The sequence below is a fragment of the Gymnoscopelus microlampas genome (genome assembly GCF_963454915.1).
Source record: "Gymnoscopelus microlampas genome assembly, chromosome: 10".
NCBI lineage: Eukaryota > Metazoa > Chordata > Actinopteri > Myctophiformes > Myctophidae > Gymnoscopelus > Gymnoscopelus microlampas.
The window spans coordinates 29,665,446-29,953,803 of NC_139947.1; the positions used below are offsets into that span (position 1 = coordinate 29,665,446).

Here is a 288,358-nt window from a genome sequence, read left to right on the forward strand (position 1 = left end):
TGTAACGTTTTTACAGCTGTAAAACTCCTTTGAGAACCATGGCCCTGTACATGAAAGCTGCTGACATTCTGGAGAAAGTGGAGGGGAAACGGGGCGCGGTGAAAACCTTAGTTTACGAAAGCAAGTTTCAGAACGTCAAGCAGCTCTTCGCCTTGGTAAACGAGACTCAAAAATATGCATCCGTTCTGGAGGAGATCATCGAGTCCAGCAAGCTGCTAAAACAAACTAAACTCAGAATGCATGTGGCCAAGGTGCTGGTGCACGACCTGCTGATCGGCAAGGGGCTGAAGTGTGGCGGATCCTGGAAAGTGGTGATGATGAAGCATCGTTGCCGACTCGAGGCAGAACTGGCCCGCATGAAGATAAAACATAAGGTCAGCAGGAACCAAGACCTGCTCCCCGCCGGTGTCCAGCAGTCTCCAGGTGACCAGCTGCCGAGGTACGTACGTGTGAACACCCTGAAGACCACGGTAGATGATGCCATTGACTACCTGAAGAGGGAAGGTTTTAACTACTTGGGACAGGCCAACAGGATGGTTGATTTGATACTCAAAGATAAACATTTTGTGAAGGATATGCACCTCTCGGATGTGCTGGTCTTCTCACCCAAGACGCACTTCCACGACCACTTCCTGTACACGGCTGGTCACTTTATCCTACAAGACAAAGCCAGCTGCCTCCCTGCCTTTCTGCTCAACCCTCGACCAGGTTGCCATGTTATCGATGCGTGTGCTGCTCCTGGCAACAAAACCAGCCACATGGCGGCCATCATGCATAACAAGGGGAAGCTGTTTGCCTTTGACTTGGACGCCAAGCGTATGTCGACCATGTCCACTCTCCTGCTACGTGCTGGGGTCACATGTCAACAACTGGCCCATCAAGACTTCTTGAAGGTAGACCCTGATAGCCCTCTGTATAAAGATGTGGAGTATATTCTACTGGACCCCTCCTGCAGTGGATCAGGTAACCGTTTTTCTCAACTCATCTCTCCCATAGATCTCTCCTACCTATTATTCTCTCTCTCTCTCTCTCTCGTGTTCATGTTGTGCACAAACATGAATGCTTATATTTACCCATGTTTTCCCATTATTTGCAGACAAAGCATCTAGGAACACAACATGTGAATACATGTTTTTTTTTTTTCCAGGCATGGTGTGTCTATCAGGTGATAACTCCTCTGACCAGAAGAAGGAACAGAAACGTCTGGCTTCTCTGGCATCCTTTCAGAAGCACTGTCTCAATCACGCCATGAGATTTCCCAGTGTGCAGCGCCTAGTCTATTCCACCTGCTCCATCCACACCCAGGAGAATGAGGAGGTTGTTGCTGAATGTCTGCAAAAGAATCCAGGCTTCAGGTAGAAGACAGACACACACATTAACATTGACACAACATACCATGACAGACACTTTCTCAAGAGGCAGTGATCTGCTTAGACTGTATTTTCTTATTTTTCTATCTTGCAAGATATCATATACTAGGTAATTACTGGAGATCATATTTGTAGATCATATTTAATTTCTGTGTGTCTATACCTCTTGTTTTCAAGCCTACTTCTGTACCCTCTATGCTATTACCTATAACAATGACAGCAACAGCTTAGCTTTTCCAGGACCTGAATGTGTCCATTGTGTTTCTGCAGGTTGGTTCCTGTGCTGCCACAGTGGCCAGAGCGTGGCCTGGAGCCTCTCAAACAGTGTCTGCGTGCCTCTACCTCCAAGACCCGCACCCATGGTTTCTTTGTTGCTCTGTTTGCAAGGCGCAGCAAAGAAGAGATTCAAAATCAGGAGCAACTCATTGAAATAATGTAAGTATAAGAACATTCCTCTTATTATATCCTCTGCTCTGTGTACGTGCTAAAAGCCTTAAGTGTGATAAAAATATATATTAGGAAAAGTTTCTTTATAAAGCAGAAAATTACTCTGATAAATTAAACATAATTACATCACTGTTGACAAAGAAATTTGCCAAACATTCAATGATTTTTTAATTGGTTTCATGAATATGATGTTTGTGACTCTTACCCAGTAAGAGTCACAGACAATTTAAGTCACATCCAAATAAGTGAATAACACTTAAACTGATATTGTGAAGTGATTTTTACACATATTGATATGACTGATATATCCTTTCTTGGCAGAAACCCCAGCCCAGAGCTTACAGTTGATATTACATCTGACATTGAGGAGAAGACCGTGACAGCAGCCACAGAGGAGCCCAGCATTAGTGATGAGGAAATGGAGGGGACAGAGGACCAGTCTGCATCTGTAGAAGGACACACTGACACCATGGTAACCAAGAAGAAGAAGAGGAAAAGGAAGAAGAAGAAGAAAACGTCCATAGTGGAGTGAAAGGGATGTTTTTCAAATGGCGACTGTCTTGATGTCTGGTCTGAAAGGGAGTATTGCTTGCAGGAGTTTGTGTATTTTCATAGTATTTTCTCTGTAACATCATTGCTCAGCCTAAGATACAATCTAAATGTGTTATATACGGTATATGAGTGATAAAGTACGCAACAATACTAAAGAGGTGTAATCCATATCTTTTGAAATGCACTATACAGTAGTGGTGCCTTTCCCACCCTCACCACAGTCTCGTCCACCACAACCACAAGCACAAACATCTCCCAAGCTCCTTCATAAATGTGGTATATCCCTGGGAGCTTAGATTGCGGTCACACGTGTGTGCATGTGTCACAGCGAAATAGAATGCATGCCATGTATGCAAGTATTTGTGAGAGAGAAAGACAGAGTAGTTATGTGTAGCATTTGGCTATACTGGACAATGGGGAAAATTGCATAATCCAACAAATTAACTATTGACTGTTTAGATTAAATAGGTCTGTCTGTTTAGAAAGCAGAGCTTCAATTACAGCTTGCTGTAGATTGTGGACATTAGCTCCCTCTAGTGGTTGAAAGTAGATAGGATTGAGCTGTTTTAACACATGTGTTTAAAAGTACACTATCACATGTGTTTAAAAATACTATATTAACAAATGTCAGTGAACACCCTTTCTACTGTAGGCCTGAGACGGGGCCAGGCTTCATCGCCCAACATTAAGTGTCTGACTTCACTAATGCTCTTGTGGCTAAATGGAAGCAAGCAAAGTTCCATGTTACTGCTGAAAAGCCATCCCAGAATAAAGGAGAATGTTTGCAAAGGTGGGATCAACTCCATATCAATTTCTATTATTTGTTCCTATTTAGCCATAAGACCATTGATGAGGTCAGACACTGATGGTGTGCAATTAGGCCTGGTTTGCATTTGGCTTGATTCATTCCAAAGGTTTTTTTGATATGGTTAAGTCGGGCTCTGTGCAGACCAGTCAAGTTCTTCTTCACTCATTTCAACAAACCAAAGCATGTATTCTGGAACAGGAAACGAGCAGCCTTCCTCAAACTGTTGCCACAAAATTGGCTGCGTGCAATTGTCTAGACTGTCATTGTAGCTGTAGCATTAACCACACGAACCCTACCGTCCCTATTCTGGGCTCAGCGTGTCGCATTGTGACCTTAGATCGGCTATTTTAAATGAAGAGATTTGGTGTAGAGGGGAAAAAAGGAGGGAACCAAGGATTATAGACTCCTGTGAGAACCCAGGCATCAACGTATATAGGGTTTAGATGGTTAATATCCAGTAGGGCTTTAATTAATAGAAACGCTAGAAAGGCACAGTCTGTTCACTGACTTTGGTCATAGTGTATTTCTGTTACAAAACATCTGCCCTCATTTATGGTCGGAATGTTAAACTCGGATGGACTGTTGCTTGTTCATCTGTTTAGGAGTAGAACATTTTGCTTCAGAAATATCTGAATACTGTGTGTAATCTGTGATTTCCACAACTGAACTCTATTTAGCTGCAGCCAATGCACACCGTTACCATAGCCTCTTAACTGAAAACAGGAGATGTTTTTAAACTGTGCAATTAAAAAGGAACTTTGCCAAAAAAAAAGTACAACTTCAAAGATGTGCAATGGGAAATAGTCTGTGGATTATGGGAAATTAGAGGTCCGGTGAAGAAGATGAGTCAGAGTCAACACTGCCATTTTCCTGTACGCATGAACACACCTGTTATTTGAAAACCAAAACCATCATATGAAGTGACGCAATGGAAGGCTGGAAATAAGCCACCATTTGACTTAAAAGCGTCTGTGTAATTTTCCCACCTTGCTGTGATTTAATGTGCAGAGTATAGCCTATAAATGTTGATAACACAATATCACCATTGTTCCTGTGTTGTGGTGTTTGGAACAACTGTCCCCCCCAAATCCTAGTTACACCTAGGCAGGTTTAACCACTTATATACTTTGTTGTATGACAAATAGCAAAAATAGCCCATATACCTGTTACATCACGCATTGTGTACTTGTAGGCCTAGATCTGCTTTTCTCTATTTTTGAATATATATTTTTTTTATTTGCTTTGAACACTTTAATTGTTTTTATTTTATTTTATTTTATACACAATAGGGATGCCAGGGTTGATGTGAAGAAGGTGACAGAAAGAGAGACAAATATTATGGAGATATCACAGCTATGTACCCCTACTGTCAAAAAAGCCCAAATGCATGGCACATTTGAAGCCAAGATGACGTCCTAAAATCAAATTTCCCTACAAACGTGAAGCCCAATCATTGTCACACTGTAATAAAGGCAGAGTATACTTACCACTTTACACTTCATGGCCACCAATGTTAATTTTTGAATAATGTGACAGGAAATAAAAAGTTAATTTGAAAGGGTTAACAAATCATTAATAGCACTAAAGGAAATGCCTTTGCTGGTCTCATGCAAAACAAAAAGCCCTTTTGTATTATAATGCAGAGTTTTTTTTTATTCTGTTCCCATGAGAAGGGATGATCCCTTGTAAACACCAGAGGAATGTGATGTATCATGATACTATATTGGGGAAACTAACTGGCTGATGATGCAGGTCCTTACAATAACACATTAGAAAAAACAATCAGATTTGTTTCAAGCCTAGCAAAAATGATTAGGACAGAAAAATAAGTTTGGATTTTATCAAATGGGCAAAAACGAGAGACTGAGAATGGGCAAAAATAGTATTAGTTGGAGAAAGACCATGTTCATTCAGTATCAAGACTGGGTTATTTTTTGTTTCTGGGGATGGGGGAACTAATTTGAGATGCACACCATTTTATTTATTCAGGGGACTATTGTGGGTGTATAGTGACCATAGACAAATCATTAAAATAATAATATTGCATAAGGGATTGAGCTGTGCCAAATATTCCCACACTCATATCATATCCGGTATCATACAGTAGCGTAGCCTATGTCCTTCTAATCTTAACCATATTTAGGCAGGGTTTTTTTCTGTCCGGAAGTAGTAGTCTGGCTCTGCAATACACTTTAACGAACCCTCTCTGGCATGATGCTTTAATTGAGTGATGATTGCACTGATTGAATTGGCACTGGCAGGCACCACTTTTTCTGTTGCTCTTGTGCACCTGTATTTTGATGAGTTGCTATGTCGTGGCATGGAAATAGGGAACAATACAACAGTAGCCAACAGAGTAAACAAAGTAATTCGAGCTCAGTGTTTAATTGCCGGCTACAGACAGGGGCTCCCCGTAGAGTAGGCTACGGTACGTAGCTCCGCTGTGTGGCCACGCTGCCTATTAGAGACCAGACCAGACACGAGACACTATGGCACCATGAGGGCGACACAGTAGGTGACCCCCGTCCCCAACAACAGGAGGACCTGTCATTCGGCCGTGACTGGAGAGTCGTGAAGACCTCTCTCAGTCTCACACCCTGGCAATCCCGCCGAGGAGAAACAGCTGATGAAAAAGACACTGACTTTCAAAGTCTAGGCTACCTGTCGACGCAGCATTATATATATATCCCAGAAACTACAGCAGACGAATTCTGGTGTTTGTTGCTCACAACCTCTACGACCTATTAGCTATTTCGACTTGAGCGAAGCACTAAAGGTAAGCGCTCGTTAATTTCGTATTGAGGTTTTTGAGTAATATAAAGTTATAGTCCAGGGGTCTTCAACGTTTTTAAGGCCAAGGACTCCTCAGCTGAGAGAGAGAAGCAGAATAATCCGTGTATGTTGCGTTCAGTTGATATCCGTTCTAAAGTCCCAAAAGACCCCCACTACGTTATATTGTATAAAATTGTGTTGACAGCATTGTAATTCGTGTTGTGTAAATCAATGTTTTTTTTTATTAGATTGTTAATTATATTTTCAGACATGTAATCACTTAAACCTTCAATACTTAATTAACTTGGCCTTTCACTCTATGCTTGGTCTGCTCTCTACACCAAACCCAAAATAGAAGATCTACAAGCTCTGCAAGGCGTTGTGTGCTTGTAGATCTGCTATGTTTGGCTAAAATTCTTCTCAGAATAGGGATGTTAGGTTTCAAGTAGTTAGTGTAAAAAAAAGAAGTTCCTATCACACAAAGATTTGGTGGATCCCCTGTTGAAGACCCCTGTTCTAGTCTATAAATGTGATACTCGAGCCTATGGTAAAATGTTTGCTGTTTGAGGTTTGCATCATGTTTGCACAGCCCTGAGTTGTAGACTTGTCTCATGGTGATGTAAGCTTCAACCCTAAATATTGCCTCTAGTAGCCTATAGTCATAATAAAGATGAACAATTCGTAGAACTATACCCTACTCATACTTTATAATGTGATGGATGTCACGTCCCATCATTAGGAATAAATGCTTTTGCAGTTTACAGCCTACTGTATTTTGCATTATAAAACAAAAATGTTGAGGCCTGTAGTATTTGTTTTAACACAGTGTTGTTGGTATACCTACCCCCAAACTAGGAACATAGTCAGAAGCTCAGTCACCCATTGTCTCTGAATCCATATGTCAGCCTTATTTTCAAACTAGACGCGTCGCAATTCCGGGGAAATTGCAGAGTGTGGTTGCGCCGACGCCGGTCGCGGGTCGCGGCCGCCGGGACTCGAGGAATAGGCCGGGAGGAATAACGTCGGAGGCTGCGCCAATTACATTGTCACGTCTCTCATGAGATCGCTTGCGTTTCATTTTGAAAGGATCGATCCACCCCGAAATAATGTTTTTGCATCGAACGGTTACATTTTGCGCATTTGTGGCGCCCCCTATGGGTCAAAGTGGAAATGTTTTTGGGGATTTGTTGAGTAAACCACCCTCGACATGTGATTTGAATTTGGGATTGACCGGACGTTTTGTTCGTGATTTCTGGCATTTTTGGTAAAACGGGCCCCTCCCGCTAACTTTGGAAGCCATTTACGGACGAACGGTAAGGTCTATGAAAATGCCGTTTGGATATGTTTACCGCATGGGCTCAGAGATCATGTGTACCGATTTGTGTGAGATTTGGAAAAACATTGTAGGAAAAGGAGCAAAAAGTGTGTTTTGAAGAAAATTCAAAATGGCGGAAAATCTATCCTGACGCAAATGGGCGTGGCCTATATGGGGAGATGCGTAATGACCCAAGGAATCCAGGGAAAAAGAAATTTTGATTTTACGACCTACGGTTCAAGAGTTATAGGCCAAAAGGTAAAGTGGGCTGTTATAGCGCCACCATGTGGCCGACTGGTGTGATTATTTTCATAATAATTTCGCAAAAAACTATTAACCTCCCCTCCAAATCTTGTAACTGTAGCCCTTACGGTTTCCGAGAAAAAAATACTTGAATGGGAGTTTTTGCAATTCCCATTAAAGTGGATGGGGAAATTTAATGCAGAAATAAATCAATATCAAAAAATCTATCCTGACGCAAATGGGCGTGGCCTATATGGGGAGATGCGTAGTGACCCAAGGAATCCAGGTGAAAAGAAATTTTGATTTTAGGACCTACGGTTCAAGAGTTACGAGCCAAAACGTAAAGGGGGCTGTTATAGCGCCACCATGAGGCCGAATGGTGTGATATTTTGTTAAATAATTTGGGACTTAATTATAAATTATCCCTCCAAATCTGATAACTGTAGCTGTTAAGGTTTCTGAGAAAAAAATACTTGAATTTGAGTTTTTTGACTTTTACATTAAAGTGGATGGGGAAATTTAATGCACTAATAAATTAATATCAATTAAACTATTCAACCAATCTCTTAGCCCTATACACGCGCACGATTCCCGTTCAAGACGGTCATTTTGATATATGGCACGACATTGGGGAATAAAAACTGTGGGAGGAGATGCGCTCTAAAGTATTGTTTATCTATAAATAAAGAAATAAAGTGTGTAGAGTACTATAGTCTGGTTGCCCTGTTGGGCAACCACACTAATTAAGCATCTCACTGATATTCATTACAATAATGTCATTGGAATATGACAGACCTATATTATCTTTAGAAGAGTAGAATAGAACAGTCTCATTGGTCACACTTGAAAATGGCCTTTGCCTCTATGGTACAATTTAAGCGCAACAATACAACCATCTTCAAACACTGGACAATATAATAATAATAATAATAATAATAATAATATATACATTTATTAATGTGTCCTCTTTAGTTGTTGGGGTATTTGCTACAGTATTTATTTGCAAATAGGCCTACGTAGAATTTGTCCTCTTCAATAATATAGCCGAGCTTCCAGCACTTGATTATATTCATGATTGCAAAGTAGAATATATTTACCTTCATGTGTGAACCCATCTGAAACGGACATTCTCCTGTTGCATGCTACATGTGTGAAAGGACAACACGAACAACGAACAGTGTCCCGACCTGATTTCCCGGACATTTTCCAGTGTTCAAATGAGAAAGCAGATCTCACTGAACTCCAAACAGCTGGACAGTTGTTCTGTGGCCTGCTAAAACTGTCTAGTAACAGAAAGGTCACAGGTTTGGTCCCTATTACAGCTGGCGTTTCCATCAAGTGCCACGTCACATGACCTATCAGAATGTCATTGAGTAATACACAGCACCTCTGTCTGCACCTTCACTGTATGTCCCTCAGAGGAAGAGTATCACATACATGCCTGACATGTATCCAGCATGACAGACCTATATTATCTCTGTTTATAGAAGAGTAACAGATATATGCCTGACATGTATCCAATACGACAGACCTAGTATATTATCTCTGTTTATGGAAGAGTAACAGATACATGCCTGACGTGTGCAGTATGACAGACCTATGTATGTATTATCTCTGTTTAGAGAAGAGTATCAGGTGGGATGGGGGATGGCTGATTTAAGCAGTCATATCTGGCCTGGGTCCAAGTAATTGGACTCAGAGCGAGGTGTAACTGAACACCTGTTGCATCAGGTTAATTGATGTACACAGGATAAATCAGTCATCCCCACAAATATTCAAGGAGCTCAGGCGATATTTTTATTGACAAATTAAAAAAACATCAATGTGGGTAAAAACGCAAAAAAAGCTAAAGGATTGTTTGCGTTGTGGTCCATTAAAACACCCAACATTCTATCACTAGACAAACAAATCACTGTCGGCTACAGACAGGGCACATGCAGCCATTCCCCATCCCACAATCATGCCTGACATGTACAATATGACAGACATACGTATTATCTTTGTTTAGAGTAGAGTATCAGATACATGTATAACATGTATTTCAGATCATATCTGTGAAGGCATTGTTAGACTTCACACAAATTGCATAGCTCAAGTTCAACCTCATGAAGAATTTGCAAGATATGTTGTTATACATAGTCAAAGGCCAAATATATATATACGCACGCGCGCGCGCACACACACACACACACACACACACACACACACACACACACACACACACACACACACACACACACACACACACACACACACACACACACACACACACACACACACACACACACACAAACACTATTGGTAAAAGTCGCAACATGATGGATTTAGTTACATTTGCAATGTAACTAATGCATAATCATTTATTAGAAGCACTGATTTATAGCAGTTGATTTATTAAAAATTGTCAAGCACTTGTCAACACACAGGGATTGAGTGTCTCAAGTGAAGCTACTTAAGTAAGGATCTATTAATCAGCAGATATTCATTTAATCTGAGGCCAAGGACAAGGTGATAATGTTAACATATTTACTATGCAAGGGGGTCAGTTACATAAACCTATGACAGATGATGTGATGACATAGATATATAAAGGGATGTGTACAGTAAAATCCAATTTTAATATAACTCGAGAGTCGTCTCAGAGTTAAATTAACACTGGATGTTTTGTGTATAAACACACTAAGAACATGCACATAAACAACCATATATAGACTAATGAATGCACATGAACACAAACAAGATGCACATTCACACACACACACACACACACACACACACACACACACACACACACACACACACACACACACACACACACACACACACACACACACACACACACACGCAATGTAAACTTTAAACAAAGTGAAACCTATGTAGAAATATAGTTTAGATGTTTAATTGTGAAGTTATATTCCCGATAGAAGGGTATAGAAGTACCCATACTGTTACCCAGAGTTATAGAAAATAATGATAGCCATATCACAACTTTTCACATACACACAATGCAATGTACAAAAGGTAACAACTACCCTCAGTCATTCTCACTATGTGAGCCCTCCACACAGTAGCACTGTTCTAAGGACAGCTGCTACTGTCCATCTCCAGGGGATCTTCACTAATGTGTTGGCCAGGTTATAAATAAGAGACTAAAAGGTTTTAGTGCTTGTGTGTGTGTGTGTGTGTGTGTGTGTGTGTGTGTGTGGGGGGGGGGGGTATGGGTGTGTGTTAGTGAGAGCGCCCGTGCATACACATGCGTGTAATGTTTGAGTGTGTGTGTTGTTTAGCCAGCTGCTGAGTATGTGTCTGTGTGTGTTCTTGGAGTGCAGGTGTAGTTGCTGGTTTCTACATGCTGATCTCAGACTTGCTTTAATGGTTTGGTGGTCTTTGAAAGGTAGCGTGGTTTGGTTTGTTTGTTTTCGCATGGCCCTCACCTGTCAAGAGTACTAGCATGTGTAAAAGAGGAATTCTTTTGAACTTTGATTTTATTACTAATCAACGTTCAGAAGAATTCTGTCTCTTAAATGTATGTATATCCATATCTGTGTTTGAGAGTGTGCTTGCGCATCTGTCTGCATAATTATGTATGTGTAATATATATATATATATATATATATATATATATATATATATATATATATATATATATATATATATATATATATATATATATATTTATTTCCCCCCCTCTTTGTCCCCCTCTATCTCTGCTACTACTATGGCACAATAGATAGTTACATCATATCCTGTTTACTGGTAAATAGAGCAATGAGAAAATAAATGTTTATTATTTTAGGTAAACGGACGTGTGTGTGTGTGTGTGTGTGTGTGTGTGTGTGTGTGTGTGTGTGTGTGTGTGTGTGTGTGTGTGTGTGTGTGTGTGTGTGTGTGTGTGTGTGTGTGTGTGTGTGTGTGTGTGTGTGTGTGTGTGTGTGTGTGTGCGTGTGAGTGAGACAGTTCTGAGATTGTTCTGCGTGCGTGTGTATCCTGTCCTCCAACCAGACTGATTGGAGCATGGGAAAGCTGGTCAGACATTGTAGGGCAGACCACCAGCAGTGATAGTCACATACACAAATCTATATTTGAGGACTTCACATCCGCATTACTAGGGAGGATTCACTTTGTGGCTTATAAGATTTTACATTTATTTCAAAATGGCTTCCATTAAAAACAAAAATCCACAATTATAGATAAAATGTTATGGTTATTGATTGATGTGATATAATTTTGTCAACATTTGCCTTCAATGAATAAGGTCTACTCTTGTTTTCCGTCCGACTTGTGTCTTCTCATGAATGTCGACATGTTCTAATGTCAACAAGACAAATCCCTGTATATTTACTGTACTTAAGAGAGGAAGTGACTCTCATTTTAGCCTTTAGGCAGTGATGCCCGGAAGTGTAACACATCATTCAGGAGCAAAGCAGACCACCAAGCAGCAACTGTCCACGGAGGACTGCAGTAAAACAACCCAAAACAAAGTAGGGTGTGTTGTTTGATTGATAAGAATAATTCAAAACATTGAAATCAATGGGGGACATACACACTAGCATCTCCACTTCAATTTGTCGGTGTCATGGTCATGTTGCTCCACAGGCCTACTTGACATTCAAGTCCGGGGCTGGTATTTGAATCACGCAGGAGTCACAGCATTAAAACCCTCTCTGACAGGAACCTGTACTGTATGAGTCAACTGTAGCTCAATGTGATGTATTGTGGTCAGCCAGACAGTGCTGGGGTCAATGTTAAGGTCTGGCACTGGGAATTATGCTAAAGCGAGCGGAGCCAGAGTTGGTCAGTTGTAGTAATGCTGTATGCTGTGGTAAGAATAACATGAGGTTGTTAGCCACCAATAGAGGGGTTTTGGAAGAACTTTGTTTGATGCTGTGGTTCTTATTTTTTTCTTTTTCTAAAAACATTTTCCTCTCTCTCTCTCTCTCTCTCTCTCTCTCTCTCTCTCTCTCTCTCTCTCTCTCTCTCTCTCTCTCTCAGTAAATCTCTCCATTTCAGGAGAGTGTCAGTTATTATCACTTGCTATCTGTTAGTTACTGTAGGCTTCTCTCACACATGCATGTGTGTTGACACACACACACACACACACACACACACACACACACACACACACACACACACACACACACACACACACACACACACACACACACACACACACACACACACACACACACACACACACACACACACACACACACACACACACACAGTGGTCTTACTATACTTGTGAGGATATCACATTTCTTACCTCTTTTAACCCTAACCCTAAAGGTTGAATTATACTGTGTGCCGATGTTGTGCACAGAAAATCTACAAGTTCACAACGCAATGTGTTGTGACTGTGAGCTTGTAGATCAGCTATTTTCGGGTAGCAAGCAACCCTAATCCCTAAAACTAACTTTAAATGCCTAACTAAACCTGACCCCTACATACTCATTTATAAAAAGAACCATTTCTCTTCTGAGGACCCTCACAAGTACAGTATAGTAACAAGTACACCCCCCCCCCCCCCCCCCACACACACACACACACACACACACACACACACACACACACACACACACACACACACACACACACACACACATACACCCACACCCACACACATGCACTCTGTCTTTTTCACACACCACAAACATGTCTATTGACCCACACCTATGTGACACTGTTTTCTACAAGCGATCGTCTCATCGGCAGCTGTGTCTCAGTGAGTCTCGACCCACTAACTCAGTGATTTACGATAGCTTGGGTCAGCTTTAGGAGGGGGTCAACCAGTCAGTCAGATGGCCAAAATAGACCCCTGCTCCCGTGCATCCATGCTGGGTCGATTTGTCTCCATCAACCCAGACCTGTCGTTTGAAAGCAAATATGAGAGCACAGAGACGGGGCCCCATGGTCACTCCATCAGAGGCCCTTATTATTAGAGTTTTTCCATCATACATTAACCGCCTTGTGCCTATACTGGGCCTACTTCAAGTGGGGTACAGTATCAGTGACCTTTTGATTTTCCTCTGGAATGAAGCCATGTACAGTACACAACATGTACACATGTTGTGTACATGGCTTGCATATCACTAACATAATGAGGACATCAATGCCGGGCTGACAGCTCTCTTTGAAAGTGGGTCAGTATCATGTATGTTTGCATGCATTACAAGCATATTCCTTATTGTGCTGTATCAAACCGAATTTCAACCCAAACCTTAATGGTAAAACTTACCGTGATATGGCTGGTATGAGTGTGTAAAACAAAAATCTTGGGGAATTTGAATTCAGAATTTCAGATATTGTATGACCAATACAAAAATGTCCTTACTTTGCACTCCAGTATTTGTGTAGATGCTAATATGACATACAGGTAGAGTAGACAATAATATGATATATGACTCAGTGAGGCGGGTCCCCCAATCCTTCCTTCTTTGGCCAGAATATACCAAATATTTTCATACTGTAGAAACTGTGTTTGTGAAATTGTAAAGCTGTATGTCAGTATGTCATAACAAGCTGCAAGCTTGTCTGGTGGCAGGAAATCAATAGATTCCTGAAAGGTTTAAAGTTAAACCCTCAACCAAATCAGTGACCTGCTTGCTATACACTTGTCATGTAGGAGCCCCGTGTCGGTGTACCCGGTATAGGAAGTGTTTCATTTCCCCAACCAACCAGAGTGCAGTGGGCGTCGCTTGTAATGTTGTGTTGACGGGGCGGGGGCTGACGGACAGATCGGTGAACCAATGGGATCAGGCACATTCTCTCTGCGCTGATTTTAAACCAGCCCCTCTATACACGAAAGCAGGAAGGCTAGTGCAGCCTAATTATTACGTAATCACCTGACTGTAATTATTTGACCTAATCGCTATTATTGTGCAGAATCGTTAAAATCGTTTCCTTTTTTTTATGTTTAAAAACGTCCATGAATTGTTCTGTTTTTTTAAATAACAAAAATAGCAAAAAATATCAGCTTCTGTTTTTTTAAATAACAAAAATAGCAGCTCTACAAGCTCACAACACATCGTTGAGTGGCTGGCTATTTCGGCAATGTTTTTATTTATTTTTGAAAGTATTAAATTAATACTTTATTAATACTACTGTATGGCCTGTGCAATTTTTGTTAAAAGCCTAAAAGTCAAATAGAATTGCGTTTTTTACGTTTTTATGTTCCAATGTTCAATGTCAAAAGTTTAAATCTCATACAAATAATCGCAATTATCTGTATTATTACCCTCAGCCCTAACTAGTTTAACTGATTTCTCATTTCACTCTGTCAGTGATGTGCACTTCTAGTCGAGTAGAGCACGGTCCAATACTGACCCCTGATTGCGTTCTGAGGGAAATGCATCCATGCAGTAATGTTAACTGCTTTGCAGCATGGTAATGAGGTGCTAGCTGCCTAAGCCCAGAGCTTGGCAGCGTACATACCAAACGTTCTGAGGATGCTGAAGGCAGAAATAGAAGCCCAGAGCCTTGAGGTGTGTTTTGTTTCCATCGCCTGTTGGGATTAACAGCTTCTAAACAGTCCTCTTCCATTAAGGGCATTGTATCAACTCAAGGCACACTCTTCTCTCTCTCTCTCTCTCTCTCTCTCTCTCTCTCTCTCTCTCTCTCGCTCTCTCTCTCTCTCTCTCTCTCTCTCTCTCTCTCTCTCTCTCTCTGTTCAAATATTGTCAATTGTCAAAAATTACAAACTCAAGATGCTTTGCTTCACGTGTTGTGAGGCACACTTATTGGTGCTTACATCTGGTGCCTACACGCTTACACGTTTCGGCTTTTGTTTATTGGTGTGTGCCAACAAAAAGTGGAATTTGGGATGTGCTACCTTTTTGGGATCTTTTCGATTCCTATTTTTGATATGTATACTGGATTTTGGGTCTAGCACTCCACTGAAAAAAATCATTGTTGATGCGCAACCTCTTTTTGTTATTTATCGATATTGAGGTATTTGGTCAGTTTTTTTTGTGATATTTCATTTTGAAATATGGATATAAACAAACATCAGCATTTATATACTGAACAGATCTTGGGACATAGCTGTAGAAAAAACAGCAATTGACTAATCAATAAACAAAATATCGGTCAACTAACACCAGGCCAACCAATTAAGTCCTTGTATCGCTGCTATTATTCCACATATCAACAACTATCCATTACTGCTGTATAGTGCTTTCCACTGCTTGCATAACGGATCAGTGGTTAAGATGCATAAATGTAGAGGATTAATTCCAACATTTTGTCAGGGATCCTCTACTGAATCTTGTATATCCCTTGTCCACTCTTATACTAATTTGTCATAGTGCAGCATTTTTCATCCTCCTTTAGGGTGGTTGTTAAAAGAACACACACACGCACATATGCACAGAGGGAATATGTATTTGTATTTCATCTTTATTCAACCAGTTTGGTTCTGTAATTCTAATTTACAATGACACTCCGCCAAGAGGCAAAACATGTCTTAAGCAGCAGAAAGCAGGGATTTAAATACAATATACTATTTATAATACAGAGTGTACAAATGGAACCAGATGGACCGTAAGTATGTATGTATAAGAGAGAAAGACGCACTGTCAGAGAGAGACAGAGAGAGGAGAGGACAAGGGCAACCATGCTTTGACTACACCAGTTGAAATAACAGCTTCTCTCCTCAGGCGAGGACATTGTGGCTCCGCTAAGACCTAATGACACACACGCACACACACACACACACACACACACACACACACACACACACACACACACACACACACACACACACACACACACACACACACACACACACACACACACACACACACACACACACACACACACACACACACACACACACACAAACAATTGCACAAACAATTGCACAAACTTACACACAAGTGTAGTTTTAATGTGTGCGCACACACATACGCACACGTGCACACACACAAGCCTTCTCTCCCTCCCTTTCTCTCCGTGACATTTGCACAATTTGCTTGGTCACCCAGTAGAGTTGGTGCTTCCAATAAGCCTGGAGGAGCCCCAGAGAGAGGGAGAGAGAGAGAGAGAGAATTCTCCAACACAACTACATTGATGCATGTTTGTCCCAGGTCTGTTCTCAGCTGATCAGCACAGAGGGCACTTTGCTCTTAAATCAATTATGAGCAGTAACTTTGGCTTTGTGATGGGTATTACTGTAAAAGTTTGTACTGCCCTGTTATGTACGTATACTGTTGTGTTCTGTTGATATGTTGTATTGTTTTTCACGTGTTGTGGCATATGTATAGTGTTTTTGGGTTGCATTGCAATTCTCATATCCATCATATTAGTCTATTCATGTATTGTGGAACAAAGGATTAACTGAAAGGGGTTACTAAACATTTGGAGGAATGTGGTGCATGAGTTCTGTCTCCCGTAGTCTGGGTCTGTCTGTCTGTCTGTCTGTCTGTGTGTGTGTGTGTGTGTGTGTGTGTGTGTGTGTCTCTCTCTCTCTCTCTCTCTCTCTCTCTCTCTCTCTCTCTCTCTCTCTCTCTCTCTCTCTTCTCTCTCTCTCTCTCTCTCTCTCTCTCTCTCTCTCTCTCTCTCTCTCTCTCTCTCTCTCTCTCTCTCTCTCTCTCTCTCTCTCTCTCTCTCTCTCTCTCTCTCTCTCTGACATGACCAGGTCAAACATGACCAGGTCAAACATTCTAGGAGATATTCTTGCCACTGCTTCACAACAGCTGCTGTCAGTGAGGTATTTCATCACTGTCTTCCTTCTGTTCTCCTCTCATCATCATCATGTTCATGTTCTTCTCCACTCCTCTCTTCTCTTCAACTTCAACATTATTGTCACATCACAAAGTTTACCAGGTGGGGTCGGCAACAGGCGGCCCACGGGCCGAAATTGGCCCCCAGAAATAATATCTGGCCCGTGAGATAATTTTGAGAATTTTTTTTTTTTTAGAAAAATATTTTTTGATTTTTTTTTGGGGGGAGGGATTTTATTTTTATACAGTATCAGACCGATAGTCTCACATATAGGCCGCTATTATATCTATTATATCCAAATACAGAAAGATACAGTATGAATGATTTACTGAAAAGTGTTATAAAAAAAGTATTAAAAATTAATGTTAAAATAATTATAAATACTTATTTCATAGAACCTGAACCCACTTTTGAAATCATGCACTCATAAACACGATGCATTTTAAAGGATTTATAACATTTTATAGCTAGATTAGAGGAAAATGGAGAAGAAAAAAAAAATCACCAGAAAAATCGCCTGTGCTGATATTTAAACCGGAAAAAATGTTGATTTATATTGGTCAAACAGAACCGAATTAGACCCAAATTAGACCCGAATTAGACCGAGTTAGACCCGAATTAGACCCGAAAAATGTTGCGCCTGCGCGCTTCGCGCGCGGGCGCGTGTTGTGCACGCACATGCACGCGCGCGATGTTCGCGGGGAGGCCCGGCCCGCGATGGAATGTCTGGGAGTGATATTGGCCCTAGGCTTATCTCAGTTGCCTACCCCTGTAACAAGCTCCCAACATTTTGCAGTTTCAAGAAAATAGTTATACGGGCTAGGGATGGGTCAGAATAATCGATTACTCGAATAATCCGTTTTGAGGATAAAACCGATTATTAAAATGAAAAAATCTCTCTTTTTTTTGCCTTTCTTTTTTGCAAAGACTATACGGTCATCCAAAGCCGGCCCATAGTAACTACGTTTTAGAGTATGCCTAGTATGGGTGTAATCATTTTTCTGTTCTGCATTACCATTGTCATGTTAGCCTAATGCACAAGGCTAGAACAAACTCATGAGGATACAAGAATAAATCAATCATTGAAGCTTTTGTTTTCTTAATGGTTTAGTTACAATAATTTAATAGATGCACATACTAATATCTTTTTTTATACTTTTGTCATTTAATGAAAAAAATAATCCCAAAACAATTTTCCCCAAATAATCAAATAATTTAATATTCTTTATCAATAGCAGTAGAATAATCGTCTTTGATTTTGGTTATTATCTAATCCAGTGGTTGGCTAATGCAGGCAAATGTTCATGTAATGGTGACCTGTCAAATAACTCTCTGTTTTACATTATTATTCAAGGATATGCCATATTTAACAACAAAAAATATTATGTATTACGAATCTTTATACATAAAGACACCTTATAACTGACTAAGTATGGTAGTTATAATGTGCTGTTCCCTGAGCTTATAATGCATTATAAGCAGCTCTTATAATCCTTGTTATAAATTGTCATGCATAATTATAAACATTTATAACGAGTGTTTACATGGTGCATTATAATGTATTATAAATGTGATTATAATGCATTATAGATCCGACCTTTAAGTAATGTGTTACCGTTAATACTAAGTAATATTTTACTGTAACAACAACCATCATAAGGGACTACAATTGCCAAAACACAAAACAGCAGTAATTATATTACAGTTACTAATCCAAGTAATAAGTCTACATTAAAGCTTTCCTCCAATTAGGTAAATCATTGTTCCAATAAAGTGGATTCAGATTTAAAAGGAGCTGGCTAAAATAGTAATATTACGAGTAATATAACTACCGTACTCACTTTCGATACCAAGTAATAAGCAAAGAGTAAAGTATTACACTTCCTGATTAACTTGCCTTACACTGACGGTCAATATCTGATTCCTGAAATGGCATGCAGACCCTGGACAATTGTATGCAGATCTCCCTGTTAACATTGCAGTAAATCACTCACATTTATACTGGAGAATCATTATGTTGTCCTTGTATTGTACCACATTTTTCATGTATCTTGTATATTATTTAAAGCTACAAGTGAAATTTCCTTGCATGAGGACCAAACGTTCTGTAATTTACTTTCTATTCTATTCAATGTGGTCCTGTGTGCTAATACAATTGTCCAATTAGTTCTAGTTGTGCTACTGTAGAGTGTTTGAAAACAGACCTGGATGTGGGCACTTCTCTTCAATAAGCAGGTCTTAGTTGGGGCTTCTGGAGCTCACACTCAGACAGTCACTGCAGTGACTGTCTGAATAGTTGTTGTGAATGTGATTATTTAGTTTTGGTTGGCAGAGCATGCTGGATCATGTTCCACATTGGCATAGGGTTAATTATGGTCGCGTGTGTGTGTGTGTGTGTGTGTGTGTGTGTGTGTGTGTGTGTGTGTGTGTGTGTGTGTCTGTGTGTGTGTGTGTGTGTGTGTGTGTGTGTGTGTGTGTGTGTGTGTGTGTGTGTGTGTGTGTGTGTGTGTGTGTGTGTGTGTGTGTGTGTGTGTGTGTGAGAGAGGGGTGAGAGAGAAAGGGGCAGAGAGAGAGAGTGTGCATGATGTGTGTCTATATTCTTGCATGTCGGGTGTGAGAGAAACAAGAAAGTTAAGATGGAATTTCCTCTTGGCTGCAAGGCGTTGTGACTCTGTCCCTTTCATCCTTCTTCTGCCTCTTCTCCTCTATCTCTCCCTTCCTTTCTCTCTCTCTCTTCTGTCTCTATCTTCCTGCACTGTCCCTCTCCCTCTGTCTTCTCTCATTTTCGTCCCCTCCCTCGCTCTCTCACCTCCCCTCATGTTGGGTCATACTGTCCCCCTCAGACAGACATAGCGGCAGGCACTCGACGTGCTGCGAGAGAGTGAGAGCAGACCAGAGAGACAGACAGACAGGAGAGAGGTGAAGGAAACACACACAGAGAGAGAGAGAGAGAGAGAGAGGGGGAGAGAGAGAGAGAGAGAGAGAGAGAGAAAGAAAGAGAGAGAGTGACAGAAACAGAGAGTACGGTTACAGAAAAGTGGGGAACAAGAAAGAGATTTGAAGAACGTAGAGTGTGAGACAGTTAGACAGAGCAGAGCAGAGACCTCTCTTATGAACAGTCACCCAGCAAGCTCAGGGTTTTCCTCACTCACTCAGCCATGAAATACTTTAAGGACAGAAGGCATGTCACTGAGGACCACCAGCCTCTTTGTATCAGCGGCCAATCTGTAGATTATTAATCTTGGATTATTTCACAAATCACCACTGTTGCAATGAATGGGGACTGCAACACACAGAAAGGAAGATGGTAATATGCTTTGTTTTAATCTATTCACTTTTCAATGTACTAAAATATCTTTCATAATGTAACATTTCTGAAATACTTTTTTGACAAGATTTGGATATTTTCTCTGTATAATATTTGAACCATGATGCTGTCCTATTTGAGAGTGTATGTTGAAGGACTGAATACATGATGGTTTAATAAATAAATACCAACTCCATAACCTCTGCTCTACTATGATACATTTAGTAAAATGAGATAACTGATTACTAACCCGTGTTACAGCAGGTTTAACTCTCAGAATTAGGTTGGGTTCATGTTTTATTTTACAGTTTAAGTAATCCTTGCCTGTGGAACATGAATTAATATAAGCTAATATAATTAATATATAAGCTACTATTACACCGTCATTTTTCATCTACTGTTACATGGTTCTCTAGGTGTGTTGTTGAGTGTCACTTAGGTTTTCATATCTGTGGCATCAAGTTCATGATATCCACCCATGTTTTAAGTGGGGTCCTTGTTTAATTCCAAATTTCTAGATCTATTGACAAATGAGTTATCATATTGTGTGACTTAAAATATGTCAGATACCTTCTAATGTTATTACAGGTGCAAATTCAAGATATGATACCATATGATATCATGCAATGTATTAGTTCACTTCATGCAAGGCCATGTTAGTGTGCTATGCCTTAGTTAAATTTACATAATAATGTACTTTCATTTTATTCCTTTTATAAAGTGTCCAAAATCATACTGTATTTTGGGATACTACAAACACAGTATAATATAACAATATAACATCCAAAGACCATGTTATTTAATATAACATAAAACAATACGATGGGATGATGTGTCCCTTTTGTAGACAGTCCTATAGTGACCATCCTTGTAGAAATAGTGCTGCAGACTCCATTATTTATTTATATTTACGTTATATTTATGAAACGAGAGAGTTTCATGTTGGAACAAACATTCTAGCATAGCTTCCATAGCAGCCTGCACCCCACAGGACCTGTTGTGACTTAAGGTGAGGCCCGGGTTTCAAGTTATTGGGTATTCTGACCCATTTCACAGTCACTGTATGATATCTCCCTACTGTGTCCCCACACACTAACACACTACTGCTTTAGCGTTAGAATTAGGGCCAAACCATATATCAGTCAAGCCGATATATTGGCCATTATTTCACTTTGTTTTATTTGATTTTCGTATCGGCAATTATGCAGCCGATGTGTCCTGATTATACCGTCCCTAATTTGGGCATGTCATTATAGGAAAATATTTTGAAAGGTTTAAAAGAAAAATAGCAGATCTACAAGCTTGCATTGTTAGGGCTTAGGTGGTTTAATAAAATAAAGTTCAGTTTTTTTGTTCAAGTTAAACGTTCTCAAATAGAAACTTTAATTCAATCTAATCTTTTCAAATTGATTAGGATTTGTAGCAGTTTTTGGTCAAATTATTGGTCAAAATATCTGTAATCCGTGGTCTAGGTCTCTCCGAGATGGGGATCAGCATTGTACCAAACATCTGCCACCAGTCTGGCTCTAGCGAGGACTGTATGATGTCTCCCTACTGTATCCCAACACGCTGGCATGATAGTCATTTAGAGTTAGAATGCATGTTACATGGAGGAAACTGTCTAAAATGTAAGTGTAATTTTCTGTGATACACCCAGTGAAGGCGAGGAATGGAATGGAATTTTGACCACATCGTCATGAAAATGCTCTCAAGTGTTGACAGTTGCATGGGATCGGAAATGGAATGTTGAGCACAACATTTTGTAACCCCTTATTCTGAGAATGTGTTGGCCATTGATAAAGCCAGACTGGAATTTCTCATGAGAAAACATCTGAATGAATCTATGTTCCCTGTGTTTTAACAGCTACTCAGTCCTAGCATGGGTGTGCCTTGTGGATAATATTGATTTTGTTGGGCTGCTGACTAAGGGGACATTATGTAAAGTTTTCAGAGTGCAACTGAATTTTAAAAAAGCCCGCCTAGCACACTTGTACATTTGATTTGGCAAGTACGGCTATATGTACTCTGCAGTGATTTTCCCGCCCGGCTTCCTGCATATTTGCCATGTCGTTGAAGCCAGAATCCATTAACCTTTACACCTGGTCTATTCCTGTTTTGAGTGTGACCTCAATGTTTGGGAGTTAGCTCCTGTGTTGACCAGGTTAAACAGAGGCTCTCTTCTCTTGCTGCAGAAAAGGCCGACTTGTACTCCTTTGGTGATTCAATGGAAATACACAACAGTCAGCTCAACAGCTCTGTTTACTAAACTACAAATCACCACTTGGCCTTTACCTAAGGAAGGACTGTTCCTGTACATTACGTGAGCTTGGATTTACCATGTTTCTTTTGCCTCCCTAAAGACAGGTTTTCAAATATTTAGTGCTGACTGAGTTTTTATTTTACAAACTATAATTTAGTTTAAAGCATAAATCATTAAATTGAGGTTTAGATGTTAAAATATGTGATTATTTAGGCTTACTAAAATAAGCTCCATCATGCTCAACCATATGCAACAACCTGTTTGCAGAACTATGTACGATCTATATATGGGCATGTTATGTTTGTGACACCCACCCATTGTCCACCGTCCGACCACCCACAAGGCAATTTTAAAATAAGATAAATAGAAATAAGTCATTTTGAACTAAAATGCCATGGTCAAGAGTAGTGTAATAATATAGTGGAAATACTAATGTGTGTTTGCCAGTGTATCTCAAAGGCTTGAGCTATAATAGTTGCAGCATATTTATTGTAATTTCTGAAATTTTACTTCATATATGACTTCAAGTGGTGTAACCTATGACATCAACTTGAATCAGTGGGCGACAGCATAGCTCAGTCTAGATGTCTGGAAGCTTAAAGTGTTTTCACCTGTTATTACTGTAGCTAAGTGATAATTTCTGGTTGTTTGTTATGAAATCTCCTGGTGTGAGTTACATTAAGCACAGCTGTGGGCTAATTACAGATGGGATGAGTAAGCTAGTGAAAGCTAATCCACACTTTGATATAATAACACTCCTCACCCAGTTGGTGCACACACACACACACGCACATTCATACATGCACAAATAAATCCACAGATACACAGTTACGACATGCGGTAACACATTCACACGTGCGCACACACACACGTCTGATTTATGCTCCATCAATGCTCGTTCCAAAACATTGCGGCTATTTTCAGTGCACAACACTGGTACGACGACATATAAATCAGGCTTTAACTTTCTCCCATAGTAGCGTGCTCATACACATGTTTAAACGCAGGGCTCCCTACGCAACTCCCCTGACGTGTTTTTAATGACATAAACACAGGCCCAGTGACTGCCTGATGACTACTTTGAAGCCACCTTCAAAACCTTCTGCTGATCAAGGCTATCATGATTAGAGTTTGCTTGCCACAAGGGCTGTTTCTCTGATCCCTGTGAAGCTACTAAATATACCGTTTGGCTGCCTCAGTGCCTGAGCGGTCATGTACAGTAGGCCTACTGAGCCTTGTGTTTATATCCGGCCCCAAGTGCAATTTGGCACAGGTCCATGGCGACCCAGGCGTCAACACGTGTGCACTGTGGTAGAGAAACGATTACCCTCAGTTAAACTAAGTGTTGTGTCTGTCACGTTGTGACTTTTGTCTATTGAACACTTTGATACTAGTTTAAAAGGAAGCAAAAATGTGAAATGTGAATGTTCAATTTTGCTGTATTATGGTCTGAAACATACAGGTTTCAAAGCAACCAATGCATTTTGTCTCAGGGGAATTGTGTTTCCCACTGAGCTGTTGTATAAGACTCTAACAATCCGTTTTATCTGTCAGGACAAAACATCCCCGGGGACTGATTCCAAAATGATTATTTTCCAGTTGAATTCTTTTCCTGTTTGACTCAAAGGGAAATTTCTGGCAAATGTTTCCTGGACTAGCAGCCCTGATTTCCTTTGACACCTCCTACAGTACAATTGTGATTATCTACTGTATACCAGTCCAATTAAATCACTCTTGGTTATTCTGACCAACTGTAGACTATAGTGGTTGTATCTATCGTATAATTCACTGAACATATTATGTACCTTAAACTTGAGAATGAATATTCAACACAAGATTACTTTTTCTTACCATGAAGGAATCTCACATGTTTTATCAGCATCTGAACATTTGTCACCAGGATTCTCCCTGAATGCAACAATGCAGGGTGTGTGCCATTCCAATACCTTATTGATTGTTCACTGAATGGTCACAGTGCTGTCTGCGTCAATAATCTACTTACTATACAATTAAATTATCCCTCAGATGACCAAATAACTGAGCTAACTTTGTCCTGCTCTCAGTATACCCTGGGTAGGCCTTGTGGTATGGGAACTACAGATTTAAATATGGGGTTGTTTTTGTGTTTTATTGAATGTATGTAGTGGTTATGACACGAACCCACGCCGCATCACCCCCACTGCTGACCTACGGTATGGGAACAAATCCCTGCTGTGCTGACCTATGCGAACAAATCCTTTTCTCCTTTGTGCCATATGCTCGCTCCTTAGCTGTCCTACTTTTTGTCCGAGTAAAGAAAATACAAAAAATCCTTTTCAACACACCATTACCAGAGTGACTGATTACACTTTTACAGTCAGTTTAACAAAATATTTACATTATCCCTCAATTTAATCAAACTGCTATTTTCTGTAGACGTCAAGGCATCATATGACATGACATAATATTATATTTTCTTTACTTAGCACCTTGTAAATAATGTATTTGTCTGTGATGTTCCAATATTTTATTATTTTTGTCTGCTGATGTGTCCCGCTCCTGTGATGCACCGGACCTGCCTGTTAACAGTTTGTAGCACGGTGCTACTCCCTTCCTTATCTTTTTTTGGGGAAATGTGAAATGTAGTTTATATTCCCGTTTGCGTTTAGAAAAGAGATAGTCTATACAGTGCCTATAAAATAGGCAGTGGTTCTCTACTGGCTGGTCTGAACCCAAAAGTGGGTTGAAAGATGTTGTGGTAAGGTCTCTAACAAAGACCTCTAATCTGGAATACTGTATTATTTAACATATTGGGTTCTATCTTTATATTTGATACTTAAAGGGTAAGACCACTTTGGTAGAGGTTTGGGTTGTGTAGTTTCCTTGCCATGATGTAACTCCAAAGGTGGACAAGAAATGAAAAATAATTGTTCCATTAATTAGAAATGTATAATTCAAAATATGCTCCTCATTGACTTACATTGTACACTGAAACAGCTCTCAAAGTCACTCTTTTAGCCCGTAAAACACAAACTAAGCGGATTCACACAATATAGAACATCACCAAACCCAGTACTGTTTATTTTTTTAATAAAAATGTCAACTTCCTGCTTATTTTACTATTTGAAGATCCGGATCCGGATCCGCCAATCCAGTCCGGGTTTTCTTTCTAATAAAAATAGCAAAATCAACAGGAAGTTAACATTTTTTTCAAAAAAAACAACAGTACTGGGTTTGATGATGTTCTATATTGTCTGAATCAACTTTGTTTACGTTCTTTTACATGCTAAAAGAGCGACTTTGAGAGCTGTTTTACTGTACAATGTAAGTCAATGAGGAGCATATTTTGAATGATCAATTTCTAATCAATGGAGCAATTTTTTTTAATTTCTTGTCCACCTTTGGAGTTACTTCATGGCGAGGTAACTACACAACCCAAACCTCTACCAAAGTGGTCTTGCCCTTTAACATAAAATGTTTTTCAGTACAACTTACTTAGCCTCTATCTGAACGTCACAGAAGTTCTACTAGTGTGAGATAAGAGAAAAATGGCCACTGTGTGAATGTGGCAAATTGGTCCTATGTTTGGGAACCACAACAGTCTGTGCATCAATACTGAAGATCACCATCATCAGGTCTGGCGTTGTTATGGTGATATTATATTTTGGTTTGCGTTTCCTCAGGACTGGTGGGCGATCTGAGCGATCTTTTTCAGCATCTCCTCTGACTGGAGCTGCTCTAGAGTCAGCAGAGACAGACCCAGCTGGTCCTCCTGTTTGAAAGGCTGAGCCATCTCTCGTAGGAAGTGTTTGGAGAGCTGGACAGTCTCGTCCACAGTGAGGTTCAGACTGCCATCACTGATGTGCTCCTGGATCCACCTGGGAAGTTTTCCCAGGAGTGTGTTGATAAGCATTCAACTTGGAGAGTAAATGTGCAGTTTCTGTAGCTGCAGATTGTATTATATTATTTATTATTTCCAGTTATTCCCAGTGTTTGAGCCTGATTCCAGGAATGGGCGATGCCTAGCCTATTTCTGTCTTCTAATGATATTAGACAGACAGAGACATTTAAACTGTCCTCGACTACCGCTGTGGGACATCCTATCTAGTAATGTGAGCATAGCCATTTATTTCAGTGGCTGAGTGAGAGAGATCCGTGTTTATGTAGAGCAGTGTGAATCCACAGCAACTGGATGCCAGCCTGGTTATTCCGGGTGCTAGGGAGATCTGCTTGTACAAGATACACATGCACTGAATACTATTAGGTGCTAGGGGGTTGCACAACTTCTGGTTTTCAGCCAATAGATCATTCCAAATACTCAGTACACGATGTGTGATGTACCTGTATGATGTACTAATTTTTAGCACAGAGATACATTAGAAATGAATTCCCTTGCCAGAGGGTCAATAGTTGAGTGACTGAGTCTATATTAGAAATGGGTCTTCTACTGTACTGTACATAGTACATACAGTACCATATCTTATGCAGCTGTTCCTAATGCAAGCTCTGCATGTTGCAGCGTGTGTGTGAGTGAGTGCATCTCATCAGATGCATGTGTGATGATTGTGCACGTTACGTAGTTGCCTTTTGCATGTGCGAATGAGTGCTGCAGATTATTGTAATTCACTCCAGGCTGTATTGAGTATTGCATTGTTTTATTGATGTGCCCTGCTGTTACTGTACTTGACCAACACAACTTCCCTCTGGGAAAATGAAGTCATCCTTTAACCTTTGGACCACTAAGCATTTGCGCCCTGCCAGTCAGCTTATTCAGTATTCAGAGCAGCCTGGGAGGTGTGCACGTGCAAGTGTGAGTGTGTGCGCACGTGCAAGTGTGAGTCTGTGGCTGTAGTGTACACACACACACACACACACACACACACACACACACACACACACACACACACCGTGCATTATGCTTATATTAATTAATGCAAGAAGGAAACATGCTAGCCAACCAGCAAATAAAGACACTTGTACATTTGATTTGGCAAGTACGGCTATATGTACTCTGCAGTGATTTTCCCGCCCGGCTTCCTGCATATTTGCCATGTCGTTGAAGCCAGAATCCATTAACCTTTACACCTGGTCTATTCCTGTTTTGAGTGTGACCTCAATGTTTGGGAGTTAGCTCCTGTGTTGACCAGGTTAAACAGAGGCTCTCTTCTCTTGCTGCAGAAAAGGCCGACTTGTACTCCTTTGGTGATTCAATGGAAATACACAACAGTCAGCTCAACAGCTCTGTTTACTAAACTACAAATCACCACTTGGCCTTTACCTAAGGAAGGACTGTTCCTGTACATTACGTGAGCTTGGATTTACCATGTTTCTTTTGCCTCCCTAAAGACAGGTTTTCAAATATTTAGTGCTGACTGAGTTTTTATTTTACAAACTATAATTTAGTTTAAAGCATAAATCATTAAATTGAGGTTTAGATGTTAAAATATGTGATTATTTAGGCTTACTAAAATAAGCTCCATCATGCTCAACCATATGCAACAACCTGTTTGCAGAACTATGTACGATCTATATATGGGCATGTTATGTTTGTGACACCCACCCATTGTCCACCGTCCGACCACCCACAAGGCAATTTTAAAATAAGATAAATAGAAATAAGTCATTTTGAACTAAAATGCCATGGTCAAGAGTAGTGTAATAATATAGTGGAAATACTAATGTGTGTTTGCCAGTGTATCTCAAAGGCTTGAGCTATAATAGTTGCAGCATATTTATTGTAATTTCTGAAATTTTACTTCATATATGACTTCAAGTGGTGTAACCTATGACATCAACTTGAATCAGTGGGCGACAGCATAGCTCAGTCTAGATGTCTGGAAGCTTAAAGTGTTTTCACCTGTTATTACTGTAGCTAAGTGATAATTTCTGGTTGTTTGTTATGAAATCTCCTGGTGTGAGTTACATTAAGCACAGCTGTGGGCTAATTACAGATGGGATGAGTAAGCTAGTGAAAGCTAATCCACACTTTGATATAATAACACTCCTCACCCAGTTGGTGCACACACACACACACGCACATTCATACATGCACAAATAAATCCACAGATACACAGTTACGACATGCGGTAACACATTCACACGTGCGCACACACACACGTCTGATTTATGCTCCATCAATGCTCGTTCCAAAACATTGCGGCTATTTTCAGTGCACAACACTGGTACGACGACATATAAATCAGGCTTTAACTTTCTCCCATAGTAGCGTGCTCATACACATGTTTAAACGCAGGGCTCCCTACGCAACTCCCCTGACGTGTTTTTAATGACATAAACACAGGCCCAGTGACTGCCTGATGACTACTTTGAAGCCACCTTCAAAACCTTCTGCTGATCAAGGCTATCATGATTAGAGTTTGCTTGCCACAAGGGCTGTTTCTCTGATCCCTGTGAAGCTACTAAATATACCGTTTGGCTGCCTCAGTGCCTGAGCGGTCATGTACAGTAGGCCTACTGAGCCTTGTGTTTATATCCGGCCCCAAGTGCAATTTGGCACAGGTCCATGGCGACCCAGGCGTCAACACGTGTGCACTGTGGTAGAGAAACGATTACCCTCAGTTAAACTAAGTGTTGTGTCTGTCACGTTGTGACTTTTGTCTATTGAACACTTTGATACTAGTTTAAAAGGAAGCAAAAATGTGAAATGTGAATGTTCAATTTTGCTGTATTATGGTCTGAAACATACAGGTTTCAAAGCAACCAATGCATTTTGTCTCAGGGGAATTGTGTTTCCCACTGAGCTGTTGTATAAGACTCTAACAATCCGTTTTATCTGTCAGGACAAAACATCCCCGGGGACTGATTCCAAAATGATTATTTTCCAGTTGAATTCTTTTCCTGTTTGACTCAAAGGGAAATTTCTGGCAAATGTTTCCTGGACTAGCAGCCCTGATTTCCTTTGACACCTCCTACAGTACAATTGTGATTATCTACTGTATACCAGTCCAATTAAATCACTCTTGGTTATTCTGACCAACTGTAGACTATAGTGGTTGTATCTATCGTATAATTCACTGAACATATTATGTACCTTAAACTTGAGAATGAATATTCAACACAAGATTACTTTTTCTTACCATGAAGGAATCTCACATGTTTTATCAGCATCTGAACATTTGTCACCAGGATTCTCCCTGAATGCAACAATGCAGGGTGTGTGCCATTCCAATACCTTATTGATTGTTCACTGAATGGTCACAGTGCTGTCTGCGTCAATAATCTACTTACTATACAATTAAATTATCCCTCAGATGACCAAATAACTGAGCTAACTTTGTCCTGCTCTCAGTATACCCTGGGTAGGCCTTGTGGTATGGGAACTACAGATTTAAATATGGGGTTGTTTTTGTGTTTTATTGAATGTATGTAGTGGTTATGACACGAACCCACGCCGCATCACCCCCACTGCTGACCTACGGTATGGGAACAAATCCCTGCTGTGCTGACCTATGCGAACAAATCCTTTTCTCCTTTGTGCCATATGCTCGCTCCTTAGCTGTCCTACTTTTTGTCCGAGTAAAGAAAATACAAAAAATCCTTTTCAACACACCATTACCAGAGTGACTGATTACACTTTTACAGTCAGTTTAACAAAATATTTACATTATCCCTCAATTTAATCAAACTGCTATTTTCTGTAGACGTCAAGGCATCATATGACATGACATAATATTATATTTTCTTTACTTAGCACCTTGTAAATAATGTATTTGTCTGTGATGTTCCAATATTTTATTATTTTTGTCTGCTGATGTGTCCCGCTCCTGTGATGCACCGGACCTGCCTGTTAACAGTTTGTAGCACGGTGCTACTCCCTTCCTTATCTTTTTTTGGGGAAATGTGAAATGTAGTTTATATTCCCGTTTGCGTTTAGAAAAGAGATAGTCTATACAGTGCCTATAAAATAGGCAGTGGTTCTCTACTGGCTGGTCTGAACCCAAAAGTGGGTTGAAAGATGTTGTGGTAAGGTCTCTAACAAAGACCTCTAATCTGGAATACTGTATTATTTAACATATTGGGTTCTATCTTTATATTTGATACTTAAAGGGTAAGACCACTTTGGTAGAGGTTTGGGTTGTGTAGTTTCCTTGCCATGATGTAACTCCAAAGGTGGACAAGAAATGAAAAATAATTGTTCCATTAATTAGAAATGTATAATTCAAAATATGCTCCTCATTGACTTACATTGTACACTGAAACAGCTCTCAAAGTCACTCTTTTAGCCCGTAAAACACAAACTAAGCGGATTCACACAATATAGAACATCACCAAACCCAGTACTGTTTATTTTTTTAATAAAAATGTCAACTTCCTGCTTATTTTACTATTTGAAGATCCGGATCCGGATCCGCCAATCCAGTCCGGGTTTTCTTTCTAATAAAAATAGCAAAATCAACAGGAAGTTAACATTTTTTTCAAAAAAAACAACAGTACTGGGTTTGATGATGTTCTATATTGTCTGAATCAACTTTGTTTACGTTCTTTTACATGCTAAAAGAGCGACTTTGAGAGCTGTTTTACTGTACAATGTAAGTCAATGAGGAGCATATTTTGAATGATCAATTTCTAATCAATGGAGCAATTTTTTTTAATTTCTTGTCCACCTTTGGAGTTACTTCATGGCGAGGTAACTACACAACCCAAACCTCTACCAAAGTGGTCTTGCCCTTTAACATAAAATGTTTTTCAGTACAACTTACTTAGCCTCTATCTGAACGTCACAGAAGTTCTACTAGTGTGAGATAAGAGAAAAATGGCCACTGTGTGAATGTGGCAAATTGGTCCTATGTTTGGGAACCACAACAGTCTGTGCATCAATACTGAAGATCACCATCATCAGGTCTGGCGTTGTTATGGTGATATTATATTTTGGTTTGCGTTTCCTCAGGACTGGTGGGCGATCTGAGCGATCTTTTTCAGCATCTCCTCTGACTGGAGCTGCTCTAGAGTCAGCAGAGACAGACCCAGCTGGTCCTCCTGTTTGAAAGGCTGAGCCATCTCTCGTAGGAAGTGTTTGGAGAGCTGGACAGTCTCGTCCACAGTGAGGTTCAGACTGCCATCACTGATGTGCTCCTGGATCCACCTGGGAAGTTTTCCGCGCTTGTCAGCCCTGGCGTAGCGCTTGTCAGCAAAGATCATGAGTCCGTAATCAGTCTTTCCCCTAATAACTCGGCCCACACACTGAGCGGCGTGGCGCATGGCGTCAAAGGTCAGGAAGTCATTCTCTCTGATCTGGAACTGGTCCCTGAGGTACTCCAGACGAGCCTTGAGAATACGGCTCTGTGTGTAAACGTACGGCACTCCAAACATGATCACAGCTCGACCAAAGTGATGCACAAAGTCTATTCCTTCAGACACTTTCCCTCGGGCCACAGACAAAAGGATGGCTCCTCTACCATTCTGACATGCCTCCTGGTATAACTCCAGGGCCATGCTAGTTTCTGCAGCATCTGGAGTCTCAATGAAGATCAGCTTGTTCCTCTGGACATTCTCCAGGATACCCTGTTCATACCAGGATGCCACAATATTCTCCATGTAAACATAGCTAGTGAAAAATGCCACAATGCCATCAGGAACGACGGCCGACATCTCCAGGAGCAGGTTACCATAGTTGCGGATCACCGCAAAGTCTTCCCTGGTCTCAAACTTAGAGCTCAAGGCCACTTGGTCATTTCCCCTGCCCACAATCAGAGGACAGAGACATGTCCGTGCTAGGGTCATGGTGAAAGACGCAATGGTGACAGGTCGGAAGTCAAGTATTTTGGGATAAATGTCCAGAGGAGAGAGAGTTCCAGAAGTGATGACAACAGACTGGAATCGTTCAAAGACAGGCTTGATGGCGATGGAGGGGTCCATACAGCTGAAGTGCAGTACAGGGTTAGCAATGGTAGGAGTTCTGTCCTCAGAGGGCTCAATGATAATGGTGAAACCTTTGCTGTAGGTGCTGACCAGGGTAGCAAAGTTAGAGATGAGAGTAATAGGAGAGAAATCCGCAATATCAGCAATCTCCAGGGTCCGCAGTAAAGACCGCAACCTCTCTGCACAGAACCTGAGAGGTTTGCGGTCGATGCAGACCTTTTCAAAGATGTCTTTGAGGAACTGGGGGGTGCTCTCTTGGACCACATGGTGGACCCTCAGACGGGATTTCAGGTACTCCAGAAACCGCTTCAGGAAACCTACGAAGTGCTCCGCTGTACGGATACTGCCAGGAATCGCCTCTTGGAGGATTTCATTTGGCAGCACTGGGTTTGACATGTAGATGTCTGTTTCCCTGGCAATGTTGGCTTCCTTCAGGCCCTCCACCATCCGCCTATACTCCTCCTTCAGTTTGGCTGAATCCGTCTCTTTTATCTTGTGTATGGTATTCTGGAGTGTCTCCACATTGGTCTGACAGCGGTCCAGTGTTCGTCTTGTGATGTTCACACTCATGGAGTCAATACACACATTGTCTATGTTGTGAGCCTCATCAAACACCACTACTGATTTCTTGGCCAGCTCTTTGGACACCAGGTCTGCAATTTTTGGGTCCAGGAGGTAGTGGTAGCTGTATACTACAATGTTGGCATGCAGAAGCGCATGGCGTGCCATGAAGTAAGGACACCAGCCTTTCTTCCTGCCATAGTCCTTCAGATCATCAAGGTTATAGATGCCAGCAGGGAGGGGCACCTGTCGTCCGACTGCTTCAAAAGACTCATAGAACTGGCATACAGGCTTGCTGGGGTCGCTGTGGTGTTGTGCACGAATGTATGATGCTGTCAGACTGTGGCACTTCCCATCTACCTCCTTCCCATAGCGCAGAGAACACACCTCAGGGTGAATACAGAGGTTCTTCCTAGAGGAGAGAGCTAGTGCCAGAAAGTTGACCTGTCCAGCCGCTTTAGAATAATACTCCATCAGCTTCCTCAGCTCCTCCACTACTTTCTCAATCTCAGGAACTGTTCTTGAACAGTAGATGAGCTTTGTCACCTCCAGAGGATAGGCCTTCTGGTAAGCAACAATCAGAGACAACAGAGATATCGTCTTTCCTGTTCCTGAAGGCATCTCCAGAACCCCATGTCCCTTAGCATCCAGTGTCCTCTTCAGCTCCAGCATGTAGGAATATTGCTCTGGATAGATGTAGTCATATGGAAAATACACCAGGAGGCCCTCGATGTTCAGCTTCATCTTGAATTACACTACTCGCTTGAAGACGTCTGCGTCTCTACTCCCTTCCTTATCATCATTCTGACATCATAGACTGGCCTGGACTCCATATTTGGGCATGCGTCACACTGAACTCCATATATGGGCATGAAGGGATACAGGCAGACAGATACAGAAATCTCCAAACATGGGCATAAAAGGGACACAGACAGACGGGTACAGACCTGTGCCAGGCTTAGGCTGATTCTACAATGCCTTCTAAAGCGGTAGTTCTCACACTTTCTGATTTGTCTGAGTATCGCCGATGGATCTGATCTAACCCGGAGATTCCTTTGCCTTTTATGTCGTTGGCTACGGTGCTGGTGTCATCACGGTGATGTCGCTGTGAGTCAGTCATATCCATATATGGGGATGTCGGGATGGAATAAGTCAGTTATCTCCATATACTGTATGGGTTTCCAGGCATCCTGAACATGGTCTAACTCGCGGTGGTATCCATTTATGACTAATGCTAGTATGCTCTGAAACATTCTTTACATCTGCTATTTCTGAATAGCCAACACTTTCTTTTATTCTTTTCTTTTATTATTTCCAACACTAAAATCTAAAATGGATGCTGTCCCGGTTTTAATGGGTTTTTAAGGGAGGCCGGCCGGCATGACGTCACGCTCATGTCACCATGACTCAGCCATAACCATATAAGGAATTTCCAATGCAGCTACACATTTGGAGTGTGTTGATAAGCATTCAACTTGGAGAGTAAATGTGCAGTTTCTGTAGCTGCAGATTGTATTATATTATTTATTATTTCCAGTTATTCCCAGTGTTTGAGCCTGATTCCAGGAATGGGCGATGCCTAGCCTATTTCTGTCTTCTAATGATATTAGACAGACAGAGACATTTAAACTGTCCTCGACTACCGCTGTGGGACATCCTATCTAGTAATGTGAGCATAGCCATTTATTTCAGTGGCTGAGTGAGAGAGATCCGTGTTTATGTAGAGCAGTGTGAATCCACAGCAACTGGATGCCAGCCTGGTTATTCCGGGTGCTAGGGAGATCTGCTTGTACAAGATACACATGCACTGAATACTATTAGGTGCTAGGGGGTTGCACAACTTCTGGTTTTCAGCCAATAGATCATTCCAAATACTCAGTACACGATGTGTGATGTACCTGTATGATGTACTAATTTTTAGCACAGAGATACATTAGAAATGAATTCCCTTGCCAGAGGGTCAATAGTTGAGTGACTGAGTCTATATTAGAAATGGGTCTTCTACTGTACTGTACATAGTACATACAGTACCATATCTTATGCAGCTGTTCCTAATGCAAGCTCTGCATGTTGCAGCGTGTGTGTGAGTGAGTGCATCTCATCAGATGCATGTGTGATGATTGTGCACGTTACGTAGTTGCCTTTTGCATGTGCGAATGAGTGCTGCAGATTATTGTAATTCACTCCAGGCTGTATTGAGTATTGCATTGTTTTATTGATGTGCCCTGCTGTTACTGTACTTGACCAACACAACTTCCCTCTGGGAAAATGAAGTCATCCTTTAACCTTTGGACCACTAAGCATTTGCGCCCTGCCAGTCAGCTTATTCAGTATTCAGAGCAGCCTGGGAGGTGTGCACGTGCAAGTGTGAGTGTGTGCGCACGTGCAAGTGTGAGTCTGTGGCTGTAGTGTACACACACACACACACACACACACACACACACACACACACACACACACACACCGTGCATTATGCTTATATTAATTAATGCAAGAAGGAAACATGCTAGCCAACCAGCAAATAAAGACACAGGCTAATACTAATTTGCGTATGCTCACATAAACACGGATGAGCAATTGCTCATAACCTTGCATAGTCATACTGACTCATGCGGCTCACCATGTCAGTGCCCTTTCTGTTTCTGCTTTGAATCTCACTGTCATTATGCGAGCATTATAAGGCCTCAGCTAGCTTTGCCTTCCAGCCCTTGTGTGTTTGTTCGTTTAGAAATGTATCAGTACTGCCAGGACACCCATCTTAAGGAGACTTTTCAGTGTGTTCAGGTCACAGGCCATTAAAATTCTTGGGATTTCCGAGGTTCTATTGCCCCTCCAACACACACACACACACACACACACACACACACACACACACACACACACACACACACACACACACACACACACACACACACACACACACACACACACACACACACACACACACACACACACACACACACACACAGCCAGCCTTTTACTGACACTATTTTTGTCTTGATGTAACAAGTGTTAGGTGTTTTACAGTCATCATCTTCATCCATATTGTCCTCTGTGTCCTCCTCTCCCTACTAGTCATCCCATTGCAATGTTTCAGTGAGGTGTGGACTGGAAAACTGTTTGGAAAATGATGTAATGTGGGATTTGACCTGACTGGAGAGTCTAATGTTTCAAGGGTTGGTCATAAGGCTGAACAATGGAACATCCCAAATTAACAGAAATACTGTTTTGTTTTGTTTTGTTTACATTCAAAATCTTACTCACTTACTCTCTCTAACTTATTCGTTGTAGTAAAAATCATAAATCTAATAAATGTCAATATTTTTACGCATGGCATGCCTTATACACACTTTGATTGACAGGTTACAGGTAAACTACCCGTTTCCAAATTGTCTTGTCTACTGTCATACCTGAACCTCATGCTTAATGGTAATTTAGGTGGACCCAGTTTGCTCAGTATAGTGCCACATTGGCCAAAAGATCCATTGTTCACCTTTATAGGGTGACAATTTCGATCTGAGATGTAGCTTGAGAGTAAAAGAAAGAATACAGAGACAGACAGATGAATGTGACACAGAAAGACAGATAAAGTAAGAAGTCCACTTTTATGTAAAATAATCTGAAATATAGTTTGAGAGAGAGAAATTAGAATATAAAGACATACACAGAGATACGATACAGGAACAGTATACAACGGTAAAGATAATTCAGAGCCCACTTTTTATGAAGACAGATCCGGATCTTGTGAATTAAGCAAAAATAACATTCAGTATATATTAGCTTGAGAGAAAATGAGAATTCAGTCAGACAAAGATGGACATCCAGAGTTTGCGCAAGAATAGTAAACTTTTTTTTATGCAGAATAAACCTTGACATCGTTCCAAAGACTAAGAGGACTGCATTCCTCCCCCTGACAGGTGCAGAACAAACAGATGAAAAACAGACAGCAGTGTTTGAGCCAAAGGTAGTCTGAAGGGACCAAATTGATCACACCCAGATACACCCTTCTATTTTCTTATTCCCTTATATTCCTACACCGCTATCTAATGTACCTCCATCTGTATAGCTGTGACTAATTCAATTTCTCCATCTGGGTCATTAATTTTTGTGGGGGGAAACATCTAAGTTAACTCCTTAGAGTGTTGTGCCGTAAATTGATATGCAGCCATTATTTTCAGTGTTTTTCATTTGTCTAGATGCATCTAAAATATATTAGCATTAATCCTATCCAGGATTAAAGCTTTTACTTAACCCATTAATACCGGGAAAGCATCTGTCACTTTAAATTTAACCACTTTAACCATTATCTTCTACTTTGGCTCTTCAAAAATAGCAGATCTACAAGCTCATAGCTTGTAGGTCTGCTATTTTTGGTGGGAAATCATGAAAATGTGTGCAAATCTTTGAATATATTGTTTTTTCAAGCGAACATTTGTAACTCAAATCTTTGCTTCTGGGGATTCTACAAATGTCTTCTAAATGCTAAGAGTTTTTTTTTTAAACGTATGTGGCTATAATGGCTCTCAAACTTTTTCATGTCAAGGACCCCCAAAATGATATGTATTTGGTCGCAGACCCCCATCTAAAAGATATTTTGTTCCAGGGACCAGAAAAGATTTGAGTTAAAAATGTACATATCATTTATATTCAAAGATTTGCACACATGTTCAAGATTTTTCAAAGATGAGCTTGTATATCTGCTATTTTTGAATAGTCAAAGAAATCTAAAATGACACAGATGCGTTCCCGGATTGAATGAGTTAAGAAACATTTTTGTTTAGTCCTGTTATTTGTAACCGGTGCACTGACATCAATCCTTCTCATGAGTCATAACTCATAACACATAGCTGAGATGTAGCTGCCACATTCATACTATGACCCTGCATTCACTCTTCTTCTCCCATCCCACTGCCACAAATCTCCCCACGGTGCCTCAAACATGCAAGTACATATACGTTAACCCCTGGGTCTGCCAGCGTGGCCTTCGTTGGTCTAAATAAAGCAGGGCCTAAAAGTGGGTGGTGGGCCACGGGTTCGGGTCAAAGAGAATGTGAAACCATAAACCCTGATGAGGCCTAGGAGCTAGCCTTGAGACCAGACCAGGCACCACACCAAACTCTGTTTACTGGCGTGTCTTGCCGTCAGACTGACTGAACGTATGTTTAAAGAGGGAGATCAGAGTGTTAGTGTTTGGGTTTGTTTTGCTAATGTTCAGCTGGTGATGGGGTGGAGGAAGAGGGTTGTGTGCTGTGAGAGAGGGGTGGGGCTGAAGGGTTTTGATGTCAAGTCTCCAGTGTGTGCCACCAGGGTTTAAATAAACATAAAGACCAAAAAAGATTCACCCGACACGGCATCGACCACCTTTCACCTGTTGTTCCTAAACCACTCACTCTTCCTCCCTTGTTTCTCCAGAACCCAGATTCCGTGGAGGGATTGATCCAGAACATTCTGTCGGCCCTCTATCCGCCCTTTGAGGCCACCGCCCCTATAGTCCTCGGCCAACTTTTTCAGGTCATCGAGGGTCGTTACCAAGGTGACGCCCTCCGGTGCTTGTTGGACTTCCTGGTCCCAGCCAAGCACATTTTGGAGAGTGTGCAGCAAGCCGCATGTGTGAGTGGGGCGTCTTTGGGTTGTTGTGGACAAACACACATGCACAGATTTATATACATAGTGTACACACACACACACACACACACACACACACACACACACACACACACACACACACACACACACACACACACACACACACACACACACACACACCCTTAGATACATAGAATCTAAATGCTAAAGCATTTGCTGATTTATGTGAGTGATTCACAAGACAAGATCCAAATAAGCATGTACAGTAATTACAAATATTTCTTATTAAATCATATCCTCTTTACCACATTTCAGGCACAGTTCTCTGATGTGGTCTTCCTCTGTGAAGGCTGGCCACTGTGTCTGCGAGACCAAATTGTCATCCACCTTGCTCCAATCAACTCCCTCCTGCTGCGCCCTGGTGACTTCTTCCTCCAGGTGGTGCCGTTCTGCAGTCAATCAACTCGTATCGTGGTCTGCAGCCTGCTAGAAGAGGAGGGGCTTAGGGTGAAAGTGGTTGAGGAAACCCCCATTGCAGAGACTTGCTATCCTTGCATATTCACTTCTGATTGGTTGGAGGAGATCAATCGGGGCCGCCATGGAACTCCTCTCAGCCAGTGCCTGCTCGCCACAGAGCAGGGTGTGATAAGGTTACCATGGGAATGGGTGGCTGTTCCTGAGTTTGTGGAGGTGCCGCAGCGTGCCGAGACTATTATGGCCTCGGCCCGTCCTTCATCTCCACCTCGACCTCTTCCTCTGTCTCGTCCTTCTTTCTCTCCTGTGGCGGCTGCTGCTCAGGATTCTCCGACAAATCCTTCAATTCATCTTTCATTTGCAAAGGAATCCCCATCTAATCGTCCTCCTACAACCATCCTGTGTTCTCTGCCAACAGCCAAGCGGGAGTCAGCAACAGAGCGTAGTCCGCATCCCTGTGCATTCTCAGTGGAGACCAGGATATGTCCAGCAAAGCATGGCATCGCTGTGTCACTCTGCCTAGTGGAAAATAGCACTGCTGCTTCATCTAGACTGGTTAAAGTGAATGACACTGAGTCAAAACCGATTGGCTGGGTGTCTCCTAATACCTGGGACAGTCGCTGCCCTGGAACAGGTACAGCCAAAGGTAGCCAAAGTGTAGATTCAACTATAAGTATTAGGGAAAATACAAATAGATCTGCAGGCACAGATAAAAGCGAAAGTACACTTGGAAGTGTAGATTCAAAGCAAGACACAAACTTACTCGGTTCAAATACAAATCATTCAACAGACAAGATTTGCAAAATAAACATTGAAGAAGGGGAGTACATTGATATACTACAGGCAGCTATGCTTTTTGGTGGAGCTCGTGCACTGGCGCAACAAGCGCAACAGCAACAAAACCAAGCACCAATGTACCCACAGGCACCAACCCAAACACGAATACATCCACATGCACAAATGCAGTCACAAACGGTGACATGCACACAAGCACGGCCGCACTTGCTACAGCAAACTCCAACATATTCACAAACACAAATGCAGCCACCTACTAAAACACACACCCTCCCCCAATCAGGTCCCGCTATGTTATTTAAACATAATTTGCAAAGTGAAGCTGGACCCCGACCGGCCCTCGACCATTCCTATCAACAGGATCCCCACCATCACCTGCATTCCCACTCTCCTGCCAGCCACAGAGAATGTGTCCGCACCGTACAGTTCTCAGAGGCACCTTGTACCCCATGTATGACAAGGAGACAGGCCGGGAAGGTCTCCCGAGCTCAGGAGCTTAGGTGCAGATACAGAGAGTCCTATCAGGCTGCCATACAAAACCCTGTGGCCATAGAGAGGGAGAAAGAGTGGGGGAATACACTCTCCGTTTTGGACGAGGACGGGTATGATTTTAACTCATCGGGGGATGGGAGGCAGGTGCCACCAGAGATTGAGAGGAGAGGGTATCCATGGTATAATGCCCAGGGTGGGTGCTGCGATCCTGGGATTCAGAACCAGACAACTCCCCCTGCCTGTGATGTTGTCTGTAATGAGTCAGGGGAGAGGAACTCTGTACCATGTTGGACACCTGGATGTGAAAATCTTGCTGTTTGTATGGACTCAAATACATTGAGATGTGATGGAAAAACTGGCCTGACAGTTGAACCTCATCCCTGGCGTTTGGGTGAAAGGAAAACAGCACCATGCTGGGAATCCAGGGATGCTCACTCCTATAACAAACCTCCTGGTGTTGTGCATTATCAGGAAGTTGAGACAAAACATGAGACAAACGTAGGTTTTGGAGGAAATATTGACGCCACAACATCCCAAAGAGTTTTGTTAAGCTCAAATGCTCCCAAACGGATAGACATGAACTCTTTTAAGCCTTGTGTATTACCACCGAGTGCAAGCAGCCTTTCAGGGACAAATGCAAACATTGTTAAGCCTCATACAATATTGCCAAACAGATTGAATCCTACAGGGATGAATTCAAGCATTTGTAAAGTATTGGAAAATAACAGTGATTCTGCAGAAGTTCATGTCAACATTGCTAGGCCTCGTGTGGTGTTACAGAACAGACATGAAGCCACAGAAGTGGACAGAAGATGTTCATCTCTGTCCACCACAGTTGTGGACACCTCAGAGAAGTGTGAGGTGGTCGTGGTACGAGGTCAAAGTGTTCGAAAGATAGACAACACTGTCTCTAGTACAGAGGAGGTGCCCAGGCTACATGTGGTCAAATGTAAAAACACCACTGCCTTTGGGCTGGTGTCACCCAAGATCAACAGAAGGAAGATATTCAATAAAGGTATGGTTTTATGGAAGTTGTCGGTTTGTTGTATTGATTTTATTTATTTATTTGTATTATTTCATTGTAGCCATTGTGCACCTTTTTTCTCAGTTTATCCTCCTATTCAATACTCTGGCTGAGGCCATATGCTATTGGATTCTGTTGGGTTCTATTCTAGTCTGCTCTGCTCTGCTCTGCTCTGTTCATCTTTGTGTTGCTCCTTCAGTTTGTCTACCTCAAAGAAGTCAGCATTAATGGATCTTATCAATTGTGCCATTACATCCTACACTATATCCTGTTTCTCATGAAGGCAACCAGCCAGTAAAAGCTGTCAGTGGAAATGTACAACAGACAGAGAACCGGGAACAAACCCATCCACCTCCAACAACAGAGAACCAGACAACACCCCAACCTGAACCAATTCTACCCAGACCAGACTACCTGCCACTGGGATGCCAAGATATCGGAACCCACCCCCTCTACCTGGGAATAGCATGTCTCACAGGTTGGCAAATTTGGTTTGTTTAATAAGAAAACGTACCGATAAAGTTGACATGTATTAACAATAATCAAAACAGCAAAAAAAGGATGTCTGCACATATTTTATATTTTAACCGTGACCAAGCAGCTAATATAAGCGACACTATCAGTAGTAACAACTTATAAGGTGGTTGTGATAAGCATTAATAATCAGTTAATAAGTCCCTTATAAGTCCTTATAAAAATGCTTGTGTGTTAATAAGACTATATAAGTGTTAATAATAGCATTGTAAACATGTATTGTTAGATTCTAAGACAAATTTTATTGAGCGTTTATAAGAAACGTATAACTTGCAAAAAGAGTTAATAGACTGCTTAAGAACATTAATAAAATACTTATTTCTTAAAGTTTCTTAAAGTTGTTAAGAATAGCATTACAAATACATGTATTCAGTCTCACTAACTTACCTAGTATTGTAGCTGAGAAATGCATAGCTAACTGTTCATTTGTGCATAATGATGGTTTTATTAACCTTAAAATGGCTTGTTCCCACTTTAGACCAGCTAGATGCAAAGGGCATAGTTACCGTAACTGTTAATAAGTACCTAATAAAGGATGCTATTATAAACAACTTTAAGAAACTCATAAGGCTTTTGTTAATGTTCTTAAGTACATTATAGTCTTATTAACACAGTAATGATTTTATAAGGACTTATAAGGGCCTTATTAACTGTCAATTAATGTTTATTGCAAGCACCTTATTATAAGTTGTTACCACTAAATTGACAAAACGTCCTACGTGGCAGTTATTACCTCAAGAGAAAGGAACAATGTGACATTTCCCCCTCTCTCCCTCCATCCCTTGGTGGTACAGTTGGTCAAAGAGGAATGCGGATGATGTCTATGGAGGACTCCAAATACAATCTAGATATTCTCTTGAGATTTTTCTCATGTAATCTAACTTTTTCTCCCCCTCTCCATCACCTTTAGGAGGCAGAGACAGAACAGGAAGGGCAGTAGTTGAGGCCTATGGAGACCACCTGGGATGGAGGTCATTTGTAACTAACCAGGAACTCAGCCAAACACTGCTGTACTTCCACTCTATCATTAGGTAAGTAGAAACATATTTTGGATGTTTTTAGTCTTGCTCTGCCTTTTAACTTAACTTGCTTCATGGCTTTTAATCATTTATGCATTCAATTAATCAATGAATCACAGCAAAGTGCTTAGTCATTTAGTAATGTGAAACAAGCATGTGTTTGTGTCCGGGTAGCTAAGTTGGTAGAGCACTCATTTTTGGACTACAAGGTTCTGGGTTTGATGCCTGGCCCGCCAAATCAGCATATGAGTAGCATGGCTTGGGTAACTAAGTTGTGTGGTAAGTACTGGGAGCTGATGGTAGGTGTTGCACCACACCTCAGCTTTCCATCTCCTAGGGGTCTAGCACATGAAAAAGGGGATAGACACCTTTGTTCTCGGCCAATACCGACAATAAGCCACTCGTACCTACTTACTTATGGGAAAAAGCAAGCAATTGTTTTCCTTTACAATATGATTGTAGTTGTCTACTGTATGGATACAAATGTATTGTGAATTGTTGTATTGTGTGTACAGGTGTGTATTATTTTATTTACTGTATCTGTATATGTAGGAGAGAGACCAGAGAGCTTGGAATGACAGTTGTAGTTGATGCAAGGAAGAGCCCACCTCCACCATACTTCTTCAAAGCCTTGACGATGCTGCAGGTACCAAGGACACAAACCTCCTTATATCAGCACTATTGCTGCAGTCCAGAGAGGAATTGTATTGTTGATTGATTGTTTATGCCTGGCTGACTTACCTGTTAAGTTGAAGTTCAAAGCTATGTTGTATTGTCTTCATCAAGTGACTAAAACCTGTATAAAGGTCACATAAATTTGTTTCTCTATTGTATCATTGATGGTATGAGCTCCATTTACTTAATGCATTTCATCAGTGAATTATCAGGCTGTGTCTTTGTCCCAGGAGCAGACTCCGCAAGTGGTACACCATATGGTGGTGTTGGGAGAGAAGGACATCAGCCATCGACCGGACAGATGTCCGGGAATACAGGTCAGACTTGTGCTGTAGTTGCCATTTGTAAAAAGGACAGTGGGTTACCCACTCTGAAAGTGTAAAACGTGACTGTTTCTGGTTAATATTTTTGTATTGGCTGTGTAGAGGGCACTACAATTCTGTATACCACTTTATATTATTGTGCATTGTGTTACATTTTGCAATTATAGTTGAGTAATTAAGGCCACAATGTATGACCATTTTACATGTCAGCACAGATGTGCTATTCCAGCATTTAGTCACAGCTGTAATTACCTGAATAATGGCAGTATAATTACTCTGAAGTTCAAACATATTGTGTAAAGGTTGTGTAAAGTTGCTGATGTTACTCTGTCATGTGTTGTGAAACAGACTGAAATAGTGACTTCAGTGAAGGCCTTGCACAAGATGGTGGAAGCAAACCAGCTGACTTCGTGTTTGGATGGAACACTGTCCTACAGCCACCATGATTGGCTGGACCTGCACCAGGTGGGTTCCTCATTAACTGTGTAAAGTTTATTTTATTTTATTAAGGCTCCACAGATTTCTCCACAGTCCTCCAGCTTGGCTGAGCGCTCAAACAAACGTAATTGGCAGTGTTTTTAAGTGGTAAGCCGGCAGGGGAGGGCGATCTCTGTCTCTGCACTAGAGACTCTTACAGGCTGGTCGGGACACCTGCTCAGCAGGGAGCAGAACAGGAAGGAATAGCGTGTTCCTCTGCACACGTCAAAATCCTTCTTGTGAAACTTCTCACTCTCATGTGAAAAGTAGTGTCTGGTGACTTCATGTGTATTGAATGAGACCATGGTTGTCTACACCCTCCCCAAGACCAACAAGTAGGGGTTGTCACTGTGACACGGACTAAACACATAGTGGGGGATTGGCAATGACTACATTGGGGAGAAAATGGAGAAAACAACAACAACAGTTTATGAATAAAACAATAATAATTATTATACATTTTTATGTAAATTTTCTTTGATTAATCCCTGCTTTAGAAGGTGAATTTGTCTGTGCATACCTATATTTAACGTGTGTAACTATTCTTTTCTTTAGAAGCTTCATCCCTTTGTGTCTGACCTGCATGAGGCAGCTGCCCTGCTACAGAAAGCCATCAGGAAGTTGGAGGAGACCCAGAAGATTGACACTGTACCGGTACCAGTCTTTATAAATACATTTAAGCATTTTAAGCATTTTACACTGTGCAATATACTGTATGTACAATTTTGCAAATACCTTTGCATATCCAATACATATATGTTTCCTTGATAATAGATTCTGTACTGTAGTTGTTGGTGAGTGAAAACTTGAATACAAACTTTTGCTAGTGCTCAATGTTATGTTTACAATGTTTCTGTCTTTACCTTTGATAGAATGTACAGCAGTGCATAGTGGATCAGAGAACTCTGATGAGGGATGTTCTGCAGGACAGCCGATTGGTTGGCTTGCAAAGAGAAGGCGGGGCCAATCTGGCCAGGCTGAGGAGGGAGAGTGACATGAAATACCCCCACTGTGAGGACTTCAGGTAAACATTCCCACTGTGCAGCACCCATTGCCAAGTATGGTGCTCACACAAGGAATTAATCTCCGTACACAGTAAAATCCTCAGTTTAACTCCATCTGAGAGTGTACAAATGTAACCAAATGGACCCGTAAAGGTCCATTTCGTTACATTATTGTACACTCTCAGTACACTTACAAACGGATACATTAACACTGATGATGTTACTGTGTATTGTTGCTGTATTTAGAACTTAATCTCAACTGGACAGTGTACATGAACAAATATGATTGAAATAGTGCAATATAGCATTGGTTCCCAAACTTTATTCCTTGGAGCCCCCCCCCCCTAGAATAAACTGAGACCCCCCCCATAAGGCATGCACACAGACACACACATTTGTGTTTTTCAAAGCCCTATATCTCTGCTGTCCGGCAGAAACCAGCTAACTCCAAAATGTTCATTTTTCAGGAAATGAAAGAGTTTTAGGAGAGAGTTAGGAGGTTTTGGAACAGCTGAATGGACCTCCAAGCTCACAATGAGGTTGGAGATCAAAAGGGAGTGGAGCCTGGAGTCAGCAAAACCAGCTAACTCTGGTGGAGTTAGCTGGTTTAGCAGAAAGTTTATGGATCTAATGGAGTTAGCTGGTTTTGTCAGAAGCGCTTTTTAATGCTTTCCATTGGTTACATTTTGTTTTACCAACACACAGACGTAAAGGGTGTTCAATGGCCCTGAGTTATGGAAAGAAATGCAAAAGCGTCAAAATGGAGTTAGCTGGTTTCTGCCGGACAGCAACTTCTCGTACCACGACAGCACAAAAAGTCGCATTGGGACGCATTGTGAGCTTGTAGATTGGCTATTTTCACTATCTTTGAAACCTTTTGAAAGAAATGTAAAAGAATAAATCTATTTCAATGCAGTTCAATTCAGCTTTATTGGCATGAGAAAACATACGTTTACATTGCCAAAGCAAGCGTCAAGCAATGACACTGTCTGTATGACAAGTTGGACTGATATCAGTCCAACTTGAGAGTGTATTCTCAAGTTGGACTCCACTGTCTACATAGAAGATACATGTAGACAGTGGATGAAAGCAAGTCATGATTTTGTGCAACATGTTTAAAATTTTAGACTACCCCCAAGGGGGAACCGAACATCAGGTTGGGAAACACTTCAGTATACCATTGAATACAGTACCGTGCATTGTGATGATTGAATGATTCTCACTCACACTGAGAACAAACGGCTGAATATTGAATTTGAATCCAACCAAACTCATGGATTATTGAAAATGCTTTATCTCCTTACCTTGCAGCGATGCAGTGGACTCGGTGACCAGTCTGTACAATCATGTAGAGGAGCAGGCTCACTTCCTGGTGCAGAGGTCCAACGTGTTACAGGAACACCTGGAGTACCTGCTCCGCTTGAGAGAGATGGAGGGACACTTCACACAGGTACTGAAGGTTTTTACACAGTTGTCAAACAACATTAACACAATTAGCAAAAAGCTTTTACCTGAGCACTTTGTAATAAAATACCTAAATAAGACCAATGGAGCACTCATAAAAGTGCTCCATTGTCTTATCTGTGTAGTCTATTTGATGTGCTTATGTCAAAAACGTGTTGCTTATACTGGAAAAAATAAAAACATTGCAATTATTAAGGTTTTATTATCTAGTTCCGAAATCCCAAAAAGTGTGCAGTTAATAAAATTGCAATTCGGAAAAAATCTAGTGAAGTGTAAATAAAGCATATCTTCCATCTGATTGCTGCAAGATCAAGGAGTGGTTTGATGCAGAGGGACAGCGTCACATGCTGGAGGCTGCGGAAGTCGAGGACTCCAAATACAGAGTGGAACAGACACTGAACAGCTTCACTGCCTTCCTCATTGAGGCCAATGTGAGTCTCCTTTGTGTTACATTGTAGCTGTATATGAATCTTTGTCCCTGTACTGTATGTCTGTTTCCCTGTTTAAGTCTGCAATCCGTAGGATTCATGTCCTACACTGGATACAAACCCGGATCTCTTGTTCGGGCACCAAAAAGTCTGCGAGAGAGCTTGTTTGAGAATGCGAGATATTTCCTTTTTGAGCTTCATGCAGTACCTCTTGTCAACCAGTAGTGGTCCTACCTGACCACAGAAGAAAAGGGAGACCATGTCCAACCAATGCAGTTGTTTTAGTTGTATTGTGTTAATATACTTTACCATACAGATTGGTTAAAATGAAAGTTATGGATTGTAGCTTTAAGAAAGATGGAAAGAGAAGTATAGTGTGAAAGAAGGGCTTCCCGCTCAGCTCATGTAACCATACTTAACCCATATTTATAGTAGTCTAACTCAGTAGCCTCAACCAATCACTGAAAAAACATAGGTCTAACTCACAATATAACTGAACTAACATGCTAATCTCTCTCTTTCTCTCTGTCTCTGTCTCTGTCTATGTCTCTCACTCTCTCACTCACTCTCTTTCATACACATTCTCTTCCTTCAGGACCGTAACCACCATGCCATGGCTTTAGTGTCAGAGGCAGAGAGGCTTCAGGCAGATGGATTGTCCTACCCAGAGACCGAGGTCTTCAGGACCTTGGTCCGCACTTTCAAGTCGGACCTGGGGAACTTCCTGTCTAGGGCGGAAGCCTGCTGCCGGGAGCTGCAGATTATGGTCAACGTGTGTGACTTCTGTGAGCAGGTTGGTGGGAGTCCTTGCCAGGGAGATCTCAAAAGTTTTTCAGACTTTAATCCAAAATGTAGTCTTTCACTGGAAACCAGTGTACATAACACATGTACGGGTACGGTTCTAACCTATTAGATTTGTTACCATTTTGAGTGCCAACGTTCCACGCGGCACTTGCTTTATTTCATTGCTTGTTTTATTGTTCATGTTTTTTGTTACTCTTTCATAACATTTTTAGTCAAAGTAACTGAGATATTTCAGTAAGTAAGGTGACAAAAAAGACAAAAAACATATTGCGCTGCTCAATGTTGCTGCTGTAATCTCTACCTCTGTATTTCCTATTAGGCTACAGCACTGGCTATGGAATGCAAAGAGTACCTGGACCAGAATCAACCCAACACCCATCCACTACAACAAGATCCTAACACCACCACACACCCTCCTCATACCCACTTCACACAAGACCAACACCATGAGCATGACCATAATCCCACACCAACCCCACACCATCAATTTAACACTCAACCGTTGCAGTACCAGCAGCACGACCATGATCTTAATACCATCCCAGTACCAGAGGTGGGACCTACCACTCCTGACATCCCACTGACGGGTCATGACCCCACCCTGCTCCAGGCTTACGAACTCCGGTTCCTACATTTCAGCCCCGAGCAATTTCAGGAGGTCAAGGCCCAAGCTTGCTCCCTTCGGGGCTCCAGGGGGATGCGGGTCTGGAATGTTGCCTGGCTGAAGTGCCAGGAGGCCAGGCAGCAGCTTCAGGAGAGGATGCAGGATGTGAATGAGGCCTATCATCAACAGCACCAGACTGCCTGGTGTGATCACCACAGTGCTGAGGGAGACCTTGATGGTCAGACTGTGTCACCTAGTGGCCAGATAATGGCACTGCAGTCCACCCCTGGGCCAGGACACCCTCAGTGGGAGGGAATCATCACAGGGACAGTGGAAATGAGGAAGAGAAGGCCAATCCTGGGGAACAGTAATACAAACTCCATAAGTGAAGCCTTCTGTGATGCTGCCAAACCTGAGAATATGCTACCTAGCTATGATGCTAGAACCAACGAGGGGTCTAGGGTCAGTCCAGACTCTCCCCACAGGTAAAATTATTATTATATAATAATAATCAATACTATGATTCACAGAATCTCTGTGTGTGCGTCTGTCTGTGTGTCACACAATCACAAACTTGGCGTTTGTGTCTCATATAACCCCAAGGTGTGCAAAGCCGAATGGCTTCGGATGGACAAACGGTTTCCGAGAACCGAAACATCACGAATATGTGTATCTGTCGGCCCGTGGGTCTGAGAAAGAGGAAGAAATTCTCAGTGGGTTTGGGAGATTGTATGAATTAGAGAGAAGTAATGATAATAATAATGGTATATAACAATACAATTCTATTCATATACCATGTATCCATAAAAGGTTCCAATAGCATTTTAATAAAGAAAATATAATAAAAACATAAAAAAGGCCTTTGATACAAGTACGTTTTTAAAAGTGTTTTAAAATAAGACACAGGTCTAGAAATCCTGAAGTAGTCAATCATTATAATGGTTAGTGGTTCAAATAACAGCTTATAAATGCCATAAGTAATGCTGTTTATTATGTGCCAATTTCAGTCTAGCAGCCAGAAGATAACGTTATATAACGTTTCAGGAAAATATTTTTTTGGTGGCATATCGTGCCACATTGGCTTTTAAAGCTGCTTGTTTACCATCTCTTCACAGGTCGCCCAGGAGAACAGAGAGAGAGAACAAGAAGAGGGAGGTTAACAACCGAGCGAGGCGTGAGAGAGATGCCGCTGCTCTCTCTCAGTCGCACACCGTCGGCTGCCAGTGGTTCCCATGGGGACGAGGTTTGGGCACTCGGTCGGTGAGCGAGGCCTCGTGTTCCACTGTCGTAGCGTCACCGACTGCCGGGTCTGGGTCAGCACCCACTCTGCCAGAGCCTCTGGCTCAAACGTCATCGCCCTGCTCCCATCGCGGTCAGCCGTCTTGTCGGATCCTCCAGGAGGCACAGAGGTTCCAGATCTCCCGCCATGGGAGCTTCTGCTCGGAGGAGTCCTTTGTGGGAGCACTGGAAGCTGCGGGAGGTAACGGTACTTCCTGCGGTAAAACCTCCAGCCTGCCCGTCGGCTCAGAGGAGAGTACCAGCAATGCCCTGTAAGTTTATGATAAATGGGTGACGTTTTGTGTGTGTGTGTGTGTGTGTGTGTGTGTGTGTGTGTGTGTGTGTGTGTGTGTGTGTGTGTGTGTGTGTGTGTGTGTGTGTGTGTGTGTGTGTGTGTGTGTGTGTGTGTGTGTGTGTGTCTAACCTACTTCATTGATTGAAACCCTACTTTACATCTTTACCCATGTGAGACGGTGACATTTTATGCATTCTTTTTCTTTATCTGCCTCTAAGCTTACATTGAAGTAACACAGGTACAGTCTTGCCAACAACAACCTGAACTGATATGGAATTATTCTATTCTATTCTATTCTATTCTATTCTATTTCTGTTATATATCTGCTGAGATTATGAGAGAAGCTCAGTATCTCTGTGTCGTGGCTGTATTTTTTAAATAAAATGTGTGTGTGTGTGTGTGTGTGTGTGTGTGTGTGTGTGTGTGTGTGTGTGTGTGTGTGTGTGTGTGTGTGTGTGTGTGTGTGTGTGTGTGTGTGTGTGTGTGTGTGTGTGTGTGTGCGTGCGTGCGTGCGTGCGTGCGTGCGTGCGTGCGTGCGTGCGTGCGTGCGTGCGCGTGTGTGTTGTTGTTTTTTTGTTTTTTTTATTCCTATATCCCAAAATCATCTTATCACTGCATGCCAGAAAAGCAGCAAATGTATAAGTCAAGTGTTTCTCTTGCCTTAACAAACAGCGTTTCTGTCTGTGTTTTGTTCTCATGAAATGGTTCTGTACATACTTACAGGAGGCTACAGCGCGTGTTGGAGGAGTTGGTGTTCACAGAGAGGGAGTATGTCCGCTCCCTGGGCTACATTCTGACCCACTACCACCCCCTGCTTGACAGGCCAGACATTCCCCAGGACCTGAGGGGGAAGAGGGGTGTTATCTTTGGTAACCTGGAGAAGCTTTATGACTTCCACAGTCACTACTTCCTCCCAGAGCTGGAGGCCTGCCAGCGGGAGCCTGCTCTAGTTGCACGCTGCTTTCTCAGACATGTGAGTATAGAGGGATAGCGTTTAAAGGACCATACTGGTGTCCATTTACATTGGCCACATATTGTACATAATTACCATTTCCCCTTAATTGCTTTCTTCATATGTTTACATTTTGCTTCTTAAGTGGACACATACACTGCGATATATTGTACATACACACAGGCATATAAATAGAAAGCCTTGTTGCAATAGTTTTGCGCTTATGCTTCGTATGGCTCAACTGTGATATGTGAGAGTTGACAGTAGCCACATTGTCTGAATCCTTCTTTGAACTGGATTCTTTCTGCAGAGCGAAAGTTTTGGCCTGTATGCTCATTACAGTAAAAACAAGCCCCAATCAGATGCCCTGATCCTCCACCGACGGCACGACATCTTCAAGGTCAGCCTCTCCATTTGTCCCCTTTTCCTACTGTATGCGTTTCGTTTTCAACAAATGCCATGTGGTGAATGCATATGTATTACAATTCTAAACAGAATTGCTAAGTTCATGCAATATCCATATACTGTACTCTATATACTACTTCACATAACTACACAGATCCAAGGCACTAATTTTGACAGACCACATTGTTTTCTCTCCTAGAGAAAACAACAGGAGTTAGGAGATATGATGGACTTGTCATCCTACCTGTTGAGACCCATACAGAGGATCAGCAAGTACAGCCTGCTGCTCTTGGACATGTTAGCCCTGACCAGCTCACACAAGACACATGATATGGTCCACGATGGTACATGTGGCCCAAGTGTATGTGATGCAAGTGTGTGTGATTCTGAAATGATGAACCATGAGAGGGAGAAGGCTGAGATCCAGGCTGCTGCAGACCTGGTTCGGTTTCAGATGCGCCATGGCAACGATCTCCTCACCATGGACGCCATCCGGGACTGTGATGTAAGCCTTCAAAGAGTAGACAGAATAGAGAATTTAAATTCAAGAGATGAGTAAATTAATCAAGTTCTCTTCTCTTCTCTTCTCTTCTCTTCTCTTCTCTTCTCTTCTCTTCTCTTCTCTTCTCTTCTCTTCTCTTCTCTTCTCTTCTCCTCCAGGTGAATTTGAAGGAACAGGGACAACTCATTCGCCAGGATGAGTTCACTGTATTTTTCAGGAAGAAGAAATGTGTCCGCCGCATCTTTCTCTTTGAACACCTCATTCTCTTCAGCAAAACTAAGAGAACTGATGTTGGCAACGATGTTTACGTCTACAAACAGTCTTTCAAGGTTTGTGCACAGTGTAAAAAATAGCTTTGTGTTCGATGTGAACACACCTTAAAGAGTCAGCTGGAACCATTGGTTCACCTTTTTGTTCACCACTCTCTCATTTCTGCAGACATGTGACATTGGGATGACACACAATGCTGGGGTCACCGGTCTGAGTTTTGAGATATGGTTCCGCAGGAGGAAGAGTGAGGACACTTACACTCTGAGAGCATTCAGCATGGAGGTAAAGAAAGCCTGGACCACAGATGTGGAGAGGATCCTATGGGAACAGGCTGCCCACAGTCGAGGTAATCATACAACTGTATGTGTATCTGTGGGCATACAATACAATCAATCAATCAATCAAAAACAACTATAACTGCAATTGTATAGTTAAATGAAATGAAAATAAAAATGAGGCTTTACAAAAATGATTAACTGAAACTGTATTATGTGCTTACAAAACTAACTAAACTAACTAAATTCAAAAGGCAATGTCCGTAGATCTACGTAGTCTTTGTCAATTTATTCCATACATAAGCCTAGTATTTTGGTTGTATATGATTCTTATATGTGCCAGTTTTAACTGTGAATACCATATGTTTTAATACATATACTTGTTCTTACCTTTTTGAATCTCACTCCTGACAAATACTTCATATTATGATAAAAACGAAAGCTAACACTAAAACTGCATATTTTCACCAAATAAAACTACATTTCCAAACCTACTTTAAGAAAGGAAATAAAACTAAATGGAATTGATAAAATCTAAACAAAATTAATTAAAAACTAATGACAAAACTATAATAACCTTGTTGCCAATCAACTCATTGAATTATTTCCAGAGCTGCGCATGCAGGAGAGAGTTTTTATGGGAATGGGCAAGAAACCATTCATGGACATCCAACCCAGTGAAGCTGCCATTTGTGACCGTGCCGTCAACTATGTTGTGCCTGGGAGAAGTAAGTAGTTCTACAAATGACACTTAGCAGCAATAGACCAAAGAAAGTTCTATTGACATTGACAATATTCACATGATGGTCCTTTTGCTCATACGTGAATATGGTCAGTTGGAGATACAAATCTCCCGATAGCACTTGATGCTTCCTAAATCTCTAATTTACTAAACTAAACTAACTATATTTTACTTACAGCAACTAAAAGTATTGTGCTATTTTGCTTATTCACCTGCCATATTAATATCTCATGGATGACATCTATTGTTTATGTTTTTTTAGTCCCTGTGGCGTGTTGTTCACACAGGGGTTTAGAATACCCACGGCCTCACTCCATTGGCTCAGGCAGCACGGCTTCCACCACCCTTAGCCAATCATCCTCGTCATCGGGTCGAGGCTCGTTACCCCCTATTGGAAACCAATCGCAAGGAGTGGAAACCAATCACATTGGCTGTTCCTCCCCTGAGGCAGTGACTGAAAATGAAATCAACAACCATCATCTTTATCACCATCATCTTCATCATAACTGTGAACAGCAGAAACCAAACGGCTATCTTCTAAGTGAGTTTATTCCCCTTTGTCTCTGGCATCCTTTGCCAGCCCTAGCCTCGTGGAGTCCTGGGAAAATATTTCGCTACCCTATCATTATCGATTCAGACCTACAGTATATAGCACTTTTTATCAATAGGCATTTTCTACTGTACAATCACAAATAGTCATTATCCATCTGCAATGCTCTTTAGCAGCCTGTGACAGAATTGTACATTTTGTTTCTTCTGTTGTTGCTATTGCAATCATGAACCATATGAAATCTTGAAATTGTATCATACTAATTGTCTCCGCCAGGCCGAAGGCATGGCCGAGACTATGTTTTGCACCCTGTCCGTCCGTCCGTCCGTCCGTCCGTCCATCCGTCCGTCCGTTCGTCCGTCCGTGTGGCCGTGTGTCCGTCGGTCTGTGTACAGCTAATCTCCGGCACCGTTGGCCCTATCGACGTGAAACTGTGCACACACACTCCCTGGATGCCAGAGCAAAATCTCTGCCCCAAATGTTTCACATGGGCCTGTTGTAGCGCCACCAGGAGGCCGATTTTTGCTAAACACATTTTTTTACATTACTCCCACAGATTTTGCCAAATCATCACGCAAATCGGTATGCATTATCTCTATAGTCATGTGATCAACACGGATCTGTTCAATTTCTCATAATCCATCCTGAATGGCTAAGATTGGCTTTTAAAGTTTGCAGGAGTGGCTTGTTTTGGAAAAAAAATCTCAAATCATAAATGCAGCGTCCGATTGCCGTGAAACTTTGCACGCACATTCCCACTAGGCCGAGGAAGACATGCCACCCTTTTCATATTGTCCTGTAATAGTGCCACCAGTCATGTGATCAAGACAGATCTGTCCGATTTTTCATATTCCATCCTGATTGGGGAATTTTTAACATTGCTGCCCCACAATAACCTACCTGACCTGGCGAAGACCTGTGCTCCGAGGAGCACTTTTTCTAGTTCCTTGTTGTGTTTATTCAGTATGTATATTTGCATCTAAACTTAAAATAATCTCATTGTTTTCTATAATAAAAAGGGTTTATGTCTTATGCATTTTGTGTTTTTCTAACCTAGTGGACAATACAGAATCTTCAGGAGACCATGTCAGCGTCTTTGGCAACTCAGAACACAGTTGCCTCTCTCCAATTGGTGGAGATGTAATTGACTCCTCCTCATTTTCGTCCCATACTTCCAAGCCTCACCCATCACTCAGTAGAACACCTAGCCTGAGGACGAATGAGTCACCAATGGTAAACAGGAAAAAAAGAACTGCACCCAAGCCACCGGTCCTGACTACTTCTCAGGTACAAACTAAAGAATTATAATGTGATCATCCATCAGTAAATACTACTTTCTTAAAATATGGATACAGACCAAAAATCTTTTGGGAGCTTGTTTCTGGATTCTCACATTACAAATGCTCTATGTATTTTAATAAGCCTCGGTCCCATGAAACGTCTGTACAGAATGTCTGTACGAATTGAATACAGGAAGATCTATATATTATATTGTAAGTTGAAGCTGAACTTGGAGCTTTGACACAGATTTTCCCAGATCATAATTGCCATCAAGTATTTAAAACAGTCTATCATCATTTTTATATATATATTTTTTATAATCATGTATCTAATGTGTGATATATTTCTTGTAACAGGACAATGACATTGTCATTGGAAAATCAACTGAGGTTTAAAGTGTGAATATTCTACTATTGGTAAGAAAAGGCATAATATACATTTTACAATGTCATCACTTTATGATACAGTATGTGGATCTGATGTTCTTGATGTTGTATAATGTATGTCCTTTCAGATCAGTGTCCATTGAGCATATTGAGGTCTGCTGGTCACCCTACATTTCCTGGAGGATGGAGGGATGGATTAACTTCGTCCAAACCAGATTAACTTCATCCAAACCAGACTGTTACATTCAATTATAACAGGCTAGATTTTTGGAATCTATTTCATTGCAGCTGCTAGCTTTGACTCGGAGGAGAAAGAACACATGTTCACCACCTGACACAGACACACCTGTGGTCATTTCAACTGCCACTGTTTGAATTCAAATTGCTCTCCAGCCACTCAGTGAAATATGAATATATGAGGTCTGGTTCCGTAACAAGAGAAGAGATGGGACTGCTGGATGAGTGATTACCTACTGTAAGTGGAGGGATGCATCCGCTCTCATTTGAGCAGACTGATTTTATTCAGCAAGGAGGCAGACAAGAAGTGTGAAATGTGGAAAGAAATGTTACTTACAGGAAATGTGAAATCGGCAAGCTAGATTCAAACCCACAACATCCTGAAAACAAAAAGCTTTGTCTCCGAGACCTTTGAGGCTTTAGGCATACGCAACATTAATCTCTTTGCATGTGACTCTGTCAGCTGCTGCACTGAGCCTGCAACCATTCTCAAGAAATGTTCGCAGTACAAAGAAAATAAAAGGTATGTTTGATATACCAGACAGCACAAAATGAAAATGAGCGTATATAACTGCAGAAACATTTGGTAAGAACCACTTAATCAGTTGTCTATTTTGAACATTTTAAAAGTGTAAATGTAAAATGGGTCTCTTGCTAAAATATTGATACATTTGGTGGATACTGTATGAAACTCATAACTGTGTTGCATTCTCACTCCCATTTGTTTGTTAAAGAGATTTATGCATGTCTCATTACCGGTAGTTAACAATTTTCTTTTACTGTCAGATCCACTGTACTGTACCTCCTGTACAATTATTTTAAGCAGGGATCAAATAAGATTTTCTATTTGCTCTGATGTATTTTTGATTTAATTTCTTTGAAGCTTTTTATACTGCTGCTGTTCTTTTGGCAAGTTTTCTTTTTGTTCAAATTGCTTTATTTGTTCTGAGATTACTACGGTAGTCCTTTCTTTGAATTACTCATGGAGATAAGGAGAGACCACTAGTCACCCAAAGGGCCTTTGTGGTAGTGGGATGAGATTAAGGTGTGTGTGCACACCTGCCAAAAAATCGGAATAATAAGCTGCCCTGGTGATTTAGCACGGGTAGCTTTGAGGAGACTTGGATGAAAGGTGAAGCCAAGGCATATCACAGACCCGGAATAGGATTATTATGACCTGAAATGGATCGGACACTATTATCCAGCCTGCTTTTATTTGTGGTTTAGTATATTTTGTTATGATAAGCAAGCATGCCTGTGGGATGTACAACTGCAGCATCCATGTTTATTGGGGGGGGCTTTATTGATAGTATATAGTGGAGAAGGACAGGAAACGGGGGGAGAGACACAGGGAGTGACACGCAGGAAAGGTCGACAGCACGTCGAACACGCGACGTGCTGTCAGGCAGCAGTAGAGCCTATATGTGGTATACGCCTGGACCGCTAGGCCAGCGGGCACCCCACAGCTACTTTATTTGGAGATGGATGACGTTGGGCCTTGATTGTATTTTCCACAGGCATGTTCACGAGGCCCCCACCAGAACTTCTATATATTTGCACTCCAGCCACCTGTTTGTCCTTCTGAGATCAGAGCATTTTACTGTGTACACCATGACCCAGGATAATCAAACTTGGAATAATTATGGTTACATCTAGGGTAGGAGGTGTGTGATGATTGTCATAAATTAATGTTCTCAAACATGGAAAGGAATGGGTTAATTGTATCCTTTTCAGAACTCTGTACAGGTTTCTCCCTCTGTATCAAGCCAACACAGATCTGCATGGCTGCCCTAAACGTTTTCATTTCATGGACCCCCAAATTGAGTTTGAGGCCTTGGACCCCCAGTTCAAATCATGTCCTAGGCATCCTGATATGAAAAGATGTTTAAGGTCAAATTCTAATTTAATCATCTAAATGTCATTATTACTACATGAGAAATAGATTTCATTGTAGTGATGTTGAAACATAGAATAGCCACTTGCACTGCCGTACATCTTTTGACTATAAAACGTTTGATTCTGTGAAGATTTTTTTTTTTTAAACAGCAAAACAAAGGGTATTTATTAAATATAGTATATCATATAATTAAATATAAAATAAAATAAATCACAGAATCAAACGTTTTATGGTCATTATTCACCAGGATCCTGGATGGCTTGATTCTAGGCTTAAATTAATTGATATAAATATTTTTGGAAAAGTCAATGGGAAAAATGCATTGAGTATTTTGCAGTGGAACCCGGAAGTGGCCGCAACTGCGATGCCCTATAGGGCTTATGTGGTTAAAGCACAAGCAGACAGAGTCTAGTGATATTTCAATCAGAATTTTGTGTTCAGGAAATTGGGTCTATTATGCAAAAGTCAAGTTAAAGGGAGGCTCACAACTACTGTTCAGAGATGGGGCACAGACCACTTAATACTATTTGGGGTCCATCTTTGGTTCCAAATGCATCAATTTACCAGCTTTGGCATCATGAAGAATGACCATTAGAAATTAGAAAACCTATTGTATATTTATAATTGTTATGAAATACGTGCTCTTTGTAAGATCATTCATGTTTCTTTTTTATGTTGTAATTTTGTTTTTAATTATTTGGCCATGGTGCTGTGTTTTCTTCCTCAGAACCACTGTAACAGTATATGGCAGGCCACCTACAAATGTAAAAAAAATATATTAGCTTTATTTCTTGCTTTCTCTCTTTCACACATCTTGTCACTCATTCTCAACTTGTACTTTTTTTTTAAAAACTTTTCTTCCTTTCAGCTCACTGTGAACTATCATTAACTTGGAGATGTGATACTAGGATGACTCAAATTTGCCTGATAATGATACTTCCCTATTCCAAAGAGAGTACCGTTGGAACTTAGACATGACTACAAGACTCACAGACTGAGACTCTGTCATGCATTGCGGGTTGAGTTTAGTGTCTTAAACAGTACGTCTCGTTACTTATATTCTATGTTTTAATCTAGCCCACTCTTTGAGCGCAGGTGCTCATTGAAAACCAACAGACTCTGAAAAGGTAATGACCAACAAGCTAAAGTGTTAGGGTTACTTACTGTATATAGGGATAGTGTCTTCAGCTATATCATATCAGAGTGAGGATTCTTTAAGATAGTTAGCATAGCATAGATTGCAGGACTAGTAATAATCAGTGGCAAGACCACTGATTATAGGCTAAGTGTAATTTAATGTAAAGTGGAAGTTGTGTGTGTTCAGCATGACCACTGTGTCGTCTAATTGCACAAGTGGTTTTAATGATTATAAACTATGTTGTGATTTATGATTCCAGCTTTGTTTAACTTAAAGTATTGTTTAGCTCATCAGTTTGCTAAATAAGAAAGATTGGACACGTGATTTTAGTTTTTAGAGTGACAGTAATATACTTGTAAGGTGGGAACAACACCCAAATCAAAGTGAAAGTGAAAACTGATAAACTGAAAACTCCAAAGTCCACCCAGCAGTCAAAATGCTGACCTGATTAAGTTTGTAAAAAGAAATATGTTTGCATTGTAAAGAAAATTCCTGAATTATGTCAGTGGAATCTTCTGAAAAGATACATTGTGAAATGTAATTTATTAATCTTTTAAAATGTTTTGATTTCTTTATTATTACTTTTGACTTTGTAAAATCTCATTAATATATGTTGTAACAACAACAAAAATACTATAAATTATTTATGGTGAAAAATGGACTGTAATATTGCATGGTTTTCTATTCAATCTGTTCTGTGTTATTTGTGGCAGGTGTGTGGTTTGTTTGCAATTTATTTTAAACTAATTCAGAATCCGTTACGGAGGAATAAGCAGCAAGCTGAAGGTTATAATATAGTTCACCAACATTACAACTAACCATTTACTTATAATACGGTTAACTCTGCTTATACCTGGATTTACACTTACGTCACTTATATTCATATATTTACTTTAATATTTACACGTATATCAACATTTGTATATCTTACTCTTATGTTTTTGCCCTATATTCGTTTCTACTCATTCCAAAAATCTTCACAATCTTGGTAATTCCTTCTCATCAGGCTCTGAGGTCCATTGTGTAGTAATCTGTGATTTTTGAGGCGTGATGGTTTATGGAGACCCTTTCCAGCTTTGGATAAATGGAGTGGATTGTTCAGCCATTATGTAACTGGGACAGCCCTCACATCAGCATCCTACCGACCTGGGCAACACAAAAATTAGCTACAGCTGCATTGTGCAATACCTAAAACTGTACCCCTGCCAGCTGTCCATGGTCTATGTTTATTGAACAAGGATGTCTGTCTCAACTAAGGCAAGTTTATTTGTATAGCACATTATAACAACCAGGCAATTAAAGTGCTTTACACAACATTAAGATGGTGCAAAAGAAACACATTTTAAAAAGGACATTTGAATACAATTATATATTAAATAGTTATTAAAACATTACAAGAATAGAAACGAAGAATAAATTAAAACAAAACAAAAATAAGAGAATACAATTACAGTGCTGTGTGCAGCAAAAAGTCCTGTAAAATATGAAAGACTGGGATTTCAGGCCCATTAAAGTCAAATCATAAAACATTAATTAATTAATTAATTATTATTAATTGAAACTTATATGGTAAAGTAGGCTATCCCAAATTCATATATACTATAATCACAAGTTGTGGTCTGCAGAATGTCACAAAAGTCAAATTCCTTCCATTGAAACATACTTAATGGCAAATAAAACAGGTTCTGATTCAGCTAAATAAATAATAGTAAAGTGAGCCACAGTGTTCAGATAAGAGATCTAATAAATATGCAGTACTTTAGGGAAGTAATGAATAAATAAGGTTCAAGAGAAATGAGGGTATAGGATACACTTTGTTTAAACAAAACAAAAAAAAGAACAATAGTTTTCTAATTAGGCCACATTCCAATAAAAAAATGTTTCCCACCATTCAGCAGTTGAATGGGCTCCGGTCCAACAGCAGGATAAAGAGAACGGGGGTTGTTGAACTAGCTCTGGTCCAGAAGGAGGAGAAATCCTTCTAACGGCAGTGGTGGAAAAAGTACTCAAATGTTTTACTTAAGTAAAAGTATCAATACTGCATTGTAGAAATACTCTGTTACAAGTAAAAGTCCGGAATATTGGTATTTAAATGTACTTAAAGTACCAATTGAAAGCAGCCTACTCATTTTGCAGAATATTCTGCATAATTTTCTGCATCATATTCTGCATCAAACTTGTGAAATGGGACATATGTCCCATTTCACAAGTTTTCAAATGTATAAAAATCTTTTGAAAATAGCAGATCTACAAGCTCACAATGCTCACATGGTGATGCATTGTGAGCTTGTAGATTAGCTATTTTCAAATGGCCGAAATGTATATAGGGTTGAAGTGCTTAATGTGTGCTTTGTAACAATAATAAAAATCATAAAAAGTAAGCAACTAAAAATAAATTTAAAATAATTGTGGTGGACACAATATTTAGCCTACTTAAAATTGGAAATAGGCCTACTCCAGTAAAGTAAAAACAATCCTGAAAAGTGTACTTAAGTACAATACTTGAGTAAATGTACTTCGTTACTTTCCACCACTGTCTACCGCAATGGACCAGAGCTAGGGTAAAAACAGCGTCACAGAGGGGATGGACAGAGTACAGGGGGACCTTACTACTCAGATTTCACATGCTACAAATATCCTCACTGGCTGTTACTCCGTAGGGGCCACGATTAACTAATAAGTTCTGTTTGCAGTTGAAGAACTCTCAAACCACTTACAGAAGCCACTCTACAAGAACGTAACTGCAGGCATGACTCAAGGTAAAACAAGAGCTGTCTTTCAGCATTTATATTTATGAATTGATATTGTATAGTTATTGATATGGTTGTTGTAACTTTTTGCGTGTGTGTTGCTCTGTGAACTGAAAACAGAACTCAGCAGAGAGAGCCGTTGGGTGTCAGGTTTATAAGTTGTGAGAAATGTGGTCGGCAGGAATGTTAGGGTGACATTAGATAACACTAGCTCTGGTCCATAGCATTTTAGAAGGAGTTCTGGCGCAAGATAACACTCACATGTTGCACTAATGACACTCAGTTCATGAACTAAGTACAGAGTGGATCAAATTAGCTTTGAGAATGATTTACAAATTATGAACTTTTGATTATTTTTTAAAATAAGCCTACATGTTTAAAGCAACCAAAAATATCAGTGGATTAAATAACTTAAAATCTATTCACATGCACACGTGAGGACCCCAACTGAAACAAGCCAGTAGGCTTTTTGGGGCTTTTCAATCCTATTTAGTTGACCTTGTATTTTGAACTGTAGGCCTACTTCCATGTGCTTTTTTCTTTGCAAACTTCTAAATAAAGTATTCAATCAATCAATCAATCAATCAATCAATCAATCAATCAATCAATCAATCAATCAATCAATCAATACTTTTAACTAAAGTATAATTTATACATGCCAAGTTAACCACTGTAGGCTATTACTAAATTGTACTGTAGGGCCTACTTGATTAAAGTTCTCTATTCTCTTAGTTTCTCCAGCTTTTCAAATGAAGTTCATGTGAATGGCTGCTAGTTTAGCTAATTCCCCCCCTGCTGGCTGCAGAAGCAATAACTCTCTATTCAAGCCAATGGGTTTTTGGCTGGACTTTACACTTGATTTTATTACCCTAATAAACATAAACAAAACATGCTAGTACAATACTAGCATGATATTCGTTTAGTAAATTATGGTCCCATTTTATTTTATTAATGATAAAGTAGGGTATGTTTCTAGGGCTTCTACTGGTTCTACCGAGTGAAGACCCGCCCTTGCTGCAGTTGCAGCCAATAGCACTTTGTTTTGTCTCTTTTATGCCTATATGGAGATCCCTGATGTCACCAGTATATGCCCATATTTGGGCATGCCCCCTTTTGTGCGCATATATGGAGCTGACTGATTTGTTTGCGCCTGATGCCACGATGACATATTGAGGTTAGACAACACACTCCATATTTGGGCGTAGTTGCATTGGAAACTCCTTATATGGTTATGGCTGAGTCATGGTGACGTCATGAGCGTGACAATGTGGTCTGTCTGCCCGCCCGCCCGTCCTCACTTAAGCCAATTTCAATTTAGGATTATTTCTTCTATCCTGGAATTTGATTATTTTATGAATCTCTGTTTAATTGAACTTAATCTTGTTTTTAAATGTCCTTTTATAATATGATCCTTTTGTGTCTTTATGCTCTGTGTCTTAATGTCTTCTTATTTTGTGTAAAGTACGTTGAATTGTCTTGTTGTTAAACTCTGGTTTTCAAATAAACTTGCCTTGTTCTTTGTTCTGTGAAACAAGCAGCTATGGACATCGAGCGCTGGGATTTGGAGATTAAAGCCAACAACAACAGCCACCATACGGAGCTGAATGGAGATGAGCGTTTGATCGTCCGAAGGGGACAACCCTTTATTGTCAACTTATATCTGAAGCCTGGCGGGCAGAAGTTCACCCCTGGCAAAACAAGCTTCACCCTCATAGTGGAGACAGGTACTAACTACTAGCCTTGTGGCTCACACAGAACATGCTACACTGTATGTCCAATAGAGAGAGAGAGGGAGAGAGCAGCAATGACTACATTTTTATATTGATGTGTGTGATGTCTGTTTAGTCTCTTAGTGATAGGTTGCTGGATCATGTCGCAGAGAATACTTTGTCCTTAAATGTCCACAAACCTTGTTGAAGCTCCTAAAATATGTGCATCCTGTGGAATGTGTTTTGAAAAACTGTTGTTGGATTAAATAGTTAGAATTAAAAGTGTGTGTGTGTGTGTGTGTGTGTGTGTGTGTGTGTGTGTGTGTGTGTGTGTGTGTGTGTGTGTGTGTGTGTGTGTGTGTGTGTGTGTGTGTGTACACACGTACACGTGCATGTATGAATATGAATTATTATCCCTACTGTACATGTGTCCATACACTTAGTGTTCATCTCACTGCCTCACTCCTCAGGTCCGTTACCCAGGAAAGAGTCTGACACAAAAGTTTGCTTTGGTCTGAGAGACTACACAGTCGACACAGAATGGAGTGCGTCCGTCAGTAATGGTCCCACAGAGAACGCAGTGTCTGTGTCCATCAGTTCCTCCCCCAATGCCCCCATAGGACTCTATTCTCTAACCCTGGACCAGGATGGAACGAAAACCAGACTTGGGGAGTTCGTCTTGCTCTTTAATGCTTGGTGTCCCAGTAAGTACTAAATATATATATTCCCTTGTGACTGATACTACTTCTTGTACACACTTTTCTTTGACCATTATGTGTCTAGGGATGGCTTCCTATGTCTAGGCACACTTCCTTTATTTTAGTAACACCCCTTTTCACATTCACACAGCTAACACATAATCACACCCCAGAAATACCCAATACAGAACAGCTTGCGTCAGTTAATTATAATGAGAAGAGGACTCATTCATCTGCTCTATTGAGATTATTCAGCTGATATTGCAATATCAGAAAGGGGATTCTTAGCTTTCTAATGATTTGCGCTCAATGCTGTTTTGCTTGTACTTGTTCATAGGAGATGCAGTTTACATGAGGAACGAGGAAAAGAGGCAGGAGTATGTTTTAACTCAACATGGATTTGTCTATAAAGGCACACCCAAACGAATCAAGGGGACAGAGTGGAACTTTGGGCAGGTATAACAAACAAACTCACTCACTCATCTAGATTATCATCATTTATCTTATTTTATTTCATTTTAGGAATAGCAAAAATAGTTTTGTACTTTCATATTAAAACATTTAACAACTCATAAAATGTAGGAATCACGGGTGCATTTCTCCTTTCCGACATGTCGCCTTTCCGACGTTGACGAACCCTATACCTAACCCTAACCCTAACCCTAACCGCACGCGGAAGCCACTAGTCGGAGTGGCGAGATGTCGGAATGGAAGGAGAACCCCAGGAATCACACACCTTTTAATCCTTAAATGTGATTTAACATCCAGCTTATCAACTGATCAAAGTGTCACAGAACAAGTCTTATGTGACTCAAGCTATTAAAGAGTTTTTGTTTACTTTGTTTCTTTGCAGTTTGAGCCCGGTATTCTGGATGTGTGTCTCAAGATCCTGGATGAAAATCCTAAATTTGTGGATGATGCTGATCAGGACACTTCTGCCAGGAGAAACTCGGTCTATGTGACCAGGGTGCTTAGTGCCATGGTGGGTCTGTGTCTGGTCTGTGAAGGGTGTATGGATCAGTCATTGAATGGATTCATTGATTGATTAATGGATGCAAAGATAGGCAGATAGAAGGCAAGGCAAGGCAAGGCAAGGCAAGGCAAGGCAAGGCAAGGCAAGGCAAGGCAAGGCAAGGCAAGGCAAGTTTATTTGCATAGCACATTTCAACATTTCAACATTTCAAGCCAATTCCAAAGTGATTTACACTAAATATTAAGAGCGTTATGAAAGACATTATAAAAGGACACTTTTATACACTTAAAAAGTTCAAAGAATAGAAAAGTTTAATACATTCAAATAAAACACATGAGGAGAGTAAAATTACAGTGCAGCACAAGAATCAAAATCCTCATCAAAGTTGCAGGAGGTAGTTTGGATTATCTGGAATCAAATGTGAATTTGAATGTGCACCATTTTACTAGTCTGAATAGTAATTCTTTACAAAAAACGTTGCCAGCATACCCCATAAAATGCTGTTACTTACTATGTGACCAGAGTACTGAGTATCACTGGAGGTCTGTTTAAACTGGATGCATGGATGGATAAGTGAATGGCAGGGTGGATGGATAGATGGATACGTGAATGGCAGGAGAGAGGAATGAAGGAGTTAGTGGCTAGACCAGTGCACTGGAACCATCCTGCACTTAGTGAACCCCATGTAACCAGGCTGTGAATAGCCCTTTGAGATGTTCCAAAAGACGTTACCTTGGTACCACAGCAAGCACTCAGTGTCTGCCCTTTCAAATTTTTTTAATGTATTCTTTACAACTTCTCTCTACACCCTGTTGAAGTTGAAGAAAATACTTTAGATTTCTGGATGTTCCAGGGGGTCCCCACTGCAAAATGAGGAACAGTTTAACCATTTAAGGCCTATTTTATACTGCATCAAGAATGCGTTGTGAGCTTGTAAATCCGGTATTTTTGCCATTTTTGAACATTTAGGAAGATATTTGCCTATTATGACATGTCCAAAATAAGGACGCCATAATGAAAGCAGTTAATTATAGTCATTATTTCACTGGCTAGAAGTTAGTCCAATGTGAGAATGTATAAGAATGATCATAGGTTTCACTCTGTACAACAAACATCTTGTTTTTGGGGGTGCATGGCACAAAATCGTTTCAAATGGGGGTCCACGGGCCACTACGTATCCATTTGGGGGTCCTTGACATGAACATGTTTGAGAGCTACTTCCTTAAAGGAAGACCTCAGTGTCATAAAACTGAATCATGATAGCCACACAGCTTTACGATGAATCTGAATTCCAGGGCTATTTCAGGCCAGCTTTGACAGCCATGGTGGTAATATGCTCTATACTTAGACTGTTAGACTGAAATATGTATACTTCAAAAACAAATAGATGTATCCATGTATGAGAATATGATGAAGTTTGCTTATGACATATGGCCTGCCTACCAACATAATTATGGTCTATGATTTTACCTTTTTTTTCATCTTTCCCTCTCTAACTCACCTTTCAATCTGTCTCTGTCTCTGTCTCTGTCTGCCCTCAGATCAACAGCTGTGACGATAGGGGTGTGTTAGTGGGGAACTGGAGTGGTGACTATGAGGATGGAGAACATCCAGGCCACTGGATAGGCAGTGGAGACATCCTGCGAAAGTGGGCCGAGAGTGGCTCTGTCAGCTATGGCCAGTGCTGGGTCTTTGCTGCCGTTGCATGCACAGGTTGGTGTGTGTGTGTGTGTGTGTGTGTGTGTGTGTGTGTGTGTGTGTGTGTGTGTGTGTGTGTGTGTGTGTGTGTGTGTGTGTGTGTGTGTGTGTGTGTGTGTGTGTGTGTGTGTGTGTGTGTGTGTGTGTGTGTGTGTGTGTGTGTGTGTGTGTGTGTGTGTGTGTGTGCGGGTGTGTGTGTTGGGCAGGGGGGGTTGGGGTGGCGGTTGATGAGATGTAATGATTTTATCCAGGTACACTGTGCAATTCAGTCCTTAGCTTAGTCGTTTGTTTGTCCATTCATTCATTCATTCCAATCCAATTGTCATTAATAAATCAGCTTACCACTTTGCACTAACCACTTGCCTCTCCTCCACACTTTTCAAATCTGACTCCCATCATGTTTCACATTTTCCCTGTCCCTGCTCTCAGTTTCATGTCTCTCTACACTCTCCTATCTAAATAAAGAAAAAAAACCTGCATGTTTCTTATCTTTGTTGCCTCATGAAATTGCCCTTTATCTTGACCCTAAAATAGTATCTTAATATGCCATTGGGCCTATCTGCTTCCTGTCTGTCACTTTATTTGATGTCTGTATTGCTTAACCTCCACAAGACAAGCTATCTCAAGTATCTTTTTCGATACCTCCTTTTGTTGACGTGTGACTTTCCCTTCTCTCCTCAAGTGTCCAGGGCACTTGGTATCCCCTGTCGAGTGGTTACTAATTTTGGATCAGCACACGATACGAACGCCAACCTGTTAATAGAGAAATTATACGATGAGGACGGGAAAAGAATGGAGGATGATGATTCTATATGGTATGTGTTTAGTTGCTGTATATTATTAAGGCAATATATACTTTGTTGAACGGCCGTTTTAGTCTATTATTTTAGCCAAGTAACACAATCGTATGACAAAGTATACATTTAGTTACTTCTCAATCTCTCTCCATCTGTCTCCCACAAACACAACAGCTCTCTTTCAATCTCATTACAAACATTTTTTTAGCAGTTGAAGATCTGTGCAATTTTCAGGATATTTCAAATTAAATAATCTATTAATCCATTATTATGTACCTTCTATCTAAAAACATGAACAGGAACTTTCATGTGTGGGTGGATAGTTGGATGAGTCGACCTGATCTGGGTGAAGGGTTTGATGGATGGCAAGCCAGTGACCCCACCCCACAGGAGAAGAGCGAAGGTGAAAAACAAAACAACATTTTGAAATTCTCTCATAGATTTTAAGTTGACGATCTTTTGACTTTTGTTGGTAGTCCGTAATGTAATTGATAAAGAAAAATAATGATCTGTCCCCCAGTATGTCTGTGAGAATTACATTAGAATAAAACAGAATAGAGAGTTGCATTCTATGTTTGAAGTCTGTCTTTGGTTTCTGTGTGTCTGTCAGGTGTGTATTGTTGTGGGCCTGTTCCTCTCACAGCCATCAAAGAAGGTGAGATGACCAAGAAGTATGATGCCCCCTTTGTTTTCGCTGAGGTGAGTTTGTTCTACAGATTCTTGTTACATTTGAAGGAAAACACCATAAATGGGTATATTTAAACAATCCTGCATATTTTCGTTACGATGGATATTATAACCTGAAATGCACAGTAAAAACATTTTCACAAACAAATATCCCATTTTATGATATAGGTTTGATAATAGATTTCAAGTAAAGTCTGTGGAGACTGGATGTTGGTAACATTTCATTTCAAAACAAACAGTCATCAGAAATAAGTAACTGACATAGCTGGAAAACATTTAACCACCTAAACCATATACTTTGTTGTACGTCAAATAGTGAAAATAGCAGATCTGTAAGCTCACAAGGCGCCACCTTGCGACATGTTGTGAGCTTGTGATCTGCTAGTTTTGCCAAATGTTTGCCTATTATGACATGCCCAGAATAAGGAAGCTAGGGTTTATGTGGTTAAGAACAAAGGGCAGTATACTGTGTACTGTCCTATCACATGTTAGACGTCATTACACCAGCATACCAATGTTATGTAGGATTTCAATTGTTCTATTCATAAGATTGATATACTATATAAGTATAACAATGTCGTACACCGAATTCTGTAGATTCCCATAGGCCGCCATGACATCAGTATGACACTGTATGTTTTTTTTTAAGATGATCAAATCAAGTGAAATGTATTTTTCTTTTCACACAATTTATATGAATATCTGTGGCAAGGTCAAACAATGACATTATGACATTGTCATAGTTTTACATGATCATATCAGTAATATCACTTACTTTGGTTCTTAGGGTATTAAAAATCCTGGATATTAGTCAGTGTATTCAGTGCATGTCAATGTAACTGTTTTGTGTGTGTGTGTGTGTGTGTGTGTGTGTGTGTGTGTGTGTGTGTGTGTGTGTGTGTGTGTGTGTGTGTGTGTGTGTGTGTGTGTGTGTGTGTGTGTGTGTGTGCTAGGTCTTGTAAATTCTACATAGCATTGTTAGGCATTTGTGTATCACTATGGTATTCATACGTTATGAATAATGGAATCTACTGTACACACACATTCAGTGCCAGACTTCGCCCCCCCCCCCCCCCCCCCGATACACACACACACACACACACACACACACACACACACACACACACACACACACACCCCACAACCAACATTCACAGAGCCATCTAATAAATAACACAACAGAAGGCGTAGCTATCTCATATTTAATATCTCATATATCATTCATCATTCAAAAACCATATGGCTTGAAAATAAATATTGGGTAGTCTCATTCTTCTTTATCATGATGAATAGTTAAGAAGTTATGTAAACATTTTGTTAATAAATTATTTATGTTTAACTTGACCACTGACCACCAAATTGCACCATATGTCAGATATTGAAGTTTCATGACCTTGTGGTGAGATTAGATGATGATATAGTGTGTTGAGTCATTGCAGACAGTGTGACAAACGGCATACACACAGTACTTTAAACACAGACAGCCTCTTAAGAATAGTTGTGTAAACTTAACTAATAATAAAATGTGGACTATTATGCTGCTCTTTTGGAATGAATATACAGTCTGTAAACACACATATCCCCAACCTGGTGACTTCCCTCTGATATTAGCCTTTCAGCACCATGGACAGCATACGGTCAGAGACCTTGTGAACAGAATCGAGAGAAATAGGGCAGATATGCTCTTCACTACATAAGAATACAATATACTGTATGTTATTATACGTTTTCAATGTATTATTGAAAACATATACACATCTACAGTATACTGTAAATGTTTATGTATGTTTTCAATTTATTATTGAAGTGATGCCACGCTCAACTGAAACTGGTAAAAGATGGCAACGGCTGCATTGTCATACGTTTCATTCCATATCAGTCTATCAATGTAAATCACTACTTGGTCTTGAAATTATTACAATCATTCTACAAATATAAATTTGTCATGACATCCAAAGTCAGACGATTCAGTGTGTGACACAGCTACATTATATAGTTGTGTCATGCTGTTGTAATAACAGTAAATACTGCTCGTAGTTCTTAAATCTGTTATTACTGTACATAGGTTGGTCAGCTGTCACATCATTTAAATTGCTGTCATTTTTAACATAATGTCACATGGCGCAACAATGCCACCAGGTGGAACAAAATGTATGAGCGGTTATTTATGTTTATGTCAATAGCTTTGTAATTCTCACGTAGGAATCATGTATGCCTTGACATGATACACATTGACTTTCATGATGATGAAATAAATGAATAAATAATAAGTTAGACAATTATGTCCGAATGTTAAGGGATCACACAGTGATAGAAGTGTTTTTTCCACCAGCTTATACATGTATCTGCCAATAACCTTTATTGTACTGGGTAAGGGTACACTATTCAAAAAATACATTATATATACAGTAGTCTACAACATATACATTACCTATATTTAGATATCCCTAATGCAAAGGGTGATGCTCCATTTTGTATCCTGAGTAATCATTTAGGAAGCACTGGCTAGAAAGTATGTTTATTTCTTTATTTTAGTTTTAAAATGTGATGACTGATGATTTCATCACTATCAAGATGTCATCTTCATGATTGTATTTGTATTGTATTTTGAAATCAGGTTAACGCTGATGTTGTGGAGCTGGTGCAGCTCGCAAGTGGAGAGCTTTATGAGTTCAGTACATCAACAAAATCTGTTGGTCAGTGCATCAGCACCAAGGCTGTGGGCAGCGATACAAGACAGGACATCACACACCAATACAAGTATCCTGAAGGTAGAGCCTACAATACAACACACACACACACACACACACACACACACACACACACACACACACACACACACACACACACACACACACACACACACACACACACACACACACACACACACACACACACACACACACACACACACACACACACACACACACACACACACACACACACACACACACACACACACACACACACACACACACACACACACACACACACACACACACACACACACACACACACACACACACAGCTTAGGGGGCGGCAGTGGCTCAGGGGTAGAGTGGCCGGGTAGAGTGAACTGGTAAACCGCAAGGTTCCCAGTTTGATCCCGGGCTGGGGCGCTCCCCTAGAGTTAGTGTCGAAGTGTCCTTGAGCAAGACGCTGAACCCCTAATTGCTCCCGATGAGCAGGTTGGTGCCTTGCATGGTTTCCTCCGCCATCGGTGTATGAATGTGTGTGTGAATGGGTTAATGGCACAATCAATGTAAAGCACTTCGGATAGAAGCGCTATATAAATGCACCATTTACCATTTACACACACACACACACACACACACACACACACACACACCAATACGAGAGTCTTTCCTGACAGCGTTGCCTCCAAGAAGTGCCTTCTAGCAGCGTGTGCTATATTCTACATGTCTTTAGTGTTGTATTGAGCTGGTCCTTGTACCTTTGAGCTGGCATTCGGATTCTCTCCTCTTAGCATCCTGGTGTTATGGCCAACCCATGATAACCGATGGGGAAGAAATGTTGCCTCCATACTTTATTGTTAGTTCTTACCAGTATTTCCGTACGTACAGTAGCATATGGTAACACCAGGTTAATCCAAGGAAAGGTTCTCCAGCTGCTGGATATGGCGACAGTACAGGTTCCAGGCTTCAGCCGTAGAGTACTGTGGAGACTGGAGAGACAGATGGCCTGATAGACTGTTGTCTTGGTGTGTATGTTGAGGTTTTTATATAGAAACACTGTCCTACGGTGCCTGCCAAAGGAGGCTGAGCCATGTGTTAACCGGTTTTGAATATCACTGTCTGTGTTGAAATCTTCGGACAGGATGCTTCCAAGATATTTGAAAGCTGGCGCTACTGCTAAGGGTTGCTGTCAATGTTGAAAGACGGTGATGATGTTAGCAGGACAGATGTCTGCTGGCATAATTAATACCTCTGTCTTGCCAGTATTCACAGTGATACCCAACCTGCTAAAGGCCTTCACAGCCACTGTTAAAGTTGCCTGAGGAGCCGCTGGTGTACAGTATGTGCCACAAAGGCACAGTCATCTGCCTATACTGCAACTCAAGGATGTGTGCAGATTTTACCTGGAGCCTCCTGACATTAAATACATGTAGATTCCCATCCACAGTCCTAAGTCCACAATCACATGCATGTACACACACACACACACACACACACACACACACACACACACACACACACACACACACACACACACACACACACACACACACACACACACACACACACACACACACACACACACACACACACACACACACACACACACACACACACACACACACACACACACACTCGCATTATGTGCATTGCATCGCACATGTTTATACTAGTGTAATATTGCATTTAATTCACATTTAAATAATTCCAACTTTGATGGGGATATATAGATATTTTTATCCTAGTGTCTGTGTGGCCCTGTTTGGGAGGCTGGGAGTCTTGTTATACATATCACATATTGTATCTTATTATTTCAGCTTCAGCTAGTTTACCCAAACAAGTGACTTATTTTCTATCAATTACACACCCCATGAAGCCTTGAATTTGTGGAGATTTTTTAGTTTTTGTCGCATTCCTAAGCCAATAATTGGATGACCGGTGGAGACTTAAAGAGTGTCCATTGAGTCTCCTACTGGAGACTCCGCCGGTCGGAATGCGACAAAAACAAAACAATCTCCATGAATTCAAGGCTTCATGTGGTGTGTAATTGATAGAAAATAAGACATTTTTGGGGTGAACCACTTTAAATGTTTGGCTGTCAAAATTATCCATTTCATAATGTTTTTTCAGGGTCAAAGGAGGAGAGGAAGGTCTTTGAGAAGGCTCGGCACACCAACAAGCTTCAGCAGCGTGGAGAGGAACCAGGCATCCAAGTCAAGGTTTTCTATCATATAGTAGATACAGTAGATAGACAGACAGACAGACAGACATACAGGCAGGCAGGCAGACAGACAGAAAGACAGACAGACAGACAGACAGACAGACAGACAGACAGACAGACAGACAGACAGACAGACAGGCAGGCAGGCAGGCAGGCAGGCAGGCAGGCAGGCAGGCAGGCAGGCAGACAGACAGACAGACAGACAGACAGACAGACAGACAGACAGGCAGGCAGGCAGGCAGGCAGGCAGGCAGGCAGGCAGGCAGGCAGGCAGGCAGGCAGGCAGGCAGACAGACAGACAGACAGACAGACAGACAGACAGACAGACAGACAGACAGACAGACAGACAGACAGACAGACAGACAGACGATTTAATTCATATATAGTAGAGATGAATGAACACTCAGGCATTTTGCTGTGCATACATTTGTATTAATTCTTCAAGGGAACTGACTATGTAAGCACATCAACAGCTATGAAAATGATATTTGTTCCATTCTACCTTTAAGATCAAGCTGGCTGATAACATGACCTTGGGCTCAGACTTTGAAGTGCATGCTCGCATCACCAACAACACCATGGAGGCTAAGGTCTGCAGCTTCATGCTATTTGCCTTCACCGTCAGCTATGATGGTAAACGAGGAGAACCCTGTGGATTCGCCTCAGAAAAAGTGAAGTTGCCAATTGGGGAAGGTAAGTTAACCACGTTAACCCGATATACTGGACCGGGATCCCCCACGGGGGTACTTTCTCACCTCCTTTCTTCTTCTTGACCAAATCTTTGACCAAATCTTGCCGAAAATAGGCGATCCCCTATTTTCGGCAGAGAGATTTGGTCCCTGAGCTGGATCACTGAATGGGCGGATCAGGCCCAGGCCCAGACCAAGGGGCCCAAACTTCAGGGGGCCCTCTAGAAAATTGGGCCCACTGTTCCAGAGTCTGACTCTCTTTTCAGAAGCTGAACTAAAAATACCCCACATGCAGAGGTACATTTTATGAACGGGCAAAGTAAGCAATAAGAGACTATGAGGGCTCATTCACGATGGTCAAAAGGGCCCCATGGGATTTTTCTCACGAAAGGCACGAAAATACAGTATTTAGTTTTGCTGTCCTTTCTGGTTGCCCAGGGCCCCTGGTCCTTCTGTATTCTGTAGAACAAATTGGATGTTGATGGCACATGTCCAACACATTCTCACATTCTTTGCGTCAAATGCATGACGAGTTGGACAGATTTGACCATGCGGCACCCGTTTAACATGCCTATCGCATTGCATGTTGACAAGGACATGATGATTTACTGCTTATCGGCAGAAGTGGACTTTGCACCTCGGGGTGCCTTATGGGGCTCCAGTCCGTCGTGTTTTAAATGTTTTTATCGGAGGTAACCTATGGGAGTGAGTTCGGCACTTCTGCATTCCGGTGAGAGTGGGACTACCGGGAGCGTTGAAAAATCACGCAGGTGACACATGGTCAGATGTTGCACGAACACTATACACTACCTTCACTATAGTACAACTTGAGACTGAGAATATATGTTGTGGATCGCAGGTCACTACAGTAAGGCCTGATTTACGTATGTCTCAGGCTAGCTTGTGTCATTATCTGCTGTTATAGAGGTCCTACTGTATACTGCCTGGTGGTTGAAGACACCCTGTCCCTTTTGCACTGTACAAGGTGAGAAGGTCAGTGTGTGGGTTCTGTGTGAAGCTTGTTATTGATTTATAGAGAAGGTGTGGGAGTAAATAAGTTGTATTTCTTCTCAATCCTTTTCGAATATGCATTTTGAGTTTATCTTTTATACTTTAGTAAGTAATTAAAGTCTATGTATGACACAACTTCATCATCATGGGTGCATCATGAGAGAAGTGGAAGTGTGTGTTTGTTTGTGAAATTGACTATGTTTCTGGCTTATTTGATATCTAAAGAGGTTATATTGAAATATCAAACTTTGAGGAACTGTGGCAATATTGATTTCACATCGCTTGTGTAAATAAGCAGACACCATCGTCAGTGCTTCCTGCAGCCTTTCCTTGTAGAACATAATGAGGTTCCTCTTTGCTTAGCCACTGGTGATGAGCACAGAGCATTTAGTGGTCAGTCTTAACTGGTACAGTTGGATTGTTGAATTGTTTTATTCTTGTGACAGCTAGTGTCCGTATATGAGGGGGTCTCTGTGTAGAGAGCTCCATATATTTCATTTCATGTTGGCAGCAGAAACAAACAAACTAGTTCCCTTGCCAGGTTCCATTGGAAATCTTCATCAGGAACCCATGGAGTAACTCAACTTCCAGGATGAAACTTAAACACCATAAATTACAATAAACAGATGTGTAATGTTATCAGTATCATAACTTTTCAAGATGCAGATGTTGGTGGTACTAGATACAACCTCTGACACACGACATGCCTTCTTACTTCCCCTCTAATATTCTTCTCTCTCTCTCTCTCTCTCTCTCTCTCTCTCTCTCTCTCTCTCTCTCTCTCTCTCTCTCTCTCTCTCTCTCTCTCTCTCTCTCTCTCTCTCTCTCCACTGTTTAACTCTAGTAAACATGAAAGATTATACAACCATTTCTATACTGATGAATATTTTTCTGTGTTTCCTCAGAGAAGCACATCCCCCTCAAAGTGGAATACACCCAGTATGGTTCATCACTCACCCCTGATAGGCTGATCCAGCTGTCAGCCTTTGCCATAGACAAGGAGACCAGGCAGTACCACAAGGCTGACAAGACCATTGTTCTGGATGAACCAGATCTAGAGATTAAGGTATGGAAGGATTGATGACAGTTATTGAACAGTAATTAAGTAACCTAAACCTATACATGATATACAAATGGGTTGATTCTATTTATTTATTCATTTTTACGCCGTGGCTCTGAAAGAGGCTAGGCCATCTAAATGTGTATTTGTCTGTCTGTGTGTCTATCTGTCTATATAGTCTACTCTAGACCCTAGGGTCTAGGGCCTAGACCCTAGGGCAGGGGTCTGCAACCTGCGGCTCTGGAGCCACATGTTGCAGCCTAGACTAGTAGGCCCTGTCACATAAGGCCCCTTTCACAGCACTGTGTGACAGGGATGTCGGGGCACAGTCACAGGGCCTGAAAGCCCGCCCTTCGACAGGGCCTGACATCCCTGTGACAGGACTGGTAACATGTTACCATGGTAACATGGTACCATGGTAACATGACAGGGCCATGACAGCCCTGCCATTCAATGCTGTGAGAGGGACCTGATGTGACAGGGCCTGACATCCATGTACAATTCTACAATCGTAACAGGCTTTTTCCCCCTCTCCCTGGTAAGTAGGCTAATACTTACATAATAACCACAAACAGTCCAGGTTAATGTAGAATCTGATCTTACTACATTATATATAAGCAAAGTAATACACAATAAAAACAAAACTTACATTTTAATTGGGTGGTGGTGGGGGGGTGGGGGCGTAAGGGACCTGGATATTGGATATTGGGCACTGGCCCAAAAAAGATTGAGAAAACTTTGTCTAGAGCTAATATTGCAAACTTCTTGTGCACACTGTCACTAACTAGGCTAATATAGAATCCAACAAACTTTTAAATATTTGAAACTTTAACTTTGTTTATTGTTTTTTAAGTCAGTGGGGCTTGGATGTCCCTATTTTGGGCACAGATTATGTCATTGGCTAGAGTCTTTCAGAGCCAAGCCGTCTATGAATGGTGGTTGAATTGGCTGAAACCTTGGCCAAATATGGACTCTAATATCATAGATCATAGACAATTGTGGTCTCAGACTGGCCAGATGAAGTCCGAGTACCACATTAAGAAGCCACACCATTACTGGACCAGCGTATTATAAATAATGAATAGTATTAAAATAGTAATTAGTCCTGAGTTGTAATATCCTTATTTTATCATTAAATCCTGCAGCTCCTGGGCGAAGCCACATTGAACGAATCTACAACAGCAGAGCTGTCCATGATGAACCCTCTACCAGAGCCCCTCAAGGACTGCTGCTTTAATGTTGAGGGAGTGGGCCTCACACAGGGCAAGATGCTCACATTGAAGTATGTGTGCTCAGTCCAGAGTTACTCAAAAGCATTGAAAGTCAATCCGTTCGACTGAGTGTGTGTGTGTGTGTGTGTGTGTGTGTGTGTGTGTGTGTGTGTGTGTGTGTGTGTGTGTGTGTGTGTGTGTGTGTGTGTGTGTGTGTGTGTGTGTGTGTGTGTGTGTGTGTGTGTGTGTGTGTGTGTGTGTGTGTGTGTGTGTGTGTGTGTGTCGCGTGCACGCGCGTGTGGATATATATGTAAATGCAGAATGTGGTTCTGTTACAGTAACATGATGCACTGCACTGATTCACTGATCTTTCTCTTTTTCCTACACACTTAAAACTCTTGGTTTATCTTTCCATTTCAAATATTGATTGATATACTGTACTTTAATAATGTATTTTCTCTTCTCTTCTCTTCTCTTCTCTTCTCTTCTCTTCTCTTCTCTTCTCTTCTCTTCTCTTCTCTTCTCTTCTCTTCTCTTCTCTTCTCTTCTCTTCTCTTCTCTTCTCTTCTCTTCTCTTCTCTCCACATTCTATGTTTATCTTCCTCCAGGGTTGGAGCTGTGGGTGCCAAACAGGAGGCCAGGGCCAAAGTTGAGTTCACTCCAAGCAGTGCGGGACCCACTGTGCTTCTCGTGAACTTTGACAGTGACAAATTGAAGAACATCCAGAGCTCTATCAAAGTTGTGGTCCATGACACAGAGTGATGCAAATGATCTCAGGGAGAGGGACTGAATATGAGACATAATTACATTGACCCCAGACTAACACAGAATAGACAATTTAACAAATTATTAAAAGTTAAATAGTTTCTCAGCTTCAGAGCCATAAATGCAAATGCTTTCTTTTTGATCTGATCTTAGTCAGAGGGACAGATAAAAGCCCTTGTCTGGTGGCAGAACTAGCTGTATTTTATTTAAAGATGACCAAATCACACAAGTAAAATGACCATTACAATAATCAAAATGGGAAGTGACAAAAGCATAATATAACTTTTTTGCAGGCAAATTGCAGGCAAAACTTTGCAATATGCTGACTAAAATGCAGTTACCATGTTATTTTTCAACTTCGATTTTTTGACAATTAAATGGCAATATAATAGCCTATAGATTGTTGTACTGCTTGTACAATGGAGTCAGGACCAATTACTACAATTTCTGTCTGATCAGGATTTAACCAGAGGAAGTTATGGGCCATCCACCCTTTGATGTCAGAGAGGCACATGTGTAAGATAGCCTGCCTACTGTAAATGCATTAAGGTTAAAAGAAAAATGAAATTATGTAATATCAGAATACAATGTGTGATTTAAGGTAGCAGTGAAAACAAAATAAGCCCAAGAATGGAACTTTGAGGCACCCCACATGAAATTGAATATTCAGATGATAGAAAATTACCAATGGACAATGAAAACATCCTATTTAAAAGATATGATGAGAACTAGTTAAGAGCTGAGCCAGAGATGCCAACGCCCACTGTTTCAATCTATTGATTAAGATGTCTTGATAGATAGTATAAAAAGTGTCACTTGTGTACAACAATACTAATACAGAACGGCATCCATCACAATGTCATTTCTGACAGGGATTAGGCAGTCTCAGTGATGTGGTGCTGACGAGAACCTGAGTGAAATTTTATTTTCCCCCTACAATTTCTATCAGCTGCTTTAAGACCACTTTTTTTTAATAAGATTTGGAAATTGTTTTGTAGTATTACCCTTTCTAAATAGTGAAAGAAGTAATGTGTGGGATGTTGACCGAATGAATACAAATATTATGACAGAGAAGATGTCTAGAGTGTGCTTTTGTACCAGTCTCTACTCTTTTAAAATGTGTATGAATTGCAATCTACTGTGGTCTATTGTGTCTTCTGCAAAACTAGTATCTTGAAACATTATATTGTTTACTGTAACATTGTACCAAAGACAGGGGGCCTATTTCACAAAAGCAGAATTAGGGGTTAAGCCTGGATTTATCACCTATCCTGGCTTAATTTAGCCAGGATTAGCGATTAATCGGTTTCATGAAAGCTGAATTATCTTGCCAGATTAGTTTAGCCAGAGCACCCTGGATAAATGTATCCACCACAGGGACCTCCGTTACCGCCACCGGGACCCCCGTGGGTCTGCTCAGATATATAAATAGATGGATTCATGTAATCTCTACATTGCATGCATACCTGCCAACCTCAGACCGTCCGATAACAGGAGATCTTTTCCCAGGGGGGGGGGGGGCTCTTGACCACGCCCAGAATTTTTTTAACAGAGTAGATGTAATTTACAGTATTCTGGTGGATTTTGGGAGTTGCGTGACACTTTTATCAGGCTTTACTTACATAGGATCCATTAAAAAGTTAAAAGTAGCAGTAAAAGAGCCATATTTAATAATAACATTTTGCTGGGGACCCCCTGGAACCCCCCCAAGGGCCCCTGGGGGCCCCAATTTGAGAACCAATGCTTAAAGGGTGGTGCCATAGTTTTGCACTTTTTCTGTTTTTCATGTGTCTATGAGGTTGATAGAACTTCATTAAGCCCCCTGGTGGTGTTTTTTATGGTGTTTTATGTCTTCTCTGACTATTTTGAGTTTCTACCTGGAGGCTGAAACCTTGAGGGTCAAACGTGCCAATAGAAAAACAGCGCTTTAGTGACATAGTAAAAACATACCCTCCCCCTCACTATCATAACACAACAGGTGTGGGCATGAGGAGGAGGAGGGACTAGGACAGGGGTCCCTCAAGGACCCCTGGGGGTCCCCGGACCCCACTTTGAGAACCAATGATATAGAGGAGAGAAGAGGAGAGGAGAGTCATGTCATGTGGTCTACCTGCACAGTAATTTTTTTTCCGTTTCGGTAGTGACACTACCGAAACGAAAAAAAAAATGTTCCCCCAAAAACCTGTTAGGAGTACGTTTCAGGCAATTTAAAGTTGATTGGTAGTGACTTTTTTTTTGGTCCCTAACATTCATCGAGCTCTGGACTTAGTACGTTTTTTTCCGTTTCGGTAGTGACACAATGGTGTCACTACCGAAACGAAAAAAAAATTGTTCCCCCAAAAACCTGTTAGGAGTACGTTTCAGGCAATTTAAAGTTGATTGGTAGTGACTTTTTTTTTGGTCCCTAACATTCATCGAGCTCTGGACTTGGTAATTTTTTTTCCGTTTCGGTAGTGACACAATGGTGTCTGAAAGCAGGAGGTTTAGAGTTCAAAGCTCCTGAAGAACATTTTCACTGTGCATCTAACATCTAAAAGGTGGGTTAAGAATCACTACCAATCAGCTTTAAATTGCCTGAAACGTGCTCCTAACAGGTTTTTGGGGGAACATTTTTTTTTCTGTTTTCGTCACTCGTCACTTTTCGTCACTACCGAAACAGAAAAAAAAAAATCACTACCAATCAGCTTTAAATTGCCTGAAACGTGCTCCTAACAGGTTTTTGGGGGAACAATTTTTTTTCTGTTTTCGTCACTCGTCACTAGTCGTCACTACCGAAACGGAAAAAAAAAATCACAAAAAAATCACTACCAATCAGCTTTAAATTGCCTGAAACGTGCTCCTAACAGGTTTTTGGGGGAACAATTTTGTTTCTGTTTTCGTCACTCGTCACTTTTCGTCACTACCGAAACGGAAAAAAAAAATCACAAAAAAATCACTACCAATCAGCTTTAAATTGCCTGAAACGTGCTCCTAACAGGTTTTTGGGGGAACATTTTTTTTTCTGTTTTCGTCACTCGTCACTTTTCGTAACTACCGAAACGGGGAAAAAAAATCACAAAAAAATCACTACCAATCAGCTTTAAATTGCCTGAAACGTGCTCCTAACAGGTTTTTGGGGGAACAATTTTTTTTCTGTTTTCGTCACTCGTCACTCGTCACTAGTCGTCACTACCGAAACGAAAAAAAAAAATCACAAAAAAATCATTACCAATCAGCTTTAAATTGCCTGAAACGTGCTCCTAACAGGTTTTTGGGGGAACATTTTTTTTTCTGTTTTCGTCACTCGTCACTTTTCGTCAGTACCGAAACGAAAAAAAAAAATCACAAAAAAATCACTACCAATCAGCTTTAAATTGCCTTAAACGTGCTCCTAACAGGTTTTTGGGGGAACAATTTTTTTTCTGTTTTCGTCACTCGTCACTTTTCGTCACTACCGAAACGGAAAAAAAAAATCACAAAAAAATCACTACCAATCAGCTTTAAATTGCCTGAAACGTGCTCCTAACAGGTTTTTGGGGGAACAATTTTTTTTTCTGTTTTCGTCACTCGTCACTTTTCGTCACTACCGAAACGGAAAAAAAAATTCACAAAAAAATCACTACCAATAAGTATTTCCTTCCCATCTGAATGTTTCATGTCTCTGTGGCTCAAGAGATGTGTCACTGTTTATGAACCAAAGACTTTAAGGTTCAAAGCTCCTAAAGAACATTTTAGCTGTCCATCCAAATTCTAAAAGGTGGGTTAAGTATTACGTCCTCCAATGCATTTTCCATGCCAGCGTAGCTCAAGAGATTATTCCAGAGTTTTTAAACGTAAGATTTAGGATTCAAAGCTCCCACAGAACATCTTCCTTGTACGTCTAAATCCTGAAAAGGTGGGCTAAGTATTACCTTCGCAGTTGCATCTTTCATGCCACCATGGCTTAAGAGAAAGCTCTGGGGTTTGTAAACCGAAGGTCTGGAGTTCGAAACTCCTGGAGCACATTTTCACTGTCCATCTAAATTATAAGAGGTGGTTTAAGTATTACGTTCTCATTTGGATTGTCCACACCTGTGTGGCTCAATAGATAAGTACAGGGTCTGAAAGCAGGAGGTTTAGAGTTCAAAGCTCCTGAAGAACATTTTCACTGTGCATCTAACATCTAAAAGGTGGGTTAAGTATCACGTTCCCAATTGTAACTTGTATGCCAGCGTGGCTTAAAAGATAAATACGTGGTTCATAAACCCAGGGTTCCTGGTTCAAAGCTCACTCAAAACAACTCAAACAACAACTAAACAAAACCTGAAAGGGTAAAACAACTAAAATGAAACCGTGGTCAATACAAACTGGTGATGAAAAAAAAAACAATAAAAAAACACTATACAATAAAAAAAAAAACATCAATACAATTAATGTGAAAAAACGACTCATAAAATCGTAAGACAATAAAAAAAAAAAAACTTTGCATAATATGTACATTTCTTAAGCTCCTCCCCCTGGAGGTGGGCTCCCTCCATGCTCCTCCCTCTCCCTCTCCTCTCTTAAAAAGACCAAGAATTGAGATCTTCCCTGACCAAGATTCAAACCCACAACCATCCGCTTGTGAAGCCTATGCTTTTCTCTTGCACCACCAGGCCTTTCACATTAAGTTGGATTTTGAAGTTATATTTAAAGTTAAAGCAAGAGGTGACAGGTCAAAAGACGAAAATCCTCAGCAAACACCTTTACCCCTGACAGAATGACTGAATCTACTAGATACACCCTCTGATGATCAGGGAAAGGGTTCATTATGACACAACTCAGATTTAGGTTGTAGCCAGAGGTGGGGACTTGGACTCGAGACTCGACTTGACTTGAAGTCCCGATTTTGATGACTTTAGACTTGCTTGACCAAATCAAAAATAGACTTGGACTTGCTTGGGACTTGAATGCCAAAGACTTGAGACTCGACTTGACTTGAACGCTAAAGACTTGAGACTTGACTTGACTTGAACGCTAAAGACTTGAGACTTGACTTGAGCCCTCTTGACTTGAAAATTCAGGTCTTTTGAAGTCACTTTCAAGTCACTTAAGCAAGCCAAAAATGTTTAAAAAGTGTGCATCAACTATAATGTTGTTAGTCAGAAATCCCGGCCATCATTGACACCTAGTGTAGTGTTGCCAAAGCTGCTTATTTAGCCTAACTAGTGGAAGACAAGACGAGAAAAGCAGTATGCAAGGCAAGACCTATACTTCACATTAACATTACTGCATGCTAAGTGCAAACTATAACCAGTGGTGGAAAGTAACTAAGTACATTTATTCAAGTACTTTACTTAAGTATTTGCAATTTTCAGTACTTTTACTTCTGCATTACAGTCATTTAGCAGACGCTTTTATCCAAAGCGACTTAGAGTAAGTGCATTCAACATAGGTAGGGAACTAAACTACTAATCACCAGAAGTCTTAAGTGCATTTTCTGCAAAAACAAGCAACCAAGAGTATACCTAGCGCTAAGGTAAAAGTGCAATATATCAGCTACCTACTTCTACTCAACATATGAGAGGCAGATATTAGCCTACAGTACTTTTACTCCACTACAATTAGGTACCAATTACTTTGTAGATTTTGGTTATTAATACAAAACATACATTGACCACTTCAGCGCTATATACATTTCCTCTTCTACCCTTTAGGATTCAAAGCTCCCACAGAACATCTTCCTTGTACGTCTAAATCCTGAAAAGGTGGGCTAAGTATTACGTTCTCAGGTGCATCTTTCATGCCACCATGGCTGAAGAGAAAGCTCTGGGGTTTGTAAACCGAAGGTCTGGAGTTTGAAACTCCTGGAGCACATTTTCACTGTCCATCTAAATTATAAGAGGTGGTTTAAGTATTACGTTCTCATTTGGATTGTCCACACCTGTGTGGCTCAATAGATAAGTACAGGGTCTGAAAGCAGGAGGTTTAGAGTTCAAAGCTCCTGAAGAACATTTTCACTGGCCATCTAACATCTAAAAGGTGGGTTAAGTATGACGTTCCCAATTGTAACTTGTATGCCAGCGTGGCTTAAAAGATAAATACGTGGTTCATAAACCCAGGGTTCCTGGTTCAAAGCTCACTCAAAACAACTCAAACAACAACTAAACAAAACCTGAAAGGATAAAACAACTAAAATGAAACCGTGGTCAACACAAACTGGTGATGAAAAAAAAAACAATAAAAAAACACTGTACAATAAAAAAAAAACATCAATCAAATTAATGTTAAAAAACGGCTCATAAAATCGTAAAACAATAAAAAAAAAAAAACTTTGCATAATATGTACATTTCTTAAGCTCCTCCCCCTGGAGGTGGGCTCCCTCCATGCTCCTCCCTCTCCTACCGGAGCTAAAAGAGGGCGTGAGGAGGGAGGCAGGCTTCATCCATGCTTCTCGCCTTAAAAAGACAGAGAATTGAGATCTACCCTGACCAAGATTCAAACCCACAACCATCCACTTGTGAAGCCTATGCTTTTCTCTTGCACCACCAGGCCTTTCACATTAATTAGGATTTCGAGGTTATATTTAAAGTTAAAGCAAGAGGTGACAGGTCAAAAGACGAAAATCCTCAGCAAACACCTCTACCCCTGACAGAATGACTGAATCTACTAGATACACCCTCTGATGATCAGGGAAAGGGTTCATTATGACACAACTGAGATTTAGGTTGTAGTAGCTAACCATCTGTTAGAAAACGTTTACTCTGACTGAGTCTGAACCCAGATTTACACCTTCATTGAAAGCAAACAGAGAGATGTTTCGTAATGTCATAAAAATTCATACCCTTTTTGTCATTTATAAATTCCTTAGTTTCAGATGATCAAAACTATAGCAGTGTTGGTGTTAAATCAAGTAGGCCACATTGTTCTCACTTTGGACTGGACATTAGAAAATATGTCTGTAAAGTGTTCAACTATATTTCCTCAAACAGAGCTGTATTATGACCACAGATCCTCTTTGATTAGCTGAATTAAGTTTGAGAAAATACCACTTTGCACTCATGGCATGCTGCATATCAATCAAATCAATGATCAATTATAGGCCGAGCTCCATACTTCGTTTTTAGGTATATTCTAGTGACTCAGGGATAACAAATTACGTAAATTGAATCCAACCACTTAAATGTAATGTATTTATTGCAACAACCAACCAAACGGCTGAGTTTGTAACAAAATGAGGAAACAAAGAAGGTTTATGATTTTATTAAAACTAACTTAACCCCATATGGGTAACCGATGTCCCTCAGGGCTCAATACTAGTGTATTTTCTGTTTTGTGTTATTGTGGGGAAAGCTTTGGCTGAAAATAGCCGATCGACAAGCTCACAACGTGTCGTAGTGAGCTTGTCAATCGGCTATTTTCTGCTACAGCTATCCCCACAATACGGATACTGGGGTGGTTAACAGTGCTTAAAGGGCAAGACCACTTTGGTAGACGTTTGGGTTGTGTAGTTACCTTTCCAAAGGTGGGCAAGAAATCTAAAATAATTGCTCCATTGATAATTCAAAATATGCTCATTGAATTACATTGTATGCTGAAACAGCTCTCAAAGTCACTCTTTTAGCACAAACGAACACAAATAAAGTTGATTCAGACAATATAAAACATCACCAAACCCAGTACCGTTTGTTTTTGAAATAAGGCTAACGTCCTGTTGATTTTGCCATTTTCATTAAAAAGAAAACCCGGACTGGATCCGCAGACCAGGATTCAGATCTTCAAACAGTAAAATCAGCAGGAAGTTGACATTTCTATTTTTTTTTAAAAGGAAAGAAAACAGTACTGGGTTTGGTGATGTTCTATATTGACTGAATCGCTTTGTTTGTGTTCGTTTATGTGCTAAAAGCGTGACTTTGAGAGGCGTTTTAACGTACAATGTAGGCATATTTTGAATGATCAATTTCTATTCAATGGAGCAATTATTTTAGATTTCTTGTTCACCTTTGGAGTTACGTCATGTCAAGGTAACTACACAACCCAAACCTCTACCAAAGTGGTCTTGTCCTTTAACAACCAAAATCCAAAAGGCTCACTGGGAGTGCTCCCAGTGAGCTTCATAGTGAGAGAGAGGACAAGAGTGAAGTCCAGCCACCTCTTTTATAGAGGACAATCCAGGTGGGCCAGATCTCCACTGATGACACACTCCGCCCTCCAATCATTCTGAAACACAGACGCCAGGTTAGTAACCATGACAACCACACCAGTTAGACCCAAAAGAGTCTTGAGTCGAACCAATTACTCCCGCGGAGGCATCAAATTTCTCTTTTGGGCCTTAAGTTCCAAGACTCAAGGCCCAAAAGATAAATTTGATGTCTCCGCGGGAGTAATTGGTTCGACTCAAGACCGAAAAGAGAAATTTGATGTCTCCCCGGAATCATACGAGGAAGTAAAATGTATAATAAGCAAGAAAGGAAACATGGCCGCAATAAATGGATCCAGGGAGAAAGCGTGGCAAAGTATTGCCGACAATTTAAATGCACAAGTCGTCCAAAAATATATACAATTTATATGCAAGTTCATAAATATATAATTCAGTTAGGCTTAAACATGAGGAATGTATAGTGAATATTGGAATTATCGCATACTAATCTACAATGCGATAGCCTATTATATGCGGCATACATCCAACCAATATGTCTGAGTCTGTGCTCAGGAATGTGTCAAAAACAAAAGAATCGCTAGTAGTAGCAATGTTAACTAACTTAGCTGTGGTAAATGGTTTAGCTGGTACCCCAGCTAAACCATTGTATTAAGTGGAATTCATAATTCATAATTGTCAATTATTGTTTCCCCCTTCCTATAAATGTAAGGCAAGTTTTAGATTCATCAAGCACAAACCTTACATTTCCCCACTTACATAGAAAGAATGCTATCAGTAATTATCTACATAATGTATATACACAATAAATTATGTTGTCAGTGCCGTAAAGCCCTGAATTGACTTTTTTTCAGCCAGCAGGTGTCGCAGCAACAACATGAGACCAAAATACTTGATAGTGACTCTGGACCACGCTGGGGGGGGGGCCCAGGACTGTTGCTGGGTTGCTGGACAATATATAGAGGATGAAATGCATAATTTATTAAATAATATAAAGGTAATATCAAATACATTGTAAAAAATGTAAAAAACGCTTTATCAGCAAGACAGTGTTTTATTATATTATTCTTCATTTTGCTGGTTTCCCCTGAAACCCCCTTTACTGTTACAGAGTAGAAGTGCCTTGAGCAGGGGTCTTCAACGTTTTCAGGCCAGGGACCCCCTAGCTGAGAGAGAGATGAAGCAGGGACCCCCTCTATATTGTATACAATTGTGTTTCAGATAAAAACATTTCTTTTTACTTAGTCTGCTCTTTTTTCCCTCTACACCTAGCCTCTTTGCCAAAAAATAGCCGATCTACAAGCTCTCAACGCCTCGCAGTGCGAGGTAGATCTGCTATTTTCGGCTAATGTTCCCCTCAGAAAAGGAATAGGGTTCAAGTGGTTAATGTAAAAAAACGAAATCCTATCACGGACCCCCTGTTGAAGACCCCTGTTCTAGACTAAGCTGGTTCACAATTCAGAACAGCTATCCAGCTATAACGTTTAATACAAGTAAAAGCAGTTAATGAATAAGTGGAGTAGCTACAATAAACAAAGATATTATTAGCATCTTTTAAACCAGAGGTTCCCAAACCTTTTAGCTCGGGACCCAAAACATAAATTTGATGTCTCGCCGGGACCCAAAGCAGTGAACGTAGCAGATCTACAAGCTCACAATGCGTCACATCGTAAGCTTGTAGATCTGCTATTTTCACTACCGGGTGGTAAACGGAACGCTCGTCCCAAAAACACACTGCCCGATTTTTTTCGCGCTCCGAGGCCGCTGGTTTAGACCCGGGGCAGGGTGTTTTAGGACGACGGCTAGCAATTCAGGGGTGGAGCCAGGCTAACGCACCGGAACACACTCAAAAAACAGCAGATTCAGCTAAAAAAAAAACAAGAAATGACTAAAGTCATAATTTAGCCGCGAGCGGCAGGCTTTTTTTGCCCCAATCTGCCGTTGAGAAATTGAAATTTAAAAAAAAAATGAAAAAAAAAAACTTTTTGAAAAAACATAAAAAAAAAAAAAAACTTAAAAAAATATATATATGTCCTTTTGAATATGATTTGACATTCATATTATTAGCAGCTGTATTGTGTGTGTGTGTCCCCCCAACTACTCAAGTTAAAGTATCAATACTGCAATGTAGAAGAACTCTGCCAAAAAATGGCATACCTCAATATGTACATTTTCAAAATATACATTTTGCGGCTATATTATGACTTTGTCATGTCTTGTTTTTGTATAGTGCTGTAACATGTTATGGCCTAATCACTGTCATTCAAGCATAAATGTCTTAACATTAAAATAAAAATAAGTAACCGGTATAGGACTAGGCTACCTATTGTGGTACAAAACAAGTCCTTCTGCAGTGAATTACAACATTAGGATTGTGCAGAATTCAAGAAGCTTTATTTGTTACTGACTCATAAAGATACAAGCAGCGAAATGTTGTTGGAACTTGTACCACAGATGGTTCTACATATAATTGATATAATGAAGAAAAGAAAATATTAAGCAAGAAAATAAAATGGACAATAATAACTAAATAAAAATAGCCTACAGATATATACAGTTTTAGGAATACTCTGGGACTTGTCTTAGACAGGCATGTCATCAGTGGTGTAAAGTAACTACATGTACTCAAGTACTGTATTTAAGTACAATTTTGAGGTATTTTTCACTTTACTGTGGTATTTCCAGTTTTCAGTACTTGTACTTCTACTCCACTACATCTCAGAGGCAAATATTGTACTTTTGCTCCACTACAATTATTTGAAAACTTGAGTTACTAGTTACTTTGCAGATATAAATTATTACATTATAAAACATACATTAACCACTTTAGCCCTATTTTATACCAAGGCTATTTGAAAATAGCTGATCTACAAGCTCACAAAGTGTCGCATCGCGACACGTTGTGAGCTTGTAGATCTGCTATTTTCAAACATTTGTGTACTTTTACTTTTGGTACTTTAAATACATTTGGATACCAACACTTTTGTACTTTTACTCATGTAAATTTTGAATTGCGGACTTTTACTTGTAACAGAGTACTTCTACATTGCAGTATTAATACTTTTACACAAGTAAAACATTTGAGTACTTCCACTGCTCCTCAGAGTTAAATCAACACTGAAGCCCTGCGGCTGTTGTAAGTCACAGATGATTAGAAGATTCTCCGCTGGCCGACTTTTTATGACTTAATGACTTTATGACTCTCAGCCTCTCACTCTGTCCTCTCACTATTACGGTTAGCATAGCATGTTGCTAACACATCAACAAAGCAACCACAAACTTTTCGCTGGAGCTGGTGTGTGTGTGTGAGAGAGAGAGAGAGAGAGAGAGAGAAAGAGAGCGTGCGCGCGCGCGTGTGTGTGTGTGTGTGTGTGTGTGTGTGTGTGTGTGAGAGAGAGAGAGAGAGAGAGGGACTTGGGAGAGGGACAGATGGAGACGGAGGGGGGGGGGGGGTGCTGCGAGGGGAGGCGGGTGCTGTGAATGACGGCCGTCCATTGGCCGTCCATGGGCCGTCCATGGGCTTTAAAGTAGTGTCTCCCCATTGGCTGTAAAGTAGTGAAGGACAGCCAGGACAGCCAATAGACAAATAGGTGTCCCGAAAACATGTCGAAAACATGTCGTGTCGCGAGTGACGATGTCTGAGGCTGTCTGTAGAGCCGCAGCGCTTTCAGCTCGCGGCTAAAAAAGACTCTCCCCACCTAAAATGGCAAGACACACCATCTCACCCCAACACCCCAACTTGCTTCCGGTCTCCTAAAAAGGCGCCCGCCCACTTCACGCAGAAAGCTACACGAGACTATGCAGATACGGGAACTAAACGTGAGATGGTGTGTCTCCCCAGTACAACACCTGTATTCACCTGGCATAAAAGGGGCTCTGAGAGCAGCTTGAGCCATTCATTACTAAACTACAACATGAAGAGACCACCGCTGAAGAATTGATTGATTGATTATACTTGCATATTGTTTTTATTAACGTTTTTCAGTTTTGTAGCCAGTGTAATTGCGACCGTAGGTCGCACTTACTACAGAAAGCTGCTCCAGGTGTCCGTCCGTCACTCCGTCACTCCGTCACACACGTCACACTTTTGCCCTGCTCATATCTCCGCACCCATTGCCCCGATCCATGCCACATTTTGCACACACACTCCTTACCTGCCAAACTACACCCTCCAAGGACCCCCGGAGCTCCAGGGACCCCCAGCTGCCTCGGGGACCCCCAAGTGTAAAAAATGAGCACATGTGGACAAATTACCAAATGACCACCCCAACGGGGCTGCTCACGGGGCATTCCCGGGGACCACCCACTCCTGGTGCTCCAGAACGGATGCAAAAGTGGTGGCGCCCCCAGTGGAGGACCCCCTGCCACTGCAGCTCACATAAAATGCCGTAACTCGGGGGCTTGCCCCCCACAAACAATCCCTCCTTTCCCCTATAAACACACTCTCTCTCCCACACCACACACACACACACCAACAGCTCTTGCCTGCACACCTTTGCTTTTGGTCTGCCATACGACTGCTGAAACCTTCCCATAAACGCCACCATGTCACAGCTAACCCCACATTTAGACCACCAAACTAAACTATCCATTGCCCACACAACTAGGAACCAATCGCCGTTACAGCCCTCTTCTGTATACATGTGACCTACGGTCGCTTATCTCCCGATTAGGGAGTCTTACTGGTGTTGTTAACTTCCATGAGCTGCTGCAGTGCTGCTGTTCGGCCACAGAGAAGAACACCGCTCTGGTTTTGGGCTCCATGATTGGTCAAGTTCAAGGATTCTGCTATCGACTTTCATGGTCTTTTATAGGAATACATGAAGCCTGGCTTTACCATCCTGGCTCGACACAGCCTGGCTTAACAAGGTCTAGCTCGACAAAGTCGCTCCTTTTCAGCCTGGCTTGGCGTTCATGGAACGGAATAAACCAGGCTGTAGCCTACGGACCAGACTTTGTCAAACCTGGATTTGACTTAAATCCAGGCTTATTTAATTGGGAAAATGAACTGGAACAGGAAATAGGTTTGCCACCTAATGAAAACTGGAACAAGAGTTATGCACAGAGCCGATTGATTAAACAGATATTCAAATTGCAGTTTATAGTTTGGCTTAATTAAAGATACAAAGGTTTGTTCAAATGGTTACGTTTTATTGGTATCCATTGAATCACTTTCATTACAGAAAATAATCCGTAATCACTAGTTATGCCTGATTCTGTCGTATGACCATGTCACGTGCCAAACATTGCCGATCTACAAGCTTACGTGTCTTGGATGCTACGCAAGTACGCATTGTGAGCTTGTAGATCTGCTATTTTTTATGTCATATGACAGAGCATACATCTGGCATTACAATCTTGGAAGTTGGTAGCACAGTATGATTCTGCAGAGGAACACACACCACACAGTGAGTAGGTAGGAAAAGACCTTGCATCTACAGTAAAGCACATTGGGGTCAAAACAGGACCTTCTTAAAATCTTTTGTAATGTCAGTGCATGAGATTCACCAATGCCTGCCTCTAGTGAAAGGTGGAGGTGGACAGCTGGTCATCCCAATTGTCTGATTTCATGGTTGTGGATGATTTTCCACATCCATTTTAGTCAGATTCAGATCTTTGAAAGTTATAGAACTGCATTTGAGAGTTGGCTGCAAATACATTTTAAAAGGTGGATAACCTTTAACTCTGGGTCAAACTTCAATCTCATAACCCAAAATGTGCTCATTTAGCTTTCCTACTCATGCAAACTGATTTTGCCATAAGAAAAGGACATTTGCAGCAGCCATAATTCTTACATTTTAAACAATTTAGCAACTTTTAGGTTTCAATCTAATCAATCACAGAAAACTACTTGAAGGGAAAAGCTGGAGTCCTGCCATTGCCTTGAAGTCATTTTCTTACAGAGAATAGTGATCTTAGGGAGAACCGTGATTCAGATTTTAGCAGGAGTCATGCAGCCCTAAGGAGGACTATATTTATTTTAACCAAGTGGACAGTATGGAGGTCTCTAGCAGATGGAATTTGACAACTCATACCTGCTGTGCCACATTGGCAACCACTTTTCTCTCCAGTCAACGGATCTATGATAGGTTCTCCAAGGCTTTCACACCTTGAGTAATTCTTACTACATAGCTCTCGATTTTTTTATAAAGTTCCCAATCAGTCAATTCTTAAAAATGTCTATACACATAGAAAACTGAAAATCCAATTAGTTTCCAAACTATATTCTCCTGTTGTCTTGACAGAAAGCTCAGAAGAAAAGCTGGATTTCAAACTACAAAAATACTACTAAACTGAAAAGATCATTATCATGGATTGTCAACCGTTATAAAAAACTATGATATCTATCCAATGGACACCTGAGAAAAGGGCAGAACTGTGAAGGCTATTTGTTAGTAATGCAGTTCACACACCGGTTGCATACAAAGCCAGAATGTCAAAGATTTGAACTATTTCAAAATTCTACTCTTAGAAGAGCAGTGAGGAGTGAAGCTGAACATACAAAGCCCAATTTTTAAACATTGAACAAGGGACGTTCAGGCCGGGTTTTGAAAAGCAACAATCTGTTTAATTTTGACAGTCTTTCATGATTTGTGCCTTCACGGCAACCCAACTCTACTACTGAGCAAATACACACAGTTGCCCAGTGAGTATAGACTTAATCTTCAAGCCCAAATGAGAGCATGAAACACTATTTAAATTATATGAATTACTTTGATTCATGACTTTTTGTGCTAGTTAATTGCTTAAACCAAATGCTTAAAAGGAAGGACAGAGTAAAATGGCTACATAAGGTTACTGTCATATTAAAAAGAGGGGATAAAAAAAAAAGATTAACCACTTAAGATCCAGGCCTTCTAGTCACTGTACTTGAATTGCACTCAGGCTTGTAATACAGAACAAGTTCAATGGTGAGTATTGAATGTATGTTAAAATAAAGCAAATGAGGACTTATTGACAAATTGTCAATAACCCATTTACACAAATAATTGACCAACTGTTTTGTTGTGGGAGGGATAGTAACAAATCTCTCAGACTAATGGCTAAAGTTGCTGTTGTATTGAGTGTGTGTAACAGCTACTGACTGAACATTCATAACAAAAAAAATCTCTCTACAAACACACAACCTAACCACCCAGTGAGCTGTGTCAATTAAAAGCGACCAACTTAAAGCCAACAGAACAAACATAATGCATGATACATTATCATCTCAGTGGATTCTCATCAGCCAATACAGTGACAGCAAATGGCCCAGAGGACTTTGTCCACACTTGAATAGGCCATGAAGAAAATGACACATAATGACAACCAATAACAATAATAATAATTCTTTTAGCTTAGGTTATTTGCCTTCCCCTCTTCCCAAACACATAATTGGATGGCTGACATTCTCATAATAAAAAAAGAAAGAATAAAACCTAGACAAAACAGTAAGCATTCATGATCCAGGCTGGTGATGTAGCATCTTTGACATATCGAACGAGAGAGGCAAACTCCTCCGAATCTCCCCCCACATGTGTGTGTTCTGTGTTGTCACCAAATGTTCACTGTCCTTCATTCCCTTCCTTCCTCCCTCTCTCCCCCATGTAGAGTTAATAGAGGTGGTGGTGGGTGGGCTTTTAGGGGGGAAGAAGAGTTTCAACAGTGTGTTTTCCTGGTTGGGGGATACAGTAGGGGCTTGGAGAAAATCTCATCAATCTGTTGAGAAGAGATCGCCAGCCGAAGGGAGGGGGGCCAGACCCCCTGTTACGTTGGGGAGAAGAGAGAGGTCTGGGAGACTCTGGATATGAGACTTGAGCTCTTTCCTTACTTGAGTCACCCTTGCTAGCTTCTGTTTGTACTCCTGTTGAGGGTAATAAGGAGGACAAGTCATTATTATATGCCAGTAATTCCTATTAAAGTAAGTCAGCTATTAAATCACCAATATAATTAAAGTTTACTTTGCTTTTTTACTATCCACAGACTTCTCTGTGTATGGCAGGAGCCATTTATTGTCTTAATACCGTAATTATGTATTTTAGTTGATATTAAGCTAAAGCAGTTGTTTTCCTAGAATTTCACTGCGTTTGGTGAGTTTTGGGTTACTAGATCAAAAGTACAGCGAGATCCTTATACTAGCTTGAGCTACATTTTGAGGCCAACATTGAACTACACTTAAGTGTTGAAGAAAGTGGATGTGGCATTTTCAGTTCTTTTGTGGAAAGTCACTTGCCTCTAGTTTCTTCTCCCTCTCGCCGAGCGCCTCCTTCTGACTGCTGATATAATCTGTAAGCATGCGGGCCAGCTGTCTCCTGTCCTCCAGTTCGGCTGCCAGACGACCATTGTACTCCGCCAACAAGAGACAGGCCTCGTCCACTGTCTTGGACAGTCTGTCTGCCGCCTCCTTGTCTGGACAGACAGAAGGAACTTTAGGTCATCACACACACAAATGGCTATTTTCATTTCACAATTATGTGCCTCCTCCTCTTGTCCCTCTTCCGTCATCCTGCCTGTGACCCGGAAATCGATCTCAGTGCGCCATCATGAAGTATTCCTAAAATGCATTTTGAGGAAATGTACGATATACAATAGGAAATGCACCCAGAAATGTACAAACCATGGTGGGAGCAGGATTCTAAGTGTTTGTTATGTATTCTTAGTTTGTTTTTTTAAGATGATCAAATCTGATCATCTCAACTTTAAAGTGTCAAAGTTGAGAAAAGATCAACTTTGACGTTTTAAGATAGAACAGCAAGCCAATCAGAAGAGCTCCAAAGTAGGCGTGGAGTAAGCATACATAGTGTATGGAAGTAGCGAATATTGATAACAAAGTTTTAAACTAGCAGTTGTAGATGTGAAATTAATCAAGACTGAGCAACTACATGGCCTATTTCTTACCTAAAATGTATAAATCCTTTACAAACAAGCTGCCAGAGACAAGGATCAAGTGTGTGCACTTCTTTATGCCTGTGAGCTCGGCTGCAGGCACAGCTGCTCGCTTTGATCTGCTTGGAGCAACAGAGGTCTCACTGGACTACAAGTCACCTATTTATGATCGTGTCATTCATAACCTCGGACAACCCCAATTTATTTCAAATGTCCATACTACAAACATTCACTCACAGCTGCTGGTGTGAAGTCAGCGTAAAACGTGAGGAAGGGAATTGTGGATGTACAAACTGAGAATATGCGGATACTGTACGCATGAAGACTGCAGACAGATACCCACACTAGTGCTGGGATAATAACCGCTCTATTGCAGTTATGTGACGTATACCATAGGGTTGAGCTCATTACCCAATGTTTACAAATTATGTTTAGTAATCATTTTTTTAGCTGGTGAAAGTTACAAGATTGCATGGTGTGTGATATGAAATGTAAGCTTACGATGATAAACACAATAATAGCTATTCATTTTTCAATTTGGATGATCAAATATTACCGGCTGTCACAATTATGGAATTTTACTTTTAACGATTTAATTATGTTTTTGGGATTGAACATTGGAACATATGAATTACATTTCCGTTTGCCTTTTAGGCTTTGTAAACACAAATTATGAAAAATAACTTACTAATAAGTTAATATATAAAGAAATGACTGACAATAATTGTATTACCCACCCAGCACCCATCCCACGGGTATGGGTACATGTGCGTGTCGGGCTGGGCAGTATAACAGACAGACATAATTATGTTAATCTGAGGTATCCATTATAACATTCCATCTTGTGATGCAATGCACATGGAGTTCCAGGCTTCCAGCTAACGTTGTCTTCCTTGGAAGCTAGTTTCAACACAGTCATCTAACATTTGTAGACATAACCCCTTTATTATGTTCAAATAGCAAAAGACATTTTGTGCGGGGGAGAATAAGAGAGATTGTTGAGAGGTTTAACAGATGATTACAAAAAGCATTCTGCTCCAAGTCAAGGCTTTGGTCTTACCAGTGATCTTCTCCAGCAGGGAGACATCCTGGACCTCTTGGGGGAGGGAAGCGATCTTCTGACGGACGGCTGCATCCCCCGAAGCAGCATTCTCCAGGTCCTGTAGAGCCTTCACCAACTCCTCTGTCTGTAAGCGCACGCACACATGTGAACAGATGGAAAACGAGGTTGAAGAGAAGAGGAAAGAGTTGGAAAAACAGGGACAGGCATGAGAAGCAATGCTTTAACATTGAAGACTGAACTGTCATGATTAAGCTGAACGACTGACTCCTACCAGCTGCGATGCCGCGTGATCTGTGTTGCGAGGGGATGTTTGGCTTCTGTAGTCATCATCCTCATCCTCTTCCTCCTCCTGAACCTTCTGGTAGCTTCGTTTCACCGCCTTCTTCTCTTCTAGGAAAGCAATTCACAACACTAGAGAAATCACAGTGTTGTTTTGGCAGCACAACCAGTACATGAGTCATAATATACACCTAACTAAAGATTATTTTCATAGTCGATTCATCTGTCAATTATCTTTTTCAATTATTTATTTAATCTGTGCAATACATTTTTACCATAAAATGATCGTTCATCATAAATTGTCTGAACCTAAACAGACATCATGAAGTAGATAATAGATAACAAATTGTATGACAAGGAGCAAGACAACAAAAGCATTCACATTATGATGGAGTTGTAAATACCAGTAGGTATTGATTATTCAATTTAAATTAAAAAAATCTGTCGACTGATTAATGGACAGTCACCACAAGTTGAAAAATGTAGAGGATATGACTAAGATAAGCCACCAACCGTCACCAGTATTATTCCCAGTACAACATTTGGCATCGAGGCGACACTAATATTTATCAACGACTAAAATCGCTATTAAAGATTACTGTATTATTCTACTGTGTGATTTGTCTCAGAAATACTTTTGCATTTTATGTGACATACTGTATATCCAGAGCAACTTAGGACTTCAACAATACAATTAGCATAGAACATTGGATAAGCAACATCACAGGCAGTGAGATTATAGTGCAAGCATCAAAGCCACCATCTCCATTCAGATTAATATAAGAATTACAACTAGGGGTGCAACAGTTAATCAAACCAATTAGTTTAATCGATTATTTTAAAAATATATATATATTTTGAGAAAAACACTTTCGTTCTTCTTTTTTGTGAGTCTGTATAGGCGGAAAACGTAGCCAACCCACAAGCTCACAACACCTTGTGTTGAAACACGCTGTGAACTTGAGATCGGCTATATTTTCAGTATTTTGTGCAACACTGTTACACAAAATAGTATGTTACAAGTATTAAATGCTTAACTAGTTCAATCAGACTAATCGATTTAGTCAATTGTAAAAAAAGAATCAATGAAATTTGTTTGGTGTCGATATGTGATTAATAAAAAAAGAAAACTGTAAAAAGTAATCAATGGAATAATCACTCAGAAAATAATAGATAGTGTCAACCCAATTACAACAGTGAACAGTCAGTGAATAGTTAGTAGCCTTTGTCAGGTGTGGTGAGAAACAGGTGACTCGTAGAACAATGAAAACTCACCGCTGTCTTTGGTGATGACGGCTACAGCCGGATCTAACACACAGTCAAAGGCATGTGTCACTTAAAAACACACACCAATCAAAAGCTTCACATACCTGGGTCTTAATATATTTCACCAATGCCATGGAATGTTTTGAACAATGAATGGAACAACATGTTCAACTTGGCTCAACTGAACCTGAGCCATCTTGGTTTAACGTAAGAAACACCATGCTTTTTATTTACTACTATATTGTTCAAAGAAAGAAAGAAAGAAAGAAAACAGACAGACAGACAGACGGATGAGCAGACTCAATGAATGAATGGATTTGCACTGTAGTATGTTGATTAATGTCTAACAAACAGCATGCCTTTAAAGCCAGTAGACCTACCTGCTGGTCTGGGACTGTTGGAGTCTTCTATCGCCAACTTGAGCTGCTGGATGAAGTCACCTCTGTAGAGACTTCTCTCCTTCCAGATGTTTAGCAGCCTCTCCATGTGTTTCTTAGAGTTCTCATCTGATTCACTAGTGAGGCAGGGAACCGTTGAGTCAAGTGGACATAAAGAAGTACAGAGCAAGGCAGGAGAATACAGTACATAGGTTGTTTACAACGGTCAACAAAGCATTGAATTCAGCGTTTAGTTGTATAAGCAGGCTTCTATTACACAGTGCATTTAGATAATGAATAGAGAATAGTGTGTAACAAGTCTCCTGTTACACACATATCCCTCTAATTTCTCACAGTCCTTCAGTGAAGGTGGCAATGGCATTTTCCAGCACCCCATATGACCCAAAATACTTCAGCTTAATGCCTCCCCAGCTCACTACACCTACAAACATTGCCCATAATTGTTCAACTATCTGAAGCCATGCAAAGGCTGCAAGCATTACAAGTGGCTCACCTACCGGGCAACATGAGAGCAAGCATCAACGAGGACAGTCTCAAAGTCTTTGGCAAACTCTGGTCCTTTCTTTTTACTGTTTTGGATGACATCATTGGCCAGATAGAGGAATGTCAGCTTCCTGCTGCGTTTGGCTGAAAAAGACATCAAGAATAAGACTTAAACCTGTTTGTATTCATTTTCATGATCCTAAACATGTCACCCTTCAGCACATTTTGCAGAAGCATGAGCATCACAGACATTTTCCACCATATCTTCAACGTTACGATCCATCAATTTAGTTTGAATCACACAATCGCATTAGGCTCTTTGCTCTGTTCTAGGGAGCTATCATGGCTCCAGAGTGCACCCATTTTGGGTACACGCATACACCCATCCAAAAAACTGGCCAGCGCAACAACAAAAAAATGTCATTGCTCGCACCAGTGCACCTTAAATTTAAAAGGCGTGTGTGTGTGTGTGTGGGTGCACCTGCCACCTAAATTATACGCAACAGTGCAACCTACTAAAATGTTACTCTGGAGCCCTGGCTATGAGCCATGGCTTAGCTCACAGAATCAATGGTTCTCAAAGTGGGGTTCCCCCAGGTAAATTATCTATAGTTAGGATTTAGGAACCAAACCAAATGGACCTTACAGGTCTATAAATAACTCTGAGAGTGCACAAATGGAACTGTTGCCACCACTCTCAGTGGTATAGGGGTCCGTGGCCTAATGCATACAAAAGTGTGGGGGTCCTTGAAATAAATAAATAAAACAACTTTGAGAAACACTGCATAAATGGTTTTAGATCTATAAGTTGCACAATCACACATATCACAATGTAACAGTCACAAACACACATCAAAAAACATCATCAAAAGCTCTCACCTTTTTTCAGCTCTCTGTGCCAAACTTTGACAATGAGACCCGCGTGTTTGCGGTGGTGGATGATCCACAAGGACAGAGTCTGTACGCTCTGCTGTGAGTTACTGAGCTCAGAGAGCTTCTTCTCCAGAGCAGACTCAGAGAAGGACGACATCCTCCTCCCTCACTTCAACCTGCTGAGAACGCACAGACCTGCAGGGCTAGCTGGGAGGATCTAGCACGGTCATCAAAAATAAAAGTTGTGACGCCAGCTAGCCTTGTTGGGCATGCAGCGTGCTGTCTTCAATGTCTCAAATCCACCCTATTCCTCAACGGTTTAAATGAACGTTAGCAGGCAGATATTTTCCCCTCAAGGAACCACGTTTACTTTTCACACTGTTTACACAACAACAACAGCACACACTATCAACTATGTTTGTTTACAGCCAGAGATAGCTATAGCTAAGCTAAGCAGAAGCCAAACCAACCAGCTCTGAGCTAGCTAGTTAGCACAACACAAGGCAAACAACTCGGTGCTAAATAACATAAGAGGACCGATATCTCGAGTTATTCGATAGTTTAAGGTCAAACGAATACGCTCAAAAGTTATGTTGAGATACAAAACGTTCCGTTGCTACTCTAACTAATCAGGACAATCTCTTCGAAGATGGCCACTTGCCCTTTCACCTCAAACATGTGCGTCGCACAATCATTACGTCACGACTCATCAGAGCGACGCCACCAGGGCTGCTGTGGTTGTGATGTGTATTACCCATAGAGTTAAAAGGTATTACCTTAACTCTATGGTATTACCCATGTTATTAAAAAAAAAAAAGTGGTGGAAAAAGTAAAAAAATTTTTTTGTAAAGGTATCAATACCGCAATGTAGAAATACTCTGTTACAAAACAGAACATTGGAAATACTACACACACACACACACACACACAGACACACACACACACACACACACACACACACACACACACACACACACACACACACACACACACACACACACACACACACACACACACACACACACACACTTACATACATATAATTCATACATATTTCATTTTTGTCATTGAAATGTAGCTTTTGCTCGATATTTTCATATATTTTACATGATCAAATAATAAAATAATCAGTCATTTAGTGATATTCTTTTATTGGTTTCTATATGGGCTATGCAGAGTTTCAACGTGTTTTTGTATTTACTGTGTAATTACCTGTTATGTGTGTAAATATGAAGAAAAGGTTTAATTTATCACTATGCTTTGGCTTTATGTATTATATTGCAATATTATATTTGACCAATCTGTCTTAAATGACCATACCAGTGGACTGGTTAGGAAGACATCGGATTCAGTTAATTTCAGCATAGTAAGTACTGAAAGTAAAACAATATTTTACAGAAACATGAAACTTGCTTGAGATAGTTACTCCAACACGCTAAATATACATTTATACCAGGACCTTAATGGAAACGGGTTATCCTTTTAGCATTCATTTGTATAAATCTGTGCCGCCGTGCCTTTTTTTGCAAACTGTTAATAAAGTATTCAATCAATCAATCAAACAAACAAACATCAACAAAAAAAGATTATTAGATCTTATACATAAAGATTTAACATGCAATGTCCAAATAGGTTGTCATACACTGCACAGATCATGATTGGTTTAGTTAAGTTTAATTTAATTTAATTTATTATAGAACTATCATATAACTTGTATTTCATGTAATTATGTTTGTCAAACATATACATATGTTGAAGTATTCAGTACACAGGGGCTTTAGCCCAGTGGTTCAGAGAGACACAGAGCAATGCAAATACTTTTTCACTGAAATCTTCATGTTTTTACAAACATGGAAATGCTACACCAGGCATGCAACTCTTTACCTGGTAATTTGACTCCATAATACTGTGGTTGATAAAATGCACAATATTGCTGTCAAAACAATGGTCTGAGTGGTCTAGTCTCAGACACAGGTAAGGCAAATAGTTTGTCAGCAGAGCAGGTGTGTTTACACATTTGGCAACAAATATCACCCAGAACGCAAATTTAGCCACACACAGTGGGTAGGAAATGCTTGATTTCACAACCACATCCTCTGTTTAAAGCATCTGGACAGAGGATCTATTATTTGATTACTTTTATTTTATGTTTTATTGTAGATAGGGGCAGGTACTGCATAATAAGATTGATCTTCTGCCTGCTCCTTTTCATTTGTGGAATAAATAAAAAAAGGGGGGGGGAGTAAATTAATGTAATCATGTAACACCATAAATGAAATAAATAGATGAAATGAAAGATGAAATGTTTACTTTGTATTCACTGTTTTGGGAAATTATGAAATGGTGACTGCAGTTTACCAAACATGTAATGGTGGAAGAAGTACATCATTTCTCCACTTTTATAAAAGTAGGAAACACCAGTTTACCAGTTTGCTCAGTAAGAATGCTGACCAATAACAGCAACATCCTAATGCCTAGATCAGGCTGCACATTCCCACTGACATATAGGGAAACAACAATGCAGACCAGGCATCATGTAGGCTAAACATTGAAAACAAGGTTGAAACATTGAAAACAAGGCAGGTGTGACAGAAGTGGACTTGTTACCCGTGAGGCACGCCCAAGCGAGGCAAGAGCTGAGCAAGTTGCATAGCATAGACTTACAGTGGGAATCAGTTATCATTCTATCACAACCAACATGGCGCAGGAAAGGGCATCCTCAGCGTTAGCATCGAATATCAAACATACCTGACCAAACAGCAAAATATTACATGTACAGTGGGTGACCATTGACTTTGTCGCTTTTCATAAGAGTATCACTTCACTCATTTGCCTCACCCGCTTTGCAGTAAATTTAAGTTCCAAATACTACCACAAGGTGCCACTTTGGAGTCACTTTTTTTGTGACAGACAGACAGCCAGACAGACAGCCAGACAGACAGACAGAGAGACAGACAGACAGACAGACAGATAGATGTCTTATATTATTATTAATAATAATAATAATAATAACTAGCAATAATTACGTGTGCTTAGCGTTTAAATTGGGTTTTCTGTTCAGCGTCGGGCAGTCAGGAACGCATCTCTGTCATTTTAGAAATGTTCAGACACACATTGGTTTCTGTCTGTCTGTCTGTCTGTCTGTCTGTCTCAAAAGTCCGTGGAGAGACAGACAGACAGACAGACAGACAGACAGACGTCTTATATGTTGTTTTTTTCTCGCATCAATTTCTGTATAGTAGGATTCTACCTCTTTCCTCTATAAATCAAATAGTCCAGTTAGTGTAGCGGTTAAAACTGATGTCCGGCGATTTTACGACCCGGGTTCGAATCTCACGCTATAAGCATGATGACCTGCTATTTTTACTTTTACTTCTACTCCACTACATCTCAGAGGAAAATATTGTACTTTTACTCCACTACCATTATTTGAACGCTTTAGTTACTAGTTACTTTGCAGATATAAATCATTACATTATAAAACATACATTATTTGCCCTATTTCATATAGTCTATTTGAAAATGGCCGATCTACAAGCTCACAATGCATTGCGACGCATTGTGAGCTTGTAGATCAGCTATTATCAAACATTTATTTGCCAATACTTTTGCACTTTTACTTTGATTGAACTCAAGTAACATTTTGAGTTCATCCATGACCGTAACAGACGACCGTCATGTGATCCATGGCCAACAGCGAGGCGTTTGTTTTCATTCTTATAAGACCGCGTGGCTCATTTATATGCACGTGAAAGTAACTAAGCGGAAAGTAACTAAGTACATTTACTCCATGTCCACTTGTTGCTGACGGTGGTAGTGTAGGAGCAGCGCTGTAAAAGCCCCAAGCGTCATCGGTGCAGGGAAGATGCGTATTTGGTTGTACACACGGAGACGCAAGGGTGGCGTTTTCAGTCGGAATTCAAATCATGATGCAACACTTTGTGAGCTTGTAGATCGGCTATTTTCGCTACTTTTATGGGACACTGTTGTACAACAAAGTAGAATTAATTTGTGAAGAAAGAAAAACCCATTAACAGTTCAAAATAGCCTACACCAGAGGTTTTCAACCAGTGGTCCTTGAGGGGGTTCCAGGGGGTCCCCAGCCAAATTAATAGTTAGCAACCAAATTGACCCTTATGTGTCTGTAACTCTTAATGTACAAATGGAACCAAATGGACCCGTCAGGGTCCATTTGGTTCCATTTGTACACTCTCAGAGTTAAATCAACATGATTTGTGTGCATGGGGATCTCATCTTAAACAAGCTACGTGCTTAACTGAGCTATCCAGTTTAGTAGACCTTGTATTGCGAATTTGTACTTCCATGTACTGTTATGTACTGCCATGTACTGTTCTCATGTCTTACTAAATAAAGTACATCAATCAATCAAATGAACACTGATGATGATGATACAGTGTAGATTGGGACGCCCAAGAAATCTAAATGGTTGAGTCCCTGGCATATATCTTTTCAAATGGGGGTCCCTGGGCTAATATGTGTCAATTTGGGGGTCCTTGATGGGAATAAGGTTGAAAACCACTGGCCTACACCATTTCTGCCCATCCCTCTAACTTCATGTAGGCGCATTAAAAATATCAAAATTGGCCGCTCTGAATTTGTATCTGAACAAATACTTTGATAGAAGAGATAGGCCTACAGAGGTACTGTAGGGGGGAGGGGGAACCTGATAGCAGAGTTCCTCACTTGGCTTATTTGGAATAATCATTAACATAACCGGTTTGGCAAGAGACTGGGCCAGTGTTGTAGGCTAGTGCTAATTTTGGGAGTGGGGGAGCAAGGTTCTTGAGCGGATTGGAGTTTTCTTTTTGTTACTTTATTTCGGTTTTAGGGTTAAGCTCTGATCCACCCGTCCCCCCCTCCCACGAAAGCCCCCCGACCCCCCGCACGCAACCACTCCGCCGCGCTGCGCCAGGCCGCGCTGCGCTAAAACGCACTGTCTGTGCCTGTGGTGGCCTACTGAAAGCTAATAACATAGTAGTATGACAAGGGTGCAATTATATTCAATGATATTCAATTGTTTTGTGGAAAACACATGGCTCATCATGCTTAATTAAAGAGAGACTCACTTGCCTTTTCTTAGTGCTTTTCATTGTTTGGACAGAAGAAATTGTAAACATTTAGCCAATATTCGATCATCATTAAATAACAGACAGTGAACTGGTAAACTGGTGACAGCATGTCATGGATAGCACATTAATTCTTAAACAATATTGAGGAGGAAATAAGTATAAACGAGGAAATAAAATAAAACAAACCAAAAAGACGCCAATAACCCCTGTCTTATAAAAACTGCCAAAGTGGGTCGGGGTTATCTGACATGACAGGCTGTGCCACTTTGGTTTTTGTGCTTTCTGCCGTGCGATGTGCTCGCAGCCAAGTCTTGACAATAAGGCTCTGGATTCCAGGACCTGAGCGGAGGTCCATATGTCTAATAAACATCAGAGCCGACACACGTTCTGTATGTAGTCGCGAACGGAGTGATGTTATTATGAGGTTCAATGTTCATCAAACTAAAGCCGCACACGCATTCTGCCGAGCTGCATGGAATGAGCATATTACAGTTAATAAGGGGTACAAGTGCAGCTGGTACCCTTCTCCCTCCACATTCTATGTAGGCCTAGGCATAGTCCCTAAAAGCATTCACTGAAGATTTTTCGAAATCTCACCTGCACAACCCAATATTATGCTGTTGTTACAAATGTAATGCAGTAAACATGAACGTAGCGTTAACCGTGGTGATGTGTTGGATAATATTCACCCGCAGCTGGTTTTAACGAGACAGCAGCGTATATGAAAATGCTTCACAGATGATCCGATCATCTTTATTTTTAAATTGATGATGAAAGCCGCACACGCAAAATGGGGGTCCCCAATATGGTTATTTTGGGGGGTCATGGCCTGAAAAAGATTGAGAACCCCTACTTTGATGCATCTCTCTCTCTCTCTCTCTCTCTCTCTCTCTCTCTCTCTCTCTCTCTCTCAGAGAGAGACCTTGTCTTTGTACAGAGAGACAGAGAGAGAGAGCGCATCTGGATAAAAGAGACTTTGTCTTTGTATAGAGAGAGAGAGATAATTAACATAACCGGTTTAGCGATGAATAGACTGGACAAGGAGCACATGTCGTTGAAGAGTTTTTTGGTTTGCAGTTTACTTAAGTAAAAATATCAATACTGCAATGTAGAAGTAGCCTACTCTGTTACGAGTAAAGTATATATAGTAGGCCTATATTATATTAATTTCTCTCTCTCTCTCTCTCTCTCTCTGTGTCTCTCTCTCTGTGTGTGTGTGTGTCTCTCTCTCTCTCTCTCTCTCTCTCTCTCTCTCTCTCTCTCTCTCTCTCTCTCTCTCTCTCTCTCTCTCTGCCAAAAATAGACTAAAATGTTAGAAAATAGAGTTGCATCGCGACTCTTTGTGGGCTTGTAGATCAGATTTTTTTGCCTATTTAATAGCCACGCTGAAATTGCATCTGAACAAATAGCCTGCCTTGATAGACCCCCCCCCCCTCAAAGAAAGAGACACACGGCATAAGTGCACACACAGAAAGCACAGAACGTATGACCCAAGTATATATTAAATATATATATATATATATATATATATATAGTGCCACTGAACCACCACCACAGAAATACAATTTGTCAATTCAAATGAGCTATTGGCAAGAGAAAAAAATACGTTTATTTTCCCGTCTCGTTTTATCAATTAAGACGTTAACATTAAACTAATGTTAAGCTCAGCATCATGCTATCTAACTTTATTTGCTTAATATTTTGCTTAATATAAATGTCACATCTTGTACTGTAAGCAACAGACAGGATCTTTCTCTGTCTTTCTAGGAAAAACAGTGCCTAAAAACCCCAAAACAAACAATTTTGCTATTCAAATGAGCTATTGGCATGATAAAACATACGTTTACATTTTCCAAAGCAAGTGTCAAAACATAATACAAAAGTGTAAAGTAATGTATGTACAGTTTGGAGAGGATATACAGTATACTAGTAACAAATATATTCTTGCTGTCTGCTGTGGGCTGTAGGCAGCTGTAGGCAGTAGACCGCTGCTGCCCCTAGTGGCACAGAGTGGAAATCATACATGCCCTGCATGAAACGCATGAGAAGAATGAAAAAAAACGACAAAGTCAATGGTCACCCACTGTATGAGACGTGTTATCATCACCTGCTCTCTTCCCTCTATTTTCTGTCTCTCTTCACTGTCCTATCTGAATAAATCAATAAGATTCCATCAAGAATATTTGTTACTTTTTAGTAAATTAAATGCACACACTAATTGCTTCCCATTAAATAGTGTGTCATTTTCTGTTGCTTATCAACCAAATAATACATTATTACAGTTGAGTTGCTGGAAAGGAATAATGAATATGTACAACTGTGCCACAGGATGATGTTTGTTCTAGCTTACTGTTATATGTCACTTATCTGAGATTGATGGAAAAACACCGGTCTATCCCTTGTTCACGGGTACCCTTGTTCATGGACAATTACATTTGTGCATTTCATTTTAATGGGAGGGAAACTCTATGGTAAAAAAAACAAAATACCTACACGCAAATATGCTTTGCTCGAATGACACCCTGGGGAAAGATGCAAAATGTGGCCACATCTCACTCTCTCCCTACTCTACCCTTCCCTTCCCTACACCCCCCCCCCCCCCCCCCCCGCCCCCCTCCGTAGAAGCTCTTAATCCTCCACCCTGCCAAAAACAAAATAAAAAGATAGATTGAAGTGTTCTATGCCATTGTGTCTGAGGTGTGGATAGGGAAGGATGGATGTGTATAGTGTTGTGTTTCTTTCGCTAGGCTGGCTGATGCTGGTACTGGCTGTGAGGAAACCAGACTACATCTCCCAGGGAACTGGACTACAGCTACTGGGTGACTTCTCCATCACTGGGCTCTTTCCCCTCCATAACACAGATTCACCTAACAATGGTTTGCCTGCCTTGGGAGACTGCAATAAGTGAGTCCACCTCAGTTTTATCAAATGTATCTCACTGGTGTCTACCCTCTGGATATAGTATTGATTTTGATTGGCTTGCTATCAGGTGAATTCATTATATTCAAGAGAATAAGAATCATTCATTCATTCAATCATTTGACTGTCTAATATAAAGCAGGGGGGAGACAGTGAAGGGTGCAGAGGCTGGGGCTTTTCTTCACAGGCTACAATATTGTTCTGTTCTCTAGAGGTGAACACAACAAACATGGCTATCACCTGATGCAAGCTCTGAGATTTGCTGTGGAAGAAATCAACAATGGCACGAGACACCCACCTCTATTACCCGGAGTGAAGTTAGGCTATCAAGTCTATGATATCTGCTCACTGCCGGCCAGTGTCCTGGCCACACTGGACCTACTGGAGCAACAGTACCAGGGTCCCTCTGGGACCAGAATCGACCCAGACCCAAGTCCATACTCAAGGCAAAAGGCAGTGGCTGTGATTGGCCCAGATAGCAGCAGCAAATCCTTCACCCCAGCTGCATTACTTGGGACCTATCTAGTACCACAGGTAAGTTTTAACCTGACCAGAAACAATCAAACTGTAATGTAAGAAAACATGAAGTTGTATTGTAAGCAAACTAAATATTGAAATATGACCTTTGAAATAAGGTCATACAATCAAGTCCAATTTCCTTTTATTGTCATTCATAACTTTACATCAGGGATGCATAGCAGAACAAAATTACTTTGCAATGTTTAAGTATTAAAACACCACAATTAAAAACATAAAATTATAAGATCAATTGCCTATCACTATGATGACAGGTACATTTCTGTCCCAGTCAAGTAGTAGTTGAGGCATCCAAAAGTAATTCTTACATTGTTCTTCCATGTAGATATCTTATGAAGCAACTAACGAGATGCTGAGTAACAAGTACCTCTACCCAGCATTTCTCCGCACGATTCCCAGTGACAAGAACCAGGTTGCAGCCATGATCCAGCTTCTGGTTCACTTCAAGTGGACATGGATCGCTCTCCTCGGCAGCGACAACTCCTATGGCATCCAGGGCATGCAGAGCCTGTCTCAGCTAGCCCCACAGCATGACATCTGCATTGCATACCAAGCGATCATTCCCAAACACACTGATGACACAGTCATGACAATGAAGAACATTGTCAAGAGTATACTGAAGACCAAAGTCAACACTATTGTCGTCTTCTCAAGCAAGTCCAAAGTTAGCAAGTTCTTCCCGTATGTGGTTGACCAGAAAGTGACAGGAAAGGTGTGGATTGGAACGGAGGATTGGTCTGTTGCATCTCTTGTGTCAGGCATACCTGGAATCCACACTATTGGCACTGTCCTGGGTGTGTCCATTAAAGATGCTGCCATACCTGGTTTTAAGGAGTTTGAGAACAAAACAGGTTCTGAACAGCGAAACAACACTCAGGAACTCTTAAATGGTACTCAGTCCCAAGGTACTGATTGCCTACAGAACACAAATCTTTACAGTCTCGCAGGACAAGACTTCTCTTTGGAGAAGTATGATATCTCATCTTCTTTCAATGTTTATAAAGCAGTGTATGCTGTGGCCCATGCTTTGCATCAGGCACTAGGGTGTGATTCAGGAGAATGCAACAAAAGAACAATACAACCCTGGCAGGTGAGTTCATGTCAAATATTACAGTTCAGGCCCTCAACATTGAAAATGGAAATATACTAAGAAAGAAATGGACAAAATGTACGCTGTATGAATATGGTTAATGTAGGGGGGGGGGGTTAATATAGCCTTGGTGCCCTAGAAAGGCCGGAGGCTGGAGAAAAGAAAGGTAAAACCATATCAAACCCAGGGACAGAGGATTCCTAACAGCACCCTAGTTGAGCGCACACGCACACGCACGCGCACGCACACGCACACGCACACACACACACACACACACACACACACACACACACACACACACACACACACACACACACACACACACACACACACACACATATGTACCTGTGTATATATATATGTATATTGTAGTGTACACCAGGCCAGAGACATTTTTCCATTTTCCATCCCCTCAGCTTCTGACATGGCTTAAGCGGGTGAAATTCTCTCTCGGGAATACATCTGTGTACTTTGACGAGAATGGAGATCCACCCGCAGGATATGACATAGTGACTTGGATTTGGAATGAGACAGACTGGTTTCTCAGAGTTGTGGGCTCGTTCACACTAGACCCCACTAATCTCACTGTGGACAGTGCTCAGATTGAATGGCCAGGCACTGGACCCTCAAGATCAGTAAGCCCAGTGTTTACACACTAACCCAGTGTTTACTCAAAGTACTAAAAGACTGTGTGTGTCATTCAATGAAAATAACAGATTTCCATTCAGCTTGGCGAATGACACAGTTATACGAAGAAGTTTAAATTAGGCTTAACTTTTATTTCTTATTTTTTTCTTTTTTTCTCTCCCCCCCCCCTTACGCTACATACATTATAATACTACAAGGCCAGGTTTCCGTTTTGAAAGTAATCTTTCCCAGCACTTTTGTTGTTCTTTACAGGTGCCTCAATCCATCTGCTCCCCAGAGTGTCCCCACGGCCATAGGAAGCTGCAGACAGGCCAGCACAAATGCTGCTTTGACTGTCTGGCCTGTCCTGCTGCCACATTTCTCAACAAAAGTGGTAAGACAAATAGGCTCATTACAGAATGTTTGGAGAATGGTTCAAATTGTGTGCAGAGAATATCCTGCCATAATGGTTGGTTAAAAATATATGCAGCAAAATAAATACAGCTTTTTGTTTTGTAAATGGTCTCCCTCATTCAGGGGGAACGAACGGCTGGTCAGGTTTGATAACAACGATGCATCAAGACCACCGTATTGTCAACTGTAGTGTGCAAGATTAACCAGCAGGGGGCGTAAAGGGATAATATTTTGCATGTTTTATGCTGAAGGAGGAGGCCCCTGCTTATTTATCTCATAAGTGGCTGCAACTGTTCTTATTGTGTAAACTCAAGAAAAGGATAAATTATACGAATCCATAACATTGCTGTTGTTTCTTGTCAGTTGTAATGGACCATAAAATGCTCAGTTCAAACACTGCCATACAGAAAACCCCACCACAATCCACCAGAGTCTCTACCCATCATTTAACATGGTCTCAGCTCATTTTACCCATATTACCCCCATCCCCTCTACTCCTTCTACTCAGGATCAACTTCCTGCCAGCCGTGTCCCTCACAGGAGTGGGCTCCCCCGCTGAGCGAGCAGTGTTTGAACAGGACCATCCTCTATTTAGCCTGGGACGCCCCTCTCTCTATTCCCCTTCTCATCCTCCTGGTCTTCTCTCTCCTCCTGCCCTCCGGCTCTGCGCTCATCTTCCTGTTCAACCTGGGAACCCCCGTGGTCAAGTCTGCCGGAGGGCGCACCTGCCTCCTGATGTTGGCCTCCTTAACGGCCGCAGCCGCCAGCGCCTTGTGCCACTTTGGCCAACCGTCTCGGGTGGCCTGTATCCTCAAGCAGCCCCTGTTTGTCTTCAGCTTCAGCGTGTGCTTGGCCTGCGTGACTGTGCGAGCCTTCCAAATTGTCTGCATCTTCAAGCTCCAGTCCAAACTGCCACGGGCGTACGACATCTGGGCCAAGAACCACGGTCCCGAGTTTACAATCCTCCTGGTGTCTGCCACCATCCTGCTCATCTCTGTTTTCCGCGTGGCTCTCGACCCTCCCCAACCCTCCCAGGATCTGGTCTTCTACTCCGACAGCATTGTGCTGGAATGCAGCAACACCCTCTCCCCTGGATCGTGGCTGGAGTTGACCTATGTGTCAATGCTCAGCACCCTCTGCTTCTCATTTTGCTACATGGGTAAAGACCTGCCGGCCAATTACAACGAGGCCAAGTGTGTCACGTTCAGCCTCATGGTCTACATGATTTCCTGGATCAGTTTCTTCACCTTATACCTCATCAGCAGAGGTGAATTCACCATGGCCATGCACGTACTGGCTATTCTGTCCAGCGTTCTGGGCGTTTTCGGAGGCTACTTTTTGCCTAAGGTTTACATTATTATTCTAAGGCCACAAATGAACACAACTGCCCATTTTCAAAACTGCATTCAAATGTACACCATGAACAAACCATGATGCCCTGTTTTGTAGAACAGATTTTATGAAAAAGGGAGAAACCCTACTGTTTATGGCATAGTGTATTAAAAATGTAGATGGGAACTGAAGGGAACAATGACACTTGTTTGAGTTTCATTTTAGTAGGTAGCAGGCTGTTGATATAGCATCACAGTGATCATCCTGTGGACATGAGCCATGCAAATTGGAATCCTGCATGAGAGATGCATGAGTGATAAGATAAATTGCTTTTGATCAATTGTCCTAGGTCTATATTTGTATTGTCTACTACAACATATTGATAATGAATATATAAACATATATTAATGAGATATCCTTTTCCTTAATGTTATGATTAGACTGACCTTTATCTGTTTGACTCAGTACATACAGGTGTTGAATCCCTCTCATCTGCGTAAGCACATACACATAATGCCATGACCATCAATACTTTATCAGATAGACTGACGTCTGTGCACAATGATACGAGATGCATGTTCTATTCCTACTCATTCTGCTCTTTTCCATGTCTCATATCTCCTGGTCACGTCATGTGTCCAGTAATGTAATCTCTGTGTGTAATAAACTCTAGAATAAGAAGTAATCGTGTGATACTGCCTGGTGTCGTCTTGTTCTCCAAGCTGAACCATCACTCACCACCCTTAGTGGGAGACTATGGTCAGCGTGGAGGGTCAACTAAATTCACAACACTTAATGTCCATCAGTTCAACTTCCCCAATGACTTGATCACATTAAAACAGACCAACGTTCAGCTGGAAGTGCAGGCATGTGCATTTGTATAACCTATATACTTTGTTGAGCGGGGTCTCCCAGGGGTTTTCACTTAGCCCCCTACTTTTTCCCCTCTACACCAAAGATCCGAAAATAGCCAGTCTACAAGCTCGGCTCTTTTCGACAAATGTTCATCCCCAGAATAGGGACGCTAGGGTTCAAGTGGTAAAAGTCACTAATATGGGTGAGGTTATTGAAATATTCAGAATTAGATCGACTGAAAGATAAGCCAGTGAGTTAGGTGAAACAGATCACTCCATTAGTACACAGAGAATCACATTTTAGAAAATTCTTGAAACATGTTTGGGAAGCAAAAGAAATTACATCATTTAAAAGTTTTAAAAGTTTATTTTGAATATGGTAACTTTTAAAAACAATATAACAAATGAAAGCAATTAATTCTGATTAACAGATTAACAGAAAATGCATATTTGAAAATGACAGAAAATAATATTTAAGACATTAAATGACTAGATATGTATGCACACATCCTGGTGCATACATTTCAATTTAGGGCTGTAAAACATGATATGACATGCTAATAGATTAAATAACTAGTAACAGATGGTCTTGTTCTCTCTTGGCCTCTCTTGTTCACTATTACTGCATGACATATCTCTTATAAATACCCAATTGGTCATACTTGCTTGCATACTTGCTTGTGTCTGAGTGTGTATGTGTGCGCACACACACACACACACACACACACACACACACACACACACACACACACACACACACACACACACACACACACACACACACACACACACACACACACACACACACACACACACACACACACACTTGTGTGTCTTGCTGTGGCCTGTTGTCTGTGGGCACTGGGATGAAAGGGTCTTTTGTGGCCAAGAGGTCAGCCTTATTGACCATGAGATCTGTGAGTAGAGGCCGTGCTTGGCTTTCCCACAGTCTTCCTGTCCACTCCCAGCCTAATCCCCTCAGTGGACAATAGAAGCGTGCCATGGGTGAAGAGGCTGCATGGCTGAGTTTTATTTCCCTTCAGCCACAATAACAATGTAAAATCCAGAGTGTTCATTTGACCACTTAAGAACTATTTTTCAACATTTTCAAAAATACCCAAAATACGGACACCAGGGTTAAAGTGGTCATCTTGGGTCCATTTGGTTACATCTGTGCACTCTCTGAGTTTCAAATGGCTAAATGAACACTGAGGATTTTACTGTGTATCTGGAGAAAAAGGCTCTATATTCATTTTGAACATTTTCAATTTAATACTTACCTTAACAGGTGGCTGTGTGCACTTTACTGTTTGCAAAGCAGGACATTAACCATCTCACCATGCTCTTTTCGTGGAGTCTAGCAGGGAGAGTTGCTGTTAGTTCTTGTGTGTTTGTTAAAAAAACAAATCTGACAGCAATCATTGCAGTGTTTGTTTAGTAAAGTCTCCTCGTCTATCTAGGTCTTCAGTAAACAGAAAAGGCATTTTGAGGGCGGGGTACCAATTTCAATCAGGAGAGATAAATCATACATGATACATGATAAATAAGTGAAATTGGAAGTGATGAAACAAAGAAATGAGCAGACAAATTTGAAACTGGAACACTATGAAATTGAAGCTGATAAATGGTTTCACTCTCCTGAGTCCTGATTTTATCAAATTAGCAACCCACCTGAAAATGCATTTTCTGTTTATTAAAGGGCTGGAGAGACAGGGAGACCCTTGGTATTGAACAATGATTATCTGAATTAAATTATCTGAATATAGAGCTTTAAAACATTTTTGTTTGAACCAAAATGTCACTTACACTACCTTTAACTATTGAACTAACACCCAGGATTTTACTGTGCAGTATGCAACAGTTCTGTACATTCTGTCCACAAACGCACCTAGAGAACATTATTGTAATAATGTAATACCTAGGATATTCCCTTGGTCTTTGCTGGAGTGGGAGAGATAAGTCATATGCTCAGATAAGAGTTTAATTACAGAGATTATATTATTCGTTGTCTAATCAATATCTTTAAACAGTTGTTATCTATACTGGCCACCCTGCAGATACAAGCCTTCAGTCATTTGACCCAGCTGAGCTCTCCTTAATAGCTCACCCCAACCCCACCCTCCTTGAGGATGCTTTCCATGTAAGTGTGTCCCATCTGCTTGATTCATATCACAGCTAATTTCATTCTCATTTCAAACTGATCATATGATATAACTGATGATGTTCAGGCAGATAACATGTTCATTACCTGTTGCATCTCTCATCCCTCCCATAGCCTACTGCCCTCTGAGTTATTGACGTGTCTCCCATTGTCGTGGGGGACAGCCCACTGGTCTCAGAGTGTGGGAACCCCAGCCTAGACTGTGCCACATGGCTTTGTTATGCTAATCTACCAGTATAAAATGGAGCACAGCTCCTCCAGTGAGCCAGAGGAGCTGATCACTATTTCAACACAGACATGGCTCCCTGTTCCACCACCTACTCCTCTATTCACCATATCAGATTACCTCAAAGTAAGTATTGAATGGGCTTCTAATAATAATACATACCATTTATATAGCGCTTTTCAAGTACTCATTTTTTATATTTAGCATTTGCTGCTTGAAATGTCTGACTATTGTTTTTGTTTAACTAACTCTCTCGTCTTTGCACCCTCAGTTAAGAAAACCCTTTGTGGAGAAAATGCGACGGGATCGCATCAACAGCTGCATTGAGCAGCTCAAGCTCATCCTGGGGAAAGAGTTCCACCAGCAGGACCCCAATGCCAAGCTGGAGAAAGCTGATATCCTGGAGATGACTGTGAGCATCCTGAGGCAGCAGCTGCAGACTGGCCGCCACAGCCAAGATTACTCTCAGTGCTTCTCTGTCAGCCCCAAGAAGCCCCTCTACAGCACTCCTCCTCTCCAGGGACTCCAGCAGCAGGAGCAGTTTCATCAGGCCCAGAGAGCCAGTAGTTCCTCTCCTGTTTCCTCCAGTCTCAGAACTAGCACCATCCAGGAGAACATCACCAAAGATCCAGTCTGGAGGCCTTGGTAGTGACATTATAACACCAAAACCTGAGGGGAAACCCTTTCTCCCTCACCGTGTAGGAAATATGCATTTTCCATCCTGCTCAGTAACTGAGTGTCAAGTTAAATTGATTCATCATATTGATGGACTTGTATTGGGTTATTATCCAAACAAAAAGTATTCCAAACTCTTGTTTACTAAAGTGATGACTACATACTCCTATTATGACCAGTCCTCAAATTGGCTATTTTTATTATTGGGTATTGAGTATTTAAATGTGAACTTGTATAATTTGTTAAAGCTGGAAATTATTATTGACTATGTTGATAATGTCTCAGTCTATTATGAATTGCTATATGATTTGCCTTTCATAAAGGCATTAAGTACTTGAATGTCAAGGACAGGTGGTCAACAACAGCTGATTGATTCCCACTTGTGTGTGTTGTGCACTTTGCACACAGTCTTACCAAATTGTTGTAGGACAATGTAACTCAGAAAAATAAACCTGTAAAGCTAAGTACTACATGTTCTGTTTTGGTGTAGCTTGTTTTTTACATCCACAAATGTCAAATACTGTTTTTCTTTTTTACATTTTAACTCTCGTCACTGAATTAAAAAAAAACACACTTATAAAGAAATCACAAAAAACTTGTGATGTCATGTCGCTCAACAAAAATGGAAGGGCCTTGCTAAAGAACACATGTGCATTGGGAACTGGAGCTGAACCTCAAACCATCTCATCTTATCTCACTACTATAATTGGAAAGCTGTAGATTTTGTGTGTGCATCCCACAGTTGACCAACTGCCACTGCACTAATATCGCTCATAGTTCTGGCCTTTTAACAGGCTACTTTTCCTATTTTGAATTTGCACATAATTTGTACACTTTGCAAAAACAGTCCTCAATGAAGAAGGAATCCAATATCATGCATGGTGCTTGCAGCCTGGTACACATGCATTATTCCCCCTTATTTTGCACGACAGTAATCGGATACCAGTTCAGCCTAATCATCTGGCAGCACTTCATGCTTTCCCTTCATGGTCAGCACAGCACCCAGTACTGGTCTTCTCCCGGGACCCGAGGTAATAGAATCTGAACCTGTACCGGTCTCGGGCATCGACAGTATTTTCGGTTAGTGTAGACGCGTGAAGACTGGGTTCACATAAGCAAGGACCTGAGTTGGTCACATCATGTGGCGACCATTGTTAAAGCTTTTTTTTTTTTAATTAGTTGTCCAATCTGTATAGTAGAGTATGTTAATACAATATAACTCATACAATTGGGCTGGTTGTATTTTGTCTCGCTGCTCTTCTATTGAGACATTTAGAATTTTCAGCACTTGCGCAGGAAACCGGGTTCAAATCCGGGCTAGAAGAGGAACGTTACATAGTAGTTCACTCAAAGAATTACGTATCTATCAATTACACACCCCATGAAGCCTTGAATTCATGGACATTTTTTTGTTTTTGTCGCATTACTAAGCCAATAATTTGATGACTCAAGAGTAGGACTGTACCACTGTAAGAGTAGGACTCAAGAGTCTCCTACTCAAAGAGTCTCCTACTGACTCTCCTACTGACCGATAACCTGGTCATCAATTGGTCATTTATTGTTTTATCCTTGATGTTTCTGTGAGAAGCACGTACCATCAGTTTTTCTTTTAAACATAATGTCTAATAAATCAAATCAAAATCAAACAGCACAGCACATCACTATTCAAGCACATTTGTAATACATTTGTTTTGATAATAAATTCTGTATACACTGTACAGTGTCTGTGTCTGTGTCTGTGTCTGTGTGTGTGTGTGTGTGTGTGTGTGTGTGTGTGTGTGTGTGTGTGTGTGTGTGTGTAGGGGCTCAGAACCCATCACGTTGCTTGTGTTGTAAGCTTGTAGATCGGCTAGATCGGCTATAGACATAAGGTGCGTTTTACTAATTATAGGGTTTAAGTGGTTAAGATTTAACTAGTATGTTTCCTAAATTATATTGAATTGCATGCTTTGAAAAATAAAAGGACAAACGATCAAGCTATGAAGATCAAGCCTAGTTTTGTATAAATCTATTGAATAGATCAAACGTGCACAGTATACCAAACGTTCATTAAATTCAAGTAGCATCTCCGTGATGCTCAATATTGTAGGGTTACTTACTGTACACGCACTCATGCATCCATTTGTGTCTCCACACGTTCATAAGTCAATCCAAATGAACAAAAGTAATCAAATAACTTGTAAGTATAATTCAATAAAGAATCCATAGTTCAGGCAATAATCTGACATAAGCAGAAAATAAAAATGTCACTGGTTTAATGACTCATTCTCCAGTGATTGACAGTATATATTCCACACATAGGCCTAGCAAAATAGATCGCCCATAAATATGGTTTCACATACAATAGTCGGACATCACAAATAATTAGTATAAAAAATTATAATGGTCACAATGTTTAATAGCATTTGTAGAATCTTTCTAATGTTTTTTCTTTTTTATAGCGAAAATAGCCGATCTACAAGCTCACAAGCTGTCATGAAGAGGTTTTGTAGCATACATATTTTTGTAATTTGATGTACAAGGAAGTATATAGGGCTTAAGTAGGATGAGTTAAACCTGGCTGTTAGCCTGGTCATGAAACCGTTTCATGGCTAAGCCAAGATAAATTCATCCAGGATAGCTGATAAATCCTGGATTTATCTGCTAACTAGGTTTCGTGAAACGGGCCCCAGAGCTCTTAACTGATGTTTGCTTACATTACAATGCGAAAGTGCTTTTGGAGTGCTGAGACACCCTCCATTATTTTATCATGACGGAAAAATGCTAGAACAACAAATGTTTTTAATGATTGTATCTTTTATTGATAATTGTCATACAAATGCATTTTAAGAGCCAAAATGTGATAGCAACGTAACAAGAGCACCAATCCATAATAAAAATGCAAACGCCATATGGCGCACACACGCACGCACGCACACACACACACACACACACACACACACACACACACACACACACACACACACACACACACACACACACACACACACACACACACACACACACACACACACACACACACACACACACAATTAGTGCACAGACCATGTGCTCCTTTTGAGCTGCAAGGACCCGAGTTTGAATCTGGCTCCCGGTCTTGTCTCGCATGTCTCTCCTTTCTCTATCCTTGTTTCTGTCTCGCTACACTCTCCTATCTAAGAAATAAAGCATACAAATGCTGGAAAGGAACTTTCTCTCACTCTCATACATACACACATACCACCTTTTAAAAGAAGATGCAAACATCTGTAAACATAAACATGTGGCTTTAGATAATTCAAAACAGAAGAGAAATATTCTCAAAAACAGCTGTCAGTAAAGCACAGTATTTGAAGATACCGTTACATCAAGCAGACCAAAGATTAACTCTGGAGTAAGAACTGGAGTATGCAATCATTTCACAATGGTTTGGAAAAATAAAATAAAATCAACATCACTCAAAATACAATTCCAGTTTTTAAATGCTAAATTAAATGCAAACCACAGTCTGATTTAAAATTAAGGCAAAACAATCTTCAAAAAGAAAAAGTGAACGCCTTTGCTTACAATATTGCTATGTGTCCATCAATGTGATGAGACAATAAGATAAACCCACCAACAAATGAGCAGATTAGGGAATGCAAATTTCCTACACAATGAGAAAGAAAGGTTTTCCCCTCAAGTTCTGGAGGTTACGGTTATACCAGTGTCACTACCAAGGCCTCCAGACTGGATCTTTGGTGATGCTCTCCTGGAGGGTGGTAGTTCTGAGGCTGGAGCAGACTGGGGCCGAACTGCTGGCTCTCTGGGCCTGATGAAACTGCTCCTGCTGCTGGAGTCCCTGGAGAGGAGGAGTGCCGGAGGAGGGCTCCCTCTTGGGGCTGACAGAGAGAAAGTCCAGAGACTCGCTCCAGCAATGAGAGTATCCTTGGCTGTAGCGGCCAGACTGCAGCTGCTGCCTCAGGAAGCTCACAGTCATCTCCAGGATGTCAGCTTTCTCCAGCTTGGCATTGGGGTCCTGCTGGTGGAACTCTTTCTCCAGGATGAGCTTGAGCTGCTCAATGCAGATGTTGATGCGATCCCGTCGCATTTTCTCCACAATGGGTTTTCTTAACTGAGGGTGAGAGATGAGTGACTGGGTTAGGTTTGTGATTACGCCCATGGTACTTTGACCTTTCGCCCTCACACTGATTGTATACACACATATGTATACCTGAAACACATGACTGTATATATTTCATATTCTATGTAAATATATTTGCATAGACTATGAACAGTAAATACCTCATTCTTGTATCATTCTGGTATACCTTTACCTTTTATGCACATTTCAACTCGGTTTATTTTCATTTCTATTGTCACTGCTCCCTACTGTCCCCATCACTTTCCCCATCATGTACATTGATCATGTATATTGTATACATGTAGATAGCATGTAGTTGTATTTCTGAATGTCACAGCAGTTGTAGGAAGCTTGCACAAAATCATTTCACCCACTCCTTACTTGGTGTAATCTTGTGTAAGTTTGAGTTTGGTTGTAATCAAAAATCCCAAAACAATAATCAGACATTTCTACCAGTAGATGCAAAACATGTAAAAGTCACTTATAAGCCCATTGAATAGTCAGTACTCACTTTGATGTCTTTTTCGGGGAGTCTGATATGGTGGATAGAGGAGTAGGTGGTGGAACAGGGAGCCATGTCTGTGTGGAAATAGTGACCAGCTCCTTCTGGAATACAATGTTTATCTGGCCTCACTGGAGGAGCTCTGCTCCATTTTATACTGGCAGATTAGCATAACAAAGCCATGTGGCACAGTCTAGGCTGGGGTTCCCACACTCTGAGACCAGTGGGCCGTCCGCCACAACAATGGGAGACACAACACATCAATAACTCAAAGGGCAGTAGGCTATGGGAGGGATGTTTCTCAAGATAAGCTACAGGTAATGAAAAATGTTATCTGGTCAATACAGGTTAGAATCATATAGCATTATATTACATTTGAAATAGTAATTAGTTAGCTGTTGATTTAAAAAAGAAGCATATGTGACACACTTAGGTGATTCAAATCTTCAAACAGGAGTCAGTGGCTATTAGGAAACATCTAAGTAAGCAATCAGGCCAAATGCTTTACCCAAATAAAGCAATATAGCTGAATCCTGTTCTTGCCTATTCAAAGAAACCTTTTTTTCTTAAAAGCATTTTAATGCATTCAAATATCTGGGGTTCATGGACCTTTCATTATGAAAACTATATACATAATGTTACATACATAGTTGGGTGCAACACACATGAATTTCCCCTTCAATGTGAAGTGCTTTGGGTATCTAGATTCTAGATAATGCACAATATAAATATTATTAGTATTATTATTATTATTAAAAGTTCATAACATTAAACAGAAACAGAAGTTACATATAGAGCAAATAGAACCAAATGTGAGCCAAGGTGGTAAGAGAATAACCATCCGAAACACCAGGTTACAAGCTTCAAATAATGTTCTAGCTCAATTTTACCAACATGTTATGCTTTTAATTTCCACTGCATGTGGCTCTTAAGTATTAATAATCTAATCTGTAGGCTAGAATGCTGAGTTCCTGAGTGGCTCAATGGAATTCCAAAGGAGGAAGAATCAAACGCCATTAATGACTCATGACATAGGTGTGAAACCTGGCATGGGTGCACTTGTAAGTGTACATGAAAGAACCAGGGCATAAAATGCAACAAATGGTTTCAAGTGTCCATTTTATGAACTGGTCCTTAACTGGATAACAGCATCACCCAGCATCACAAACTGAACAAGCTGGTTAGGGAGGCTGGCTCTGTAGTTGGAGTTAAACTGGATAATATGACTTGGACAGTCCTTCATACCAATACATCATCAGGCTTCACAACCAAGCCTGGTCCCATTAGACGTGCAGTTCTGTTCACTGGTATTACGGACTCCTGCTTGACTCCGGCACACTTGAACATGGATTACTGGGATATACACTACAGAACCATGACAGATTAAGGATAACTATTGTGAGACTTACTTATATTCACTCATATACTCATTGTTGATATACTGTAAATATGTAATCATTATATTCACTATTGCTTAACGTGACACATAAATCCCTTGTGGTCTGTTTAAATTTTGGTAAGGTAAGGCATTATTGGTATTTTAAAGCAATTAATGTGCTAAATCTGTGTAGCCTAAATCAAAGTTTAACTAGACTGTGTCAAAGTTGTGAGTTATACAGAAGACATATGAGTAGCATACATTGTTTGTCTTGGAATGCTTAAACTGTAACAAGGTTTTCTTGTAGTAGAGCATTGATTGACATTTGTTTTGAACTGACATTCTCAGTTATTTTTCTACTTAATTACATCAATCTCTTCTTAGTTGTGTGTGTGTGTGTGTGTGTGTGTGTGTGTGTGTGTGTGTGTGTGTGTGTGTGTGTGTGTGTGTGTGTGTGTGTGTGTGTGTGTGTGTGTGTGTGTGTGTGTGTGTGTGTCAAAAATATGCCAATTGTACTAATTTTACAATATATTCTATTCTAAATTTGTGAAAAATATGTGGTATCTAAGAAATAGGTGTAAATGAGTAAAACAAAACATGCGCTGTGTGCACACTGCACAAGTAATGATAGTTGTTGCTTTTCTGTCTTAGCATTTACCAGAAGCCATCTATTTTCACCTACAATTTACAGCGAGAGTGAGCAGGGTGAGTGTCTAGCAGCCGGGGATATACGTGTGCATGTGTGGGCCGCTACTCACTGAGACACGTTCTTCACAGAAAGTCTGCCCAATGTGAGATAAGACTGAATGAAAAGAAAAACATAGCCGTGTTGAATATGACAGTTGCGTTTCGGCGTGAGGCCGCCTGCTGTCAGAAGATTGAGGAAGTGTGGCAGTTAAGCACGAGTTCCGTCGACATGGGGAGGAGGAGGAGATGGGGGAGGAGGAGATTGGAGAGGTACGCTCGTGGAAAGCGTCCTCCACATTCCAGTCACACGACCTAACAAACGAGCACACTCACACAGGCGATTAGTTTACGCCTACGCGCGCGCGCACACACACACACACACACACACACACACACACACACACACACACACACACACACACACACACACACACACACACACACACACACACACACACACACCGATTGGATTACAATGCTTTTTATTGAACAATACGGAAGATATGGGTACTTCTTAGGGCCCGTACATGATTATAACATCCATGGCCATAGGGCAAGTTCTTTATATTTGAAATCTGAACGTTTATGTAGATGTACAGACCAAAAAGGGAAAAAGTGCAAACATCAGATTGAAGTTCATCCATGACAGACAGTCAATATGTATCAGGGCTAATACACCACCATGGTCTGAACTCTGAAGGGACGGTCGTGATGTTATGTCAACATAGCCGTCTTGTTTATAAAATGCAGAGTTTTTTTATCTGTGATATGTTTAGATCTATCCAACTTCCAATCACAGCGCGACCGATCGTTGCTCGGGATGTAGACCTATTGTGTTATTGCCCTGGCAATAATTCAGCCCCCCCACACACCCCGACTGGACGCTGACTGTGGGAAAGCTCAGGGCCTTTTGTCGTTAGAGCATTGGCACCACATGGCTATTCATCTGAATTTAGGGCTGTTGACGAGAGTTCCTCAAACCGATATGTGGCTCTGTCTCCACCTCACAGCTACGGGATCTGTCCAAGGTTCTGACTGACAGCATGTGACATAAGCTCTTCAGTCTGCAGCAGCTCAGCTACACACACAGCCTAATTATTAGGCTATGTATTATCCATAGAGTTGGTATTATCCCTAGGCCTAGCCTACTCTAAAACTTTGATCATATCTTTTTTATGATTTACAATTCATTACAAATTATTTTTTAAGATGTCTTGTTAATATAAATGATTCAGTCTGTTATCATTGTGTCCATCCAGGGAATAGGGTGGACAGTCAAATATAATATATTTACTATAGCCTATAATCACCATAACAGTTCTTTATCACACACACTTGTGCATCACTGTAACTATAGAAAACAACTGCCTGGTGCCTGTAAACCAAAAAAAAACTCATAATACTGTTAATACCATTATGACTGGGGCTGGCAGTGTGTCTGTATCACTGGCAGATCCCAGATGTGAAGCCAGCCCCATGGGCACTGTGTGAGTAGCTCTGTCTTGCTAGTTTCCCACCAGTCCCCACAAATCAGGGTAAATAAGCTACAAAATCAGGCTGCTCCCTCAGTGCTCCAATGGGAATGTTAATTGATCCTTTGTTGCAGGACAAACAGGAACTCTATGTTTCGGACCATCTGGGAAAAATCAAGTCAACGGTCCTGGCTCATTGGCACAAGGGCCAGGACTGTCTGTCTGGCTTCAGGACAGTGTTAACTATTTTGAATACAAGGTTTAATTTGTCCAACCCAGGGAATTTGGTTTCTCTTAAATTACTTTAGTGTCAACTTTGCCATTGCACATTACAATTAAGGATTTGCCTGGCCAAGATTTGATGTGTGTGTGTGTGTGTGTGTGTGTGTGTGTGTGTGTGTGTGTGTGTGTGTGTGTGTGTGTGTGTGTGTGTGTGTGTGTGTGTGTGTGTGTGTGTGTGTGTGTGTGTGTGTGTGTGTGTGTGTGTGTGTGTGTGTGTGTTACCCACCCACCAACAGGCTGAGCAGTCTGAATTCCTGCCATAAAGTCTTTACCATCATCCCAGACCTGTGGCAGAGCACAGTGGCAGTGTTCCCGTCAGCCATCTCTTCTCTGTGAGTGTGGTATCTCCTGTTTCCCACACTCTGTACCCATTCACTGGCCCCAACACAGGAACAATAGAAGTGTGTCTTGTTACACAGCACATTAGCTACGGTGTTTGATCTCTTGTCATAGGGGGGTGGAGGGGGCACCCTTAGCCAGACCATCTGGCCTAGCTAGCCTGCTAAACCCTGAGAAACTCCCAGGACATACCAGAGTCCCAGCAACTTTTTCAAAGACAAAAAGTTGTGAAAGAGGTTTTGTGACAGGCTTGTGATACAATACAGGCAGTTGACAGCATAGCATTCTCATCAATGCCACCACAGAAATGGGGGCCTGGTGACAGTCCAGTGCAGCACCGCAGTAAGGATGAAACAAAAATACAGGTAAGGTTACACAACAGTACAGAATAAGTAGTTGGGTAACACTAATTAAAATAGGACCATTATTCATATAAAAGACAGTATAAAAGACAATTTAACATCCAACCTGGCCCTCTGCACCCACCCAGAGCTGGTCAGGTATGTTGTATAAAGAAAAATAAACACTGGATCATGCTCCAAAGCTTTAAAAAAAACGCTTTGGTTCCCTTTTACACCATTGGGATGACGTTTCCAGCCTATTGGCTCTTCATCAGATTTCTGTGACTATGCCTAATGTATAAGCCATCAGTAAATAGAATTAGAGGAATAGGTATCATGTGCATTCAATCACCAGTAAAAATCATATATAAATAGTCTTCAAGACCTAAAGATTACCCTGACCAGGTTAGCATAGGGTATCATTTCAGATATAAATATAGGTATAAATATCATGTGAAATCTATCACCAGTAAATGGCATATAATCAATTTTAATTTACAGTGTACAAGGCATAGTTATAGGTATGTAGTTTTATATATAATATATGTGTTATGTTATGTATTATATTATGTATTATATTATATATTATATTATATTACATATTATATCATATTATATTATATTATATTATATTATATTATATTATATTATATTATATTATATTATATTATATTATATTATATTATATTATTAATTACATAAAGGGAAACCTACCCTATTAGTCAAATCCTTATCCTAGTATGAAGTCTTTGTAGTTAGAAACAAATAGGTTGTAACTGAAGAAGAGGTTTATAGGTTAATAGGTTTGATTCTTGCAGCAGTGATTATGAAAGTCACCTGTCGCCTGTCAGTTACCTTGAAGCTCACTCCTTGTAAGTTATGTGAGCATAAATCTAGGCTTTAGATTAGACAGACTTACACACCTACACATATCAAATACAGAATGCATGGTTTCATTATCCTTGTTGAGGATATCTATTCATAAAGGAATAAACAACTTTTTATCATTTGAAAAACTTCATGGGAAGTCTTCAATTTATTTTTCAAAAGTTCAAAGGCATACTTCTCATTGAAGTAAAACAGGATCTTTTAACAAAGAGTTGCATATTGTGACAACAAAGTACCTTTACAAAAGGTATTCAATTCAAGACACAAAACATATCTATAGTAGTTATTAACAGTTACCAATGCCATACTAGACATTGACACATAAGCCAAATAATGGTTACTAGTAGTCATATTACAGGATATAATCACAACAAGATTTACAGTAAGAGTCGATCCATGGGATCCATGTATGTGGATGCGTTAAATTCTTAACACCAAGCTGATACATTGTATCATTCGGTGATACCTCATCAGAAAAATATAGTTTGAACAAATCAAATCATTTCAAATAAGTGTCACAGACACCACAATAAATTCAGCCCACGTGGGTCAAACAACAGCAGGGAAATTAGCAGTATTATCCATACAAATTCTTTTTCAGACTCTCCCACAGGAGCAATGAAAATAATCTCTCAATTGAGAAGTGTATAACATGTGTTGATACATATTCAGTACAACCTGAAATATTTCATATCAGTCCTTCCAAAGGAATACCATGGCATGCCAAATCATGCCCCTTCTTCACATTGATGATTACTCAACAACACAGAAGCAGTTCTGTCAGTCTTCAACTTGCAACCCATGGGGTTCATGCATAGACTGGATTCTGTACACCTGGTGTTGGAAACGCCTCCATTTACCAGGGTCTCCAGAGAAGGCAGTGGGCTTGGCTGACACCCTTGCTAGCGCTGGCCTGGTGGACCGGTGAGCCAGGTGGGGAGAGGTTGTAGGTACTCGAGGGGGACTTCCCAGATGCATGCAGGTTCTGAAAGTGGTTCAACAGACGTCCATGGGACTGACTCCTGACCTCGCACTGGGAGAGGAAGCCGATGGCCTCCTGCACGCAACGAGTGTAGCCGTCACAGGCTGCCATTGGGGCAGAGGTGGCTGCAGGCTGCTGAAGCTGATGCTGCTTCTGCTGCTGCCAACATCTCAGGTAGTTGACGGCCATCTCCAAGATGTCTGCCTTCTCTTGCTTGGAGTCTGGCTGCTGCTTGAGGAACTCGGGACCCAGCAGGGATTTGAGCGCCTCGATGCTTGTGTTGATGCGATCCCGACGCAGTTTCTCCACCAACGGCTTTCTCAGCTGGAGAGGGAAAACCAAAAGATTAGTCAACTTGAATGTTATGAACGTATAAAAGAAAAAATATTCTGTGAATTAATATAGATAAATCAACTGGGATTTTTCAGAGGTAGTGTTTCTGTTTACCTTATGAGTTGGAGTCAGGTGTTCCTTGGAGTAGTTCAATTGTCCAAAAACTGTTGGTGCCATTATAGTTGTATAGTTGTGGAAGTCAGTGCTTCTCCTGCTCAGGCTGATAGCTCTTCTGGCCTCTGCTCTGCCCCGGCCCCTGTATTTATAGCGCCAAATCTGCATATGAATGTGTGGGTCTTGGGCTTGCTGCAGTTTCTCACAGTCACCAGCCAATGGGAGTGCTGGGAAGGGCTTTGAGGAACGCAGGGCTGCCACATGCTCAGTGAAGTGTTTATCGCTGTGGGGACAATGACAGAGTCTCTAGGGAGCAGGTGGAGGAATAGACTGAGAGAGAAAGGGTGAGGGGGGGGTTTGGGCAGTGGAGGGGTGTGAGGGGTGTGAGGGGGCTCTGGGAGACTGACTCAGTGCTTCTGTTGATATGGGAAAGTGGTGACCCCGGAGGGAAGCATGCCGCTGTCTCTTGTCATCTCTGCCAGAAAGTAATTGAACACAAAGTGCCTCAGCCGCCCAGGCACACGTGGGTGTGACAGAGGGAGCAGCGATTAGAATAGATCCACGTCCGGCTTGACGTGGTGGTCCCCACTCCCAGAGTTACGCAACAATTCATGTGTTTTTGGCCCGGATATAAAGAAAATGGCCTCTTAATGCGTTTTAGGAAGACATTTTTTTTTTACACAAGAGAGGATGAATTGAACCTTTTTTGTGTGTTTTTAACACTTTCACATCAGAGTGCTAAAGTGTTTCATGTTGACAATCTACACAATCTACATACCTATATTAGTTTGTGCGTTTGAGTGCTATGTTTTAATACATTCATAAAATAATACGTTATGGTCCCTACTCCAAACTCCAACTCTTTAGTTATGTTTTGGTCTGACCTCTCGTCCATTCGTCTGCCTCTTTGACAATGAGATTAAAGCTGTTACTTAGATTTTTCTACTTTTCATAAAAGAGGAATTAGGGACTCCATCCTCACAAAGCTGCTGAGGTTGGGATGATGGGACTGATTGAAATGTCACTTCTTCTCATCCACTCAATGCTCTTTCATTCACACACACGCACACGCACACGCACACACACACACACACACACACACACACACACACACACACACACACACACACACACACACACACACACACACACACACACACACACACACACACACACACACACACACACACACACACACACACACACAAGCACACCTGACACACTCACACAGTGTTCAGCCACACTGCTGCTCAGCCACACTCTCATTCTCACACGTGTTCTCTTGGTCTGTCTGTCTCAATCTTTCTCTCTCTCACACACACACACACACACACACACACACACACACACACACACACACACACACACACACACACACACGCACGCACACACACACACACGCACACACACACGCACACACACACACGCACACACACACGCACACACGCACACACGACACGACACACCCCTCTTTCACACACAGCCACACAGCCCACAGCTGGCTGGCCTGCGTGCCACCGGCATCCCCCCCCCCCCGCCACACACTCCTCTCCTGGCTCAGTGGAACGTGGGAGCCTGAGCGCTCCCAGGCTTCCCACACTTCAGTGTTAATGACACTAAGGCCGGCTGCACAAAGGAAGTGTGCCCTGTCAAAAGCCTCATTTATACGACGTCGTACGACCGTGTTGCTAGCAGCTAACAGTGGTGGGAAAAGTACTCACTCGCATTTCTTACTCAAGTAAAAGTATCAATACTGCAATCATGTAGCAATACTTACAAGTAAAAGCCAGGAATTCTGCATTTATTTGAGTAAAAGTACAAAAGAATTGCCATCAAAATGTACTTAAATTACCAAAAGTAGAAAGTACTCATTATGCAGAATGTCCCTATTCACAAGTTTTCAAATGTATATATATATATATATATATATATATATATATATAATGTGTAAAAATCTTTTGAAAATAGCAGATCTACAAGCTCACAATGTGTGACACCGCAACTCATTGTGAGCTGGTGGATCGGCTGTTTTCAAATGGCCGAAATGTATATAGGGCTGAAGTGGTTAATGTATGCTTTGTAATAATAATCAAAATCTACAAAGTAACCAGTAACTAAAGTTTTCAAATAATCTTAGTGGAGTAAAAGTACAATATTTGCCTCTGAGATGTAGTGGAGTAGAAGTACTGAAAATTGTTAATACTCCAGTAAAAAATATCGTAGTACAGTACAGTACTTGAGTAAACATTACACAAGTGACAACAAAGGATTTTCAAGCTAAAAAAAAGTTACTTGAAAAAAAATTATATATGGCAGTAGAGTTAGACACTAGATGAATGTAAGAATATTTCTTGAGCAACACCGTTGTATGATGAAGTATAAATTAAGCTTTTCAAAGGCAGAGTGTCCCACCATGCCTCCTCCCATTCCTTACTCACCCAGGAACACAGTGGTGTGTGTGTGTGTGTGTGTGTGTGTGTGTGTGTGTGTGTGTGTGTGTGTGTGTGTGTGTGTGTGTGTGTGTGTGTGTGTGTGTGTGTGTGTGTGTGTGTGTGTGTGTGGTCAATATGCAGGGCTCCCAGGCAGGGAGGCCATCTGGACACATCGTACACTATTGTCGCCCAATCAAGCATGGTAGACACTTACCGTGAGAATTGGCTGAGACTGAAATAGAGCCGGAAAGTGAAATAAGAAAAATAAGTGGGAATAGTAAGGAGAGTGTGAGAGTGTGTGTGTGTGTGTGTGTGTGTGTGTGTGTGTGTGTGTGTGTGTGTGTGTGTGTGTGTGTGTGTGTGTGTGTGTGTGTGTGTGTGTGTGTGTGTGTGTGTGTGTGTGTGTGTGTGTGTGTGTGTGTGTGTGTGTGTATAGGTGTTGAGGTGGCATATATATATGCGAGAAGTGAAACTTTGTGAATATTGAGATATATACACATATATTATTATATTATATTATGTACATATACATATATATTAGTATATTTACAGCAATAATTGATTTTATGTTTTGTCAAAGGATTTGTTCAATATTAGCGTTAAAAGTGAAAAAGAGAAAGCTCAACCACAATGTCTGCAGCACCCGATTCTTAACACAATCCTTGTCTAGCATTATGTAAACTTTTGCAGCCTACAATGTCTATTGAGGCAGATGTTTTTACTCTCTGTTCCCACCACATATCACTCGCAGGACCTACAATGCACAAGGAATCATGCTGCCATGTCATGGCACATGGGCTGAGTGACCAGAGGGCATTGCGGGGCCCCTACAACCTGTTTGTTTATGTTGGGGCCCATTGTATGTCACAAATTCAACTAATTCATGCACGTCCCATTGTCATAATATCGCTCTGTGATTGGCCAAGTGTGGTGAGAACCAGCATCCCATTAAAGCGATGGGAGAGCTACTATAAGTAGGTGGATTGAGAGAGCAAAGTCATAACCCTAAACACCTCTAATATCGCTACATAGGCTTGGATAACTGGGACGTCATGTTTACATACAACACATTCACCATGAGGGATCAGCAGACAAGGTAAGATAACATCTCCATGAAAGAAACTCTATACTATGTACAATTTTATTGTCCTCAGTTCAAAAAGTTTCCTCAGATCCTATTTCTTTCCTCACACTTATGAATCACACAAAGTGATTTCAGGGTCACAGGAATATTTTGTTACATCTATTGTTGGGGCATTATGACTCTGACCGTTGCAGTCCATGGTGTTGTTTGCTTGAATGCTGGTGATTTAGGAAGTTATGATTCATGCAATATTTAGCTAGTATTCAGTCTTCAGAATCAGAGTCAATTTACTCATAAAATACAACAGAGGTGCAGTAATTCTCTTTTATAGGACTGTTACATAAAATGTAACAGTAAAACACATTTTCTGTACCTCCTTCTGCTTCCTTAGCCTGTCGAATATCATGAGCTTGGAGAGGATGTGCTCAGATGGTGTAGTGAGACTTCGTACAGCACTGGAGAGCCAGCTTCACACTGGGATCACCAGTGGTGACTTGTGGGACAAGACTGTCTCCTTCTTTGCCATTAAGAAGGTCCCACTCTTCCCTAGCGGCTACACCAAGCACTCCAGAGAGGCAGTGCGTCTGTTCCCATCAGTTGCTGAGGATGCGGTGCCACTGTGTTGCCAGTAAGGGTGGGAGAGGAGAAGAGACTGAGAATGAGTTTGTTACATGTGTACAAGCTTTGATGCACTAACGATATGGCACTACTTCAAATGTACTTTCAACTTCAAAGTATATTTGCTTGTTACTTTTTTATTTTATTTTTTGAAGAAAAATACTGAAAATACCTTTTTTAAATGTTTTGTTCTATTATAGAAGTTATAAATGATATTGTATTTTTAATCCAAAGTCTTAGATGGTGGCGGTGGAGAATTTGATAACCTTTTTGTCAGTGGTGGACAAAATACTCAACCACAGGACTTGCTTTTCGTATGACCATCGAAACTGTGATCCAAATTGGTCCTCATGGGCCAAAAAGAAAAGTGCATTGTTTGCCTTAAGTGTAGTGATACATTTCCCTAGTTAGTACAACCTTTAAGATGGTCATTTATAGACCACCTGTTGAAGGTTTTGTTAAAAGCGATATTCCTTTGTATAAAGGTTAATTGTTTATGCTTTTGCATATGTACACAGAGTGAATCTTACCTCAGATATCAAGAGTGATGTGCTGATGTCTAGTTTCAGAGGATGAAACGTTTTAGATTAATTGATTGAAATGTGTAACCTGCATCATGGTGTTTCTTATGGAAGTTAAAAAATAAATGGTTGAATATGAGCTCTACCTTCTTCTCATTTCTGCTTCATGGTTACATACAAGTAAATAACGCCCTCTAGTGGTTGACATCCTGCCAAAATTTGTATTTAGTCAGTTTCTCACATGGTTTCTCACCTCAAAAATAGCCTGAACAGAACTGACAAGGGGCAATAAGGGACAATTTTGTAAAAATGACATGATCAGTTTGTCAGGTTCTCAGTTCAAACGTGGGCTAGCATTGTAAACACTCTTCTCCCTCAGCTACCATCAAAGTAGCTTAGAGCAAAGCACAAGGGCCCTATTTTTGCCGGTGCCTTACCCATTATCCCTAAACGTCTTTGCCATTTTTAAAAACATTTTCAAATAGTTCACCTAGCCGATCTACATCGACACGTTGTGAGCTTGTAGACTGGCTATTTGAACTATTTTAAAATCCTTTTAAAAATAGTAAAAAATGGCAAATAAGTTTAGGGATAATGGTAGTCCACGTTTTTTTGTTTACCAGGTAGTTTATATTATTGCCCCTCTGGGATTGGTTAGAATGGAATGCATACGAATAACCTTTTGGTAGGATAGAAAACCAGCACTTGCCTACTATCTAGGACAGTGGCCACCAATCCTGATACACAGGAGATTCTGATACTGCAGCTGATTTTCTATCCTTACTTGCATTCACCTGTCGACATAAGGCTATATCAGTTTGATTTCTTTCCTTTTTCTTTTAGGGGAAAAATATTATGTTGCAAGCATCACTTGAACATTAGATTTTTGGCAGGGGATACCAATGGATGATGAATAAATTAGGTTTTAGGTTATTAATTTGACAGATTGACAAATTGCACTTAGTGGTTAAAATCAACTTCATAGTAGGATGAAAAGGCAGCATTGTCAAGGGTCCCAAAGGAACAGACTAGGTGACTACTGCTTTAAACCATTACTGAAAATTAAAAGACTGAACAGATTAACTTACCATGCATCAGATTTGGAATTATTACAGCTTTATTAATCATAGGCTACTCCAAAAAGCAGACATTCAGCAACAGTTGAACATTGTAGCAGCGGGAATAGGCGAATTAACAATAAATCGGGTAAACTCCACACCATGCATTCATCTCTCAAGTACAAGGAAGATGCCGCCCTAAACGGCATTAAATGTTAAAGAGCTGATTTTAAATCGCCAAGGATAAAACTTGACGGCACCTTGCTTACCAGAAAACTGTTCTGGGGGGTTAAGGGCAGATTGTTGTGAGTGTGATTGATTCTCATGAGCAAGACCAGTAGACAAAATGAGAGAGAAAGAAGAGAAAGACAGACAGAGAGAAGGGATGAGCCAGTGGATTGTTGGGAAGCAGCCAAAAATAATAATGAAAGCAAGTCATACTCAAATGTATTAGTAAAAAATAAAAGATGTGTTCGAGGGGTATGATGCAGGTCCATTTATTATTATTAATTTAGACAAGTCTGATATTTCTTTGCAACAGACGGAATCATTCACAAAGTCCAAATTTCACGTCGTCACCAAGGGATGTCTTGGCCAAAAAACAAAAAAGAGGGGGAGAAAAAAGTAAAAAAGAACCCTTCTCGTTTATTCATTTTTCCGCTTGCTTCTGTAACTGATAAAAGAAACCGACACATGCGCGCTAAATCAAAACGCACCTTTTTTCTTCTCTGCCCAGCACTCAAATTCCAGTTAGAACTTACATGAAGACCAAACAGCAAAAGCCCAGGAGAACATAACAGGTTGGCTTCACAACCCATGTGTGACTCTGAAATCTTTTGCCATTTAAAAAACAAAAACCTGACTGAAAAACAAAAACCTTGAACCAACAACAAAAAGGTAAGATAAAAACAAATGCCACTCTTAATATGTGATGGGTCAAATCCCCAAACATTTTCTTTTCCTATAATCTTAAGATTACACCCCCAAACACTGGGGGAGTTAAAGCAAAAAACCCACCCAGAAGTAGAACTCACGTGTATCCTAGGATTTTAACCAGGGTAACTGAATAACTATTTGAATAACAGATGTATTTGACAATTAAATTGTTAGAGACAAGATCATCAAGGCTGGTGTCATCAAAAGAAACACTTGAAGTTACTTTGTTCTAATTAATTAACTTTCCTTTTTTTTTTACTCACAGAAATATCTAAGTTTTCACCTCCAAATAAATGACATGGCATTGTGGCGGCTGACAAAAAAAAACGTGTCCTTGATTCCCAGTAATTGTATCCTGGGCACTGTCACTTAAGTGTATACACCTCCACTCACTGTCCACTCTCAGTATTCCACAATGCGTTTCTTGATGACATCATGATGGAATGACATCATGGGCCGTCTTGAAAATCAAAGCCTCACTTCTTTGCGTTGCCTGGCTCGAGAAGTGTAAGTGAACACATGAATCCTGCTAAAGTGAGTTTTCCCCCCCCCCTCATTTGTATTTTTAACCAGCCTTCTTTATTGTGTTAAATGTTACAGAGACGTTGCCATTACGTGGATGTATTTTCTCAGACTACACATAGAGTTGCTGCTTTTAAGTTAATTTGAAAATGTCATGTACTGTGGGGGTAAACGAAGTGAGAAGGAAGCATGGCGTGTATACTGACTTGCATGAGTTTGTGTGTGCACGCACTGTATGTACTGTGTGTACAAATGGGTAAAAATAGTGAAAGCCTGGGGCAGAGGGGTTTCAGGTGGGAGGTGTCCCAGCGGCTATTTGTAAGGTTGATGTGAGAGTGGGCGGGGCTTATGCATTAGTCGTGGGGCTTCCCATCAGGGCACAGAGTTCAACAAATCCTGCAGGAAGATGTCAGGGTCTGGAATTTCAGAGAGAAGACCTGGAGAAAAAGAACAGTGGTTGTTATTCTACCATCAACTGCTTCTGTATGCTTTGTTAAATGTTCATACCATCAACTAATGATTCTCAAACTTTTTAAATTTTAAGACGCCCAGATTGACCACAAACCCCCATTTGATTAATACAAAGAATTCTCTGGGACCCCAATCTACACTGTAAGATCCTTGGTGTTAATTGAACTCCGAGCATGTACCGATGCATGTGTGCAAGTGTGAACACATACCTACAACATCCAGGAATTCTGAGAAGGATTCAGCAGGCATTAGTTCATCCTGGAAAGCTCTCAGCACACGTTCAGAGGCCTCGAAGATGGGCATGTCGTTATGACGCACATACTCAGCCAGTGAGAAGGACCAGCCCCCCTCTGTGTTGCTGGTGGGTACTTTCTGCAAACCATAAACAACAGGACCACAGAATCATGTTAGCTAGAAGGTCTAGTGTAGATGTCTCAAATATCAGATGATTATGGTGGTGTTATGTCTCGTCTACGACACACTATTTTAAATATACTATAACAATTCCTATGCCAAATAATCTATACAACAGAAGAGCTTATACATTTGACATTCCTATTGCCTGCCTTTGAGTGAGGTTATATGTAGAACATAGGCTCAAAAGAAATTGAAACAAGACACATCATACTGTACATCAATACCAATAGCATAATTCAATGCAAATATCAACAGTAGCATTTTGCACTAGCATTGTTGTCATCTGCTATCAATTTACAGATATCTGAAACCTACCCTGAACATGTCATAGACAAGATCCACCAGGCCCCAAAACAGAAGAGGGGAGCGATAAACTGCATACTCCTTTGGTGTTTTATCTGTGAGTCTGATTGAGGAGTAAAGGGTGAAGCAGGGTTAGAAGCATACCACAAATAAACTGCAGAAAGTCAATGAACACACACAACATTCAATTCGGCTGCATTGACCATTATTTTTATACCTGATATATCTGTCAAATTGTATACGTTTCTTTATCATTTCATTACTCTATGTCAGGGGTGGGCAACTTTGTAGATGGTGAGGGCCACTAAATTTCCACACTCACTCTGGGGGGCCGCATTGTTTACCGCACTCTCGCCAGTAGTACCCCATTACTTAAAAAGCCCATAATAGTCACATATGTGATAAATAAGGGATATTAACAATTATTATTCGTTGTAACTTTGTTTTTATTTAGCATTTAGTAATGCTTCTATCAACTTACTACAGCTGTACTGCTAAACAAAACTTCACATTCCTGAGTATGCCGAGTATATATTGCTGTAACCTTGGCTTAAAAATATACAAAAATGAACACTAGAATTATAATTAATAAGGCTTTTATTAAAATAAACAAGAGCGCGCTCTACTGGTGGACTGTTGTAATTAAAATGGTTCATGGAAAGTTGCATGTTTGGAACAGCTGAAGGCAATAGTTCACCATTTCGGATATGTTTAGATTACTTTGTTTTTCTTTGTGATTTCAAAGATTGATTTTGGCCTGGGGTCGCATTGAGTGATGGTGCGGGCCGCCAGTTGCCCATCCCTGCTCTATGTGAACAGCGTAATAATCTAAACACATAGTAAATTGCACAATATGTTCACGCAGCACGTTCCCCCCCTTTTACATATGATATGATATACAGGCCTAATATTGTCCTAATGCTGATATGTAACTTTCACATTGCCAGACGGTTAAGAAACCATAGGGAAAAAATAAATCACCAAGAATTTGCTTTGAAGTTGCTTTATCAATTTCACAACACTAAGGACCAATTTAGAAATAAATGAAGCACTTAAAGACAACAGATGTGTCTTACTTGTTAGTGCAGACAGCTGAGACTTTGCGGGTATGTGCGGTGACCAGGAGCCTTCTCAGGAAGTACATGCGTGAGCTCCTCCAGCGTTCAGGGGGCAGAATGTGCATGGCCAAGGTGGTGAAGTAGTGTGGCCCATCCACCTCGTACGAGTTCTCCACCCACTTCTCACACGGCTGCTCCTGGAAACTTTGTAAGTTCTTCTCCTCCCGAGACGTGGCCCTCGTACTGCAGTGGGTGGTGTGGGTAAAGATGGAGTGAAGTAGAGCATAAATGAAGACTATGAACTATGGTAAATGTTTTTCACAACGTATCTGAACATAAGACATCTTGAAATTTGCTGTCAAAAACATAACTATTCATTTTATAATATGGAACAAAAACACGTTAATTAAATGTTTCTACATGATACATCACTAAGTACTAAAAAAAAACTGTTATTTTCGCTATTCATAGTACGATGTGTAACAGGGCTCAAGTGGTTAATAAAATGTTATTGTATTAATGACTTGACTCCTAGTACTGTAAACCGTTTGCGTGCGATAATCTTGTACATACGTGTTGAGGACATAGAGCACAGTGTGGATGATGTATGGGATGAGGTGGATGTTGCTCTCTCTCCCTCCTCCACCTGTGTCCACGCTGAACGACTGCTCAGTGGCAAAGCGGAGGAACAGTAGCTTGGTGTCGTGGATGTTGAGCTGGTAAGTAGGCTCACGTTGGCCTGTGCACTCCTGTAGATATGTGTTGTGCCTACAAGTGAAGAGGGAGGAGTATTTGTTGGGTTTAAATTAACATCTCAGCAACAGATACACTATCCAATAACATCAATTACCTTGCATGTAAGTACACAGCAAAATCCTGCGTTAATTCTTCCATTTGAAACTAGAGTGTACACATGAGGGGATTTTGTGAGATTTTAACATCCTCCGGGTGTCTTTACCTTGCTAAGCAGGTGGCGAAGGCTGATTCTGGAACATGCGGCCCCCACACGGGGAGCAACCCATTGCACTTGGTGTTGGCGTTCTGGAGAGCAGCACTCTCCCACTCCTCTCGTCCACGAGCCAGCCTGACAGTGAGAGAATAGAAGGGAAGAGTGTCAAGTACAACAGATGTACATCTTAGAAGCACTGTTTCAGGAACCTATCGATATGCATGTGTGAGAGATAAGTGCAAAAAAATAGATATAGGTTATACAAATCATAGATATACACTCAGCATACAATTAGAGAGCAGCCTAAGCAGGACACATGATTGTCAGATCCAATGAAAAGTGAGCTTGTGGTGCATGATATTTCATATTTGCATGTTTAGGTTCATGTGTGACAGAGTGCATCTACTGCATTGCATGTGTCAGTTCCCATACCTGACAGCTGCCAGATGGCAGTCATAGTGGACTATGTTAAAGTGCGAGACGGTGCTGTAGCCCTGCTGCTTGCGAGGCTTGTTTTCAAAGTCCTCCAAGGCCACACGCTTGGTGAAGGTGTATATGCCTAGGACTTTAGTTGGCTGGAACAAGACAGAAACACACAGAACAGCATAGAGTAAAGGTAATAGTATACACAGTAAATAGTAGAAATGTTGGAGCAAAGAGACCAACAGAGGAGAAGAAAGATGCAGTGTTGTGTCGTCTCTGTGTGGTGTGTGCAGGCCTCCAGGTAGGACTTTGTCTCTCTTATTTTCACTGACCTCTCTGTCTCCGCAATCGGCTTTCATAACACATTTCAACGGTCAATAACTCATTGACCGTTGATTATGTGACCATTGCAGCACATCGAATCGTGACTATAGTGTTATACTGTTATCTTAGAATTCTAATAGAACTCTACGACTGACTTTTGTTTATACTGTCATCTTAGAATTCTAATAGAACTCTATGACTGACTTTTGTTTATACTGTCATCTTAGAATTTTAATAGAACTCTATGACTGACTTGTTTATACTGTTATCTTAGAATTCTAATAGAACTCTATGACTAACTTTTGTTGAACTAGTACAAACCTGCAAGGAAATCCTCACATGATCAATCACACATAGATATTAAATAGTTTTCAAATTCTTGGCAGGATATTGACTTTCAATTTGTTGACATAGCTGATGCTAACAATTAGGTTGGCTACAAAAATCCTTTTCATTTCAGTCTGTTTCGACTTGGCTAAATAGAAAACAGACGGAAATTACTAATTACACTTAGTAATTAGCCAATTATACTAAGTGTAATTGTGGGTATATGTGGTGAATGTTAGTGGGTTGATTTTCATAATAGGCAGCAGCATGAGCTCTATATGAGAATTTGTTTTCCAAAATGTTATCTCCAATAACATATCCGTTTATGTGATACTTGACCATAACATCAATAAACAAACATACAGTTTCTAAAGTAACATATTTCTTGACCCAGTAACTGTTTATGTATACAATACATGCCGTAATCCTACTATTACATAATCCATTACAGTTTACAGGCCTGGCCTGCTTGTGTACCTGGAACTTGTAACCCTCTCTGCAGATACAGCAGGTCAGGCCTGGCTCCTCTATCAACTCCTCCATCTGTTTCAGCAATGAGGTCTTGGTTACCACCTGACCCTTCTCATTGGTCTGAAACACAAGCAGACACACAGGGCTTCTTAGAAGAGACAAAAAGCACAGCAGGAGAATAACAACAAGTATAGCTGTGGTTGAGAGACAACCACAGAAGAGACAAAGAAATATTTGTTTTTATCATATGACAGGAGAGGAGGAGAAGAGAGGATAGTAGAGGATTAAAGGAGAGAAGAGTCAAGAAATGGAGAGGACATGATAGTAGGAGAGGAAAGGAAAGGAGCAGACAGTAGCGGGACAGGACAGGTTAAGAATAAAGGAGAGGATGAGGAGAGAACAAGATAAGAGTAGTAGGGCTGCAACTATCAATTCTTTTCGTAGTGATTATTCTATAGATTACTTTTTCAAATAATAGAATAATTGAGAATCAGGTTTCTTTTTTCTATAATTTGTTACGGTTAAGGTAGGTGAAGAGAGTGCAGGATTGTAGGGGACATAAGAGGAAAGGACAGGATAGCAGAAGAGAGGCAGGGAAAACAGAAAGCCAGGAACAGAGTTGAAGAGGATGAGTAGAATAATCATTCCTTCCAGTACCGTCATTCCCAGGGTGCCCAGGGCTTTCTGTCTCATAGCCATGGCCATGCGTTTCTTCTCGGCCCTGGTCTCCCTGCGGGCGGCGTCTATCTTCAGGTTGACTTCGGCATGCTCCCTCAGCGCCTCCAGCAGGTTCTCTGCCAGCGTACCGATGCCCTCGTCACTGGATACCTGCTCCAGCTTGTGTAGGTTGGGGATCGAATCGGTACCTATCAGTGCCTGGATGGGTGAGACGAGGAGGGGACATTCAGACAGGTTTGAATATGTTTTCTTTGAACTAGTGTTAGTGTTCATTAAGCAAATGTTGAAATATGCTATATTTAACTATATATCTTGGCCATTAGGAAGGTCACTTAAAATATGCAACAGCCCACATTTCTAAAGTTTTTTTTTAGGGTTTAACTTAGATTTTCTGCACTACAGCGCTGAGTATGCTGATTATTACCTGTGTGGGGGGATGTTGGGTGGCCAGTCCACGGAGCAGTCTGAGAATGAAGGGTAACGCAGGTCGAGACAGGAACTTTTTCCAGACATCTGCATCCAGGCTGAAGTTGAAACAAAGTCAGTAAATTAAGAGGTAATAGGTAAGTTAATGCATGCCGATCTTTGTGTGTAAATGTACTGTAATAAAATATACGATATGCTAATATGTTGCATGAGCATTATGACTATGACAAATAAGCAGTAGAAAATCCTACTTTTTGGCATTGGGGATATGTTTCTTCATGTAATCCAGCGCACTCTGTGTGATCGCCTTCTGGAGAATGAGGTCTTTGAGCTGATGGCCATTGCTGTTGTTTTTGATTCCAGCAGCAATCTTACAGAAGCAATCTAGAAAGACCTTGTCGTCTGCACTGTGCTCCTCGTCGTACCTTGGAAACAAACGGAGAGGTTAGGTTTAGTTCAATCACAAGAAGTAATGCAAATGCAGTATTTTACCCCTGCATACTTCAAGACCTTTGATATTTTCCAGATTTGTGTAGGAACCCGTTATTCTGGAGGTGGGGTTAACTTGAAGATGCCTACTTGTCAAAGCTGCAGCAGGGCTTGAAACGTTCCACCAGGATGCGCATCTTCTCCAGTTCACCAAATGACAGGTAGGGGATGATGCGCAGGAGGCCCTGCAGGACACTGGGGTTGGAGCGGACGAAGGGGGTGTTGATCTGGTCCAACAGCATCACTAGCTGGTCCTTGTCTCCTGTCAGCAGCAGGTTACCCTGGAAAAATGTCAAACGGTTCACAAAGTCCTACTGGATGGAACAAATGTAAATAACTGCTATGTCATAAAACAATGTTTAAAAAATAAAATATAAACATACATTAAACTGGAATATAGCAGGGGGTCTTTTAAAATATATATATTTTTACACACATTTCTTGTATTTTGTTCATTGACAGCATGTCTCACTTTTTTTTAAACCAATGGCACCACTACAAACAATTTTATAGTAAATCTGACTTTAGAGGGATCACCTTGTCCTCTGAAATCTCTGCGTTGGCTTCGTCTAGAATGATCTCCATGATGCTCAGGACCTGCTCAGCTATGGAGGCTCCACCACTGTCCTTACTCTCCTGCTCAGCCACCAAAGCCTACAGAAGGAAGACATTTAGATAATGACAATGGTAGCTGGCCGGATAGTGTCAACATTCTTGGTTAAATTCTGGCAGGACGTCTTCTCACTCTGCCTTCAACTTCCTACAATCTCTACTGCCCTGTGTAAATAAAGCCACATTGACCTTTTAAAAAAAAAAACCTAGATGACATACTGCCACCTGAATCCATTGCTCACACACACACACACACACACACACACACACACACATTGCAGAAGTGAGGAACATAAAATGATGCGTTAACAGGTGTTGAGTGACTAACTACTGACCAGGTTGAGAGTTCCCAGCATGACGTTGAGAGTGTTCATCTCTGGTTTTACCAGCTGCTGCCTGTTCACCTTCACCTTAACACAGTAGCTGAAAAGCTTCAGCAAAACCTAGGGAGTCACACACAATCACATATTAAAAAGGAGATATTTTGTATTTTCTTCACAGGTTGTATTTTGTATTTGCCTTTTTGCACACGTTTTTATTATTTCCATGTGAACCACTGAGCTTCACTGTCAAGGACTGAATTGACATTCAATACTTAAAATCCGTTCTGCCTCATGAACCTAATAATCAGTACATTTATGAGTACAGAACTGAGAAAGGTCTTTAACCTTTTAAACCCTGACCTCGTTCCCAATCTTTTCTCATCTCACAAGGAGAAAAGCCTGGTAAAGAGCTATGCCACAAAGTGTCCATAGGGAGCGACTTCCGTTGTATGTACCATGACCAATCACAACACAGTTTTCATGCAAAGAGATCTGCACAGCATCAACAGAACCTCCTGGGCCGGTATTTCCTGTACGTCTGCATAGACACTTTAAGTACCCAGTTCTTGTCCAGATCGGCTATAATCTTTGCAGAATGTTTGCCCCAGAATAGGGACGCTAGGGTTCAAGTGGACAATGAGGACGGATGAGGCCTTACAGTAAGTAGATGTCTTCCTTGTTTGAAGTCTTTGATTCCAGATAGCCGGTTGAGCATACACTCCAGTCCTCCACACTGGGCCATCACTCCTGCCATCTTGTACACCTCCTCGTCATCCTCCTCTTCATCTGGAGAGAGGTGAGGTGACAATCTATTTACTATCTTAATCTTTTAAATAGTTTTTCTTCCATTTTGTTTCTTTGAGTCGGTTCCTCACAAGGGTCAAGGTACTCCTTCATAGAGTGTATTGACTACAAGTGTAGTCAATGCAGTATACATTACAAAAATATAGTATTATTTAAAAGTATGTATCCACACAAATAGCATTAGTATATACCCAAACCTTTTTTTTTTACTATTTACTTTAGCAGCACACACACATTAGTTTGAAATAAACCCAACCAAATTGAGTGAGTGACAAACAGCTTCTTATTTGTTATAGTGTATACCATTGTTTCCCAAACCCATTTTAGTGGGTTGCGAGTTGAATATCCCTTTATTTTTTATTTCCTAATTATTGTTATTTTCATTATTGTTATTTTAAAAAGATTTTCAAAAGAATTCTCCAAATTTGCATGAGTTTAACAAAAATCAAACATTTTTCAAAAATAATTTCATGAATAAAAGAAAAACAATCCAAGAAATTCCCTAAATTAGAAAACAAATGTTTTAAGGGTCTTGAGCTAAAAAGTTTGTGAATCACTGGTGCATGAAGTGGCGAATCTACAACTGCATTTTGTTTGTGCAATCTTGTATTTTACTTTAATGACAATGTCTCACCTGTGGTTGAGTCCAGTGACTCAATGAATTCCTCTGTAGCGTCTCCCAACAGGCCCCTCATACGGTAAATGATTCTCATGGGCTCACCCTGGGAAAAGACAGGTCCCACAAGGTGTAGACATTTTTCAAATGGCTGATGCATTTTGATTTATAGAACAGTATTGGAAATTAAGGAAAGTCTCACTGGTAATTGAAGTGCTTACATCGTACATTTGTTTGTTATTATTTTGTACTTGCGATACTTATCAATAAATCAATATACGGGACTAACACCAATTCTAAGTCAACTTAACCAGCCATAAAAGTATCCCTTTTGTTCCAACTCTCACCTCGTTTGTGGGGCACCAGACCTTCTTGTATACCTCAGCCACAGACAGATCCAAACTGATGATCTTGTTGTTTACCAGAAGCTAGGGAGAAAAGAACAGTGTATGAAATGACTTATGTTGCATAAGATTTACTTCTAGTCCTTAATCCTTTAGGGGGATTCCATAATCACCTGGGCCCAAGAGTTCAAAACCTTTAATCCCTAAGATTAGATTCAGACTTTGGGTGGTTCAAAACCAAAAACAGGATTGGGGTCATTTGATATCCAATCTGTGATCAAATTATCTCAGCAAACATTATGTCAAGAACAAATCTAAGTTTGATAAATCATATAATATCTTTAACACCAAAATCCAAATCTGACCGACTCAGATGGAATGTTTTGAACTCTTGGGCCCAGGTATTCGTAATTTACTGAGGTTGGTTGCCTAGGGCAACAACGAATTCTCAGGCAATACATTTATCTCATATCAATAACAGGGAAAACAATTGAATTTGTTCAACTCTGCAATGGTGGCAGCCATGTTTGACATGCTGAGTTCCTTCTGTAGCGAGTTTGCTCAATGTGGCAGCTCAGCACATAGTATTTCTTCAGCTCAATGTGGCAGCTCAGCACATAGTATTTCTTCAGCTTGAACTGGTTGGTCAACTACTGAAGTTATCAGCCTCTCTTGTCCTTTTGTCTGCCCCGGGCAAATAAAGGCTGGGTATGTGATATAACTCAATCCTATGTTTGTGTGTGGACCTTAGATGCAAATACAAGTAGACATAGATTTATACAAGACAAAAGTCTCCAAGAGAGATGCAGTTGCATTGTGTAATATAATTTAATGTAATTATTTTTTACCTCCATGCCACTGTCATCCTCCAGTAGCGCCACCAGGTCACAGTCCTGGCAGATCTTGTTCTTGATGTCCCTCATCAGGGGGCCGATGCCAGGCTCGTTGCTGCTGTAAGGATTCCCTGGCATGCGGCCCTGCAGGAAGTCCTCCTGCTGGGGGTCTTTCTCCAGAGTCACAAAGAACTCTGTCACCTCATTCTCCTCCTAGACACACAGACAACAGGGCCAGTTCAGACTTTAGGTTTGATGAACCCTGAGCTACATTAAATCCTGTTCGCAATAATAATTTTCAGGGACATCGTTACTCCGATTATGCTCCATTTGAAATGTTAATGTCATTGCCACTTGCACAACCATGTTAGACTGAGGTCTCTAACCTTGGCATGAACAAATTCATGTTTTACAAACAGGGCTCTGAATGTTTTAAGAACATCATTTTCCAGGACATTACAGAACAATTACAAGGCTAGAACCCCTATTATTTATTTTGGGATATGATAAAGGAAGGCGACTCACAGGATAGATGATACTGCATAGTCTTTCAAAGATGAAGACAGGTGTCCTGTAGTCATCCAGGTGGTAACGCTTGGCTGTCTCTATGCACACCGCCATGAAGGCCTTGGTTTCAGACTCCGTTCCTATAAAATAGCACAGATGACATTTAATTTACAATACTGATTATGATAAAATATGACAATAAAAGCTAAACCTACTCCTACCAAAATCCTTCTTAACCACTTAAGCCTTATATATTGTACGTTGCATTGTGATGCGTTGTGAGCTTATAGATCTGAGATTTTTTAAATGTGGAAAATGTTACTGTAAATAATGGCTAATATTTTTTTTGTGCCTATAATTACATGCCCAAAATAGGGATGCCAGGGTTAATGTGGCAAATGCACTTTTTGCATCATCAACATGGTGAGAATTTTGTATTTTTGCAGTGGACATTCTAAATGAAATGGTCCAATGCTGACAATATGCCAGGATTCAACAGTTATCAATGGTCAAAATATATGAAAGAAATACAACAAACAAAAAATGTATCATGCATCTGCCTACAGACCTGTCGTCATGTCCTCCAGCATCTCCAACAGCATATCCTGGGTCTCATCAATGAGTTTTGTGCGCTGAACCACCAGCTTCCTCAGGCACAGGTAGCCGTTCAGCACCGTGCCCACTAACCTGCTCTTAAAGTGCCGTTTGATGGACTCGACCTCCACAAAGGACGACAGTAATCCTGCAGGGCCCAAAGAAAAATATAAATGCAACAAGCAGTAAGCATGCTAACAGTTCAAATAAACTTCGGAGTTAATCACCTGTCCCAAGAAATGTATTGTTGGCACACCCCTGAATAGTTCACACACTGTTCAGTAGCATTTCTTGGATAGTTTGATAATGTCAAATCTATAAGCATTATGAGTGTTCACCATTACAATACAACATGGAATAGCACAATCGACACAAAGAATTTAGGTAAGAATAACGGATACGTACCAGTCAAACTCTTGAGTGCATAACCTTGCTGCAAGTCTGTGCTAAGCGTAGCCTCTTCCAGAGACAACAGATTGGCTATTTCCTAAGTAGAGAGAAATAAATGGTTAAACTTTAGTCTGGGAATCACATAGCACAGTGACGGAAATGATGTTTAAGACCAATGACAAACATCTTTCATTTTGTTTAATTTCAACATAGAAAGGCACCAATGAAATAACCATAGAAATGGTCGTAGTTTAACAATCAATTAATCAACAGATAATTACCTTGGTGATCAGGTTACCGATGTAGGGCAGGACTCCACGAGCTGCTAGGTACACCTTCCAGTGAGCCGGTTTGATCAGTTTCTGGTACAGACCAAGGTATTCCACCGCACACTCCCCCGCCACACTCAACTCATCCAGGTAACTGACCCCGCACACACAGAAAGCATTATTACATAAAATCTACAAATTATAGGGATATATAGCCTTATTTCTCCACTTAACCCATTGAGACCTGAAGCCGATTCTACATGTCTCCTAAATCTCAACAGTTTTCTGAAAAAAGTATGTTTCTATATCAGTGGTTCTCAAACTTTTTCATGTCAGGGACCCCCAAAATTATATGTGTTAGGCCACGAACAATATTTTGTTCCAGGGACCCCCAGCAGCAAAGATTTGAGTTAAAAATGTTCGCTTTAAAAATATATATATTCAAAGATTTGTACACATTTTCACGATTTAAAAAAAATAGTAGATCTACAAGCTCATAGCGCGGCACTCGGTGCCGCGCTATGAGCTTGTATATCTGCTATTTTTGAATAGCCCAAAGTGTAAAATAATGCTTTTTAGCTCAAATCTAAAAATGAGACAGGTCTCAATGGGTTAAGTGGTCAGTATGTGATGTGAACATAATAACAGCATAGGCCTATCTGTGATGCAGCATTACATGGCGTTTTGTACTAGGCGGTCTTCCCCTCATACCTGGTGAGCAGGTCGAGGACCTGTTGTTTGCGGCTAGGAATTGTAGTCAGGGCCTCCACGATGGTGCAAGCTGCCTGTCTGGCTGCCTGAGTGGCAGGAGTGAAGAGAACCTGGGGGGGAATACAACTTCAGTCAACCAAACTCCTCTGTAAATCATGCACAGTAATGATCACTGTTCTAGAATGAATGTTGAATGCCTAAACTAAAACCTTACCTGTCGCAGCCAGTTGTTATGGCTTAGCTTGAGCAGCCGAGGGAAAAGTCCCTCTGTCCTGGCTCTCATGAACTGCTTCCACTTCCAGACGTACTTCTCCAGCAGATACTGTCTCCGCAACTCAACCTTGCTCTGAGGCTTTGACACCGTCTCCTGGCCTGTTATCAAGACAACATTAGCATTTTTGCATTAACATGACAAGGGTACACTAAAACCTTTGGGGTACATTATAAATACTTTTGGCAGGGCAACTTTTTCACTAAGATTCACTTACATCTTGCGGGGAGACACTTTTTCCAGGCCTCATAAGATGCTTTGGGGTCCTTCTTGAGCCAGAGTTGGGCCTGGGCATGGATTTCATTGCTGTAGGGCTTGACTGTAGTCAGGGACTCAACAGCAGCATCCTTGAAGAAAAGAAACATACAGGGCAAGAAAAAAAAGACACAATATTGGGTGAGTAAGCATGAGAGGAAACAATGAATCCAATTAATCATAAGAGCCACACACACACACAAAATCCTAAATCAATCTAAAATTGCACCTTTACCTTGTTCTTTTTGCTGGTGGGAGCAGGAGGTTTGATCAGCTTCTGTAGGATCCTCAGGCACATTAGAGTGATGTTCTCCACCACAACAGGAGTCTTTATGTTCACCGACATGAGGAACAGACTTAGTGCTAGAAGAGACACAACCACACAATGCTTTTAGAAACCAAGCCTCACTAGCGATCAAACGTTAGAATAAGATTCAGAATAGTAAAAAGGCCACAAGAAACAAAATATGGTAGCAGCATTGCATAATCTTAATAGATTATGGAAAAGTGTCTCACCACAACGCAGCCTCAACTCCCAGCATCCTCCCTCTTTGGAAATGGAGTCTGTAAGCAATAACATCTCATACTGCAAATTGCTGACCTGATCGGGTAAAACAGACACACACAGACAATTCAGTTGGGCAATACTTAGTCATGAAAATATCTTTAAACAAAGTATGTGATTTATTTTTGTCAATTGTTATGTTTTCAGTTAGGTAGGACGTACCAGGTCAGGATTGGCCCAGTGACCTTTGAGGGCAGCCGAAACCTTGGCGATGATGAGGTCATTCATCTGCTGAGTGGCCTCCGGGTGATCTCTGAAGGAGAGAACAGGGGGGGAACAAGTCTTAGGCCATGGCATATAGTGATTAAATAATGACTACGGGTGTTTTTGGCATGACATGAAGCGGGTTGCCTTAAACACCTAAAACATAAGCACAACCTAGTCTCAATAGGAATCAAACCTCCTGCCCTGGTAGTGCTTTCATTATGCTCATTTCATTGACAAGGACAGACATTGAGGTAAATCAATAGCTTGGTACATGGTGAAACAGAGCCTGCGAGTGTACCTGGTTAGGAGACAGACCAGCTGACGCACCTCCTCCCTCATGGCAGCCGTGCCTCGCCGCAAGTTATACTCAAACAGCTCTCTGATGAGACCCTGAAGGACCAGGATCTGCCGCAGGGCAGGGTTGGTAGCCAGGGCACGGAGCAGGGTGATGCAGTGGCCAGTGACGGCCGAGGCACAGCCGTAGCATTTATTGGAAGAGGTGTGGCCACAACCGAGCACAGAATTGGCGCGGTACTGGCTGGCTGTGATGGTGGGCTGGTGGCTGCTGCTGCTGCGTGAAGACTTGGTGGCGGCTTCTCTCTGCTGGAGGTCGTACTCCAAGAGCTCCTTACGGGACGCCAACACTTTCTGCAGACAGAATAGACACAAGTTGAATGGTTTTGATGGTAGGAAAACAATACCATAGCACACATAATCTACAAATTCCTTTTCTCACTAACCTGTATGATCTTGGAGAGTTCATCAAACGAGGTCTTGCAGTCTCCACTGTATTCCTGAGCCAGCTGCTGGATGTACCTGTTCACGTTGGCCGAGGACGTGCCAAGCCCTGCCCCCGCACCCGAGTCATCCTGAAAGAATAAATAAATAGATGTGATGAGAGACTCTTTAAATAGGTTAAGATCTAAAGTTAATCTTACAAGATGCAAGGCCTGAGCGTAGCCATATATTGTGACCAGCAACCACAATATCTGATCTTACACTTTCATGCTTTCAAGTGTAATGCTTTTTTTAAAAGGGGAAATTTAACCCATTTAGACTTGAGGCCGATTCTAAAAATGCTTTCTAAATCCTAACCGTTTTCTAAAAAACGTATGTTGCTAAATATACTATAGCTAAAAATCTAAAATGACACAGATGCTTTCCCAGATTGAATGGGTTAAGGTAGGAAGGGGCCAAAAACCTGAAGGGTGCTTTTTTTAAAAACAGAACCACAGAGTGATTGGTAAACTCTGAGCTTTGTTTGTTTCATAAGTGATCAGGTTCATCCATGGGTTCCTTATCCAACCAGGTTCATGTATGCATCAGTTTGAGTGACTGACCTGTGGCTTCTCTGGCGCTGCCTCGTTAACTTTGGACAGGAGGCTCTCCAGCTGTGGCCGGTGGCCCATGAGCTGGTGGTATACGCGGTCAGCTTTGTCCAAAAGAGTGTTGATATTGGTCACCGCCTGCACAAACACACACACAGCAAATAAAAGAGGTGTATGACAGTAGTGGTCAAATATAGATTCGATTCATGGCTTGAATGAGCTAAAAGGAGATCAGAATGTGTTATATTTGAGCATGAAACAATATCCCTTCTATAATTCTACTTCAATCTTATTTCTCCCACTTCTTTCCTAGTACTTTTCTGCGGTGAACCAGGAATTGAAACGTATTATTATTGGCAACTGCCCATGATCAGTGTCATGGGCAGTGTCTAGGATGTAAATCTAAGTTGATGTACACTTATCAGTCCTCCCATTTGTCTCAACTTCACTATCTTCTTCTATTAGATTAAGTGCTTACCTTTTTCCTGTCCTCCTCGTTCTCAATGGGATCCACAGCACAGCACGGTCGAGCATACAACATGAAATCAAAACGGGCGTATTTGCAGAAACCACAGGCATTGCACAGGAAGGGGTCCTTCTCATCATAATTGATGGACCTAAGAGAGTGGACAGCCAATAAGCATAAGATATACCATGTCATTTTGTAGGAGTGCAACAGTTAATCAAACTAATAAAATTGTATATTTGCAGCCCTATCAGTTTTGAAATATCATCTTTCAGGTTAGGCCTAGACCAGAACATCTTGACATTCTATACTTTTTCTGTAGCCTTTTCAAGAGCTGCAAACTTCCTTTTTTATTTTCAAGATTCTTCCAGATCTTTCCTGACCTGCACTTGTGGCACTGGTAGACGTTCTCGCCACAGTTCCCACACACCCCTGGGTTGGCGGGCACTGAGGCACTGCAGCGCGGGCACTGGAGCGTCTCGGTGGAGGCCTGGTAGTTTTCATAAAAATCTGAGAACTCGATCATCAGGTTGGATGCGACAATGGGCAGGGGAAGGTCAATCTTCACCTCCGTTTGTCCTGGGGTCAGCTGGACCTTCTTAGCTTTGTGCCAGCGTGCAGGCCTGGGTTTCACACAGAACATGGCTTTAATTTTCAAATATTCAATCAACAAATGATACACATCGATACAGAGATTAATTTACATGTATTAGCACAATTATGTGGTTATTCATATAGTTTTTCTTAGCTATAATATATATTAATCAACACTTGATTTCTTTGTTTTCATGATGCTGTTTGAAAAACAAAAATGTGCCCAAAATTTAGAAATGACATGAAACATACTTGTTCTTCAGCTCCACGATAGCCTGTACTGTCCTGTTGTTGTAGTACAGGTTGATCGTGCGGACCATTTTGGTGCGTTTCAGGTCACCGATTTTCACTGTGACCTTGCTGATGGTGTGGCTGCCGATGAGCTTGACCACCTGCTGTGTGGTGGTGTAGCGTGTGTCCACTTTGATCGATGACAGTTTGATGTTCTGAGAATAAAAGGAGTAACATGAGTTTGAATTATTTCCTCAACAAACCAACCCACCTGAGGTTGGAGGTTATGTTCCCTAAATCTAAACACTTGGCAATTCAGAAGGTATCCTGATTGGATTGGAGACTTATACACCAACACGTTAAGGAAAGATGCCTCCATCTTTTAATCCTTCAGTAAGTTCTGTAGCCTGCATAGCCTAAATCAGCTGATAACACAATGTACAAGGGAGTGTCCTGCTACTCAAACCATCACTGACCTAATTTTGACTTCTCCAGAAGTGGTGTTATAGATACGGTACAGAATCTTAAAGTGTGAGTATATTATCTTTGGAAATGAGGCGTTGTTATTGTTATTGTTAGGTCACGTACCGAGAAGGGAACTTCAGGGTTGTTGCACACCAAGCAGGGGTCACTCTCCAGGAAAAAGCCATCAAACTCCACCAAACCTGACAAAGTGCTGTGACAGAAACACACAAGACATTATTTAGTATCTGATATAATCTGCGTTTCATTTTCTTCTACTGCATACTGTAGATGAGGAGTCCTACTTGTAGATGTTGGAGTTGGGGTGGTTGGTTAGGATGTGGTTCTGTGTCCTCAGAATCTCCACAGCTTTCTGAGAGTATTCCTTCAGCTGGAGGAAGGGGAATTATCACATTATTTCCAAAGTGGTTTTCTACATTATAACAAAATAACAGTATACTAATGAGAATACATAAGGAAAATGTCATTGCACTTCAAAGCAGTATTTAAAAAAAAAAAAAAAAAAAAAAATCTAAGACTTATACAGAGACTGACTAAAATAAACACTGGAATTTCATAATCTGATCTCAAAAGAGTGCGTCACATCAGTTTCTAACCAACCTTTTTCTCAGTCTGTGGGGTCTTGAGGGAGAAGTATCCAAGCAGGTCGACAAATTGGGCAGCTTTGCGTCCGTAAGCTGGCAGCTCAGGCCAGATAGCCCAGGTGAGCTCCAACAATAGCTCCTGCTGAGTCTTACTGGAGTTCCTACAGAGAGGGGTCAAGATCAGACAAACCCATTCATTTATTCTGGTCGTATTGTGTCACTGCCTTATACAGTAAAGATAAAGCAGGAAGATTTTGAGTGTGAATCAGTGTGTGAGAGACTGAGTCACTGCCTTAAAGGAGTAGTTCAGCCAAAAAAGTACTTATTTTCTTTCAATTACAAAAACTAAAAAATCTCATGAATTCAAGGCTTCATTGGGTGTGTAATTGATAGAAAAATAATAATTTTGAGGGTGAACAACTCCTTTAAGGCTGCTTTATACTCTTAAGACAAGTGTCTTAGCAGTATAAAACAGCCTCTAAACTGTGTTTGTTCATTGTTTAAACTGTACCTATAGATATGCAGTGCCAAGCAATGGGCCTGCCAGCGCACGGCAGATGAGTTGGACTCGAGGAGAAAGCAGCGAAGGAACTGAATGAGAGTCTCCTTGTCGGCGAACTTGTTGAGCTGGCTGACCAGCGCCATGCACAGCTGGTCCTCTTGGCTGCCAACCCCATCACCTTTCCACCAACAGAAAAACAATCTCGATCAGATAACTGGCTTAAACTCACACAAATACATATTATCTCTGGGGTCAGTGATCAAAATGTATCAGTCAGATTTGACAGATTCCATTCCAATTGGCTATGACTGCCTTCCATTACATTTCACGCGCCTGGGTGGACAACCCAGCCTGGCTCAGAGAAGCGCACTTTTCTAGTAGGATATCGCACACTATGTGATGGACAAAGAGCGGACAAATGTGACAGAGGTATCTATTAAGTACTTAAAGTGAATGTGGTCATTTGTTGTTTCATCGTTTCCATTTCATTGGACGGAAAATCCCCCGTCTTCAAATACTACGTTCTTTGTAGGTTCAATAAATGACTTAAATTAGAGCCCGACCAATATATCGGATGTTATTTAACCAATGTGTAGTTTCGATTTATTTCCAAAATAGCAGATCTACAAGCTCACAACGTTGTGAAGTTATTTGGGATTATTTTCATTTATTTATAAGTTAAAAGTACTCAAATAGAAACTAATCAAATCTAAAAAAAAATGAATTCAAGGTTTTGCCCTCAGTTATCGTGGTCTAGGACTTTCCAAAATTGGCATCGAACCTAAAAATCAGGCATCGGTCGGGCTCTGTTGAAAATTAATGAACTTGAACATCTCTACTGCTGCCTCACCCTCCTTGTCTTTCTCCTTGTCTTCTTTTTTGCTCTTCTTACTGGAGGACTTGCTCTGGGAAGACTGGGAGGCTCCTGCCTGCCCACTACCGCCCGAGCCTCCTCCTGAGGAGGAAGAGGAGGTGCTGGCAACAACCTTGCTGCCGCACAGGGCACAGGAGAGGAGCTGGAGCAGGACTGGAGAAACACCTTCATCCACCAGGAAACTGACCTGGAGCAGGAAGTACAGCACGGCTGGAGGTGGGAAGACCAGAAGGGAGGAGGACCGGGAGGATAGAGATAAAATGATGGGATGGGAGGGAGGCAGGATAAGAGGGGAAGAAAGGACAGGATGAGAAACAAGACCGGATCTAATAATGGCCTCGCCTCTCAGTGGATCTCTGACATGTTGATAATGTCATATTGATGCCGGCATTGGGGGTCTGAGATTAAGAATTTATAAAATGTGAAAAATATTCACCCATTGAATAATATTTGCATACAGTACTACACTGAAATGAATGGAAACCAATCAATGGCTTCTTAGAATGCCAAGAAAACTCAGCATTAATGAAAAGTATACAGTATATGACTTCTAGAAACTGAGCTAAACATGAAAAAACATTGCCCTTTTAGTATACATTTATAGGGTGAAAATAATGTTCGGGGGCTGTTAGGGGTTAAGTGCCTTGCTCAAGGACTCTTCAACGCGTATATTGGGCAGACCGGGGGGAGGGGCAAACCGGTGACCTTACCAGATAGCCGATCTACCCACTAAGCTACTAAGCCTCCTAAGAGCCACCCCATAAACCATTAACACTACACTACACTACAGGGTTTCAAAGTTCAAAAAAAGAATCAAAGAAATGTACACAAAATCATGAGAAATAACTTACAGTCATCCTTCATACAGAATTTCTGCCAGTTGATGGTCCTCTGGGTAGCGATTTCAGCACAAGCCTTTAGATGTTCCATCTACAACAAAGGAAGAGAAATTAGTTAAAGGCAAGGTGACAGCATGTTTCAGCAAGCTGGTGGTTGGAAAGACATTTACGATTTATTTATTTATTTTATTTACCATTATACACTTATTTATATTTGATCTTTTTCTGATACATGTGGTATTAGGACTTAATCCAGTTTTTCTTAGGACTTAATCTAGTTTTTAGATGTTGTTTGTGATGCCAAACTTATTTCAATTAAATCTATGCAAAAATTCAACCTGACGTCCCTATTTTGCGCATGTCAAAAATTGCAGATTGTGTCGTATTGCGACGTGTTGTACTTTTGCCACACGTCACCATAGTACGACAAAGTACAAAATAAAGCTTCAGTAGTTAAGGCCTGGAATTTAGACATTTTAAGACTTTTTCCAGGACCCACAGGCGCACTGTAAAGACAAGCATAACATGGACATTCAAACGAAAAAGTGGAAACGGCTCCCACTTGTTTGAGGAATAAAGCTACACAACAGATGTAAATGTGTACGGTTGAATGCTCACCAGACTGATGAGTGTGTCGTACTGCAGGGCAGAGCCAGATGTGGCCGTGACCACGCCGGCCCGCAGGAAGATGCCCTGCTCCTCCAGGAGCTTCTTGATGCCGCGCATGTGAGAATCCAATGTGTGCAGATCTCGCAGCTGCCGGTACTTCTCCTTGGAACCGCAGATAAATAGCAGCAGCTTGCGGACCTGCCTCCTCACAAACGGTGTCTGCTGGATCATCAGATACTGAGGGGAAAAGGAGACAGAGTTGCAGCGTAGACAGAGTTCAGCGAAAGTAAATACAGATGTTTTGATCATATGACTATAGAGATAATGTGTACTGATTTGCGTGAGGTTTGAACAAGTAATATAGGAGTAGCAGTAAAATCGAAAAATATATTTTGCAAAAATCGGCCTCCTGGTGGCTCCTGGTAGCACTAAATGTGACTGAGTGATTTTCTTACCTCAGACAGGAAATAGAACCAGGAGTGGTCAAACACAGGAGGTGGGATGCGTGGGTTAGTGTCTGCGATCTTCTTGATTTGGTAGGGAAGCCGGAGCACCATCTCAGTCAGAAGCTGGGAGTAGGCCTCAAAAACATCAGCAGCATGACCCTAAGAGAGAGACAAACACAATCTTCAGTCAACAATGTAACTCAGTATTCATATTACTCTATATATGAATAGTAGTAAAAGTAAGAAATAAACTTGACAATTAGAAATTGCCTTTAGATATTTCATGAAAAAAGTCAAGTTTGAGAAATATTGAAAATTAAATTGAATTGAAAACGGACAAATTAAATAGCCTTTCTTTGAATGTATTCTATTTTTATATTTAGTGTGGTGATATGATGAAGATAACCGACTTTTACTGACAGATGGTTAAGTGATATATTTTACCACACCTCACAAAATAAAAGAAAAAGAAGATCAAAATGGAATATGATCAAACTAAACCAAGAAATGCTGGGAGCAGAGGAACAGGAGATGTTAACCGTCCATCCTCTACCTTGACGTATTGGCGCAGGAAGAAGGGGCTCATGTCAGGTGGAGAGGAGGCGGTGTGTGGGCGGAGGAGCTGGCTGGTGGCCACGGGCTCCTCCTCACCCTGCTGGCTCTTCCAGTACTCCAACAGGGACTTCAGCACATGGAGACAGTAGTCGATGGCACCCAAGCTGAGCAGGGCTGTTGCTGTGGCGTTGGAAATCAAAGACGACGACTAAAAAGGAAAAGAGACATAGATTTGACATAGGAAAGACTCTCCAATTGTGTAACCTTATTAGTGTTGCAGTGGATGGCTTTACTGGCCAGTCTAATTTTCTCCACACCACCCCTATGGTAATTTTGTCATCAGTATTTATGGAGGAAATGACCAAAATACTACAATACCACAGATCACCAAATACTACTGTGCTAGAACGGAATTTTGCATTTCAGCAATACACAGCTAGAGTACTTCAGCCGTCCATGTAATGCTATCGCCATTATACATTAATAGAAACTTTGAAGTCAGCAAGTCTTTGAGAGCATGATCTCTCTCTGCAGGGGGAGGACATACCTCAGAGGAGGATTTGGAGCCAGACTTTGTTCTAGACATGAAGACGCTGAGCAGTCTCATGATGACCAAGTGGACTTCATTGATGGAGCTACGCTCGTTCTTTTTGGACACATCCTGCCAAAAGAGACCAAAGTTAAAGCAATGATCAGACATCAAGTTAATGACACATACACAAGTTCCAGTTCCAGACCTGACTATCCCAAAATAAATCATCGAACACAATTTAATATATTGTGAGCATATTAATCATAGCTAAATGACACGAGAACAAGGGATGGATAGCCATCTGTTCAGTTGATCAGTTTTGGAGCATAAGATAAACAAAAACATCACCTCATCAACTTTTAACTTATGGTGTGAAATATAACATAATATTTATGGTCAACAAATGAGGAAATGGACCTTTCGATTCACAGTTGACCATTACACAATCAAACACAAGACAGACACATTCCAGTCCACACCTTTTTGTGCATGCCAAGCTCAGCAATTAGTTGTGCCAGGAGGTCATCTAGGGCACCCTTGTCCTTGTCGTCCTCTCCATCCAGGTCAGAGGTCAACATGAGGATGACCTGCATGTAAGGGATGGCGTGGACTCCACCCACGTTGTGCAGCTGTGGCAAATGTTGCAGCAGGCGCTCCAAGAGCATCAGACGCACCATGTGCAGCCTGTACGAAGTCGCATACAAAAAAAAACATGGACAGATAATTGAACACTAAATCTTTAGCAATTATTGTTTCGATTATCACCCTGTAAACAGAACAAAAACCTGCGCACAACGTTGATTATTTTTCCTAATTTGGGCTCTTTTGTCCGGTTGTATTGGTATGCTATGGCTTTACTATGTTGCGCTTACGTTATATGCAAATAATGTAAAAATGATCTGCAACTAAAACTTACCTAATGAAAAAGTCTACAGGTTCCGAAAAGAGACAACATTAAAATGAAACCTTAGTGTTTGTGGAACTACTGCTGACCTGTTGCTGGTGTGGATATCTCCCTCATTCTCTCCCTCTCCCTCCGAGCCGTCTCCCTCCTGCTGGGCTGTGGTGGTGCTGATGGCCCCGGTACTGGAGCTCACGCTGCCTGGACCCGCAGGGTGGCCCTCCACTGTCGTGTCCCCGTATGCACTGCTACGTCCTGACACTGCAATATGCATGAAAACAGGTACACGTACATAAAAACACAAGCAAAATGTATTAGAATCACAAAATATGAAACAAGTTATCTGAAATGAAGAATTCTCATTCAAAACCACTGTAAGCGACCACACACCGCTGTGTTCCCCTGCTACAGAGTCGATGGCAGATCCTCCACTCTCGGAGCCCACACTGCCACCGTGTTCTGCTGGAGATGTCCGCAGCGTGGAGCCGTCTGTGGCTGCAGTACTACCCTCATCATCTGATGCCGGGGCTGAAATGATAGCAACAGCTGTAACAGTAAATACACCTTAGCCTCTTCATCTGGTCACGACATTATAGATTACTTTGTGTATGATGAAACGATGCAAGAGACATTTTTAATTGGTGCAGTTGAGATGGAAATTTGCTCATGAAAAGTAAAATGAACTTAAAACTTTTGCATTGAAGTTTTAATTAAAAAAAACAACACACCCTCAGCCGATACAGACATGTGAAAGGAGGAAGATTGTAAAAAGAAAAAGAAAGAAAAAGGCCATTCCTCAAGGCATTCAATCCAGACTCAAAAAGATGAATAGAATGATTAGCAAAGCCTTGATCAATGGAAGGGGAGAGCACAAGGCCATGCCACAGTGCAGGGGTGTGGCAGTAGTGTGTGATGAAATGTCTCACTACCTGAAGCTGTGGTGTCAGAGAGTGTTCCAGCATCCAGGGAGGAGGAGCTGGGGGCCTGACCCGACAGACCAAGACTCTGGAGCCCAAGGGCGCTGCTGCTACTGCCTGAAAATTAGAAAATACGCCAAGTTACTCTTTGCATGAAATTGATTCACACAATCCATATTCCCTAACTCATACAATTTAGGCGACTGAGTACATAAACAAGACATGTTTAAAAAGCACAGTGAGGAACACTGCCGACCTTGTTGGTCCTGCTGCAGGCTGAGAGCGATGGCCAGCTCCACCATGGTTTCATCGTCTGCATCGGGAGGGATGTCCAGCATGGGTGGGAAGCCCTCTGCCCCTGCCAGCAGAGCCTCTAGGGGTGATGGGTTACCGTTGTTCACATTCTCTGCCGTTTCCAGCACCATGGACTCAGACTGAAACAAACAAACAAAAATCAAAAATGTTTTCATGCTTTAATTACGGTAGATGGGAGGCAGCTAGTCACTGAGCTTAGGCCGTGATGGAGTTTGAGAAGGAAAGAAATATCAATCTAATATCTACGGCAAATTCACTTCCAGTCTTAAAAGAATCAAACCTCAAAGAAATAAAGTTACTTCAAATTATGCCTGTCCTATAAAAAAATGGAAACACCACCTCATGGTGCCACAAAAGCAATGTCTCTCAAATGTATTTGTTGCCACAGATGCACTGAAGCATCCAATCTCAGTTGAAGAAGATTTCCTCACCACCATCTCAAAGTCTCCATGGTCCACTTCATTATGCTCCTGACTCTCCTGTCTGCCCTCATCTCCTACGGTTAGCACTGAAGACTGCATCTTGTCATCAGCATCATCATCATCGTCGTCATCTTTGTCACCTGAAAAGATAATGAGTCATGAATAAAACTCAATGCATCACCATGTACTGGTTTAGGCTTGAATTATACTTTGCAAATACATTTTATGCTGGTGTCATGCGTTGAGAATAGCAGATCCAAAAGCTCACAACGCATTGCAGCAACAAAGAATAAATCAGGCTATAGCTTTTTACAGGATGTCAAATGAAGCAGAGAGTATAATGCTTACCCATGGGCGTGTTAGAGCGTGGTGGAGAGGGAAGGGTCACATGGCGCCGTTTGTTTCTTGGTCGAAGCACTCTGATCAGCGCCTGCTTACAGGCAAAGCTCACAGATGTATCCTAGGTTAAAAAAGAAAGAAAGAAATGTGTTTACAACCAAAGTAACCTTTTCTCAGAAACATGCATATATTCCGTGTATTTGTGTACCAGCCACTATGGCAGACAACCAGCTATAGTTTGGATGTCCTATTCTAAAAATGTTATTTGTTAAATTACTAGCTGACAATAAATGCGTTTCCATCACTTTGTCTCTATACAAAAGATCATATCTTTAGATACACATTTTAATAACTCACATCCTTTAATTCCAGGGGACGTGACCATTACAAATACTTACTGGGCACAGCAACATTTGCATGTATATCTTCGAGGCTACATTGATGTAGTCCAGTTCACAGGTGCAGTATCCATGGATAATGTCCACCAGAGCATTTACTGTTGCTTCTACATGGGTCAGACCTGGAAGAGCAAAAAACATGATTGACAGTTTGACAGCCCAAAGCATAATATCTCACGTTTATATTTATAGAATGTAACAATTTCAGAGAGAGTGAACAACCACTTGATTACGGTATCGATAACGATAAGTGTCCAACATATAATCAGTTAAGAGTTAAGATCATAACATGTATATATGTTAGAATTTTGGTTTTAAACAATGAATAATTCTATATCTTGGCTATAAAGGTAGATCATTTCTATTCATTTAGAATGTTCACTGTAGTAAAAAGGAAAAAAGTAATAAAACTCATTATCAATATTCATAATGCCATACCTTGCAAAGCAACTATGATTTTCATTTGAGCCACATTAGTTAAGTCCTTCAGACATCTGCTGCTCTCGCAGGACGTGAGCAGACAAGCCATCTATCAAGCAAAGTTTTCATTTACCTGGCAGACAGGCAGGAGCCAGGAAGGCGTTCTTTGGTTTGAGGGCGTGGAGTTTCCAGAAGTTATTCATCAGCTGCATGATAAAGTTAGAGCTCTCGATCTCCCCTGGCTTTTGACAATCCTCCATTTCTGGTTAAAAATGACAAATTTAAGAAAGGAATCATTGGTTTTCACTTACATTTTACATTAATAAAGCACTCTTTGAGACGATTCAAATAGTCTCCTACCAGAGTCATGGAGCGGTGACTTGTTCTCTGTGAAGTGGACCAGGTTGTTGGGTCTCATGATGGCGATGGAACGAGCTGTAATCACCAGCCTCTGGAAGACATCAGGGTCCAGCTCTCTGCCCTCACGGCTGCAACTGTTCAGACACTGCACTGCATTACCCAGCAAGGACTGGTCCTAAGGAAGGGAAACAGCCATGTTTAGTGCTTTTGATATGGGGTCTGTGAGCTATGCTAGTAACATTAGCCCCGTTACTCATACCAGTTGAATTTGGTTTAGGATGTTAAGGTCTTCATAGGTTGTGGAAATCTTCTCAGTTCCTATCTATTTCTGAAAGTGTAAATGATCTTTTTCCTATTATTATGAACTTCTTCTGTATCTTTGTCACTTATGTATTCTGAGTAGTGAATATGATGTACAGTAGGAGATGTGTACTGTAGGGACAGAAACACATACAGTAGAGTAGACATCATACCTAACCTAATTCTACTGATCTTTAAAGTCAACATTAAAACTGTAGGTTACTACAGTTTCTATCCAGTGGACGCATGCCATTTTACATGACTTAAATACATTTTAATTATATATTTATTTATTTTTATGTTAACAACATCACTGATCATGTTTTGTCAATGATTTCTTCTGGAGTAAAAAACCTCTGAGCAAAGTTGTTTTATAGTTGCAGTTTGTACCTTGTGGTTGTGGTAGGCTGTGCGGCTGGTATGCAAGCTGGCCAGAAGTCCTTTGGTCTGCTGCTGTACACCAGCTGGGGTCGGCATGGAGAGGAGCAGGGTAGCCAGCTCTAGTGCTGCAGCCTTGTTTTTTTCCTGAAAAAGAAAAGAAAAAGAGATGGAGAGAGGTACAAAGAAGACAGAGACAGAAAGGTGGTAACAGAGACACAGTCACACAGATAACTCTCACAACAGATTGAGTGGCAATATTCACTCACGCTCATCATTTCATTTAAGAAGCTAATCTAAAGTAAAATTTCAGCCAAAATCTCTGTTTACCTTCTCACTGGAGGAACACACTGCGAAGCAGCTTTCCAGAGCTTCAAGGGAGCTGACCACCAATCTGTAATAGACAAATGGTCAAAAGCTGCTTCTACTGTAGACTGAATTTAAAATTACTCAGCCAAAAAGTCTAACAAATAAAATCACAGCCTGATGCAGCCTGTGCAAGTACTGTCAAATTAAAAACAATAATTGTAATTTAGACTAACAAATTTCAGTCAACAATGTTTGCATCACCAGAAAAATCTCAAACTTATGGGAGACATTTTATTTTAAAATATCCTTTAAATGTGTATTAATTAAAAGTGCACAATAATTGGTATTAAGACAAAAAATACAAAAGGAGAGTAAAGGAGAAGTGCTTAAGCCAAATGATTTGAATACTGTTAACAAGTTAATACACTAAGCTCATTGTAAAAAATAAAATGTCACCCTCTTAATTTTAACAGCAAACTTTTTGATGACATAATGGCATGTTCACATTAACAAGCATGGACACACAAAACTGGCAAACATGCACAAACCAGACACACAAGCAGAGAAAGGGCAAGTTACTAACCGGTCCAGGGTTGATAAGGACTCAGTTTCACAACTTTTTTATTGTAAATTGGAGGGCAAAAGAAAAAAAAACACAAAAGAACAAAAAAAGTGTGAGGATCACAGAAAGAAAACACATGTGAAAGAATAAATGACTCTGTTTAACAGAAGAGAGGCATGCGAGAAAAGATGACATTGTGGTCAGTAGCCATGCATTGGACATGTTCACTCGTAATAATGTAACATAAACAGACTCTCTGTGGCAAGCTACAATGTGTCTTTATAAAAAGCTTTGTAAATTCTGTATTTAGATACGTGTATAAATAAATATGTTTACACTATAAATATATACAACAAATGAAAATAGTTTTTAATATGATTATCAGCATACTAAACTGAGTCGGAAGGGATTCCTGGATGCCAACCGTTTTTGTCTTAAAACATGACCCCCGCCCTCAAGATGAACATCCCCTTACCTCTCTAGTACGCTGCCACTGGTGGTGGTGGGCGTGGCTATGTCGCCATCTGATGAGCCATTGCCCTGGTTGAGATTGGGGCTGCAGACGTTGTTGACAGAGGCGGAGGAGAAGTCCTCAGGTGGTTCCTCAGGCCATCCAAACTGTTCCTTGGTCTTACCGTATATTTTGATAGAGTCCAGCATGGTCACTCCAGCCGGGTCAACGGACGCTCCAACTTTGAGAGAAGAATGAAAATAAATAGAAGCGCAATTACTTACTTTTCAAGTCTCAAGACGCGCTTCAATTTCTTATAAGAAGGTATATGAGGCATATCCGGAAAATGAGATTGTATTGTAATCTTTAGGAGCGGTACTACTCTGCAGCCGGTCTCACTTTTATTTGCCAATCATGAGGAAATTTGTATTCCCATGCATGAAAATAAAACTACCAGTAGGTCAACTTCCTCAATTGTTTACTGTTGGCTAAAACTGAAAATTGCTAAAGCTTTGCACCTTTCACCAAAATGTAGGCCCAAGTGAGCAGAAATGATCAGATGCTTTTGAGCTGGCAGGAATTATTATTATTAAGTTATTCTCAAAAACTGTAAAATGAATGAAAACTACCTCCTCCCACATCTTTTGCTCAACTGACAGCAAACTCACTAAACTGCATCTTCAGACAGTCCTCCACAAGATTTTGGCCAAAGTGAATCAAAATATATAAACAAAAGGAAACTACCAAAACTTTAAACAGTACTGTAAACAGCTACTTAAAATAAAGTTCCAATATTCTTGAAAATAAATTCTGATGTCATGGAAAATTGAATGTGGTAAATGTATCTCAAAAACATTTCAGATATATATTTTTTTTTGGCACAGCTAGGAAGGGAAAGAGGCGTACCGCACCATCTAGATAGAAACACTGCGGCACGACAGCGGAGCTAACAACACTGCAGAGCTCAAGACACTGATGCTAGACAGGAGGGTGTGGATTCAGGAGTCCCGAGTTGGTGTTGGCTAGTGCGCACTCTCGCATCGCATCATCACAATCTTTGTAAAAAATAATATTGCATACATTTCTGTCGTCTAGAATGAGTATAAGAATTCTCAGAATTTTGTGTTGATGACTGAATTTCTGGCATGTATTTAAAATTTCTCCCTTGGCAAGTAGCTCTGAAGTTCTTGACTTGTCATTGATGTCTAAGGTTGTGAGTTTGATGCAGAATTAACCGGTTGTGTGAATTGGAGACATAAAACTTTAACGTTTAATAATTTTAGTCTGGACAGTACTGTGGATGGACCTCCCTGTATTTCTCATTTGCCTTCCTCCTTGCCATCTCTTCCTTTCTTACCAAAGATGGAGAGCTTCTTGTCAGCCTGCAGGGCCTCCTCTCTAGTGAAGGGCAAGTCGAACCAGCGGGCACGTGTCAGGTTTATCTGCATGGTGCGACCAAAGAGCTCCAGGTAGGACGGAGCCCTCTCGATGGCCTGAGTGCCCACCTGTACCCGCATCCCTGTCATCACCATGGAGCTGTTGTTGTTGACTGCTTCTATGGTGAACCCGCCGGGCTGGACAGCAAAAACAGTTATGATGATGACAGAATTAATCTTATTTATCTGACTAGGGTAGATGTGAAGAGTTATCTACTGTAAATGGGTCCCCTTGCAATGGCAAGCCATTCATCAGCAATCTAGCAACATGGAACGCATAAAATGTTAGGCGAGTAAATTCTTCAATTGGCTTTCCATTGCTTGACGTAGTTAGTTAGTTTAATGGATGGTTGAAAAATAGCTGAGCATGATTCAAAGACTTTGTGCATGAATGCATGCACAACAAAACCAACCATGGTGTCAGTGCTCATACCTTGGTGTTGGCGACATACATCCCAGTGGAATTGAGTCTGTGTTTGATCTGCTGTCCGTTGTAGACCTGCAGTAGGTCATTGCCTCCAAACTCCACCTCTGTCAGTTGCTGATTGTGCTCAAAGAAATCCACGGGGAAGGTCACCTGACTGGAGGTCCGTGTGGCTGCAGTCAAAGTCAACATAGTTAAACGCACTGGAAGATTTAATGAATGTACAAGTGAATTCAGTGGAGGATGTAAGCTTTATAACAGGATTCATCATTTAGGATTAGGATTTTCTAGCTTTGGCTATTCTGCTCTTTTTTTTTTTCTTTTTACCTAATAGGATTGAGCATCCAAACACTCACTGTCTGGGGTCTGTATTTACCTGGTTAACAGCCAAAGTAGTGGGTGTACAGTATATTGGAACCTAAGAAACCATCATCCTTCCCCGTTTACTCACTGGTAGCAGCTGCCTTGCGCTTGCGTACTGGCTTCATGATGCTGATACCACAGCTGGGCTGCAGTGAGGGCTGGAGCCAGTAAGATGTGTTGTCTACATTGGCCATGTAAATACGCAGGCTACCATCCTCGCACAGCAAAATCATGGTGGTTCGCTGTTGCTCATTGCTGGCAGTATGGCGGATAGCCACCATGTCTTGAATCTGAGGATAAGGGAGAAAAGTGGTACATTATTTCTAAGAAATGAAACTTAAATGAGTTAAATCCATAATTAAACTCGACAGGCAAATTCATACATGGTTTCCATGATTAGTGTTGTCATATTGTGTTTTATCAGTCAGTTCAGTGAAAACCAAATGCTCATCTTTAGTGGCTCTTGATAATCCCAAAAATAAATGTGTACAATGTATCTACAACTATCTCCACTAAAATCATGTTCAAATTAAACATGTTATTTCACAATTATGCTCCAAAAATGCTCAGTGATTCTTCCATATCAGGCACTGGTCTGACCCTCACCTTAGCCTTGGCAGGCAATGTTTTGATCTCCTGGATCAGGAAGGTGTCTGGTTTGACCATGATGACCAGAGGAATGCCTGTTGTCTGCTGCACACAGCACACCAGACCTGGGTGGTTCATTACCTCGGACCACTGACACAAAGCAGGAGACATCTTACTGCTGCCACCATTTGAACTGTGAAGAGGGACGGAGTGGAGATTAACGGAATGAGTGGTTGTGGCCAGTATGTCTATTATACTCATCTGGTCACCAACCATAAACCACTTGAACCCTAGAGTCCGTATTTTGGGCATGTCACAATAGGTGAACATTCTGTGGAAATAGGCAATCATTCTACAAAAATATCTGAGAAAATGAGGGGGCCAACGATAGACAAGTGGTTTATACCAGATCCCATTGTAGTATTTAAATCTATTATAAATAAAATTATTATCTGATATTTTACTGTTATTAATTAGAAATTCAACATCGCCTGTTAAACAGCTTCCTGCCCTGGTTAAAGAGTGTGAGGTTTCAGTTCCAGTTACCCTTTGATGTTGATGGTAAAGAGTCTCTGGACATCGGTGGTGCTACGGCTGATGGTGGCAGCAAATGACTTGCCCTGGCTGTAGCTGAAGAACAGCATCTGGAGCACATGGGAGTAGTAGACCGACACGCCACCTCCGGCTACCTGACCGTTGCTATCCTGCAGTCATGAGCATAGAAAATAGAGGAATAATGTCAGCATTTTAAAATGACAATGTGTGTTTCTTGTCTTTCCGTCATACATGTCTTGTTTAAAGTGCCAAATAGGTATAATTTTTATAAAAACATGCAAACTCCACACAGAGAGGCCCTTTCACCAACCCCACCTAGGGTATGGGCACTGATGACGCGGAGGAGAAGACACAGCGTCCCCGGCGGGAATTGAACCCAGGACCTTCTAGCTGTGAGGCGACAGCGCTACTGACTGCGCCACTATGCCCTCCAATGTTTTTATTTTTTAAATAATCTTTTCCAAAAAAAAAAAAACCCAAAAAATATCCATATTTTTCCCTTTCTTTTGAGAAATTTTGGGCATAATCAACATACCATAAATGTAAGTTCAATTGCTTTGATCTCTATTTTTGCATTCTACTACCAATGCCTCTAACAAAAACTCATTACGACTAAAGTGTATCCAAGGAGCAGTTTCTGCTTCTCTAAAACGTCAGATGAGAGCCAATTTTTCAGCAGTGTTGATGTGAAACTAGTGTTAAATAACCTTCAGGTCTTCATGTGTGATCTCCAACACATTGGTGACGTAGAATGGGCCGTGTTGGGCACTGCTAGACTCGTCCATGACCTGGGTGTACATGTAGCCTGCCGAGGACATGATGACGATGATGTTCTTCCCCTCTTCATTGAAGAGGAACGTAGCGTCCCGGATCTTGGAGCTCGGGAGCAGAAAGTAGTACATGGGACTGAGGGCGTCCACAGACAGGTCATAGATCTGATCAGAAAGGAAACAAAGATAATGTTAAAAATAGAGTATTAGAAATGTTGAATTCCATGGCAATGGAAATCCAGCCAGTAGAAGACCAATATAGTGTAGTCGTACTTGGAACTCTGCTGCTGGTAAGGCTAACACAAAATCCTACATACCTTAACAAAGTCAGCTGTGATGATGGCAAGTTCAGTCTGAGAGCCAGGCAGCCAGATAGCTTTGATGATAAAGTTGCCAGTGGCTAGCTGTGGATGCAACACCAGGTGGTCTGACACAGAGCCTGTACTGCTAAACGTCAGAACATGACAGTCCTGTGAGTGGAGAGGAGATTGATGCAGAGACAGTTAGGTCGGAGAACAACATCTAAATCTTTGCTAAATGAATCAATGCGTGGGAGGTATTGTTTAAAAAGCTTCGGACCTTGAGACCACACACGGCCAGGTAGTCTTCATTACAGGGGTTTCCTGTCAGGCTTAGGACAGTGAAGGGGACGGGAGCCGAGGCCAGGCGGGTCAGTGTCAGCTTCCTCTTGCTGGAGTCAGCCTGCTTCAGGAGGGCAGACAGCTGCAGAACCGTTATCTGTCAAGAAGGGGAAAAACAGGAGGAGGAGGCAAAAAAGGTTTTAAGGGGACATCAGACATTTGGAAACTGAACACTAGGTTAAGGAGCTCGCTATATGGACTTTTATGAAACACAATCAAGGTGGATGAATCCATATCATATTCTCAGTGTAACTGAACAGCAGTTACATTTTTTAATATGTCCTCTTTAGTGCTTCATTGAGATCCATGAAGACCACTGACAGATTTAGATTACAGACAGAGTGATTCATTCATTGTTATTTTTAACAATGTTTTACAACTGAATTCAGTCACACACCTTGCCCTTCTCATGACTGACAGCGAGGTGCTGGCGACGGCCGTGGGGGGATGAGAGGACACACATTGCCACACGCCGCAGGACATGGGCACTGATAAGCTGCCGGATGGTCTGGCCCTGGTCACCGCTGTAGTTCATCCGCACGTTCTCAAATGCTCCTTCCTGGGAGCCGAGTGTGGGCACCTGAGGGAACAACAGAACATTTCATTAAGGAGACCAATTAGTTTAATGTGGTCTCTTTCTAATCTAGTCTTCAACCTCATCCATGGTTAGGGGTGTGACGATTATGGATTTTGATGGTACGATTACAGTGAGAGAAATAATCACGGTTTCACAATTATTACGCGTACATTTATTTTATACAGTTCTGGTTGTATAAAATCACATGAGTAATTTAGAGATATTATATTTTGACACAATTTCTTTGTTGGCTTTTTTAACAGTTGCTGCCTTTCAAAACACAAATAATACAGTGGCCAAATAATGCAGTAGCCAAATACATACAAAATAATGAATACAAATTAACAAAGGTGGATCTCTCTGAAGTAAATAAAAACCTTATCAATACATACAAAAGCTACATGCCTCTTCTACTGTATTACAAAATAAAATGTTCAGTTCTACCTTTATTTTGGACCCGAGTAGAGAATTATTATTTTGAATTTTTATATCACTGAGCTTACGATTAAATAATTGTGACGTTTAATGCTAAAACCGGTTAATAGTCCCATCCCTATCCATGGTACGTGACAACAGCAGTAATATTAATATATATATATATATATATATATATATATATATATATATTAATATATATATATATATATATATATATATATATATATATATATATATATATATATATATATAAGTTTTGAAATGACATTTAGAATTTGAGTATAAATAGTCATTATGCACTGTATTCAGACAATGAAGAGGATTGCCAACACCCTAGTACTGTCTCTTAAGCAGCTAAATCTAATTAAGTATAGGAAGGGGGTGTGTCTGATAAAAATAATATCAAATATCTAAATACTGAATCAAGCAACTTAAAAACTGTCCGGGGTGCTCACAAAAGCCTCAGTAGATGTTAAAATGACCCCAAGCATGTTTGAAAGTGAAATAACCCTTTAAATAATACCAATTAATTGAAATACAAATATTTCATAAACTTCATATACTACAAGAATTACCATGATATTGACAAATGACAAGGAATCAAAAAAGCACAAACGATACCATTATGTCATCATACCATTAACTGATCGGTCATCTCCACAGTCTTGTCCTGGGTGTGCAGTTCATTGAGGGCCTGCTGGGCACGACTGCTGCTTCCCACAGCAGATGCCTGCTGGAAGTTTGTCTGGATGGCGTCCATCAGGAAGATGATCATTTCCAGAACGACTGCTGCAGTGGACGACCCCAGCTGGAATGTAGGAGGAAGAAGAGGAGTCAAAGAGAGTCAAAAGACTGGAATCATGCAAACCAGGAAGACAACATGGTTGTGGACCAATTATTGATCTTAGCAATATATTCTACAGTATCTAATAGCCTGGACAATATTTCCAAAGAAAAGCAGAGAAACGGCTAACAATAATATAATAATAACTAACAGGGCAAGAGAGAATAAATGAGAGCGATAGACAGGGAGAAGGAAAGATAGAGCTGCACAGACAGAGAGGCAAAGAGTGACAGTGCAAGTGAGACTGATTTACAAGGACCCTGCCCCTCACCACTTGTGTCAGAAGCTCTTCCTGGCAGCCCTCGATGCTCTTGCACACGCTGCTTTTCTTCGGCCTGTCCTCATCACCAGCTTTGCCGTCACAGATGGTGACCTTGCCCTTGTCGGAGGGCGAAGCATTCTGGTGGCGAATGGCGCTCTCGGGCATTCGCAGCTCGCTCTGGAACGCTGACGACTCTTTGAGGGTGGATCCCATTCCACTGCTTGGGCTGCGTTTGACCAAGGCCTGTAGTGATGACGGGACCAAGAAGGCAAGGTCAGGAGAGGAACATGGTAGAAATGCACGTACACACAGTTTGCTGTGTCAAACACAAGCTTTTCATACATGGATACACTTCTAAGCATCTCTCTTTTGCTGTCTTTTGACAACATTTTACATTTTCTGATTAAACAGGTATAAAGGCAGGTCAACTGGATGGTGTGTGAGAGGATGTGCTGGATGGCAATTAAAACTAACTCTAAGGATAAATAAGATCATGAATTTTCAGGCTGTACCTTTAACACAATAAGAATCACAGCTATTATTCGGAATTAAGGCAACCATCAATTCAAAATACATGTCATTTATTTTAAAAAGGCACAAGGAGACGGAGAGAGCTCCAGAATGCCACGGCCATGAATCTAAACAATGTAGTAGCTATTTTATGTCATTTACACTACGCAGAGCAAACACATCTGCAAACAGTCAAAGTATCAAACACAGAAAGAGGATGTAGACCTTAGACTAGCACTCTAGTAAGTTACAAGATATGGCTAATGTTAGTTTGCTTAGTGTTACATGCTCACGTTGACAAGGTCAGCAATTTCACCAAAACTAACTAAATGTGTCAGTACAAACACAACAGAACAAAGATAGAATGAATTTTTCACATGAGTTCTGGCCTTAATGCGTGACACTAGCTAGGACCCTGATCAAATGAAATGGGACTGTGATGGAAATCAATGAATGGGGGAATGATTTGCAAGCCAAAGTTACCGCTGTCGTTCTCTTCCCATGGTGACCTGAGGTATTCGGTCTCACCTGGCAGCTGCCATCCTCCTTGGCACCGCAGTCGCAGAAGAAAGAGCCGTATTTGGCATAGGAGATCTCATGGTCTTTGTGACAGACCTTGGCGCACACTGTGCACACACCTACCCCATCCACCATCTTACAGGTGTGACAGTGGTACCTGTGGAACAAGAGGAGCAAGGCAGAAGACTGAGCTAGGCGCCCGTAGTTGGCTAGGACTCCAAACTAAGCTAATTCATTCACCGGGTGAAGGGTCTGCATGATAAAGCCAAGACAGAAAATCTTCATTGATTTGTTTCCTTACACAGCCGTGTATGTAAATAAATGGACAGGAGAAAAAAAAGAGAGGAGTTATCATGAGGATATCTACAACAATTTGAGTTGGAAATTTTGTTCAGAACAGGCTTCAAGTATGGCAGAACTTTGACCTATGCTCAGAAAAACACTTAAGATATAAACACATTTAGAAAACAAAAATCAGATCTCAGTCAAATCCAATGTGATAGAGAAGAGATCACAGAGAAGGGACATGTGTTTTACCAATGCTGGTTCATGAACTCCTTCTGAGTGATGGTGAAGGTGCAGAGTTTATTACACAAGGAGTCTTCATCCTATCAAAGAAACACAAACATGTTCCAGATTCATTTACACATTAGAAGTGTTTTTCGTACACAATTTCAGCATCAATTTATCCAAATTCTCAATTCTACCACATCGTACCCTAATGTATGAATGTAGTTTTACGCCATTTTATTTATGTTATATCATATGTAGCAATCATATTTCCTAATCTTAACACATGACTCTGCCGTTGCAGGCAGACATGCACAGACATGAGTTTAGTGATTCTTACAGAGTCTTCAGCCTGAGAATCGTCCTCCTCCACAGCAAGCTCCTCTACCCAGTCTGAGTCAACCTCCATGGCTTTCTCCTCTCCCTCCACCAGGAGAGCAGAGGAGCCCTGGCCACTGCTCTGCCTCAGGGCGTTCATCACATCAGCCAGGTAGGAGATGATGTGGCACGAGCACTCCAGCATGCTGGCATGCTGAAAATAACGCAGAAATAAAAGAAACTTGATATTTGGAGGTTTAAACTAAAACTACAATATATGGGAATACAAGAGTAATTGATTGAACCATAGAGGTATTGTAAAATATGACAGTGTAGTGCTGGACTAAATAACCTACCTTGCCCTGAGTCAAATTTGCACTCACTTTCTCCACAACATTCTTCTGGGTCAAATACTTCTTGCTGCAAAAGTTAGATCTTGGTTATACACATTAATAGAGATACATCACCCAGTCTAAATATTTGATGTTTCAATTATAAGTTAGTTGGTGAAAACATTGTCGTGAAAATGTTGCTGACAAAACTATTCTGCTGAATTAATGGAAGGAATGTGTATAGAAACTGGACGTATATTTATAGAATACCCAATGTTGCACTTTTGCGCACCTGCACGATGAATCTAGTTATTTGTATGTAGTTTTATGTAGTGTAGGTATGGGTTTTCATCCATACCTACAATATTCTTACAATCTGCCCCTCTAAAACTTTCACCATTTCTGACTCCTTACCATCTAGTCAGCCAATCAATGGCAGCCCTGTGCAGCTGCAGGTGACCGGCCCCTTGGCCAGCACTGGCCAGAGTGGCCATGATGACCATGAGCTCAGGAAAGCCTGTTCCGTCACCGTTGGCAAGCATGTCTGTTGCCATGGGTATGAGTGTGCTGAGGAGGACCGTGCACACTCCCTCTCCCACCTGGCTGTTGTCACGTACAATATGGGTGGTGAGCACCTGCAGGAGCTGCCGGTTTTCCTGAACGATCTCCAGCTGCTCTGAGTCTTTGGGCGGGGTGGCTGTCATGCGTGTGAGCCAAGCCTGGAGGCGTGACGGCTCCACGCACGCCAGCTGAGCCAGGGATCCGCATAGGCAGAGCAGGCTGGGATTTGGACTCTTCTCCGCTGGGGATGACAGCAAATACATCACAGTGAGAGGTCACTTACTTGAGCGGCACCAAACTATACTTCATTTTTAGTAACTGAAAAGCATCACTCGACATGTATGATGAACTTTTCTATTGAAAGTGTAGAATCAACACTTTTCAGTTGAAAATACATTTTGTTTTTGTTAAGCACCACATCACAGTATAAATTAGCCATTACTCATTACCAAACATTTACAGAATTTCAATTAGAGTAAACTTACTGAGTTGGAAAAGTTTGGTGAAGAATTTCAGCACCCTATTGCAGAACTTTGCAGAAAGGTTCTCATTGGCTGTTGCCATCATAATTTGGACCAGCTCACCACTGGAAAGAAACAACAAATGAAAATATGAAACAGTGGAATTAAACTTTCTATAATGTAAGTGTTAGTGTGAACAACATCTTTTATAATGACATGATAATGAGTGTTAAGCATGTGAGGAATATTTCTCACAATTTTGATTGATAACGATCAGAAATCAATTAAATGTTAAATGCACAGTGCTGTGTGGTCAAAATAGTTACCTGAATGAAAAGAATTCCTCCATAGCCTTGCGGGCTAGACTGCTTTCAAGCTGCTTTTCAAGATATTGTAGGCATTCCTCCAGCACGGATTCATCCAAACCACTGAAATAAGAAAGATTTGAATTAAATGGCCATCATATGACCCATTAAATGACCCGTGTACTGGTCAGATAAAAATATTGTGTAGCAGACGCTATTGACATAATTCACCACAGAGAAATTGTCTATACCTTCCTAAAAGTTCTAGATTTGCCTAAGTATATTCTATAAAATGGACTGCATTTTGAATATACAGCCAATTTGACAGAAAATGTACCCACATAAACCTGTGGGTGATAGGATGTTCTCAAGCCAGAGAGGACCATATCACTCATACTCTTCGTTTTACTAGTTATTTGACAATACCAATATTAGATTGTGAACACTTGAAAAAATCCAGGTCATACCTGTTGGGGTCCGAGTGGTTGGCGATGATGTTGTAACAGCCGGTGACCAGGCGTTCGTAGATGCGGGCCAGGAAGGCGTCTGATTCTGCAGGACCCAGGATGCGCTCCAGTGACGTGCTGCTGATCTCAGCTACACTCTCCGTGCTGCTCTCCAGGAGAAGAGGCAGCAGTGTGCGTACCACCTGTGAGGGGGTCAGCTCCTCAGTGCTGAGGTGATGGAGAGAAATATTATCAAAGATAAAAAAATGGGCAACGGGAAAAGATACCAAATATTTGTGTCACACAAATGTTTAGCAACATACAGTATAGGTTTAGAATAGGTTTGGACAAGGTGCTGAACAGACACTTACACAATAAGGTCTCCAGTGAGACGAACCAGCGAGAGGAGGATGTGTTTGAGAGAGGAGGCCAGGGCCAGGGACTGGCAGCTTAATGTGCCCAGGTGAGCAGCCTGAATGGCACTGATGTAGCTCTCTGATGGAATGGTGTCATTGGCAAATGCATTACGCTGAGGAGGAAAGAGGAGACAAGCCTCTTAATAATGTCTTGATTACTGATACCAGTTGGGCTAACAAAGCAGCAGGGTCAACTGCTCCCCCTTTCAGGGATGACAGCCCAGTTAAAGCAGAAACTATTGTTTTACATACCCATGATCCAATGTTGGGGAACTCATTGGTGTGGATGTTATTCCAAGTCTCACACAACGTCTGCACAGCTGAAGGCAAGTTCTGCATCACACTATGACCTGTGACAATGTATCAGAAATGAAGCTCATGTTAAAACAGTGTGTTTCAGGAGCTCAAATAAAAAGGCACCCAAAAATGGGGTTTAGTGATAATTCTAATATTCACAATTAACATGTGCTGCAATTGGTTTTGGGAGGAAATGCCTTATTATTATCATCATCATATCTGGTCAAATAACTCAAACTGAAATAACTTTAGCTGTAGATGTGCCACTACTGTGATCTACTGATCACCAAAAGTACATTCTAACAGTGTGAAGCAGGCTGTTTTACCCAGTAGGACCCAGCCATTGCATAATGCTATTGCTGTACGTACCAAGCATGTTAGCCTTGCAGCGTGTGGAACCGATGGAGAGAACTGCTGCATAGCCTTGGAGTTTAGCATCTGTCAGCTTGTTCTCTCCTTCCTCTGGGAGACTCATTAGCAGGTAAGACCTGGTTTGGAAAAGTCAAGGCAGATTTGTAGTGTGTATTACAAATATCCTCTACATTTTCCGTATTTTAACAGGTGGTCATGCAACTTAAAATTCAGGATTTTATCATATCAAATCTGACAAAATTCACCCAGTACAGTGGCTTTAGAGAAATGTACAGTAGTAGTTGGTGATGGTGACAGGGTGGACGAAATCATCACCCCAAAAGGAAGTAGAATTTGCTATCTCACCTTGTGAAGGCCGTGTAAACGTCAATCAGCTGCAGCGTAGCAGGCAGCAGGTTTTTGGTGATTTCAGAGGCTTTCAGGGTGTCTGCCTCTATGGCCACCTTGGACAGATGCTCATCTAGAGACACTTGCACCTTCGAAATGACCGCATCCAGTGTATAGATAGCTTGTAGAGAGGGCACCTGATGAAGTGGCAGGATCGCACTTGGGTCCACGGCGGAAAAGGCAGAAATCTGCAACATTAGGAAGGTGTGTTCATTTGGTCGACTAAAACATGAAGAAAAATGTTTGCCGACTACCTTTTTTCACTGACAAAAACTAAATAAAAACTAAGCTATGATGACTAAAACTAAGACTATATCTTTTACAATATACAATTTCGTCAACAAATAAAAACTAGACCAAAATGTTTTTTAAAAAAAGGGAGGGACTAGTGGAGAAGAGATCCAGTAGAACTAAGACAAGTTTTATGTTTGGTTGCGCTTGGGTGTTGCGCTCTGAAAATAGCAGATCTACAAGCTCACAAAGTGTCAACATTGTGAGCTTAAACAGTAGATCGGCTATTTTCAGTAAGCAAGTGTAAAGTCATTAAGACGCCATCAAGGCCCGCTAAAAAAACATTGTGTCGACTAAATCAACTGTAGAAAACTAGACTAAAACTAAACCATTTCAGATGACAAAAATTTGCTGTCAAAATGAACACTGCTAGGAAGTCAGAGGAAGAAATTAGTGTACTGGGTACACTGTACAGTGAATACCTGGTTTGTCACTGACATTGTGATAGTCCTTACCTGCCTGGCGATATATTCCTCTGCTAGTTCCACATCGTACTTCACAGTGCTGCATTTGGCCGCTGTTGTATCAACCAGAGAGGCAGCCTGGTCTGCTTTCATCCCCTGCTTGACCAAGTTTTCCTGTAAGTTGATAACAGCATTAGTAAAACATAAAAGGCCATCACAAAATGGTGATTTACAATAGCACAGAAATCTCTGCTGGTCAAGTGATAAATACATTTTAAAATCTATATCTTGGTCCCAAACCAGTAATATGCACCCATGCAATAAAGTGCTTGTTCTGAATTCAATTTACACAAAGGATTTTACTGTTAAATTGATCTTCTCGAGCCATTTGCAACAAAGCTATCAAGAAACTAAATGTCCAAACCTTGATCCAGTTCACGTAGGTGGGAACACGCAGACGAGAGGACCACCGTAAGGTGTGAAGGATGTCGCTCTCACTTGGGTCACTGCAGCCTGTCTTCAGCTGTTCCATGTAGGCTTTGGAGGGCGGCAGGACTCCCAGAATTCTCCACAGCACCAGGAAATAGTACTGAAGGGAGCAGGCCTCCTGCAGTATAGAAATACCCCAACTTATCAAGCAGATGCGCAGTAGATTATAGATGTAATTTGTTACCCAACGCCAATAATGCTGTTTTGACATCTCTTAGCCTAAACGGAACCAAAGTACATAAAATGTTTTGCCCATGTTTATCCATTAAATGTATTCAGGTAATTCAGGTTCAGGCAATACAATAGTTTTTACATGGAAGAAACAAGTGGAAGTAGTACTTGTAGTGAAATTATGTAGTGAAATTATGTTAAAAGAAATAAATATTATACCATTACACACATCAACAATTTAAGGTAATAGTGATAGTTAATCATTTTATCCATATTGTGGTCTCACCATAGGAGTGATTGGTTTGTTTTCTTGTCTCCTTGCTGTGTCAAACTGAGAGCCCGCTGCCAGGAGTGAAATGAGCCACGAGTAAAGTTCATCATATTTCACTGCACCACCAAATAGCTTGGGAAATACCTGGAAGAAAACACATTCTTTATTGAAGGACAGTGTTCAAATGCCTACACACAAAAATGAAAGGATATGGATATATTTAACTACTTATTTAAATATTTCATGCAACAATGTAAATGTAACTATAGGTTAAATTTACATCATAGCATGAAATATTTTCCTCTTTTATTCAACATATGCATAAAAACATGACGGAGTGATGGAGTCTCACCTTGCTGTCTAGTCTGCTAATGTCGTCTTCAGATACCTCAGGGGACAGTACGCAGTAGAATTTAGGCTGTACGGTGGAATCTACAGGGGGAAAATGTATGCAATTATTACTGATCAGTTTCTCTACTAGCGGCTCCTAGTCTAGTTACATTCACCAACAATGAGGCTCGATGAAAATACACATGATGTAAGTGCAAAATGGTCGGTGTGAATATGGAAGACTTTAATACTGGTCAATTAGGCTTAGTTTTGGTTGGGTTAAACCTGAACCCTAACAGAACTACAAACAACTAACTTTCAAACATTGTCCTACACTGGTCCTACCTGCTGAGCAGTGCTTGGCCCAGTTGTCCTCAACCTCCTTAAAACCATAGTAGAGTGGGAGGCTGTTCCGCTTGCCTCCATCCTGAACAGAACTTGGCCCAGAAGATGGTGGGGTGAGAAGATTGTACTGTACCTGCAAATCACAACTTGGATTAGCTCAATTACAAGCACAGTTTCTGTGAATTGCAGTGCTGGAACTGGTTATATAATAAAAGAACCAAGCCAACAAACAGGTGAATACAAGAAAAGGGAAGTTAACGTTGCAGACCTTACCACAATTACATTTCACAACTTGTGCCGGTATGAGTAATGACAAATAAACCTTCTTGATTCAGAGAAAAACAAAAATGGAAAGGGGCGCTCGGCACACAAATCTCTACCAGAGAATCTTGAGTCATCAATATGATGTCCAAATACACGGTTCCATATTTGGACAAGACTGATTCGGTGGATTAGCTTAATGGTAGATCTGAGATTATGAATTCAATGGTTTGTAAGATTGGCCATAGACAGATAGACACAGGGGTGAAAACATAATATCCCCCTGCCTTCGGCCTGGTGGAGATAATAAATGAATAAAAGAAATAATAGGACGTAAAACCTGTTCAAAGAGGTACAAGGGTGCCTTGGAGTAGTGATGCAGCAGGTAATCCAACACCAATAGCAGGCGCGCCAGGTTGAGGGGTACAGCCTTCAACTGGGTGTCTTTGTTCTGGGCCACCTCTGTGACGGCCTGGGTGACTAATGTGAGAACAGAGCGCCGGCCCTTCTCCGACAGGTTGTGAAAGAGCAGCAACAAGAGCTGGAGGTGTTCTACGTTGAGGTCCTCATCAGCGTGAACGGAGCCTTGGATGGTATGCTGCTTCAGTGTGCCCAGAAATCTGTGAGATAGCAGAAGTGGGCGGTGTGAAAGGAAGGGTAAACTAGAAAGGTGCGCTCAGTGGAACACATATCTCCGCCAGAAGACATGACAGGATATTGAAATCCTCGTATTGAGTTCCACACAGCTCCCTAGCTGTAGTGTCTCCCCCTTGCCATGGTGGAGATAAAATAAGAGTCTAACAGCATGGCTTTCATGTGGCTCTTGGACTTATTGACACTGTGGTGTCATATTGACTTCAAAGTTGATTATTTCAAATAGTATAAAACATTGGCATATTCAGGGATTTACTTCCTTGGTTTACTGGCATCATGCACAAAAAAATTGGCACTGACCAGTGCAGGGCAAGATTAGCCCTGGACACACACAGACAAACAGAACCTCTTTGTCATACAACATACATTGTCGTGATGGCACGTTTTCTTTCCCTCCCTCCCATCTATTATTTTCCGTGAGCAATGTCGTTTTACGACCTAGTAAGACTTTAGGTTCTAAGTGTCTCATAGTCAAAGTATGTACATAAAATACTTTATGACAGAAGTGACATCTTCTCTTTTGTCTGTTTGTTTGTTCTTGTTTTCGTAGTTTTTCTTTTTTCCTTTACGTCAATTTGTTATGTGTGAAAAAGGATAGGCAAAATAAGCCATTGGATTCAGCCTTCACCTTTTTGGTCTAAACCATATATGATATGATGATATGTTGAATATATTGAATTTATCCTGCTAAGACCAAAATAAAATACTACAACTACTACTACATGAAAACCAAACCAAGTGAAGAGAAAATCAAACTTCAAACTGAAACGAAAGAAAAGTACTTAGCAGTAGTGCTGCATATTTAGGAAATACAGGTCAGTAAAGGGCAAAATTGTGGTACATCATTGACTTGGGTGACTTATACGAGGTTGCCATAGCGTACCTTTCCCAAACCTTCATGCACTCAGGCACATCAGGTTCTCCTTGCAGGCTGGCTTTATGCTGCCATATAAGGAGAAGTCTCGAGAGCACTGAGAGGGACTGAGGGTGGATGTAGAGAGGCCATGGACCCTCTGAAAAGGGGGCAACGCCAAGCTGCTGAAGAAGGGTGCTCTGAGAAGGACAAGAACAATACAGTTGTAAGCCAACCAGAACATCATATTATTATTAGTTGATGTTTTATTGTATGTACAGTGTGATAAAACGTTAGAGATCCAGTAAATATAAGAAGTGCTGTATTGTTAAAGCACTGTTGTCAACTAAAGACAAACCCTGGGTGTAGACAAAGGTTAAGCTACTACCATTCTTTTTGGCTTAAAAGTGACCTGCTGTACATCATTTAATTTCTTACCTGCAAGGCTGGGGATGGGAGGTCTGATGTCACCAGGGTGTGGTTGAAGTGATAAAGCGCCAGGGAAAACACTTCATCTGAGGACCCTGTAAAACACAGCATGCAGCAGCCATGTTTTTTTCTTTTTTCTTGTTTCAATATTTTTATTAGACAAAAAGGACAAAAAGCAGCAGCCATGTTTAAAGAAATCCATTATTGATATGGAGGTTGAGTGTCAATCTAATTTAACTATAAACATTGTTTTTTTCTGACCAACCTTTGACATCTTTGTCCACGTCTTTAATGATGCTGGCCAATGTAGCCATGTGCTGTTCGGTAAGAGACACGCTCAGGTAGTTTCGGATGAAATTGTTCCGAGACTTCAGCATTGAAGTAGTGATGAAGTTCAGAATGCTGGATGCCAGACTGAGGAACTAACGGGAAAATAAACAGGGATGAACTGTAGAGTTATTCAGAGTTTAGAACAGGAAATGGGCAAAGTTTACGTGCCTCGAAAACAGAAAGGAACATTAGGAAAAGCTTTTTAATTTGTATTTTACTATAAAAGAATATAAAATTCATTCAAAAGGGGACTGAAGAAAGACCATACACACAAATATTTACCTTTGCCATTATCTATCAATAGCAGACTATTCAGCATTTGAGGATTTTTAAAAAAAATCTATATTTCATTTAGTAAAATGTAAATGAGGTTTGTATTTTATTGTTTTCCCTGTGTTCAATGCCTCACCAGCTCTGGGTCTTTACGGCCAGCCAAGATGTTGCCGTTTTCACTTGTATTCTGCTTGCTGGGGCTCTTCAGTCTAGGAGATGTCTCCAGGGGTGGAGGTGGTGGAGGAGGTGGTGGAGCCACTTTGTCTTTGGTTGGAGAGATAGTCTCTTCAAACCAAAGGCCCAAGATAGGCTCACTGTCATCATCTGAAAAGACGCAAATCATTAACATGCATTCCCTGACAAAGGTAATGCAGTATATGCTCCAAACATTAATGACACAATGTTGATTGCTAGAAGTAGCAAAAGCTTCACAATACTTGACACCAACAATGCAGTGCGGCTGGTAGACCAAAGTGCCAAAGTCTGCCATTAGCTTAAAAAGTGCTGTGACTGAAGTTTAATTGGTGAATATATCCACATAAAGGGCAAAAGCAGAGAGCACTGAGAGTGCCTTTCAGAATATTAGATGTTTGGAAACGTAGCTAGCTGTTACAGCAGACATGCTCATATTGCACTGAAAACAATCATTTGGCTCTTCTACTTTAAAATTAGTGTAAAAATGATCTAGCATTTTCAATTATAACATCCCAAAATTCAACACAGAAACAATCAATCACTAATGATTGACAATCTAGCTCCGACATGTTCTGTGACCTGTATTTGAAGCGGTCGAAATGCATAAATGAAATTGTATTAAGATTTCAATGGCATTATTACATTTCATTCAGCCCAATTAGTTGATAATGTTGGGTCATTTTACATGTCAAATGTGATTAAATAAGAAATGACAGTTCCCATGGTGCATCGGCGACGGCTACACAATGCAATACACAGATGAGCCACAGAAAGTTCCATTTAAAGAAAGATAACCCAACAGTATAACATAGCTTAAAGGAGGGCTACATTATTGACATAAAGGGTCGGAATAACGGAAATACGAAATTAGGTTGATTTAATTCAAACAAATCCTGCAGCATTGCAAACTGCGCCAAGATATGTGCCAATAAAATCTGGTTATACCACAAACCTATTTAAGAGTAGTTCACCCAAACAAATTAATTATTTTCTATCAATTACACCCCATGAAGCCTTGAATTCATGGAGTTTTTGTCGCCAAACATGGGCGAATAAAAGCATCAACCTATGAAAGATTAGATGTGAAATATTCACTGATTCTATTTCTGATAATTCTTTCGTCATTTTTCCACGTGTAAAGTTACTTTGAATACTTTCACTAGTTTTCAATGTTGAATCATTATCTTACTTTATTTTTTTAACATTTTCGCCAGGCTGAAAGTGATTAAACACTCTAGCAGTATCTTCCAGAATTGTGCCACAAAAATATACTCCAATATGCCACAGATGCCATAGCACAGTGGTTCTCTCCAGGCGGATACACACTACAGCATGCCGTTTTGTACCAGGTGGTTAACTGAATTAAGCAGAAGTCCCACCTGCAAATCGAAATGTTTTATTGCTAGAGTGAAAACCAGCAGTGCTATGGGTGCCAAGGACTCAAGTCCGGCTATGGCCAGTGCCATGGCACAGTGGACCGCACAAGACACATATCATGGCTTTGTTTGTCATTGTCTGACAACAGACAATGTTTTTACATTTTCCGTTTCAACATTCTGATTTCTTCAACTTTAATTTGGGACCATAGCCTTTGATAAAATAATTATAATAATAATCAATATTGGCTGATTTTAATTTGATCATAGCACTGCTCTTTGTCTGAAGTATTCCTATCAAGCCAAGAATGAGTACCCACACATCAACCTAGTGGTATTCACACTACTCCGAGCCAAGAGAGGTACACAAGACAACAATGTAACTTAGCCAATTAAAACCAAGTGTGTGTGTGTGTGTGTGTGTGTGTGTGTGTGTGTGTGTGTGTGTGTGTGTGTGTGTGTGTGTGCGTGTATGTGATTGATAGACAGACAGACAGACAGACAGAGAGAGATCTTGCTAAAGCCTGCTCATCTGTAGCTCTGTTCTTTTCCTAAACTAAACAGGGCCACAGCTTAAAGCCTAAATTGTGTGACATACACCAAAAGAAAAAAAGAAAAACAGATCAATCTAGGACAGTGAGGTGAACACCAAGTCTTTGACCTGAGGACAGAAAACTGCTGACCTGAGACACAAGCTGCACTTGTCTTCTCCTCTCTTCTTTCTGCTGAGATAGTAGACACTGTCAACTACACTGGCATTGTGCAATGGAGTGACAACAATATGGGTCAGTGTTGTTGTATGTATGAATGCCTGTGTGATGTCCCACTGTATGCGTGCGTGTGCGTGTGTGCGTGTGCGTGTGTGTGTGTGTGTGTGTGTGTGTGTGTGTGTGCATTTCGTTTGACACATGAAGAGTTTTATTCCAAAATGCTATACAACCAATTGCGGGAGGGGAAATGTATAACATCATCAGGTGAAATCATTATTTAGTACTTGTAAAGAAAAAGTTGAAGTAATTTTTTTTAGATCTGGTCTGCATTGAAAGTGCCATTTAAGCTCGTTTCTCACTTAGTGAGAATTGCAGATTGGCAAATGGAGCCAGTTGAGGCCACAGAACTGTGCCAATTATTCTTTAGTATGAAAGTGATCAAGACCCTCAATTTTGCCGACCCCCATCAATGACAAAATCAAACGTTCTTTCTGCCAACTCAAAGTCTGAAATCTGCCATTAAGACCGCTAATTAAGTCTGAAATGCCTTTTGTCGACAAAAAAACGATTTTAGAGATGACTTTTCTTTTGTGTGTGAGTGAATTTTAGTCAACTCAAAAACTTTGGAATAAAAGTCTTCACATAACCTTCAGACTGACATGAATGTACTGACCTTTCTATAGCCTGCCAGGTGGCCAGACTCAGTCAATTACTCAATTTTCCACAGCCTTCATAGCCTGTCCTACACAGCCTAAGCTATTCAAAGCATCCTTGATGCATCTCAGCCCTAATACCGTTTGCTTGTAATTGCTTGCACACATTTGTGAGCGGGAACTACTTCTTACAAACAATGCCATATATCATGCACGCAGCATCCAATCATACTCATACCCAAATTATAATCGCATGTTGAGGGGCCTCTATAGAACGGTCCTCCAAAACCACTTTCACTTCTGCCCATATGTGCCGTCACAAACACTAACACTGTCGTACAAACTCAGGGTAGGCAACCAGGCCTGGCCGAGATCTGTGCTCAGACTCAGAGGAGCGCACTTTTGTAGCTTAAAACATCTACTCTTATTATTTTGGCTCAGACTGACTATTTTGAATGGAGAGAATAAATGAACATATCAGTGATGAACAGCGTGTCCTTGAGTCACTGAGGCCATAACTGCTCACTGACTGCAAGTTACCATGGATAAGAGCATCAAATAAATGCCTTGATATTTTCACACCATATTAATCCCCAGTAGAACAAATATTTGCAGCAAGTAACACAATCAGAATTGTATTTTAAGGTGTATATAGATCAGATTTTGATTGTTTGCAATTGCATTGAAGAAATTATCAGTATGGTGATGATCAACAATGGGGGAAAATGTATGATGTCCATTGTCTTTGTTTAACACTAGAAGCTCGCCCCCGCTACGCGGGGGCTCGCGTCTAGCCCGCGGCCACGCCCACGTAGCGCCCGCGGCCACTTGGCAGCTCATATAAGTGGCGTAGCGTCCTGAGGGCCAGTGGGGCCGTGGCTCGGTCAGTGAAGACCCTGTAGTGCGGATGATATGTGGCATAGAGGGGCAGATTGTAAATCCCCAGAGGAAACATCCGTGGGCTACCATTGGTTCAGCGATGTGTGCGGTCGCCCTGCGGCCCCTCCTCCTCCACCAATGTGCAGTATTGAGAGCCCTGACGTCACAACAATTGGAGCGATGGGCACTGCACTCTGGTTGGTTAGGGTACACCTAGGGCCCAGGTAGAACCCAGTTAAAGCCTGCATGGGCAAACCCAGTTAGGACCCGCCTTGGTCCCACATAAACATGGCTAGTTGGGGCCCACCTAAGGGCCAGGTAGAAGCTACTTATACTCGCATGGGCATCGCAGTTAAGACCCACCTCGGCCCCACATAGAATTGCCTAGGTAGAGGCCACCTAAGGGCCAGGTAGAACACACGTATGTCCACACTGACATTGCCGACATGGGGTCCATATGGTTTAGGCCACCTTGAAACCATATGGGAACTACGCTGGTGTGCTGGCTGGAATGCAAATGCTGCATCATACCTGTAGTGTGTAGTTTGATGTTGTGTGTGTAACAGACATACCTGCAGTGTGTAGATCAATGTCCATATGAAAGTCAATGCCCAGCAGTGTTGTTTTTTCTCCAGCAGAGTTTCTGTCTATATCTCTCTCTGGAAGAGGTTGCACATGAGCTCTGCAGCCGCACTGAGGCGCTCCAACACAAATACTCTGACATTAAGCTGCTTCACACAACAAACATCAGCACCACGCTGCTGTTTGTCCAAAAGACACAATATGTCCTCTCCCACCGACGTCATGTGGTCATTTATCGACAGCCGTACAGACTCCTTTTGGCACATTTTACCTCGTTTATCCAGCTCTCACTGACTCTCCCCTAATACAGTGGTTCTCAACCTGTCGGTGGGGACCCCCCACGGGCCAATGTTGAAATGGTAGCACTTGTTCCTCAACATAGTGTGAATGTGCGTGCAATGTTGACCGCAATCGGACGCTGCATTGATGATTTGTGGCATTTTGTTCTAAACGGGCCACTCCTGCAAACTTTAGATGTGAATCTTAGCCAATCGGGATGGAATATGATAAGTTAAACAGATCCGTCTTGAGCACATGACTATAGAGATCATGTGTACCGATTTGCGTGAAATGTTGATAAAATCGGAAGGAGTAATGTAAAGAAATATGTTTTACATAAGTCGGCCTCCTGGTGGCGCTCTAAAAGGTAGATGTGAAAAATGCAGGGCAAAGGTTTTTCCTTGACCTGTAGAGAGTGCACATACAAAGTTTTACACAGATTGGTGCAGTTATAGGCGAAAACACATATCGGGCTGTTATAGCGCCACCATGAGGCTGATTAGAAAATTCTCAAGAGGAATGTCTTCCTGGGCATAGTGGGAATGTGGGTGCAAAGTTGCACGGAAAGTGCATGCTGTGTTCATAATTTGAGACATTTTGGTCAAAACGGAGCAATCCTGCAAACTTTGTAAGCCATTTTTAGCCAATCAGGATGGAATATGAAAAATCTGAAGGAGCCGTTTTTTTAATGACTATAGAGATACTGTGTACCGATGTGCGTGATGTTTGGACAAAATATGTAGGAGTACTGTGGAAAAATGTGTTTTGCAAAAAGTGGCCTCCTGGTGGCACTATAACAGGGCCATGTGAGAAAAAATGGGGCAGGTTCTGAATTGGCATCCAGGGAGTGTGTGTGCACAGTTTTGCTGCGATCAAGGCAAGCCAACGATGTGGGAGATTAGCTATCCACAGATGGACGGACAGACAGGGGGTGAAAGATACTTTCGCGCCATGCCTTTCGGCCTGGCGGAGACAATAAAAAAACGAAAGTAAAGGAAAAGACCATTACTGCAACAAAAGTAGTCAACAAACTATACTATATAACATTGGCCAAATTGTCAAATAATATAAGAGAGAGGCAAACATGTTGAAAATAGCCGATCTACAAGCTTACAGCGCCTCTCAACGTGAGGCGTTGTGAGCTTGTAGATCAGCTATTTTCGCAATATTGACTTGTGGAATGGAGTCAAACAAATTGGGGGGGGGGGGGTCCCCAGTGCAAATATGAAAAGGTTGAGAGCCACTGCCCTAGTTGGACCGAAACTATCTGAAATTACTATATTACCATAATGCAGCCTAAACGTGCGTTGCACGGGGCGGTCCTGCCATTACGTTAGTTACTGGAGTTGTTGTGTGGAGCAACACAGTTCTCCACAAGCCCACAACATACATACACCACCATGTACAATGGACTAACGGAGCAGCAATAATAACATTCGCCGCACGAACGTGCATTGTTGACAAAGTGATTGCACAGCCGCTGCAGGCATGACAGCGACGTTAGTGTTAGCCACATGCCACTATCACAGCTCCCTGTCCGTCGTTGCAGCGACTGAATGTGATGGCTACAGCAAGCTCTCTGCGATGCCATTGTCTGGAGACTGCTCCTGGCATGACACGACCAATGAGAGTGAGCGCTGTCGTTGTTGCTAAGATACGGTGGCGTCACTGCCCCATAGCTTGTAGATCTCTCACACATGATTGGCGTAGGCTGCGTTGCCAGGTCTGACTGTTTGTATAAGCGATTTTGGGCTTATTTGGGTGCACTTTTGGGCTCGTTTCCATAGACCACGGCAGCGCTTATTTCTTTCCCGTGACCGATGTGGCAAAAAAAGGTGCAAAACGAACCATCCGGAAGTAAAGTGCGAGATGAAATATATAGCACTTTTTGATTATTAGAGAAGGAGACAGATGTGAAGGTGGAAAATGGAATGTAGGAGATTATATATTTTTTCATGATCGATTTTTGTAGCAAGTTGTGAGTGAATTGGGCCACTCCTGTGGGCGGGGGGCTGATTAGAACCATTGGGGTTTGGGAAGGAGACGCTCTCTGTTTGAGTGTAAAGATGTTTAACATTTGATGAATGCTTTTATCCAAAGTCACAATTAGCCAAGTGCAGAGACTGGTAGCATAAACTCGGGCATGAACCTCACATCCTACTACAGTATGGATGCTACAGTGTTTATGCATCAGATTATCATACAGAATAATGCCCATTACCTTGACTGCTATCCTCCTCTGTACTGCTGAAGTCGTCTTCATAGTAGGTGTTTGAGTCAGTGGAGGCGCTGGCATCACTGCTGACTGAACCCTTCCTCTGGCGCTGGAGCACACATGCCTGATGGACGAAGGACATGAGGACAGCATGATGACTGTAGGGCTGCCCTTTGGAAGTCGACTATTTTAAGTATCTGCCAGAGGTTCCTCAGAGATCACTGAGATTCTTTGAGTCAAGCGGTCTTTTCTTTCTCAGGCCTGACAGCGCTTAGCTTTCTGGAACATCTTCTTTAAAGAAGGCTGGCGCAAATTGGCCTAGATCCGGGCCTGCTTTAAAGCTGGGGGCAGCGGTGTGTGTGTAGTGCCTTGTATGTCACTCTAGTCTAGACCTTCAGATACAGTATAAAACTAATCACAGAATCACCATATTGAACTGCCGAATCTGATTCAACAAAGAAATAACCGAGTCGGGCACAGCCCTAAATGTTTTACTGTATATCAAATAAAACAACATTTAGTTACAGTTGAGTAATTTGAGGCATTCAATGAGTGACGATATACAGTACAACAGCAATGGAACTTTACAAGAACGTAATAGATTACAGGAAGCCAGTTAAGGTTTGGATTTAGAACAGAGCTTGCTCTATTTGGTTGTGTTTGGAGTAGGTCCAAATTTGCTCATGTTAAAGTGGTCTACAAACGTTGTTGTCCAGATTACTACAGAATACTACAGAATTAAGTTGAATGAAGTCAGGAGATCTCCATACATACAGGATACCGGACAGTCGGCTACTAGTAAGATGTACGTTCACTTTTCAACAACAAACACAGATAATTATATTTTCCCGTCTTTGTCAATTACTACCTTCTTGTATGAAGTAGAGAGCAGGGTGAAGAGCAGGTTGGTCAGTGGTACAGAGTCTATGAGCCTTTGGACTCTCTGGATAGAGGTGCTCTGAGCCATGATGTTGAGCTCAGCTGGGGGTCCATCACTGGCCCAGCCCTGTTGGGAAGGTAGGAGAAAAAGGAAGCCGAGATGGTTACATGTGATTTTTCACTGTAACATTTTCGATACCAGGTAAAAATGTAGATTTTTTAAATTGGTGGGCTTAACATCTATGCTTAAATTATACTCTGTTGAATGATGATTTTGCACACCAAGAATAGCCAATCTACAAGCTGATTGCTATTTTTGGTAAGCGACACCACCGCAACAATTTTAATTTATCATTTCACACTTCATTTCAGTTTAGTCACAGGTGGTTAGGCCCACCAATTGTGTAACAGACGTTAGATATCCATCTAATTATCTGGCTACTGCGAGACTACATTTCAACTCACTTTATTGTTGCTTACCCGGTGCAGGGCCTCTACTTGAAGGTCCTGGAAAAGCGATGTCAGGAGTTTGATGGAGTGGTTAGCCAGGATTACAGACAGAACTCCAAACCCTTGGTGTCTTTGGAAAAAAGAAACACTCATCAATTAAGGGATCCTACCACACAAATCACCAACTCGGTAGCCTTGTGGTTAGAGTGTCCGCCCTGAGATTGGGAGGTTGGGTTTCAAGCCCAGGCCTGGTCATACCAGACTATAAAAATGATACCCAATACCTCCCTGCAACATACTAGCATCATGTCCAGGTGGTGTACTTGTACATCATGGCCCTGGAGATGTACTTGTACATCAAGTGGCCTTACGCAACAGAAAGTATGGCCCTGACCTATGGGCCACATGGCTCAGCAAGGCTACTTACTTACATAAAACAATATATTTGGCCTCAACACAGTGAAAAAACTAACAAAAACACACATTACAATGCAATGTCAGGCAATTTCTGCATAATTGAGAGCTGTTGTAGCACTGGCGCCCTCCAGCACTGGGCTTCTCAGATGGAGGTAGTATGTCTATGTGGTTTATTTAAGCAGAGCAAGGGATACTAATAAGAGACCTATCATAATGACTCCCCACAACTGTGACATGACAGTTGTGGTCTTGTCTGACTAAGCAGTGAATAATGTAATCATATAATTTCATTCATGGGAGTATATATCAACTCTCACCCTTTCCCAGGGCCAAGTTTAGGGGACCCAGCTCCATCTTTGGTGCGTGCAGCGATGTCCCGAACACGCAGTGCAGCCAGAGGATCCTTCTCTTTACCTTTATCGGCCAGGGCAGTGGGGCTTAGGTTGAGGATCAGGTACAGGCTGTTTAACAGGCACCAGGCTCCCAGCAACTGGAAGTTCTGATAGTGCTGTTCAATACAAAAAAGGAAAATAGCTTGTAACTAAACTACTACTACCATCATTACTAGAATAGTTCAGTGCTTAAAAAGACAATCTTAAATCATGTTTTGACAGATAACTGGAATCAATTGTTGATAAAATATGGTAAATTATCATTTTCTGATCAGCTGCATGAACTGAGCTTGTGACAAAATTCAGTAGATGTGGTATTCAGGTACAGTACTCACCTCACCGCCCGCTCTACGAGAGTTACTGATGGCTTGTCCAATCATCTCATAGATTTCCAGCTGTTTAAAAACACAAATATTGAACTTATAATTTTTTCATATCTTCTACCATGTAAAAAAACAATCCAATATGACCAATGCAATCTGTATTAGCACGCTAATCTGTTTTCTTTTGGTTGAACCAGTAAACAATGTCACAAATCTATTGTAGACATCTGTAATACTCACACATTTCTGGACGATGGTGGCTGCATCATTTTCATAATCTTCCTCCTTTGTCCCTGTGGAGGCAGAGCGAAGCTGCAAGCCACTGCCTACCTGCAAAATGGCCATGCAAGTAGCCACGCTTACACCTGAAGAAAACAGGGCCTGGTTAAACTCTACTATACAACAGAAACTCTCAAAAAAACAAGGTCAAATTAACTGCTGAATTAATATTGCATCAATATTGCAGAACTCATGTTCTATAATGTTAAAATGTTGTAATTCTGGTCGCTACAGACCTGCCAACCTTGGGAAAATGTTTTGAGTAGCACACTTGTGTGCTTTTGCACCACTTTTGCGCACGCAGGTCATTTCCCACTAGCCTCCATGTCAATAAGTTATTCAACAATAATATGCTTTTTATTAACACAAATATTGGGATACCATTATCAAAAATGTATGTTGATAAGCTATATTGATTAATCACAATTTAATTGTTTTCATCAGTGTCATGCAAACTTAATGCACATGTATGCTGCCTACAGCTCATTAACACTTGAAGACCAATTAAACACATAGCTAAAACATTGATTTCCCAGCGAATCTCTTGCACCAACATTGACTTGTCAACATAGTTCTGTTGTCTTTGAGGAGATTTACTATCGTAACAACACGCAGCATCTGTTCCACAGAGCCATACTGAGGGGACGAGTGTCAGAGAGAGAAAGGGGGAGAGAGAGAGAGAGGGAGAGAGGGTGTGTGTGCGAAAGAGAGAGAGAGAGATCAATAGAGAAAGGTTGTTTGATGTTATATGAGAATGCAAACTGGCAGAAAGAAATCTGCGCTCTGCTCAGGGCATAACGTGGTACACATTCTGCACAATCAAACTCGCAAGGCGCCACCACTATTTTCGTACTTTGGAGGGACAAAGAAATCGTACCAGCGTACTTTCATGTCAAAATGTGCGCCTGGTACGAAAGATGCGTACAGGTTGGCACATGGCAGGTCTGTCGTCCATTAGCTGAATTATTTGATCAATGGCATACAGTAGTTTCTATTAAAAGATAGTGATTGTTAGGCTTAAATACACTAGTACGTACCAGCATAGAGACAACTCAGAGCCAATACGGTCATATCTAGTAGTCTGCCTGGTGTCAGGGGCTCCAGGACAGGTAGGGACAGTGTGTCCAAAGCCATAGTCACATCAATCACCAGTGAATGGAACCTGAACATGGATTCAGACAAATCAAGTCAAACTTCTGTGTATGTATATATATGGACACATAATGGACTTCACAAGAAGACAGAGGACATACAAAACATGTATGTAACAATACCAATTTTCTAATAAATAAAATAATACACAACTTGAGGAAATCTCTCTGCTCTGCTGTCACATACAAAGACAACAATAAAAACATTACATTGATACTAAAAGAGGTACAGATCACATTATGGAAAATGCGATCTAAGAGCCTTCTGTCCCTCCGTTTACATTCTGGAGAACTGCATGTTAAACCACACAAAATAGACCTCTGTAAGTCATTGTGCACCTTATGGCCTCGACTCCTTCCCTTTGGTATCTCTATTTTAGCTGCTTGTGTCATTTTTTTATACATTTTTTCCAACTAAGAACTTAATGAAACAAACAGGACAGAGCGAACAGCCAACAAAGACATGACTTAAGATGCATTTACTTGACATACCCATTGCGGACTGCAGTGGCATCAGCCACAGTTGCAGGCATGATGAAGAATGAGTTGGCTGATACAGCATCCTGGAAACGGTTGATATAGCGAAGAAAGTAGGGCAGGTTGAGGCACACTCGTAGCAACTTCTCAGACCCACCTGAACACATAAATCATAAGGAATGAACAGAATTTTACAAATGCACAAAAATGGGAGAACTTTCACTAGGTGCTAGCAGGGGCGTGTACACAGTTAACCGTTAACATGAAAATAATTCACTTTTCGTTTTATACATTTATAATTGTATATAACATTTTATCTAATACTGAATGCTATACTGCACTACCTGTAAATTCAAGAATAACAATCATTGCACATCCAAGTTGTCCTCAAGGTTATTAGTAAACATAAAGTTAAACAACGGATTAGTAAATTCAATTCTACTCCCCAAAAAAACTCCAACATCTACTCACCTAGTTCTTGTAAGCTTGACACATTCTGAGAGACGAAGGCATTTTTCATCTTGGCCTGAATGGCCTGATCTGTTGTTGTTTGGTCATCACAATCACTCTCAGCCTACATGTAGTGAGGTAAGCACAAAAGTAAAAAAAAAGGATAACGGCCATTAAAATGGATTCCTGCCATTTCAGTGCTGAGTTAACACTATGACAAGACTAGCAGTGAACTATGGTTCAAGGGCGGCTCAATTAATTACCACAATGAGGAGCTGATTCATGGATTGATTATACAAACCTGCATGTGCGGTGCTGACGGAGAGGCCAAGATGGTGGTAAGGTCAGGGTTAAAAACTGAAGTCAGCTGATTGAAGAAGTTCATTTGCACTTCCTTCTGTCGGAGCTCTGGGTTCACAGCACTGGGCAGCTCCTTCTGGTCTTCCACTGTTATATTAAAAAGAAGACAAACACCTTACTGGCATGACTTTAGCAACATCAAAGCCTGCTGTCCCCAGCTTTATGCACACTACTGTAGAAAATTTAAATTTTGCAATCAGTGTGGGTTATCTTTTCCACTTCTGAATAATTTGCTTGTTTGCTCTACCATAATAATGAACAAACAAATGACTACATTCCATCCAGTAATGTTGTGACATACCCAGTATTCTGCCCTATAAAGCCAAATAAGTACCTGAGCACCTAAACTGAGAAAAGTATATTTGTAGTATTGTTTGTATTGTTGTGACTGGTGTGTTTCCACAATAAATTATTGGCATCGGCAGCTACGAGTGTGCGGCTATACTTTAATATTGTTGTGACTACCACAATTTGCTATGACCTCCGACATTGTTTTCGCTCTATGCATCTGTAGGCCAGTGTTGCTTTTTAACCTTTGTAAATCCTTTTAAAGCAGACTTACCATCTGAAAGCGTCTTGACAGTTTGAGGCAACTTGGCGGACTTCATCATAGCAGTGAAGGTAATGATCTCTGTACGGTCTAGTCTGCTGCAGCCAGTGCAAAGTCCTTTTATCAAAAGGATCAGGTGTTTCTTAAGGGAGGAAGAAACAACATAGTTTAAATTGATCAAACAGACAAATGTGAAAATGGATGCATTCCCATTATAGACAGTTTACCATTTAACTCAGAACAACACTGCATTTATTTTTATTCATTGTTAACATAAAAATGTATGGATACTTGGGAAATAATATTGGGTATAAAAGCGTGCAGAGTAATCCTGTTATAATTATCCTCTGTAAAGTTAAACAGTTGTTAAAGGGATTGTAGGCAAGTTCAGAGATAAAAAAAAGAAAAAAACTATTGTCAAACACCGCTTGGCTTACCTGTGACACAGCACATGCTTCGTCTGGGTTCTCCAGCCTCAGCAGGGAGAATTCTATCAGTACTTTGCATGCTGCAGCTACCGACAGCAACTGATTCCTGGGAACTAAAATAAGCAGAATATCAAGTACACAGAATAGATAGATTGGCCTAATTTAGTCAATCTGGCATAATTTAGTTAATTTGTTTGTTTAAAGGAACAACAAAAATGTATAGGCCATTATGTATTCTGGGGGGAAAAATGCATGAATCACTCACAACTTGCACCAATCGTTAATGTTCTGTTTTACAAATGTGTATTTATGTGAGCACAAATTAATACTTCTTGCATACAAATTTGTATTCATCTTTTCCCCATTTTTCTCCCAATTTAGACACGATAGTTACCAATCCCAAATCGCACCATGTAGTACCTGTCACTGCTAACCCCTACTGTTTGGTCTTGGGGAGGGTGCAGATAACCATGTCTCCCCCAGTACACGTGACACTTCTGCCATCCGCTTCTTTTCACCCGACAGTGACAATTTCACTGTGAGTGCATAACGCATCCCAGCTCCATTCCATGCTGAAAAAGCACCCCGACCAACCTGGAGTAGCTAATGCAACGACAGATTGCCCTCCCCAGCCCACCTGGGTTCCCACCCATGAACACACTACAGCCACTTTGTTGGGAGGATCCTGTGAAGGCCCCCTCACGTTTTAAAATTAAGTGAGAAAACAGAATGGCAATGAGGAAATGAAAGATACTTACTTTGTCCACATACTGTGGTGATGTAATGTGCAGAGAGTGCCACGAACGATGAGTAGAAAGGCTCATATTGTTTGTCATGGTGAAGAATCTCAGATTCGCTGCAAATGACAATTAGAACACATTTTGTTTGTACTGACAAATGTCCTTAAGCATATATAATAATTACCATATAGGTTTTGGTAGTTTGTGGGTATTATCAAACTTTTATGGCATTTCTGTTCTCCACATTTGAAAGTGATGAGAAAGCCTAGATGGACACAGAACGATTTAATAAGGAGAAGGCTGAGGGCTGGGGAGAGTTCTAGTGACCAAATATATATTCAGAAAGTTAAAAAGGCTCATAACGTGTCCATCTACTCCACTGCAGAGTAGATGGCTACTGGAACAGTGTGAGATTCCATTGGCATTGCTGCAAATTACTTAAAATATAGTTAAAATCTTGGCTTTGAGCATCTGGTTCCGTCCCATTTCAACTGTGTCACTCACAGACCTGCTTCTTAACAAAGATTTCTCCACAACAAACTTCCTCACGAGAAGTCCCCGGCCCCCCAATTTGTGTTTTGATAACAGGCAGATGGAGGAAAAGTGGAGCTGCTTAGCGGCTACCTGTCTGACCTTCTCAAATGTTAAACTGCCTATGTTTATGGAAAACGCTACTATGGTGGAATCTCATGACCAACAGTATTGGTAGTATACTTTTTGGGTGACCACACTGTTCAGTAGATTAAAGCTACACTAGGACATTTTCATTGAAAAGAGTTTTAAGATTAAATAACTATCTCCATCTACATGTTAGTTTTAACACCATGTCAGGAGTAATCTCGGTCCATACTCCAAGCCTGAAAACGTATATCAGATCATATGCGACAGCCATTTGACAATCATGCCATGATGTAACACAGTCACACAGCACTTGCAAATTCAAAGAATGTTTCCCTTTTTTTGTCTGTACTTGTGTGCCTGGCACATGAAGGGTAACATACTTATGCTACTGATTTCAGGTCTAGTAATAAACAGGAATTTATACTTATTTGCTTTCTCATGTGTTTAGAGGAGCTTTCCGGCCTGAAATGTCCAAACATCCAACCTACAGACAGTGCGTTTTATGATGGATGATGATGCCTGTTATATGGTTATAAATAACTAGATGACAAATAATACTAATTTTCAAAACGTTTTAGTCTATTCCTCCAACTCTAGTTTCATGGGCAATTAGCCTGTTTCTCAAAGTATAGGCAAACGCTTGAAAAGGTTACAATTCAGGAACTAAATTATTCCTCACAATCTATAATGCATTGCAACCAGGCTACAGGTATAGAGTTGCACATTTCCTTTGCAGTTTGTCTGTTGCATCAAAACAGAACAAGGAATAGCATCATAGCACCTAGGCTAATTGAGCCCCCTCAGTGCACCCAGTTCATGATTAACTATCTGAGTCGGGGTGTCAAATGACAACCCCCCACCACACAGTACCGTACCTAAGTGACCTGTCTTATTGACTTGAAACACAGTGCATGCTATTGCTAAGCAGACAGCACTACATTTTACACAGTACATACTATTCTTGTATAATGAGTTCGACAAAATTCAGGGCTAGATCACTGAACCTAATCCCTGCTGCTGGTGACAATGACAACTGCCCAAGACAATAATAACCAACCAAGTTCTCAGGAGTTTGACACTGGTGCTGCACCACCCCTTTTACCAGTAAGCAGTATATCAGCACGCATAACTTACAAACATCCACTCAAAATATGAATCATAATGATCCAATCTCTTAACAACACCAATGTTAAGTTTATCATTTTTAAACAATCACCTGACCCAGCAGCATCGTCTTATTCCAATCCGAGGAGAACCCTGGTCTACGCCTACATTTTCCGTCCAACCACCCACATACCTATATGACCGTTCAACTGACTGGCGAACACCCTAATGATTGAATTGGCAATGCTAAAATAACGAAATTAAGCGTCAACAACAATCCATGTGGCTGTCTCAATATGCTAACCGGGTTAAATACGCTAAGTGACGTTGCTAATGTACTGTTCCTGGGCCTTGGGAACTTACCTAACGTTGGGCAGCTGGGTCCAAGGCCCATAAGCTAGCTGCTTGTTTGTGTTAGCTTGCTAATGATAAAGCAATTTTTCGTTTGTCACAACGTAGGGTAACATTTGCATGCCACGGCATTCAAATGCAACTACAATCTCGGCCAAATGTAGACTGTGTCTTGTTCGTAATGGCTTGCGAGTTACCAGAGAGTATAAGGCTTAATAGCATTATAAGTTAGTTAGCTAGCACATTAGCTAACGTCAGTGGGAGCCAATACCAGTCAGACAGCAGCTAGCTAAGTTGACTTAACAAGCTAGCAAGGTAGATAGGCAGCTGCTGCAGGTGGGTACAGCTGATATCCAAGTAAACAGCGGCCCGTAATTCACTGACAATGTAATACATTACCTGTTTATTATAGATCCAATAAGCTGAGGTAGCTCTTTCGTTTCAAAAGCCGTGTACGAAGCAGATAGAAGCGGTCGGACAGCCGCTGTCCATTCGTGTTCTCCGTCTCCTCCGCTCGACGCCATCTTGAAACTCTGTCGGAAAAAAAAACAAAAAAAACCTAGAGCTACAGGAAGAAAAAACACTGCAACCGAAAGTGAACCATAGGGGGCGCTCACAGGCCGAAAGCTATCCTATATAACAAGACCCAGTTGCCCCCCAGGGCTTTTTGTGTTATAACTTTTGTGTTATAACTTTTTTTTGTGTTATAACTTTTGACTTAACTGTACTACGTGCACTAAAACGTGTACTACTTCACCATGATGTGTGTGCATGGGGATCTCATCTTAAACAAGCTCAGTGCTTAATGAGTCTCCCAGTTTAGTAGACCTTGTGAATTTGTACTTCCATGTACTGATGTTCTCATGTCTTACTAAAAAGTACATCAATCAATCAAACAATGAACTTGCTAATACGATATTAAATCAATCAACATTGCAGAAATCTATTTATTAAAAAAAAAAAAATACACAGAGTTGTTGACTATTTTCTGTTGTGGATATAATCCAAAGAGAAGAGAACCTGATTTGTGGCAGCATCACCTTTGTGGTTGGCATGGAAATATATGCCATATGAATAAATGTTTTTTTTAAATCCAATAATTTCCATAAACAAATAAAGAGTTAAAGGTAGGGTAAGTGATATTTTTTGGTTAAAACAAAAAGTATTTTGTTAAAAGGTTAAATCACTATATTCTGATAGTAATCATTGCTATAGAGTGTTTGTTCAGTAACAGGAGTCTCCCTGTCTCTCCAGCTCTTTAATAAACAGAAAATACATTTTCCGGTAGGTGTCGAAATCTCAGCCAATCAGGAGAAATTACCCATTTTTAAGCTTCATTTTTATAGTGTTCCAGTTCCAATTTTGTCTGCTCATTTCTTAGTGTCATCACTTCCAATTTCACTTGTTTAATCTATATCCTGATTGAGTTCTCTGTCCTGATTGGATAAAATCTGAAATGAAACTGAAACTGAAACAAAAATGCATTTTCTGTTTAATAAAGAGGTGGAGAGACAAGGAGACTCCTTTTACTGAACAAACACTCTATAGCAATGAGTACTATCACAATATAGAGCTATTTAACACTTATTTTAACCAAAGCAAATCACTTACCCTACCTTTAAAGAAGTAATAAAAAACAGCAGAACTACAAGCTCACGGCGCGAAGCGACCTGTTCGTGAGCTTGTAGATTTGCTATTTTCACTAGTTTGGGTAAAATTTGGGGTCTTGAGCTAAGAAGTTTGGGAACCACTGGTCTATGGTGTTGACCCTACAGATATTTGCATTATAATAACTAATTTACCCTAGTACATTTTAGTTTACACATTTTATTTTTTTGCAAAACTAAGCAATAAAAGCCTGGAGATCGAGGCTAGTTTACACAAGACATAACAAAATAAAGAAACTTGACCTTGAATAAGAAAACATCGGAACGTGTGACTCGGTTTTGAGGTTTATTGGAGAAGATGCTTAAAAACAATAACATATTGGTTAAATGGTCTGATTTCCAGGATATGGTGGTCCATGTACGATATTATTTTCCATCAAGTTCAAGTTGAAATCATGGTTAAACTGCTGCTTCACTTGCTTGGCCTGTGCACACGACATCCTGGCCTGTGGGTGGCAGCACCAGTGCAAGGAAAGGAAATGAACCAGTCTACTTCCAGCATTGCCATGTCCGCTTATTATAAGCGACTTTGGGCTTGTTTTTCCGCAAAGTTTCTTGTAAATAAATATTGGTAGTTGTGGGTTGCTGTTTTTTGGGCTCGTTTCTAAAGTGTAGTTGCTTTGGGCTTGCTTCCTAAATGTTGTTTAAACCACTTTTCACAAATATTTCCAAGTCAAGGACCCCCAAATGTATTTGTCTGCGGACCCCCATCTGAAGTGAAAATATTTTATGCCAGGGAGTCAGGGACGCGTTGTGAGCAAATAGCTAATGTATATGTTTAATAGACCTAGTTGCTTATTTCTCTCACAAAACCTGGCAACACCGACCACTTCCCGTTTCCCCTTCCGCCGGAGCTCAGCACCCCCATGAGCACCCCCATAGCTGCTTTAGAATGGCCAATAAGCTAATAATATGTTTAACTTTCCTTTTATTTTGCAGCTACGTCGCAGCTGTCTTTGAAGATCAGGTTGGGAAATTTGACTGGTAAGATAAACCTTTTGAATTTTCAAAAATGCCACGTTATTTTAGCTGCGTTTTTATAATTTTGAGATGCTAACGCTAATGCCTTGTCCAGGGCTTCCTCATCTACACACTATTTTTGGTACATCTATCCGCCACGGCTTTGGAGTGAAATCTCTACAGTTATGTTGTGAAATGCTGAATGTAAACCTCCCCATGGACCCCAACCTTCCCGAGTGTCTTTGGTTAAGCCTTAATAACTAGGTTAACACTATTTCAATTAAAATCTGTGACCTCCCCCATCAAGACACAGCGATGGGGGAGGTCACAGATGGGGCCACCCTATTCAAGGTGTTCTCAATTCTTACGTCTTGTGTAGGTACATAAGAGTAATATTTATTTTTGGTATAAACAAGGGGGGGGGGGATTATATAATTAAGCATGAGAACAGTTTGACCATTGTCTTGGCGCTGAAGGGGCTTGAAGGTGTTGTGCGGCGCAAGGTTCTTAATCATAGGTTATAAACATCTATTACAAACATCTATATCTTGTTCTTTGCAGGAGGCAACAATATGTAGGCAAGGTTCGTTTTGCCCATTTTGATATGCACATGCAAGCATCCAAAAAGGTGCTTCTGGCCACAGAGAAGAATGTCTTTGCCTCAATTAATACCAGGACTGGAGAACTCAGTGAGTATCAAGTTACCAGGGATGGTATTCCTACATAACCTGACTCCGTCAAATGGAAGAAGCTAGCGACACACATTTTGTTTCACAGCCTCCTTCCTGAAATCAAATGCAAATGAGATTTCCGGAGGGAGGGGGGTTTACCAGGCTAATTCCTACAGGACCAGTTGTATAAAGATGGGGTGGTGGGGGGGTGGTTGACAAAATGTACTTCTCCTTATAGACAATGCATACTGTGTTTGTTACAGACTGGAGACATGTGGACATGGTAGGGCCAGAGGGAAACATTGACTCTCTTCTGCTGCATGGACAAGGTGTGTTTTGAAGTGACAGTAACATTCATGGAAGGTTAGGTTTGTTAATTAATAGGAGATAACCTAATGACCTCATTTTGTCCTTTAGATGCTGTACTTGTTGCGGGTGATGGCCGTCTGCTTCGTTCCTGGGATGTAAATATTGGTGGTTTGAACTGGGAGATTGTTCTTGACTCTGGCAGGTGATTAGTACACTGACTAGTCTACACAAGAATGGACTAAATGTGTCCTAACATAATAACCTAATTCATTTCTGTTGTACTCCTCAGTTTCCAGTCGGCTTGTTTTGTCGGACAGCACGACACTGTGAAATATGTTGCTGTTCTAAAGAAAGCAGCCATTTCTGTGCATTACCTTTCCAATGGTCATCAGAAATGGATGGAGAATCTTCCAGAAAGGTAAGTGGCCAGTTGTTTTATTGACTAGGCAATCATTGTAAATAATTTGTTTATAATTGGCATTCCTGGGTAAATAAATTAATCTAGATTGTGAAGAAAACATTAGTAATGTTTATGAAATGCAATCTTTAAAATAGTTTGTTAAATGTTGTAGATTATCACCCTGGCATTTGTCATAGCCAGAGATTATCGATTCAAGTGTGTGCAGTAATACTTCATCTTATGCTGACTGGTCAGCTAATGCCGTATTAGCCCTAGAGCTGGAAGACAAAGTACAGCAGCTTGCAATGGGCCTGGTTTTTGACTTAAAAATACTCTGAGGATCAGTGTCCATGTTCCTGTCAAACTACATCTCTAGAGTGAGAGACACCCATGGGCACAACACTAGAGGGAGCTCCTCTGACCTAGTTCCCCCCAGATTCGGCTCAAGCATGCGGAAAATGCATTCTACCACTTTTAAAAGGGTTAGGGTTAAAAAATGTCTGTCCTCAAATTATAATTGGATTTTGATAATCTTATCAGACAACGCACTCCCTCAGCAAGCTCCATAGGAGAGTCATCTTCTACCCCCCTCCCCCTTTCTGTAAATACTGTATATCTAGTATTGCTTTTAGTGTTGTTGCTGATATGTATTGTATGTATTATATTTCTTGATAAATTGAGTACCAAGGACCACAATGCAAACAAGCCCACCAGGGCTTTTTGTGTTATCCTTTTAGCATAGCTTTTGTAACTTTACTGCTGTGCTGTTTCCAAAACGTGCTAATAAAGTATTCAATCAACCAATCAAGCTGATGGCAGCAGTTATCAGCCCTAGTGCTGATAACAATTATCACCCTCTCTGCGTTTTACCACTCTCTTCAAAGGTGGGGTAGTGTGATAAATGAAATTAAAAAAACATCAACTATGGTACTTTGTCTTTTTGCCTACAGTGATACAGTGCAGTACCAGTCTGTGTACTCGGGTGGAGATGGGGAAGTGTATGCTCTGGGAGTGGTTCCCCATTCCCACCTTGCTATCGTGGCTTATAGTGTGGACGATGGGGAGATTACAAAGCAGGTAACAAACATTAGAGTGATGAAATTTGGTTATTTTAGCAATTTTTGATCTTTCAGCACATCAGTTTCTGCAGCTGTTCTCGCCAGTTAAATTAAAATATACCCAATATTGCTTACTTAAACCCCCTAAAAAGGATATATTTTCTAGACAAATCAAGTGATATGATTATGTGACTGATAAACAAAATACAAATGTTTTGCGTTGGCTATTAAACAATGAGATATACAAGCTCACAGCGCGTCACTTCATGCCGCGCTGCAAGCTTGTACATCTGCTATTTTTTAATAATATTGTTTTTAAATCTTGACAGTGTGAGAACTACTGGCTTAGAAGGCATTTGCAGAATCTGCCTCTGGTCTTAATGGCTTAAAAAGAAGATGGTCATTCAAACTACCACATCTTAAAAAGATGATGATCATTCAAACTACCACATCTGACATCACTTGTGTTTCTGTTCTCCTCAGGTGTCCGTTGAAGCTCCATGGCTGTCCAACATACAAGCCAGTTGTGCAATGGTTGATCAGGGGGTGCTGATGTGTGTAGATACTACAACTTCATCCTTGTACATGCTTGATGTGAGAACAGAGTCACAGATGACCCAGACCCCTTTACAGGTACCCATCAACACCAAACACTTTGCAACAATTCAACAATTACTTGAAGGCTTGCATTTATTTCTTTGGGGTTATTTGTTGGTAACACTTTACTTCTGTATGACCTTATTTTCCCAATGCAGTGTAATGAAAATGTCCTTAATAGATAATACACTTGCATAATGCACTCACAAGGGTGATATTATAAGACGATGTTAATACAATTGCAGTGGTGGTCCGCCATAGTCTAATTTGTCCCGCCATAGTCTCATAATGAATCGATAAATTAAAAAAATATATATATCATTTTGTAGTCTTTGGTATAACTCGGCCGGGGATTGAATCCCGACCTCCCAATTTCAGGGCGGACACTCTTACCACAAGGACACTGATATGAGCTGGTAGCATAAATTGTTAGCATAAAATATGAACATTTCAAGATGTTAAATTATGTGCTGAGATCAGTCATCAAGTTATACATAGGTCTATCTTAGTCATTTTGCTCTCAAAGTGCACCAGAGTGATGCATTTAACTTACAAAGCAGTCTCTTTATCTCTTTTGCTAGTCACTTGGGCTTGACATTGCCCCAGGCTTCCAGCCAGTACTGGTGTCAACTCAGCCCAACCCAGCACAACCCCCCCATTCCGAGTTCTTCCTCCAACTCGGGCCAGACCATCATCTGCTGCTGAAGCTTAACTACGGTCAAATAGTTACACTGAGGGATTTCAAGCCTGTAAGTAACAAATTTTTCTTCGCCACAACAATTAATTCTTAAGGCAAACATACTGTACAGATTGAAGAAAACGTCTTTCTAAATAATGAATTTGAAATTTAATTGACTTCATTTCTTAAGCACTGTAGATGTAAATTGAAATTTAACTTGGCGTGTTCAACTGGAAATCAAACTAGACTCTAGAGTGTGTTATGGTGTGTAGTTAATGCTAAATGAGAATAATTTCTGTAATTTAATTTATTACTGTGACTTATTCTGGGGTAAATGTTAATAGGTCATGCTACCTTTCAGACAGATGTTTATGGAGCAATTATTATTGATAATCAAAAGGTTATTTCAATTCATAGGCTTTGCTGGTTTCATTTGCGACCGCTGGAGAGAAGACCGTTGCTGCTGTCATGACACCCAAGAATCAAACTGTGAGTTACTTCAAATTCATACACTCAGATTTGTTTGGTAGTCCAATGCTAATTTGTTTATGCATGGATTTTTACGTCCTTTCAATGGTACATGAATTATTTCTGTTTTATTAATTTGTTCAGTTGTTTTGTTTTCCTAGGCTTGTAGTCTGAACCTCTTTAGTGCAGACTCTGGTCGCAGACTGCTTGACACAACACTCATCTTTAACATGGACCCCAATGGTGGCAAACCAGAGAAGGTGAGGATAAATGTTTTTCTCAAATAGGATGATGCATATTTGACAATTAATGATCCAATCTTGATGTTGTTGTACATATACAAAATTGAAAAGATACAGCGCATTTCAATGCTTTTGCACTCTGTCTTTCAGCTGTACGTACAGGCGTTTCTGAAGAAAGATGACTCTGTCGGCTACAGGGTTATGGTGCAGACTGAGGACCACACACTTACTTTCATACAACAGCCAGGTATGGTTACAGTTTCATGCCATAATGAAGATGGGTTAAAAACTGAAGAAAATCCTATATAAAAGTATTACAATATTAAAGCGGCACTATGTTACTTTTAAATTGAATTTAATCCAATCTGTATGGTAGGGTATGTTAATACAATATAACTTATACAATCGGGGTGGTTGTTTTTTGTCTCCCTGCTCTTCTATTAAGACGTTTAGATCATGTTAAAGATCATGTCTCACTTAGACACAGGACCTGACATGAATTTTGACCTGATGTTCAAGATTAAATGTATCCCCTGAGCAAGCAGGCAGGCTCTATCAGCTCGATGGTAAAAATGTCAGGACTTGCACAAGGTTCAAATCCGGGGTAGAAGAGGAAAGTTACATAGTGCAGCTTTAATGAGTGTTGTTTTTTCCTAGGTCGTGTAATGTGGACAAGAGAAGAGGCCCTATCAGATGTGGTAACAATGGAAATGGTGGATCTGCCTCTCACAGGGGCCCAGGCAGAGCTAGAGGGAGAGTTTGGCAAAAAAGCTGGTAAAACTACTATTGTTTGATAATTATTTATTTCATATATTGCATGAATACTCTTGCTTTTATGTATTTCCACTAAAATACACACAAGCCTGGAAGTACAGCTGCAAAAATCTTTATTGCTCCGATCAGTATTTGAACATTTTATAAAAATTAGGTAAATTTTGGGTCTTTGCAAGCTTAATTATAGGGAATTGAATCTTCTCTCCAATTCCAATCTTAATCATAGCTTTTACTGTTACTTTCAAATAGCAGTACAATGCACTTTATTGACTCAAATTATTTTAAGGCATTTTTATTGGTAAATTCCAAAAGGTCAGCTGGCAAAGTGTGCCTCGGCAATGTTAATTTGGTTCATGAATTGTTCATATAATGCTAGCTTCACTTTCCTCTTCTTTTTTTTTTATTTAACTGCTGCTCTCGGATTCAGCTATTCAAGGTAACAAGCTTCTCTGCTCTTCATGTTGGCATGCGTCTGATATTATAGATCTTTAAAGTCCCACTGATTCACTCTCTCCATATTCTCTCTGTTCATTAATACCTCTGCTGTGCTCCCTGATCGCTGTCGTACAAGGGTACAAACTAAGGAAACCACACCTCCCTACCAGCAGGCCATGCTTCAGCCTCTTGCTGAAACACTCCACTGTTGCTCATTTCATAAAATCAGACCACAATGAATTGTTCTATTCATAACTTTTCATCCAATCACTATCATAGTTTCTGTCAATCGCAGCTTCTCTGTCTTGATTTAGCTTTTATTGTTTTCAGATCATTTTAAAACTCTACCTTTATTCTCTTCTGTATTCTTAGTTCTGTTTAGTTGATTCTGGCACTGCTCTATCAATTTTATCAGTGATAAACTGGCCAATTTGCAAGCTTTTATCTTCTTTTATTCTCACTGTTTACACCAATAGCACGATTGGCATCCTTGTTAAATGTTGACCCATGGATAAAGAAGCTCAGTAGACTTTGTTGTTTTGGGACGTTGCGTGTAGAGTATGGATCATTTTATCTGCACTGAGGACTGGAATTCCAGTATTTCCAGAGTGCACTGTAAATGTTACATTACTGTGAGAATTGTCAACTGCAAAATTCTAAAATAGGAATGAAAATCCTGTGATGTATTGTAATTTTTGCTGGTTAAGTGCATAAAAGACATCCAGTCTCTCACACACACCCTAAGCTGACATAGGATTGAAACCCACATGTGCCTCCTCTCCACTGTCTATCCTTCCTCGTTTTCATTCTGTGTCTGCCTTTTATAAAAGAAAAAAGGAGAATAGACTGCCATCTCTCCTTCTTTTAAATGAAAGATATCCACTGATGTTCACATACAATATTACCCCCTTTCTTTAATTATGTATAATAGATGGTTTGATGTCCATGGTGCTGAAGAGGCTTTCCTCGCAGCTCATTCTGCTCCAGTCATGGATCGGCCAGCTGTGGAAACTGTTCTATGATGCACGGAAACCCCGCAGCCAGGTCAAAAATGAAGTGTCCATCGAGACCCTTTCCAGAGATGAGTTCAACTTGCAGAAGATGATGGTTATGGTCACCGCTTCTGGCAAGGTATGATGCAAACAAACACCTGACCCTAAAGATGTTTCAGTCATCTGAAAGCCGTGTAGGGGTTTTCTAATTGTACTTGGTACAGCTACTAATTAATAGTATTAGTACCAAAGTGTAGTATTATTCATATTACCATAAGCAGGCTAAAGAAAGTACTAGTATGTTGCACTGGTGCTCCTAACCTTTTCATAGAGGTGCACCAGCATATTATTTAGGTGCACCCCATACATAGACACACTTGGCCTACAAATTTTAAAGTGCACTGGTGCACAGGGAAGTACAGTTCAATACAAGGTCCGTTAAGAGGATTTTAAACCCAAGAAAGCACTATGGCTTGTTTCCATTAGGGTCCTTTATACTCAATTCATCGAAAATGCACTCGGTGCAGTCTGGATGCCTGGAGGATAAGTGGTTTCTAATAGACTTCATTAAAGCTATGTCTCAGTTAAAATATAATATACATTTTGCAAGTCTGTTCCATAATATTAATTATTTTGAATTTTGTGTGTTAAGCTCTTTGGGATTGACAGCAAGACCGGCACAATTGTATGGAAGCACTATCTAGAAAGCGTTCCGTCGAATGCAGCCTTCAAGCTGATGGTGCAGCGAACGACAGCCCACTTCCCTCATCCACCTCAGTGTACACTGCTCATCAAAGACAAGGTGAAATATTAAAGTAGGGATGTGTGTCTTATTACTTTTTTTTTAATATCAACAGAACATTTGCTCTCTTTTCAGTTAACAGCAGTTGAGAGAGAATGCATTGGCATAGCACAAGTACCCTTACCCATTGTAACTTTGTTAAGATAAGTGCTACTTTGTGGACACAGTGTACCACTTATGGCCGAGGAAGTGGAGTTAATTGCATTCCTGACATCCTATATAATTATTCTGACATGTTGCTCATTACTTTTGCCCTTGTCTTGGTCCAGGACACAGGCCTAGCTACCCTGCATGTGTTTAATCCCATCTTTGGAAAGAAGAGTCACATCACCCCACCCACTCTGGCTCAACCTATTCTTCAGTCACTCCTGCTGCCGCTCATTGATCAGGACTATGCTAAAGTGTTGCTTCTGGTTGATGACCAGTACAAGGTTAGTGGCAAACTACCAACAGTCATATTTCGTGTTAATCAAGGTTCATGTGCATGTCTATCAGAGGTCCACAAATGACAGATGCCAAATGCCAATGCTTATTACTTAATTTGCATTATACTATGCATTTGCGCCACCGGGAGGTTCTTAGTTCAGAGAGAGATCAGGAGCTAGAGTGAAAATGAAATGCACAATATGTAGCTCCGGTAGGGACCATTTCACAAAGAAAGACGATGACAAAGATGCATGTAAACTTTGCGAAATTGTTCTCAAATACAACAGCAGCACAAGCAGCATGCTCATCACTGAAAGCACCCGTGTGTCCAAGCGATCCATTACACATGGATGGGGACACGATTATTATTAAGGAGCCTAAATTATTAGCCTAATTATTATTATTAAGGAGCCTACTATTCTGAGTACATGCATTTTTCATTTTGTGTTGGGTATGTGAAAAAACTGTATTGGCGTTGGTCTACGTGTTCATAAAAAAAAAAATTATATATACCTGTGTACAGTATATGTATAATGTTTAATAACCGTTAATTAGAAGTAAAGGTAAAAAGAGGTGATTAGGTAGGGAATGCAAGTCTGAAAAGGTGGGTTTCGGGTGTGGTTTTAAACATGGCGAGGTTGGGGGCATCTTTGATGTTAGCTGGGACTGAGTTCCAGAGGGAGGGGGCGGCCACCGAGGGAGGACCTTTGTGGGTTGGGTTTGCCTGCTCAGCAGTTCAGATACTCTATATAGTCTATATATGTCTGTACTGTAGGACAATGCATGACAGTGCATTTCTGCACATAAGGCTGTGTTACTATCTTAGTTACAAGAGAGATTTCTTTTGTACCCCATAAAGTGTACTATACCGTCTTCTGCCTTCAGTTGACCACCCAGGGATATGCTTTCACTGACTGTCTTCTGAGAAGTACATATTTTATTATTAATATTTTTCCTCTCTTGCCCTAGGTGTCTGCTTTTCCCTCTACAAAGAATGTACTACAGCAGCTCCAAGAAATGTCCACCTCCATATTCTTTTACCTTGTTGACGATAGTCAGGGAAGGCTTTCAGGCTACAGGCTACGCACGGCAAGTACAATTTTATTGCTCCGTTTTGTTTCGAGGTTGATGTGACTAACTCACTATCTGCCAAATTCTCATTATGCAGAGTATTTTTAACAAAATTGTGGATTGTTTCTGTTCATTGATTGCTTTGAATACTTTATTTGTTCGAATATGGAATTGCTGGCTTAAAAAAACAAACGCCCTCAAAACATTCCTTACACTTCAGGCCCCTGGAGATGCTTACAGTATTTGATTTTAAGAGGAAGTCAATAACGCATCATTTCATTCTAGTGGGGGAAATGCAGAGGTTCCCTGGTGTCATCGACCACATTACCACAATGTCCTGCGTTTGATTCTCCTATTCCTGCCACTCTTACTGGTCCTATCCCAATAAATAAGAAATGCCTTACACATCTTAATTAATCTTAATAAAGAGCAAATGCCCATCCACAATGACCCCTAGAATCTGCAGAGAATCATATTTTTGTTTTTGTATGAGGTGTGCTTTCTTTCCCCCAGAATAGTATCTGTTTGTTGACAACATATAATGTTGATTAACCAATCCCACAAATCCGGGAACACATCTGTGTCATTTTAGATTTTAGCTATAACCATTATTTTATACTTTGACTATTCAAAAATATCAGATATACAAGCTCATAGCGTGGCCACAAGCATTTTTAACTCAAATCTTTGCTTCTGGGGATTCTACAAATGTCTTCTAAATCCTAATAGTTTCTTTTTAAACGTATGTTGCTATATATATATATCAGTGGTTCTCAAACTTGTATCATGTCAAGGACCACCCAAAATGATATGTATTTGGCTGCGGACCCCCATCTCAAAATATTTTGTTCCAGGGACCCCCAGAAGCAAAGATTTGTGTTCAAAACTGTTTAAAAAATATATGTATTCAAAGATTTGCACAAATGTTAAAGATTTTTCAAAAATGGCAGATCTACAAGCTATGAGCTTGTATATCTGCTATTTTTGAATAGCCAAAAGTATAAAATAATGGTTACAGCTAAAATCTAACATGACACAGATGCGTTCCCGGATTGAATGGATTAACTCATTTGTTAACAACTGTGTCTTTAGGACCTGTCTACTGAGCTCATCTGGGAGGTGTTCATCCCAATTGAGGTGCAGAAGATCGTTACTGTCAAGGGGAAGAGGCCCAATGAGCATGTGCATTCTCAGGGCAGAGTGATGGGAGACCGCAGTGTCCTCTATAAGGTATTTCTACTAATATAATGTAGTTTAAATAATAACATGCTAGATAGATTTTTTTACATACTTTTTTTTAGGTATTTTTTTTAACCTAGAGGGAAATGATCAACCCAGCCAAACTGTGTGAGAATAGAATAAGCAACAAAATGTATGCTGATTGATTGTACGATTTTATGATTGGATTTGTACTGAACAGAACTTCCTTTAAGAAATAATGCTGACGATGGAACTTATAACCATTATGTAACTTTGCATTCTCATAGTACTTGAACCCCAACCTACTGGCTGTGGTGACGGAAAGCACAGACATGCACCCGGAGCGTAGTTTTGTGGGAATCCTCCTGATTGATGGTGTGACTGGACGGATTATCCATGAGGCTGTTCAGAGAAAGACCAAAGGACCGGTGCATTTGGTGCACTCTGAAAACTGGGTGGTGGTGAGTAGTATTCACAACATCTCCCTGTCCCATGAGGTGGGGTTATGGTATGGATTAGGGCTCATAAAACCTGTCACACTGATAATGATGATGATGTATCAATGACTATGTTTACATGGACTGCACTATTCAATTATTAAAGAGATTTGGATTATTTTTATTTCTGGATTTTGGATAGCTTATGATAGATAGATGGATAGAATTTTTGTATTCTATCCATCTGTATAGTGGAAATTCAGCTTCACGCAATTAATGGCTACTCAGATGGTAATGATAAGTGCGAGGGGGAGTTAATTGTCTTGCTCAGGGACACTTCGACGCATAGACCGTGACAGGGAGGTGAACTGGTGATTGTCTAATTACCAGACACCCGTTCTGCCCGATAAAAACTACAGCCGCGGCCGCCCTAGATTAAGATAAGATTACAATAATCCAAAATTCCAACTGCTTGACAAGAGAAAAAATGACAGATACCAGGAATAAATATGTCATCACATCATGTATGGGGTCATAGGGGTGAGGCTGAAACGCTAACTGTTGCTGGCTGAATGAAGGAAGAAGGTTTTATGTGTTTGCCTGAACAAGTTAACAATCACTGGAAGATGTTAAAAATAGCTGCTGTTGCTGTGGAGTGGGCGTCTTCAGTTGTTCCGGCTATGTTCTGTAGCAAGTGAATGGGAATATGAATTGAATTGTATTAAGAAACCAATAAGCAGTTTTATCAAAAAAATATTAATGTCTCATTTAAAATAAGGACCAAAGTAAGATTATTGCAAACATGACAAAAATAACTTGTGTGTGGAAATCACCCATAACTGGGCATTTAACATGTCAGCTATTAACAAGTCTGCCAGTAAATGAGAATAGAATAGACTAACTTCGAAAAAGGGACAAAGTCATTGCCCGGAATATTGTGTGTTCCGGGAAATACCCATATTTCTAGAAAAGATATAACTCGGATTACCTTTTAGATGATGTGTTAAAAAGTAATTTTGCACATCCTGGTAATGTGCAGCAATTGATACAAAAACAAAATATAATATCCCCATAACTAATGTATTTGTGGCTCCCAACCATTTTTCTCTGTTTGATGTGACAGTATGAATACTGGAGCACCAAGTCACGGAGGAACGAGTTCTCTGTAATCGAACTCTACGAAGGAATGGAGCTCTACAACAGCACTGTGTTCAGCTCGCTCGACCGACCCCACCTCCCTCAGGTTCTCCAGCAGTCTTACATCTTCCCGTCCTCTATTTCTACTTTGGAGGCCACCCTCACTGAGAAAGGCATTACCAGTCGCCACTTGCTCAGTAAGTATCAGGTCGATCAAACCTCAAGCCTGAGTTATACTTAGTTGCACACAGGTGTCGTGCCACGAAAATAGCCGATCTATGAACTCGCACGACGTTGCAGCACTTGTAGATCTGCTATTCTCATTGTGCGACACCGGCATGTAATCAAGTATAAATCGGGTGTTTTACTCTATGACTAGATACAGTATGTGACTGTCTTGGATCTTGCCTTTTTGTTGTTTTTTCATCTTATAGATTAAATTCATGAAATGCGTGTGAGAACAGCAGTCCGCCCTGTTTCATAAACCATAAATGTATTTTCAGCAATCCTCACAACTTTGTTTCTCTCATAGTTGGCCTACCTTCAGGGGCAATTTTGTCCTTACCCAAGATGTTCCTTGACCCACGGAGGCCAGAGATCATCTCTGAGCAAAGCCGGTTGGTATTTCAGTTAACTTCAATGTAAACCATTCATTTCACAGTTTTTTACCCACTCTTAATTTGTCTAATATCCAACATACCCATTTGTTCAATCTGCAGTGAAGAGAATCTGATACCGTATGCTCCAGAGATGCCAATCCGCACCGAGTGGTTTATAAATTACAATCAGACTGTGTCAAGAGTACGTGGAATTTACACTGCCCCCTCTGGCCTGGAGTCCACTTGTCTGGTGAGATATGCTGGCTGTTCAACAGGTTCCTTATTTCTGAGTTTTGTCAACCAAAATGGTTGGAAGGCCCAGCTGTGATGTCCTCTTTTTCTTTTGACTCATGTACCGAGTGAAGGCCTAAATTATGTATTTATAACGGAGTCCCACACAAACCATGTATTTATTTCTTCATCTAGTCTACACAATGACTTTTTACCCTGTAAATTCCATTTACTAGATTGTACTTCTCTTGATCAAAGCTAAAATCCAACAATTGCCCCTTCCCCCCTCCAGGTTGTGGCGTATGGTCTGGACATCTATCAAACCCGCGTCTACCCGTCCAAACAGTTTGACGTGCTGAAGGACGACTATGACTACATGCTGATCAGTAGCGTCCTCTTCGCCCTTTTCTTTGCCACCATGATCAGCAAACGCCTAGCGGAAGTTAAATTGCTCAACCGGGCCTGGCGGTAAAATAGAGTAAAGTACAGTAGCTGGAGAAATCCCAACATCTTGATGATTCTGCTAATGTGAATGCATGAATGGCCTCACTCTGTGAAGATGAAGCAAACAGAGGCTGAACTCATCATTGTTGCTGTAGACCAGTGGTTCCCAACCCCACCCCTGGTACAGTTGCTTAATTTCTATCCTACCAGGACATTCATTTTATTCACCCGGTGTCCTTGTAATAATAGCTGTCTAAAGCTTGAGTTATACTTACACCTGCGTGCAACTAAGTATTAACCACTTAAACCCTATATACTTTGTTGACCGGGGTACCCAAGGGTTATAAATTTGGTCCCCTTTTCCCTTTACACCAAATCTCTTTGCCAAAAATCTACTTTACAAGCTCACAACCCGTTGCGATGCGTTGTGAGCTTGTAGATGTAGACGGACTATTTTATCTTAATGTTATAGGACTATTATGACATGTCCTGAATAGGGACCCCTTTGCTTGTGTAGAATGGAAGTTAAAGGGACTCACAAGTGTGACCGCACCCTATTCAAGTACTAGTTAGACCTGGTAGGATGGAAAAGCAGCAGTACCAGGGGACCCGAAGAATGGAGTTGAGGATCACTGCTGTAGAACAAATCTTAAGTACGATGAGAACTTTTTGGAACCTTGGGGGGTGGGAGGGTTGTTTTTTTGTATGTGTATTTGTTTATAACTTATTTTTCAAGGACAAGTTATAGTTAGAATAATATTTTTGGGGTGTGACATTTTGTGTTTTAATAGATTTTTGTACATAGTAAAATTAGATAATTTAATTAAATTACAAGACACCCTGATGCAATTACACTGAGATATAGAGAATTTCTGATTTATTAAACGGTAACACTGGAGTTTGACAGGAAAGAAGGATGGGAAGAGAACGGAGGTGGCATGCAACTAAGGTTGTAAGCTGCATTTAAACTTATAATGTTGCATGGTGTGCACCTTAACCTATTGAGCCTCTAGGAAGCCACGATGCCACTAGGTTTGATGATTAAGAAACGCGCATAAGCTTTTTTATTGTCCGAATATTTGATAAATGAGCATAGCTGACGACTGTCCCACCAATGTTTCAGGCATGCTGTTATTAATGACATTAGCTGTTGACCATGGAAAAAAACCTGTGATGTGTGTATGTGCAGAATTGCATTCTAAAATGTAATGACCCATTTGAAGAAAGGTAAACAAGCCCACCTTTGTCAATCATAGTCTGTCTGTAATTGAAGTATATTTTCCATACAATCAGTTCACAGTAAAATCCTCAGTGTTGAGTTTATCCATTCGTAACAGAGTGTACAAAAACCTGCTGGTCCATTTGAGAGTTACATTTCAGGGTTAAATTAATACTGATGATTTTACTGTGTAGTCATGTGAAGCTATGGTTTTGAAATTACGCCAAGTTACCTTTACATTTTAGGCAGCTTGCATCTTTCTAAAACAGATGATTTTGGAATTAAACCCTCGTGGGAAAAAAACAGCTCTAGTTTTTAAGTCATTTGTGTCTGCTGCTCTGGTACCCCATTAAAATCTGTGGCTTCAGAACTCCAGCTTTTGTATTTTTCTATCCTTTAAGAGACACTTTTTATAGCATTCATCTTTTTTTAAGAGAGGTAGGTTGTAATGCAGGCAGTTGTATAGAAAGATAAATTAAAGACAGTAAACCTTTTTTGAAAACATGAATAAGTTATTTATTTCTATAAATAGATTAAAAATACACTATTTCACAAGCCTTTCTGACACAATGAACACTTGACATTATGAATTATAGTTCGTTTTTACCAAGTCAATAATCCTTCAAGAGAGTGAAAACCCGTCAATGTAACGAACTTTGTAAACTCGGGTCTGCACATCTGTATAAATGTAATGCGGCCTTTACATGAACATAAATACTTTTATATACATGAGTCGATTCTTCATCACAGCTAGTAAATAACCCATATGTTTGGATACTTAAAATAGATTATGGCACGTACTTCTCAATACTTGATTCTTAATTTTCCTTTCGTGGAAATGTTTTTCAACACACTTGCTCAAAAATGGAACCACCAAAAAGGCTTGTTCAGGGAAAGATAAGAAAATACAAAGTGAGATTAATCAAATGAAATCATGTCAGTCATTAAGTCCCACAATATTCACAAGCCAAATTGAGTGACTAATCAAACTATTAGAACTGTTTCAGTCTATGTAAATGAAAATGTAAGTCTACTGGGTATCACAATACATAAGAAGTGTGTGTTTATATATATAAACCAGATTCTTAATAGTTAAAAAATACAGATTTCTTTCAAATCAATTGAAGTGACATTAAAATATTTTTAAGATCATTATTCCTAATTCAATAGTTTAAGGTAAAAAAAAGTCAGTCAGGCATATGTTCAACAGAAAAATATATGTGAGAAGATTAGTTGTGTACAAGCCCAGCTTGTACCTACAGCCAACTATTTGTCATGTTTGTAAAACTAATACCATAAAAATGTATACTATTCTGTTAAACAACTCATCAGTCATATAACAATTGTGATCACTTTAACTTTTTTTCTTTCGTTTTAGTGAAACAGACTTAACCATTCATAAAAGGTGTGTGTTGAGACAGAGACAGAGCTGCATGGACTGAAATGGTCACTCACTGTTTCAAAACTGATCGGCCAAGCTGTTGATGTTGAGTAGGTTTCAGTGTACAAGAAGGAACATGCCAACACCAGTATACTGTATCAACGAGGATGTTAGCCTGTTACTGAGGTTGCGACAGTTGACATGGCTAAAATACTAATACTCACAGGAGTAAAAAAATAAAAAAATTAACCACAATGCCGTTTGACAAATGTCAAAAAATATTGTCAATATTTATGCTTAAGCATAGTTTTTAATGTAGTACATTGTAATTATCAGGTAGCATGTTGGATTTGTTTTCACAGTGTAGGCTCCACTGCACAGCATTGTTAGAAGGGATATTATTTACGTTTAGGATTATATAGATGCTTAAAGATATATGTTTCAACAACAAAGTGCTGTGTCATTTGTTGCTCTGCAAAACACTTTATCGCTGAAGCATATAAAGTATCAGGCTTTATAGTTTTCAGACACAGCGAGGAGGACACGAGAGGCTTCTATCTGTTCTGGCAACTCCACTCTGTGCTGCACATACCGGTGTTGTCCTTCCTGTCTGGTTCACTGAGGAGCCTTTCTAATCTGCCCATGTAGGCTGGTCGGCCTGGGAGGAGGAAATAGTGTGTGGTGCTGGCTTGCCTACCGTCCTTCATGATGGGAATGATGCAGGGAGAACACTGGTCTGCAGGGGGCGCCCTTTCACTTTGCTGTCTCTGCTGGGCTTTGCTAACGTATTTTGGGTTAGGGGCAAAACTTTGTGTAGCAGGCATCACACCATTCACATAAAGGGGAAGACTCTTGGGACTTGGGGAGCGTGGAGGGCAGACTGGAACCAATGGAACCCTTGGAGGAATTTTTGGAGGCTTGTCTTCCTCGTTGCTAAGAGACCATTCATCCGCGATAGTCTTTGATAAAGTGGAAGGCTTTGGGCGAATGGGGATACGAGGGGGGACTTCAGGCTTATCAGTGGCACAAGGTGTGGAGAGGCTCTGAGGGTGATGGTGGGGTGTAGGGCCTGAATAGGAGAAACGGCGTCTGGAAGGCTGCAGACAGTCAGGCAGTTTGCCGCAGGTGATTTCTCTGACTGCTGTCATCATTTCCTCATTGTCATGTTCGTTCTGGCATTGCTGCCCTTGGCTTCTGTAATTAACCCCACCTGTTGTCCAGCTATTAACTCCTACACTTGTCCCAGAGTCAGCCACACTGCCCCTGGCTGCTGACGAATCATCTGTGCTAGCCCAAAAATGAGCTTTACAGTCAGCCCCACCACCACTACTCGCTGAGGAGCTTTCCTGGTAGGCATAGTTAATCTGACCATAGTTAACCTGGCCGAACTCCCTAAAGCTGCTCCGAGTGGGGGCTCCATAGCAAGGGACCTTGGAGTAGCCTTTAGGCAGAAGGCGGCGGCGGTCACTGGTGAAAAACTCCACCTCGCTATCAGCTGCCTCGTCTGACATTAGCTCCTCAGGGTCAGGAAGAGGCGGAAGGGGCTTGGGATCTCGGTGTTGGCCCTCGAGCACCGTCAGTCTCTGGAATGAAGGAACTACTTGGTCTTCCTCGTGGGGCCGTTGCAAGTTATGATGTGGCGTTGAATGTTCCACGTAGATTGAAGACTCTGTGAAGGGGAACTTGACTGGAGAAGGGAAGAACTATTATTATTATGCATCAAAGATGCAAATCCTGAATTGCAGCTTTACTTGTAAAGCTTAAAGTGTTTTGTATTTGGAAAGCTCTGCTATCACAAAGAGGTAACTAGGATTTTTTGTTTAGTTTAGTTTTTTCTTCAGTAGAAGCAACACTCAGAAACAAACTTAAAGTGAGAAGAAACCCCTTCTGTTTTACTCAACATGCAGGAAATGAGGGCATATAGCCACTTGCAGTTAAAACAGCCGCTTAACCTATCACCCCCTTTGTCAAACATCAGTCACAACACTCTGATTGCAGTGAGAATAATCATTTTTTTATCAGAAAGACAAACGCCAATCTCAATAAAAGCTTCCTGTAACCTTCTGCTTAGGTTCCGGAAAAATATCCAACCTCAAGAACAGCTGGTGACCAGACAGTGATAGTCTCTCTTCCTGCCTTCCTTCCTGTGCTTCTGAGTTGTCTTTTACCAACCTCCGCTAAAGGGCAACCTTACTACACTTGCATAAAGATAAATTGCCATTGATGGAAACATATTTTTTCTTTTGTTCAACAGTTTTTTCATTATTTAATTCATATGTTACTTGCATTTTAAATTATCAAACTGTTGTTGCAAACGCTATTTTTTTTTATTTCTTTGACCACACAGTACTGTACTGTGTTTTAATCACCTGGTATGCTGTATTTTAAGTTATCAAAATTCTGATGTCAACAATTATCAGTAACAGGTTGTTGAAGCCAACCATTAAATTTGGTCACTACCGTCTTGGCGACTTCAAATTACATCTATCTACGAGCAAGGTCTATTAGAATTTCAATTCTACATCTAATGGCCTTAAAAGACAAGTATGTTTAGTTTACTCACTTTCAAATTCCTTGGACACTTGCTGTTGCTGAAACCTTGTCCGATTGTGTTCCATATCATTACCCAGGCCAAAGCACAAGCTGAAAAACAACAAGAAAGATTGAGAAATCCATACAGGGCTGTATGTAAATGATTCCTGTACATAATCTGTCACAAGTAAGTTGTGAAATAACAAGCATGACATAATGCATTAAATGGCCATTGTGCTTTGGGCTCCTGAGAATTAGTATTTAGTTTATTCTTCCCTTGGGCACCTTTGTTATCAGAAATGCTAAAAACGCCAAACCATGTAACAAGATGACAATTCAGCTACCTAAACAAAGCAAAAAACATTGATCATCCAAGCTCTCAGCAGCTTTGGACCCTTTGATTCGTCACAACTCCCAATCACTCACTTTTTGTGCCAATGCATATGAAACTCAGAGAAGTATAGGTATCCTGGTCCCAAAACCAGAAAAGTACAATAATTACATGTTTCTTATCATGAAACTTTTGCTGTTGTTGCTAGAGTCACAGCTGTACTATCATATCTGCTAAAGTGATGTACATTTCTTGTACATTTTTATTTTAGTATGGCGTTTGCTTACCTGCTCATGTCATGCTGTCCCCAGTAGTTAGAGAGGCTCCCATCCATGTTGTAACAGATCTGGAGCTTGTATTGTTAAAAGTCATGAGGATCTGTGACGTGCTGGTCAAATATCCCATTACAGTCAGCTCAGTTAAAGTTATACCTTCATTGTGATGACTTGCAAGCTGCAGGGAGAATAGAGGATAAGAAAAAAGTATAAATAATAAATATGAACAATATACAATATTTATTGATAAAATGCCAGGCATGTTAAATTGCGTTGAAACTACTACATACCACAGACATTAGACATACATTAGGTATACAACACAAACCCCCAGTAACATTCCAGCCTCCATAGTAGGCTTACAAAGGCCAACATCAAGAATTATTTTATGTGTAATTAAAAAAAGTTAAATACCACAACTAGGACTTGGACTTGCTCCACAGTAAAGTGGAGCAATTTTAAAAATAAAAATGATTTTATTGTGTATCCAACATATTCTTCAAGTATTATTTTCATACATGCTGATAAACAATACACTAACCCTTTCTTTACTGATAACACTTTGGCGGGACAAGAGATACATTTTGAAGTAAAAGTGGAGTTTCACTACTCAAATGATTCTTGCTCTATGGTTTTAGAGGGCAGCATACTGTAGCTTGGCTAACTAAAAGCTGTGTGTGTGCTCTCTTTTGTAGTTCCAACTTAAAGCCATTTGTCTGATGAATGGGGTATTAAGCAACCTCAGGGTCAGAAGTGGGAAGGCCAGAGCACTCCTTTCATCCCTCCCTCCTTTTTGTAGCTGTGCCAGGCATCCTCTGTAGTAATTAATGCTATATGCGCCCACAGTGTGGAAGCACTATCTGCCATTTGAACAGGGTAATTGTGCAATGTTTCTCTGATGGTACAATGACGGACTCCACTCGCATACTGTATATCTATATGTGATATGTCCAAAGACTTCACAAATTAAATTGTTTTTGCTTCTGATTATGTCTTGAAAATCCTATTGATTATAGATCAGTGGTAGCCTAAATCAATTGTACAGAATAGCCTAGCTAAATGGAAGAACACATAATACATGGATGAACACATATAGCTTTCACACGGGCTTCAATCTGTGACTTTTTGGTTACTGGCTGCTGTTGTAATTACTGGGTCATCCTCCTGTCATCTGAATATTTCATCAGTAATGAAGACAAAAAATAGTAAAAATAAATAAATAATAGAAAACAGATGTCATATGACAATTATATGGATATGGTGTCTCACACTAGGGTAGGCGTAAGGAAAAATCCTATTCTAATTTGGATACTTTGCATTGGATTGGCCAAACTTGCCTGGAAACTAAGGCCTACACAGTCTATTAATAAAGGTAGCCTAATTAAGTGTGGCGCTTCCCCTCTAATGACTGCTTCGTTAAAAGGCCAGTAATAGCTTTAAAAATGCACGGAACAATGAAGCGCTGCAGATTTCATTTCTGGAAACCTCCACCCCCATTGCGAGGGACGCTGGGCTGGGGGACTCAATTATAAGTGCAATCATTCAACCCATCCACTCCTTTGCAGTCACAATCTGATCTTGTATTGTTTCACTAACTAATACATGGGGCTTAGCTGTACACTCAATGTGGGCCACAAATACGCAGAGCATGCATAATCCCAACCGCAAACCACTGCACACGAGAAACTGACCTATGCACCTGTTTGAATATTTATGTCATTCTTCTTAAAACAACTGTTTCTTGCGTCACTTCCGCCAGTGAACATCGGCGATGGAAGAAGCTGAACAATTGTGAATTCTACCGGCAATTACTCAGCCTGCATGAATGGGGCCACTCTGGCCTGAATGGGCCTTTGTAACGTGTGTGTTCGCTCCGCAGAGAGCCTGAAAATCCTCGAGAACTCTCCCATGAGGTCAGAGCTGAAGACATGCCATGGAGACATCAGAGATGGCCAAGGTATGAGCTGCATTGTGCTGCAGTCCAGTTTGGGTTGATGTTCTAACTTCTAACCACGTCCCAGCTCCCTTGGATTTCAGGCAATAGGCCAGTCAAGCATTAAAAGTAATTAGGCTTCAATATATTCTATATAGAGTATTCAATTTCTTGACACAGATTGAAAGTAAGCGCGTCCACTGTCAAATCACATCAGCTGTGCAACCTGAAACCTATCGTAAGATACCTCGGAAACGCATCTTTCCATTTGTAAAGTAGACCTTCAATAGCTAGTGTTGCATTTGTTTAATCGTTTCAACGCGTTTCAAACAATTAGCCTGTGGTCTAATCTCTCAGCACCACTGCCCTAAACATGTAATGTTGTTAGTAGAAATAAACATAGAAGCACCCGGGAGGAAGTGGGCTAAGAAAGGGGAGAGGACTGTTTCTACATCAAAAAGGAGGTGGTGCCCCCAGATGCAAAAACAAAGAAAATATTATTTTCCTTTTTTTTTTCTTTTACCGAATGGGTTCCCAGATTGGCCTATGCTTAGCTCTTCAAATTCAATATGCCAAGGTATGTATGTGTATTGTGTGTATATACTATAGGTGAATTATGAATAGTCATTTATATATTGCATAGAGGTTTGCCTTGTAAAAATTCAAATTTCAATTTCACAGAACTTGCCCACATGCGACTATGATGAGACCATTGGGAGAGACGGGACGCCATCGGTGGGACTTGGCAGACGCAGACGGGAGATCCTGCAGGGTAGGCAACGAGAGCGCGTATTCTCGCAATGACCACCACTTTTCCAATATGAGAAATGTTTGGTCATTTGGTTGGGTGGGCGGTTGGTAGCTCCACAGACACGATCGCGATTGACTAAAAGTTGTGTGTCCGCTGTCCTACTACTAGCCTAGGCTACTCAAAACAACAGATACGTCTAGGGAGACTGTTTCCCCCCGTAAATGTGACATACATGGGTCCTGGCTGTAATCGACTCGAGTCAAGCAATTAAAACCCTTAATAATACATTAAGTCTAGTTTTGACATTCCACTAGGGATTTGATCCTTCTCGTACTGTAGTGGTTTAAGAATCTGCATAGTCGGAATCGGATTTTAATGGCAACTTTCTTGCAATAGACCAACAAATTGAGCAACTTACCAAATACAGACTGTAAATATTTATCTTCTTCCCATCTGATGCAGCAGACTACACTATGGATTGGTTGCCCGATTAAATATCCTTGCTGGTGCGCGCAGAGCGATGCTGCTTCAATAGTCGATACCGAACCACGTGTAATGTTCTCCTCTGTCAACACTGGCTCGTGAAATTCTCCCAGTGACGTTTCCATGTCCAGTGTTGCCAGGTTTTGCGAGAGAAACAAGCAACCAGGTCTAGGAAAACAAGCCCAAAAGAAGCAACTACGCCATTGATTGATTGATTGATTGATTGATTGATTGAATAATTTTAGGAACAAAAAAGCACAGAGTTACAGTTCCATTTAAAATTATGCTAAAAGGATAAACCCAAGTATGCACTATGGCTTGTTTACATTGGGGCCACATGAGCACTTTAAACCATCGGCTATTTGAAATCAGCATTTAAGATAGCCGAAGCTTTGAAGCTCATAATGACACAAATGCTCCCTGTGGCACAAAACATTTTCATGGAAATATTTGACAACTACTGGTTTAAATAATTATTATAACATTTGGAAGCAAGCTTAAATAAGCAAGTAGTAAGTACAGAAACAAGCCCCCAAAATCACTTATAATAAGCCGACATGGCAACACTGGTTTCCATGTCCCCTCTAATGTATCCAGAACTCCGCCCAAGTTTTTTTTCCTTAAAAGGAAAATCCACCATAAAAACAGAATGTACGTTATTCATTCCTCTTGGGCCGTTCAATCATTGACAGAATTACCTTTACACACCAATTCCCGACATGAAGCCTCTGGCCAAGTTACAAGAGAATGAGACACCCAGATCGTGCCTCTGGAAGAAACAATTTAGGTGTTTATCCTTTCTCAGAGAACCATGGCTGCAGAGCAAGCACATCAGCATGTTGGAAATCATTTTGCACTCATTTTGCACTCAAAGTGCAAAGTACTGGCATCTCTCATTTAAGTAAAATACTCTGTTACAAGTAAAAGTCTGGAAAATGTTACTTGAGTAAAAGCACACAAGTATTGGTATCAAAAGTACCAAAAGTAGAAAGTATTCATTAGGCAGAATGTCCCATTTCACAAGTTTTCAAATGTATACAAATCTTTTGAGCTTGTAGATCGTCTATTTTCAAATGACCAAAATGTATACCTGAAGTGGTTAATGTGTGTTTTGTAATAATAATCAAGATCTATTAAGTAACTAAAGATATCAAATAATTGTAGTGGAGTAAAAGTATAATCTTTGCCTTTGAGATGTAGTGGAGTAGAAGTAAAAGTACTGAAAATTGGAAATACTCTACTGCACTATACTAGAAATACCTCAAAATTGTAAGTACAGTGCTTGAGTAAATGTACTTTACACCACTGTAGATCACATTGGTCTGTTTTCAAAGAATCACAATTTATAGTAAATAGTATTTTCCAAGTAGGCCTGCATCAATCAATGTAGGCCTAAAGGAATTTGTTCTCAGTAGAGCTGTAAACAATATTGGAAGAGGACGTGTGTAAACTCAAGGGAATGTGTGGGAGTAAAAGTACGTGGGTGGGTTTTGGCATGAGTACAATATATTGAGCACAACAAGTTCAAGATTGGCAGCTCCAGTCATGGTGGATGAGGTTGTTTTGAAAGCTGTGACCTTACTATCCATGTTTGTCATCACCACCCCTACCTACTCAATAGGGAGCAAATTCATACATGTAATTAACGCTAATTAATGCTTAAAGTATGATGAACTAATATATTATTTAAGCATTCATTAATCATACATTTATAATGAATTCCTTGTCTTCATCATCAATTCATGTTAAAGTAAAGTAATATATCATTAGTTAAGATTGTTATTCTACAGTTACTTAATAACTAATAACTAGTTTAATGACTATAGAGATACTGTGTACCGATTTGCGTGATTGTTTTGCAAAAATCGGCCTCCTGGTGGCATTATAACATGTGAAAAATTGTGGGGCAGACGTTCTGCTCTGGCATCCAGGGAGTGTGCGTGCACAGTTTCACGTCGATCAGGCCAACGGTGCCGGAGATAAGCTGTCCATAGATAGACGGACGGAAGGAGGACAGGGTGCAAAACATAGTTTTGGCCATGCCTTCGACCTGGCGGAGTCAAAAAGTTGGAAACGAAAAAAGGGCGACCCATAAAAATGGCTCCGCGACCCAAGGGCCCCGACCTAATGTCATCACTCGTCATTATGAGGTTTAGAGTCCAGTTAAATATATCTTTGGGTTTTGCCACTTAAATGCCGCCACAGTGGAGCCAAAAGCAAATTCACAAATGGTTGTGGACAGAAAAGATTATTTTCTGTTCCATGTTCCATTTGTTTATGTTCTCTATGACATGCCCCCCCCCCACCCACACACACTCCTTTTTCATCTTCTCCCTTCAGAAAAACAACAATATGATGGAGTGTAAGTAAAAACGAATTTCACCCACTTCTTTACACCGTAAACCAGTGATGTGACAAGTAGATTCTTATCGGAATCCAATGTTGAGTAAAAGTATAGTTAATTCCACCAAGCTCTTCTTAATTGTGTACCCCTCCCCGAAATTGCTTATATTGAATCTTCCAAAATGGCACAAAGAATGTATGTGTCTGATCACATGATCATGATCATACCAGTGTTTTTGCATGTTTTAGTGATTTAGCCCAAAATTTTACATTGCTGCTAAGAATGTTTTAAAGCATTAAGCATACCATCTTTTTTGTTTTTGTTTTGGTACCTTCCAGCAAGCCACTCCTTGATTCATTTCAGTATTGTCTGAAAATCAACTTGCAGAAACTTTGAAACTTATTGCTTTAGAAATCCAACACATTGAACTCTGTGATGCCTTTATTTTTTTGTCAGTTACATTATGTTTTGCATAATAGCCTAATACAGTTGAAAGTGAGGTTTGAGATTTGAAAAGTATTTTTTTTAACTGCTTCTACTTACAGTGACTTTGATGTGAATATTTGCTGGAGTAATAGATCATTAACCACTTGAACCATAGCGTAGCTATTCTGGGCATGTCATAATAGGCAAACTTTTGGGGAAATATCAGATCTACAAGCTCACAATGCGTTGCAACACAACATGATGTGAGCTTGTTGTAGATCTATTTCCGGCGAAGAGATTTCTTGCAGAGGGAAAAAAGGAGTGGGCCGAGGATAGACCCCTGGGGGACCCCATTCAACAAATTTGGATTTGGGTGGTTAAAGCTTGAATGTGGTTTGATTCCTCCATGGTGCCTCCATTTGGCTGGGTGCTCAAATGAACGCAATTGGCCCTGTATGTGGTTGGGAAGCCAGCAGAGGAGGGTGTTCTCTCTCGCTGCATAGTGGCTCTTAAAAGGATCACTGGCTAATAAGCCAAATATGGCTTAATTATAGATTATAATTGTCCTCTAAACAGCTTAACTATTTTAGAAATAGTCCATCTTTCAATCAATAGGGGCAATGCCCGTCGCAAGTTGATGATGTCAGTTGTCCATGTGTGGTCTAGCCCTATGGAATTTATGGGATACAAGTGAAAATAAAAAACAACTTAATACTTCCTATATTTTTTAAATATGTGGCCGGGTAGAGTGAACTGGAAACCACAAGGTTCCCAGTTTGATCCCGGGCTGGGGCGCTCCCCCAGAGTTAGTGTCAAAGTGTCCTTGAGCAAGACACTGAACCCCTAATTGCTCCCAATGAGCAGGTTGGTGCCTTGCATGGTTTCCTCCGCCATCGGAGCAGATGGTGGTGACTCCATGTGTATCAAAGGGGACAAGTGGTTGTCTACACCCTCCCCAGGGGTGACAGGGTTTGTAGTATACAAACATGGGGGGAATAGGTAAAGACTTTATTGAGGAGAAAATGACAAAACAACTAAACGAGTTTATAAAAAAAGAAAAAGGGAAATCAACAACTTTGTCATAGAACGACAAGACATGTTCTAGCACATCACATCAACCATCCTAGATAATAACCATTTTCCATTGAGTCAAGTAATTGCTCAAAAGAAACCCACAGTTTTAGGCGTATTCTGTTTCTGTCTTGTCATCCTACCATTGTACAATGAAAATATTGGTTGCAGTTTCCCCTATATGTCCAGTCTCACTTGAGAGATAATAGCTAGCCTAGGTATTGAATGTTATTATGCACAAGTGCAACCATAATATAGTATAAGCATATTCTGAACATAAAATCATCTGTGTTCTAAAGTGTGTATTAATGAATTCCTAGTGCCCCAATAAAAGTATTACTAGTTTCAGGGTCTTATGTTTTTCAGTTAGAACCCAATAGATCAAGTCTTTTTACCACCTGTGCTGGCAGGTTTTCTGCTCTGCTGTTGTTGCTCTGTGGGCCTCTGTAGGCGCTAAACAGTGACCCATGGTGCTAGGAGCTATGGGGGTTGTTGCCGGGGTGGGCCAGGCTCCCACAGGGGAGGTCGAGTCATTTCCTGCTTTGAGACCTCTGTCCCTCACAGCTGTCATGGCAGTCAGAAACCTTCCCTCCCACATCTGTACCCCTTTCTTTCTTTCTTTCTTTCTTTCTCACGAAGAGATGTAATAGTAATAATACACATTATTTATAGGCTATAGCACCTTTATTAACAATGTTAGAAAGTGCTTTTCAATACAATGAAATAAATACAATTCATTATGCAACCTATAAAAAGTTGAATTAAAACAACAACAAAGCAAATAAAACACAAGCACATACAAATGTTCTAGCTGATGCCTTAGGGGATTAAACAGCCTTTTTCTAAATAGATTTAAAAGTGGTTACTCAGCTAGCTCCAGAGTGTATAGGGGCCTTGATGGCAAAGGCACACTCTTTGTATTGTGGTGGAGCTGAATCTCTCATGTTGTTTGAGAATCAAACTAGGACCATCCATGTTAATTAGCATTGCATTTTAAAAATCAACACTTAATTTCTTTTCATTTCACAAAAAGAATAGGATTGAGATTTTATATTGCCTTTTGTAAATTGTGATTGTGGAACTAATAAAATGTTTAATTATAGTTATTCTTCAATTTAGCTTGGGACAGAAAATGCAATTGATATAGATAAATACATTTTTCACTCTTAGTCCAAAATGAAAGATTCAGACAAGTTCTTGGATTATGTTCATGGTGAATGATTATCCTTAGCATTTGGGGGATTCAGTGTTTTGTTTTTGTTTTATAAAACCCATGTCAGGAATCTTATGGATTCTTCACATTTGTCGAGACTGTATCTGTGAATTATATTAATTCCTTGTTGAAAAGCAATCACTCATAGATCACCTGCCTCTATTGCCATAGGGATGAAGTAGCTCCAGTCAGTAGGTGATAACATACAAGTTGTATGGTAAATACATTTGTGTAGGCTTCAGCTGATGAAATTGTGTCAGGGGGAATACCCTTATAGAGTAACCAGCTGTGTATATGAAATAGCAATTAGATCCATGCAATTAAATTCAGGCCAGCTGTCATATTCAAAATGCTGGCCATCCTGTTTGCCTACTATTTTCTGCTTCAAATAAAAAAATGAATGCAAAGATGTGTTTGACAAGGAAAACGTGTTTCATGTATTATGCAATATTTTATGCATAACATTTGTCAACAGATGATTATAGAAGTGAACTAAATTACTTGATAATCTGTTTATATTTAATACAAATTTCAATGACTTTTTCAATGAAATTGCTTTGATGCTCATGGTTGCCTATTCAAAAGCTCTTTCCAGACTAACCTGTCACTAAACAGTAAACACTAAATGTAGGTAGAATGCACACTGCTTCCGTGTTTTTTATTGTGCCAAGTCAATACAATATAGAGTTAAGCATGTAGGTTTAGGAATACATATCTAGCTCAATTCACCTCAGCTTTTCCACCCACCATTTCCTTGTTTAGGTTTGACAGTATGCTTGACATGAAACATTTATGTTTCCAACAGATTCATCCTCTGAAGACTGCCAAATGTACTATACTGTACATACATGTTCTGGCTTAAATGTGGTCTTGAATGAAGCAAAAATACGTAATATAAATCATTATATAATGTAACATTGTTATCTGAGAAAATACCGTTATTTCGGTTCTACTTTGAAATACAGTCGAGTCCGCACAAGATAGAAGTGTGATTTGAAAAACACACCACCTGAAGAATCAGTCTTTCAATTTATTAACTGTGGGTCTCTGGTTGAGCCTGACAAGATGGAGGCGTAAGGAAGGAAGTGGACTCCTCAAATATCTGAGTGGGCTACCCACCACAGCCTTTGACCTCGTCCAGGGAGAAAAAAAAAATAGCTCTGTTATCAAAGACCCATAATCCACTGGGAGGAAGAGGAGGATGGGAGGAAGAGATTTATTTTGCCCTTGCTTGTTAGCCCGCACATGGAACTCTTATTAAGAACAAAAAATAATTAAATAAACATAGACATAGATTAGAAAGTTAGTAGGCCGTTATAGGTTGTAGTTTTGTGAAACTTGCACTGACATTGGCATGTTGGCTTGGTTTTGTAAATCAAATTGCAGATGTAGTGAACAAAGTTTCAGGCAAAATGCATAGAGATGTACACGAGCATCTGCACACACAGAGCTAATTATGTGCAGTAGTAGTCTACTGAGGCCCTTCTACAGAAAACAGAGCCAAAAGTTTTTTTCCCCCAGGATGCCAAGTGGGTTAAAGAGCCAGGGAGTGAGGAAATGGCAGGGATTAAAGTGATTTAAAGCCAGTGTGATAACTGATTTCATGGTGACAGAAACAATGACAGGCATGGGTTCCATCATGAAAGGAGTGATTCTTTATTTGCCCAGGATACAGCATCGGAGGAATGGCCAGCTTCCCTACCCGTGCTCCTGTCCTCAGCTAGAGCAGCAAGGCTTGAGGGGCCCAGCAGGAGGCCTTCCGCAGCCACATAAAGATGAGAGCCAATTCATTAAAGTTAGTTGCAATTGAAATAGGAAGGGGGGGATTGTGGGGCATGCTGCAGTTCATTTAACAGTAAGTTTATAGTCTGCATTACAGTATGTTAACAGTATTGGAGACAGGATTTTATTATTTTTCAGATTTCTTTTTTCCAGGCACAAATGTATTTAATTTGGTAGTTTGAATGATGTCACTTCAAAAAGCAGCATAACTTCATAATGAAATAATATTTCATATTTATTTCAATAATAGGACTTCCTCTAATTCATGTAAGGCTTGTTTGCAAAAGAACCACGGGCAACCTCCTCACATCCTGCCACAGACACGCTGAAAAGAAATAATACATCATTTCTGGGAAATCGACAGGACAGACACAAATATTTGCTTTTTTCTGCATGTGCCTACATTCGGCTTTGTCGGGTTCAAAGAAATTTGAGTCACAGCACGCGCATTCATAGGGTCACATGCTTTATTGATACCATATGTATTATTATGCGTAATGACGGTTGATTCAATAATAGGAAATCAGTCAAGCCTGAGCAAAAACTTAGGAATTTGGTAGTATGTGATGATAAAATGTTATTTGAGTAAAAGTACAAAAATATTTACATCCAAGTATATTTATCCAGAATGTCCCATTTCTCAACATATTTTAAAAATCTACAACAGATCTACAACGTGAGCTTATTACAGCTATTTCTGAATAATTAGCCAACGTATATAGGGCTTAATTGGTTAATGTAGGTCTTGCAATAATAATATGAATCTGCAAAGTAAGAGTAAAAAGTACATTTGCCGCGAGAAGTATTGTCGTTGAGAAGTATAAAGTATTGAAAAATGGAAATACTCAAGTAAAGTAAACGCGTGTGCGTGTGCGTGTGTGTGTGTGTGTGTGTGTGTGTGTGTGTGTGTGTGTGTGTGTGTGTGCGTGTGCGTGTGCGTGTGCGTGTGATGATCCAGCTTGCAAAGTTGAAGGAGGAAAAAATGACTAGGCCATATGTGTGTGTTTCACGGCCCACAGTTTTCCCCAGAAAACTACTGCTGTCTGGACACCCCCCCCCCCCCCCCCCCCTCCCTCCCTCCCTCTCCCTCTCCCTCTCTGGGCTAGGGACATGTTTTGGAATCCTGAGGCATGACAGAGTCAAAGCCTTCATTTCTTCGTCCTCCCCCCCCCCCCCCCCCGCTCCCACAGTCCTCCCTCCTTTCCATCACTACTCTCTTTCCCTCACCCAACTCGTGCTCCATCATTTCCTGTTGAGTCACGGTGACGGACTGGGAGAGGGACGTGTTTTACAGTTTTACTGCTTCCCTCTTTGTACCCCTCTCTCTACTTCTACGTCTTCATGCACGTACGCCAGAGTCTCATACGGGAGAGAATCATTATGTGTGACATTACCGCCGTCTTCCAGGGGACTCCAGGGGACTCCAGGGGACTACATGAAATCAGGTATAGAGTCCTGGAAACTCAAAGCAGATGTGAGAAAGCACTATGGCATCTCTCCCAAGCAATGTGGAATCATCATTTATACAAGACTTGTGTGATCACTGTATTATTATTAGCTTTGCAGAAGATTATAAAGCATGTTGCTATCCATAACCTGTCATCACCGTACATCAATGATAAACCTAACAATAATAATCTTAATTGATAGAGCACCTTGTGAGGTAGCTTAAGGTGCTTCACTGTGTAATAAAAGCAACATTTTTCAGAACAAAAAATAAGTAATGGGAGACATTAAACACAAATGCAAACCTTTGCAGATAAACGAAAACACATTTGACCCCAAAACACCTCACCAAACCTCATTGTAGCTGAAGGCATGTTTCCTGATCTGATATCACATGAACAATAATAATGACCTCATCAATATAGATTTTCTCTCACACAAATGTATTGCTGTTGGGAAAATGTTGACATAATGATAGTTGCTGATTAAACTGGCAGAGAGAGGAAGTGACGCTATGATGAGGTGAGGCCCCTAATGTCAATGAAAAGATACGTGCCTGTATGTGAGGGAGGGAGGGAGGGAGAAATGAGGCAGGGCTTTGAGAAAGGAAAGGAGCCCGGTAGCAGATTGGTTGACTCATTTTAGAGCTCAGCTGACTCAGTTAACAAGCTCGCCTTCCAGCAGTTGCCCAGCCTCTGTGTGTGTGTGTGTGTGTGTGTGTGTGTGTGTGTGTGTGTGTGTGTGTGTGTGTGTGTGTGTGTGTGTGTGTGTGTGTGTGTGTGTGTGTGTGTGTGTGTGTGTGTGTGTGTGTGTGTGTGTACATGAGTGTACTCTTGTCCCTATGATTTTATTCCAAACTTAAAGAATAGAGCAATGAAGGAAAATCTACTCAAATGAGGACATTTGTTGAGATCTCATTTTCAAAAGGGGACACCTATTGTGTTTAAGTTTAGAATTACATTTTTATTAGGCCTAAAAGGCTAGTGATTGGTCCCGGTTTGAACTGAAAAATAAAAATTCAAGAATTCCCTAGACTAGTACCAAATAAACTATGGGAAAAAAACAGCTTTGCCAAAAAGGAGTGCCAAATCATACAACTGATGTAATCCCGGTAAGTGATGCCAGGTCAACATTGCACTTTCGATTCCATCACCTCAAAGTAATTTCATCTATTTACACTACGCACCCTTATTTCCACAGTTATATTGTAATTATGTCAGTTCCAAGATCATCATAATGCGGTCCATGTGGTGTGATGGACTCTGGGACATACTCCAGGGTTAGTCATGTTGAATGTGTTGCAAGTGCCTTGACTGGTGAGCCACTACTGATAATAATAGCGAATATTGGGCAAGAGCAGTTCACCGACGAGTAGGATGTGAATATCGACTCTTAGGTATACAGTAACTGTGCCCTCTTATCTGTTTGAGTATGAAACTGTGACTAATGATCCTAATGATGATGAGGTATATACAGGGCTGGGATGGTTCATTACTTACAATATGTTTTAAATTGAGCCTTTACGATTTTGTTATATGTATATCCCAATCGTTTCTAATCATTTATAAGAAAAAATAGTAGTATAAATACATTAATAAGCATCCATGTCATTTTACATATTCACATTCTCACTGACTTTTCTTTACAGGAACTGTGATTGTTTACAGGCCTTGGCATTATTCAAGAGCTGTAGTTGTAGATTGTAAATCTACCTAAAGTAAATACAAACACTTTGATGCCATCAACTATCGTAATAACAGTAAACATAACATTCACATGATTCAGACAAAACAGACTTTAACACAATCCATATTTTTAGCAATACCTTCCACAAAACCGTCAAGAAAAGCAAACAGGATTTTGCCATTTATCCATAATTTCTTAATACAAGGTGAACCTCATAAGATGGAGTGACATGTCTAAAGTAACACTATGTCAAAATTACATTGGAGTTGTAAGCTATACCAGCTCAAATTCACTTGGGAAGTATCATAGAAGAATAATCATAACAAGTAACATTTTTTACAGGTCACCGTTTTCCATTGGCTAGTTGGGGTCACACTCCATGTTCCTTCTTTTGGCTCAAAGTTATTTCCATATTTAGCTAATATTTATGTAACATTTATTTAACATAATCTCCTGTGGCACTAAGTTTATCAGTTCTACTTACATACTTAGAGTGACACTGATAGGGATGAGAACCCCCTCCCACCCCCAACCATACACACACACACACACACACACACACACACACACACACACACACACACACACACACACACACACACACACACACACACACACACACACACACACACACACACACACACACACACACACACACACACACACAATACACGCACGCACACACACAAATACAGGATTTATTACTGAAGGTGTGTATTGGTCTGTTTATGCAAAAATTCATGACATGAGATCTAAGATTAGTCTAGACTGTGTGGTGTATTTAGTGGAACAAGCTCTCTAAAAGTTTACTGTTGGCACAGAGGGGATCACTTGTGCCATGTACAAACTAAACACACACAGATAATGACATTACGCAGGGGCTGGGAATGGCGTGGGCAGATTTCAAGGCCATGTCCATGTCACACAACACGCACACACACACACACACACACACACACACACACACACACACACACACACACACACACAATCAGTATTTACACTAGGTCTGGTATGTTGTTCATTTTAGTTGGATTTTACTCAAATTAAACAATTTTAAACATTTTTAACATAACATCTTAAATGATCTTAAGTGTGCAATCACTATTTTCAAGATACATGTCCACAAAACACTTTGTGGACAACTCAATTCCAAGGTTTTTCTTTTCAGTGATGATCGCTGAGGCCAGATGAAAGTCTCAGTTCGATTATAGGTAACTCAATGTCTCTTAAGAGTGACTTTCTCTACCTTCTCTTACAGAGATAATATGACCCCTTGTTTATGTTTTTGAATTTCGGCTTTATTTCTGATAGTCACGGTGAGAGAGAGACAAGATGGCACGTAACATTTTGGAATAAAAATAAACAACAAAAATAATAAATATTGAGAAATCCAAAAGAAAACGTAATTGGATTTTGGACCAACTCAACGTCATATAATTATTTCAGAACATAATAATAGTTCTTCAAGTTATTTCAGATGTTTCTATTGTAGTCTTTGGGTCATTCACACTGTTCATTAAAAAATAAGAAAACTCCCTGGGATACTGTTTTGGTTGTATAGATGAAATTATATATATTTTTTGCTCTCCTATCGATTATCAATATCCATTGCTTCAATTTAGGCATTTTTTTAAAATTCAATACTCAGTCATTCTTCAAATTAAAAAATGATAATTATTTTCACATAAACGTTTTCTTTTTTGTATGTCTGCCACCTTGTGGTCAATATCTGTAATTACAAAAACCAGGTGGACCACAAATTTAAAACATACAAACATCTCAGATTCATAAGACCACATGGACTGCACTGTGATGCTGTTGGTGGAACTGACAGAAGTACAATATTACTGTGGAAATAAGGTTATGTAGTGTAAACAGTTTAGATTACTTTCAGTAGATCCAACATACGCCCATTCAACGTCAATCTTCATTTTAACCACTTACTATTTTCATTTTGTTTTACATTTTAAAAAGTTTTAATTTTAAATAACATTTACAATCTCATTAAAATGTAATGAATGCTCTCTCATACAGAACATTAACATCCCTGAGCAAAATGAGCTAAATCAACAACTTGCTTACAGTTATTTTTGAGTTATTATTATTATTTGTTACACCTGCAGTTATCCAGTTATTGTCAGCATTCTTTCTTTTAAATTGTCAGAGTGTTGTCTGTCATCTAGCTCTGGTTAGTGGCACCACAGTGCACCACCCTGCCCTCCAGTCGTGATTGCTCTGCTTCAAACACCAGTTTGTGGCTCAGCAGAGTCTCTTCAGGGCCCGAACGGATCAAGGATGGATCATTATTCTGCACACACACAAGTAGATGTAAAATAATTACCAGATAGCTTGTGTTTACTTTGAGTACAATGTAAAAAACGATATTATCAACATTAATGTGTGCAGCATTGCTTGATTTAACAACAACTAATTCACCCAACCCTAGACCACAACAACAATCTACTGTACAGTGGCCAATGGTTCTAGTCTAGGCTGCTCTCTCTTAAGTACCCTACACACAACAACATTTAACATGTGAAGTGAATGAGAGAAATGTGGACCCTTTTTACCTTCTCAAAAAAGTGTTGTAATGACAAAACGGTGCGTGCAACGCCCACTACACCCCTGGACCCCATAAATCACCAGAATCACATTTACGATTAAGTTTAATGAAGAAATACCACCAATCCCAATATAAAGATCAGATTACTTACTTAAATGTGTAAAGATTTTGGTAAGTAAAATACAAGATCTCACCGCCACTGCAGAAATGAAGGCATCCATAAGGTGGTAGTCAGCACCACCATGCCCGCCCATGCTGAAGTGTGCAGGGGAATTGCTTGGCGCTGTGTGCTTGGTGGTTTTCTGGGTCAGGAAGTCAAACACACGAATCTCATCGCCATCATATGACAGCTCCCCCTAAGACAACCCAGTATTAGTTTGTTATGTCATCAGAAGGTTTTGCAAGCAGCCATTTGTCTGTTAAATACTGAGCATCTGAAACAATTGAGCATATTCACACGTTGGCCATGTTGCTGTTACGTCATACTCGGTGGTGGGGACCCCATGACTATGACGTAACAGCAAAATGGTTACTGTGTGAATATGATCAACAGATCTCACGTCTTTTTTGTGCACAATTATGAGCCATCTAGGTCTGTGAGTCTGTGGCTAATTGCGCAAGCCAATGCACAGATCAGCACCAAATATCTTGTGCATGCTACCACGCATTATCTTCCACGCTTTATATTTTTGGAAATATATCATTTTATATAATGAGAGTCAATGGTGGTCGGATCGGGCTGGAGCCTTACTCAAATATGGAGATGACCGACTTCACAGTACTGACATCATGAATGACTGACACTTTTTACTTTACTTGCAATTACTGTAGCTCATACATAAGCCAAATTCCAATACTCTAATTTCCATACTCGCGCCCTCCACTCCCACCTTAACCCATCCTAAGTAACAGGAGTAGTATGCAATTAGTAACAGGGAGCAATTAGGGGTTAAGTGTCTTGCTCAGGGACACATCGACACATTGCTGGCCTGGCCTGAAATTGAACCTGGGACAACCGGGGCCTCCAGCTCCGCAGGCGGGCTCTAACCACTCAGCTATGGTCGCCCCTTCTACACATGATGTACACTCGCTGATCCTCGCTCCAAGCGGCTTGGGGAGCCTCCTTTCGACTTGGCTTCATTCAGATTCATTCCGAAATCTCATTCATTCCATGACACCGGAACCGGAAAAGCGTCACTTTTCACTTCTTCTGCTCTTTGCATCTCCTACCCTCGTCATCGTGTTTTGGGCTTGTTACCGTTTTTTTCCTGTTGCAACCAGCAAACACCTTACCTTGCTGCCACTGATGACTGTCCTTCGCTTGCACATCTGCTCAGTAAATGCCACCATGGAAAAGGCAGCTGTGAGGCCTCCTTCAAACTCCATGTTAACAACCTGGACAAGTAGAACATAAACGAAAACATGCCTGGTGTCCATACTGATGGATGAGTGCAATACATTACTATGAAACAGGCTCTAATGCTACACAGTGTAAAACAGTAACCCACTGAGTTATTCAGTTTTGTATATACTTGTATATACACACACAGCATATACTGTACGTATGCATCAACTGACACTTGAATGATTTCCACTTGATATTGTCAGACCTGGTTAGTGCAAACATCGTTGTCACACTCGTACACACAGCGGCCGTAGGGTCCAGTTTTCAATGCCTCTGTAACCGACTCGATGTCTGGGACTGAACTGGGACATATAACTGACACTGGCCAACCAGTATGACCCTTATACAGACAGACAAACCCAAACACACATCATCATTCGCTCGCGCGCGCACACACACACACACACACACACACACACACACACACACACACACACACACACACACACACACACACACACACACACACACACACACACACACACACACACACACACACACACACACACACACACACACACACACACACACACACACACACACACACTTTAGCCAAGTACATTTTTAGCCACCAAAATGATTATTCAAACTTGACGTAATTGTTGACAATAGAAAGCAAGTGATATTAACCTTTTTCACTCTGTCTAAGTAGATTTTGCGGGCAGAGTATGGACAGTCTCTTTCTACGGCACACTCCAAACAGCGGTCTCCTGCACCTGTTGGCTGACATAAGATGAGTGATGTTATATTTTATGTTTGGCACATAGCGGCCTTTCAATGCTGCCTGGATTGGAAAAAATCAGGATAATAAAACAGTCTCTTAAGGACAAAGTCAGGATTTAAACTAAACATGCACTTTGAGCCACTGTCCAATCCATTCATCAACTTTTACAGAAAACTAATATTTGTTTACCAGGTATGTTTGTACAGATGAGGAATTTGTTTCAGTTAGCACACTATACTGAATAACACCCGTATTAAAATATATTTATGTATAGGCTATGTTCTCATCTATATAATTATAGATTATATATACAATAAAAAACTATACAATATAGACGCTAATATGTATAATATGGGCGAATTAATATATATATGACTGATTCAAGTAGTTGTATTATTACACACAAGGTAATAGCATACGTATTGTCTCTCTTACTATGGTAACTGTTGTCTCTGTTGTCTCATCTCCTGTTTTGTGTCTTCTGTCTAATGCTACCCGAATCATTATCCATTCATTTTTATATCAATGTCTGACTTTTTGCGCTTTTGTTTTCAAATGTATTATTCATTCAAATTTCAAAGTATTGTATTGTTTACACAATGTCCACTAGATGGAACCAGAGGAGCAACAACACTGTATTTGATGAACATGAACAGGAACAGTAGTGGTGATTAACTGGGTTAACCATAATTTCAAAACGGAAGGAAAGGAGCTAGCAAATTTTTAGGTCATCTCTTGAAGAAGACTCGCTGGTTTCCTGAAAACTGTCTTTGTGACTGTGATCTGTGCATTAGATTTAAAAAATAATTATAATCACTTCCTCCACAGGAGAGTAAGGACGGCATCAGGTGGTGTGAAGTGAGACCTGCCAGTCAGTTAAACAAAAGCAAGCCATAGCCGAGTTTGCAAAAGGCCATCATTTATTAAACTAGATGTAATCATACATCTACTTTGTAATGGGGAGATAATTTCTTTCTATGGGGACAGCATGGATGGCCTACTCACCTTGTTTTCTTTTTGGAAGTGACTAAGAGCTCCAAATGATGACACTTTGACACACCTGCACACACACACACAGTTAATCATTAATTAAGAACACGAATGCAACAACAGCCTTATGCCGTCAAAATTACTTTAGTACTGGACAATATGTCTTGAAACTAATAACTGTACAGTATATAGTATTAGTGGAACAAATGTACAATGAACCTAATATTTGTTATGCATTTATCGTATTGGAAAAGTAAATGTATTACCTGGCACTAATTGCATTATAGGTACATAATAGGACTGGGACTACAGTTATGTCTGTTATCTTTTGTTTTCTTTGTTGTTTCTAGTGTATGTAATGTTTCTTGTAGTCTTGTTCAGGCTACACAAAGGTCAGACTTCTAACCTTTGTATTCACAGTTCTTGTAAGGGATTTGAACAAAGGAACAAACAGTGCTGACCAGCCACGGTCACATGACAAGTGTTTGGACACCTTATTCTACCATTAACCATGTCCTATCTAAGCACATCAGATGAGCTTGGAGTCGATCATTGACTATGTTGTTTACCTGCGTCCGCCAGCCCAGTGGTGTATCAGGTCAATGTCATGGCAGGATTTGGCCAAGAGAGCAAAAGAGCTCTCTGCTTCGTTCCTCCAATTCCCACGAACAAAGGAGTGGGCAAAATGGTAGAATCCAACCTGGAGGGAGAATTATTTAACTGATCAGTTGAAAAGTGAAATATTATAGAAACTTCAACACGGTAGAAAGTAATACATTAGTGCAGATCCAACCAAAATATTTTTGCTGTACTTACTGTACATTATCAGGTTATGGTGGCTTATGCAGATATAGTGTCAGTATTGGCATGTAATTAGTCAAGATGGCATTAATAGAATTTGAAGACATGTTTGTCTTTTGGCCCAATAACTTTGAGTGAGATTCACAATCAAATTTATGTGTGTGTGAGTGCACCACACTAAACTAAATTAGACATACAAAACAAAAAGCATCAACGCATTGGCAGGTCCACAGTATAAAGTATGTGTTAGTGTGTGTTAGTGTGTGACAGTGTGCGTGCGTGCGCGCGTATGCGTGTGTTTGAAATTAATATGATTACATACTTTGTATGGCAGTGTGTATACAGTATTTACATTTTCTATTGTTTTATGCACAAAGCACATTTGAGTAGGAGAAGTCTGTTTATCAAGTGATCCCTCAATAGGATAGAATCTTAATTTGGAGATAATGGATATTGTTAAGTGTCCTTGCCAATTATTGCTAGTATCAATGCTGTAACCACATATTATCAGTTAGGCTATACATGAATGCATGCCTATATACACAGACACATATGACATATTTATATATTTGAAATAAAGAGAACTTGAAATGTACAATATTATGATTTCCTTAATTTCCAATAAGTGCCTTCTTACCGGCTCTAGGTGCTGAATATGGATCACATCACCTATGGCTCCAGCATCTATCAACACCTAAGAGATACTGTAAGTTCACTTTAATTCAATTTTTACAAATTACATTTTATGTAATGATGGTGAAGAAAAACATAATTTAAGTAGTTCACCCAAAAAATGCTTATTTTCTATCAATTACACACCCCATGAAGCGTTGAATTCTTGTTTTTTTTGTTTTTATCGCATTCCTAAGCCAATAATTTGATGACCGGAGGAGTCTTCTACTGAGTCTCCTATTGACCGATGACACGGTCATCAAATTATTGTCTCAGGAAAATAAGTAAAAATCTCCATGAATTCAACGCTTCATGGGATGTGTAATTGATAGAAAATAAGACCTTTTTTTGGGTGAACTACTCCTTTAAGTGATGCCAGGCACATATTGACACTTACTTTTATCTTGTGAATGACCGGGTCATATCGGAGCACATGACATACGGTTAGCATCACACCACTCTGAGTGCAAGCCTCCACAATCTCAGTACAATCCTTGGCAGTTGTCTGAAATGATGTTAAATATATGTGCATGGTTTTCTTGACAACTCACATCCCACAGTTGAAAACATTGGTGTTTCAGATATTAAGTATTTTATTCACTGGTCATACATCATATATGTATGTCATTCATAGGCGCCCATGTATATTTTACCCGCACCATTGCAAAGTGACAACATTACTTTTTCCGCGACAGTGTTGTTGTTTAGACTAGAAAGGAGTGCTTCCTAGCTCTTCAACAGAAAATACTGTACATCATGTACATCTATGTTTATAACTCCACACTAGCAAAATCTCCATCTCTTTTTAACTCCGCACTCCTGAAGTAGCTTATCTCTCAAGCTCTATTTTATAAACAAATGCAATGTTTCATGGAGGAAGTTATTAAATAGACAGTCAGAAAATTACATTTACAATCTAGCCATTCTTGGTCTTCATCAGAGCAACTTACAACTAACAACACATTAAAGTGCTGAGTCGGTTAAACTCCAGAGTGTACAAATGTAACCAAATGGACTTGACGATGAACTTTGTGATGTCATCGTCTGGCCGCACCCACCATTAATATCCCCCCACGTCGTGGGGGGCAGTATTACCTGCCTATGAGGTCATAGATGACAGCATATGATGTCATAGATGACTGGCCACAGTTCCTGATGGAGATATGCGCTCCACTGAGCACATACAGTATCTCCACCAGGAAGTATGAGACCATGAACCTTTCTAGTTTAGATTAAGTACAATAAAAACACTACAACCTAATATCTATCTCAATACAATTGTGAAATTAATGTCGCGAAATAAATTACACCCACGGTAGAGGTAAAGACTAGTTCAGATATACGTTATGGGTGAAATGCTGACTTTCAGAATAATTAATGCTTGCAAAATACTCACTGCCATAGGTTTTTCCAGTAGAACATTGTACCCCTTCTTTGCAAATGCCACTGCAGGCTCCTGGGTAAGAATATTTAGATTAATGGACTGTAGATAAACTATACAACAATGACATTTGCTCAGAATTCTAAAGAGAACTACTTGAAATTAATTGAGAAAGAAAAAATATTAAATCATTTTGTGGCAATTATTACCTTGTGGAGACGGTCAGGAGTGCAAATCAACACAGCATCTGCAAACTTTTCCCTCTCTACTAAACAGTGCCAATCTAATTAAGAAAAAATATTGGGAATTCAACGGGGAATAGAAAAGATTTGAAGCATATCTTTTGACGGATATCCACCATTGAAACAAAAGTGGCTCCTACTCTTGTACAATATTATGTAAAACAAATCCTGACTCATAAAAAGACTGACAATAGTAAATATTGATAAATATTTAACACTGACCTTGAGGCAGTGTTTTGTTTTTCCCTAAAAACAATACTTATACATTGAGAATGACAAACCATTTATCTTAAAAAGCCCACCTTCGAATATATTGTCATCTGGTATTTTGTGCAGCTGCTTAAGTTGATTACGAGCAAACTCCCTAGGGTCAGCAACTCCGACAACCTGAAATGAGCACAAACATAATTTGACAATCTAAAAAATGCGGCCAAGAAAAATAATGGTTTGGAAAATTCAAAGTGAAATCAGTTTTAGGTTAGTGTCTGTTGGACAATGTTTCACTCTCAGCGTAAGCTATAATTAGTAACCATATCATTCAACTTCTAACTGGAGAAATATAATAGAAATACAGTTTGTTCTATTAGCTTGGAATCCCCATTGATGATGTCATTGGTAGTCAGGTTTCTGAACTGTCCACAGCCCATCTCTGAGACAGAGTGAGTAGACAGAAATTGTGCCATCTTATGAGCATTTGTGTGAGGACCAATTATACAAAGATAATGAAAATGGGTGAAGTGCTCCTTTAAGTGTTGTTTTATGCTGGACTGCCATTGCAAGTTTTCTCTGATCATCTCAGACTTTATTTCCACTTTTTTTTTTTACGAAATCCAGTCATGTGAAGGATTCCAGACAAATCTGTTTTCCCATTCTTATGCAACATGGTGACCATATATACATCTGTGAGGTTGTATTCCGACCTTCACTCGTTGTGGATGGATGGATGCGAAATGTGAGTAGATCTCTCCACGACTGCCAGCTCCCACCACAATGACGTCGACAGGGGAAGGCATGGTTAACGTTGTACCCCGAGAACTATGATCACACAAAACCAGGCTTAATAAAACATGGGTTGAGTTTAAGTTTGGTATACAATCATTCCAATTCCTCCAAAGTAACGTGTTTCTACCTGTCCAATTTAATCAAATTCAAACAACAACAAAATAGCAAAACGTGCTGTGTTATTATAAACCATTTGAATATCTTATCCTCCATTTTCATGTTTTTTTTTTTTTTTCATACTGGCCAATAGATGTCAATCACCTTTCTCTCAAGACTCAAGAGAGAAGGAGCTTGAACTTAGAATACCGATGTTGTAATAACGTTCTATAAACAGAAGAGAAAGAATAAAGCCGCCAGACAAATAAAGCCGCCAACGACTCGTTTATTTTGTTCTTTTAAATGATAATATAAAGTAAAATAAGTTGGCTTATGTTCAAATGAGTACCTGTTTTGCCCCATAAAAAGTATCCCTGATCCCACTCGGATGTTGTCAGTCGGCACACACAGCTCACCTGACTACACAAAGCACAGCAGCAGAAGACTTCCTCTGCAGTTGGAGTCGAGCATAATGGTTGATGGCAAACCAACATCAAGCAGCACATCGCCATCTACCGTTTATTTACCCCCAGTCATTGAAAAAGTACTCACACAATCTTTACTTAAGTAAAAGTATCGATACTGCAATGTAGAAATACTCTTTAAGTAAAAGTCCGGTATTCAAAATTTACTTGAGTAAAAGTACAAAAGTATTGGCATCAAAATATACTTAAGGTACCAAAACAAAAGTAAAAGTACTCATTATGCAGAATGTCCCATTTCACAAAGTGTTCAGATGTATAAAATATATAAAAATGGATGCCAAAATGTATATAGGGCAAGTGTTACAAACTAGTAACTCAATAGATTGTAGTGGAGTAAAAGTACAATTTGTCTCTGAGATCAGATGTAGTGAAGTAGAAGTAGAAGAGTAGAAGTACAGTGCAGTATCGTTGAATGTCGACGAATGTAGATACTCTGGGTATAATTAGATTAATTACCATTACCCCCCCCCTCCCCTAGTTTTCGGTTCCGTTGTTGCCATGTCTGCTTAATATGGCAACTTTTGGCTTGTTTTTCTGTAAAATTGTTTGTAAATATTGGTAATTGAGGGTTGCGGGTTTTTGGGCATGTTTCTAAAGCGTATTTGGGCTTCTAATGTTGCTGAAACCAATGGTTTTCAAACATTTTCATGTCAATGACCCCCAAATTAATATGTATGTCCGTGGACGGTGGACCCCCATCTTTGATTGATTGATTGAATACTTTATTAGCAGTTTGCAAAAAAAAAAGCGCAGGAAAGTACAGTTCAATATAAGGTCTGCTACAGTGGCGTACCCACCATAGAGGCAGGGCAGGCGGCCGCCTGCCCAACTAAAATCTAGCCTCCCCTAAAAAATAAAGTAAAAGACTGAAAAACAGGCAGTGAAAAAAAATCCAAAGAGAATAGTGGCCGTCGGACCTCGTCCATTCACGCGGGCAGGCAGCTAATCACTAATATACTATAATATACTATAGTGATGCAAATGTTTGCCTTTATCTTCATGGGGTGCCAGGAGTGCCAGGTTTGGGGGTCTCTGGGCCATCACCTGTACTCACCAGGCATAAAAGGGGCTCTGAGTATGAGAGAAGCTTGAACCATTAAACTACAACATGAAGAGACCACTGCTGAATAATTGATTGATTGACTATACTTGCATATTGTTTTTATTAACGTTTTTCAGTTTTGTAGTCAGTGTTGCGTTGTTAACTTGTTTCCCCCGAGATTTTTTCCCCGAGTACCCCCCCCCCCCGCCCCTTCGGAGGGGGGGGGGGGGCTTGTTTCCATTGGGGTCCTTTGAACAAATCTGATAAATAATATGTGCCACAGTGCCAGGGACCCCCGTATAAGATTTGTAAAATAGCAAATCTACAAGCTCACAACGCGTGCCATTTGGGCTTCTTCTTTTCCTAGACCTGCTTGCTTATTTCTCTCGCACAATCTGGCAACACTGGTTGGGTCACATGACACCATGAGCAGCAGTAGCTAGCAGCAGAGTGGACCCTTAAACGCTGCAAACATTAGCTAAACACGCTACTGATTGTACAATTATACTGAATCTAAAGTTACGCCAACAACACATTTGTTTCAGAAGACCGGCACAACACATTGTTGTTTATCGTTTTCACTTTAAACAAGTAACGTGTAAAGTCAACTAGCCTGTTAATACTTCTCTGTGCTAGCTTGTTCATTGGCGCGCTAGCTAACGCATAGCTAAAGCTCAAGGAAGAAAAACATGAACATGGATAATAATCAGTCTGTAACCACAGGAGTCACCCCGACCACCTCTTCAACGTCCAGCAACTGTATCGCAAACAATAGCACGGCGGCCAATGTCAGCAGTATCCCTGCGGTCACGACAAATGGTATGTATGTAACTTGTAACATGAATAACTACGTAAGTTAGCCGTTAGCCGTACATGGAAACTATTTGGCAAATAAGTTATTTTTTACTGGATCATAGGGCGAGCATAGGTGGGCCAGCAATGTGTATAGTGCATCCTGCTAACTTATAATCAGTTAGCAGGATGGTCATCCTTTACTGTAAGGTAGCTTTTTAATGTATTGTATGTTTGTTTACAAGGCTCAGCCACCAGCACACCAAAGCATGTTACTCGTAGTAGTAATTTATTTTGGTCATAACAGGACATATCATGTCATATCGTATGGTTTAGACCAAAAATGTGTAGGCTGAAGCCAATGGCTTATTTTGATAGTCACTTTGATAGTCAAACGTGCTGAAACGCATAGCCTATGGTTATACACATATTTTAAAGCCTTATTTTGTAGTTTAGGTATTGCAGCCACTCCAGCCAGTATCATCATCTTCAAATTATTGTAAAAAATAAACTCCTGTTACAGCCTCAACCTCCGCTGCCATAGCGACCCCTTCAACAGACACATCTGTATCCAATGGCGTGTATGTACCTGGTGGCATCGCCAATGGAGATGTGAAGCCAGTTGTCAACACAACACCCTTGGCAGATTTTCTCATGCAGCTGGAAGATTACACTCCTACAGTAAGTGTTGTTATATCTGTCATCTTATTTTTAAGTTAACTGTCATGTAGATTAATAATCATCATGAAATGTTCCTGCAGACTGCACACTATTTGCCATCATACATTATATCATACATTATGTCACTGAGAAGGGTGGAAAGATAAATTCATGATTATCCACACTTGTCACACTGCGATTTGAATCTACCTGTTACATTGTGCAACAAGACTATGACCTACATCAGCAGATATATGCCAGGTCAGTGTTCTGCCGTCAAAAATAAAACTACTCAAGAAAAGGAAAGGTGGAGAATTTGGACCCAGTTTGACTCGGCAAAAGAGGACAACATGGGTTAGCGATTCTCCAGAGGAAGTTGGTAATATTTCCAGCCGTTTTTCACCAAACTTAATGCGAGACTAGCAAATAGTAACTGATTCCCTGAACTTTAACATATAAAACTTTTTTATTAAATCCAGTAAAGGTCACAGTTTCTGTTAACTCAAACACTGACCTTCTTTTAACGTGGAAGCTGTTATATGAATGAATGAATGATATAATTGCGAACGCGGAAGGAGGCGCGCCTCCGCCCAAGTGGAGCTTACTATGAAAGTCTGCTCGGCTTGTGTGTGTCTGTCTGTGTGCAGTGCACTGCCTGGGTGCGGCCGACAGAGTGCGCCAGAGTGCAGCTACAGTCAAAACACAAACACACACACACACACACACACACACACAAAGTCCGTAAATACACAATATTTTCGAGCTGCGTTCGCTTCCAGCGTTCGCGCGTCTTACTTGTGGTTGTGTAATGGTTATATAATGGTCTTGCATTTATTTTTATCATAACACCAGTTGTACTAAATGAACATGGCCCAAACTTTCCGACACTGGCAGAACTCCATGGGAGCCTACGATGCTGTGGATCTGCTCATAGACGGCAATCCCTGTCACACTGAGCAACGCAAGATGTTTACGCTTGTAATCTGTTCTTAATATCTAGTTCAGTGGTTCCTAAACTCTTTGACAGGATTTATATATATACCGTATATCACCTCAGCTCACCTCGCAGTACCTTTGTGCCTGACACTTTAGGAAACACATCTAGTTAGCTTGTTAATTGTTGAAGGTGGTTTGTGAGTTTTGTGATTTACCTACCTAACACTTGATTTACAGGCCACTTCACCAATAACAAGTCGCAATAGCAGTTAAACTAGGACTAATTTGACTTAAAGGAGAAATTCGCCCTACGTGTTTTCTTACCTTTATTTGAGGTTTTTAACTCATCATAAGAGTGGTCCAGGACCCCCAGTTCATAACAAGCTCCATTCGGGGGGGCCCCCACCGCAGCTCAGAACTTGAGTCTTTGGTGCTTGGCTAAATCCGCTTATTTCTGTCGCTCGAAAATATTTTGTTCTTGTATATATCTGTCGTGTGTGGACCGTCTGATGTCGGTGCAGTGTTATTGCTACACGGGCGCCGCCATTACTGTTTACACATCTGTTTTACTGAAATCACGTTTGAAATCTCGTCTCGCGATACTTCTGCCCGCCGGTCTGGAGAGCAAATGAATTATTGATGTCGATTGCTTTGTTTGTTCTTCAGATCCCTGATGCAGTGACAGGCTACTACCTCAACCGGGCTGGCTTTGAGGCGGCTGACCCAAGAATGTAAGTGTAAATAAAAGCAGCTTCATTCCGTGCAATAGTAAGGTCAGCTATTCCAGAGTGTGCATGATGCCTGAGACCAATTTGAGAGATAACATAATAGTTTAATCCTGAGGGAAACTGGTGATTACAGAGTAGACAGTGACAGAATAGAGATCTAGTTTGGGCAATAGAAGAAATAGGAAATAGTGGCATAAAATATGCTTACCGGGGCCATGCATAGACTGTTTTTGAGCGACTGTCCTCCACTGAAAGAAAAAAATAAGAGAATAAACGATTTATTACAGGTTGATTGTTGCAATTTTTGAACCAGAGCAGCTAAACGATCTAGAATAGATCCAGTCAATCAATGCAGTTGTTTTGGTTGGCCACTGTCTCTGAATCTATCAGCATAGTTAACGTGACTACTTTGATTTACTAACACATATTAAATTACTAACATAACCCACAAACCCGGTTATAACTAACCTGCAAGAGACAGACTTCTGTCCTCTCTTCTTTTAGATATGTATTCCATGTAATGCAACTAAACTAAAGATATGGCAAATTGTCATTCAAATCGCCCACATGAATGCTATAGAAAATCAATGTTGTCTCCTAGTAGTGTGATTTAGAGTCAGTAGATGAGTAGAGGAACATCGTAGTTGTATTATGCTATCACGTGTGTGTGTGTGTGTGTGTGTGTGTGTGTGTGTACACAAAACAACAAACTTTTAAGAAATAGCATTCATCTATGTGTAACTATATTTTGCAGTGGTTCTCAAACTTGTTTCATTTCAATGACCCCCAGTTTGATATGCGTTAGGCCACAGACCCCCATTTGATATGATTTGAATCTCTGGGATGTTCATTTAAGTCTGAGTGCACAAACACTCAAGGGTCCATTTGGCAGTGGCCTACTGCATCCAATTATTTCTATTGTTTAACGGCAGCCAGGTGATTTTTTTTTCCAGCAGAGGGCAGCCATGCAAAGCAACAAAACTAATTACATGCTCTTTATATCTTTGTAGAATCCGTCTGATCTCCCTCGCCTCTCAGAAGTTCATTTCAGATATTGCCAACGACGCACTGCAGTATTGTAAAATGAAGGGTACTGCCTCGGGTAGCTCTAGGAGCAAGACAAAGGTATGTATTTATACGTATGTACTGCATGAGCTGATGTTGAAGTTGTTTGATAGGCGTGCAGCCTTTCTACCCCGGGCGGGGCTTCTTTCGCTCTACATTAGAAGAGTTGGGAATGGTGGGCGTTGTCACATTCTAATGCAGCCCGAATACCCAATCTCAGCACCGGCCTCACTGGCTTGCCTCGATAATCACTAGACTCTCAATCCATACCTCCGGGTTTGACTCCTGTTAAGACTCAAATTTTTCTAACAACCGCCGACTACTTTTTTTTCGCCGATAAAGTATAGTTTTGGACCGCGACGGAGGGGCGCAATCTCAAACGAACTTGAGCCACGTAAGGCACCACCGCCGAACGCTGCGAAGTTCGGTTGTGCCTACTCAGCTCCGTCCGAGTTATGTACTGATAGGCACAGAATCGTAAATCATGTTGTGGGGAGCGCGTTTGCCCCAACTCGTTTGCCTCAACTCACCAGGTTCTCCCCGCGCCCCGCCCCCCCGCTACTGAGAGCCGGGGTAGAAAGGCAGGTTGCGTTTGATAGTGTGGTGTGTTTGCAGAAGACTGGGTTTAAAAGAGAGCGAGGAGTTTAAACATTACCATCTTATTGTGTTTGGTTATAGTTCTGTTTTCTGTTGTCTCTAAACTACAGGATAAGAAGTACACCTTGACCATGGAGGATCTACAACCCGCCCTCGCAGAATATGGTGTCAATGTGAAGAAACCTTATTACTTCACATAGTCATGTCTTTTCTGTCCAAGAGGTTTTTTCAGCTTCTCTTATTTCTATGTCCTTTGTGACCCAGTAGAGCTTGTTGACACCTTTTGCAAGAACATTTTTCAGCATGGTGCTTTAGTACAGCCTTTGATAAGTGCTCAGTCATTTTGCCTTTTTTTTTTTTGTAGAACTTAATTTGCATTGTGTGGTTTGTGTAATTACATTGTTTATTGTGAAGAATAAATCCTTAAAGTAAAGACTGACTATGTTTGTCCATTTTCATTCAATATAGTGGTTTTATGCATGGTCCATTAAAGCAGTGATTCTCAAAGGCTTACATTAAGTTATTAATAACATCAACATCAGTTTAACCACTATATACTTTGGCTCTCTGAAAATATAGCCAATGAGCTTGTAGATATGCTATTTTCCAAAAATCTTGTAATATGTTTGCCACATTTTAGCAACAGAAATCTTGTATGGGGTCCCTGACACCAAATCTTTTCAGATGGGGGTCCGTGGCAATATGTCATTTGGGGTCCTAGACAAGACAGCACATATAGCAAGCCTTATATCAACGTTGCTGGATATGCGCTATACAGTTTCGCGTTTTGGTGCTATTGGTATAATGTCCGTCAGCCTGAGCCGTAGAATGTCCAATGAGGGCCACCGTATGGGACATACACAGGTTTTCAAACCGGTCGCATGTTTAGTTGTTTGAGCAACGTCAATATTAGTCTCTTAATAATTGGTCAGGAAGAAAAAAAATGAATGTACAGGTCCAGCCATCAAATCCCAACAATCCGATTGTTTTCTTCGATGTCACCATCGGAGGACAGGTGAGTAAAGAAACAACAAAACAACACTGACTGGTGTGAAAGCCCGAGAGTCGCATGCAGCTCCCAGCTAACCTAACTAGCATAATGTAGCATTTACTCAAACAGGGATTGCGTGAGTTGTTGTATCATAATATCACTCTTAAAGTTGATTTGGTATATAATTCGAATTGATTTAGTACCTGCATAGCGTTTTTATTCATTTAAACTGCATTACATAGTGGTTATTGTGGTTTCATTATAATTCGGCTAGACTTGGATCAAAACTATCCTATGGTAACAGGATAGTTGGGCAGACTGGGGACCAAGGGAGAGTGGGCACCTCTGTGTTAAATTGGCTATTTCCCCCTAAATGTAACGTAATAAAATGTTTTTAAGTAAAGTATTCATGATTAGAACATACTTAAACATTCGACAATGAAGGTCTAATATTTCTACAATTGCTACAAAACCTGTTTTCTAGTCATTTCGGGGCATAAACAAGAAGTTGGAAGTATCAAATGAAGTCAGATAATGATTTACCGTACATGTTCACATCATGTATACTTTACCTTACTTTAAACCATTTTTCAAATATATATACATATATTTTTTTAACCTTTTGGACAAAATAGTCAATTTTACATCGAGGTGCACAGATATGTCCACCATAGTACCCAGTGCCCACCTATCCTGTATCCTAGATATGTAATCGAGTCTGACTTTTGCTTTCGTATCTATACAAAATTCAGACTCGACAATACATCTATGACAGTCTCTTTTCACTCCGCGTAAACGTGAGATTTCTGGTCATCTGCATTCTGCTGCATTTTACAGATTAAACAAACATGTTAAGCCGTTCGTTTTTCCAGGATAAACTGTCTTGCACCGAAAATAGACGATCTATAAGCGGCATACTCGCACTGCTAAGCTTTGTGAGCTTGCAGATCTGCTATTTTAGGTGGCGAGACGATGCGTTGGGCCGCCCTGTCTGGCGCCCGTTGTCTGACAAAAATGTATTTTTTAGAATATTTATTTAAAAGTAAATTTGACTGGCATTGCTATATGTAGTCTAGCCTAATCAGTTTAGCTCATTGTTGAACTTGCTGTACTATTCTTGACATTCTGTTAATGTGTCTGTTTGTAAAACACATTTCAGTAAACAGCTTCTTTATCATCCTTACATAGAGGTATTGTCAAACATTAGGAAATTGGAATACAATTCAACATTAATACATTGATATTGTCAAATAAAAATGATTTCACGTAAGCATAGATGTAATATGTTTGTTAGGTTGTCAAGTCAGGGAAGCCAACTTGAACGAGTCAGCTTGAATTGAGATTTAGCTCTGTGAGGTTAAATTAAATAATTTAATTTACAATGCGCTGATACTCTTAAGTTTCACATCTAAATGTCTAATATGTATGTACACATACCTGCTGCTCTGTTCATGCACTTTAAGTCTAACCTAAGGTTGATTGTATATAGATGGATGTATTTAGATATCTTGTTTTTTTGCTGTCTGCCAAGTTGAACAGAGATTGTAGTATTGTGACATACATTACACACGATAATGAATGTATTGTTCGAATGTTTTTTTAAATTATTTTTTTTACAGTTGATTGTGTGCGTTTAGACATTGTGAGGTGTGCAATGAATTTGAGGAATGCTGCTTAAATGAGTGACTGCTCATTGAAATAATCTGTTGATGTTCTTGAATCTTGACCATAACAGACTGGTATAATACGTATTTTTGGTGGATGGCTGTTTGGTTGTGCATTGGACAGAATTCAGTTGTCTTTAGGTACATGTAAAATACTGTGACTTTTGTCACAATTACTAGAGGAAGAATTTTATCAGATTTTGGAATTCACTCTTAAATCGGGCTAATGTTATGTTTTATTGAAAGTTTGATAAATTAATGTGGTTTCACTTCATAATTGTTGGGTGGTGGGAGAAAAGTTCTGCTAAATTGGACCTGAAGTAGACAGGCAATTAATACACAGAAGTAAGTGGTGTACAGTTTTAGACCAGACCAGATCTGTTATGAAACTATAGCTATAACAATTTACAACTTGGGAATCATGAGAATTTAGAGTTTAATTTGACCACTAGATGGAGTTGCCACTTACCATACTATTGTTAAAATGCTTGGGAATATATTCTAAGTAACAGAAAACACTCCTGCACATTGTCTTCGAAATGCAATTTATTTATTTTGAATTCGAATGCAACGTTTCAGTTGTTAGACCTTCATCAGGTTATCTAATAGATCAAGATAACCTGATGAGGGTCTAATATGGCTGAAACACACAGACAAGGTTCATTCAGTTATATTTTTTCAACGTTAAAGTAAACAAAATGCATCATACATAGTATTCTCTGGGCACTGCAGCAGTACTGTCTCGGGAGGTAGAGGTCATCTGGGAAACAGAAGGTTCCTGGTTCACTGGTTTGATCCATGGCATCGTGCTGGAGTGTCCTTGAACAAGACACTGATCCCCTTACTGTTTTTGACGAGCAACAAGTCTATTGTTTTCATTGTTTGTGTGTGTAGTGCACCAACTTTAAAGCGCTTTGGATAAAGGCGCTATAGAAATGCAAAAAAATATAAAAAGACACTTGACGCATCCCAATGTCCAATACAATGGGTGCTGGATCAAAAAAATACCATGTATAATAGAGCAGAAAGAACTGCACACATAATTCCCATTAAGAGGATTTTATTAAATGAAGTGACATTGAGCAACACAGGCTCTTCCTAAGACCAGCTATAGAAATGCAGACCATTTACAGTAATTACATGACATACCATTCTCAAAGTAAAGAACTTCAGAGACAGAAAAACAGAGGTGCAGGATGTGAATCATTGTACTTGCATTTGACCATAGATTATTAATTATGTTTTATGAACTATATATAACATACATCCTGGGAATTAGCACAGCAGATGTTTGAACTCTAATCAACACCACCAGAGTAATTTATGCATAAATCATTGCTCAAGGGCCACTCTATAATTTCCCAGTCCAGATTGTTTTTTAACTGGTGCTATATGCACCTTTCTAATGCTATCTATGATAGGATATCTTCCCCACTTTACATTACTTTGGAAAAACTTTGCAGAGTTTTGCAGAGCTGACTGCTGTTTTTGATCCTGAAAAGGTGCTAATCATCAGTCTAGAAGAAAAATGATGATGCAATTTGTATATTGTCAGTGTAGCTCTCCAGCTACTGATAAGATTTCCTACAGTGCATTCTGTATCTATCGAGCAACTTCTTGATTTGCTTTTACATGGAATACAGTAATAGAAAACGCCATCCATTCTGTTCAGACAGCTGTAGGAAGTTTGTGCTGATGGGTTCCTTTGCTCAGCTGCCAGTACCCACGGCATAAACACATGTCATCCGTCAGTTTATTGTATGGCCCTACCGTGTCGCTCTTTAACCAGAACACCACACCTGTCAATACACTGTTCATGCATTCCAGCCAAAGATGGTTGACAATAACATAAGAAGGTATTCCAATGCCCATCCACAGACACATCACAGATATCACCAGATAAGGCATCCATATTGAAGCGAAGCCCAGAGTTAAACTGACGCACAGAGATGGACGATGCATGACTTGAGGTTCTGTCAGGATATTATTCTCACCACTCTTGGTGTCTTTCATCGCCAGATTCGCCACAGATCTGAACTGTAAATCACTCCTCAGCTTCGGGCGAGGTTCATTCCTCTGTTGATTCAACTTTTCGGCTTCTTGAAACCACTGGTATAGCCTTGGGTAGTGGGGCAGCAAAGTTAAAAGGACGTAGATGAAAAGCCCGAAAACAAAGTAGCTGACCATTCTTGACTCATGTACTTCACACACCAGTGCCATAGCTCCTCCCAAGTCCTCGATTTCCATCATGGCTGTTGTCACTGATCCGGTGTTGTAGACAACAGCCATTGTCCACATCAGTAAGACTAAGACTACGTTACATAGGGATTTGCAGAGGGGGCTCAACCTGCTTGTGAGCATATCCCCTGATGCATAGTCCAGCAGGCCCAGGCCTATTGTAGGAACTGGTAATGCTGCATATACTGCAGAGGCATGTGCTAAGATGAAGCAAACGGACACAGGAGATCTTATAGGCCCAAGAAACCACACAGTCACCATGGTGCATGCCAGGACGGCATCAGCCACAATGAAGGACAGTGCACATATGCTTAGAAAGGAGCTACGCCATTTCTGCTGGCATAGGTGCAAGACAACCATGCCCAGGCCCAACTTGCACAAAAAGAGGAACGTGTACAGTCCAGTGTTGTTTAAATGACAACCATCATTCTGCTCCCAGTACTCTATAATTGCGAGCATTTTGACAGTGCTGTTTCCCAGAAATGTCGGCATGTTGGGTGACATTTTGGCTAATGCCTTAGCACAGCTCACTCCAGCCTGGGTGCTTCAGAGAAAGCTGTTGAAGACAAGAATAATAGTGGTTAGACCACACACAGAAAAAAACAACAATTAAAAATACAGCAGATTCAGCATTCTGTTATGAGGGACTTTGACATGCATTTCACACTGCCAGTAGGCCAAGGAAGGAAGGCCTGAATATTGCACTTTACCCCGTTTTAATGATGTTGAGGACATAATAAACATAATTTTAGAGTGTGTTTTGTATTCGTTTCAAAATATGTGGCATACAGATTTGAATCTCAGTTCTTCCTGGACTACAATGGACTACAGTCTGTGCTTCCTGTACTTCCAGTCAGAACGGTCCCTCCAACTGATTGAGGTCGGGAATGATCTGAAATTATCTGGGTTATCTGCCCAAATATCCTGCCCACACAACATTCGAGATCCACATGGAAGCCTCACTGTTAATAGAACCTTGTCTTGTCTTCATTGTACTTTGAAGTGAATGTTATTATTCACTTCATATATATTATATTTGAAAACATTTACGTTTGTCTCATCAAACAAACACATGCTGTTGCTCCTGCATTCAGCCAGCAATGATTACTGCCTGTGCCCGGCTGAGTCGTAAGTCACAATGGACTGCAGCTAGGCAGACAGACCATGTGCCATTATTGAGTGTGTGACAGAGGAAGTAATTTTTTGTGGCAGGGGAAATGTGGGCATGCAAGTTGGCATCACAAGGCTTTTCAACTCATGCACAAAGTAGCTGTTTTCTTTTTCAGAAGTGTCAACCAACCAACTCAGGTTTTTTTTAAAAGTGCTGTCTGTCACCCAGTCATCCCTCCATCTTTACCCTTAAGTTGTCAGTTTTTCTTCACTGTCCTGACTAAATGCAGCAAAAAAGACCTAATCCAGGCGATTACACGTAAATGCATTTCACACTACTAAAATAAACAGTATTTTTCTTGTGTTTAAAAAAATACTCAGCAGGACAAGTCGCTTTAGTGTTAACTCCATTCATAGATCTTAGTCTGAGGTCATCTGGGAAACAGAAGACTGATCCTTTGTTCTGTATCAGCTGTGCTTAATAGTGAGATGTCAAAGCAATGTTGTTACGCTGTTCAGTGGTGTAGGTAGGCATTTCTAGCATTTCAAGTTTGACTGGCCTACCTGCTATCAGAGTTACTTTGTAGCACTTAGCTTGCTTGTTTACTTACGATTACTTAAAGGGATAATTCACCCAAAAAATTACATATTTTCTATCAATTATACACCCCATGAAGCCTTTAATTCATGGAGATTTTTTGTTTTTGCTTAATGCTTCTCCCAAACCCTTTTTCAGGGACTTGGACAACTGTTATGATTTACACTATGATTATTATGAATACTAGTGTAAAGCTGCTTATGCCTCCGGTAGGAGACTCAAAGTTTACACTTTGAGTCGGGGCGGCCATAGCTGAGTGGTTAGTGAGCCCGCCTAGGGAGCCAGAGGCCCTGGTTGAGGCCCTGGTTGCCCCAGGTTCGATTCCAGGCCAGGCCAGCATATGTGTCGATGAAATGAAATTTGTCCCTGAGCAAGACTCTTAACCCCTAATTGCTCACAGGTTCTCATTGGAAACAAGACCGCAAGGACTTTCATGAACGACCTGTTAAAAGGAATTATCCTTACCGCTCCGCTGCCGGTCATCAAATTATTGGCTTAGGAATGTGACAAAAATGTGTATTCAAGTGTGTAATTGATTGGAGAAAAAAAAACATTTTGGGGGTGAACTATCCCTTTAACCGCTACCCTGTTGTTAATTGAGTCGTTAAGCCAATTGATTTTTCACAACTCCTTGCAACTGCCATTGGGTATAATGGTTGCAAGTAGTTGCATGTTGCAAGGAGTTGCATTGTGTAGTTTGGCCTTACAACTAAGTGCAACGAACCAAAAGACAAGTGCAACTAACCAAGCTGGCCATTTAACTTTTTAAAATATAAAATAAAATACATTTTCATTAAAGTATTAGATATTGTTAACACTAGTATTATTATATTTAAATACCATGTCTCTGTCTTTTAGCTTTGAGAAGGCATGATCATTAAGTGCAGTGCATTCTGGAAAATGTAACTGTAAATTCTTTCAACACAAAATTGTTAGTGTGTATGTGATCAAACACTAAAATGTTATCTTTTGCAAGAGTAGAGAAAGAAAAGTATATTTAGTTGATTCCACAGAGAATGACAAGTGTGCCTTTACCTGTTGTCCTAGTCACATGTGTTTCCGTCAAGAGCCAGCTGCTGCCTGCATCAAGTCCTCTTTCCAGTGGAAGAAGCAGCTCACTCTCTAGCTGCTCACTCTCCAGTCAAGGGTCACATGAGATAGTACATCTACATCCAGCTTCTTCCTGCTCCGTCTCCCTGCTGACTGCTGTGAACATCTTGTAGCAAACACTCTGTCTTTAGATAGACCGGTCTGTTTTGCCCCTCCCCTGGGTACCTCCCCCACAGGTGACAGGTGACTCTCATGCTTATTTGCATGTTGGTTAAACTGGCCGGATGACGGACACACCCTTTTACAATAGATGTATCTATCTAGCTAAGTTCTTTGTCCATATGATGTTTCACTGTACTAGAAACCCAGTGAAACCAGTCTTAAAATGCTAGGTGTCAAGGACGTTGGCACAGATTGCCCTTAGGCATTGATACCTCAAATTGAGATTGATTTGAACTGGCAGGGAGTCAGTGACAGCCAATAGTAAACGTAGTTTAGGTTTGCAAAAATCAAACTTGTTTTTTGATAAAAATGCCTTTTGGAAGTCATGCCCAAATTATTTGTATAACAGTATACGTTTGTCTGGCTCTCTGTACGCAAAATCACACTGATTCATAACCTCATTTATGGCTGTGGGTGGAGTTTCATGTGTTTGCTTTGTTATCAGTGTAAATGTTACGGTTTCTATGACCGGAGCAGTTTGGCCTCAGGTAGTGGTCTGAAAAGGGACACAAAGGCCAGGTGTGGTGAATGCAGCCATGTTTCAGTTGTTAGTTCCCCTCATTCTACTGAAGATTTGACTGATGGTATGTAGCGCTGTATTCAAGACCACCTAAACTACAGCAATGTCAGTACAGAGACCAAAGAGGGCTTGAGAGTCAAGACTGAAGGCCAGTCCACACCAATGCAACTCCTTGCAACTGCCATTGGGGATAATGGTTGCATGTAGTTGCATGTTGTTAGGAGTTGCATTGGTGCGGTCTGGCCTTAGACAGAGCCTTATTTAGCCTTAATGTCTTACAACAGCCTGAGTCTGACTAATTAAGTATTCAATCAATCAATCAATCAAGACCAGAACATTTTTAATCCTAATAGAGACCAAATGAGCCAAGTGATTCTATTCTACAGAAGGCAATCTTTTGATCACAAAATGCAATTGTATTTGACTGACTTTGGAAAAGATCAGGAATGGATATAATAAGACAGAACTGTATCAAACCACTGCTCGTGCTAATGAGAAAATTAGGTTGTCTACTACTACATACAGACTGGTGTCAAATTAAAGGATAAATCAACAGTGTCTTAGTAGGTGGTGTTTGGTGACCACGAGCCGTGACCAGAGTTCTCTGGTCCGAGTTAGATTTCAGGTGAGACGGAGACGGGAGTGGGACCATCATATTGTGGTCTTGAGACCGGACCGGACTACAGCCTTAAAGGTTTTTGAAAACCTGCTGTTGAAAGTGTGATGTCATGCCCCTGTATTCAAAAGTTAAACACTGTAGGCCTAATCAATACTTTTCAGGTACTCTAGTTTTTGTGTTGGTCTCAAGTCACTTGAAGCTGATCCTTTTAAATATGCTTTTAACATAAGGTTACAAAATGTTAATTGGTTAAAGTTCTATTATGTATTTTTTATTTTACAGAATAAAATGTTATTTTGTCCAATCTGTATGGTAAAGTATATTAATACAATATAACATATACAATTGGGGTGATTGTATTCGGTATCTGCTCTTCTATTAGTATTGAGACATTTAGATCTTAGTGTCTAGGTTGGACACAACCTTTTCAAATTCAAAATTCAAATTCTTCCCAGAGCAAACAGGCAGACTCTATTATCTCAGTGGTAAAAATGTCAGCACTTGTGCTGGAGACCCAGGTTCAAAACCGGAGTATAACAGGGAAGTTACAAAGTGCAGTTAGTTATAAAAACGAAAATGAAACAAGTTCAAAATGACATAACATTGTGGGCAGACATGGTGAACAAAAATATGATCTGGATATTAATACGCTTTTAAGACACACAAACTGTTGAAGCATGATTAATAATGTAGATTTAGCTTACCTATCAAGCATAGATGGACGTATGCTCTTATGACCACAGTTTCCTTTTCCTATGATGAGTGATGACTGTGATGACATGACATTTTACCACCAAGTTACATTTGTTACTACCCTAAAGAATGTAATATACACAGCAGAATATAACAGAATTCCACTGACGGTCTGTTTTCACTGTGAGCTGTCGCCGAGAAGTGTGGGGAAAGCTGTGTGGTTGTATGGCGGCGACAAACCACTCTTTTCATAAATTGTTTCCTTTCACATATGCGCACACGCGCACACACCACACAGTGTGTGTGCTTCAATCTCCTCTACTGTCCTCCAGTTCCCCCAGTAGTTTGTGGGAGGCCTGTGTTGGCTGATGCTCCGGCATCCCCCCCACACTCACTCACAATCCATGGAATAATACGTAGATGAGCAGGGCTCAACACAGAGTAGCCTACACAGAGGATGCTTGGAAACATTCATGTGTTGCATACATTTATTTGGAAAACTCTTAACCCATTCAATCCGGGAACGCATCTACAAATGTCTTTTAAATCCTAACTAGTTTCTGAAAAACGTATGTTGCTATATCAGTGGTGCTCAAACTTTTTCATGTCAAGGACCCCCAAAATTATTTGTATTTGGCCGCTGAACCCCCATATCACAATATTTAGTTCCAGGGACCCTCAGAAGCAAAGATTTGAGTTACAAATGTTCGCTTTAAAAATGTATATTCAAAGATTTTCACAATTTTTCAGAAGATCTACAAGCTCATAGCGCTATGAGCTTGTATATCTGCTATTTTTGAATAGCCAAAGTATAAAATAATGGTTATAGCTAAAATGTAAAATGACACAGTATGCATTCCCGGATTGAATGGGTACATTTTACAACCCAATATGCTAGCCGGCAGTGACGATTGCTGTCACAAGAAATGGGGTGAAATGACGTTCCCCATGACCGTCCAGGGTACTTGTTAAAGCTGGTAGATGCAAAGTAGTTTACTTGCTTACTTGGCCTCCTCCTCATTTGGGAACTAAAAGGCATGATTATGATTAGAGGCATCTGATCTATCTGTGTATGATTTGTCATTAGTTACATACCGTCATCAGGGGAGAGAAAAAAATCACACGCCTTGGGACAAAGTAATGGTATACAGTACTTCATGTTTAGTGTTACACATGATACTCCACCAAAGAATGTCCTTAAGCTAAATTCAGGTATAGGAACTGGTCTGTCAAGATAACGCTGTCAATCTTGTATATCACTGCCTTAGGAACACAATGGTGTATGTTAATATATTCAAGTGACATAACCCGTTTGCCCAAGGCGGAGCAGGTTGACCTATATTCCTAACATTTGTTATTCTCTGGTTGTTTGTGGTGACAAAACGTGATCAACTGTTTTTCAGGAAGTTGGACGTATGAAGGTTGAACTGTTTGCTGATGTGGTTCCGAAGACGGCAGAGAATTTCAGGTAGGGAACAGGCCTGCAGAATACGCTGCACTGTCACCGTAAGGTGAATGTGTGCTGTAGCGCATTTCATACAGATATGTTACAAAGTACAGGATACCATCCCCCAAGCACACACATAACATAAAGCATTATTATATCACATCACTCCATCCATGTATCGCTTTCCTTTTACATCATTCGCAATCTGCCACATAGTGATGATGTCAAACCCAGAGTGTGGGAACGAGAAGGATTTTTATCTAAGTGTAATCAGTTAAGATGCAAGCGTTAATGTTAGCATTATAGAAGAAATGGGATACATGCCTATCTTGACTGCAGCATGGAACGTATATATCAGCCTCTAATGCTGCTGATATTGCTGCTATTGATACTTAACGTGCGACGCTTACCCAAAAAAACAGACCTACAAGCTATCAACGCAGTGGACTTTGTATATTTAACTCCCCTCACAAAGTGACAGCTGTTGCGCTCGCCATGTTTACACACATAGGACACACCAATGCAAATAGGTTGACAATGTCTGAATACACAAATCCAACTTGATCATTTGCAAATAACAGTAGGGACAGTCATATTCATATTTGAAAAACAAACATAGGCTAACCCCCGCCATGCATATACTGTATGTGCATATGGGACTTAAATATGGATTCTGGCACAATGTACCTAAATGATGAAATCTAAGTGAGTGCACCAACTTGCTAAGTGTGTCAAGTATCATGTGATTTTGAGGTTTTTAAGATATGTTTTGAGAGGCATCAGGCCTCAGGAAAGAAATCCAATCAAAGTAAGAGAGACAAAGGTCGCTGGTATGGTCTTAAAGGAAGAGTTCACCCAAAAAAATACTTATTTTCAATCAATTGCACACCACATGAAGCCTTGAATTCATGATTTTTTTGTCGCATTCCTAAGCTAATAATTTGATTCCTGTCTCCTACCGGCTAATGTATCCGGTAGGAGACACAAAGTAGATTATTTGTGTCTCCTACCGGAAATACACCTGGTCATCAAATTATTGGCTTAGGAATGTGACAAAAACAAATCCATGAATTCAAGGCTTCATGGGGTGTGCAATTGATATAAAATAAGTATTTTTTTGGGTGAACTCCTCCTTTAAGTAGTCTCACCCAGCCGTGTCTAATTAGTTTGACTCAGGCCAATTTGCACAACAGGTGTGTACTCACACCTAGCCCAGAGTCTAATTAGTTTGACTCCACACTACACACACCACAATGTACATTTTGGGATTGATGTGTGCCATGTTCTATTTTATTTGTTTATTTATTGTGTGGCGATTGTTCTATGTCTGTGAAAGGTGCTCTACAAATACATTTTACTTACCCATTGACTATTTTTACTGTGGATAATTTCTGAATGTGAAGGATGTTAACTGTCTTGTTCCTCTCTTGCAGGCAGTTTTGCACTGGAGAGTTCAGGTAAGCAAGTGAAGTGCTGAATTCTGTGATGCTGGTAGAAAAATGCAACATGGTATACATTCTTCCTCAATCATGTGTGTGAAAGTGTTATAAGGTCCAGGTCCTAAATTAGGCATTGATTGTGTTCTGGCCCATCAATAATGGCTTAGGAAACAAACTGACGTTAATTTGCCCAAGTGGCACTTCATGGATTAATACACTTCTATTACGCACTAAATTGGTCTTTGCATTGTCCCCTTTAGTGACATAGATGTATTCCTTTGCACAATTACTCTGGATGATTATTTTTGCCACTTTTCTATCCTTTTTGATATGGACTGCTGGACCAGTGTGTCAACATGATCACACTCGCAATCAGAATCAAGTTTATTATCACATCACACAATTATTACAGGTGTAATCGTAATATTGTTTTAAATATAAATTCTATCCTAAAAGTGTGGTTGAAATTATTTTTGTGCAAGTTCTCAACATTGCAGTTACGGGAAGAGTTACAATAGGGAAGAGAGAATAATAATAATAATGATAATAATAATAATAGTAATAATAATATCAAACTTTATTTGCATAGCACCTTTCATGACATCAAATGCAGCCCAAAGTGCTTTACATAAAAAAGATCAACAAAAAAAAGGAGAACAGAACACGGAACAGAAATAACAGGAAGGCAGCAAGGCAAATTAAATATACAAAGTCCAGTGTACATAAGGTGCATGATTAAATTTAGCAATGGATAGATGGCACCATGGTAGGCAGAATTGCTTCTTGTGCAGGTGGAAAACATGTCCACCATATAAAAAAGCAGCAGGTATATCAAATCAGTGTCATGTGCATGGTTAAAGTGACATGTTAAAAATAGAGCATCAGGTAAAACACATCAAATAGAAGCAGGTATGAAAACATGGTTTCATGATTTCATTGGTTAAAGTGACATGGTTACCATAGCAGTGAGTATTGAGTCACCTTCTGGTGACTGATATCAATGTACATAACTGATAGTGTTTTTGCCGCAACAGAGTGCAGACATAGTAATGTGTACTAAGTGATATGCCTTAGTGGCGGCAGTTGTAAAAGGTTTCCTCCCATAGAGTGTAAAACCACAAGTACTGTCAAATTTCTTGCTCTTTAATATGCTGGTTCCTACCTAAACTGTAGAAGATATGGTTGATAAAAAGTTGCTTATGTAAGGTACTAGGGCTTAATATTCGAATTTCGAATATTCCTCGAATATGGGGGAAATATGTATATTTGAATATGAAAATTTGAATGTAAAAAAAATAATATCTCATGTTTATTTGACAGGAACAATACAAAAAACAATGTATTATTGGATCCGAGCACTTGATACATTGTTTCTTGTAATGTCCCTGTCAAATAAACATAAAAAAAAACAAAACTTTTATTTATTTTTTAATATCTTTTTAAATAATAATCATCATTTCTGAGGAAAGTTACCAGCCCTATAAGGTACTGTGGCAGTAACTGATAATTGCTGTTGATGTATATAATGAGGCAAGGTTATATGCACAGTGTATATTTAAATACTTTATATATTTATTTATTATCCTATTAGTATTCACCTGTTTCCAAGGCTGTGTGTTTTCCACTTCCTGTCGATTTGATCCAATGAAATCCAATGAAATCGACAGGAAGTGGAAAACACAGCCTAGGAAACGGGTGAATAAAACGTTTTGAAACTAATTCAAAACATAACAAACATGAGCCAGTCCAAAAGTGTTCATAAATCTATCCGTCCAGCTATCTATCTGTCTGTCTGGATAGATCGCACATAAAGTTGATTTTATCAAAAAGCACAACAGCTAGTGTGTCCTCCACCAGGATGCAAAATAGTAGACTGTTTCCATGTGATGAAGGGTTGGAGACGGATCCAATTTAAGGTTTATTTTTTGGCCCATACCACATAACTGAATAGTAGCCTAACTGGAATTGTAATATTTGTCTTGGGGGTGGTAATTGTACTCTCATTTGTGTCACATTTATACATATTTGGTAAGAGCATACAGTATAAAGTAGGAAAATTAGGTCACAATGACTGGTGAATCCTACTGTTTCACCGGAACAACCTCTAAATAGTTGTTTACCTGCCAAAGTAGTCCGAAAGGTAGGCAAACGTACCAGTTACAGACAGCTATCGCAGACAGTTGTAATATGTAATATGTGTAATATTCACAATATATGTAATATTCTGGCATATACTGTATATGCAGTGATGTACTGCACAATTTGCAGACAAGTCATGTGTTTGTCTTCATCTCCTGTTTGAAATGTCTCACCCTCAGAAAAGATGGAGTCCCTATTGGGTTTAAAGGCTGCACATTCCACAGGTAGGCGCACTTGCACTGGAAGGAAACAGGATTGATGAAGTGAAAAAGGAAAAACTTTGATTCCAAAATCCAAACTAACCAATCTTGTCTGCTTGAAGTTGTCATTCACTTAGATACACCATTATCACCACTGATATTAGAGATTTCCCAAATACTCTGTTAGTATGTGCTGTAGCATTCACATTACCGAAAAGCATATTTTCGAAGGCAGAATAAAATAATGCAACCCGTAGATTTGCTTCTTTGTTCATTTATTTGTACAGTAATAAATCAGGTTTGAATGTGAAGCCTTTAGAAACAGAATTGTATAATACAAATGATAAAAAACTAAATACAATTAGGGAAATAACATAGTGGGGAAAAATGCCTCTTATTTTTTTACAAAGTCATACAATACTTGTTTTTCCTAATGAAACCAGTGACAAACATGCCACTTAAACAAGGTTGACTGCCCTAATATTTTTTATTTGCTTATTGGTAGGGTAATCAAAGACTTCATGATCCAGGGTGGGGACTTTGTAAATGTGAGTACACACACTTCAACTGCATTTTAGTTAATGATTGTTCTCTGATGACACATTGCAAGTGCAGTCAGTATATGGGATGTTTTTCCACTACATTACTCTGTTTCAGAGTAATGCTCTAGTAGTTTAAACCTCTTTTTCTTTTTTTTAACCAGTTTCAGAGTTCTTAAATGTGATATTGCACATGATTGATATATATTTCACCTAGACATTCACTGAGAATACTTTGTTTGCACTAGTGCTTCAAAGCACAAAAGCAGGTTGGATTTTAGGAAAATGTGTACTGTGTAACCTTTTGTTGTGATTTAATTCTTATCATGATTTTGTTTTTACTTTGTCCTTGCACTTGATTTGAGCTTTGAATGTCATGAATATAGATCAATATAAAATATAAAATGAATAATAGTTAGAGGTGGAAAGGGTTAGCCATCTCTCACCCTCTAGTGGACATGTTGTGCATTACACTTGAGCTTGTGTCCTAGACCGTCCTATGCTATCCTGATGTGCCTTTTGTACTTTTGTGCAGGGCGATGGAACTGGCATTTGCAGCATCTACAGAGGTCCATTTGCGGACGAAAACTTCCGAATGAAGCATTCTGCCCCTGGTCTTCTGTCCATGGTGTGTTAAAGATTACTCTCCCCATCCACTATATAAAGAAAAACAAAAAAAACAAAACAATAGTAGTTACATTTTAAATATTGCATGGATTAAATCAAAAGGTAAATAATCCCAACCGTGGTAAGCAAATATATTTTCAGAGCTCCTAGTCCTTTACAATAATATACTGTAGTTCTTCTGCACACTAATTCATATTCTCCATATTATTCCTCAGGCAAATAGTGGTCCTGGAACAAATGGATGTCAGTTTTTCATCACATGTACCAAGTGTGACTGGTTAGATGGGAAGCATGTCGTTTTTGGTATGGTGTTTTATCAATCAATTGGAATTTATTCATGTCTGAGTTCAATTTTGATTGACTGATTTTCTCTTTTTTCATAACATGTGATTTTAGGAAAAATTGTTGATGGCTTGCTGGTCATGAGGAAAATTGAGGTAATGAAAAAGTATAATATTGTCATATTGATTTTGAAGTTTTAATGTATTCAATTACCTGAATATTTGATGAGTACAAAATGTTCCAGCGTTCTAGTAGCTAGCCCCCCCCTCTCTTTGTTTTACCCTTTTTGAGCTCACACCTAATTCAACATGGACCTTAATATTCCACAAATATTCCTAATATTTCATTTAACTACTATTAAATGCTTTGGGGCGTGTAAAGCTGATCACTTTATTTAGCATCCATGTAAACACGTTGGAATCTCTGATAAGAATGATTTCAATTTGATTGAAGGAATATTTTTCATGTAAAAGCAGCTACTGCTTCTGATGTAAGGAAAAAAACATGAGTAACTTATATGGTAGTATTGTGTACACTTATTACTGTAAAAAGAAATGTGGTCACCACTGCGACAGTATCCCTACATGACCCGCTTTCCATTGCCTGTTTCTCCCCTCTGCTGGCCAAGAAAAGCTATTTATCTACCTTTTTCCAGCATGTGCTCCCACAACTATTAACGATCATAATACATGGACAACACATTTAACTTCGGATTGAAACCAGGGATGGTCATTTTGTATTACTTTCAGGGATCATGTTAATGCGCAATAATACTTTTGTAGAGGATTCGATTGTGTAGTTAACTTGCCATGATGATGTAACTCCAAATATTGACGATATCTTGCTCCGATCCTTAGAAATTGATATTCCAAAATTAGTGTCCTCATTGACTTACATTGCACAGTTAAATGGCTCTCAAAGTGCTCTCTTAGCACATAAAGAAACACAAACAAAACAGATTCTTTCAATATATAACATGACAAAACCCAGTACAGATTTCCTTTAAAGAAAATAATCAACATGGAGCAACAGACCAATGAAGGAAACCGAGCTTTAGATAATTTGCAATGACATTTGAGAAGTTTCTAACATAAATGTTCCCCCAAATTCCAACAGAATGTTCCTACTGGTCCCAACAACAAACCCAAGCTCCCTATCGTCATTGCCCAATGTGGAGAGATGTGATGTGGCTCTACTCGCGAGAACCGCAGACCCACAAGACCATTTGTTTTCTGCAGGGAACCAATGAACCAACCATACCACCTCTTTGTTTTAATACATGAGCCAATTTGTACTCTTTCTCTCAGCAAAACTCAACCAGCTCTTGTGTAAATTAAGGCTATAGGGATTAAGTTTCTCTTTTTTGCTGGTATTAATGTTCAATCAGAATTGACTTAAAGTAACAATACATACCCAGTAGGACATGTCGGTTAGATAAAGAACATCTTGAACTGAAAGGCTTCATGCATTGATAGATAAGCCAAATCTGATTTGATGCACCTAAAACCTAATGTACAGTACATGATTCACATAGGCCTATTTTTGTGCCTTATGTCTGGCCTATTAACAGTTGGGGGGAGTTATCACTGGGTTGTAAACGAGGTAATGGAAGCTGTTCAAGTCTATGAGCGATGTCCAGATTAAGTTTGTTCTCACAAAAATGCAATTGAGAAAAAAAGAAATTACAGCTGGAAGGATAGTTGGTTTGTAAACATTTGTAATTCAAACACTCTTTGAACCAACTGTGTGACTAATAAATTCTTTTACATTTTTTTTATAAAACTGCATGAATTCTCACTTGTTTATGAAAATGAATTGTTCAATAACAATTGTTCGCCTGTGATTAGGGTGGTGATATGGTATTTGAGTGTCATCAAATGGAGGTGAAACTTAAAAAATATATTGCGAGATTATATGTAAAGTAATTAGAACGGTAGCAACATTTATATCAAGTTAAATTTAATAAATGCTTACATTTCATTTTTAAAAAGTATATAAGATAAGACCTTTATTGATCATGCGAGGGAAATTCAGTTGCCAAAGGCAGTACAGCATACAGTTAAAGGGCAAGACAAAGTAGGCCTACTGGACATACAGCAGTGTAAAAACATCGCACAAAAAGAGGCACGATCAATAATTACCAATATACAACAGTATATATCCTACACAACGATAACTATGTCAGATTCTTACTGTAATGAGCTGTTGTTACTTCAGAGGTAATTGGAACAAGCCAATCGACCATTGTGTCCCTCATTATGAATCTTCATTGCTACTGGCACAAAAGTCTATAAGTATCTTATTTCCCCTTGGGGTAGGTGAATCTATCATTTCCTCTCCTGCTCCACAATCTCCATGTGGAGATTATATTCATGATGCTGTGACATGAGTGTAAACTGGTTTTAAAATAATGTCAACTGTATATATTATTACAACCGTGTGTATAATAGCCTACTTACTCTCTATTTTCTGAGGTTTCAATATCCAGAAAGGGTCTTCCAATTTCAAACTGCAAGATTGCATTTAATAAGTGACTACAGTGACTTGGCCTAGACGTCATTAACAGAGCATAATAAAGTCTCACAATGTCAGTGAGAGGAGTTGAAAGGCACAAGAGTCCTCAGAGGCACAGTTTTGCCAAACAAGTCCTCTGTTGAACTTATGGGCTACCTCTTATCCCAGCCCCACATACAGATCCAACCTACCAAAACCCCCTCCCCCAGCCTGCGCTCTCCCTCTCTAGTCTGCTTGGACCCCGTTCCCCCGACACAAAAGAATCCTTTCAGATGGAGGCTCTCTTATGGAAGCAGGAAGAGTTCTTTTAGGAAGGGTTGGCGGGGGGGGGGGGTGTTTTACTTCGTGGTGAAGGCTTTCTGGGGTCAATGCTAAAGCCCATCTTTGTGCGAGAGAGCGGGGCTCGTCCATAAACAACGAGCTCTTCACACATCAACCAGCGCTCATAAACAGTGCCACTGCCAGTGGGGGCATTAACATGACAATAGGTGGGGGTGGGAGTGGTCTACCCTCTGTCTGGCTCGGGAGAGGGGCAAACAAAAAATTCACCCGTTTAAATTAAAGCCAAATGATAATGACAGCAAGTATGTCTTGTTCTCCAACTCGCCTATAATTTATGGATCATCATCATCATCATGTGAGGAACAAACTGAGATATAGGCCGTGGGACTGTGAAAATATACTGTCAATATAGTCTAGAGTTCCAGTGATTGGGTTGCAGTCTTCATGAAAACCTATTTCCCTGGCGCATAGGACTGCATTAAATGCATCCAAAATATAGTGTCTTTCTATGATAAGGAAGATAGATAAATATATATAATAATAACAACATATAAAGCATATATACGTATACAGGCTACAGCCTACACGCACGTCTCGTGAGCAAAGCGCCACACCAGACTATGTTTGCTTTCTTCCACCGGCTGCGGGTGAACTGCAGCAACTAGCCTACACTCCAAATCGATCTTTGGAGGCATTACAACAGTAATGACTATCATTGTCTACGTAGCGTCACTAGTGTAAACGAAAGACAGTGCCTGTAACCACATATGGGTCATTTATCCCGTTGTAGATTTCCACCATGCATGGTTTCACACTTAAAAGATGGGCAGGGCCGCAGGGCTAATCTGTATCTGATAAATTCAGCCCAGCACTTTGAATGACATAGCCTACTGTAGAGCTCCAGTGTCTGGAGCTCTGCAGTAAAAATAACACAAATTATAATCAGATTTGTCACCGAAAATTCTAAAATTGCTTACTGTCCACTGTGAAGTTAAAGGTAAAAATAGTTTAATTATCTTCTGTTTAGGCTACTTCAAGCATCCGCCATAACAAAAAAAAACAATTTAAATCATTTCATATACCATAAAACAATACCATTAAAACACACTAAAGTCTATGTTGAGGATCGCTATGCTACTTCTTGTAGGATTTCTTCACTTTACTTGATCTCAGACAATATTGTCAAATGAGACCCATGAAAGAACATGCATGGAAGCTAGCATCGGTATCTGTCCCATAAATCTGTAGGTATGTGTCGGTATGTGTCCCATTAAAAGTGTCGCGGTTGTGGATCTGTCTCGTCTGGCTTTCGCATCGCTATGGGCGTGGACTGTGTGCAGGTACATTATCGGTTTCAGCCAATCACCTTTAGCTAATTCCCCTCACACAAAAAATGGCCGCGTCTTTGACCAATAGCAACCCGTTATTGGTTGCGTTGGCGATTCGAGCCAATCAGAACCAGGCTGGGCGGGCGCGTGGTCGGGAATAGTCTCTGGCACAATTTCTAATTCTGCCCAGTTCGATCGGCAACGGGAGCGGATAGAGGAAAGCAGAGAGCCCGAAGGCAGCAGCCCCCACCACCGCCGGCCCAGGTTACCATCTAGCACCGGGAAACATACTAGAGAGCCACCGCCGGCACAAGGCAAGCCATTACCAACCAGTAAGCATGAGCAGCGAGGCCGACACGCAACAACCACCATCACCGCCGCCCGCTGCCGATGCGGAGCGCCCATCCAGCCCGGCAGCCGCAGCTTCCGCGGGGGATAAGAAGGTCATCGGTAAGATTGCTGCAACTAGCTAGATGGCTAGCGTTAATGCTAATGTGGGCTCCAGACAGCGCCGGTCGAAGCGATGCGGCTGTTAGCTCGTTGGCTAACATGAACTAGCCTGGCGTTAATCGTCGGGACGGTTATGCTAACTAACGTTAACATCTTCCCTGGTAACCTTGGTAACTCGCATGCGAGGCGGAATACAAAACGGACTGCCTCTATATAGTTGGCAAACCTGATATTATAACGTAGCTATATAAAGGATATATATGTCTTGATGATTTTTTCGGACCAAATTTTTCGCAATGGCGGCAGTCCACGGCAACGTTAAATTAATGTCTTCCGTACAAATGCCGTTGAACTTGATTTTACGTCGAGCCGGTTTGCCACATACATATTTCTTATTTGCCCGTAGGAAATAAGACTGCGGACGTTAGCACCGCATACACTTCTAGTTTTAGCGGTTGAATGCAGTGACCATGATATAGCTAGCCTAATGAATACAGTGTGTATTGGGATTAATTTCTGAAGACACCAGTGTGACTGCTCAATCTATTGTTTTATTTAGCCGGTTCATTGCGGGCCTTCCTTCCTTCAGACAACCACTGAGACACATGATGCCAACCGGCCGGCCGGCTTTTAACCGTCCCTACTGTCCATCAGTGTCAATGTTGATTACTATCGGTTACATCGTAATTAAAACAATTTAATGTAACTTTCATTTTAAATGGGTATACTCGACCCGCGTCGGTAGCCAGCGATCATTAAAAGCACATTTAATTATTTGTCGCGCGAGCCTTTCTCTCGACAAAGAAGACATATATATATATTTTTTTTAATGTCGTGATTTAAACTGAAAGTGGCACCGACACCTTCTCGGTTATTTTTTTTTTTTTTTTTGTCGAGCGAATGACTCGTGCGACTAAACGCATTACAACGTAGCCGTTAGCCTCCAGACATCTCTTTGTTCACGGGATTGTGTTTGGTTTAGAGTTTAAACGATTTTAGACAAATAAAAAACTGCAATAGAAGCAGCCAGAGCCCTCAGCTAAACGAACACGTTCACGTTATGTCGTCAGAATGGCAAACACGCGACTGTCAACAAATCGATTTTTTGTTTAACTTGAAATAGCTAACTAGCGTCAGCTATCATGGCTGACTAGACAGCAATGTTAGCCCGTTGGCTAGCGTACCGCACTAGCCTAGCTAGCTTGCCGTTTCTGTGGCTAACGGGGCACCCAAAATGTCCGCCGGGATATTCTTAAGGATTTCTTTTGTCCCTTCGTTGTATTGAAATCGAGCCCCGTGGTGGTTACTGGTCTACCCCGCAGTATCTGACGTTGGAATGTTGTTGGGTTCAAGTGTTGGTGTTTCACGTATTCATGTTTCCTCGCCTTGGCTCTAATCCAACCACATGGTAGAGACCCAGTTAGCCACTTGGCTATGCTAATAGGTTGGCTAAGGCTTCCGCCTCGCTAGCATCTTAGGGCGCGACAGCACCACGTGTAAACGCTCGTGTACTTAAGTAGTGCGGCGTAAAATGGGCCAGTAGGTCTCCGGGACTTAAATCCATCTACAAATGTATAACGTTACGTTGTTGACATACATTTATGTAGCTGTTGATGCCCTGAAATAGCCCCACATTATTGCTGCCTCTATCTCTGACCCAACTGAATTGGAGCTGACCAGCTTAATATTTGTTTACACACCATACAGGACACAGTGTAGTAATGAGTAGCTAATAATAATTCATTTGGATCATGCTTTGGCGCTTAGTGCAGCTGGTGGAGAAATCTCATGAGCATCAGTATCTATTAAAAGACGTGACAGTTGGAGCTTAAATATAACTTCAAAAATAATCTCTGGCCATAACTAGTTGTTTTTTTTACCATCTGTCCTACCATTAAGATTACATTTTCTGTTTCATTAAAGGGGGTGTTGTAAGTGTTGTTTTATTAAGTGTGAAGCTGTAACATACGTTTTTTTTGTCATTACAGCAACAAAAGTCTTGGGTACAGTGAAATGGTTTAATGTCAGGAATGGATACGGTTTCATCAACAGGTGAGTAAACCCCACACCCATCTCTGGCTCTTAAAGACACTAATATGATCCTTGAGTGTGTGAGTGAGAGAGAACATTCCCAATCCTATTATGGCTTTGATTTGCTTACAAAGCTGGCCAGACGATTTATCGGCCTGCTGCCATGCTCTTGTTATGCGCTGTAATGCTTCATTAATCCATACACTTGCTGGTTGAGTCCCAATCTGTCAGTAAATACAGTGTTGGGATCTGATGGTACTCCATACTACTCTATTACTGTGACTGACACCTTTATTTCCCCCCCTTTGCTAGGAACGATACAAAAGAGGATGTTTTTGTACACCAGGTAAACAACATGTCCATAGGAAGTTTGTACTTTAAACATTGACAGTTGTGTGTGAACTCTGTTATGAAATGTCATTTTTATTATTTACATTTTTTTAGACCGCCATAAAAAAGAACAACCCAAGGAAATACCTTCGCAGTGTTGGAGATGGAGAAACTGTGGAATTTGATGTGGTTGAAGGGGAGAAGGTAAGTCACAGAAGGGCCTTAAGAATAGAGGTGTCACTGTTCGATTTGACTTTTGATCTTAAGGTTGCACTTAAATTGTCCAAAAAAAAAGACAATTCAGAATTTTTGCTGGTGAATCTCAAGCTGTTGTAGTACGCATCAGCCATATGCAGTGTGCATGCTTCACATCAAACAGCAAGTGCTATTCAAGCTCTTTATTGCAATTTGACTTCAAATTAAGATCCCAATGTGATTACTGATCATCGTGTTTAAAGTTTCACCCCGATTTTGATAGACCTCACGACACCCCAAATTGAGACTGTGATGCTCAACTTGAGAAAAGTTGAAGTGGTGATTTAATCATGTACACACCAATAGGAAGTTTTACGGTTATTCAAATATCACAATGGGTGTCTAGTGAATTCGGATTAATAGGCTAATAATGTTGTTCATATCCTAAAAATGTTAATTGCGCAGGGAGCAGAGGCAGCCAATGTCACCGGCCCAGGAGGAGTTCCAGTCCAAGGCAGTAAGTATGCCGCTGATAGGAATCGCTACAGACGCTACCCCCGCAGGAGGGGCCCACCTCGCAGCGGAGAATATCCCGATAACTACCAGAGCGACGGTGAGGGCGAATCCGGCAGTGGCGGTCCAGAAGGTCGTGAAAGACGTGAAGGTCGTGACAAGAGCAGCCGTGAGGGTGCAGAGAGTGCCCCTGAGGGAGAGATGCAGCAACAACAGCGCAGGCCCACCTACCCCGGCAGACGACGCTACCCGCCATACTTTGTACGTAGACGCTATGGCCGCCGGCCCCCGTATACCAACGCACCACGGGGAGAGATGACTGAGGTACGCCACAGGGCTAACTCTCCTGAAGCAGGCACCTGGGGGCTGCCCACATCAAAGTTGGGCTCCCCCGTTCCAGTGAAGTCATACGCAACTCTCAACCCTCTCCTCTGACAACAATCACGTGGTTTGGGCAAATCTTGGTGTATCGGGGGTCCGGCCGATATACTGCAAATTGACCCCAGCTTTTTTGCCCCATTTTTTTGGGAGCAGCATGGTGTGCTGGCATTTGTAGGCTCACACCAAAACCCTACAATGAAAGGTTATGTTCAGTATGGCACAGCAAGACAAAACTGGTTATGATGGACAAACCTATGTCCATTCAAATCATAAGAATTTTGATTCCTTTAGAAGCTGATTGGAAAGACTCTGCCTACTGAACATAACGTAGGGAGCTCTCGTGCCAGTTGTTCTTTGACTCATCTGTTTGCTTTCAGGGAGGTGAAGGTGATGAGAATCAGGGAGGTCCAGACCAGGGCAACAAACCAATGAGGCAGAACTACTACAGAGGCTTCCGACCAAGGTTCATACCACGGTTTGCATGTTGGCTTCGTTGACGTAAGGCTGCAACAATCGGAGAACAGTATGAAAGCAATCTGACTTCTTATCTATACACCAATTTGACATTTGCCGGATAGTCAGTGATATTGAAACTGATTTTAAATTGCTCAATTCGTCCAGGGACGCTGTAGTCTCCTTTTATTGCAGCCTAAACTGGAATGGCAGCTACTTGTAAAACTGTTTTTGTGTTGTATGTGGTTCTTCTGTGGGCACTCTGTCAATAATCTCCAGTCTTTGAAATTGTAATTTGTTCCAGTGGATGACCCGTGTATAATTTGCATGACCATAAACCAGTTACTGAGTAAATACTTATATTGGGTCCTATGAAAAAAAAAATCTTGAGATAATAAGTTGAGCCGTGAAGCGATTGCAAAATTTGTAAAGAGCTTGTCTGTTTATATGCATGTCGCTTTGGCGGCAGTTACTCAATAGAGTACCAAAGTCTGATGTTAAAACCACGCCCCCTGGGTAATGAAGATATTATTCCCATTAAAAAAAAACCTAGACTTAAAATAATTATGTAATATAAAAACTCTTCCAAATATAACTCCTTTCAGGGAGGTCGCTCTGATGATATTTGGTTATATTTGATAGTTTATTTGGAAAAAAGTATAATTAATTCTGTGGTGGTACCTGGAAGTAGTGTTGGAAAACTATACTACCCGGCAGGATATCACCGTCTCCACTGAAGCATGTCATGTTCTATAAAACATAACTGAGATTCCATAAAGTTTGTGCAGTTTTAGTCTAGTTTTTTTGATGAAGGAACTGAGAACTGATAGACTCCTACAAAAAGAAGAGTCCAATGCAACGTGACATGGCGCTGTGTATGTGTGCAGGGCGACTGCTACATGTATAGTGGTATATGCAGTTGTTAGGTCATTCTTAATCCTGAGAATAAGTACATAAATAACTGTAGTGGCAGGGGAAGATGGCATACCCATTTCCTGTTCAGTTCATTTTCCCATACTATTGAACCGGAAACATGGAAGACACCTATACGTGTTTCCAACTCAAATCGGCTGTTGAGCCAATCGAACACATCTCTGGGAAAATTAACTGGAACAGGAAATGGTATGCCACCCCCTGAAAAACTGGAACTACAATTCCCACAGTCGATTGATAGGCAGACTTTTATTTTCTTTGGATAAATTGGTACTTTTACAGTGTCAGTTGAAGAGGCTATTCTTAAAAAAAATCTAAATCTCAGTTTTTTGAAAAAAATCTGGAAAATATCTTTTCAAGATTTGTGCTACGAGCTTGTAGATCTGCTATTTTTGAATAGCCCAAAGAAATCTTAAAATGAGACACAGATGCGTCCCCGGTCTTAATGGGTTAACCCATTTAGACCTGAGGTCGATTCTAAAAACATCTAAATCCAGTTTTCAGAAAATTTAAACAATGTATTCAAATAAATAACAAATGTATGTTGCTATATACTGTATACAGCAATCAACTACACCAAAATGGGGTTCCCAGATTTAAAAGAGTAGTTACATTTAGGTGTTCCAGGTCTAAATTACTTAATAAGCATAACAAAAAATAACCTTTCTTGCATGGTTTTAAAGTGGCATTTTTGTATAGGGAAGAAATCTTCATGAGCCAACAAGAGGAATGGTTTTGACATCAGGACTGTGGTACTCTATATACTGTATGCATATATACACTGTGTCCTAATCAAATGCAACATGAAGACCATGAAACAAAAAATATTGGGAGTCTTAAAGGACGACTTCACCGCTTTTCAACCTATCTTCATATAATTGGTCCTCACTAATACTCATGATAAAATGGTACCATTTTTTTCTACTCTGTCTGTGTCTCAGAGGAGGGCTGTGGACAGTTCAGAGTGCCGTCTACCAGTGACATCATCAATGGGGAATCCAAGCTAATAGAAACTGCAGGCTTTCTATTACTGGAAAGTTGCAATGCAGTGATGTTGCTAGGTTTTCAATGCAATGGGTCCTGGGATGCAAGGGTGGTCTTTTAGATGGGTCCCAGGGACATTTTATGGGTCCCACAAAAATGCACAGCGTTTAACTCGTGTTTCATCTTATATGGTTATATTCATGTAGAACATGTATCTGAAAGAAAAGTACACAATTCCAAATCCGACAACTAGTACTTGTAGTACTTGTAGTACTTGATTTTTTTTTTTACATTAACCACTTGAATCCTAGTATCCCTTTTCTGAGGAGAACTTTAGCCAAAAATAGCAGATCTACAAGCTCACACTTGTGAGCTTGTAGATCGGCTATTTTTGGAGTTATAGGTGTGTAAAGGGAAAAAAGAGCAGCAAAAGTTTATCTGAAACACAATTTTATACAATATAGAGGGGGTCCCTGCTTCATCTCTCTCTCAACTAGGGGGTCCTTGGCCTGAAAACACTGAAGACCCCTGCTCTACAGGGAATTATTTGATATCTGGCTGCACGGAAAGACACAAGAATCACAGCTGCCATTAATTAGTGCTGTTCAGTGTTGATTGCCTAGTGGTCAAATTGGGGTCAACGAGCCATCGTTAACTTGCTTTGAAGTTGGGCTGTAAGTTGCACAGCACTCTGACTCTCTCCCTCTAGCAGCAGCTCGCAATGCCCTGAGACAGAGAGAGAATACTTCTCCATACGGCGGTGTTTTACCGAGATTTTTCTTGTTTTCTGCACTATGCCTTGTAATCCGCGGACGGCTTTGAAATCCACGGATGGCCTTCAAATCCGCGGTAATTTCCGCTAAATTGTAGTGCGTCCCATGGACGCAACGAGGGTGCCGTGAATGCGTCCTTTTTCAATATGGTGCGTCAGAGACGCAGGACGCAGGCCTATGAGCATCTCTGCAATGCAATAATAGAAGCCATTGCTCTCATGTTAATAAAAATCTAAATAAAAAATGTGAAATCTTGTTGGAAAAAAAAATCATGTCTAACGATGATGTCACTGGTAGACGGGTTTCTGAACTGTCCACAGCCCTCCTATGAGACACAGACCAAGTAGAAAAAAATAGTACCATTTTATCATGAGTATTAGTGAGGACCAATTATATGAAGACAGGTTGAAAAGCGGTGAAGTCGTCCTTTAACTTTAGGTATTTAGTAGAAGCTCTTATCCAGCAGCTTGTGCAAATTTGATTATCATGTACCTCTGGCAGTGAGTCACACAGCTCAACTATGCTCCAGGTTGTCCTTGTAGATTAATTTGTGTGTGGATGGCATTTTAACTTTGTGGTAATTGCCAGTGATTGTGTTTTATGTCTATATGGGGAGAAAGTAGGCCCAAGGTGTGCTCACTGGAATGTTTTTGTCTTGTGACAAAAAAAGGCAGTAAGACTTTATATTAAGGTCGGGTCTATAATGTGTTATAACCACATTTATAATCCATTTATAAGCCATGACGCTTGTTATACATGTTTGTAATTATGGATAACAACTTATAACAAGGTTTATGAAGTACAACTTATATTATATATCATTTATAAGTGCTGGTCATTATGCATAAGCTCAGTGGAACAGCATTTCTACCAGGTAACACTTTACTTAAAGGTCGGGTCTATAATGCATTATAATCACATTTCTAGTGCATTATAATAACTCAAATGTTTATAATTATGCATAGCAAAGACACTTTATAACTAAGTTAAGGTAGTTATAATGTGCGATGACCAACACTTATAATACATAAGTTGTTATAAGTTGACATACATGGCTATAAACATTTATAATGAGTGTTATAATGCCTTATGAGCGCGACTATAATGTGGTATAGACCCAACCTTTAAAGCGTTACCAAAAAGTTTTTGAATGATTGTCACAACCCCATTCCTTTTGGTCTGTCGATCCAGCAGAGGTCCACCCCGTCCCAGACCGGTGCGGGACGGAGAGGAGGACAAAGAGAACCAGGGCGGCGAGGGTGGCCCGAACCAAGAGCGCCCCCAGCGCCGCTACCGCCGCAACTTCAACTACCGCCGCAGACGCCCACAGGCTGGCGGAAAGCCTGGCCAGGAGGGCAAGGAGGCCAAGACAGGAGGCGACCCATCCGTTGAGAAAACGTCCGCTCCCGAGGCCCAGCAGGGCGGGGCTGAGTAGGAAAGAACCCGCCCACCGGCACCCACCATCTCTTACCATCGTCCGGGTGAGTGCTCAGATATGTAGCCTGTTGGGTCCAAGTAATCACAGCTTCTCTTCATTTTATAGGTGGCTCATGTATTGTTGCTCTCTGATATCATCCTAGTTCAATTGAATTGGGCCTTGGGCTGTGAACCTTGTCAGCAGTTTAGACGTTAACATTGGCTTAACTCGTAACATGGGCGGCCATAGCTGAACGGGTAGACTGTCTGTATCGGGGAACCCTAAGGTGCCCGGTACACTCCCCAACGGTCTGTGTCGAAGTGTTGCTGAGCAAGAGATTTAAGCCCTAACTGCTCCCCGGATGCCACCCCCGTAGTGTTCGCTGCTCCTAAATGGCTAGGATGGGTTAAATGCAGAGGACAGATATTACGTGCAAATGTACAGTGTCAAAAAGAATATCCCAAAGGAGTGGGGTCAATTATGATCATTATGTAGCACTTTCGTGGACTTGACATCCACTGTAAATTCATAGCTAATGGCTGCCATTGGATGCTGACCGTACCATAAGAGAAGTAATTTGATTGGAACAACCATGGCTTTTATAATGGAGATTCTTTGGGCAAAGTGTCTGCTTAGGCTGCAATTTGCTTTCCCCCTATTGGCCATGATGGATAATCCAAAGCATGAGCTAATGCAATGGATTTGATAAAGCAAACTGTCTGGCAGCCTGCAGCCATCCAGCCATTGTTTCACCACCATACGTGCTGTTGGTGTTAGGCTTACTGTCAGCTATCGCATTTGACACTCTTTAAGATGCACTCAATTCAGTACAGTATGTCATGACTGTAATTCAACCCTGTAATTCATTGAGCTGATTGTGCTACATTTTATTCATAATTTTCTTTTTTCTTGTCTTCCAGTTTTTTTGTCAACAAGAAACATCAAAGATCTGAGCAATAAGAAACAGAATTGACTTGACGATCGTCACAAGCTTGCACCATGCATTTGACCAGATTACCACCGATTGCCTGCAGAATCTATGCAGACCTGTTTTTTTCCATTATTTTTATGTGACAGCTTACAAAAAGTTTTGGGGAAACAGCAGATGTTTTTCTAAATCGGTCCTAAGTTTTTACACCAAATGGTTTTTAAAGAAGAAAAATGAAATTTGATATCTGGTCAGTTTGACATTTTTAAATAACTTTTTATGTATTCAAACATTTTAACAAAATGCAAGCTCAAATAAAAGTCAAAGGAGAACTGTCCCGAGTGTTTGCTTTTATTTTGCTGTAATACAATGTACATATTTATAGAAATGTTGATTTGTTGTCCCAAAGAGGGCATGTCCGTTACAGTACTATCAACCCATTGTAAGGGGGGAAAATATATTCTGAGGAGTCTCTAATACTTTTATTTCCAGTAGATCACTAAAATGTGACCATTGCTATAATAGTATATTTAAAATGAGCCCATGGAGGTTGTCCATCTCGCAACTGAGAAACTCACAAGGTAGGCAATTTGTCCATTATTGAAATTGCACTTTTTTTTTTAAATGTTCAGATTATTTTGGCACCAGTACATTATTTTAAACATCTTGCAGACATATCAAACTTTAAATGAGACTACTGCCAATTTTAACCTCAATAATTCAATTGTGAGTTAAAATATGACTGATGGCGTGCGTACTCACGTCCTCGCAATTGGATTCATGTAAACAGTTGGCTATGTTTCCCTAATCAAGTACCTCAGTGTAAGGAGTTCAAGAGAGCATAGACTACTGGGTTTAGAAAACATGGCCTTAAACATTGGATATAACTAGACATACTCCATATGGGGACATTAAATACCATTTGGAGGGTAAACTCCTCCATTGTCATTATAGCTAATACAGATCAAATACAGTCATACCAATTTATCAAACAAACTATAGAACAAAGCTGTGCAAGTGGGAAATTCCAACCTATCACCATTATCAGACTATTTCAACAGTACAATCCTTTTGGTTGCATGTGTATCAACCAACATCCATGGGATTGACTTGATTGCACATGTATGTCAGCCATATTACTCAAACATTGGTTTCTTTGCGTAGACGCTTCATGCGTTGCACATTGTTTTCCATGGTAGTAGGGTTGGTGATCTCTGTGGCACAGCTGGCAGGGAACCAACCTCTCTCTCCATCACGCATTCTTTCTCCATGGCACCAGTCTTGGGGAGAGCAGATTAGGTAAGACATTATATTTTCAAAAGCTTTGCATATTTCAGAGGAATATACAGCATTCCTGCAAAGTGTGTAAAATGGGTGTGGTCAATTCCAGGTTTTGATATTTATTTTGATATAAAATGTGTGTGTGTACACACACACGATATGGCCTAGTAGTTGACAGTTTTATGGCCCAGCCAGCCACTCAAATGTATATATATTATTAAAATCATGCATATAGACCCCTTAACAGATGACGTCACACTGATAAGAACCAGTATGCGTGCAATGAAACCCATTCTGTCAGGTCTCGCTAGGACACACCTCACTAGCCAACACACAAGAGGGGTTTGGGGTGTGCTGAAACCAGCGCACCCCGAAACAACAGGTTGAGAATTGATTGCATGAAACAATCACCTGTGCATCCAGTCTCAATGTTGGTAAAGAAATAATTGGTCTATAAGGAGGCTTACCATCTTCTTTTTGTAGGACAATGACAACCTCAGCCATTTGCAGCCCCAAATCATCTGTCTCCTTGGGCATGTAGGCCTTGGTAGCCTCATATTGTGGTAGACCTTAAACACATTTGCACAATACCCTTTGATTTACGATGGTGTTAACACAATCCAAAAGAATCACACACAATGCACTGCTCAGTAGCGATTTACAATATTAGGCCTATATTGTAAATAGTAAATATTGATATTTGGGCTTTCAAAAGTTTTTTCTTGACATTCTTTAAATTGGCATGAAGGGAGAATGAATGCGTTTTACTAGGTTTCCTTACCTTCTTTACTAGCGTTGCCAGTCCGCTTGTGCTCTCTAAGAGCACTTACCCAACGGGCACGGTCAACCCTGGATAATTAACAGAAAACACTTAGATGTGAGCATAACCCCAGGAACAACTCTACATGACATTGGATAACACAAGTTATATCCCAAACAATGCTATGCAACATTAGCCCAGTCAATGTATGGTTTGACCCTGGGAAAATTGCAATAGCAATAATTCAAGATTTTATGTGATCCCTATAACATATTAAAAGTTTATTATAAATAATAAAGCATAACACAGAAGTGCTCTACCCAAACTGCACCACTCAGAAAAAAAGTAGGTTCCACTAAATCCATGAAGTTAAACGTTTAATATATGATGTAGGAGGGTTTCTCCTGGGTTGGACCATGTCTTTAGCTCAGATTGACTGATTACATGAAGTGTTTTAATTCTCTCAGTAGGGGGCACTAGACAACATCAAATTTGTTATAGTGGGTTGTGTATAATTTTATTATTGTTTTAAAAAGATAACATTCAGATGATCTATGTATGCCCAATGGCACTAAGTCTAAGAGCCTCACTACAATTACTATGCATGAATATAATACAGTATATCTGTGACATAATTCAAACCAAATGATGAATGAATGAAGAATCCAAAAACAGAAAATACTTGATGAATTAAACTCCGACACAACTCTCACAGTAGCCTATAATACCAGAGTCCTGTATTCAGGCATATCCTCAGTACTTACAAAACACCACATTTCTGCTCGAACTTTACTATTTAAAACACTTCCTGGATAAACAGTGTCACGCACGAACGATGAGTGTGCTGAACAAGTACACGCATGTTACCTCAGTTCATGTTGAACTCCATGTGCATGCCCAGGCACGCTCCACATTTGTGCATGAGACCATTTTCAAAAGCATTTTAAATAGTGTTGAACAGTGTTTTATAGAGGGTTAGTGTATTTTCACCGATCTTAACCTATTTTTTATCCTTGAATGTATCTTGTTTAATTATCTTATCCACTGTCCAGTACTTCTTAATATTATCTTGTGCGTATTGTATTTGTTGCACAGTCTTGTGGCCCATGTCACATCAACTTTTGGTTGCTGTAGCTGTAAGAGTAAAATAAACCCCTCTTGATCCTCCCAATTCTCTTGAAATAGTAAAGTTTGAGTGAGCATGTGTTGTTTTGGATGTATGGGAGGATATGACTTAATACTAGGACTCGTGGATACTATTTTCTTCAATTCATCATTCATTTTCTTAGTTTTAGGATTTTTCATTCACTGTAAAGGAATGTGACAAAATGTCCATGAATTGGGGTTGAAGTATTCCTGTAAGTAATACAGCAATACATTCAAACACTCCAATTGCTTTTCTGCAATCTGACACTAAATTCATAACACCTAGCTCTTCACAATGTCAGCCCACTGTGTGTGTGTGTGTGTGTGTGTGTGTGTGTGTGTATGTGTGTATGTGTGTATGTGTGTGTGTGTGTGTGTGTGTGTGTGTGTGTGTGTGTGTGTGTGTGTGTGTGTGTGTGTGTGTGTGTACCACTGCAGTACCTGGACTCAGCCACCAGGGAGATCTGTTCCGCTCTCCCATCACTGTTCTTGCTCATTAGCAGTCTAAGAGAGAGGGGATTGCTAGAGTTGCCCTTGGGTGGAGACGCCCCTCCTGCCCCTCCAGGCCCTCCCTCTGCATCCTCTGCAAACTCAACCTCCATGTTCTCCAGAGTGGCGTAATCCATCACCACAAAGCTCTCCTCACTGGACGGACAGACAGACAGACAGACAGACAGACAGGCAGACAGATACATTAAAGGAGTTTCTAAAGCCATTTTCCTCACATGACACAAATTATAACTTAGCCCTAATGCTGATTGGGGTCACCAGGTCTAAGTGAAAATTAACTAGCTAACTAGCAATCCAAGACCACCAAAAGTCACACTAACGCATTTTCTCTGTTTACAACAAGAACAGCAGAAATGATGATGCGGAAAATTAGTGACTCAAATCAGAGTGACACATTCTTGTTAAATTGTAGCAACTCAGGCTACAACTGCAGTTCAGTCAGAAAGTTTTCATATACCGTATACTGACTATAATCGATTCACATTAATTGAGCATCTGATAACAGTCTAAACCTACCACCAGTTACTGCACAAAGAGAGGTTAGTCATCAGGACAATATGAAAGCTTACTTTCGCTCTAATTCAAACCAAACATGCACCCACACCCACATGCACAAACACACACACAAGCTCCACTCTGCTGAGTTGACATGTTGAATGAGAGATTGAAGAATCTCAAGTATGCTCCATACAACTCCCCCTCTCCCACCTCCCTCTTTCCTCCCCACCTCCGGTTCACATGTTCCCTGACAGTCACCACCTGGCCCTGCTCAAGTCCCCGCACATAGGGACTTAGTGCGTTGTGAGTTTGTAGTGCGTTGTGAGTTTGTAGATTGTGTATTTTCACTACGTGATGCTATTATGGAAAGATTATATGCGTATATGCAGTCGAGGTGAAGCTGATAAGAACTATGTTTATTTGTGGAATCCAACAGCATCAAAAACAAGCTTGCTTCTCTTGAATGTCCAGTCCCCAAAAGCCCAAGAGGGCCTATGACCAAGAAACAATAGGTGTGGCATGGCCTTTTACATATAGCTTGAACAAAGGGTTGATTCAATGAAAGGCGGGCCTTCAGGGCAAGGTGTTTATGAGCCCTTTAACAAAAGGAACTCCTTCTAAATGATTACAGATAAATCAGTATTTGACAGTCCAATATTGCCATAACAATACACAACAAAGTATATCGGGTTTAAGTGTTTAAGATTGGATACAGAATTGAAGCAGCAGCTTTGTGCATTCCTGTTCCATGTATCAGTACAGAGTAGAGTGTCACTTGCCTCTTTTTCTTGGTGACAATGAGGACGTCGTTGAAGAGGAACAGGTAGTAGCTCCTGGTGCTGAAAGCCCTCCAGATACTGAGCTCTTCAGTGGATACAGCCAGCTCTCCACGCTTCCTCAGCCACCGTGATGAGGACACCAAAGGGAATGGCTAAGGGATATGAGTGTTTGCAATGAAGTCAAACTAATATTACATACAATACAATACCCCACTCCATGGGGCATACTAAAGTCATGTCCAGGGGGTACTTGTACATCAAGCTGCCTCATGCTATAGAAACAGATAGGCCCTAAGTATGGACCTCATGCCTCGGCAAGGCTTACTTACCCCACTCCATGACCTGGGTTATAATAATGTGGAAAGTATATAATGTATAGCAGATGCTGGAAAACCTCCACACTGTCAGCTATTAAGGATATAAGATACAACAAGATCAACTAACTCCAAAATACAGCAAATCTTCCTGTCCAAAGATGTACCTGGGACCCTTCTATTATAGTAACATTTAATTGAATCTCAGTTCAAACTAAACTTTGTTTGCATGAATCAATTAGTATTGAATAAACATCAATGCCTGGAAAATAACACAAAATAGGAAATGGTAAACAATGTTGTCAAAATATGTGAATATGTTACAGACAATACAGAATAAAACACGCAGTAGTACATCAGTTGTGATCCTTGAGGAAACATTTGCCAAGCAGTGATACGGTTTTCTTTTCTTCTAGAACTATAGGGAGTTAATTTTTGAGTGTCAGTTTCCTGTGCACCTGAAAAGGCTACGCTTGGCCACCAAACGTGGAGCGGTTTCATTCTACTAAGACTCATTTCATGATATAAAAATACTTTTGTGTATAGCCACATGTGACCATCTCTTACCTTGATTTTACCAAAGTCCATCTGCTTTTGAATGGTGTACATCTGCTCTGTCCTCTCCATTCGCCTCGCTCCATCGTTGCAGCTATTCACCAACTATTGAAGTAATAACAAAGAGGTTTGCTTGGAGAAAATACAGGGGATTCTAGGTATACAAATATCAATGTCCTGACTTTTAATTTTGGCTTGACATCAGTCATTGAGCGTGTTTGATCCAACTAATAGCAGAGGGTTGTGTTGCTTGTGTATGTATGCCTACCTTGCTAATGGCATGTAGCGCCCAGACTGCAGCAAAGTATTCAGCGGTCTTATCTGGTGTTTTCTGGCTGATAGTCTGTGAGGAGCAAATAAAAAGGGATGAGGCTTTCAATTTATTTCAACGTTTTATTCACTTGATGAAAAGAAATCCTTTCCCAGCCCAGGTGTCAACTTTAAAGAACTTCCATCTGAATTGACCAAACAAACTGAACTGTAGTGTCTACTGTTCATTAATGATTGGTCTGAACTAAGTTGGTGGCATTGAGACATTCTGGAGATCCAATGCAATTAGTCTTGCGTAACCAGAAAACTATTCCACAATCTCCGAATACTATATAGTCTGGAACTACACCTCCCGAAATCTGTTAAGGAAAATATCTACATTTTATTTTTGAATTTCCATTTCTAATAAGCAGCAAGCTATATATATGCTTCGATTTTTTTTTGATTATATTAGGACAAATGTGCACTTCCTTCTGTAAAGACGAAACGGAAGCGGGGAGGAGGCATCACATCCGTTTTATCCTCTGATCATTTTCAGAGCTTCCGTGCGCCAGACTGTATGACGGAAGCATTTGAAAATTGTTAACAGTCTGGCTCGCGAGACTACAATCCAATAGTACTGTACCTCTTCCTTAAGGACCTTCTCACTAGTGATGACAAAGCAGCTTATTTACATTGTAAGGAAGTGACAATAAACTCAAAAACTCTGAACTAGTTCACTTGAGACGGTGCGCCTCTGACGCGGTCCAAAACTATACTTTATACAAAACACCTACAGAGCCCCGTCGGTAGGTCAGTATCTCACCAATCAATAGTCTGATTAAACGTGGGTAGGTCAGTATTTCACCTACTTAGACCAATCAACAGTCTGATTAAGCATGATAATGTCCCATTCAGTGCATTGACAGCATCCGAAATGGGTGGAATAAAGTTGATACTGACATCCAGTAGCAGCGGTAGTCTGGTGACTCTCTGCATGGGAAGAATGAGGAATGATATCATGGGGAGGCCTCCACATTCACTGCTCCCTTCAATCTGCTTCAGAGCCTCCTTGAAGGCAGTGTTACTAGCCCTGAAGCAAGGAAAGAAGAAGGAAACAAACAAATACTAAGTATAACATAGATTGTTGCATTAAAAAACGCAATTATTGATTATCAAACAATAACACAAACGAGAGGGAACGTACAACAGCTTCTGTAGTGTCCTCTGCTGGAAAGTCTCGTTGGAGCAGTAGACGATGTAGGGTTCAAAGTGGTGGGCAGCATGGTTCTGCACAATGTCACTGATGTCCCGGATCAGCGGGTTCTCTTGGTGACGCCGCTCAAGGTCTTCGAAAAACCTGGAGGTACAGTAGGCAGGGAGAGAGAGATGATTCTCTTACTTCCCACAGAGAAGCTACCTGAGCTAGATTGGAGAACACAGTTGATACAAAAGGCACACTGCGGCAGATTTATGCGTGGGATGAGCCACTCAACCTTTTGAAGTTTGAAAATAAAGAGGACCATGCCACTAAAACCACAATAAACTGATCTATGCATCACGCATAAATATATACTACATATACTATATTTTTACTCGACCAGTCACTTCTCTCAACCATTCTTTTAAAAACCGGGGCAATTTACAGTGTAATTGTCACTATAAACAAGTTTAACAACTCCCCAAAGAACCAAACAGTAAAATGACACCCAGCTGACAATACAAATCAGGGCGTGATGATGACATGAACACACACACACACACACACACACACACACACACACACACACACACACACACACACACACACACACACACACACACACACACACACACACACACACACACACACACACACACACACACACACACACACACACACACACAGTCCTCCAAGACAATTTGCCTGCCAACTTCATTGATTGCGTCATTGCACAAATAAATGAATGTAGACACCAGATGTATGGATGGACACCTCTGCAATTGCTGGCACATGCCATTCAAAACAGCACAACAGCTAGTAATGTAGTCATGTTCTCAGGAGTATTATCATTTCAAAAGGTAGTGGATGCCATTAACAGCAACAAGGCAGTAGAACCAGTTTGGCTAGCATGTTTTAACACGTTCAGGGAGCCCACAAGACACCCCATACGGTGTGGTCTCTGAAACCTAGAAACCCATTCCCACTTCAGACCACTCTCTTCTCCCACAGCCACTAAAGGAATGAACAATATTCAAGCCAAAAAATAAGCCAAAATAAGATTATTTCTGCCCCACGCTGGCATGAGTATTGCCTTCCAATTTCATTTCCAACATTGGTTCCTAGTTGATAAAGTTGAAGTTGGCGAGTACAAAGAAACGAGTACTACTTTAGGAACGGTGTATTTTGCCATCTCTCTCTGTATCTCTATTGCTCATTCATACTAAAAGGAGTGTCAAGTGAGGTATCAGTGTGAACTACCTTTTACTAACATCGTGGATGACGGCAATGTTGGAGAAGAGATGGTGGTGTTCTGTGGCCGTCATGGTTCTCTTCAGAGCGTCACTGCTCTTGAAGTGATTCACCAGGATGTGCAGACTGTGCAGGTACGAATGTTCTGATGTGATGATCTCAAAGATGGACTGATGAACATAAAAAACCCAACTTACATGACAGGATCAGTACGTTTCAGTTTAAAGCGACACTATCATGCTGTTTGTGTATGACATTACATTTGTGATGTTTATATAGTGTAGAGAAACAACAGTATTTCTGATATAACCTTTACTGACAGAAAGTCCCACTTCACGTCTATTTTGTTCCTACAGTTCCCAAAATGCAAGCGGGCAAGCATCGGCCTGGCACACCCATAAGATCTGTGGCCACTATTACATCAACCTGATTTTGATAAGTCACGATGATCACTATTTTCTTCTCATAAACACAGCGAACAAGGACAATGTCATAGCAACCAAGGGTAGCAGCTAAAACCATGTAAGGGTTGTATATTTCACATTAACTGATTTTACATTAGCCCTACAACAAATATATAGAGATAACATAAATAGAGTGTACTGTCCCTTTAACTCCTATGGACTGCTGTTGCACCAAATCTGAACTCCCCCCTTTCAAAATCATTGATGCTTGAAAGACAGCATTGGTTAATAAACATTAGACCTATGATCCAGCTTTTGACACAAATGGTTAGACAAGCACAAACTGTAGGGGAGGGACTGAGGTTGATTACACTGGCAGGGTGCGGTTGTATTCAGGCTTGTAGAGAGCATAGAAAGTGGACCTTTGATATTTACACAGGAACTCCCGTCAGATTGCTTTTAAAGACATTTCAGATTGTCTTTCCCAGCACACACACACCCCCCCCCCACACACACACACACACACACACACACACACACACACACACTTACCTCTTGTCTCTTCCTTTCCTCTGGTGTGATCAGTTGTGCTATGTCCTTTACCTATGCAAAACGTAAGATTACAAACCAAATTACAAACCAAAGGTCCACCTATCACATTCTGGTCATTGTTTGGTCATCATCCAATACAAATAAGGCAAATTGATTGCTACCAGATGTGTACTATCTGAACATGTCAAAGCACTTGTGTCAATGGTCTTTCTTAATTCACATGATATATCAAAATGAAGTAAATTCTGCTACAGCTACAGTAATATGTCAGTAAAGACAAAAATGTTACAAAAACTATGCATGGTTTATTTTACAATTGATGTTTTCTCCGTTACTCATCTAAGTTTAAGTATATGTCCTTTTGTTCAGTTCATCACCAAATTCATTTCACCATTTCATATTTAGAAAGAGTCGTGGATGCTCTTATCCAGAGTTTGACTATACAATCATCTTGGTAGAGTTACTTAAAGGATGACTTCACCCATTTTCAACATCTTCATATAATTGGTCCTCACTAATGCTAATGATAATATGGTACCATCTTTGTATACTCGGTCTGTGTCTCATAGGAGGCCTGTGTGGACACTTCAGAAACCCGCCTACCAGTGACGATGATTCAAAGTGAATCATCGTTAGTTTGGGGTTTTTTTCAAACAAGATTTCCCTTTTTCAAACGACCAGATATCCGGCGCTGCACTGTGGCGATGGGTGCCTGTAACTCATTAAAGGTCAGCAGAGGCTGCATTTTATGCGCAGACTGAGACAGTATAATGTGGAAAAAGTTTAATGGTACTCTTCCATCGATCTTTCGTGGAGAGTGCATTGACTTTCTGTTTTGTTTCCTGGTATGACTCATTATCATTGGTTAATAAGAACAAACTCCATAAAATCATAAATGTATACAGCAAGATAGCTGGGGTATGACTTGAGAGTATGGCAGCAATGTACTGTATGAGACCCGGGTGCTTAGGAAGGGGAAAGCTATTGCTAGGGATAGAACGCACCCGTTATACAGTCAATACCACCTTTTACCATCAGGACGACGGTACACAGTGCCAATGTTGCAGGGTAGCGCTTCAAGATCATTTGTCCCTACAAGTATAGGACTCCTGAACAAACAGGCCCCATCTCAGTTCTGTGCATAAAATGTAATGTGATGCCTCTTGAATCATGACTGGTAGCCTTTTCTAGTTCTCACTCTGTAAGAGAGGAGCTGTGTAGCACTGTCAATGTAGTGTGTGATCTGTCTATGTATTGTGTATTTCTGTTGTGTTTTGTGATGTTTGTATCCTGATGGCTGCTTGGCACAAAATACATTTCCACGAGGACAATAAAGTATCTATCTATCTTTTTTTATTTCGTTTTTTTCGAACGCAAGAACAATGTCACTGGTAGGCGGGTTTCTGAACTGTCCAGAGCCCTCCTCTGAGACACAGAGTTAGTAGACAAAAATGGTACCATATTATCATGAGCATTAGTGAGGACCAATTATATCAAGATAGGTTGAACATGGCTGAAGTCATCTTTTAACTTCCATGTCTCACATTCTTAAAACACAACATGATGTATAAGAATAACAACGCTGTCACTCCACTTGTACCTGTGGAAGCTGGCTCCAGGTCAGCTGGGCTGGCCTGTAGCTCTTTACCACAATGCCCTGGTCCTCCTCAGGAGGTTGATCTATCACTACAAAGTCTTCTAGCAGCTCGTCTTGGTTTTGCAGCCCTCGCTCACGGATCTCCTGGTAGAGACGTGGTGTAGCTGAGACACATTGACATAGACAAACATCAATACATGTGATTGATTTATACATACGGTAGATACATTACAACCCTCATTGTTGATCAATACATCTATACACATTTACATCTTCAGCTGACTTTGGGTACAAACAAGAGTTTTGTGAAAATGTGTTGCAATTTGACACACAAAAGCATGTGTGTCACTGGGAGTTTTCCCCCTTAAAATCTGTTTCTGTTTAGTTTTTGGATTCACACAGGGTACAGAATGATACAGGACTCATACCAGAGCCATTTGTTTTGCTACAGGGCATATGAGTGATTCTGTTATTCTTATAATGTGAGGCTCTTTCAAAGCTAGTTTCTTAAAAAGGTGAGAGAGAGGTCACATATGGGCATGTTGCTAGCATAACCAATGTCAGGACAGAAGCATTGTGAATTTTGTCAGGATCCTTACATGGGTCACATGTGTTGGAAATTAAAGCGTGGGAGATCAGATTATTTGAAACAGAGTCAGCTGCTGAGATTCATTTGGGTTTAAAAGTATGGCTCTCATTGAAGCATTATCATTATATCCATGTGGTCTAGTAGTGAAAGATGCTGTGCACTATAACTGAAAAGTCAACAAGTGTAAGCCGATAATGTGTACATGTGTCCATAACATCCATGCCCTTCTGAAGTAGTAACCTGTTTAATGTTGCTCTGAAAACTAATCATCATGTGATTGTAAATCAGTAGTGACTTAGACAAGCCGTTAAACAAGCGTGTGTCACACTTGACATAAAGTTTACTTGTAAATATACAAGACGACAATACATCAGAATGCAGGATGCAGTAATGGGACATTAAACCTGCTGAGAGAATTCAGTGAATGATTTCCTGCTATGTCCTCTGATGCTTCCCTCCAGGCATAATTCCTAAGACTCGCAACAGGGACTCTATGACATCCAGAAATATCATTCATAAGTCACACTCCGTTCAGGCTCCATCTGAATGTTTTCATCACTGACAGACGAAATGGAGATAATTGAACATAATGCCATTGATACAGTTCAGGAAGTGGAGGAGGTCTCCTCTCACACAATCCTTTTAAAAAAAAGGATTGTGTGATTTTTTTTTTATAGGGATAATGTTTTGTGTTGGACATCTAATTGTGGAATTAATGTTAAATAGGGAAGTGGAAGTAATGACTCATAGAGAATATATAGCCTACCGTCTTTGAAGGATCCCCCATGTCTTTGGTTCCTCTTTCTGCCTAGGGTACGCTGGAAAGAAGACAGGAGCACAGCATGAGGAGAACTGTTAGGAATGTATAGGCCTCTGACAAGACAGATACTCTGTCATTGTATGATCCCTATCTCTCCCTCAGTCAACTTCTCTCCACCACAATCTCTGTGTATCTCTGTCCCACGTTTTGGTCTTTTTGTGCACTTAGTCAATTGGTTTTGCTTAAAGTGGTCATTGCATGTTTTACTGTACAAGATAGATATACTGTATAAGTGTCTGACTTGATAAACTCTCTCTCTTTCAAATCATTTTCACATTTAACAGTTCTGGCATCGGCGTTTGAGATAGGAATCCATCTTGGAAAAATACCAT

General features: G+C 40.6%; 16 protein-coding genes, 1 long non-coding RNA gene and 1 pseudogene across 36 annotated transcripts in view; 9 read left to right on the plus strand and 9 right to left on the minus strand.

The window, feature by feature from the left end:
* Positions 1–4,660, plus strand: part of nsun5 (NOP2/Sun RNA methyltransferase 5) — a 4,911-nt gene extending 251 nt beyond the window's left edge. The window contains exons 1-4 of the mRNA XM_084069753.1: positions 1–963; positions 1,148–1,355; positions 1,641–1,805; positions 2,139–4,660. The exon at positions 1–963 is cut by the window's left edge and continues 251 nt beyond it. Of these exons, the coding sequence (XP_083925879.1) occupies positions 39–963; positions 1,148–1,355; positions 1,641–1,805; positions 2,139–2,349 (1,509 nt within the window). The 5' untranslated portion in view covers positions 1–38 and the 3' untranslated portion in view covers positions 2,350–4,660. The remainder of the gene's footprint in view (positions 964–1,147; positions 1,356–1,640; positions 1,806–2,138) is intronic.
* A 15,519-nt stretch (positions 4,661–20,179) lies between these two features.
* On the plus strand, positions 20,180–56,827 carry LOC311053940 (pleckstrin homology domain-containing family G member 4B-like). 2 transcript variants are annotated; one of them, XM_084069747.1, is made up of 25 exons: positions 20,180–20,534; positions 38,626–38,823; positions 39,115–41,575; positions 41,868–42,062; positions 43,029–43,149; positions 43,690–43,783; positions 44,043–44,129; positions 44,484–44,600; positions 45,168–45,266; positions 45,485–45,636; positions 46,928–47,066; positions 47,389–47,511; positions 48,104–48,301; positions 48,632–49,401; positions 50,032–50,466; positions 51,213–51,462; positions 51,752–51,841; positions 52,046–52,351; positions 52,507–52,677; positions 52,787–52,964; positions 53,505–53,621; positions 53,898–54,176; positions 55,243–55,472; positions 55,823–55,882; positions 55,981–56,827. In XM_084069747.1, exons 1-24 carry the CDS (start codon positions 20,532–20,534, stop codon positions 55,859–55,861), a joined length of 6,852 nt encoding a protein of 2,283 aa, XP_083925873.1. In that variant the 5' UTR covers positions 20,180–20,531; the 3' UTR covers positions 55,862–55,882; positions 55,981–56,827. The 2 variants fall into 2 exon arrangements, with proteins under 2 accessions (XP_083925873.1, XP_083925874.1); XM_084069748.1 differs by having other exon boundaries at positions 45,168–45,260.
* On the minus strand, positions 31,678–33,957 carry LOC311053263 (general transcription and DNA repair factor IIH helicase subunit XPD-like; the record flags this gene model as incomplete). Its single annotated transcript, XM_084068724.1, has 1 exon — positions 31,678–33,957. The coding sequence occupies one exon, from the start codon at positions 33,955–33,957 to the stop codon at positions 31,678–31,680; it is 2,280 nt and encodes a 759-aa protein (XP_083924850.1).
* Positions 56,037–79,800, plus strand: LOC311053942 (protein-glutamine gamma-glutamyltransferase 2-like). Of its 3 annotated transcripts, XR_014601698.1 has the most exons (17): positions 56,038–56,616; positions 61,824–61,883; positions 63,413–63,598; positions 64,054–64,287; positions 64,619–64,737; positions 65,135–65,263; positions 66,796–66,967; positions 67,635–67,767; positions 68,049–68,152; positions 68,360–68,448; positions 71,054–71,207; positions 73,263–73,351; positions 73,863–74,046; positions 75,959–76,119; positions 77,259–77,395; positions 77,933–79,394; positions 79,681–79,800. XR_014601698.1 is itself a non-coding variant. In XM_084069751.1 (16 exons), exons 2-16 carry the CDS (start codon positions 61,874–61,876, stop codon positions 78,084–78,086), a joined length of 2,055 nt encoding a protein of 684 aa, XP_083925877.1. In that variant the 5' UTR covers positions 56,962–59,113; positions 61,818–61,873; the 3' UTR covers positions 78,087–79,427. The 3 variants fall into 3 exon arrangements, 1 of the variants encoding a protein (XP_083925877.1); XR_014601697.1 differs by lacking the exon at positions 61,824–61,883 and having other exon boundaries at positions 56,037–56,612; XM_084069751.1 differs by lacking the exons at positions 56,038–56,616; positions 79,681–79,800 and adding an exon at positions 56,962–59,113 and having other exon boundaries at positions 61,818–61,883; positions 77,933–79,427.
* An 11,515-nt stretch (positions 79,801–91,315) lies between these two features.
* Positions 91,316–100,076, minus strand: rprd1b (regulation of nuclear pre-mRNA domain containing 1B). 2 transcript variants are annotated; one of them, XM_084069759.1, is made up of 8 exons: positions 99,419–100,076; positions 98,554–98,683; positions 98,039–98,172; positions 97,668–97,700; positions 96,385–96,503; positions 96,111–96,237; positions 94,398–94,573; positions 91,316–94,028 (listed from the first exon to the last, which is right to left on the minus strand). In XM_084069759.1, the coding sequence occupies exons 1-8, from the start codon at positions 99,567–99,569 to the stop codon at positions 93,879–93,881; spliced, it is 1,020 nt and encodes a 339-aa protein (XP_083925885.1). In that variant the 5' UTR covers positions 99,570–100,076; the 3' UTR covers positions 91,316–93,878. The 2 variants fall into 2 exon arrangements, with proteins under 2 accessions (XP_083925885.1, XP_083925886.1); XM_084069760.1 differs by lacking the exon at positions 97,668–97,700.
* Positions 100,077–107,215: 7,139 nt separating this feature from the next.
* Positions 107,216–111,523, plus strand: tas1r1 (taste receptor, type 1, member 1; the record flags this gene model as incomplete). The annotated part of the gene is made up of 6 exons (XM_084070055.1): positions 107,216–107,406; positions 107,634–107,955; positions 108,284–109,048; positions 109,465–109,683; positions 109,949–110,069; positions 110,598–111,523. The coding sequence occupies 6 exons, from the start codon at positions 107,216–107,218 to the stop codon at positions 111,521–111,523; spliced, it is 2,544 nt and encodes an 847-aa protein (XP_083926181.1).
* A 3,154-nt stretch (positions 111,524–114,677) lies between these two features.
* LOC311054178 (transcription factor HES-7.1-B-like) lies at positions 114,678–115,311 on the plus strand (the record flags this gene model as incomplete). Its single annotated transcript, XM_084070056.1, has 2 exons — positions 114,678–114,788; positions 114,934–115,311. The coding sequence occupies 2 exons, from the start codon at positions 114,678–114,680 to the stop codon at positions 115,309–115,311; spliced, it is 489 nt and encodes a 162-aa protein (XP_083926182.1).
* Positions 115,312–118,113: 2,802 nt separating this feature from the next.
* her12 (hairy-related 12) lies at positions 118,114–120,190 on the minus strand. Its single transcript, XM_084069187.1, has 2 exons — positions 119,951–120,190; positions 118,114–119,430 (listed from the first exon to the last, which is right to left on the minus strand). The coding sequence occupies exons 1-2, from the start codon at positions 120,014–120,016 to the stop codon at positions 119,029–119,031; spliced, it is 468 nt and encodes a 155-aa protein (XP_083925313.1). The 5' UTR covers positions 120,017–120,190; the 3' UTR covers positions 118,114–119,028.
* A 5,350-nt stretch (positions 120,191–125,540) lies between these two features.
* LOC311053201 (transcription factor HES-5-like) lies at positions 125,541–127,020 on the minus strand (annotated as a pseudogene). Its single transcript, XR_014602895.1, has 2 exons — positions 126,758–127,020; positions 125,541–126,634 (listed from the first exon to the last, which is right to left on the minus strand). The product of XR_014602895.1 is annotated as a transcription factor HES-5-like (transcript).
* A 5,931-nt stretch (positions 127,021–132,951) lies between these two features.
* Positions 132,952–195,504, minus strand: ubr4 (ubiquitin protein ligase E3 component n-recognin 4). 10 transcript variants are annotated; one of them, XM_084069862.1, is made up of 106 exons: positions 195,374–195,504; positions 192,917–193,014; positions 192,168–192,271; positions 191,743–191,872; positions 191,122–191,267; positions 190,842–190,944; positions 190,386–190,527; positions 189,780–189,904; positions 188,704–188,828; positions 188,476–188,535; positions 188,066–188,256; positions 187,362–187,461; positions 186,871–187,008; positions 186,009–186,126; positions 181,368–181,406; positions 179,250–179,437; positions 178,776–178,932; positions 178,520–178,605; positions 178,112–178,281; positions 176,915–177,194; positions 176,314–176,446; positions 175,991–176,070; positions 175,654–175,782; positions 175,132–175,314; positions 174,759–174,881; positions 173,971–174,200; positions 173,623–173,741; positions 173,209–173,306; positions 172,912–173,069; positions 172,562–172,768; positions 172,116–172,217; positions 171,814–171,914; positions 171,182–171,569; positions 170,792–170,855; positions 170,458–170,649; positions 170,145–170,215; positions 169,572–169,764; positions 168,588–168,821; positions 168,110–168,280; positions 166,855–167,037; positions 166,396–166,554; positions 166,134–166,286; positions 165,754–165,981; positions 165,038–165,195; positions 164,510–164,684; positions 163,992–164,193; positions 163,550–163,713; positions 163,038–163,254; positions 161,705–161,921; positions 161,251–161,283; positions 160,689–160,752; positions 160,371–160,505; positions 159,681–159,855; positions 159,454–159,582; positions 158,901–159,022; positions 158,512–158,623; positions 158,173–158,303; positions 157,683–157,860; positions 157,439–157,543; positions 156,900–157,037; positions 156,602–156,770; positions 156,088–156,292; positions 155,624–155,737; positions 155,075–155,284; positions 154,531–154,680; positions 154,085–154,312; positions 153,479–153,557; positions 152,604–152,837; positions 151,763–151,931; positions 151,268–151,412; positions 150,952–151,037; positions 150,773–150,860; positions 150,206–150,399; positions 149,743–149,982; positions 149,372–149,510; positions 148,906–149,031; positions 148,306–148,434; positions 147,864–148,213; positions 147,521–147,611; positions 147,310–147,394; positions 147,029–147,156; positions 146,756–146,885; positions 146,482–146,639; positions 146,268–146,377; positions 145,569–145,710; positions 145,303–145,384; positions 144,872–145,045; positions 144,322–144,443; positions 143,812–144,009; positions 142,967–143,047; positions 142,638–142,725; positions 141,858–141,985; positions 141,212–141,319; positions 140,802–140,918; positions 140,355–140,545; positions 140,027–140,200; positions 139,774–139,873; positions 139,329–139,547; positions 138,678–138,791; positions 137,559–137,701; positions 137,136–137,261; positions 136,751–136,945; positions 136,196–136,420; positions 135,132–135,222; positions 134,609–134,771; positions 132,952–134,365 (listed from the first exon to the last, which is right to left on the minus strand). In XM_084069862.1, exons 1-106 carry the CDS (start codon positions 195,496–195,498, stop codon positions 134,301–134,303), a joined length of 15,582 nt encoding a protein of 5,193 aa, XP_083925988.1. In that variant the 5' UTR covers positions 195,499–195,504; the 3' UTR covers positions 132,952–134,300. The 10 variants fall into 10 exon arrangements, with proteins under 10 accessions (XP_083925988.1, XP_083925987.1, XP_083925986.1 ...); XM_084069861.1 differs by having other exon boundaries at positions 181,368–181,409; XM_084069860.1 differs by having other exon boundaries at positions 187,347–187,461.
* Positions 195,505–197,488: 1,984 nt separating this feature from the next.
* emc1 (ER membrane protein complex subunit 1) lies at positions 197,489–212,167 on the plus strand. The gene is made up of 22 exons (XM_084068556.1): positions 197,489–197,625; positions 198,163–198,290; positions 198,536–198,601; positions 198,690–198,783; positions 198,871–198,999; positions 199,932–200,058; positions 200,523–200,672; positions 201,218–201,385; positions 201,733–201,804; positions 201,945–202,043; positions 202,176–202,272; positions 202,683–202,799; positions 204,166–204,365; positions 204,879–205,028; positions 205,298–205,459; positions 206,424–206,543; positions 207,618–207,755; positions 208,013–208,186; positions 209,286–209,496; positions 209,832–209,916; positions 210,019–210,148; positions 210,422–212,167. Exons 1-22 carry the CDS (start codon positions 197,534–197,536, stop codon positions 210,599–210,601), a joined length of 2,889 nt encoding a protein of 962 aa, XP_083924682.1. The 5' UTR covers positions 197,489–197,533; the 3' UTR covers positions 210,602–212,167.
* A 132-nt stretch (positions 212,168–212,299) lies between these two features.
* On the minus strand, positions 212,300–215,813 carry errfi1b (ERBB receptor feedback inhibitor 1b). Its single transcript, XM_084068557.1, has 2 exons — positions 215,737–215,813; positions 212,300–214,860 (listed from the first exon to the last, which is right to left on the minus strand). The coding sequence occupies exons 1-2, from the start codon at positions 215,789–215,791 to the stop codon at positions 213,728–213,730; spliced, it is 1,188 nt and encodes a 395-aa protein (XP_083924683.1). The 5' UTR covers positions 215,792–215,813; the 3' UTR covers positions 212,300–213,727.
* Positions 215,814–230,740: 14,927 nt separating this feature from the next.
* Positions 230,741–239,865, minus strand: LOC311053538 (putative oxidoreductase YteT). Of its 2 annotated transcripts, none has more exons than XM_084069141.1 (14): positions 239,742–239,865; positions 239,148–239,262; positions 238,530–238,614; positions 238,195–238,268; positions 238,001–238,060; positions 237,002–237,109; positions 236,570–236,626; positions 235,701–235,831; positions 235,147–235,201; positions 234,048–234,140; positions 233,623–233,757; positions 233,306–233,407; positions 232,207–232,368; positions 230,741–231,757 (listed from the first exon to the last, which is right to left on the minus strand). In XM_084069141.1, exons 2-14 carry the CDS (start codon positions 239,238–239,240, stop codon positions 231,629–231,631), a joined length of 1,284 nt encoding a protein of 427 aa, XP_083925267.1. In that variant the 5' UTR covers positions 239,241–239,262; positions 239,742–239,865; the 3' UTR covers positions 230,741–231,628. The 2 variants fall into 2 exon arrangements, with proteins under 2 accessions (XP_083925267.1, XP_083925266.1); XM_084069140.1 differs by having other exon boundaries at positions 239,675–239,781.
* Positions 239,866–241,270: 1,405 nt separating this feature from the next.
* Positions 241,271–246,069, plus strand: taf10 (TAF10 RNA polymerase II, TATA box binding protein (TBP)-associated factor). The gene is made up of 5 exons (XM_084069414.1): positions 241,271–241,671; positions 242,168–242,325; positions 243,907–243,971; positions 244,979–245,093; positions 245,741–246,069. The coding sequence occupies exons 1-5, from the start codon at positions 241,542–241,544 to the stop codon at positions 245,828–245,830; spliced, it is 558 nt and encodes a 185-aa protein (XP_083925540.1). The 5' UTR covers positions 241,271–241,541; the 3' UTR covers positions 245,831–246,069.
* A 409-nt stretch (positions 246,070–246,478) lies between these two features.
* Positions 246,479–263,784, plus strand: ppih (peptidylprolyl isomerase H (cyclophilin H)). Its single transcript, XM_084068320.1, has 9 exons — positions 246,479–246,645; positions 256,739–256,803; positions 258,216–258,239; positions 260,540–260,584; positions 261,066–261,108; positions 261,635–261,727; positions 261,942–262,029; positions 262,123–262,163; positions 263,125–263,784. Exons 1-9 carry the CDS (start codon positions 246,574–246,576, stop codon positions 263,191–263,193), a joined length of 540 nt encoding a protein of 179 aa, XP_083924446.1. The 5' UTR covers positions 246,479–246,573; the 3' UTR covers positions 263,194–263,784.
* On the minus strand, positions 250,442–255,652 carry LOC311053105. Its single transcript, XR_014601610.1, has 3 exons — positions 255,347–255,652; positions 253,267–253,447; positions 250,442–251,079 (listed from the first exon to the last, which is right to left on the minus strand). It is a non-coding gene; the product is annotated as an uncharacterized lncRNA (long non-coding RNA).
* Positions 263,785–266,323: 2,539 nt separating the features above from the next.
* Positions 266,324–275,857, plus strand: ybx1 (Y box binding protein 1). Of its 4 annotated transcripts, none has more exons than XM_084070274.1 (8): positions 266,324–266,582; positions 268,571–268,634; positions 268,926–268,959; positions 269,058–269,147; positions 269,604–269,975; positions 270,410–270,495; positions 274,367–274,656; positions 275,513–275,857. In XM_084070274.1, the coding sequence occupies exons 1-7, from the start codon at positions 266,471–266,473 to the stop codon at positions 274,608–274,610; spliced, it is 1,002 nt and encodes a 333-aa protein (XP_083926400.1). In that variant the 5' UTR covers positions 266,324–266,470; the 3' UTR covers positions 274,611–274,656; positions 275,513–275,857. The 4 variants fall into 4 exon arrangements, with proteins under 4 accessions (XP_083926400.1, XP_083926401.1, XP_083926402.1 ...); XM_084070275.1 differs by having other exon boundaries at positions 274,370–274,656; XM_084070276.1 differs by having other exon boundaries at positions 269,604–269,912.
* arhgef16 (Rho guanine nucleotide exchange factor (GEF) 16) overlaps positions 275,858–288,358 on the minus strand; it is a 15,788-nt gene continuing 3,287 nt past the window's right edge. For both annotated transcript variants that reach the window (XM_084070272.1, XM_084070273.1), the window contains exons 3-15: positions 287,973–288,024; positions 286,621–286,781; positions 285,021–285,071; positions 284,074–284,234; positions 282,820–282,972; positions 282,576–282,705; positions 281,632–281,706; positions 281,376–281,468; positions 280,495–280,646; positions 279,149–279,352; positions 277,583–277,650; positions 277,269–277,370; positions 275,858–276,800 (exon numbers count right to left, since the gene is read on the minus strand). In XM_084070272.1, coding sequence (XP_083926398.1) covers positions 276,661–276,800; positions 277,269–277,370; positions 277,583–277,650; positions 279,149–279,352; positions 280,495–280,646; positions 281,376–281,468; positions 281,632–281,706; positions 282,576–282,705; positions 282,820–282,972; positions 284,074–284,234; positions 285,021–285,071; positions 286,621–286,781; positions 287,973–288,024 — 1,542 coding nt within the window. In that variant the 3' untranslated portion in view covers positions 275,858–276,660. The remainder of the gene's footprint in view (positions 276,801–277,268; positions 277,371–277,582; positions 277,651–279,148; positions 279,353–280,494; positions 280,647–281,375; positions 281,469–281,631; positions 281,707–282,575; positions 282,706–282,819; positions 282,973–284,073; positions 284,235–285,020; positions 285,072–286,620; positions 286,782–287,972; positions 288,025–288,358) is intronic.

Bases quoted from the DNA above. Each gene is read 5' to 3' on its own strand.
- LOC311053940 (XM_084069747.1), top strand. The intron at 47,512-48,103 runs GTGAGTCTCCTT...CTCTTCCTTCAG, and splicing joins CCTTCCTCATTGAGGCCAAT to GACCGTAACCACCATGCCAT. The intron at 53,622-53,897 runs GTAAGTAGTTCT...ATGTTTTTTTAG, and splicing joins CTATGTTGTGCCTGGGAGAA to TCCCTGTGGCGTGTTGTTCA.
- LOC311053942 (XM_084069751.1), top strand. The intron at 64,288-64,618 runs GTAAGTACTAAA...ACTTGTTCATAG, and splicing joins CTTTAATGCTTGGTGTCCCA to GAGATGCAGTTTACATGAGG. The intron at 73,352-73,862 runs GTTTTCTATCAT...TCTACCTTTAAG, and splicing joins AACCAGGCATCCAAGTCAAG to ATCAAGCTGGCTGATAACAT.
- rprd1b (XM_084069759.1), bottom strand. From the start codon at position 99,569: ATGTCGTCCTTCTCTGAGTCTGCTCTGGAGAAGAAGCTCTCTGAGCTC. The intron at 96,238-96,384 runs GTAGGAGTCAGT...GTGCGCTTACAG, and splicing joins ATCACGCGGCATCGCAGCTG to ACAGAGGAGTTGGTGAAGGC. The intron at 94,029-94,397 runs GCAAGTGACTTT...TACCCTCAACAG, and splicing joins AGAGGGAGAAGAAACTAGAG to GAGTACAAACAGAAGCTAGC.
- her12 (XM_084069187.1), bottom strand. From the start codon at position 120,016: ATGGCTCCCTGTTCCACCACCTACTCCTCTATCCACCATATCAGACTC. The intron at 119,431-119,950 runs GTGAGTACTGAC...TCTCACCCTCAG, and splicing joins TCCCCGAAAAAGACATCAAA to TTAAGAAAACCCATTGTGGA.
- ubr4 (XM_084069858.1), bottom strand. From the start codon at position 195,498: ATGGCGTCGAGCGGAGGAGACGGAGAACACGAATGGACAGCGGCTGTC. The intron at 190,528-190,841 runs GTGAGTAGATGT...TTATGTGTTCAG, and splicing joins GTCAAGCTTACAAGAACTAG to GTGGGTCTGAGAAGTTGCTA. The intron at 137,262-137,558 runs GTATGGGAACTG...TCTCACTGTCAG, and splicing joins TGCCATCTGGCAGCTGTCAG to GCTGGCTCGTGGACGAGAGG.
- emc1 (XM_084068556.1), top strand. From the start codon at position 197,534: ATGGCCAATAAGCTAATAATATGTTTAACTTTCCTTTTATTTTGCAGC. The intron at 198,784-198,870 runs GTGATTAGTACA...TGTACTCCTCAG, and splicing joins ATTGTTCTTGACTCTGGCAG to TTTCCAGTCGGCTTGTTTTG. The intron at 201,805-201,944 runs GTGAGTTACTTC...TTGTTTTCCTAG, and splicing joins TGACACCCAAGAATCAAACT to GCTTGTAGTCTGAACCTCTT.
- errfi1b (XM_084068557.1), bottom strand. From the start codon at position 215,791: ATGGAACACAATCGGACAAGGTTTCAGCAACAGCAAGTGTCCAAGGAA. The intron at 214,861-215,736 runs GTGAGTAAACTA...TCCCTTCTCCAG, and splicing joins AGTGTCCAAGGAATTTGAAA to TCAAGTTCCCCTTCACAGAG.
- LOC311053538 (XM_084069140.1), bottom strand. The intron at 236,627-237,001 runs GTAAGTGTCAAT...AGTATCTCTTAG, and splicing joins CGGTCATTCACAAGATAAAA to GTGTTGATAGATGCTGGAGC. The intron at 232,369-233,305 runs GTAAGGTGTTTG...GGGTTGTCTTAG, and splicing joins CAGTCATCAGTGGCAGCAAG to GGGGAGCTGTCATATGATGG.
- taf10 (XM_084069414.1), top strand. From the start codon at position 241,542: ATGAACATGGATAATAATCAGTCTGTAACCACAGGAGTCACCCCGACC. The intron at 241,672-242,167 runs GTATGTATGTAA...CTCCTGTTACAG, and splicing joins CCCTGCGGTCACGACAAATG to CCTCAACCTCCGCTGCCATA. The intron at 242,326-243,906 runs GTAAGTGTTGTT...TTTGTTCTTCAG, and splicing joins TGGAAGATTACACTCCTACA to ATCCCTGATGCAGTGACAGG.
- ppih (XM_084068320.1), top strand. From the start codon at position 246,574: ATGAATGTACAGGTCCAGCCATCAAATCCCAACAATCCGATTGTTTTC. The intron at 256,804-258,215 runs GTAGGGAACAGG...CCTCTCTTGCAG, and splicing joins AAGACGGCAGAGAATTTCAG to GCAGTTTTGCACTGGAGAGT. The intron at 262,030-262,122 runs GTATGGTGTTTT...ATGTGATTTTAG, and splicing joins TGGGAAGCATGTCGTTTTTG to GAAAAATTGTTGATGGCTTG.
- ybx1 (XM_084070274.1), top strand. From the start codon at position 266,471: ATGAGCAGCGAGGCCGACACGCAACAACCACCATCACCGCCGCCCGCT. The intron at 268,960-269,057 runs GTAAACAACATG...ACATTTTTTTAG, and splicing joins AGGATGTTTTTGTACACCAG to ACCGCCATAAAAAAGAACAA. The intron at 270,496-274,366 runs GTTCATACCACG...CTGTCGATCCAG, and splicing joins TACAGAGGCTTCCGACCAAG to CAGAGGTCCACCCCGTCCCA.